Source organism: Microcebus murinus, chromosome 12, assembly GCF_040939455.1.
Source record: "Microcebus murinus isolate Inina chromosome 12, M.murinus_Inina_mat1.0, whole genome shotgun sequence".
NCBI classification, from domain to species: Eukaryota; Metazoa; Chordata; class Mammalia; order Primates; family Cheirogaleidae; genus Microcebus; species Microcebus murinus.
The window spans coordinates 68,664,557-68,952,914 of NC_134115.1; the positions used below are offsets into that span (position 1 = coordinate 68,664,557).

A 288,358-nucleotide genomic window follows, 5' to 3' on the forward strand; every position below is an offset into this window, starting at 1 on the left:
AAAAAGGTTTTCAGATAGGAATTCAACAGATTTTAGAACTTAGCAGGGCAGAAGAATTTACAAACTCGATGGCTACAGATGAATGAAAAAATCATGAGAAGTAAGTAGGCAATTTCTCCCGCAGAACTCTTCGGGGGAAGGAGAGGAAAGCTTAGCACTTAGAGGAAGGAGTGAAATACAGAAATGAAAGAGGGATTGGCTAAATGTCTATATGGAGAGAAATGAAACTTCCCAACCTCTCCTTTACTCTAGACAGCCAATAATTACCCCTTCTGATCCTCCTCAGTGGTGAGACAAGAGAGAGGCTTATTTCAGAGAGACCCCAGACTCAGGGGCACCAAGCACAGTGGAGAGCATGGCTGAGGTGCCAGACTGAGACAGGTAAGTTGGTAAGTTGACCTCCTTACCTGCAACCCCTCAGCCCACTTACGAGTACCACCACAGGTCAATGATCCAAAAAAGATTGAAGCAGAAGTTTTGAAGATCTATCTCTGGAAAAAACTAAGCAGTTCTATAGGAAAGACCACACACGTAATTCCATGATTTTACCAATGGCAAAGCTGTCCTGGTTCTTGATCTTTCTAAATTGGAGTCCACCAGCTCACAAACACTTACTCAACACACACACAGACACACACACACACACACACCTTCCAAATAATGGCTCAATTTTAAACAAGAAGGATTATTGGGCATCCAAGAAATACCATCAACATGATTTTTTAAAAAAAGGAATTGAAATAAACATTAAAAAAGAAATTTAGAGGAAACAGATGGGGACCGAGGTGAGCTTAAGAAAGGTTTTCGTTTTTTCAAAAAAGAACCCTACATTTGATATCTTTAAAGTGATAAGACATGATATTGCATCCATAAAACAAGAAGTGAATGCTATATAAAGGAAGTAATTAGAGAAAAAGAGAGTGTTCAGTTGTTTAAAATATTTTAGTCTAAGCAAAAGTTCATAAGAAATATTGAAGTAGAGAAAGATCTCACAAAAAGCAAAGCAAAAAGATACAGAGATGGGAAATAGAAGCAACCAGGAGGAGCAACATCTCCATAATAAGAGCTATAAGAAAAGTAGAACCAAGAAAAAGGAAGGGAAGAAATTATTAAAGGAATAAAGAATACAACTCTTGAAATTAAAGGGGCCTACGTGTACCTCCTAGGACAAAAGCTAGAACAGACTCACGAAGTGCAAATCAGCATAAAATTCCAAGATACCAGCAATAAACAGAAAATACAAAAACTTCCAGAAATAGATTTCAGGTCACAGACAGGGAACAGATAGAAGAGACATTAGACTTTCCAGCATCAATATTGACTTTTAGTCAGTGAAGCATGCTCTTAAAATTTGCAAGAGAAATTTTTTAACATAGAATCTTATACAAGCTGAATTACCATCCAGGTTAGAAGGAAAAATAGACACATTTTTACATATGCAAAGCCTCAAAAAATGTTTGTCTCTTAGATACCTTTCTTCAGAAGCTACTAAAGGATATACCTCAGCAAAAGAAAAACTGTGTCAAGAAAATGGAAGTCAAAATAAAAACAGTTAGGAATAAAGGGCTTCAACACTGGAGAGTGGCAAATGGAATTTTCTGATGTGCACCAGGCCTGGAGAGAAACCTAATTGGATTGGATGAGGGATATTGGGAACTACAAGAAAGAAATCCCTACGTGTGTGTGTGTGTGTGTGTGCGCGCGCGCGTGTGTGTGGAGAGAGAGAATTGATAGATTTTTCTCTTATATATTTAAACATTTGGAAGAATTACTGCTGGGTGTTTGACATATCTGTTGGTGCATTGAGAAAAATTTTAGTGTGATAAGTTAATAGAAAATAGAATAAAATAAAATTCAATTTTATTTTATAAATAAATAATAACCACAGGAAAATTATTATTAATTTATAAATAAATTAATAACCACAGGAAAAACAAAAAGGTGTATGGCAAAGAATCTATACAAGGCAGTGAACTACTTAAGTAATTGTGACAGTGTTGCTTTCTTTAGAGATTTGGCCAAAAATAGTCATATAATTGTATTGGGAGGCTGGAAGATTAGAAAAAGAAGATATGTGTTAGTAAGAGAGATAAATCCTCAAATAACATAATAGGAACTTAATATATAATATCAAATTTAGACATCTGATGGCAAATATCAAAAGAAACAGTTAAAAGAATTTAAAGTAGCTCCCTTTGAGGAGTGGAATGGGTTAAGGCAAGAAATTGTCATATTTTATATAAGACTTTAGTACTATTTTATGTTTAAAATATGTATGTCACAGTCATCATTTATAGTAGAAAAGAGAGTTGTCTCCTGTTTTCACTATTACAAATAATATTACAAAGCACTTTTACATCTGTTGTTTCATTTGGTTTTCAAAGAGTTCTCTGAGATAGAATTTACTGTTAGTCCTATTTTACAGGTGAAGAAATTGAGGATCAGAAAAATGAGGTGAATTGTGGCAAGTCTAATGATTCTAAATCCTTTCCTTTTCCTACATCTAAAGGTTGAAAACAAATATTGTAATAATTGTCTATTTTCAATTCTGCCAGATCCCAAAGAGTTACTTAAGGTAAAATATAAAGATGAATACAGCATCAACCGATAAATTTAATTAAAAATAAATCATTTGAGAAGCACACAGCAGAAGAAATAAGGATAGTAGATTCAAGGGTATGGTTAGTTTAGTAAATGCAGGCCAGCAAACCCTATATATCACAATAAAAGTGACTCCAAAAGTGATTTCAGACCTCGGTGTTCTCAATGTGGAATGTGACCTTATTTTATTTTTAGTAGCAAATTTGGATATAGACCGACAGACATAGCCAAATGTCTTGATACATTTAAATTTGAAAATAAAAAAAAATCTAAAATTTGGTTTTGAGCTTCCTAGCAGCCAGTGCTGAAAAGGAAATAAGAATGACAAACTGGTAGATTCACTATGTCCACAAAGTAAGATCAAATCAGATTTTTTAAAAGAAAGAATCTTATCTACCCTTCTGCCAAAATCAGAGAGAATCTTCACCTACTAATCTTCATTAAGAGGAAATTGCATCATGTAATAAGCATTGTCCTCTACCTTGTTCTTAAAATATGTCAATGACAAGTGCAATCTGTGTCCTTCAATGTTTAGCAATTTCAGCACACCAAAAGCACTTGATTTAAAATAAATTAACAGAGGCAGGAAAAGGGGCATTAAAATGACATGCCCCAGATATAAGAAAAAAATCCAAACAGGTGTAAAGTAATGTTCCCATTAGCCATATATACATATACATGCAAGCATGCACACACAAACAAACACACACACAGATATGACTTCCTGGTGTGCTTGCCAAGAGAAACTAACTATAAAATGCCCACAACCCAACAGATTTATGCCATTTGTTGTATAGATTATTCACTAAAAATACATTTAAAATTGATTTGTGTACCCCAAATGGTGACATTGGTTTTAGAAGGATTGATCAACAGCTATTCTCTGTGTTAGAGACAATTAATTTTTAAATCTTTTTCTGATCTGTAATAATAAAGTCATATCATCTGTTAAACGCAGACTCCAGATAAGGAAGGTCGACATCGCCTCTCCTTCTACCTGGTTCAGTTCCATCTCTGAGGAAAGAGCTGTTCAAATTCCACGACATCTCACTGGGCCCCAGTTCCAGGGAGTGTTGCTTTGACTGAAGGAAACTCATGGTCTAATAGAGAAAGAATTAAATATTCCCACTGTATTATTTTGCTAGAGCTGCCATAACCACTTATCACAAACTGGATGGCTTAAAACAACAGAAATTTATTCTTCCACAGCCCTTAAGGCTTGTAATTTCAAAATCAAGGCGTTGGCAGGGCTGTGTGCTCTCTCTGTCTCTCTCTGAAAACTCAAGGGAAGCATCCTTCCCCGCCTTTTCCTAGCCTCTGGTGGCTGCCAGCAATCCTTAACATTCTTTGTGGCTGTATAGCGTCAATCTCTGCCTCTGTCTTCATATGGCCTTCCTATAAGGACGCCAGTCATTGGATTTAAGGCTCATCCTAATCCAGTATATCCCATCTGTTGTAGTCACATTTGTCAAACAAAGTTATATTCTGAGGTTCTCGGTGGATAGGAATTTACAGGGGACACTGTTCAATCAAGTACACACACATTCAACGAAATTCAACAAGTGCCTGGCAGGGAAGTACAGGGGGCTTTGGGAGCACGTGGATTGGGACCTAATTGAGCCTCAGTAACCTCAAGAAAAGTTCAGAATCTAGAAAGTTAGTGAGCACTCAAAGAATTCACTTGTAAGGGGACAACTTCACCCCTTCTCCCCAAAGACATCCACCAATAACTCCTAAAGTCTTTGTATCCTCTCTAAATCCTCATCTGTCAAAGTCAAGCCCCCAGACTACCGCTTCCATAGAATCTTTTCTGATTTCACTCATTCTTCTGAAAGGATAAGTCACTCCTTTCTCTGTGTTACTACTGCTTGCCATATGTGACTCTATGGGGAGTAATGGGAGCTAGCACACATTAAGTACCTTCTGTGAGCCAGGAATGTGCTCCCCACTTTCACACACCAAATAACCCCCATGAAGTGAGATCCCAGTTTTAGAAGTGGCAAAACTGAGACTCAGAGTTAAGTGACTCATCCAAGAACACACAGTTCCTAGTCAGTCTGGCCCCAAAGGTCATGCATGATGTTTCAATGCACACAGTTCCTGCATTTAGGGTCTGGGTGTCACTCTAGAGGTCTGCCTTTCAGGCCTGGGTGTCGCTCTAGAGGTCTGCCTTTCCAGGTCTGCAGTGAGCTAGCGGAGAGCGAGGATTGTATTTTATTCCTGTAGCATGAAGGAAATGCTGCTGGAACCCAGCAGAATGTCCCGACACACTGAATGCCCACAGGGGTTCTGAAGGCCCATGAGCTCACCCACACCTCTGTACATCCTCAATGCACCTCCCGCCCACCCACCCTTCTTTCCTCCCAGGAGAAAACCAGACCGGTTGGGAGTGTTTGCACCAAGAAAAATCCAACTCATAGCAAACATTCTTCCAGTCCCTAAGGATTCTTCATAAGAGCTTTCCGCTGCACCCGCTCACAGGGCAGACAATGTGCTAAACCAGCTGTTTAACACGAGAGGCTCCCCGTCCCCAGAGACCCGAGACAAGCTCCTGAGACATGCAATACGTCTCCATTAGCCGAGCAGCCAGCTTTGGGTGTGCTTTCTAATTCCATATTCCTGTGTTCATTAGCTGTAAGCCTGCCAGAAACATAGGGCATCAGCTTTTCCAACAGAGAAGAAGGAAGTGCCTCGCATAGACCTGTTTTTTCTAGCCCCCGGTGCCACGGTGGCTTGCCACCACCATAACCTGGGAGGGCTTAGCTGCAGAGCACGCAGAGCTGTTCACGCTGAGTCAGCCAAGAAAAGCGAATAAGCAAGAACAGGCATGGCCGGGAGAGACGAGCTAACCCGGCTGTGGGACAGGTTCTGAGCCATCCACGTCCTGATGTCCAAGGAGCAAGAGGAGAAGAGGCAGGGGACAGCAGGAAAGAGCACAGACTCTGGAGTTAAACAGAACTGGCTTCGAATCCTGGCACTGCCCTTTGGCAACTTTCTGATCTTAGGCAACTGCCATGGCTTCTTATGCCTCAGAGGTACAGTGCGCATTATCTAGGAGATGGACACACTTATAACTTTGGCTCAAACTGTACAAAAGTAATACATGTAACCAAAATGTTTGTACCCCCAACATATTCTGGAAAAAAAAAGAACCTCCAGATTGTCCTGAGGATAGAATGAGATGATGCTTATAAAGTAAGCTACAAGGAATGCTGCTCCTTGCAGGCCGATGTCTGTCTCCACGGAAAGACCAGGATCTGGGTTGGGGGACAGTGGCTCCCGTCAAAGGTGTTCACAGAAAGAATGTCAGCTCCCCAACCAGATTACAACAATGTCCCAACTAGCCAGTGTCGCATCAGGGTCTACAGTTTGGTAGCCACTAGCCACATGTGGCTCCACATTGAGATGGAGAGCAAGTGTAAAATCCACACTGGATTTCAAAGACTTAGCAGGAAAAAAAATAAAATACCTCAATAATCTTTCTTATATTGCCTACATGTTGAAATGATAATACTTTGGTTATATTGGGTTAAATAAAATACTATCACCAAAATGATTTTTTAAATAACTTTTATCATGTATATTTATAATATGATGTTATTGGGATACATATAGATAGTCAAAACATCACTATAGGGAAGCACATTAACAAATCCACCACCCCACATAGTTACCCTTTTTTTTTCTGGGAAGAACAGCTAAAATCTACTCATTTAGCATGATTCCCAAATACAGTACAGTTTCATTGCCTACATTGCTCATGGTATAGGTTATTAGAACTCTAGACTGATTTAGTCACCCTACGTATCTGCTACTTTGTATCCTCTGACCTACATCTCCCCATTTCCTCCCTACTGCCCCCAAAATTAATTTCACGTGTTTGTTTTTACCTTTTCTTAACGAAGCTACTAAAAAATTAAAGTTGCACGTGTGGCTTGGGGCTCTCCTGCAAGGCTCACGCTGCATTTCTATTGGTTTAGACTGGACAGTGTCCAGCCCTTGGGTTGGACTCAGAGGAGGCTGCACTGATTTGAATGTCTGTGTCCCCTCCAAAATTCATGTTGAAACATAATCTGCAATGCAATAGTATCAAGAAGTGAGGCCTTTATCAAGAAGTGAGGGGGGTTGGTCATGAGGCCTCCTCCCTTGTGATTGGGATTAAGGTGTTTATAAAAGAGGCTTCGCACAGCACTCACATCTCCTGCCCTTCCACCCTCTGCTGTGTGAGGACACAGCGTTCGTCCCCTCCAGAGGCCTCAGCGTTCAAGGTGCCAATTTAGAAGCAGAGACCAAACTCTCACCAGACACTTACCCTGCTGGTGCCTTGATCTTGGGCTTCCAGCCTCCAGAACTGTGAGAAGTAAATTTCTGTTCTTTATCAATTACCCAGTCTCAGGTACTTTGTTATAGCAGCACAAATAGATGAACACAGGGACTCAGTTTTAGGACAAGGAGAACAAAGAAAACTAAGCCAGGCAGGGTTCCAACTCATACATGGGCCTGAAGGTACTTGGGCTCAGAAACAGAGATGACAATGACAGCAACAGGACACCTTATCAGACCTCACCTCCTAGTGCAGGAGGAGCCCGAGATATAGGGCCCAGCCTGGGACTGGGTGGTACTGGGCCCAGGAGCTTCAGGACCAGCACTGGGCAGGGCTGAATCCTCCAGGGACAGAAAGTCACCATGTTTGGGGGCTGTTTATAAACCTGGTAACAGGTAAGCACCTCATAACACCCTAAGTTCCTCTCTCACGTGCCATTGGCAGACATAAGGAATCAAGACATCTTCTCAAAGGACTTTACACCCAGCTCAGAACCCCACAGTGGAGAGAAAGCCAAGAAGGGCAGGGAGAAGAAGCAGAAGAGGTTTTGGAGGAAAACTTTCCAAGTATTGAGTATCTGTAAGCCAGGCTAGCCACGGTCAATTTCTAACATGGACACAAGAACAGCTGTTAGAGAACTTTATCTCCCAGTCCCTTGAAAACCTGATTATAGTTGGAACCCTAACAAGTTTAAGGAAATTTCTGGCTGTCCCTTTCAATCCCTTAGTCTCAAAGAGCCTCTGAAATGTGATTAGGCAAAATCTAAGCCCAGGTCTCCTCAGAAGCATGACATCAAAACCTGTTTATTAACTCCAAAAGTGGAAGGTTTCCAAGACTGTGTGTTGTCCTTAAATGAACGAGGGTGAGCAGTTTTGTGAGATGATGTCTCCAGTTTAGAAACTGAGAAGTTTAGCATCTGATCTTGCCTCCATGAAGTAGGAACCAATGAACTTGAATGAAGAAGGCATATGAAAAGCACAAGACCTTGAAAGAAAATAAGATTTCTCAGCTGATGAGACCTCTGTAATACGCTATGCTCTGGGCTTGGATTATTTTTAGGCTTTGGCACTAAAATCAGGATTAGTATTTCATTTCTTGGCCTCTGAAGGCATTCATATGACTGTCTTTCTGGGCATAGCATGTGTTCAGATACTCTCTGTGTGAAGACCCCTACCAGATTCAGTGAGGCCGCCTAATCCCCGAGTGGCAAGTGTATTTTAAAGGGCCATATGGCCAAGACAGAAACAAACAAACTGGTTACTCCTATAAGATGCAAAGAAACCTTGAAGAATCTCTGGAAAATGCTGGAAGCCACACCTCCAACATGTTCTTATGCAAAATCCATTACATTGGACTGTCTTCAGAATTTTGGTGTTGCCTGTTTATTTCAACAGCCTGCATGACTCACCTTTGTAACCAGGCATTGCCTGATGGGCTCAGTTCTAACAAACAGCCTGAGACCCAGAAGTGGGGATTCTTTGTGCTCCTGAGCCCCAGAGCTCACCCCTGTGTTGTGGCCCACACCACAGGCTGTCCACGGACCTCCCTGGCAACTCCACTGGGGCCACTCTTGTTTGTGTTGGCTCCATTCAACAGATCCTGGCACACAATGAGCACTTTACAAATGTGAGTTAAATAAAAGAGAAGGAATTACTGTCGAAAGCTCCGAGCTTCACCTTTCTCAGTGCACCCCTGCACTCAATTTGCAACAAGGGGTACCAAGTCGCCTAGCAACCCATTGCGTTGTAAAGCTGGCTCCTGGTCAGTCATTTGAGAAGGTAGGCTGGGAGATAAAGTCATAAAGACAGCAAGAGGGCACATCATGTACCTTTTCCACTGCAAGATGTGCCAGTTGGTTGCTTCCCACATGAAAAATGAATAATATAGGAGGCAGTGGAGAAACGAGATCAGGCCAAGGTCTTCCAAGGAGGAGTATTGATTGGATAAGCCAGACATGACCAAGTTCAGGGTGAGCTTAAAAGAGGTAGACTTAATACAATCTCTCTGCTTTCATTATCTTAATATTCCTGGTGATTATAAGAAGATTACTCACTTATTCTTTTAAGACTTATGTCTCAAATCTCTACAATGTTCCAGATATTGCTCTGAGTGCTGGGGACACAGCAATAAATAAAATAGGCAAAGTCCCCACTGTCATAGAGACAGGGAGATGACGTAAGGAAGTAAATATCTAACATACCACACAGGAGTGAGACTGTAAAAGACTGCGATGTTTTGCAAAGTGACCAGGGAAGAGCTCAGAGAGCTGGTGATGTTTGAGTTGAGACCTGAAAAGAACATTCCAGAGGAAACGAGTGCAAGCATGCCCTGAACAGTCAGGGAAGTGCAAGGCAGCCCCAGGCTGGAGCTAAGGGAGCCAGGAAGAGTAGCAGGAAACAAAATCAGAAGGACAGCAAGAGGGCACGTCACATAACTTTTCCACTACAGGACGTCCCAGTCCATTACTTTCCATGTGAAAAGGGATAGATAATATAGTGTCTTGTGGTTGTGTCCTAAAATTACAAAATAATCACCACCACAATAATAAAACTTCTCACCAAAACCAAGACCTTTAGAAGTCTCTCCTACCAAGCCCTAGACAAAATGATAATGTCAGCACAGTGTATTTTTGACTCCTGCTAATAAATACACTTCTAATGTACATGTCTCTCTTGCAAGCAAGATACCCTGTCCATGTAAAGCAAAATGCAACTTTGCCACTGGAGCTCAGGTTTTGCTGGACAGGGCTTCACCATGTCAGGCTTTGAACTCCATGTTCATTAATTTAAACCTCGCATTAACTTTATCAGGTAGAGGTTGTCACTCCCATTGTGTAAGCAATAAAATAAAAGTCAGAAGATAATTTTCCCCAAGATTACCCAGCTTATAAGTGGCAGCATCATAATTCCCACCCAAATGTGTGGCTCTATGTCTAGAGTGCTTTGTGCCATCCTGTCCTAGTTCCTTGCAAGGAAAAGAAAGAGAACAGCAGTGGATCCCCTGAGGCAGCATTCCCCCAACTTTCTGGCACCCGGGATGTTTTCATGGAGGGCGGAGCTTAGCGAGTGACGTGAGGGATGGGGAGCGGCTGTAAATGGAGATGAAGCTTCGTTCGCTTGCCCGCTGCTCACCTCCTTTGGTGTGGGTTCCTAAGACTCATGGAAGACAATCTTTCCGTGGAGCTGGGGGACCAACAAGGGGGTGTTGGCAGCAGAGCTCTATGGCCTAGTCCCTACCAGGCCATGGATTGGTACCATCTGTGGCCTGGGGGTTGGAAACCACAGCCCTGAGGAGTGTTAAGCAACTGGGAATAAGATCAGCCTTGTGACTGAGAGATTCAGAAAACTTCCAAAATATATTTAGTCCCCAAGACAGTGAACAATGGGGAAATGTGACCACTTTCTTCCTCGGATAGCCAAGAACATTTATGAGAAAAAGAGATCTTGACTGAGAGAACCTTTGAAAATTAGTATAAAATCTCCCAAGATTTCCAGGTATTGAGAATCTGAACTAGAAAACGACTAAGCTAGGAATTGAGCTCTCCAGGGTTTTCCATTCATTTATTCCCTTCATTTGTTTATTTCATTCACTCTGATAACACTCACTGACTGCTAACATGGCTGGATACTTGCCTCCCGCAGCTCTGATCTCCTTTGGTAGTGTGACCCCCGATAAATCTGACTTCCCCAGGGAAGACAGAGTAGCATAAAACCTGCCAAAGTCAAAAGGTTTGGGTTTAACTAAGAAAGTTGTTGTTAATTTGTAATTGTACAAATTAACTAATCTCTCTATTTCTGTAAATGTTAAAGTAAGCTAACAATAATGCCAGCCCTACCTTATAGGTTTGTTGTAAAGATTTCCCAAGACAAGGTGTATGAAAGCACTTATGGCACTGAATTTGTAAAGTCTCTTTTATTATGGTTAAGTCAGTTGCTGGTTTTTAAAGCAAAAACCAGAACATTTTGGAGCTGAAGAAGGCTCGGGAAGACTCCATTTTCCCCACTTCTTGTTCATGTGCTTAGGAGAAAGCTTTGTTTTGACAGCATTGGCAGGATGAGAGAAAGGACCAGGAGCCTTGAATGTGGCCTTGGCGGAGGCCGGTGCTAAGGCTGTGAAGCATGGGTGGAACGGTAGACGTTGGAAGAACCAGACGTTTCCTTGTGAGATGTGAGCATTTGATTACACATTCGGTGTTTTCCCTTTCCTCTAGAAGAGCAGCCCACAAATACTGATTTATTTATGCAAACGTAATGCAAGTACCTGAACACCGTTCTTGGAAACCCACTTTGGAAGAGCTTCATTAGCCAGCATCTAAGATGGAGATGCTTGGAAGCCGTAAGTGTAAAAAGCAATACTGTTTTCTATCTTGTGTGTGCAGTGATGTAAATTTGGGGTATCTTTCAGCTGAGCTGTGTTTCTGCAATCTTCCTGCTATTTCTTTACACATGTTTCTTCTCAGGAGCTGGTTACTCAAACAAGAGCTGTGATGGTCTCGGATGCCTGCTAAGGCCTTCCTTCGGGGCCTAAAACAGAGGACTCAAAACTCGAGAGAATTCACAGAGAGAGCTGATACCAACTAGCTTCCTGAGGGAATCCTGAATTTCTGGCAGGCGTGAACCATGGTGACTAAGGAAGGGCAAAGCGTGCTTCCTTTGAGTAAATTATTTTATGTAGCTCAAGCAGCGTTTAACCGACAAACCGGTACTTGTCCTGGTGGGGATGTGTTTGTTCTTGAGGGGGCTGTGCTCACAGCAGGATCTGGAACCAACACTGAGACAAATTTGAGGGGAGCCACCGTGAGATCGCCACCGCAGAATGGAGAAAGAACAATGAAGACGAACGGACCTGAGATTGGTGAAATTCCCCAGGACTGATGTATGGAGGTGCTATGCATGGTGCTGTATTAGGATGGAGAGCCCAGACTTTGATAAACATTAAAAATGTTAAAAAAGCATCGGAGGGTACACTTTGGATGGGTGAATTGTATGCTATGTGAATAATATCTCAGTAAGGCTATTAAAAAATATAAGAGTTGTCTTTTCTTTGTGTAGCTAAAAAAGAAGAAGGTAAAAAGTGTTTCCTGGCCCACCCTATGGTATATGTGTATTTCTTCTGTGACTCTTGAGCTTATTTTGATGTCTTTGGTAAAAGCCACAGGGTAAGACCTTAGAAGTTGGTGGAAGAGTCTGCCATTAAGCACCCCTACAGTCAGTTATCCCCATAAAAAGCAAATGGAAACAGGAAATCGGAACTTATAAAGCAGGCTTTCGGCAGAAGAGACCCCCTTCTCTGTGTCTCACTCTCTGGTTCCTGGAAACCCAGAGTTGAGACCCCATGAGCACAGCTGTGTGGTATGGACAATAGGACTTTAGCACGTGGACGCATCCCTTTGCAAGCCCCACGCTAGAGGTGAGTAAACCGTGTTTTGTAGACCAGATACCTATTAGCATGTGGCTACATTCTTTTCGTTGTCTCTGAACTTCTAGTAAAGTCTTACCTGTGAATCATCCCCTTTTCATCTTGGTAAATGCTGGTACCACAACTAATAAGTTAAATTTTTTCTGCACTGACCTATTCCTCACAATAGCTCTATTTGATGCTATTTTCTGCGTCAACTGCCATAGCAGAATACTACAGAGTGAGCAGACATTTATTTTTCACAGTCCTGGAAGCTAGAATCAAGATGCCAACAAATTTAGTTTCTGATGAGGCCTCTCTTCCTGGCTTGTAGATGGCCACCTTCCTGCTGTGTCCTAACCTGGCCTTTTTTTGTGCTCCTGCAGGGAGAGGGAGGTCTCCGGGGTCCCTTCCTGTTCTTGTAAGGACACCAATCCCATCACAGTCGGGCCCCACCCTTCTGACCTCATTAATCTTAATTACTTCCTTAAAGTCACATTGGAGGTCAGGGTTTCAGCATGTCCATGGGGAGCAGGGCACAACTGAGTTACAAACACTATTATTTTCCCCATTTTACACCCGAGGAAACTGAAGCTTAGACAAGTGATTTTGTTATAGTTGAAAAGTAGCACTTGAACCCAGGATGTCTGATGGAAAAAATACATCTTTTTTTTTTTTTGAGACAGAATCTCGCTTTGTTGCCCAGGCTAGAGTGAATGCCGTGGCGTCAGCCTAGCTCACAGCAACCTCAAACTCCTGGACTCAAACAATCCTCCTGCCTCAGCCTCCCAAGTAGCTGGGACTACAGGCATGCACCACCATGCTCGGCTGATTTTTTCTATATATATTAGTTGGCCAATTAATTTCTTTCTATTTATAGTAGAGACAGGGTCTCACTCTTGCTCAGGCTGGTTTCGAACTCCTGACCTTGAGCAATCTACCCACCTTGGCCTCCCAGAGTGCTAGGATTACAGGCGTGAGCCACCACGCCTTGCCAGAAACACGTCTTTATGCACTTCATTTATAGCACGGTAGTGAATTAATGTGTGAGTGCACCTTGGTCAACACTTCATTAGGGGATTGGGCTGAGTCATGGTACAAAGAAATCTATAATGGCCAGGAGATGTTCGCAGGCTGGAGTCACGATGATCAGGTGCTGCTGGTTCTCCCCACACGGGCTTCCTCCTCCCTCGCCAAACGTAAGATTCTGGGTCTGAGTTTCTTAAGAGAGATGACAGTTTTATTTACATTATTTGAAACCAGAAGAAACATTATCACCAAGACCCTGCAGACTCCAAGAGTTTGGATTCAAGCCACCCAAATGGTGGCAAAGCAGGTAGCCTGTGGTTCAAAGTCACCTGTACCTTTCAACACATGTAAGTGTCATTTAAGCCACGGACATCATAGAACTCCTTATTATGATCATAGACCTGGCTATCCTGAACAGCCCTATGCTCCGCCAGACCTTTCCTCGTCTCCCCTAACATATCAGTGCATTTGCCCAGTGTCATATTCCCTATGCTAGGGGAAAAGAATTTGTAAAATATCCAGTGGCAATAATGGCTGAAGTGTCTTCTAAGGCTGTTCCATTTATTCATTCAACAAATATTTATGGCTTCCTTCAGATATTATTCTAGGCACCAGCAGTAGAGTAGTAAATAAGTCAGAAAAGATTCCTGTTCTCTAAGTACAGATGTCCTAGTAAGGCATTTATATTATTGTGAGGATCTTAATGTTCTTAGAATATTTGCACAGAAAAGGCTCAGAGATGCCTTTATCTTAAGGATAGCATCTCCGCTGCTAAACCAATCACAAGCAGTGTGATAAATGTAGCTTGATTCGCAGTCAAGATTAGAAAACCTGGTTTCAAGCCCTGGCTTCATGTCTTTCCTTTACTCATACAACATCCACTATGTACCAAGAATTATGCTTGGTGCTAGTGACACAGAAATGGCTCAGGCAGAGAGACAGACCATTACAATGCAATATGCTAGGTGCTATGAAAGAATCACCACCAGAGTGCTTTGGAATTACCGAGGAGGGAGCAGTTTGGTCTCTCGAACAAAATGTAGACAGCTTCACAGCAAACTAAAAATTTAAGCTAAGTAATTAAGGAGCAGGTATTTTCTAGGTAGAGAAAAAAAGGTTGGGCTGTGTCTCTATATACGAATAGAGGCATTTAGCATTTGGGGAAAACAAAAAATTCTCATGGCTGATGAAAATTCCAGGCAGGTGGGAGAAGTTTAAGGAACATATATTGGCCAAAGATATGTCTCTGCATTTCTAAGTTCATTTTGCAAACTCAACCTCCACACCTTCATATTTTAATAGCAGAGAAAACCATAAATAAAATTTACCTCCATAAATGCTTCTCTTCTCAGAGTATACATATGTACATGCATATAGATACATATTTTAGCTTGCAAAATGTCATAATGAGACATGACAGGACAGAGTTGCTTTTTACTCAACATTTTGATGATTTGATTTTAACAATAGTTATTCAAATTTGACATGGGATATAAAGTATCTTACTTCCTATTGAGACATACGAATTAGCCTCGAATGACACAAAAGTGAGCACATCACAACTTGCATCAGGAGATCATGCACTTGTACTTTTGAAACCTTTGGCTTAATTAAATGACATTTAAATCTATTGCTTCAAACTCATTATGGTAGATGGAAAGCAGTCTTTTGCTGTGAACCAGGGGATGATTGATCACAAGAGAATGGAGTTCTTTGAAAAAGCTTACTTGCATTCATTCAGAAAGTTGTGATCCAACAACTCCATGGCCCATCTTCATAAAGAGATCAGAAGAAAAAAAAATAATAAGCCTATTAGTTTGCTAGCCTGAGTGCTGTTTGCCATATAATTTCAGCTTTCTGCCTTCCAGGCACACGGTAGTATTGCATTTCCTTCAACAGTTTATTCTGGATTCTCCAGAGTTTTTTCTCTTCCATTATAATGGTCAATGATAATAGCTGCTTGGTCAACCTGGGTCCAGAGAGGGGACAAGAGAAAGCAATTATCCAGCCATTTCGCAAAGAACATACACAACAAGTGAGAAATAAACCTTTGCTTCTACAAACCACTAAAATGTGGGGATTGTTTGTTGGTAGGTATAATCTAGCCAGCCTGTGCTGACTGAGAAGTTTTACACATTTGAGAGTTGAATCAACTATATAGTATTTAAAAAGTATAATTAACTATTCATTTATCACAAACCATATGCTATTATGTGCTACATATTTTATCTTCATTTTCATACCTCCTGGATAGGTAGGTATATTTTATAAATGATGAAACTGAGGCTCAGAACAGTAAGTCGCAGAGTCAAAATACAAACCAAGTCCTCTTACCCCAAGTCTGGCTTCCCTCTCACTATACCCTATGACTTCTCCTGCGAGGGCCAGATGTGCTCTTGTCATATGTAAGCCAGATACCACCTGAGCCTTAACTCTCAAAATCTTGACAGTTGACTTGAATCTCATCTCAATGCTTTATGGAAGGTCAAATCCTTCCCCAATAGTTTTGCAAATTTCCAGAGGGTTTACGAGCCCAAGCTCTTGTCTGCCTCCTGGAATCCTGACTCCTTGTTTGAATCTGTCTTGCAAAATGTAAAGCCTGAGGTGACATTGAGCCCCTTCACCATTCCCACAAAAATGAAACAAGCCAATTAACTGTTGAAAAACCCCACTGCACACACACATACGCACACACAAAGTCAGGTAAAGGAATATGAGAGCACATCTTGGATCAAACAACCAAAAATCTCATAATTAGACATTTCTAGTCTTTGAAAGTCTTTTCAGGCCACCCACCTCCAGGGAAGTTTGTTTTGTGATCCATGTCCCATAGACCACCTAAATCCTGATCTTCCCAGGCTCCTTTTTCCTCTGCTCCTCCTACTTTCTTCCTAGATCGTGTGTGGAATGCCTAGTACCTCTCTCTCTACCATTCACAGTAACTCATTTCTCCCTGGTTCCTGCTTCCTGACTTGCATAGTCAAACTCAGCAAACCTATTAGCCTTCCATTTAACAGAAACTACCTTCTTTAAAACTGATTATTCTGGTTTTAAAAAGTACTATTCTCTGTTACATTAAAATGCTTCTTTTCCATCTTCCCTGATGTTATGTATAGCCCTTTCAGATAGGAATGTAGAACCGGCTTTAAGGCAATGCCTATTCAATGTTCTTACTCAACACCACCCACTATCAGACATGTCCCAAGACTTACGCCAAGCAAAGTAAGAGATGAAAACAATTTGGCCCCTGTTACCTTCCAACTGAAGATCCATGATTATTATTCATAAAACAGCTTGAAAACCTCCCAAGTCCTTCCCTGCATAGTAGCATCTGTGAAGGCAGCAAGAGTTCAATGAGGAGCTGTTGTGGACAACCAAGGACTCAAGGAGAGGCTGGGCCTTTAGATAGGACTAAATGGATGTGTGGGGATTGGTAGAAATAAAAGACAAGAAGGTTTAATCCAAGTAGTGGATAGAGTATAAGTGAGAGGTGTAAGTCTAGACCAGCTCGGGGATACATTTTGGTGTGTGCCAGCGAGACTTCTTCCCATCCTCCAACCTCTTTCTTGTCCCCCATGTCTGGAACCATATAGCAATCAAAAAGCAAAATATGCATCAAATCTGAGTGTTTTTACCTCTTTCCTATCCCAGTAGTTCTCAAATAGCGATCCTACCAACCAACAGTTTGTCACGTGTTGGATGGATGGGCTCTGGCTCTAAAATCTGGTCTTTTTCTGATTGTTGAGAAAAAAAAGTATTAATCAATAACATTTGCTCAAGTTTGAGTTTTTCTTCCCTAAATTTTTCACTCCTTTCACACAAGTCTCCATTTGTTGACAACAAAACAATAGCAAGTTGATAATAAATGTTAATGAGGAAAAAATAAGAAATAGTTTGCACTCTTAGTTTTTGTTTGTTTGTTTGTTCTTCACAAACAAATAGTCGTGGAGGTGGGAACTCAGGCTTTGGGGCCATTCTGCCTGAATTTATATCTCTGCCTCATCCTTTATGAACTGCGTGTCCTTCCTTGGGCAAATTATTTAACTTTTCTCAGCCTCAGTTTCCTGCCTGTAAATTCAAGATACTTATAACACCATTTCACAAAACTAATGTGAGAATTAAATGGGTGTAAATATAACATGCACTAGGAACAACCTTACCATTAGAGATAATGAGAACAATGTAATAATAATAATGATAATAGCTAACTTTTTGAGAACTTAGTATGTGTCAGGAATTGATTTATTAGTATTTATCAATAAATATTAGTTATTATTATTTTGTCATCAGTATGCCTTATTCTAGAGTTGTTCCTAATGTAGATAATGGAAAAAAAAATAGATCATTATGTCATAGAGCTCTGAAATGAGCCCCATGACTATCATGTTCTCTGTCACCTGGAAAAATTTGAGAAACCTTGCATTGCTCGTCAAAGAGGTTGATGTCATTCTTCTTTCACTTACACTTTTATACCAATAACTTTCTGTCCAAATTTCAAAATAGAACATTTGCTTCTTGTTGGATGAAAATCTTTGTTCTGAAGCCAACAGGCCATAGAATTCACTGACTATTCTGGTGTACGCTAGATAAAGAGAAGCCCTAGAGAAAAATGCTAAAGAATTTCTACTCTTGTTGCTGCTCTGAGATTTCTTTATGCATATGTTACAGACGGGGTGCAATTACGTAGTTATATAGTTCTCAAATGCAATATATTTCAGTGTTGGAACCATGATCAGGGCTTCTTACTATGGCTTCAAATCTTGCCATCTCTAATAACAAGATGAGTTGCTATTAAAATGGTGAAAGCTGAACAAGATGCATTGCAAATCCATCTTCCTATTCTCTGGGTGAGCAAATTAACCCTGGCATCACCCTCAAACTGAGTACATTCTGTGATCAAACGGTTACTCTGGACTATACTGCAGAGTGCTTGTCAACCATTCTTCTTCACAAAACTCATGTGCCAGGATGATTTCATTCAATCCTCAACCAACCAGATAGAAAACTTCCAAGAAGAAAGTGATGACCTTTTACCATAGGCTGTGGTAAGAATTCTCAGAGATTCTGCTTACGTAGGTGAGGGTATGAAATCACATGATCAATTTATGAAAGCAATACTCCTTCTCAAACCATTAGTCTTTGTTTAGAGATGAACATTTTGCAAATGAAATCAACATCCTGGAGAGGCCAAAGCTGTTTGCATCACAAAGGTGTCTCTTCTGCTTCAAGATTGAAAACTTAGGAATTTGTTAATATACATATTTTAAGATTATACTGCTTCAAAACCCCTGAAGAACCAACTCCTGTATGGGACCCACTTAATTGAAATAATGTCATTTTTAATGACCCAGGAAAAATCTCTACATCATCAATAGGCTATGTTATTAAGTCTCTCAGAGACTAAGAACATAGCTTCCATGAGAAGCACTTTCCACAAAGCATAAACAAAAATCCTTAAACAACTGTCTTACAAGATCAAGAAAAGCACCCATTCCAGATTTTTATAGTTGACTTTAGATATAGCAAACCCAACCAAGCTGCAGAGACTCACATTAAAATTCTACTCACACATTTATCAATGTGAAGTTCAAGTTCTCCAAAAGGAAGGATAACGCTGACAGAGCAATGCTCATCAGAATCCACCAAATTGAAATCTAGAAACATTGTTAGCAGTGCCTGTCTGACTCCGTTTGTGTTGCTATGAAGAAGCACCTGAGGCTGGGTAATTTACAAAGGAAAAGAGGTTTATTTAGCTCATGGTTCTGCAGGATGCCAGCATGCACCTGGCTTCTGGTGAGGACCTTATGCTGGTCCGTGCATGGCAGAAGTGAAGGGGAACTAGCCTGCAGAGATCACATGGCAGAGTGGAAGAGAGAAAGAGAGAGAGAGAGAGAGAGAGAGAGAGAGAGAGAGAGAGATGTGCTGGGCTCTTTTCAACAACCGGTTCTCTTGATAACTAAGAGTGAGAACTCCCTCCCTCCATTGAGAATAGCACCAAGCCATTCATGAGGTATCCGCCCCCATGATCCAAACACCTCCCACCAGGCCCCACCTTCAACATTGGGTATCAGATTTCAACATGAGATTTGGCAGGGCCAAACAAGCCATATCCAAATCATAGCAGTACCCATAACCTGCCATCATGAGTTCTTGATTTTTCAAATACAGTCATGCACTGCATGATATAACATTTTGGTCAACAATGGACCACATATAGGACAGTGACCCCATAAGATTATAATGGAGCTGAAAAATTCCTATCCCCTAGTGACAACTTGATGATCCTGACCCTGTGTAGACCTAGGCTAATGCATGTGTTTGTGTCTCCATTTTTAACAAAAAAAGTTTAAAAGCTAAAAAAAATATTTTTTTAATTTAAAAGTAGAAAAGATCTTATAGAATAAAGATACACAAAAAGAAAATATTTTTGTATAGCTGTACAAAGCATTTGTGTTTTAAGCTGTGTCATTACAAAAGAGTCAACAAGTTTTTAAAGAGTGTAAAGGTTTATAAAGTTGCAGTAAGCTAAAGTTATTATTTAAGAAAGAAAAATAATATAAATTTAGTGTAGTCTTAGTGTACAGTGTTTATAAAGTGTACAGTAGTGTACAGTAATGTCCTAGGCCTTCACATTCACTCATCACTCACTGACTCACTCAGAGCAACTGGGAGTCCTGCAAGCTCCATTCATGGTAAGTGCCTTATACAGATGTGTTAATTTTTATTTATTATACCATATTTTTCCTGTACCTTTTCTATGTTTAGATCTGTTTAGATACACAAATACTTACCATTGTGCTCCAGTTGCCTGCAGTATTCAGTATAGTAACATACTACACAGGTTTGTAGCCTAGGAGCGACAGGCTAGGCCATATAGCCTCAGTGTGTAGGAGACTGTACCATCTAGGTTTGTGCAAGTACACTCTGTGATGTTTTCACAGAGGCAAAATCACTTTACTATGCATTTCTCAGAGTGTATTCCTGTCTTTAAGCAACATATAACTGCACAGTGAATGACAAGAGTTGGAGCATATTCAGAGAATATAGGTTAAGCTGTTTTTGATACATCCTTAATAAAATGGTTACTAATTTTAAAGATTTCATATGAAGCATTTTTAAACTAATATTATTTTCATAATAACTTTGCAAAGTGAATATCATCTCCATTTCACAAATGTAACAACTAAGGATCAGTAGTGTTGGGTCATCCTCTGAAAGCCAAAGAGTTACTGACTGGCTGAGTCAGGAATCAAGGACAGGTTTGCCCAACACCAAGCCTGATGCACATCCCCACATACTGATCTTCTTTGCTAATGTTTGCATGGTGCTTCTCTGTATATTAATTGCCTCGTTCGCTCTAGTCAACAGCCCAACGACGTAGGTATCACTAAGCTTGTTTTAAAGAGAGGAAATCCAAGGTTCAAGAAAATAAGTGATAGCTAAAGACCACAGAAGGGATAAATGGCAATTCTCTTCCAATGATACCACAATGCACCTCCCTGAGAATTAGCAAAAGAACCCCATCATCGACCATGAGAGTAAGATTCAAATTGAAATGAGTTGTGGTAGATCCTTAATCAGACACATTCCATTTAATTTTTTCAAAGTCTGTTGCCATGGTTGTTAAGACTAGCATGCATTCCTTGAGATTACAACAATCTCACAGCTGACGATGCTGGAAATTGCGCTTCAAAGTGTCATTACAAAGAGAGTAAAACCAAAAAAAAAAAAAAAATAGTTTATAGCAATAGGCTTCAGTGTTCAAGGTAACCATTCCATTTAGGGTTGTATTTAAATACTTAATTACTGATTTTTACTATTATTATTATTCAAAATGTACAGGATCTTTATAGAAAAAAATTGCTAAATATAAAATATTTAAATAGAAGGAAGATGGGGAAAAGTCCATGATTTGAGCATCAGCACCCAAGTCAACTATAACTAACAGTTCATTTGGTTGGGATTTTTGTGTGTGTGCTCTGTTTTATATATCTTTATATACTTTTACAAAGTTATCATACTAATATATACTGTATACTTTTTTCATTGAACATTACAACATGGAAATAACTAGTGCTGGGTTATTAAAAACTGGCTGCTAATATTCCACTGAACATGATTATCATAATTTGCATATTTTTCTCATGACAATACTTAGTCCCTTTGGGTTTCTCCAACTGATCTTTATTATAAAGAACACTACGATGGGTCTTCATGCATAAAGGTGTTTTTCAATATTTAGTCTTAGTTCATTGGATCAATGTTCAGAAATAGAATCTTGGTAGATATTGTCAAACTAATTTTTCTAAATGTATGTATTTCTCATTTGTAATGTCATTAATAGCATCTCTATATTCTAATTTCAGCAAATTGATAGAATATTTTCCAGGGTATTCTCTGAAAAACTGTATGAGCCAGTGTCAATCACTCTGAATTTAACCCTTTTACTAGCTTATTCTCATGCTAGAAATATTTTTTGGCTCCAAAGAAAAAAACTGAAGACTTTTCAACAGATAATCAAGGTGTCCTGAAATGATCACTGCCCTTTTGGCCACCTGCTAGCTACTTCACTACAGCCTCACAGTCAGGAATTGTGGATATCGCAGCTGCAACCACAAACTCTTAAGCAACATCCATACGCAGTATCTTCAGACAACCTGGCTCTGGATGTCTTCACTGGTGGTGGGGACCTTGCAAAGCCTAGCCTTGTTCAAGTGGGTCAGCAGCTGATCTTGGATGAAGCAACTATCATGTGTGAAAGGTCATTTCAGGTTACATGCCTTCCCTTTGAAAATTCTTTTCTCCATAATATTTTTCAGTGTCAAGATAATTTTGAAAATACAGACCTTAAACAGGTGAAGCTAGAACCTCACTGAGTCTTCAATAAAAGAGTGCTGATGCAGATATCTACAAAGAGACAGAATATTTATTTTCCAAATATTATTCCAAAATAATATTTCTCACCAGAATCCTATCCTAGGCTGGAGAATAGGAAGACTGCTCCCAGAATAGGAAAATATAATAGAAGGAGCTTCTTGACCGAGGAAAGAAAGATGGAGGTGGGAAGAACACCAAGACGGTAAGAGATTGAGAGAGAATCAGAGATTGAATTGGAAATAGAAACAAGGGAAATACTTTTCATGTTTGGCTAGATGGATGCTTGAAAAAAAATTGTAATATATTTTGCTCAGTGAAATACTGTGTAAATTGCTGGGCTAGGACTTCAAGAAAAGATAGGAAAGATCCACATCACTCTTCAGTCTTCTGGAGTTACATTGGGTGGAGGTGAGATGGCAGAGAGTTGTTTTAATTGAGCTGTATTTTATGTCATCTGGTAGGGATAGGTCCTAAGGTGACTCTTCTGTATTTAAATTACATAAATGTTTTCCAAGGAAACCACTCTGAACTGACTGGGACTTCTCCAAAGCTTATATAGTTTATGCACTGACGTGCTCCTATCAACTCTGACCCTGGGTTCTCTTCTATCCCATCCCCACCCCCACCCCAGATTCTGACTTTCATTTATAGAATCTATAATCTCTCTTTTGCTATCCCAGTATCAACATAAGCCCTGATCACTGTCCCAAACCATCACTCCCAATTTTGCTCTTAGTATGGGTTCTCTTAGTATGGGTTCCGCTATCCTGTCCTTCCTACACAGACTCACACAGCATTGCCAGCCCTGCCCAATTACCAGTATTTGGCAGAGAAGTTTTAGCTTGACCTTGGCAGCTAGCACCAGTCTATGCAGCAAAGAAAGCATACCAATCACACAGCTAAGGGACGATGAATTCATGAAAAGCTTTTGGTTGCCTAATATTTTCATAAATTATAAAACAGAGGAAAAAATTTAGAAGTCAAGTTAGAACTTCAATGTCACCTTCTTAAGCTATTACATAAATACTCTACCTGTCTCCACCACTTCATAGGGTAGTCATATTTTATTTGAAGTTTTGTTTTCAGTGTTTGTTTTAGGTAAAAACTGTATATAGTTGAAAAAAATTACTGTTGGAAAATCCCTAAATCACACATAAAGTTTTATATAATGTAATTCTTCAACAATTCTAGAAACTCCACAAACCCAATTTTTTTTCTCTAGTATTAGAAGAGATCACTGATGGCTTCAGTTGAGCACTAGAAACAATCATTAGCATGTGTTTAGAGGCCATGTTGTATGAAAAGTATAAACTATGTCTTGAACTCCAGATATAGAACCAGCATGGCAATATGTTCCCACTAGAAGAGTCACATAGTCCCTTGGAAACATAGGAACACCAACATCATAGCTTCTCCACACATCAACTTAGGGAATAATCTCATTCAGTGGAAATATGAGCAGAAATATCTATGCATAATACTGGCTATGATATATTTACTCCTAAACTCAAGCATGGGCATTAAGCCTTCTTAAAGATATTCATTCATTTGTTTATTTTAGAAACATACACACATCAGCCTATCCTGTACCAAACACCACATTGGACACTGAGCCAGTTACATGGAGAAACAAAACACATTCTTGATTCTCTGGGAGCTCATTGTCTGATAAGGTAGAGACAGACAATTGAGCCAATATTGATAATTCAATCCAATAGAAAATAATATGCATGCCAACAAAAGTGTAGGTATAAATTTATGAGAACATAGAGGGAGGCCTTATTAATCTTACCACATGGATTATGGTGACAGTCACAGAAGCCACTGGGAAGAGATTCATTGATAATGAATTTACAATCCTCAGTGCAAAAATTAGTCCCCCTCTAAAGGTTAGGACCATATAATTCCTGCCAAAATATGTTTTTTCTTTGGGAGGGGGGGTTGAGACAGAGTCTCACTCTGTTGCCTGGGCTAGAGTGCCATGGGGTCAGCCTAGCTCACAGCAACCTCAAACTCCTGGGCTCAAGCAATCCTACTGCCTCAGCCTCCCGAGTAGCTGGGACTACAGGCATACGCCACCATGCCTGGCTAATTTTCTATCTATATATTTTTAGTTGTCCAGCCAATTTCTTTCTATTTTTTTTTAGCAGAGACAGGGTCTCGCTCTTGCTCAGGCTGGTCTCGCTCGAACTCCTGAGCTCAAATGATCTGCCTGCCTCAGCCTCCCAGAGTGCTAGAATTACAGGCGTGAGCCACCCTGCCCGGCCCATGCCAAGATTTCTTCAGAAGGAAACTTGCAATCTTCCTAGAACTACTTGTTTATTCAATCATTCATTCTTTCACTTAATTTTTCAAGCACTATACTGTAGAGATCAGAGTATGGGCTCTGGAGTTCTTCAGCCTGGATACCTTTTGTAAATTTGGCAATTACCCAAGAACTCTAAATCCTAATTACCTTCTCTCTATATTGTGGGCAGTATCCACACCTTGAAATTTTTTTAAGTTAATTGAGATGATACATGTAGAGTACTTAACACAGTGCTTGAAACAGAATAAATGGTCAATAAATGCACCTGTTATCAGTCATTGTGCTAAGATTTTAAAGACAACTAGAAGCATCAGAGGGGAAAAGTAAAGAAGAGTACTCTAGGCAGAGAAAAGCTTATGAAAACAAAATGAAGAAAGCACACTGTGTGTTAAGGGAACAAGACAGTTCAGTTTGGCCCTGGTGTAGAGTGTGTGATTGAGGGGAGTGGCAAGTAATGAGATTGGAAAGATAAGTTGGGTTTGGATTGTGAAAGGCCTTGTAAACCATATGAACAAGTTTGAACTTTATCCCTAGGGCAAGAAGGAAACAATGGAGGTCTTTAAGCAGAGAAGCAACATTATGACATTTTTCTTAGGAAGAAAATCCTGGCAGCAGAGTGTATGAAAGACGGGAGAGTGGCAAATCCAGAGTCAGGGAGATCAGTGGGAAATGTTTGCAATAATGTTGGCAAGAAAAATCCAAGGTAGTGGTAACGAGGGAGAAATGAAGTGGAAGAATTGGATTTGGGGAATATTTCTAACGTAGGATGAACATACCATAACAATTGATAGAATGCCAGGAACGAGAGAGAAGGAAGAGTCTATATAATAATAGCAACTCTAGCTAGGATATAAAAAGACAAGAAAAGCAGAAGCAGAGTAGATTTTGTTGGTCAGATGAGCAGTAAGTGTGTGTAAGACATACTAGTGAACTGTTGCACAGGCAGTTGCAAACTGGATCTGGAGTTGATTGCAAAGCTCTGAGCTACAGATACAAATATGAGAGTCATCAGAGAATAGTGAGCAATGAAAGTTCTGGGAATGGTTCCAGGAAGGAGAGTTGAACATGCTATCTTCTTGGTCTATTGCCTTACTTTCCCTGGTATTCACTTTTCTAAAATGAAGTGAAGTTCAATCCATGTCACATGGTCTCCAAAAATAATGTCTTTAAACCATGCGGAGATTCAACTTTCAGTCGTTTTTATTCCACAAAATGCAACCATGGTTAAGTCACCTCATTGTCTAATGCAGAACAAGTGTCTTATAGCCTGGAATTCATCAACAAAAAAATGATCCTTGGACTTTTGGGACTTTGTTACCTCTTGACAGAAACCACAGTCTCTTCCTATGAACAATTTGCCTCAACTTTACTCAGCCATAAAATGTTGGAGGACTAAAGTAACCATATTTTTTACAAGGCAAGAATAAACTCGTCTTCAGAAAGTAGCTACATACAAATTGACCAATAAGCCCATGATTTTATTACAAATCAAGGTTTAAAGGCCCTTCACCCTTTAAAATTTGTCTTCCTCTCAAGTTTTAGAGGAGAGATTATTCTTTACAAATAAGAAAGAGATCTCTGTCATGTCCTAGGTCCATAATGACTTGAACGACTCTTCTAGAATAAGATATTTTGATTGCAGAAGATGTTTCTAAAGGGTTTATGATAATCATAGTTCTACCTCAAACATAAGCTCTAGGCCAGTTACTTGAAGCAAATGAATGACCAAACATTATCATTTTTTACAATATTTTACCATTTACCTTGGTTGAATATAAAGAATTTATGGGCAGAAGCATTATTAGAGAACCAGCACATCTCATTATTCTCAAGCTAAATGTTGGGCAAAAAAGAGGGTGCAAGACTACAGAGGATGCCCTCAAGCTGACAGCTGGACAAAATTAACTAGAATGGTTTGGTGGTTTCCTCATTGCTCAATATACCATGTCTTGTGAACAATAGGAGTCAGTTATACCAAATAACCAATGAAAGAACATAGAATTGGAATTTAGAAACTGTAGTTTACATGCCAGCTTTGACATTGAATGAATCGATTAAATTTTCTAGGGGTTCATTATCCCTATTTGTAAAACATTGAAAATAGTACCACCCTCACAAGTTTTTCTAAAGCATCAATTGGATAACATATGTGAAAACATTCAGCATGGTTCTAAGTAAATAAAGACTTACCACAACTATCAATACCAGATCTGAACATGAACCTGGAATCTGAATAAGATCATGGACTGCTTATGCCAGGCGTAGAGTCTTTGCTCTCATGACACAGTAAGATGGAACTACATAGTATGTAGGAGGGCAGACATCCTGAGTCATATTAGTTGGAGACCATAGATGATCCATGTTCACACAAACCATCAGCAAATACATTCTTATTGGGTGCCTGGAAAATTTAGGACTTGTAAGAAGTAGCTCCTTTTCTGATTGTGATTTTTTCATTACTCCAGAAGAGAACATACATTTGCCTCAATGTGAAAAGTCATAATTATCTAAACACACAACTGCTTAAGTGAAAAAAAAACTTATTTTTTCTATACTTGCAGACAGAAAAGATACAGTATCCCTTCAGATTTAGTAAAGTTTTAGGTAGATAATTAGCTGCCTCTAAGACACTAAGCTAGAGTTGTCTTGGTACTATGATGTAGTATGCATGACCCATACCTTGTATAGTTTTGAAACCTACTTCTATTCCCCATAAAATTTGACTGTGTTTACCTCCCTCTCCAGTGTAAAATTTGGTCAGGGGAAAATTCCAAAGAAGTTATATTGAATACAAAGAGTAGAGAGAGCAACCTTAGTAAATAAACCAGTTTTCAAAAGGTTAAAGGATATTTAGGAGAGCTTGCCAAGATAAACAGCATAGGTTCAGAGAGGAAAAAAAAAAACTTCTAATGAATTAGTATTTTAGAGCTCAATCTCATAGCCCAATATATGTCACTCTCCTTATATATTAAAATGAAATAAGCACACATTTAACAGGTACTCACCAATGGGAAATTGATTTCTGGGGCCCACCTGACATTCACCCCACAGCTTGCTACTGATACAAGGAAAGATTAATGTACCTGGTCACACAGAGCCAGTGAAGGAGGTTTGAGGTTGCATCTCATTCACGACCAAATCTTCTTCAGCCAACCATGCAACTTCCTGGAACCATCTGTGAGAAGCCGTGGACTTTGCCATCCTGGGCCATTTATCCGGGCATGATGCTTAATTAGTGCACACAAAGTTGATGTGAAAGGCTTGGCAGCTCATCCTCTCACCGCTGTTGGGTTCATTGCCTCATTAGAAAAGCCCAGGATGGCTAACCAGCCAGACAAAACTGACAAGAACACTTTTCACCATCCATAATAGCAGTAACTAACATTTTTATAAAGGTTTAAGGTGTAAAAAGTGTTTTTATGATGTAACACTCTCTGTTGCAGTGTAGTAGACAGAGCAGCTGACCTTGAATTTGAAAGTCCCAAGTTCTGATTCGGCCATTATGTGATGTGGGGAAAAGTATTCTCTCCTCTATATGTCTCAGTTCCCTCCTCTGCAAAACAGAGCTAATAGCACCTGCCACGTGGAAAGCTGTCTGGATTAACCCTTTGCACTCGCTTTTTTCTCATTATCCACTCGACATTATCCACACTCGACATCCGAGTGCAAAGGGTTAAATGAGATAGAACATGTGAAAATATCTACCCCTTTGCAGCTGCACAGTGATTATTGTTGGCACCCAATCTGCTGCCTTCCACCTTCTCCAACCATTTAATGCGAAAAACAAAATCATCTGCTTGCACCTGGAGAGGTGGTGGCCCCAGATAGACCCTCTGCATAGTGTGTACAGGCAGTGACCACAGAGGTTAACTGCGAAGACCATAATAGGAGATCCGGGCAGGAAAGCTGGAATAGAAGACAGTGTCAGCTAGGTTGACATATCTTGAGATAAGATCTCATTGCCAACCCAGACTTCCTAGAAATTATTTTCTAGCTAAGCAAGATTCTTGTTGGGTGCTGAACCAACATGGTTGTGCTGTGCCCATGTGACCAAAGGAAACATTTTGAACAACACAGAGAAGAGTGTTAACATTTAACTCTAAAGATCTCACCTTTTGCATCTCTTCTTTTCCCATGTTTTGTTTCAAAACTCCAGGAGTGAGTCCTGAACTCCCTTAAGGAAAGAAGGCTGGGCTCACACAGGAACTGTATTTGAAGGAAAGCAGTGATTACCTCTCCTATCTTTCACAGTCAAATAAATATTTACTAAGTAAGGACACACAGCATACATTAAAATTAATGCTTCGCACAGCTTTGGAAATGTCTGTCATATCTGTCAATGTTTCAATAGCTCCATGACTGTGAGTGGCTCTGCTGTCTCTCCGTGAGAGCTGCCATTTTCCTGATGGCACTCAGCAGGAGCCGGGGCCTGATTACACACTCGGAGCCGGAGGACGGGCAGCTAAGCATATGAAAGCTCAAGGGAGAGAGGAAGAGCTTATAAAGTTAGTGTTCAGTGAGGTCTGCAGCCGCTCTACAATATTTTAGGAGAGCAATTTAATGGTGATTTCAAATAAAGAAAAGGAGCTGCACCTAACAGGGACATCCGTGTTTATAGACTATTAACAAAAGAAAACTGGGGAAAACTGACAATCATCTTTCTTTGGTTAAATAGCCTATGCAGAGTTATGTCTTCCGTGTGTCAAGTTGTCACCAGCCCAAGGGCTTCAGAAGGGACAGTTTACACTTACAGGATATTGATGTGTGTGTTTTCCCAAGTGTCATTCACCCAATGCCTGTGCAGTGTGGAGGTATTTGGATTTGGGTAATTTTAGTTTAGTGCTCTTCCCTCCTCAGTGTCAACTCCTGACACTAATCTGGCTGCTGAAATGATGGCCTCCGGTTTCATTAATGATATATTTATGATCCCTTTAAAATGCCAGTGATCTACTCTTCTTGGGAAATAGACACAGCCATTAAGAAAGCCATATTTTTTCAGCTGTTGCTCCTTCCGTTGGCACCTCAGGTCCTACTGCAGCTACACTCGCCAGAAGATGGAAGGAAATTTGACCAGCTATTTTGGGACAGTGAGCGCAACAGATCCTGGAGAGATACAGAAATGGAGAGAGCAAGAGGTGAGATGGGAAATAGCAAACAGAGAGGTATGTGTTACACAGTCAACTACATTTTCCCAAGTACTCAGAAATAAATTAGTGACATTCCTGAATGTGCTGGAATGCCTTGCTTCATTCCAGCTGTGCTTTCTCTGTGACTCATACGGTAGGGTCCCATCTCATCAGCTGTAATATGTGAGTGGTCTGATTTAGCATCAATGCTGGTTTCCTGGGGGGTTTTTTGGTTTGTTTTTTCTTAGTAACAAACAGATCTTTTTTGCTAGGAAGAAAGCTAATCCTCCCTATCAATATATTTATCAATAAATATGCTACCCCATGAAATGTGTTTTACATTTTAAAAGTTGGATTGGAAAATCATTGCAGAGGTTCTATCTCTAATGCCTATTGGAGTTACTTGGCTATTTGAAATATTTCTATTATTTCAGTGTAACTGGCAAAAACAAAAACAAAAACCTTGCTTGTATAATTCCAGCATTGAGAATTGACAGAGGTGTTCATTGGGGCTTCCCAGAAGCAGAACCACCTGAGATGAAGATTCCTGCATGGACGACTTATTGGAGACGTGTTCTCTGGAGAAATTGCTAAGAGCAGGGAAGTCAGGATAGGAAAAAAAGAAGAAGCCATGCATGGTGTAAGATCAGGGGGAAATTCAGCCTTGCCCTGAACCTGTCGGGAATTCTGGAGGATAAATACTACTGCGGTTTGGTCCACACTGAGGCGAGGGAGCTGGGATTTCATACTGCCGCATCTGTAAACCACTGGCTCCAGGATGCTTCTGATGGATGTAAACTACCAAGCCCTCTGGCTCTTGGCAAGTCTAAGCAAAGACTGTCCAAGAGCTCCAAGATCATCTTCTCAAGGAGGTTGCTGGTATAAGATGTTAGGAGCAAAACACCCAGGAGCTGTAGGACAGAATCCGAGGGGATCCGTGTGGAGCACGAGAGCATCCGTGATGACATATGGCCTTCATTTATCCACTAAATAACCATTTAGTGCCTACTGTGTGCCAGGTATTGGGCCAAGCATTGGACTTATAAAAATGAGCAAGTTATTTCCTGAAAAATTTCAACAACTAGTGGAGGAGACAGACATACAAAGAGGCCACTGAAGTATAATGTGTTTGGTGCTTTCAAGGACAAAGGTGCTGTGAAGCCACAAACGAATAAGTGCCTAGCAGCCAGTGGTGAGAGTCATGCAAATCTTCAGAGAGGACATAATCTTAAACACAAGGCGCTTCGGAGTAAGTAGAAGAACTCGAAATCACTGCGAAAAGATGAAGTTCTGCATACCCAGCTTAGCTGAGCTCTGCTCACACCCTGTATTCTTGTTGTTGGTTCTTTTTCCAAGACATTCATTAATATGCACCCAGAAAACACTTGCTGAGAACCTAATATGTCCCAGGGACAGCAACAAGTGCTGGGGATACAAAGAAAAAGAACAGCCCAATCCACAGAGGAGCTCACGTTGTGAGGTCTCCATTTTCCAGCCTAGAAATTCTGATTCTCCATCATAAATATAAAATTTGTAAACCCTTGAAACCTGTCTACATCCAAGAATGATACATTTAAAAAATGAGCTCACTGGAAATGCTTCAAACAATTAAGATCTCAGAAGCCCCCAGAAAAAAACTAACAAGTAACTTTTCTTTTTCTTATTTTTGTGGACGATGTGGGCACAGTTGGCCACAGACTTAAATTCAACTCTTGTAATGAATGAAATATCTATGTCTTAACCTATGGCCAAAAAGGTAAAAATAAAAAGTAAAGGAATCTTAAATTCCCTGTGATAAAAACTAAAGATAGCCAAGAAAAACCACTTATAAGAAAGAGTCAGAATAAAGGATGGTGCTACCCTGGGCCAGAATATGGACGTAACTGTCAATAGAAAATGAAGAAGAAAAGTGAATAATGTGGAAGAAAAGCAAGTTCCAAGTCATTCTTGCCTCATAAGGTCTGTCCCAGTTACCAACTGGGATGCTCTCCCTTAGACAGTACAAGTCTTGTCCAAACTTCCCCATCTAGCCAAGTTCTACCTCTTTGATGAAACAGTCCAAATCCTCTCTTAATCCTGATAGTTCTTGTGCTGACATCATTCCTTGAGTTCTTTGCAAATGATCTGGTCTGATTTCTTAACTGACTCTTGTGTCCCCAACTGATATGTAAACTCTTTGAAGGCAAAAATTCTTCTTCTTCTTTTCTTCTTTTTACCCTCTCCAAGCTGAGTGCAAGGCAAATGGAAGAAGTCAGAACTCATGCTTGCCAATGGAGAAATGTGCAGAGTCTCCTCCAGCTCCAAGTGTGCCTCTAAATTCTGAAGAACAAAGCAAAATGCGGGCGTGGGGAGAGATTGCATATCAGCAACAATAAAGATGAGTCCTCAAACTTAGTAAGATTAGCATGGAAACAAAGTAGAGAATGAGCTGAGATCAGGATCTGGCTCCTATGAAAAAGATGCCAATGCTAATCAAAGGGTTAAAAAGGGAATTCATTTGAGGAATAAGTCAAGATCGGAGCTCGAAGGTACTGAAAGGCAAGAAGAGAGAGAAATGAAATTTAAAAGTTAGATGTGGGTCACATTCTGCAGATAGCTCTCTGCTGAGGTTGGCTTCTTTTGATGACATAGTCTCCGCTCCGTAATCACTGTTGAATTGTGTTGATCACTGCCCATGAGGAGTTGCATGTCTTCATAGGTTACATGAAATTCCATTTTTGAGAATGAAAAATATTAATACTACATCAACTTCTTTCTTCTGTTTAATCTGCTGAAAAGATTACAGAGACTATGTGATGACTGTGTCCAAGGGGAAAGAGCATGTGTTCCTGGCATGTGAATGACTTGCAAAGATATCCCTTGTGTATCAAATGTGTATCTTTGATCTTTTTATAGGAATAAGGCTAAAAATTGGCAGAATTAACTGAAAGTAGAAAAAAACACTTAAGGAAGTAGAAGAAATGAATACCTAGATTAGCACTGTCTGTAGAAATTTCTGTGATGATAGAATCGTCTCTATCCAATGATTATAGTGACCACTAGCTGCATGTGGTTATTAAGCACTTGAAATGTAGCTACTGTTACTGAAGAGGAACTGAATTTTTTATTTTCTCCAGTTCTAATTAATGTAAATTAATTAGGCACAGGTGGCCCGTGGCTCTCATATTGGACAATGACAACATAATCATTATCTTAAAAGGACAAAGAAAAAGTAATAAAATAATGAGGTGGAAAGAAGAGAATAAAAAAAGAAAAGTAATGACTAAATTGAGAAAGTGATGAGAATGGGTAACAAAGTTGATCAATAGAAGGAAAGAATGAAAAAGATCATCTGAGAAATCTGTTTTTATTTAGGAGAAGATATGTTGCTATGAGATATATCATCCCTAGAGCAGAGTTAAAATAGCTTAGCTAAGAGAGGTTGGATTGGCAAGAGGCCTTGTCAGGAAACATCAACCAGTTTCTACAACCTTGAAGAATGTTGTGCTAAGAATTCCTCCTGTGTTCAACTTTTAAGTTCCTAAATAAAGCCATGTGCAGTGTCTGTTTCAGTTTCAGAGTAGGCCAGGGAATATCACTAAGAGTCACTTTATTTGCAGCCACTTCCTAAGGAATGGTAGTTCTCATTCTTTGAAAGACAACTCTGACTGGTTGAGTCTTGAACCTAGAAAAGTGGACAAAAAATAACAAATGTTGGCAAAAATGCAGAGAAAAAGGAGCTCTTATACACCACTAGTGGGAATGTAAACTAGTATAGCCACAACAGAGAATAGTACGGAGGTTTCTCAAAAAAACTACAAATAGAACTACTGTATGATCCAGCAATCCCACTGCTGGGTATCTATCCAAAGGAAAGGGAACAGAATATCAAAGACATCAGCACCCCCATGTTTTCTGCAGTACTGTCCACATTAGCTAAGATATGGAATCAACCTGAGTATACAACAACAGATGAATGGATAAAGAGAATGTGATATATATACACAATGGAATACTCTTCAGCCACAAAAAAGAATAAAATCCTGTCATTCATGGCAACGTAGATGGAATTGGAGGACATGATGTTAAGTGAAATGAGCCAGGAAAGAAAGTTAAACAACACATATTCTCACTTGTATGTGGAAGCTAAAAAACATTGATCTCATAGAAGTAAAAAGTAGAATAAAGGATACTAGAGGCTAGGAAAGGTGCAGGAGAGAATAGGGAAAGATTTGTTAAAGGAGACAAAATCACTGCTAGATAGGAAGAATAAGTTCTAGTGTTCTATAGCACTGTAGGATGACTATAGTTAACAATAGTATATTTTGTAGTTTCAAATAGCTAGAAAGAGGATATTGAATGTTCTCAACACAAAGAAATGATAAATGTTTGAGATGATGGTTATGCTAATTACCCAGATCTGATCACCTATACCTTATATGTGTTGAAACATCATTATGGACCCCCTAAATATATACAATTAATATATGTCAATTATAAAACAAAATTAAAACATAAATACTTTTTTTAAAAAAAAGAATGATACCCTTCCTTGAATGCATTTCATTGATTTACTGAATGTGTAGATGTTTGTGACATTTTGTCCGCATATACGGAGAAAAGCAGATGACTTCACTTCTCATTTGTGAAATGGGAAACTCTTCACACAGATACATCCACCAAACAAACCCAATCCACCTTGTTCCTGTTCAGTCAGAGACATTTTTCTGAGCACTGGGAGATTCCAGTGAAGTCACTAGAAATTTCTAGAGTGGAAAAGTACCTGCAGAAGGAGAACAAGAAGAAACAAGAACAAGAAACAAGAAACAATAACAAGCTGCTCCCAGATCAAGTCATTGCATTGTGCATTTTCCACCTTTCCCTGAAGTATGTTATGTCCAACTGACTATCAAGCTTATATGTTATATTAAAAAAGCTACCAGGTAGACTAATATCTTCACAGAGCTAAAATGTTTAGGAAGACTTTCTGTCCCAATTAGCTTGATGATCCCCAGACCATTCTTATTTTGCAGAAGAGGCAACTGAGCCCCATAAGAGACAGTGGTCTGGATGAAGTTATTCTATGCTACTGGGGAGACAAGAGTGTCCCAGGTTTCCTTCGGCCAAATCTTACATGAAAGCACCTAACCCAAAGCTTGATGCGTAGGAATTGCTTCCTTCCTTCCTCAAGACCAGATACACAACAAAATCCATACTTCCCAGACTAAAAGAGAGTTTCTATAGTACAATACCTAAGAAATACAAGCAGGCAGGCAAAAAGGTATCAATGCATTAAGATATTCCCTCTTAGATCCACTGGTGTATGAAGCACACATCTGATAAATCCTGACCAGAGGTGAGAAAGGGGATTGGGCAAAGAACAATTTTTAAGTAAAAGAAAGAAGAAAGGTGCAAGAAATGTTAGAAATCAGAAATTTGAGGTGGACTTTTTAGGTTTGAGTTAGTAACTAGTTGATAAGATGAGCTACCCCATGCTGACCATATCCCAGACAATGAGCTCAGAGTTTTCAAACAGTTTCCTTACAAAATAAAAAATAAAATGTTGATTCTGTAGTGGCTGTGGTTGACACTTCATCATTTATGTATTTCTCCTGAGATGATTGATCTTAGGAGAAGATTGACTTCTTAGGAGAAACTTGGCCAATGGAGAATATTGGCTTAGAACAATCATGATAATTCCATCCTTACTACCAGCCATTACTTCGGGAATAAGTTGCTAACTCAGTAGTCTTCAGATAAAATTTTCTTCACTCCTAAGTAGCATGTGGCCTCTATTTTCCCTCTGAAAGAAGTAAACTGTGAAGATGATAACACTGAAAGATGAAAAGAACATCCCTGAGTCCTTGACTCTCCTACAATCCTGAAATCCACTGTACCTCTGAATGTCTTGCTATGTGAAATAATCAATTATCCTATTGTCAGAACATCTGCTACTTGTAACTAAAATCATCCCAGCTGATAGATTCTATTAGCCTCATTTAAAGATGAGAAAATAGGCTTGAGACATTGGGCAATCAAATCGCACATATAATAAAAATCAAGTTGGGATTTGAGCATGGATCCATCTGATTTCAAAGCCTAAGAGCTTAACCACAAAACTAATTGGACTCATTTTCTTAAGTTTCCAGAAATTTTTGGCCACTGACAATACCAAAAATCTTTTTACTTCATAGTAGGAAAGTGCCAGATTTAAGAAAATATTATTTCACCAATTGCTTTTTAGATCTATTAGCTCGGATCCTTACGTATTGCTTTTTTTTTTTCCCATTCAAATGCTGATGCATAGCCTCAAGGATCTCAATGTCAAGTACAGTCAGTACAGTGGTTCTCAATTCTTTTTGTGTTTGTGATTTTTTAAAAAAATATTAGAAATATGGGAATGCATTTGAAAGGTTTAGGATTTCTCCATCAGGCACAAGGCACTGTCTCACTGTTGGGGCAGAACTGTGGGCTGCTCTGGCTTGACATAAATTTCTGATCTTTATTCATTCCTGGACTGCTGTTGACAATTCTTGCCTTTCTTTGCAGCAAATAACACCCTGCTTTAGAGTATATTGTATAACTTGCTCAACTCAATGTACCTTCTGACAGAACTCACTATAATGAATGTATGTAGTCAGTTATAGCAAAAATAAACCTCACACTTACATCAAATCTCCGTAGTACACCAGGGAAGGGTTCATGATGAATCTGTCAGTCTTAAGACAGCAGTCAAGAAACACTGATCTGGTGAAAGGGACAGGTTTGTCAACAACTAATTCCAATACAGTTGAAAGGAATTCTAGAAAGGGGGTCAACAAAGACAAGGAACACTTAAATGTTCCTGAAGGGTTAGCAGAAAAGGCTTCAAGGAGTTGGCAGTCTTCTGAGCTCGACCATGAAGGATGAGTAGAGGTTGCTTACCTGAGGAGGCAAGCTGGGGGGAATATGTCAGAGGGGATGGACTGTGCAAAGGCACAGTGACATGACTTCTCCTGTTGCAGTTGCAGATAAGAGGGTTGACCAGTGAAGCTGGGCATTGCTGGTTCTAGAAGAGAGTCTCAGTCCCTGCCCAGCAATGGGAAGAAAGTTTATAAGGATGTCTATGAACTTTAAGGTAGAAATAGTAATAATTGTTATTATTCCTACACATATAAAGTATCTCACACTTTAAAAGGAATTTTACATACATTATCTAAATTGACATTTACACTATATTACACAATATTGATGAGGAAACTGAATTTCAGAAAGACTGAATATCTTGCTGAAAAGCACACAGGGAAAATTCACCTAAAATTTTAAGTAAAATGTTCTTTCCATCAGAGTACCAGCATCTCACTTTGGGTATTTTGTAAACTAAAGGTCATGGGGAAATTAGTATGCATAGTTATTAATATATTGATGCCAATGGATATAGCACAATTTACTGGGTGAATCAAGCATTGAGAAGAACTTTACATTTTTTTTTTCTTTCTAGCTTGCATTTTCCCAAACTGTGCTCTTCTAATTTAAAAACAAAATTTAGGAACATTGTGAATGCATCTAAGATGTAAATAATGATATATCTCTAAATTTCAAAATTAATCTTTATTTTACACTTAAAAGTACTTATTGCTTCCTTGACTATAAAGTAATATATACTCATTTTATAAAATTTGGGGAGAGAAAGCTCACTTTAATCCAATCACCTGTTAATATTTTACTAATGCATTTTTTTGTTTCCATGCATACATGTGTGTATGTGTATATCTCAAGAGCCACCACTCTTTTTCTCAGATTACTCATCAATAGAGGTGGAAGAAAAGACATGCAGACCACTTCAGTTGTGTAAAAGTGTGAGCTGAACAAACCACAAACTCGGATTGCTAGGAATACTCCAAATCTCACTATTGGTGCAAATAGATTACAGCACGGAAACCTCAACCTAGTACAACTGAAGATATCTGAACATTGAGAGCATATCTAAGTTTCTGGTTCTTCTCAAACCCAGGAAACCAATTGAATATATCAAAGTAAATGGTAAGGAGGTCACTTTGAGACATGATCTAATAGAAAGTCACAGTTTTGTGGACTCAGTAAGGATAAATTCACTTCATGAATCTTCATAAGATCCCCAAAGGTTTAATAATTGCTTGCTGATCTCCATGATCTAATATGAATGTTGTATCTATGCAGCCCAAAATACATGGCCAGAATGTGTTAAGATACAGGTGTAAACAATGAAATCTGGGACCATGAAGATGGCTGTCAGTATGAAGATGATGGTCACTAGGGAAACCGGAAAGCTAGAAGACATTCTCGAGATCAGCAAAACGAGAAAGCTAACTTGCCCTTTCATCTATGCTCCCTATGAAAGATGAAATCTGAGAAGAGGACCTCTGAGGACACTGTTCTGGAAGGCACGTGATCACCACTTGAAATAAACAAGTTAATCCATGAACCATCTCATCTACCCCAGTTGGATATACCACCCTCCCCCACCACAGCTGCGTGGGAATGACTGCTACATACACCCCAGCTCTGTGCTTGCCCTACCACCTAGCATCACCTAACTTCTGCAATTAACAAAGCTTCCGGCCTCAGGATCTAGCTCCCACTCATAATGAGCAAAGGACCAATCCCTACACTTCCCAGCAAAATTCTCTGGCACCAGTGGCTGTAAAATAAAATTATTCTCATGGGATTTGTCTGTGTTAGAAACATTCTTCATCTTTTGTAGATGCCAGCTCTGGAAACCTCCAAGGTTCTTCATTCATCTTCGTGTGATACTTTTAATCACTTAAAAAATAAAAAGGAATGTGTTGATCACTTATATGCCAAGCATTGTGTGAGGTGCTAGGAGGAACTACAATAAAAGAAAGGACCGTTTCTGCTCTTGACAAGGCTGCAGTCTGTTAAGACAAACATGAATAACACAAGAGCCAAATATATAAGTCAAAGGAGTATATATATATATATGAATACTGCATTGTGAGGAGGCCACTCTGATGTACTAAGAAGAGGATAAGGCCCTGTGGGCTAAAGGCAGAGTTGTCCAATATAAAACATACTGATACCGAATTCAGAACCTAGGTTCAAGTCCCAGCAGCACTACTTTCCAGTTGAGTGACCTTGGCAACCTCTATGAGACTTTAAACTAGGTGGCTTTGCCCCCTTCCTGCCATAAAACTCTATAACTCTTCATGACTCATCTTGAGATACAATGAAGGAAGAATAAAGTTTATATAAGTGGAGAGGAACAAAAGGGCATTCAAGATAGGAACAGTGTAAATCAAAGAAAATTGACTGATTGCGTATGGCAGGAAAGACCCAGAGGAGATGATAGCAATGCCTTATGGATTGAGAGTTGGCAAAAATAGACTATAATCACAACCAGGGCTTCCATTTTCCTTTTTTCCCAACGCAAGGCGCTTCATTAATACTATCAGATCCAGATATCAGAGCCCCTACCCTGCCACCCCTAGACAGACACTCAGAACAGCAAAAAGTAGCATTCAGAAGGGCTCTGGTCTGAGAACTTTAACTTGGCCTGGAATCATTCTGTTGTCCATAACAGAAACTAGTTTAAGTAAGGGAGGATTAGTTGAAATAACACAAGAGGTTCTTATGAGGTCCAATTGTAGAACACAACAATCAGGCCTCCTGTGACCTGGAGGGTGATTGGGCACCTACTCACTGCCTCTAACTCTCTGAACCACACGGTTTCTTTCTGTGCTGTCCGTCTGCTTCATTCTCCTCTTCCTACATACCAGCTTGGTCGTTCTTGCTTAGACAAAACATGGCCACAGCATGGACTCAGACCCTAACTCTTCATGGGTATCAGTGTCCAACATAGTTGGTTTTTGTGACTTATTTCAAATTCCAGAGAGAACATCCAATTGACCACTAGCCAGCTGATGGATCTAGATTTAGAAGGTCTCTAAAATTCCTCAAATTATCAGAGGTCAGTAGAGTTGTAGCACTCAGTTCTGCCCCTTTTAGGGCTATTAATTGAACAGGTTGAGCTGGTTAATGGTAGAATTCATTTATGGCAAGCAAACCAACCAAGGTCTTTGCTACAGCTTAGATATTTTATGGGTTAAAAAAAAAAAAAAACGTGTGAGTTAACTCAATGACCTGTCATTTATGACATAATTTTTAGAAGGAAACATGCTCCAAGTTCCAAATTGCAACAAACTTTTGGAGTAAAACAAACTTTTGGAGTAAAATTTTAAAGTTGGGGGCTATCATCATACAGTGTCTACCAACTAAGCCTGCTATACAAAATGAAGCAATTGGGCAGACTGTGTCTCAACTTGATTGCACAAGGACGTACCTTCATAGCACAGACTCTCTAACACACATTAGCACAAACATAGGCCCTTCATGTGGAGAACAAAGGCCAGTTACTTTAGAACGGTAATTAAATGGCTGAGAAGAAGGTGAGATGACCAATCTCCCTCCATGCCATTAGAAAGAACTTCAAAAAGGGGTAAATAACCTTTGTTTGATGTCAATCGCACAAACTGTACCAAAGGCTGTACATGTATTTTTTATTTAATCCTCATAAAACTCTAAGAGGAGGATGTTATTAATCTCACTACCCATACAAAGGGACTAAGACTCAATAAGGATGGCTAATCTGTACAAAGTTGCAAAAGTGACAAAACCACTATGCAAAACAGGGTCCATGTGACTCCAAAGCATATGATCACTTATTTCCTTCACTCACTCTAGTCAGCATAGTGGTCTTGGGTATGGACACTGAAGCCAGTCTACTGGATTCCTGGCCTTTCCTAAGACAGGGGGAAAGAGAACCTGTACCTCAGTTTTCTCAGTAAAATGAGTTATTTAGAACGTATCCCTAAAAGCTTTTAGGATTGCATTAACATATGTGAAGTGCTTAGAAAAATTCCTGAAACATCTTAAGCTCCTCATCATTAACTATGGTATATCCAACTGGGCTTCCTGGTTTAAGAAGAACCAGCAATTTAGATTTGCTCCTAAAGTTCAGATACCTTCAATTGAACTAGATTGAGGTCTCCTTGCCATACCTTATTTGCTCCAATAATGAGATTTGGAGCAATCCTGTGGCTTGTTTAGTATGCAGAGTTTTACATAACCCAGATGATTTGCTTGTTTTTTCTTCAGCCTTTGTTGATGAGCAATCTGAGAAAGAAATTGGTGGCCAATGATGTACATGCATATGTACTTTTAGGCATAGAAGCAAAAAATGCATGAAAGCTATTGTTATTATTACCCCCATATTGTTTTGAATGCTATGATCCACGAGCAGATGATTAATACCATAAAGGGGAGAAAGTCACTTGCCTAGATTTGATTACAGGCACACAACAGTATTTGCAAACTACAAAATGTATCTAAATATTGAAGGAATGCAAAGAAATCAAGGTGAATATACTCACCTATGAAAACAAGCTGAAACCCTGTCAGCTCAGACATTTTAAAATGAGGGTGGACCAAATACTGAAGAAGAAGTAGAAGAAGGAATAAAATATGCTATCAGCGTAATCTTCAGCGCTGGCCCTAGGGGGATAGACTAAGTAACCTAATAGGTGTTTCCCATCTTTGAATTCTATGACTAGAATAGCAATGAAGGTTTTAGCTCAGAATTGGGATGCTACAGACAACTTAGGAGGTCTGCAGAAAGAAGCTTTTTTATTACCTACCCACACCATGTCTGGATTAAACTAGTGCTGAGTGATTTCTATTTTCATAAGTGCTCACCCACCATAACAACGTTTTTACACACTGTGTGCAATCATCATGCACACATGCATACAATTATAGCTCGAGACACATGAGCATTTGTGTATAGATAGATTTTGAAAGGTAATGTTCATCTCTGATGCATTGGTCTCTGATTTACATTCAACACATAGAGAATGAAAGCATATTTCTTTTAGAAGGGAAAGGAGAAAAAACAGTAGCTGACGTAGGTTGGAATTTATGGGTCAAATATTAATTCCCTGAATATTTCAGTAAATGAGTATTATACTTGTAACTTGCAATGTTTATCTAAAATGATAGTGTGTGTTGGAGGAAAGAGGAGGTGGGGGGTGGAGAGAGAAAGCTATAACTTCCTTTAGACTTCATTATCAATATCACTTAGCCTACCTATTAAAATTATTATGATTATGTCTTTAAAGGTAAAAATATGCTCATACTGATCACATTAACTTCCTTGTGGTGGTAATGAGTTTGAATTACAATGTAAAAATATTGAAACTAAATAACCACTAATGTTCTTGCAAAGATTATTAAGAACAGAAGATTTCTCCAGATGGTCCAGAAATTATACCAGTTAAATCAGAGTTCAATAATGTGTGGGTCAAATTCCATGGTCTTAAGTTCAATAAAAGTGTATTTTTGTTATGCTACCTTTTTTCATGTTATATGAGTCAATGAATATAATATTAAAGGAGCAGATCTTTTAATATAAAATGAATAGATGATAACCTGGAGCTTTTTCATCTTTTGCAAACAGGTATTTGTTGAAATGGAATCTGAACCACATAAACAAATTTATCTTTATGAATGTGAATCTGATATGGCAGAAAGCCTTTCAAAGCTCCATGCCACATGTTCTTTCCATTACTAAAGACTTTCAAGGATATGCACTAAGTGCATGTAAAAGTTATTTCCATTGAATAAGGCATTAAATTCTAACATATGAATCTCAAAACGTAGTAAATTATTATAAAATACTAACTCAAACTGTTACATTTAAAGGCACTCATTGTAAAATGTGCGGTGCATGGAAAAATACCTGAATAACTATTGCAACATTTAATTTCCTCAGACTAGAATGCTTCATTTGCAGGAGATAATTATTGCATATTCAGCCTTTTTACTTTTTCTTTCTCCATTATAAACTAGTGACCTTAAAATAACTTTCTTCCTTAGAGTCACCCACCTTGGATTTTCCCCCCAAGTTAAGACGCTTGAGTTTTCAAAAAAGTCTTAGGGTTCTTATTACATGGAGACTCTTATGGTACAATTTATAACTAGATAGCATCTCCTTCACAGGCACCAGCCAGATATTGTGTTTAGAGTTTGTGCAACCCTCATTCATTTGTACGGTCCTTTTTAAACTAATAGTTATTCATTGTGCCAGATACAGTTTGAGTGTTTCATGTGGCTAAAGACAGAATAGCAGTCAAGCAAGGAGCAGAGAAGAAACCCTACATTCTTGAAGCAAGGTTCTGATTATACAGTGCTTCCTTTGTTAACAATAATTGCTTGTTACCTTACGACACTATCCTTTAATTAGAAATGGCAATACAAGAAAATGTTAAGTAAGTCTCGCACCTATTATCAAATGTAAAATATGTCAAAATTACAAGCAGTTGTAGAAATGCACACTCATAATAATAATTATAATAATATAATAATAATATCTGTCACTTATTGCTTAGCATGTGCCTGACACCATGAAAAACACTTTACATTGAACCACAAGGTTATCAATTCTCGTAGGGCAGGAATCACGTATGTGTTTCATTCGTGGCTACATCTTCAGTGTCATGCAAATTGTAAATATTCAAAAATACTTCTGTCAAAGGAATGAATAGATGAATGAATGAGTGAGCCTATTATCTCATTCAATGCCCAAGAGGTAGCTATCATTACCCCTCTTTACAGATGAGTAAACTTAGACACAGAAAGATGAAGGATTCAAGGCAAAACTAGGATTTAAATCCAGTTCTGATTGTTTCCAAAGTCTGTGATTGTAACTGCTCTGCAGCAACATCTTCTGGTATTGTGTATCTTAAGTCTCACTTCTTGATTCAATCAAACATATTCTTGATTAAAATGATCATATAATTCTCTTTCATTTGATAAATATTTTTGATCACCTCCTACGTTTCTAAGTTTTCATACCATTCCTACAAACACCAATTCAATGTATATTCTGAACACCTATAATTAGCTTCCATAATAAATATATCTTAAAACAACTCTTCTCTCTCCCACCTCTAATATTCAATGGTTGCATTACCAAGAGGAAAAAATCTCCTCAGGGATGCACATATGGTCTCAGTGATCCACGTCACCCGTTTTTGCATTGAAACCTGGTGTCGTGAAAGTCACAGGAGCTCTGCATAAGGCAAACCTAGGCTCAGGTTCTTACTACCCTAATTTACCAGCTATGTGACCCTAATAGTTTAATTGCTGCAAGCCTCAATTCTTTAAATGTAAAAGGGGAACAACTGGAAGAAATAATGTTATAGTATCTGCAAAGTTCCTCGCATACTGTGACATATAAGAGAATCAATCCATAACAGATTCCTTCAGAGAACCTGTTACGCATGTGAGCAACTGGAACACCCAGAAGCAGACAGAAAAGGCTAGTGTGGGGTAGTTACGCCACTCATAGAGAACAACACCTAGGAAGCAGGCAGGGGTGTTAATCTCGGTGGCTCTGCAGTGACACATGCCCTGATTTACTGAGAAGTCAAAACCATGCTCTTCTCCAGGGAAGGTGCTCAGAGGGGTGGTTCCGCAGGATGAAGAGTGGAAATGGAGAATTGCTCCCTGTTGCTGCGCCTGTGTTTTACTCTTCCTGAGAGGCCATTGTCACCTTAAGTGAGGGAACTCTCTGGAGTGGAGGCTACGGTTTGGAATGAGATGATCTCTGTGGCTCTATCCAGCAATTGCATTTCATGATGCTAACCTCTAACCAATTTGCAAAAGTAATTTAAATAATCTCAAATATCTTGCAAGTATATAAAGGCAGAACATCATGGTGTTGAGAGAAAGAGAAAGGAAGAGAAATTCACATCAGCCAGAGTGCAAAAGCCTCTGATGCTTGGTGAGATTATTTTAAATGCAAGATAGGAGGCCTCGTGGAGCAGACTTCAGAGAGGGCACTGCTCTCTCCTCCTCCCTGGCACCCCAAGAAGAATGCATTCTGTGCCCAGTGAATCTTCCTAAATATATGTGAGTACAGCCTGAGACGGAATATTCTAAAAGCGTACCTATCAAATTTCACATTGAAAAGAGAAGGCTTGACAAAGACCATCAATATACTGAATATCTGGATGCCTTTTACTGGAGAGAGACACAAAACTAAGAACAACTTCCTACCTTCAAACATCTTATAAGCTTAATCAAGTAGGGAAGATAGCAAGCAACACAGCAGACTAAATTAATCTCTAGATAAAGGCACAAGTAATGTATTATGGAAAAACAAAGATTCAGACTAAGAAACTAGAAAAAAGTTCCATGAAGAATGTGTTTTAAATTGATCTTTAAAGAATAAGCAGGATTGAGCCAGGCGCGGTGGCTCACGCCTGTAATCCTAGCACTCTGGGAGGCTGAGGCGGGCGGATTGCTCGACATCAGGAGTTCAAAACCAGCCTGAGCAAGAGCAAGACCCCGTCTCTACTATAAATAGAAAGAAATTAATTGGCCAACTAATATATATATATATAAAAAATTAGCTGGGCATGGTGGCGCATGCCTGTAGTCCCAGCTACTTGGGAGGCTGAGGCAGAAGGATTGCTTGAGCCCAGGAGTTTGAGGTTGCTGTGAGCTAGGCTGACGCCATGGCACTCACTCTAGCCCGGGCAACAAGTGAGACTCTGTCTCAAAAAAAAAAAAAAAAAAAAAGAATAAGCAGGATTTATAATGAGCAAAAAAGAAAAACCTTTGGAAAAAACAAACTCCCTAATAAAAAATAGGCAAAGGCAATGGTCAATTTCCTCAAAATGAAATATAAATGACCAATTGACATTTAAAAAAAAGATTAACCTTGCTAATACTCAAAAAATGCTAATTAAAGTATTACAGAATCATTTTTTATCTATAGGATTAACAAACATTTTGTAAATGGCAATGTCTAGTGTTGGCACAAAAAGAGATGTTTTATACAGTTCTTATAAGAGATCAAGCAATACATATATCAAAGACCTTAAAAATGTTAATATAATTTTACTCAGTAAATTCAAATCTAATATTTTATTCCAAGAAGAAAAATCATAGAGATACATAAAGGTGTATATCAAAGCATCATTTATAAATATAGCATATTAGAAATTATTTATTAGTGTTCAACAATATATAATAAAATATAATGCCTCTATTACATATATTTCAACAGAATATTTAATGACATTGCAAAATTTTTATAATATACTAAGTAAAAAAAGAAGTGTTCTAAATATATATGCATGTATATACATAATATGTATATGTGCTTTGAAGCAAAGACTAGAAAATATATCTAAAGATATAATACTATTTCTGGATTACAGGATTATGTGATTTCATTTTATACTTAGTAACTTCTGTAATATCCTAAATTTTTAGTTGGAAAAATAATGTTATTTCAAATCAATTTTTAATGAGTTGGATTTAGACAAGTGGAGCCATGAAAATGTCATTTTAGGCCAAAAAAACAATATGAGTAAAGACTAAAAGACAATGTGAAAGACACTTTCAGAAGAAATGGAGCAGACTAATAAGAAGGGATGCAGTGTAAATGAAGCTGGAAAAGCAGTTGGAATATGATTACTGAAGACCTTGAATGTCATGCTCATGATTTAGTCTTATAAGAAGTGAAGCTCCTTACAGAGGGTGATTACATGATCACATTGGCTTGTAGAAAGACTATCCAAGTGACCATCTGAGGAATAGAAGATGGATCAAAGGGAGAAAACTAAAGCAGAGAGAATGTTGCTGATGCATTCTAAAACTAGCAGTGCCTTCCAAACTCTGTAGTCCACAACCCATAGGAATAAATGTGTTTCATATTATGACCCATATACTCATACACACACACAAACACATACACGTTGACCCCCACATATGGCTGAAACAAAGGTTTCATGAAGGAAATCTTCATGAAACCTACTCTATTTTCATGAAGAAAATACCTTACCTTAGGAAATCTACTCTATTTTTAGGTTTGTTATGAGAAGGTATGTGAAAAGGTAAATGAGAAGACTTGGTTAAACGCATAATAGGTGATGTTTGCATATACTCTAATACTTTCCATTCTGTTGTGGCTTATTCCTTTCCACTCTATAACATTACTTTTTTTCTTTAATGCTGATCACAGCCCACAAAAATGATTTTATGACTTTATAACGTGACAACACTACTCTGGGAAAAATCTGAGCCTCCCTTTTCTCTCCCCTGCTCTACTCCAGAGGAGTAGACCAAGCTCAGTTATGGCTTAAGCCCAAGAACCCAGAGCTGGGCTGTGGTACTAGGAGCTGGAACTTTCTGAGAAAGAAGCAAAGGAGGGAACACCTTTGATCCCATAGGGAGAAATCTTTTAGTGTAATCTTTCTCCCTTGGCCTCTCTTTCTTCCTTGGAATGCTTGGTCCTGTAAACCATTTCCCATATAGCCAGTGAGGTAAGACAGGCTAGGGCTTTGTCCTCAGCCTCTACCAATCCACTGTACTCCAGAATGCCAACAGAAAAGCAAGCCTAGCCCAGAAGAAAGGAGCCTGAAGCAGATGCATACCTAGTCCAGACATGAGCAATCTTTTTATCTGGCACATCATCCCATTTAATTCCTAATGTAGGAATTTGGAACAGAAGCCTTATTCATCAAAAAAATAGGGTGACTTGGTAGACTGCTGCTGGTATAACTTTTTCTTGGACACAATTTGTAGGCAGTGGGTGTGGATGGAAGTTATGTTTCCATCTACCCTGACAGAAAAGGGATTCAGTAGCCCTGGTGAGGGATGTCCAGGCTTTACATAGAACAGTGCTTGTGGGGACAGTGAGTGGAAGATAGGCCCAACAAACAGCTCTCTGATATAATCAGCTGAATTTGAGCCCAGTTGGATTTGGGAGAGGAGGAAGGTGAGAGAGAGAAAGAAAAAGAGAGAAACAGAATAGTCCTAAAATTTCCACTTGGGAGATTGGGATTGAAACTGGGTATATTCTGACATTGTCGTCAACAGGATAGGAAATACAGGAAGAGGAACAGGTTTTATGGAGAAAATAATAAGTTCTGTTTTGGAAGAGGTCCAGATCAGAGAAAATCCAAAGCAAAGGGACAAAGGTATTTTGTTCCCCCTGGAAGTCTTCCTGATTCTTATGGAAGAAAGCAGAATATGAAAGTCAGTTGAGCCAAATAATAAATTTGTCATTATTACAAATGTATAGCTTTAGGGTGAACCAAGATATAACCCTATTCACATGGCAAATGCAAAAACATCACCTATTCTGCATTTAACCAAGTCTTCTCATTTACCTTTTCACACAGCTTCTCATAACAAACCTCTCACAACAAGTGGGAGGTATTGGGGCCATTACCTCCACTTTGCAGATGAAAAGCCTAGATCCAAAGAGTTTAAAAGGCTTTTCTGAAATTACATTTGGTTCTGGTGTTTTCTGCCAGTACCTGTTCTTGCCTGCAGCCTTTCTTTTTAAGCACTGAGCCTATAAATTTGACCATGAGAAGAGAGAGGAAAGCTCTAGCTGAGGAAGCCCAAGTAGAAGAGTCATCGCTAAAAGGAATTTGGAATATTCCAGAAGCAAGGAGTAAAAGGCATGTCTTACTCAGACTGTAAAATAGAATTAAATTGTTGACTATAAAATCCAGGCCATGAGACGAGGTTTCCATAATTCGATGCTAGTTATGTCATGAAATACAGCCCCAGTGAAATCCATCTTACAACTTTACAGTCGCTCAGAAAAATCATTTCAGAAAGAGGATAGTAAGGGAATTAAAATGTTTTTGGCTTTGAACATTGTTTTGTTTTGTGTGGGCAGAAAAAGGTTTTCAACAATTTTTGATGTTAATTGGCATAAATCATATATGCTTTAACAAAGGTTAGTATGTATAAATTATATTTGTATTAACAATAGTTTAATCCTTTTGACATAACACAATTGAGTCAGAGTCTCCCTGGCAGACTAGTGCAGTTGAGAAAGAAGAACTTTGGACTCAGTGAGACCAGGATTTTAATTCTGGTTCTACCACCTACTAGTTTGGTAACAATTGGACAAGCTGTGGCAAAATGTATCTGAGCCTCAGTTTCATCATCTGGTAAATAAAAATAACAATACCTACTTTGCATAATAGATGTAGGGATTAAAAGAGAGAAAATTATATATAAAGCTCTGAGTCCAATGCCTGACATAGCAGAAGTTCAATGAATAGTAGCTATGATGATGAAAGAGAATAAACAACAACAAAAAAATAACATTATAATATAAGCCAGCTTTGAAAAGATGTACTAATCTTTTTAGTTCACTAGGGTAAAATTCATTCTGGAGATTTCAAACTTTTAATCCAACACAAGATATACTTGAAAAATATATATTTGGTTCTAATACTCCTATTTTGGGTGACCCTAGAAAAGATACCTGTTTTCTTTGGCTCAGATTTGGTAAAACACCAGGATAAAAACTCTTACCTCTGACCTTTCCAGAAATATAGTGAATATTTGCTTTTAAAAGATCAGTCATGGTTACAAGTTCCCTGTAGCAGAAGTCATTCCAGCTTTTGTCTTCAGACAAACACATATGCACAATCCCATACATAAAACCAAACCATTTCAGGCAGATAAGAGGTAAGCCTTTTTGGTCTAGGTTTTCAGAAAGGACGCGTGGCTATCTTCCTGGGGAACCAATTAAGATATTTAGCCATTTGCACTGTTGGGAAATTCTTGCTTAGGTACAGACAGAATGTCCATGTTTCAAGTGCATTTCCTCATGTTCTAACCTTAGCAGAGTTGAAGTACAATTGGTTGCCACCCTTTGAATAAATAAATAAACCCCTTTCAATATTGGAGGATTTATAACAGCTTCTTCTCTAGGACAAATCATCTGGTGACTTTAACTTTTGCAGAGCATGCTAGAATGCCCTGATTCTATTAAAGAGCTTGGCACCCCATGGACCTTAATAAAATACTCTGGACAAACTGGCTAACGGGTTGACTTTTGCCATAGATCTTATTTCCCAAACTTCTAAACATGCCTGTAGCTTTCCTGTCCAAGTTCAAATATAGTATAACACATCACAAGTGCTGAGAAGCAGGAAGTCCATCACTGAACCTGGCACCACAGTCCTGAATGGAAAATACCATTTGTTTCCTTGGCAATCTATCCTTGGTAACTGGAAAAGGTGGGGAGCAAAGGGTTAATGCTACTGTGGAAGAGCAATGCTACACCCCACCAGGTCTCAGAGGAGGGGGTGGGGTAGTAAATTCTGCTAACAGATAGTGACTGGAAACAGGTTAAATTCCTGGTGTTATTAAGCAGGAAGTAGGAGAAAAGGTCTAAAGGTCTAATGGCCTCATTAAGGGCTTCTTCTGCTCCACAACAAGTTTATAATCAGGAGTTGTCCTGCAGGAAGAAAAGGAAAGGACAACAACAAGTAGGAAAGACACTTTTGCATTGAGAATTGGCTAGCACAGAGGATGGAAGGCAGAAGACCTTTCCAACATGTTAAGAGCCAAAAGAGTACCTTTTAGTGTTTTGTTTTGATTATATTTGCCTGTAACCCAGCAACTGGGCCCAGATGCCAGGAGCCCAAAGAGAACACTGCTGGTGTAGGAAAAGAAAAAGAATTCCTTTTGTTTTCTTACTTTTATGGTTCTTCTCAAGGTGAGTGAAAAAAGCTGGCTTAGGACCCTTTGAAACTGTTTAGAACCCTTACTCATTTTTCTAACAATAGTCAGAATGATTTATAACACCACATGTTCTCATTGGTGGTTTCCTCTTTTTTATTTTTGAAGACAAGACACAAGTGGGAAATGTGAATCTTGAGCCAGAGTTAAGCTGATCTTTTAAAGCAACCGAATGAATTTTCCAGTCACTGTGCCCCCATCTTGAGGCTTTGCTTCCTGAATCACCGAGGTGTCCCCACTACGAGGGCAATCATTCATATGTCCACTGTCACTACACACTTTGGGATCTCAAGAGTTCCATGGTGCTCGATATTTCAAGTTTGCTTTTGCTTTATACATTCTCCTTCTCTACACTAAAAAACAAAAGTAGCGTACTCCATGTATGAGATTTGTTAGATCTATTATAAAATCACACCAAAGTTATCTCAGACGGACAGCATTCTTTCAATAGCTATCTAGCAAAAGGAGAACACAAAACTAACTCTATCTTATAATCTTTGCAACCAGGCAGGTCTGTATTCAATTCAAGCTAAATGCCCCCTCTTTTAGTGTGTGTTTATTTTCTTTAGTTCTTAACTCTATGGAAACTAGGGAGGGAGAGAGAGAGAAAGAGAAAAGAGAGAGAGAGAGGAGTATGTATGTGGTGGTGATGGTGGTTGCTTTTATTTAACCATCACCACTCAGACATTTGAAGATAATTATCAATGCAATCCTTAACCTTTTCTAGATGAATTATTAATAATACAAATTCTTATGATTCTCCTCTCCCCATCGGTCTTATTGATATGTTAGAAAATAACTTTGAATTAAAATATTTTATTCTTTCCTAGTAAATCAAAAAACTCTTAGAATTTCCCATGATGTGTTGATTGAAATGGAAAATTACTAGTAAATTTCATTTGGCCTACCAATTTGGTGAATGAGGTTTTGGACTAATCAAACAGGCTCCATATATTCAATATTTGAGCATTTTTAAATATGTTTAACAATAAAACTATGTGCAGCAGAACTTAACTAGTCTGATGATTCAGATGGTATGGTACAATCCTGCATTGCTTCCATATCAGTTTTTAGGAGTCCATCATGAAACTTCACATTGGTAGTTTGAAATCAGCCATGATGGGATTATTTATCCCACAGAAAGTAGTAAATTCTACAAGAAAAGCCAGTTGTTAAACATTTACCCACATACCATTGGCTTCTAGTCATTGTTACAGGTATAATTATCAATTGCCTTTAAAATTCACATTCCAAAATCTATACCTTCAAATATGTGGCAGCATAGTGGATCAGAGAATAAATAAATAACCAAAGTCTGCAAGTTTTACTCACGCTTAAAGTTGAAAAATGCAACCTGATTTTAATTTTCTTTGGTAATTATTTTCTGAATTTTTAATAGAAAAGATAAGAAGATTCCACTTTATCAATTTGATTGGCAAAGCTTCATTTCTTAATAAAAACAACCAATGTTGGTGCAAGTATAGAGAAACAAACATTCTTATTACTGCTAGTGAGAGTGCAAAATATCAAAACTTTCTGGAGAAGTTGGCAATGTATGTCAAAACCTTAGAAATATGTATATCCTATAACCCATACATTATCTCTCCAGGAATTTATCCTAAGAAAGTAACCAGAGTTTGACAACATCCAACTATTCAGCAATATTAGATTGCTAAAGTAATTAGATCATTAATTTTCCATCCAAGCAGCTATGTTGCATTCAGTAGTTCACATAGCAGTTCACATTGATGCAAACAAGGTAAAGGGTAAGGAATAAGTCTGATATCAACATCTTTTTTTTTTTATTTCAGCATATTATGGGGGTACAAATTTTAAGGTTTCAATAAATGCCCTTTCGCCCCCTCCCCCCACAAGTCTGAGTTTCCAGCATGACCATCCCCCAGATGGTGCATATCTCACTCATTATGTATGTATATACCCGCCCCCCTCCCCTCTGCCCCCTCCCACCTGCCCAACACCCTATTACTGTAGTACCTATGTGTCCACTTAGGTGCTGCTCAGTTAATACTAGTTTGCTGGTGAGTATATGATATCAACATCTTTAAGGAACTAAGTTCAGGGCACAGATGGGACTAGCTAAGACTAACACAGAGTCAATTCATTACCCCTTTCTCACATAAAAACTTAATATAATTCATCTTAAGTGAGAGCCTCATTATCAAGAACAAAACAAAATTATAATTGAAACCTTCCAAGAAGGCTCCATGGGTGGCTATTTAGACCAAAATTACACTAGTCATAGAGATACATTGAGGACCTCAAAAAAATGCATGCAATCACAATTTTCACAGGATATCCAACACATACATGCGTTATCATTATTCAGAGTTACTTCATTTTTAACATGTTGTTAATTTTTGTTATTTTCTGCATTTTACATGTGCAACTAATAAGACATTTAGAAAATGATAATGATCAAAGAGATCTCAGTTCTGCTTGACAAATAATTACAAAGCACTTCTGAACTACCAGAAAAAGGGAAAAGGGAAAATTTACAAAAGAAATGACTGGGTCAAAATCATGGTAAGGAAAAGAAACATACTAAGAAACAAAGTTTGGTAATCACACACCAAATTGTACTTGAGATTGAAGAGGCATTTGTGAAAGGCTGAAATCCAGTCTTCATTCTGGCAGATTTCAAAGACATATCATTCTCCATTGTTTTTTTAAATATGAAAAAACATGGATCTCATCTTTAAGGAAAGAATTAAAAGCAAAGAAGACCTATATGCCTATAAAATTTAAATAAATATTTTATGATTTCCTAATTTGTCAAATTAAAAATGAACCAATAGCTAAAAAAGATCAGTGGAGAATCTATAAGGCAATGAGTTTGAGTAGGAAAGAAGAAAGGATGAGACTCCATGTCTTAGGACATAATTGTGTAAATACAAAATTGATATCACTGCTCTTTCCTCTTTTTCACTGGATTTTCTAAGTGTAGCAAATGGGTGGATGGAAATGTTTAGAAATAAAGGAAAATTCTGATTGTTTTCTCTCCTAAATCCAAATCCTACTGGAAATACAGTGTATCTGGAGAAAATTGGAATGCTCGTGGAAAACATAATCACTGTAGAAAGAAAAAAGAAATGAATGACAACTATTGTGTTGACTTAAAAGTGCTTCTAGATAAGTATATAAACTCATAAGATCAATGTAATTTAAATATTCTAATAGACATTCCCCAAGGAGTGGAGAAATGTGAGTTGATGGGCAACTTAGAAAAATTAATAACAACCTTGAAAAGTCTTTTGTCTGGTTAAACAAATTATAGCACATCCTTTATACTTTTCTAGTCAGCTAAGATCATGTAGTACTTGACTGAGAAAGAGATTAAAGGTCCTTGTAGGCCTCTGATTGCAGCTGGCTTAGTACATCTCATACAATATGTGTTGGGTTTCTGATTTGTATCAGAAACTACAGTAGGTGTTGGGCATTCAGCAGAAAATAAGTCAAAGCCCTGATCTCAAAGAACTCATATTCTAGTTGGGAGAGAAAGGCAACATCTCAATAAAGAAACATGTGATATCTATGTGACATATATGATGGTGCTAACAGAAATGGGCAGTGTGTGTATGTGTGGGCTTCCATGTGAGTATGTACTTGTGAGGTGAGTGCAACAGAGTGTTGGAGGAAAGCATCGCAATAAGGTGGCATTTGAGTAGAGAATTTGTTGAAGAGAGAGCTTCCTTAAGGATTTGTGATTGCAGAGAACTTCAGGAAGAAGGAACAGTGGGTGCAAAGAATCGAGTCAGAGAAAGGAGGCCCGTGAAATTGAAGCAGTCTGAGCAAGAAGGAGGAGGATAGAAGATGACACAATCTGATGCATAATGGATACAAGGTCATATTGGCCCCTATAGTCCAAGATAATCCAACATGCATTGAATTTTATGCTGTATGAGTTATGATATCATAGCATATCAGTCACTTGATCCAACTTAGTGTTTTAAAAGGACCACTCAGAAAAAACTTTAAGGGGTCAAGGGCAGAAACAGAGAGGTTAGTCAGAGGTTACTGAAATCATGCAGTCAAGAGTTGATGGTGCCTTGGTCCAGATTAGAAGTGGAGGAAGTAAAGAGTGGCTAGATTAAGGATATATTTTGAAGTGAATGGGGTAGGATTTGATGGTGGATTGAATACTGAATGTGCTAGAGTAAAGAATTAAGAATGACTCTGAGGTTTTTGGAAAAAATGAAACTGTCATTTGCTATTAGAGAAGGCTGACTGGAGGAAGTGGAAATCGAAGATTCAGTTCTGGATATGTTTGGTCGCTGTCTATTAGGCATTCATGCAGAGATCTCGAATAGAACTTAGACATGGGGGTTCTGGAGTTCAGGAGACATGCTCAGGCTGGAGATGTAAATTATGGAGTCATTATTTATTTATGGTATTTAAAACACATGATTGAATTATATCACATAGAGAGAGAGTTTAGAAAGCCAAATGAAGGATTCTGGAATCTAAGCTTACATTTCCCCAAAAAATAGAGGTAGGAAAATGAGGAGGGTCCATCAAAAGGACACTGAGAATGTATGGCTTGTGAGATTGGAGGAGAAGCAAGACATTAGCCTTTGAGATCAACTGAAGAATGTGTTCACGGATGAAGCAGACAGTTGAAACAAAGATCAAGTGCCAGGAGATTTGACCAGGGGTCACCAATTAGGTTTTTTGGTTCTCATTTCCATGCTTCTTCCATAACACCTTCCTCCCTCTACTCCACTGCTATCTTGCCTGGGCTACAGATAGGACTTCCCAGGAGCTGCTAATTCATAATAAAGTTCACTAAAATTCCAATAGGAATGATGAAAGAAAATGTCTTGGTTTGTGTTTTTCCAAAAGTAAACCCTGCAACAAGGCTTTTAAAGAGGCCAATAAGCCTGTTACTACTCTGGGGATGCTCTGAGAAAGCTTATAGACTATGTTTCTGCATTGCCAGGACGAGTTATTCAGAAACTCATTGGTTGCAAATTGCTTGTCCAGGACATTAAATACTTAATATTTCTACATTGACTGGTGGATGTCTTGTGATTCTAGCAAAAGTCCTCAGGCAGAGAAACAGAGAAGCATAGGTACTTGAGGTGGTGAGAAGCTATCTGCATGCCCAAGAAATGCCCATCACGGCTGCAGGTGAACCCAGAGTTGGACTGAGGGGATATAGGCAGGTGCTATTGAGGACAATACAAATCTGATGGTGGTAGCATTGGTTTACCACTACCTGGGAAGAGACTGTCTGGACTTTGTTTATTTTTAGACTAGAACTAAGTTATCTAGGCAAATGGTCAGGTGGCATTCTTTTCTTGCTAGATGAGAATAAAATGTATACTTCATGAGAAAAAATTTTTTTTACAAATTTATATCTTGATAGTCATAAAATATGACAAATATTAGAACATACAACATTCTACTTCCATTTTTAAATCTAGAAATTTCCGGGAAATGTTCAAGTATCTACTGTGTAGAGACAGCAGAAAGAAAATTATTTGAAATATAAATGCTATAAGTGGTTTTCTTTCCTCCTTTTTATTAAAATGTATTGGCTGGGCGCAATGGCTCAACCTGTAATCCTAGCACTCTGGGAGGCCGAGGTGGGCAGATTGCTCGAGGTGAGGAGTTCAAAACCAACCTGAGCAACAGTGAGACCCCCGTCTCTACTATAAATAGAAAGAAATTAATTGGCCAACTAATATATATAGAAAAAAATCAGCCAGGCATGGTGGCGCATGCCTATAGTCCCAGCTACTTGGGAGGCTGAGGCAGCAGGATCGCTTGAGCCCAGGAGTTTGAAGTTGCTGTGAGCTAGGCTGATAACATGGCACTCACTCTAGCCTGGGCAACAAAGCGAGACTCTGTCTCAAAAAAATAAATAAATAAAAATAAATAAAATAAAATTTATTATTTAGATCCACCTAGTGCCAAAAAAGATTTCCTCTGGTTAAAATAAATATTAATACTTTTAAAATGTTTTAATAGTGGGCATATCCTTATGAGTATCTCATTAAAAGGAAACTATAAGTTCATCCAATCAACTACTACCGTTGTCTCAAAAAACTGTATTTCTCCCCTGATAACCAATGGGTCTTTATTAAATAGATGATAGACACATGCCTTGCTAAGTTTCTTTAACTTTCTAAGGCAGTGGTCCCCAACATTTTTGGCACCAGGGACCAGTTTCATGGAAGACAATTTTTCCATGGACGGCAGCGGGAGAAGTGGGGGAGGTGTGTGGAGGTGTTCTGGTGATGATTCGAGTGCATTAGATTTATTGTGCACTTTATTTCTATTATTATTACATTATACTATATAATGAAATAATTATACAATTCAGAGGGAGACCTGAGCTTGTTTCCCTACAAGTAGATGGTCCCATCTGGGGGTGATGGGAGACAGTGACTGTAAGTACAGATGAAGCTATCAGCCCTTTATCAGATGTGTTACATGCGAATGTTTTCTCCCATTCTGTACGTTGTCTGTTTGCTCTCGTGATAGTTTCCTTGGCCGCACAGAAGCTTTTTAATTTGATCAGGTACCATTTATTTACTTTTGTTATTGCTGTGATTGCCTTTGGGGCCTTCTTCATAAATTCTTTCCCTAGGCCAATGTCTATAAGAGTTTTCTCAACATTTTCTTCTAGAATTCTTACAGTTTCATGCCTTAGGTTTAAGTCTGTTATCCACCATGAGTTGATTTTTTGAGAGAAATGAGAGGCACGGTAAAGTAAAACAGACAGATGAATCTTCTTCGCTCACTCATCTCCTGCTAGATGGCCCATACAGGTCCTTGGCCTGGGGGTTGGGGACCACAGTTCTAAGGCATCTTATCCACAAAGATATGCCTTTAGTTGGCAACAGAGTGTCTGAACTTTGGGTTCTCTCTAGAGATCTCAGCTATTCCAAACAAATAAAAAAAAAAAATATTGCAAGCAATACATCAATAGAGGATTGCCTGAAACACAGCAGTGTGTCCTTTCCTCTAGATTCCTGGGGTCACCCTGAATGAGATCAGACCATGAGAAGCAACCCCATGCAGACTCACTGCTTTGACTCTTCTAGAATTACTCTCAATCGGGCTTTCGTGTTATCCCGTCAGTCTATTAAGGAGCTGCACAGAATCACAGAATTCTGTGGATTTATAAAATGAATCCACAAAAATAATGGCTCTGTCATGTGTCTGCATCAGGAAAAGCTCTGCTTCTTATTTTAAAAAAACAAAAACAAAACAACAAACAAAAACTTGTTTTGCTTGTATCTTCTGAATGTTACACCATGTCACTATTGATGTGTCTTAGCTGTTTCGGCCCACTCCAAACACACATGTAGGAATCTATGTCACACATTTTTGTGTGCGAATCTTACACCTGCTGCTGTTATTTTCTTACTCACTTTTCCCCTTAGTCAGATTTTTTTAACTGCTTTTTTTTTCCTTTTGTATTGAATTTATTTTTATAATTTGGCCCGAATCCTTTGTAGAACTAAAAGAGAACTAGTAAGATGGTAGGTAAGGTAGGTAGATGAAATAAATGATTTGTGAGCATTTAGGAAAGAATGCAGTGATAGTTGGATCCAATATGGGTTCAATACGAATAAACCAAGCTGAATTATGAAGTATGGGATAATGTATTCTAAACTTCAAAAACATGTTTTCTGTTTCTCGTAATAGTAGATCAGATGCTAACTTAACTAGGTCAGTTTGTTCCTAATTGAACAATGATAACAAGGGAGAAATGATTGAACAATGATGACAGAAGAGGATTGAATAACGAACCTATCCAACTAGGAAAAATGTCATTAGTATTACTAATACAATTCAAACTTCTTTCCTTTGCGTCCATCAAAGAGATCACAAAAACACTGGGCTCTGAAGATTGATAATTTCATACAACAGGGAAAGATAACTAATAAGAAGGAAAACAATAGCAAGACTGAAAAAGGTTGGCAGGGTGATGACAGATCAAATTTTTTTAAAAAAATATTGTATTTAACAAAGATAGTAAAGTCTGGATTTAAGAATTTAAAATTTGAAATTTGATTTTACAAGTTCCAAATGAGGAAAAAAATCAAGATATGGATAGACTAATATTTGTTAAAAAAAAAAAAAAAGAAAAAAAAAGAAAAGGCAGGGGGAGGGCTTGAATGGAGCCGTGTTTCATTGATTTAACATAAGTGAATGAATAACACTACTGCTATCAAAGCCAAAACCATCACTGCAAATATTAATTGAAGCTGATATTCAAATGAAATTCTGTTGCATTTCCTCTGTATTACTATGGCATCACATTGTTTTTTTTTGTTTTTAAACCCTGTCTTTTAAAGGACAGTAACAGATATACTTCTGGAGAAAGAAAATTGAGGTGGCAAAGGCTCTGGACATCTAGCAGCAGATAAAGGACCTGAGAATATTGAATGTGGAATGACAGCAAAAAATCCAGTTTGAGGTAAAGTGTTTTTTATTTGGAAGGGAGTGGGGGTGGGTTGTTTTAGACTTTCGGAGGACTTTCTTGTAGAAGGGAGCAGGGTTCTCATACTGTGCCAAAGAGAGAAACGAGGATTATAAACTGCTTGAGGGTAGAAACTCTGTTGTAAGCACCTTTGTATCCCTGGCTAGTCTAATGACACATGCTTATTGAGATGTGGAACTGATGCTATGAGAAGACAGACTTAAGCACTCTACAGAAAAGAACTTTATAAGAAACAAAACTGCTGCCTTTTGATATATCGAGGTTTCTGTTTTTTAATCATTAGAAGTGTTCCAGCTATGAGGACCATAGATTATACTGGTTCAGATTAAGAATGTGGGCTCTGGAATGAGGCTGAGTTCAAATTCCAGCCCTCTGAATTAGCTATGTGACCTCAGACAAGTTACTTAACCTCTCTGGGTCTCCGTTTCTGTCTATAAATTGTGTGTGATGGTAACTAGCTTTCAGTTTGTCATGATGTTTGAATTGAGATAATGTCTATGAAGAGTTAATACAGTGCCTGGATCAGTAGTAAATATTCAATAAATTTTAGTTACTATTCTAGCAGAAACTATTTGACAGTCTTCCAAGAATGGAGTGGAAGGGATTTTTGCATTGACGGGAAGTTGAATAAATGATCTCTTGGTCCTGCCCAATGCAAAGATTCTCTAATTCTGTGTTTAGTCAGCTTTTTTATTTTCTCTATTCTTAGCATTTTATAAACGGTTCGAGAATTGCATTTATCGTACTAAACTGAAAGCATTAAATTAAAACAACCCTTAAGCTCCTTAATAGAAAGTACTGTGTCTTGTTTATCTTCACGCCCCTAAGTGTCTAGCACATTGGCTGACATATCCTAAATAATACTGTATTCATTGTATAAATGAATAATCAAACAACTAAGTGTTTAATTTGTCTGAAAACATAGACCATATTGGCCATCTTTCAATGAAAATTTCAAGTACAAAGGCTTGATCAAATTTGCTTGATCAAACCATGCTTCTGTTAAACCCAAATAAGAAAAGCAAATGATAAAAATTATAATTTACTTATTTCTAAACTCAGCCATTTAAGAAACCAACATTTGTTGAGCACCAACTATGGGCCATGTGTTTTTCATGAATAATCCCATTTGATCTGTTAACACATCTATGAAGCAAGTAATATTTGACTTAATTTGTAGATAAAGAAATGGAATCTCTGAGAACTTAAAAATAATGAAGTTACACAGCTCTTAGGTGATATATGCAGAATTTTAACTTTAGTCTGACTAATCTAAACACTAGGCTAGTTCTTTAATTTTTTTTTTAATTTCAAAAACAATACAATATACGGTTATTTTGAAAAATGTGAACAGTTAGAGATATATGGTCTAATATATTAAAGCCCTTTTATACCTATTGTTTCTCCACCCAACCCCTGTATTACTATAACATCCTCCAACTTATAAGAGATTACCTGTGAAAGCATCCTTTGGGATACTCTTCTATGCATTTATATATTTATATGATAAAACACCCAAAACACAACACTTATAAATGCAATAATAATATAATATAAAATATAATATTTAAAAAATAAATGGCAATTTTTTCCCTTTAATGATATATCTTGAAGATCTTTTCATGTCAATTATAGGTCTATCTTAATATTAACAAAAACAGAAATTTGTAATAGCTTAAATTTATATACCATAATTTATATTAAATAAAATAGCTCCACCGTTTTTGGGCATTTACATAGCTTCAGTTTTTCTTCTATTAGAAACAATAAACACCTTTGGGGACATATGCAATTATTTTTATCAAATGGATTTATAGAAGTATAGTTTCTGGGTCAAAAACCTATGAATATTTTAAATATTGATAGATAGTACTCCAGTGGCCACCAAATCACTGTACAGATTTGTATTTCACAAACTCAGTACTGATATATCCACATCAACACTGAATAGTATTAGTTTTAGAAAATATTTGACAATCCAATGAGTGAAATTATTTTATCATTATTATAATTTTCACTTCCATGATTATTAAAGGTAATGTCTTTTTAATGTGTATTTTACCCATTTTGCCTGTCTTCCATGAACTGCTTGATGATATCCTATGTCCATTTAAAAAATGTTAATTGTCTTGTTCTCATTAAATCATTAGAACTCTTTGCAAATAATATTTATCCTTTGTTATATATGTTGCAAAGATTTTCTCCAGGTCTGTCATTTGTTTTTTAACTTTTTTCACTTATAAAATTTTATTACGTAGATTAATAGGTCAATCTGGATTTTTATGTCATCTTAAAAGGTCCTTTCACACTCAAGACTACAAAAAATATTCGCCCATGACTTTTGGCATGCTATCGTTTTGTTTCTCTATATTTATAATTTTAGTGCATGGTACAAAAAGGGAATATAGCCATTTCTTCCCAAGTGGAGACATTTTTTTCAAAACTAAAATAATTATTTCTGAATGATTTGAAATACCATATTTATTATACACAAATCCTTACTTGTACATAGGCTTTGTACATAGGCTTCTGGACTTTTCTGTATTGTGTTCCAATCTCTGTTCTGCTGTTGTATTCTGTTATTGTGCTGATACGACACTGTGTTTGTCACTATATCTTCATAATAAACGTTATGGTATCTGATGAAGAGAGAGGCTACATAGTAGTTTTATTTTGTAAATGCTCATTTCCTCCTATAGGTAAACTTTAGGATTAGTTATCGAGCTAAGAAAAAAATGGACATTTCAACTAGGACTGCTATTGATTTGTAGGATAATTATATTGGGAATCAACACGTTATTGAATTGAAATTTTTTTATAGGAACGTGATGCATCTCCAGTTTTCATGTCTTATAAAGTCTTTTAGTAAAATTTCTGAAATGTCATCAGATAAGCTTTGTACATTTCATAGTTTATTCTAGATATTTTATGGGTTTTTAAAAAACTGTCATGTGTGAAACCAGGATTTTATATCTCTGTTGTATTTTGGTATACATCTTACATCTCCATCATAATCCGTATAGTGGCATACACTGAGATTCATGTACCAAGTAGCCCTCTGATCACTTCTGCCTTGCTAACACAATCCTGATTTTGTTTGGGAGTATCAGTGTGTCCATTGCCCGAGGATGAATCACGATTGATTTAAGCTAGCCGCAGCAATCTAAATGATTGTGTCATTTGCTACATGGTCACTTTCCCTGCTACACTTGCTGCTTAGCTTTATGAAATGTGTAATAAGAGAAATTCTGATAAATTTTATTCCCTGGTACAGAGAAACCCCCTTTGCTACTGCCTCCATTCTTTCTTTCTACTTTCAATGTTGATGAGCAGGTATGACGTCTGGTTAGAATAGCCATAATGTGGCCATGAGGGCACAAATACGAAGACAAGAATGCAAGAAGTTGCAATGATAGAGTAGAAAAATGGAAAGTGCTGAGGTCCTTAAAGACATTACAGAGACACTGAACATACCCATGAACTGCCTTTCTCTAGACTCCCTTTGAAGGAAATAAAAGTTCAAACTTTAGTTAATTCAACTTCTCTGATCGCAGCTGAACATATCTGAATATATTTAGATATCACTAGCATATGGAAAAACCATTGTTTTTTGTATGTTTATCTTGTATTCCATTCTTTAATTAAACTCTAATGAGTCCTATTAATTTTTTAGAGGATTATTTGAGAGTTTTTGATTTGCATTTGCAAATCATGACAGTTTGGTCTCAATCTTTCTAATACTTCTTACTATTTCTTGAACTATCTCAAAGTTGGACCTCAGTGAAATGTTGAATTGTATCTGTGGATAGCAGGTATTTTTACCTTTTTAATTCCTGACCTTAATGGGAGTGCCTCTAATATTTCAGTAGCATGCAAGATTTTTGCTATAAATATAATTTTCTGGTAGATACCCTGATAATACAAGAATTATCTATCTAGTCCTAGATTATTAAAAATTCAGTTTTATTTTATTTGGGGGGTTTTTTGGTATCAGAAATTTGGGTATTAAATTGTATCAACTATTTATCTGGCATATATCGAGATGATCACATGGTAATTCTACTGCCTTTAGTTAATGTAATGAGTTACATCATTAGATTTTCTGGTTTTGAGGACCATTGCTTTTTGGGAATAACCTCGAAGAATCATTTCTTTTATACATTGTTGGAATTTTGGATAAAATGTGTTACACGGAAGTTTTATGTCTACATTTACAAGTTATATTGAAATAAAGTTTATGTATTTGATTTGCTTTGTTGGATAGTGAGAAGGTAGAATAACACTAGATGAAAAGAACGAGAGTAAAAAATCTTTAAATAGCATAGGACTTTTACTCTTGTGTAAAACTTACTGTACTATTTAGATTTTCCCATGAAAACATTACTTTTATAATAAAAGGAGTTTAAAGATAAATACATACATAGATTTTTTTTTTATTTTTTTTTTATTTTTTATTTTTTTGAGACAGAGTCTCGCTTTGTTGCCCAGGCTAGAGTGAGTGCCGTGGCGTCAGCCTAGCTCACAGCAACCTCAAACTCCTGGGCTCAAGTGATCCTTCTGCCTCAGCCTCCCGGGTAGCTGGGACTACAGGCATGCGCCACCATGCCCGGCTAATTTTTTTTTTTTTTATATATATATCAGTTGGCCAATTAATTTCTTTCTATTTATAGTAGAGACGGGGTCTCGCTCTTGCTCAGGCTGGTTTTGAACTCCTGACCTTGAGCAATCCGCCCGCCTCGGCCTCCCAAGAGCTAGGATTACAGGCGTGAGCCACAGTGCCCGGCCCATACATAGATTTTATAAATGGTAATTATCAGTGTCTATAATTTACTTAGCCCTTCTAGTGTGGGGGTTAAAGGATGTTTTCATTCATCCTGTGATAGATAATTGGTTTATGTTTTTCTTCCTCCTCTTGAGACAATTTTCATTATTACATAGATTTTTAGAAAATTATTTCTCTGACTTAAGATTTTCAGATTTATTGATATAATATTCTCATAACTTTTTTTTTTTTTTTTTTTTTTTTGAGACAGAGTCTCACTTTGTTGCCCAGGCTAGAGTGAGTGCCGTGGCGTCAGCCTAGCTCACAGCAACCTCAAACTCCTGGGCTCGAGTGATCCTTCTGCCTCAGCCTCCCGGGTAGCTGGGACTACAGGCATGCGCCACCATGCCCGGCTAATTTTTTATATATATATCAGTTGGCCAATTAATTTCTTTCTATTTATAGTAGAGACGGGGTCTCACTCTTGCTCAGGCTGGTTTCGAACTCCTGACCTTGAGCAATCCGCCCGCCTCGGCCTCCCAAGAGCTAGGATTACAGGCGTGAGCCACAGCACCCGGCCAATATTCTCATAACTTTTTAACCTCCACTGTGCCTGTAGTTATGTCTCTTTCCTTATTTTAATGTCATATATCTGTGTTTTCCTTTTTTTCCTCATCAAACTCACTTGATTTGTCTGTTGGTAGTTTAAGCGATAAAGTTTACTTGTTCAATTTCATAGAATTGTGTTTATAATGCTCAAACTTTCTGCTTAAAATTTTGTTTAATTTTTTAGCTCCTTTAATGGAAAGTAATGGTGTATTTTTAATATTCCCTGTTTTCTAACTAATAAATTTAAAGACACTAATTTTATTTGATGACAACTGGGTCACATCACATAGGTTTTGATATGTAATATTCTAACTGTTGTTTTTATTTAATAGTCTGTAAGTTTATCTTGGTATTCTTTATAAATAAGGGTTACTATAAAAGGTATTTCAAGTTTTTAAGTAAATATGTTATGTTTATATGTTTCTGTCCTTTTTTAAGTTTATAGTTTTATTGTACTCCATTTGTGTTATACTTTGGATCTTTATTGAACTCACAGAGTTTTTCTTAAATATGTGATTGAATAACTTGACAATTTTTTATTTTTAAAAATACATAATACTAGCATATATTCATAGGGCAGATGTGATGTTTGATACAGGCATACAATGTGTATTAATCAAATCAGAGTAATTGGGGTATCCTTCCATCACCTCAAATATTTATCATTTCTTTATGTTAGGAACATTCCAATTCCACTCAGTTATTCTAAAGTAAACCCTAATTTATTGTTGATTATTAGTCACTTTGTTGTGCTATTATATATCATTCATTCCGTCTATTTAACTACATTTTTGCACTCATTAACCATCCCCAGTTTATCCTCTCCTCCTTGCCCCCCTTCCCAGCCTCTAGAACCCATCATTCTACTCTCTGCCTCCACGAGATCAATTGTTTTAATATTTAGCTCCCATATATGAGTGACAACATGTGAAATTTGTTTTCCTGTGCTTTGGCTAATTTTTAAAAAGTGTTTTGGCCAGGCACTGTGGCTCATGCCTGTAATCCTAGCACTCTGGGAGGCTGAGGCAGGCGGATTGCTCGAGGTCAGGAGTTCGAAACCAGCCTGAGCAAAAGTGAGACCCCCGTCTCTACTATAAATAGAAAGAAATTAATTGGCCAACTAATATATATAGAAAAAATTAGCCAGGCATGGTGGCGCATGCCTGTAGTCCCAGCTACTCGGGAGGCTGAGGCAGGAGGCTTGCTTGAACCCAGCAGATTGAGGTTGCTGTGAGCTAGGCTGATGCCACGGCACTCACTCTAATCTGGGCAACAAAGTGAGACTCTGTCTCAAAAAAAATAAAAATAAAAAAATGAAAAGTGTTTCATGGGTACTGAAAAAGAGTATCAGACACACAGTATTATATATACATTTAGATAATCAAGTTTAATAAATGTGTCATTCAATTCCCATATATTTTTGTGTTTGAAGGTCACTTAATTTGTTATTTTTTGGTAGGACATATCAAAAATCCATAATTATCATTTTAGTTTTATCAATTCCTTCTTGTACAGATAACAGATTATACTTCACATATTTAGAAGTTATATTGAATACAAATATGATGAATTATTCCTTTTATCAAATAAAACTTTTTTCCCTTTTTCATTTTGGTGTTTTTCACCTTGAATTTTATTTTGTCTGATTTTGCTACATTTTCTCCTGCTTTCTTTTTGATATTATTTGCTTTATTTCTGGTTAGTTTCTTTAATTTCAAAATGTTTCGATCATTTAATTTTATTTATGACTTAAAGCTGTTTGCATTTTTCATTTTTTAGACTATCTTGTTTAATATACTTCTTTCAAAAATTGACTGATTCTGCAGCCCTCAGACCAAAAAAAAAGACAGATAAAAAGGATACATAGAATTGAACAGCGCATTTAATAAACTTGATTAAAGTTTGTGTAAATCTAGTTGGTTTAACAGTATGAGTTTCTGTATCTTAATAAGAGATTTTTATCTATTAACATTTATTCTGAAAATGAACATAAACATATTAACCAGTTTTATTTCTGACATAACATTCTTATTTCTGTCTTTGTGTTTCGGTTTTCTATTATTATGTCTTCTTGTTTGTTTATATATGTATTCTTTTCTTTTACTACGCTAATTGAATTTTATTTTTCCTCTTTGCTTTCATGAATATTTTTTTCCTTCATGAATATGGAAGTTATTGCTCTATTATCTTGACTGCTTTCTCAGTGATATGAAACTAAGTCTAAGAGTGATCAGGAGGGTAAGATATTAGACTCAGAATCCTGCATCTAAGTGCAGTCGACCCTTGAACAACATGGGTTTGAACAGCACAAGTCCATTTAAATGTAGCTTTTTTCCACCTCTGCCAGCCCTGAAACAGTAAGACCAATCCCTCCTCTTTCTCCTCCTCCTCAGCCTACTCAACATGAAGATGACAAGGATGAAGACCTTTATGAGGATCTACTTCTACTTAATGAATAGTAAATATATTTTTTCCTAGCTTACTTTATTGTAAGTATGCAGTATATAATACATATACAAAATGCATGTTAATTGGCTGTTTATGATATCGGTAAGGCTTAGTAGTTAAGTTTTGGGGGAGTCAAAAATTATATACAAATTTTTGACTGCAGGAGGTAAGGGGTTTGCACCCCTAACTCCTGCATTGTTCAAGGGTCAACTGTATTTTAAGAAAAAACTAATGTAAAGTTTTAAATGTTAAGTTTAAAGGAATTTGTAACCCTCACGTATATGTGCTTTGTGTATATATATGATTATGTGAAATGATAGAGCCATCATTTGGGGGCATGAGCTAAACTTATATATATGCTGAAGAAATTCAGATTGAGAAATTAATACCAAAAGTTTGCCAAATTTTTAATAAAATCTAAACATTATTCAATATTGTGATATTTTGAAATTTAAAGGGGTAAATCTGATAAATAAATCAATAAGAACCAAGAACAAAACTGACACATGCTTGCTAAAATAGACAGATACATGGAAACAAATGGATAATCTAGAAATTTCTTTCAATATATAAAATTCTAGTTTATAAGAGAGTGGTATTTCAATTAAGTGGGTAAAAGAAAGAGTTTTAAAATGATGCTGGGACAATTAATGATTTGAAAAACAATTATTTTTTATCCCTACCTAATATCTCACATTGAAATAAATTCTGCATAGATTGTAGAGTTAAATATGAAAATAAAAATTTTGGAATTAATTTAAAAAGCCAAGTTGACAAATAGTTGTTCTATTAGGACTTTTAGAGCCTTTTCTAATATTACACCATTGGTAAAAAGCATAAAAAATGATTGGTAACCTTAAACACAGAAAAATTTACTTCCATATATTAAAAAACATTAAATTAAAAGCAAATAAAAAAACTAAGAAAAATATATTATTAGATATTATAAGGAGTTAAAATGCTTAATCTATTAAGTGACATCATGCATCATACCAATAAAAATAAGCAAAGGGCGTAAATGATCAAATCACAAAGGGGGAGATGCAGAAAAAAGAGTTAGTTTTCTCTGTGTTTTGAGATGAGATATGATTTTTTTCTTTTTTTTGAGACTATTTTGAATTTACTAAATTTTCTACTATATTATTTTTATACTTAGAAATATATATATATGCACATACATATATGCAAAAAATATTACTATGCTATATTGAGTGTTTAATACTTGATAATGAGGAAAGATAGTGCTATCTGGAATCAGAAGTTCTCAGTTCAGATCCCAGTACAAGTTGTGTGATCTTGAACAAGTCACTGAGTTAATCTGAGCCTTGGTTTCTCCAAATATAAAATAGGGGAAATAATCTTACATCACAAGTTGTTGTAAAGAACAATTGAAAAAATATATGTGGAAATACTTTGTGAGGACCACTTACAGATGTTAGAGATTCCTGTGACTGATCCAGTGTGTTTAGGGCTTTTCCCAGCCTCCAGACCCAATCTGTGCCTTGTCTCTTACAAGCACCATATCCCTGTGCCTGATGTTCCCAAGTCGTTCGGGTGACAGTCAGCTGAGGACATCTTGGATTTTGCGATCTCCTAAGTGAATGGGACAGCATCTAAGCTATAGCTTATAGTCAAGGGAAACTGTAATAAAAATCCCTACTGCTGTTCTTTTTCCCTGTCAAATGCTTGATCATTCAATTCTAGTATCCACTGAGTTAATTTGATTACTAAATTGATGCTATAATCTCATGTCCATGACATTAAAAAAGCCCCAACTAATTTCAAATTCTGTGCGCCATCATAAGTCAAATGAGAACACTGGCTTTCCTTCTTTTTCAATAATGGAAGTAATTCCTTTGTGAGCGCTCCATGATACAGAATAAATGTAAAAGGACCAGAAGAATCAATTTTTCTTTCATATGATCCCTGATATGTTGAATAGTACTGTTTCTCCATTTATATCTCTATGTGAAATAAAAGCAGAATTATAATTTTCCAGGTGAAAAAGCATATGCCCCCTTTGTTTTTTTCCCCTGACGCTAAGCCTATAAAAATCACTTTAGATTGAAAAATAAAACAAAAGGGTGGAGGATAACTCTAAACATTCTCCAAAATCACAAGATATTGATATATAGAGAACACAACTTGCTGTTCCACTAATCCTCTGGAGTTAGAAAAAAGATGAAATGACCTGAAAGTCATCAAGATAATTTAGAGAAAACATAAAAATTATTTATGGGGACTAAGCAGTTAATTATTATTGGTCGTGTAAATAAAGTACAGGAGTTCATTTCTGGGAAACCTTAGGAAGGAAGAAAGGATGGAAGGAAAGAAGGGAGGGAGGGAAAGGACAGAGAGGGAAGGAGGAAGAAAGCAAGAGAAGGAATGAGAAAGGGAGGAGAGAGGATTAGTAAGCTTTTGGCTCAATGCCAGCTCAAGGACATCTCTTTTGCTAGGATAGGCATATTGGACATGGAAATAGCCATGAAAAGGGATTGAGTAAGTCTGGATCTCAGCTTTTTCAATAACTTGGTATGTAACCGTGAGCAAATCACTTTTCCTTGAGACTATTTTCTCATCTGGAATAGATTGGTGGTTTTCAAACTGTGCCCTAGCAGAACACTGCTGACCAGAAGCTAGACCAATGAGCAGTTGGTCTATACAATTCACAGAAAAAGAAAGTGAAATAAAATCTTCCCTCTCTGCTATAGTTTGTGTGTTTATATTTATTATAACAATTCTTGCATAATATGGATTTTTCTAAGCATACTGAACAGTTTACTGGATTTGAGATATCAACAAACAAAATTTTCTTGATTTTAATTTTTTCTCTTCCACATTAAAAAATTTTAGCCCTACTGCTACATGTCTAGTAGCTGAGTTCAAGCAAAAGACAAAGTGAACTAATAAGCAGCAAATAAATAGTAATAGAAGAAGTTAGATACAATTAATCATGCTTAGGTTTTAAAATTTTTAAATTATGGTTGATCTTTTCATTTGTTTAAATAGTGATGAATTTTTTTCTTTATCGTGGGCACATATTCTGGGTTTGATTTTCTGGACTAGGTACCTCTTTCTTGATTCCAAATTTAGAGCTCTTGCTTCATCTATGCTGCCTCACAGTAAAGGTTTTAGGACATAGATCATATCAGCTTACAGTTACAGACTCCCATGAACTTCATATGCATTTTATTTAATCCTCATAGCCATCCTATAAGTATTTAATGTATTTCTTTTTTACAGATGCAGAAACCAATGCATGGAGACATTGAGGCACTTGTCCAAGGTCATCACTAGTGAAAGCAGAAGCTGGAAACTAGTGAGTAGATAGATATGCATTGCTAGATTTGGTTTTGTCTTTATTTTAAACATTAAGCTAATAAGTGTTCATTGAAAACCTGTTATTTGGAATGAGCAACATTTCAAGATAAACATCAGAAAGGTATTAAAAAATAAACTTGTTCTGCATTCCAGATACTTTAAAAAACAGAACTAATGAGTAAGTTTGTAAGACACTGTTCTTAGCAACTTGCTGAGAAATCAAACCACAACCTAGTGGACAAGAGACAGTAAGGGTAGATTCCATGTAATGGTGAAAGGGCAACTAACATGAAATCTACACGAGATCAGTCATGGGCTGATGGTTTATGGTTGCAAAGTCAAGTCAGCTTGGTGCTAGCATATTGGTATTGGATGACCTGAACTGAGTCAAAGCTGTTTGGGAAATCAAATGGATATATGCAAGGATTTCAAGTTGTGTGGTTTTTTAAATAATGATTGATAAAACCTCACAGTTAAAATTTCTTTTATAAATTAGAAAAACACTTGATTTAGTCAGTCTTTATGATATAAGAGAAATTTTGTGCTGGCAAAATTTATTTGCAAGTTCTAAACGTTTTCCTTCTAATTGCAAAAGAGATATATTCATTATAGAAAAATTTAAAAGCCTGAAAAGGCAGAGTGAAAAAAATATATAATACATACATAGTTACGTTACATAGAAAAATATGACATCACCTGGAAAAACTACTATTAATGCTTTGATTATACTTTTCTAATAATTTGTAATGCCTAGATACACACCTACACATTTGTAAATATGGGATAATACTATACACATTTTTTGAAATCTGTTTTTCCCTTTTCAAAAAAGGATGCAAATATTTCAATTTCATTCAATATTTCCTATATAATTTGATAGCTACAAAACTTTCTGTTACGTAAATGACCATAATTTCTTTAACCGATCACTTGCTATGAGGTATTGAATCTCTAGATACACAAAATTTGGATGACGTCATGAATATTTCTTTATCAGTTTCTAAAAGCTAAATTCCTTAGTAAAAGACTTTTAACATGTCCAGAAAGATTGAAATTTTTCATAGTCTCACCAATAGAGAATTATTTTTCCATATCCTCAACAACTGGAAATTATATATACTCTTAACAACTAAGAAATATATACATATGTGTATCTATACACACACATATTCAGTATATCGTCTTCCCTTGGTACCCACAAGGGATTGGTTCCAGGGCCTCTTGGATGATCAAGTACCTTATATAAAATGGCATAGTATTTGCATATAACCTGCACACATCCTCCTGTATATTTTAAATCATCTCTAGATTACTTATAATACCTAATACAATATAAATGTTATGTAGATTATTATACCGTATTATTTTTATTTGTATTATTTTATTGTTGTATTATCATTTTTAATTTTTTCTGAATATTTTCCATCTGCATTTGGTTGAACTCACAGATGCAAAACCTGTGGATGTGGAGGACCAACTGTATGCTTCTATCAACTTTTATGTGTAAAAGTACTGTATGTAGCTCCTTCATTTGCAAAATTGATGATGTTGAACTTTTATCATTTTGGCCATTAGTAATTTTCTTTTGCTGACATTTGGTAATATCTTTGAAATTGTAAATGGAATTATAGGTTTCAAAATGCAAGAGTAGGGATTAGGAGACCTGGATTTTAGTCCTTATACTATTAGCACTGGAAGATCTTATGTGAAATCATTCAATTTCTTTGGTCCTAAATTTCCTTTTCTATATAAAATATACTCAAAATGCCCACTCAAACCTTCTTCCTATATTCCCTGTGAAAAGCAAATTAAAATATCTATGTGAAAAAGTTATTGGACCATTATTTCATTAGCAGTATTAACGTGTTTTTTGAAACACATTTATAATTACCATACATGTAGAAGTAGGTTTTATCAGTTAATTTTAAAATGTTTTTAAATACTTAAAAAGATAATTGATAATTCAGTCCCAACAAAGCAAGTGACTCCATAGTGTGCATGGGTGTGTACACACTCACACAAACACACACATACAGCTTATTTATCATTATATAACTATATAACTTACATAGTTTACATTTAAGTTCTAAATTTTCTAAATTTTTTATAATGAGAAATCAACTTACTATTTACATGTTGGTGTGTTACTGCGCAAGGTGATTTTTTGAGTATGTATTATGAAAAAAATAATTCGTGATCATAATTTTGTACTAGGCTTTTTATATAATATTAGGCCATTTTTCTGTTTAATTACAAAATTCTCATAAGCAATTTTAAGCTGCCTAATATGCCATAATGTGAATGTATTTTTATTTACCTAACTATTCCTTTTTTCTTAATCACTAATTTTCAATTATTTACTTTATCTCTACCATTTCTTGCATACATGTTTTCGACATTTCTTACTATTTCCTTAGGGTAGATTCTAAGAGGAGGAATTAAGGGGTCAAAAGTGTGAGCATTTTACAATTTTAAATATATACTGTTAAATTGAGCCAAAAGCCTTGTGCTAATTTTTAATTCCCACTAAGAATATATAATGAGATGGCTTAATTTGGAGGTATACTAGCCACTATATCACATAATTTTTCTCTTAATTTTTTTAAATTATAAAATGGATTCATTTTTGTATACACACAAAAAAAATTCTGATACTTCCCTCTCTACCTCTCTTGCTCTTTATCACTAACAGTTTGGCATGTATACTAACAGACTGTGTTTTTTATCCAAAAATATTTCTTTTAATAATATATTTATCTTGATGCACACTGAAAAATTTATATATAAATAGCCCATCAGACCTGTGATCCATGAACATTATTGCTTATGATGAAGGTAAGCTTTTTTAAAAAGTTGATTTTTAAAAAATACATATTATGTAAATAACAGTACAAGTAGTATGGAAATATACGAAAAGATATCTTGAAGGTAGCATGAGAATGATAACTTTGGATAAACTGCCATGGAAGTGTAGATTCCAGATGTGAATGTCCCTTACTAGCTCTGTGTTCCAGAACAAGTCCCTTCCTTTCTTTGGGTCTCAATTTGAGTATAAGTAGTAAGAATCTGGAAATACTGGTCTTTCTGCTGGAAGGGATGCCTCAACAAATGGGCTATCTTTCACTTGAGTCTTGTCTTCAGAATTTTGGCTAATCTAACCATAGTTGATGGAAGCTTGCTCTCTTTCCTTTTAAAAAAGATTGCTGAATAGGAATTTTATGTTAAATTATGAGTTAAGCCAAGATATTGGCTTTAAAATGATAAAATGAAAATTTTGTTTTAACAAAATATTACTCCTTAATAGCTCCATTGTAAGAATAGAAATGTTCAAATTAATTATAGTCTCCTTATTGGCCAAATTCCAGTATTGCTTTGGAGTAAGTCAAAAAATCTGAAGTTCTATAAGCAAGTAACGTGATTTTGAAGCTAGTGGTTCACGAAGCAGCTCGTGCAGCACACATTTGACTCACCTTCTTTTACTCATCTTTGTATTCCTAGTATTCTGCTATGAGTATTGTATATTGTAGATGCTAAACAAATATTCAATGGTTAAGTGATATTACATGTTTCATATCCCAATAACTGGTTTGATAGAACTGCAAATTTAACTTCTACCTAAGAGAGAAAGACTTTCCTTTGAATTTTAGACTATCACTACTGAAACATCTTTGATATCCAAAGGTATATATACAAAGATTCATACAAAGTAAGTTTAATATAAGTTATTGCAATGTCTCTTCCTTTGAGAACTGTTCAGAATCATGAATCATCCACCTTTTGGTTTGTCTTCTATTTTTCACTTTTTCCTAGGTATGGACACTAGTCCACTAGTTACATGTTTAAATATGGGTTTGTGAAAATATACGGATTTTTCTGTAAGAGATCAGAAAGAAGGTATGCTAGTAACTTCACTTTCTTGATATTTGGAGGATCCATAATTACCCAATTTGAAGTTTTCAGAAAAACTTTTGTAGACTAATTTCCAACAAGATAAACATCTCAAGAATTCAAAATAAATAACCCATTGAAAACCACAAACTCAGCCAAAAGACTACACTGAATTGCATAGAAAAAGAGTTTTACATCGCAGGGAAATACCACCAAGTTAAGAGGTGTGTAACAATATGGTTAAATGTTTAAGGATGGAATCATTAAGACTTTGAAAAAGTCATACTCTCTAGTCACCTACTCTTCTTTGTTTTGCTAAAATCATCAGCTTGAACAGTTTTCCAGCTGGAATTTAGAAAGTGGGACTACCAACCAGATTTTTTCTTTCTTTTTGGTACAGTATTCAAGAAGCAGGAAGACTCTTCCTTTTTTATATGATAGAACGTAAATATTGAAACAATGACATGAGAACATTATACACTCTTGTTTCAGTTGAAATTCTATCTTTTTTATATAGCCTGTGGACCTACTCTTCTCAATTTTTTTTATTCCTCCCTGTAGATTTGCTAGAAGTCCTGTTTCCCGCCCCCCCCCCAAACACTTTCTTTTGAGAAATTTGGGTGTCTTCCTTTTTTAAGGCTTTAAAAACCAAAATGATTTATAGATGATCTCTATCCTGCTAGAGTTGGGCAAGTAATATCATATCTGCATGGGTCACTCTGATTATAGGACTTCACTGTTTCTTGAACTAAAAGTGCAAGATTTATTATTCTATTAATGATCATAAAGTCACTCTTTTGATGAACCATAATTTCTCTTTATGAGGAATCTGTATGCCCGTCACCCATGGTAAGGGAGAAGAAAGTCCAGACTTCTAACATATTCATATTCCCTGGAATATTAATAAATTCTTGAAATCTCATGACTCCAGGGGATAATGACATAGGGTAAAGTAACAAAAGGTAAATTTCAGGGAGCCAGTATGCCCCCACGAGACTTCCCTCACATTGTTGGCTGTGCATAAACCCTAAGCTTTTCCATTTTAATTAAAAAATTTAAACATTAACCTTCCTGATGGAGAAGATAACCCACCAACTAGGCTTGTATTATCTTTGTGGATAGTCTTAGGGAATGAAATAGCAGGAGGTGTGAACTTTCTCCTGTTTATCTTAATGGTTCGCTAATGGCAAAGCATAATTACAGTTACTTAAGTGCCAAGTTTATTAAGGTTTCCTAAAACCTTCAGCCACAACGCTTTCCTTGACTGACCTAGCTTTTATTTATCCAATTGCTTTACTATCATTTAAAAAACTGCCTCAAATAAAAACAAACAAGCAAAATTCAAAAAGCCCAACCCTCTCATGTTTAATTTCTTCCAACTATCTTAGTTGCAAAGTTAAGGCACTTGTGACTTCTAAAAAGTCGAGAAGGTTACGTGTGCGGCATCATTAATTGAAATTTTAGGCTCCCCACGTTCAAAAACCAGGTCTACGCGGGTGTTTGGCGACAGCTCGCAGCTTCAGGAAGTCAGTTTGCTTCTAAACCAGAAGACTGAGCGTGTCTTCTGAAGACCATCCCGTGGTGCCGTGATTCGGACGGAAACTTAGCCATTGTGCCTTTCCCCCAACGCGCCCCCATCGGAAGCCCGAAAGCCACCATCTCCCCATCAGCCTCTGGATCTCCTCGCTGCCTTTGTCCCTTCCAGACGTGGAGGCTTGGAGAGGAGGTTTGGTTTCCAAGGATTGGAGCGTTTGAAGGGCGGGGCCATCTCCAAGTCCATCTCCCCTTTTTGTCCTCTTCTCCTGGGACGGGAGGGTGGAGCCAGGTCCCCCCGCGGCCGGCTCGGGAGCTCTCTCTATCCCGGCCGCTCGAGGTGAGTCTGCGAGGGCAGCAGCGCGTTTAATTGTAGCGCAGGTTAATTTCTAGAGTTCACCGCAGCCGTTCCGCCAGCCGCTTCCCGGTCTTTGCCAAGTGGGTTTATGAGGTCTGAGGCGTGTTGGGGCGCGCTCACGTCCTGGCAAAAGGCTCCTCCCCGGGGCTCATTCCCCGACTGCGGGAAGCCCTGGGGTGCCCCAGGTTTGCGCTGACCTGGTCGCTCCTTCCTCCCTCCCTCCCCGCCCGCCCGCCGCCCGCCGCCCGGCTCCCTGCGCCCCTGCCCCCGGGCGGGGGACGGCCCCGTCTCAGCGCTTTCGACCCGAGCCACCCCGGCAGCTAACCTTCACGTCGATGAAGATTTTTATCGCAGCCTCCAAAACCCAGCAGTCATGGGAGCTTTCAACCTGAAATACGATTGTTATTTTCCCGGTGCAGAGCTTGACAGAAAAAGTCAGCTTTTTATTAAAAGACAAAGAGGTAAATTATCAGCCGGGACGTGGAAGGGACGGCGGAGACCCGGCGCGCTTCCCCCGGTGGCCACGAGGAATGTATGGGGGAGCGGCGGCCGCAGCGCAGACACCCCCGGGGTCCCCGAAGGGAGGAGCTCGGGGCGCGAGGACTTCCCCAGGTCCCTCCCGGCCCTGGCGAGGGGCGAGTCTTCGCGATCCCGCACAAAGCCACGACCGTTTCGGTCCGGAGCAGCCTCGCCGTCTTCCTCTCCCCTTTCTTCTTTCTCTTTGACTCCTGTTTTGCCTTTTCGCCTCCGTGTCTTCTCTTCCTCGTTCTCCGCTCCCTACTTTTCCTCATCCCTCTCCTCGCCTTCCCTCGCCCTCCCCCTCCTTTCTTCGCCGCCGCACGCGTAGAGTGTCATTTATTTATCACCCCCGCCATCAACACCCTTTTAGGGCTCCCGAGCTTTTCAATGTGAGTGGGAGGAGAAAAGGGCAGGAAGTGTTGACTGGAAGGGGGGGTTGAAACCGTGCCTCAGGGTGAGAGGTTTCTGCCCGGGAATACGCGGTCAGGAAAATCTTGGAAAATGAGGATTCGGATGTGTTTATGCAGCCCCGCTAGCGGATGGGAACCAACTCCGCGCGCGTCTCCCCTGCTCCCCCTTTATTGTATGGATTTATGGGTCGATCTTCCCGGACTGTCGTTTGGGGGGCGGGGGGGGGGAGGAAGGGGAAGGGTCGAGTATTAAAGAGGACAATCTGGCCCGGGATCCTCAACACCGCGCCTTCACCGGATGCGCGCTCTTCAATGCAAAGGAATCCAGCAACATCCCCCAATTCAGACGCGGACAAAAGAAACTTTAATTAAGGTCTCTGCCCCGCGCGCCGCGCGTTTCTCTCTCCCGAGGCTGTTGATGTCCAACTCAAGGATCCGAGAAATAGAAATGGTACAACCAGCCCCTTGCCCTTGAACTTCAATTGCTCCTGACTCGCTGCATTGATTTTTTTTCGACACTTTAGATGCCCCCCCCCTCCCGGTCCCCATCAAATTAAAGCCTTAGGAGACTTTCGACCTGGTGGAGGGGGGAACCTACTTCTTTGCAAAAGAGATAGTTCAGAACGATTTGGGGAAAATTACACTAAATAAAAATTCAAGGTGTGAAAGCTTCATCTTGGCTCTCTTGTCTTCAACACCACGACACCTTATCATTAGGAGCGCTGATTGTTACTTTCCGAGCCTTCAGATGATCAGCCAGAAAGTGCAAACAACGCGGGGCTGGAGGGTGTAAAGTTATTTAAGTAGGCTTTTTTTTTTTTTTCTTTTGGTGCGCCGTCAAAACATTTCACAAGTTAGGAAAAGAAAGTGGTGGTTCCGAGGCTCGGAATGATGGGTTCTCTCCCTCCCCCACCCCCCCTGTTCCATATCAGAAAAGAAATAAAACGCACAATGAGCCTTTATTTCAGGGGGAGAAGACTTCAAAATACGTGCCAGTAATGGACAATTTGAGCTTTTCACTGGAGATACTCACACCGCAAGCTGGAAAGGGATTAAAAAGCCCCACGTGGTTGATCTGGGTTTAGACTTGCAACCTCCAGTTCCCCATGTATGTTCTTTGCAAAGATTGGCCTCTAGATGGATGCATGTGAGGGACCCTCTGGGGCCCGGGCCCGGCGCCTCGGGCAGGGCTGATGTTGGGAGCGCTATGAGCTGCCGGGCAGGGTCCTCACGGGGGGCTTCCTCTGCCGGCCAGGGCTGCCGGGCGCCACCGGGACGCGAGCGCGCACGCCCCGGCCCGGCGGCCGCGCTCCTCGCACCGCCTTCTCCGCAAGTCTTTATTCATCTCATCTCCCTCTTCCCCTTCTCCTCCTCCTTTGCCTCCTTCTCCTCCTCTTCCTCCTCCTCCTCCTCCACCACCACCTCCTCCTCCGCAGCCGCCGCCACCTCCTCCTCTTGCATCTCACTGGCCTGGCTCTGTGTTGCTCTGAGTGACAAAGACAATGTCCCAGCCTTAACTTTGCAACCACCTTGCCTCCTTCTGGGGTTCGGCGGGGGGGAGGGGGGACAGCAGCCGCAGCCTCAGCATCTCCTCCAGCTTCTCCTTCTGCTGTTCTCCAGCTCTTGGATAATTCTTCCCTTTTTTTCCTCTAGCCCTTTCCTCCTTTCTTTCTTTCTTTCTTTTTTTTTTTTTCTTCCTTCCTCTCTCCTGCACGTTGTTGTTGTTATTAGAAAGGCTTCGCGCACCCCCTGGTGCTCCGGCGTTTTGTGTGGCAGGAGAAGATTGTCTTCCTTCTCTCTTTCTGTCTTGCTTTCTCTCTCCCTCTGGTTGCTCATTATTCAGAGAGAGACACAGAGGGAGGGAGAGAGAGAGAGAGCGCGCGAGGGAGAGGGAGGAGAGGAGAGAGAAGAGGAGAGAGAGTGAGAGGGAGAGGGAGGGAGGGAGAGGGAGAGAGACGGATATCTCAGGTCATCTGCAGCTGCAGCGAGTCTGAGGAGCTGAGGAAGGCAGGGAAGATGGCGATCCTCCATTGCTGAGACCCGGCAGAAGCACATGAGACTCCCAAACAACTTCCACAACAATAACCCGAGCAGGAAGAGGAGAAAGAGAAAGAGGATAAGGAGGCGGTGGGGCTGGAGAACCCGAAGCACCTCCCGGCGCCGGGACGCTTCTTCTGTAAGTTACTGCAATTAACAGCCACCTCGGGGTGGTCCGAGTGCTCCGGGGAGTAGAGCGCGGGGTGGTGAGGCACAAACGCGCTCATTCATTCGGCCAAGGAGGGTTGGAGGAACCGGGAGGAGAGGAAGTCCCCTGCATGGACTGGCTGTTGGAAGAGGAGAAGAAGCAAGAGAGAAGAGAAGGAGGAGGAGGAGGAGGAGGGGGAGGAGGGAGAGCAGGAGGGGGAGGAGGAAGAGGAGGAGGAGAAGCGAGGGAGGAAGAGGAGGAGGAGGAAGAGGAGGAGAAGGTGGTGGTGGTGGCAGTGGAGGTGGCTGTGCTTTTCCTGCTGGCTGCTCCTTCTGCTGGGGGGAGCGGAGCGCTGTGGCTTAATTAATTTCGTGTAGTTCTATGAAGAGAAGAGAAAATGAAAGATGAGTGAGAAGAGAGCTGGAGGCTTAGGACGGATGCTCCGAGTGTGGGGACAGGAGTAGGGACAGAGGGGGGCGGAGGGCGGGAGGCAGGAGCCCTGAGCCGAGAGCCAGAGGGAGCGAGCGAGGGTCAGCGGAGGGAGCGCTCCGAGCGAGCGGCCCCGACCTGAGCGGGTGACCTCTTTCTTTCTCTGTCCCTCTCCTTCCTTTCCCCTCTGTCTGCCTGTCCCCCGCCCGATGGCAAAGCCGTGCGGATTGGCACCCCCCTCTTCCTCAGGTATTTGGCTCTCTCTCTCCCTCTCTCTCTCCGTCTCTCTCCCCGAAGTTGGGATGCGGGGTCGGGATGTGTCGGGGTGGCTGCTGCGGCGGCGGGTGCCGGTGCTGCTGGTGAGGACAGAGGCGAGGAGCGGGGGGCCCCGGCCGGGCGGGGGGCGCAGGTTCAGGAGCAGCTGAGGAGCTGTCTCCAGGCTGGGGGTTCAGAAGCGTCTGGTGGAGGAGGACAACGGTTTCTGGAGAGGAGAAGCCATTACACACGCTTGGCTCTCCTCTGAGGAAGGGAGAAAGGAAGGCAGGGGCCTGGGGGGGCGTCTCACTCCTGGTGCAGTTCCCAGGGGTCTGCCCTCCTTCCAGGCACGAGGGGAAGCCGCAGCCGCCCCCCATTGGAGCAACCCCTCTTTCCCTTTCTTTATCTCCCTGTCCTCCATTTGCAAGCTGTCTGCTTTGGTTCCAGTCCAGACTCCAAAACACAAAGCTCCTTCTCACGTTCATTCTCCAGGCTGTTCACCATTCCTGAAGGAACCCTCATTTTCTTTTCATTGTAGCTTCTAACCTACAGAGAGGGAGGGAGGGAGGCTGCCTGGAGTTCCTTTTATATTCCTCCCCAACCAAAAAAAAAAAAAAAAAAAAGTTTCATTTTTAAGCACGCGTCTGGGATGGGGAAAGACCAACCAGTTGGGGCTCCTGGGGCTCCCGGGGGCTGTGTCTGAGTGTCTGTGTTGGCTGTTTGGTTTGCTTTGGTTTTGTTTCTGGAGGTTGCTTGCAGGTTTTTGGAGGAAGTGACTAGTTTGGTTGAGAGCTGGGAACTGAGTCAGGTAAGCCGTGTCATGTTGTAACTCCACCAGAAAATGGAGGAGAGCGGGTTTCCAGGAGACAAAGCTGAGATGAGAAGTGTTTATAAAATTATGGATGTCTCCATTTTGAAGCTCTGTTGGTGATGGCTGGAGGAGGAGGCTTGCTTGCTACTCCTTCTCTCTTTCCAAAGGGAAACCTTGTGGTGGTTCCTCACTGTCTATTCATTATGCAAGGAAATGAGGGCTTTTAAGGGTTCCTCAGATTTTTCTCCCACCAAAGGAGTGCTTTCACAAGTTACTGAGGCGTTTGTTTCCATTTTAAAGTAAACTTTTGGAATTTTTTTCTCCTTTTGAGTGGACCTGAAGGGTTTTGACCTCTTTCAGGAAAGGCAAGGCAAAACCTTAAACATTTCTCCTGAGGTCTTCACACAACTTTAAGCTGTTCCAGGTCTCCTGAAAAGCCACCAGGAAATGTTATTTCCTCATTGTGAAGATGGTGGTGGCCCTAAGCTGAGATTTTTGAGTTCTGGGGCTAGGTTATCATCATGTTTTGATGCATTGTAAGACTTTATTGTCTGGTGTGGGTTGATTTCTGCATACAATAATAATAGTAATAATAATCCTACAAGACCTCAAAGGAACTCTAAGACTGACTGACTAACACCAGTTTCTCCAGGCTCTACATTTCTCTTCAGGTTGTTCCATTTGTATGTTAGGCCTTCTTTTAGTTCCTTTGTTTCCCCCTTTCCTTCAGTTATTTTTTTTCTGTGTTCTGAAGTACTGTAAGTCTTCAGAAATATCAGTTGGTCTTCTTGACACTGTCACTGTGGGAAAAAAATTTTAAATTATTCTATCAATTGAGAAAACCTTATGTCTAGGTACCTTCACCTTTTTAATTGGGAGGAATTTATTAATCTTGGAGGAAGACATTTTTGTGAGGATGATTTGAAAAAAAGGACACAGTCTTACCCTAGTCCACACGCATTGATTGGAGTTCTTCACAGATTCGTTCTAGAGAATGTGTGTAACTGACCCAAGTAAAGAGCTAAACCCTGAAATGCCTCAGGAATTTATAAAAGTCAATCATGAAGATGTTGCTTTTCCATTAGGTAAGGTAGCCATCTTGAGGATGAGGGAAGATGCTGGAAGAATTTTAGGTGGACTATTGAAGATAGGTGAGGAGGGCTCCACGGTGGAATGAAAACTTGGAGGAGATTCAGAACCAATTAATATATTCTAAGGAGGTTAATTGGACCTTGCTTTCAACTAAGGAGAAATACAGAAAGGTACCAGCTTCAACAGAAATAAGGAACACATTGGTGAGCGACTTATACCAGCATTTTTCTTGCTTTGCTTTCTCATTATGTGTCAGATTTTTTTGTATAAAGTTCCTTATGTCTACAGTATTTTGTGCATATTGAAGTGGTTTTAGATTCCAGATGTAATTATATTCTGTTAAGTAGCTGGTAGCAGTGTCACTCAATAAATGCACAACGCTGTATATGACAACATCACATTTTTCAAACCAAACTGTTGTGTCATTAATTGAGGGTTATTGTTCTTCAGAGGGGTGTGAAAGGAGAGGGGAAATACACAGTTCTTTAGCTGATAATTGTCCATGGTCAATGAAGTAAAACCCTGTTTGTACAGACAAAAATGTATGGTTTTCAGTTGATGTGTATGCTCATTTAAAAATACTTCTGTTCAGATCTCTGCTGCTTTATTAAAAACCCAGGCCTCTCCAAGAGCACTCTAAAAAAAATCCTACTTGGAATTATACCTTTCATTATTCGTTTTTGAATGTTATCTTTTGATACTATTAGTTTTGCTCTTAAGTAGGATGAAGTCAATGTTATATTTAAATTTGCTAATGCATATATAGATGCTACCTGTTCAAACTTTGAAGTTCAAATGCAATGTATAAAAAGAGTTATTTGAGAAAGTGATTACCAGATAATTTTGCATCTAATTAACCATATATGTTTAGGTAAAGATAAATACATTATCTATTGATCTTGAAACAGACTTTCATGATATCTTTTTTAATTATTGATAGCAGGACAACTGGTTAATTTACTTATTTCAGCAGGGAAAAAAAAAATGTGATAAACTGGTTGCCAGTCCAGCAGTTTGACTCACCACATTTTTCACTTTGCAACCAAATGTTTTGGAGTCTTAATAGACAATCTTAGAGTTGGGCTTTCCTGGAGGGAATAAATTAGGTATCTAAGAGGCATTTTGGAGTTTGAGAACGTGTTCTAACTGGTTACCTAAGAGACACATCCATCTCTGGTGCCCTTCATCAACATTGGAAGCACTACAATATCTAAAGATATGTATTCTTGAATTTTTCTACACACATTTTAGGTAAGATAACTATTTTGGATAAACCACCATGAAAAATAAAAAGAGTGTTAAACTGGACATTTTCATTTGATGTCAAAGCTGAAAAATCATTTTTGTTTTTGAGACATCAAGTTCATGAGGCTTGTTATGCAAATTTTTGCCATGGCTTTAATATATCACAAAGAGAAATCATTATGGAGAAATATTTGTGTGCCATGATGTGCATTGCCCTAAAAAATTCTTGTTGGATCTTCATATTCCATAATATTTCTCATATTGGATTTATGTCCATCTCATTCATTGACCACATTCCCTGAGGACTGCTTTTCCTCCACTCTTTGGGTTTGGAGGCAACTTTTAGAGGAAAAAAACCCAAACTAGATCTATTCTTCCTAATGAGTCTTCCGGAAGACAGTAGGAGAAAAATAAATCCAACTCTACTAATGGACTTTAGAGTACTTGTGGTTGGTTTTCCTGAAAGAAAAGAATGGTGAAGTTGCCATGGGAAAGAGTCCGGTTTTCTGTGTGATGGATTTTAATAAGATCTAGTCTGTCTGAAGTTTTATTCTTTGGTGTTGAGCTTTCTTGGTTAAGGTAACCTTATGAATCTTCCTCATGGCTTGTTCCTTTTTCAGACTTACAGTTCTCTGCATCATGGGACAGTGAATTGACAAAGCTGTATCGAATATTCTAAGTTGATGACTGGGGAACAGAGTTGCTATTTCATGATGCCACAGTCATAAATTAGGAAATATATAAATAATAGACTCAGATTGCTAAGGATCTGACATGATTATTTGTATGATTGGATGATTGGTATATGGAAACTAAGGAAATTCAAAGGAAGTGGGGGGAAAATCTTTCTGTAGTCTGTTGCTAAAATCCAATGAACTGAAAAAATCGGCGCGTGTCTGTGTGTTTGAGAAAGCAAGTATCTTGTGAGTTTCACATACTTACGGAGTTGATGGCTTGGAGAGAAACATTAGCTGGGTGTTGGTGACCTGTTAATTGATTATGAGAAAACAAGAGAGAAGAGTAGATAATGCTAGAAGTAAATTCCTCTCCTTCTGTGATATGCCAAGACATCTGGCAGATGTTATGTTGGGCCCTAAGGAATGGACAGTTTAATTTTAGCCCTAGCAAGGAAATGGGAAGTTCTAAGCTCTTTTAATAGCACAAGTCTTAGTTTGGGGAAGGTTGCTTAAAAAAAAAAAAAAAACTAAGAAAGAGGAAAAGAATAGAACCATTTGGTGTAATGTGGAAGAATTCTTGGGAGCAAGGAGCATAAACAGGTTTTGGGGTGAAGAAAAAAAATTATTTCTCAAGTACAAATTGACATAAAAATCACTTAAAAATTGACAAATATGTATGCTATAAATAAGGAATATATTAGGTATTTAATATTCAGCACCCAGAACTTCCCATTTGGAAGCTAGTGTTTTTTTTTTTTTAGGCCTTAGAGAGATAATATACTTTAAATCTCCTCCCTCCACTGAGATTTTTCTGAAGAGGAAACTGGCACAAAGACGTGAAGTGACTTGCACAAGGTCAGAAAGTTCAGTTGTAACCAAGCCAGGCTCTGAACTCAGGTCGGCTGACTCCAGCCCAGTGCCCTTTCCACTACCCTACGGCATTGGTGTTGCTGGTTGGGTTGTGAAACAGCCGCGGTCTTCTCCAGGGCCCAGGGCTGTCAGAAACTCTGTCATCATTCACTAGTGAGCAGGACTGTGGATTTTGGTAGTTGAATTTAACCTGTTGGGGAGCCCAGGGCTGAGCTTGGTTTCATTCAGAGATCCAGAGACTGATTCTGTTCATGTGAGTTTGGTCAGGCTTTGGCCCTGGGTTTGTAGCTGTGCTTTTCATTTTTCCTGCTCTGCTCTGGTTCTATCATCCAGGCCTTGGGAGTCCTTTCCAAATGCCCTTCTTTGGAAGTTTGTCTGGGTCTATTGCAACTTACAAAAGTGCCCACAATTGGGCTCGGAGGATCTATTTTGCAACGTGGTACAGATTTAAATTGGCTTCTTTCAGAGATGCCATTTTGTAATACTGATGAATGGCTGAGAGGGTGAAATCCAGTCTAAAACAATTACTGGTGGTTTTCCAGTGTTCTGTGCTCATTCAGAATGTGCCCTCTGTGTATCTTCTTGAAGCCCCATTCTCTCTTGCATACCAACAGCTAACAATTTCCCATTTCCCCAATATACATGAAATCATCTTTAAAATGACTTTTAATAACATTGCAACATTTAACCATGAGCAGTGCTACCGTGCTATAGGAAGGGTGAAAGGGGTTTCCATTTCTCTCTCTTCCTGGATGAGTGAAAGTGATTTTGTAAAGAAGAGTGATGTTTGGAAGAGTCCACATTTTCTAATCTTCTTCCAAACTAATGCATAAATTCTTTATCCTTCTCCAGTGTGGAGAAGGTAGTGCGGGATGTGAACTTCTGGCAGAAACACAGTTAACGCTGTAAACAGTTGAACCTCAGTGTGGCACTCCTCCAAATGAGTTGACTGTCGAAAATAAAATGTTCCAGAAGAACTGGGAGAACAGGAAAGAAGTTAAAACAGCATGGTTCGCATGCCAGTACTAAAGGAAGAAAAAAAAAGTTTGGGTTGGGGAGACATTGGAGAGAAGATAATCTTACATTAAACTGTCTCCTGGATTTATAAGACCCAGGAGAAGAAATTTCTAAATGTGGGAAAATGGATTTTTATGAATTTAGATTGTACTTACAGTTTACTAGGAAGCTCTTTTGAGTTTTTTGTGTCCTTGAACTTTATATCTGGAGAACTGCACGCACTGATAAATGGGAAGTCCACTGGAAATGATTTGGATTTACATTTTGTACTTGGAAATGCTATCATAAAATTTATCTTTTTTCTAAGGCCTTCTGTCCTCATCAGTTGAAGTATCCCTAGATTTTTTTAAGTCTTTGGATGTGTTGCTCCAATGCAGTTGATTTTTTTCAGGGCTTAGAACGACAAAGGAAAGAGTGGTGTGGTGTGAGGGGGTGCCAGTATTGTCACCTACAAATGCAATTGTCTTTTACTTTTGGTGAGCGGATTACTTGGTGTCTTCAAAGCATTCTTGCCCAATTCCTAGCTGGAGACATTTTTTTCTTGAGTTATTCTTGGAGGGAAGGTTTCTTTGCATGCCAGGTCATGGGTGTTTTGGTATTGATTTTTCTTGCTTTCGTGTGTTTGCTTGTTCAGTTCACTGCATGTTGCTTCTGGATATTAATAAAATACTTGTGCTGTGTCTGGCCACATCTTAGCCCCAACTTCATTCAAAGAGTAGAGCCTGCTCTTTGGGGTGAAGGGAAGGTTGGGAGGTACTTACTTGTTCAAAAACTAAATACTTGAAGATAACTGTGTAATTCAGGAAGTTATTTGCTGGGCTTTCAAGTAGACTTTTAACAAAGACCTGCAAGGAAAGATGGTGAAAATTCTACTAAAAACCAATGGATTCTGATTAAAATGTTTTAGGATCACTTAGTAGGAAATTAAGCATTTGCCCAAGGTGAGTAAGCAAAGACTTACTTTTGGATTCAGATTGGTCAGAGCACAAAAGGAGCTGGAGGCCCAGGCGAGACAACTGTGTCAGAAGTAATTAAGCCCAGGATTTGTGGAGAGGCTTATCCGCTGCAGAGCCCAGCTGGGAAGGCCAAACTCTCCTCCCTAAGCCCTTGTCTGGCCAGTTGAACCAGAACACAATCTAAGGCCTTCAAATTTTGGAATTCTTCTCTTCCCTGTTCAGATTTAAGAAGGTATCTCACCATTATTCTTTAGTTTTGCTCATGTCAGCTGAGTGCTTGCTTCTCTCTTGAGCTGGGAAATGCCAGAGACTGGGGACTAGGGGTGGGAGCTGATTTCCTCTGAGGGAACACTCTCCTGTTAACGCTGCAAATGTGCCTATAACATTGTACTTATTGCTCTGAAAATAATTGTGCAGTGGCACAATGTGGGATACTTGAAAGATGTTTGCTGCACAAAGGTTCCAATACTCACCTGCAGATTAAGAAATGGGTTTCTAAACCATCTCATTTCTATTGCTAATGAAAAGCTTTGGAAGGCACCTGTGAATTAGAGCTCCAGCTGCTATCATGGTAGGGGAAGTTAGGCCTTGAAAGGATACATGGATTAGCCCGTCAGCAAAGCAAACAGTAGCATCTAGAAAATAGACAGGGTTGTTAAGCTAACAGGAAAGTAGGCTAAAGCATTGCTGTAATTATATGGTGGAAATTTGCTGGGAAGGGGAGACTACTTGGATGGGAGAAGAAAAAGAAGAAGAGAGGCAGGGAAATAAATGACAAGTCAAAATAGAAGAGGTCTGTCCACTGGGAAGAGCCTACAGGAAGAAATAAGGCGTTGCTTTTAAGGAAACAATAAAGCAAGCAGAAAAAAAAAAACCCTTGTAATTTGGTACCTAATGCATGTGAAATATGAAGACCAGGGCTCGGACTCACATTCTTTGGCCAGTTCCTATTATAAAAAATAGAATTGGGCTTTGAAGACAATTCATGTGACTTTGGGGTTACAAATACAGCCTTTCTGATAAAGGACAGATGGAAACTTGAGGGAACTAGTTAAGTAAGCCTAGGTGGAGTTTTTCCTGGAAAATGAATGAAGTAGAGAATAGAGCACAGTAGAAAATAGTTGCATTATTTATGGGCAGAAAATGTGATAGTCCTCTCTAAAGTTATCCATGGAGCTTCTCTGCCTATGCTCTGGGTATGAGAAAAAAATGAAGAACAAAGACGTGGCTTGTTTCTGAGGGGAAAGGAATGGCCCATGACTACTACCTGGTGTCAGTTTGGGATTAAGCCATTTGCCTGAGCCAAGCATCACAGGCTGGTCTATCAATCCAGTCCCAGCATTTTAAAGTCCAAAATGAGGCCATTGTGGTCCAGAATGTTTAGCCATTCTAATCCCTAATTACATCATCCCTCTGTGTTATGACCAATTAGTCAGCAATTGAGCACCAATCGCTCAACCCAGATTGTCATGGGCCTGGTCGAGGAGTCCTTCTTTTGGAGTAAAATTTGAACACCCAGTTATAGACTGAAGATGGCCAAAGATAGGTGCCAGCTAGAGATACCAATAGAACAAGTAGTTATCACCCAGAATCTTTTCTCTGCAGTGGTTTCAGTCTTAAACAGTCTTCCGTAAAGACTGTTAATTAGTATGTAATAGCAATAACTGGGAGGAAGATCTGTGTGGGAGAGACCATTTTTATTTGAATATCAGAGTTCAGCTGCAAGAACTTCTCCCCTTTTCACTGTCAGTTGAATACCGTCTGTTCTAATCTTGAGTAAGATCAGTGGAGAATAAGTATGATTGCTTCATCAAAAAATTCTGCCAACTTCTCTATAGAGTGGGAATATCACACAAATCTTTAAAAAATTGTTGTCTCCCCTCCTGGACTGACTCATAGTTAATGTTGATAGTAGATTATGTTTGTCTAACATTTAATATGAAACAGGGACTGCTTGTGTGGTAGAGAAAACTGAGACTTAGGGAGGTAAAGTGATTTTCCCAGTCATGGGGCTACGAAATGGGGGAGCCAGGATTCAGGTGAGGGGGGACTGCCTGCAGAGAAAGCTCTGGCTGTCTGCTGGTGGGCCTGGCTTGGTTATTACTTAGTCTGCGAATAGCTTATGTTTCTGATGGTTTATCTCTTCCTGTTGCTTCTACCAGGACTATATACTTGGTGTTCTGGAAGGAAATCTGAGCTTAATGGAAAATTAATTGAAATACATTGGTTGATAGATATGAGAGATGCAACTTATTGTTATAGCTTGACAAAGTGTGTTTAACTGGAAGGTATCCTGGTTTTTGTGCTTTTGCCTTATAGAGCAGATGATGGGAAAGACACAAGAGGCCATGTAGGGGTGGCCATGTAGGAGAATAAATGTTTTTAAATTGTATTGTATTAAACTCAGGGAAAAAAAAAGAACAAGTAACTGTCATGGCAGAAAGATATGCTGTGTGACTTCTTTCTTTTTTTAAGTAGAAAAGGTGTTTTACTTTTTTCGTTCTGAGGAATGCTGTTGAAGTCTCAGTGCTCTGTATTGGCAATAAATGTTTTCAAAAACTACACAGACAGACATTTGAAGACTAGTTCCACTTTCTAACGGTCACTTTTGGAAAGTCGTGCAGATCTTCTTAAACGCGTGGGTGCTAATACTCCCCACCCTCGCTCGTGAGCACCATGTGCTCTATTTAGATCATGGAGACATGATGAATGTTTTGGTTTAATTTGCCTCTTCCTGAAACATTACAGTACAGTAAGGAAGCTGCTGTTCATAGATGACCACAAATGCCCTTAAAAGAGTAACAAGCTGTACTAAGGGAGATAGAGTAGGTTCAAATATCCCTGAGATATCCAGGACAGTAGCTTTTCTGTAAGAAAGGGGTTGAGCATTAAGTGCTGAGTAGACTCTTCAGCTCTGAAGCAACTATCGTGGTTTTATAAAGTCTTAACTTTGCTATGGATCTGTTCAGTTGATCTCTGGTCCTCAGACAAGCCCGTAACCAAAACCTTTGGAGAAGGATAAACGTGTTTATAAAGTATGCTAGAAAAGGCCACGTGGTCATAAATTTTTGCCTCTCAAACATCTCATTATCTACCAAATTTATCAAAACGATTTTTTTCTTAGATACAGGACTATAACAGGAAAAAGGCTCAGAAAAAATAACTATGTAGTTAAAGAGAGTAAAATCGAACTAGAATGAGTTTCTCTGTGCAGAATATCTAATTTAGAGGAATAGGGTCTCTATTCAGCCTTAGATAGGAAAAACTGTGACCCTAGGCAGGAGTGCCTAGCTTTCTGAGATAATCCCTTGGGCCAGCCTGTCTCAAAGACCGGTTCTTAACGTGTTTCTTCAGTTTTCCTCTTAATTCTTTGAAGAAACTTACCCAGGCTACCCTCAGGAACTGCTTTGCAGAAAGCAAGGCAAACTGGGTCAGTGTATATTTGTGGGTGCGGTGGTAACTGGGAATAGGACGTTGAATTTGAGAACACACTCCACATGTGGGGCTCTGTAGGAGAGAGGAAGCCTTGGAGTGTCTTCCAAGGAGGTAAAGTATAAAGTGTGTGTATGCAGGCCTGGCAAAGGAGTCATCCATTATCTTGAAAAGGAAAGAAAACCACACTTTCAAAGGTAGATTCCATGGTAATATGAAAAATCACATTGCATAGATCACATCAAGTAGCACACATTTAAGAAAGCAGAGTTGTATCCTTCTACTTGCATGGAAGTTCTCATCATTCAGTCCATCTTTTCCCATGGCTTTGCCTCCAGTTAGCAATTCTGCAGGGCTGAGAAGTGGTGAAGTGGTATTGAAGAGCAGATGTCAGCTGTCCCTGAGATTCATTCCTATCCCAGGGTTGACTCAGTGTTTGAGGATACCTCACCCATTCTTTTTCTGACCAGTGGCTGTAGCTTGTTAATAATGAATGAACATCACCCATAGGTCTTGAAATTAGCAAGTGTTAAATGTTAGGTGATTATTAGGGGAAAACAAGATAATCTAGTCAGTGGGCTTAATTAGGTTGTGATTGCCCAATTGCTACTTCATGATAATTATATTCATAACCCCATTTCTCGACGTCAACTACAATTACCAAAATTGACCCCAGCACAGGTAAGTGTGCAATCTTATTTGAAGCAATTTCTGAACGGTAAATATCTGACGTTTCCAGTGTGTTCCCGCCTCCTCTTTTTCCCCTCTTGCCACTTTCCCACGCTCTTTCCCCGTCTTAGTAGAAAGGTCAGTGGCAGTATCATTTTTGTCTTATTAACACGCACATATTGTATAGCTTGTGTGGATGTCTACAGAAACAATAAATTCTTAAGTTTTTAGGGGTCAAATGTAACTGAAGAGCAAATAAGAGTAAATCAACCAAAAGGAATCCTGAAGCATAAAAATCCAAAATTGGCTAGATTGTTTTTTTTTTCTTCAGCACATGAAACCTGTTACGTAGATTTAATGTGATTCATTTGAATACATCTTTTCCTTTATAAGGCATAATCTTAAAATGAAAAAGAGAGTCATCTGTGGTTAAGAAAATGCCTTATCAACATGATCATTAAGGTCTGAGGAACTGTAAAGCAAGAACTTTTAACTTTACATTACCCCTTCCTTTCCTCCAAATTTATGAAATTTGCTGTCAGTGTATTTAAGTATAAAAATAGCATGTCATTGCTAGGGGCCTTGTTTACTGTTTATCTCCCAAAAGAAGGCAACGATTTCTAGGAAATACAAAAAAACAACCTGTATCAGAAGTGATACAGTGTGAGTATGTCAGTGTGACACCGTGAATCGCTGGGCCAGATTGTCATTTGGCAGTCTTCCCTTTCTGACATGCAGTTATACGGGAAAATAATGCACTATGGCAAACTTCAATGCGGTTGATCTGTCTAAAGAACAACTAGGAACTGTATATATTGCTTTATATGCATATGTATATATGTACATAGAGATAAATAGAAAATAGATGGATAGAGAGGTAGATTCTGTCTGGGGACTTTTTTTTTTTTTTTGCTAAAGCATCAGGAGTACACCTAGTAGTCACTTCTTAGGATTTCTGGGTAAAAATGCAGTTCTCTGTGCAGAGGTCTCCATTGAGAAAGCCATATGTAGTGGGTGGAGCATACTCTTTGGGGCCACACAACCTTAGGTTGAAATCTGTCTCTGTCCCTTCCTAGCTGTGTGACCTTGAGTAAGTCACTTCACCTCTCTGTCCCCATTAATTTCCTACCAAATAAAATGGGTATTATAATAATATGAATCTGTAGAACTGACATAAGGATTAAAAAATATGTATATAAGAGTTTTGGTTCATAATGGACACTCACAATGATGGTTTCTTTCTTCCTCACTGGTAAGAGAAACTGAGGTAGATATCTTTTCCCAGGGATTTGCCATATTAATCTATGGTCAATATATTAGTTATTTTGTTCCTTTTTTTGAGACAGAGTTCCACTTTGTTGCCCAGGCTAGAGTGAGTGCCTTGACGTCAGCCTAGCTCACAGCAACCTCAAACTCCTGGGCTCAAGCAATCCTGCTGCCTCAGCCTCCCTAGTAGCTGGGACTACAGGCATGCACCACCATGCCCGGCTAATTTTTTCTGTATATATTAGTTGGCCAATTAAATTTCTATTTATAGTAGAGACAGGGTCTCGCTCAGGCTGGTTTCGAACTCCTGACCTCGAGCCCCAGCAGTCTGCCCGCCTTGGCCTCCCAGAGTGCTAGGATTACAGGCATGAGCCACCGTGCCTGGCCTGGTTATTTTGTTCTTGATCTTAAACTCAGTGTCTTGAATCCTGCTTGTTCAGAGTTGTGCCACGTCTGCCTTTAGGGATGAGCATTCTTCTCTGCAGTTGCCCCCTCACAGGTAGACCATGCCACATCGTCGTGAGCTGCTGGTGTGTTCGATTGTGGACACAGCAACACACTCCAGTCACCCTGCGTGGGTTCAGTAGGATTTTGTAAACGACCTGAGAATGATGCCATTTCCTCTTTAAAAGTATATTTTCATGGTAACAAGGCCTTGAATCCTGACCTTGCAGAGATATTCTCCGGAGTGTTGTAGGGCAACAATTTTTAATAAATGTGAAGTTTTTTGAGCTCTTTGGAAGAAAGTTGCTATTACTGTTCCTACTGTTTGGTTATCTTTCTGGCAAAAATGATCTGTCTAAGAAAACTATACTCATTGCAAGGAAGATACGGGCTATGCTGTCTCATGTAAATGTCTTATGCCTCTTTGTTGTTTTACTCATATGTAGAGCTCTCCAAGCCAGTGTGAGGACTGTCCTGTAGCCTGGGTTAGAAATGCCTTGGTTTTCTCTGTGCAAATGTAGCCTGGCTTAGAAATGCCTTGGTTTTCTCTGTGCAAATGTTTATTTTAATAATCCATGTCTTTTTGGTCCTACTAAATGTACTATAATATCAGATACTTTGAGATCTCAGGGGGAAGGAGGCTAAGTTTAGAGTGTTTTAAGGTTAGATGATATTTCCAAATGTGGAAAATGTGGGATTGTGTTGGTAGGTCCTAACCCGACCTACCTTATCCTGCTTGCTCTGGCCAAAAGAACATTCATTGGTGGCTTCATTGGTAGCAGTGTGGTGTGGTGGGAATGTTGGTGGCAAAGGTGAAGAGCACATAAGTAGTTCTTTGGTAAAATCATACAGTAATGTTTCACCTTGTAAAGCAAACTACTCGTGAAGATTTTTTTTTTTTAACATTTTGGAAATTTCCAAAGAGACAAAGATTATCAGTGGATTATTCTTGTTATTATTTTTAATTAAAAGAAGACTTTAGAGTCGCCACTCTAAAGTGTCCAGAGCTATTTTAAGGAGGAGAGAAAAAGCGACCATGCATTTATTTACAGCTGCTCAGATTTCTAGGATTCTCGAAAATGAGAGATTTTTGGTTTCAAATGGGAAGATCCCAAAATTAAGAAGTGGAGACATAGCTGTGGATGTGATAGAGGTTATTATAGAACAGAATGCCCTCCATACAATAAGAAATGTGGGATGAAAGAGAAGGAACTGAAACCAGGACTTCCTAGGATGCCTGAAAGTCTGGGAGTGAGAAGGTTTTCCAGTTTCTTTTAGATCTAGGTAAGGGATGTATGTGGAAATGCCACTGTCACATGTTCAGTTCTTTGCGTGTTGTAAGATCCTTATCTGTGACTACAGGGTAGTGGGAAAGGATTGGCTTTAGAGTAGGACCTGAATTCACACCCCTACCCGCCACTTACTTCCTAGCTCTGTGAACTTGGGTCAAGTTCCTACTTGTTTCTCTTCTCCAGTTGGTTACCTTTTTTGTTGTTGTTGTATTGTTGTTGTTGCCCAGGCTAGAGTGAGTGCCCTGGCGTCAACCTAGCCCACAGCAACTTCAAACTCTTGGGCTCAAGCAATCCAATCCTGTCTCAGCCTCCCCAGCAGCTGGGACTACAGGCATGCGCTACCATGCCCGGCTAATTTTTTTCTCTATATATATTAGTTGGCCAATTAATTTCTTTCTATTTATAGTAGAGACAGGGGTCTTGCCCTTGCTCAGGCTGGTTTCGAACTCCTGACCTCGAGCAATCCACCGGCCTGGGCCTCCTAGAGTGTTAGGGTTACAGGCGTGAGCCACCGCACTGGGCCTCCAGTTGGTTACCTTTAAAATGGAATTCTCTCTCTGGTGCAGGCTAAGAGGCATAATATATGTAAAGCACCCAGCACCCTGCCAGGTGCCCAGTAAATGGCCACCTCTGCAGTTCATTTGCAATTATCAATTAGTGGCCACCCCTGCTTCTGGTGCAGATGGCTCGCCCCTTGCCCTTCCTCTGAAGCCTGGTTTTGAATACCTAGTTAGCAGTTGTGGGATGATGATAGAGTTGGAAAGAATTTAGTGTCTTCATTATCATAATATGTTTTACAGAAGCTGTTATGTTTAAGGAATATGTGCCTATACATCTATTCATTCATCAAACATTTATTGAGCGCCTTTAGAGTACCAAAGCATGCCTGTAGAGTGCCTAGGTGGTCAAACCCTGGGGAAATGAGCTTCCAATCAGAGTTGCTTTGTTTTGGTAATTGAGTGATTATGATGGAGATAGATGTCTTCGGCCACATTAAAATAGCCTGGAGCCAGGGAATGGCAAACAGTGGCTTAGTCTGTGGGTAGCAGATTCTTGTTTAGATGCATTCATTTCTGCGTCTTTGTGTGGAACGTATTTACAGTATAATCTGCTAACCATGTAGTCAGTGCTGCTGTGGTTCATAATCTGGCAGATCATTTAAATATTTACTCCAAAATATCTTGTTCTCTGTTGGTGTGAAGTAGAGTTTCCAGTTATTTTTAGGTCATTTTCATCTTAGCAACCCTGTTGGAGATGAACCAGACACGCTGCTGTAAACTGTCCCCACATTTGGATAGAATTTAATAAAGTAAAGTTTAATGGTTTGGTCCCAAGAGGCAAACAGACCATCTGGTTAGCAGAAGGTTAGGTCAAGTATTGCATGGCTGCTGAGAGGGCCACAAACCAGCCCCGACGCACTGGTAATGTGTCCAGTTGCTGAATGCATTAAGCATTGAAATGGTGCTTTCAGGTCTGCCGAGCCAGCAGTTCTGTTACCACCGCTGTGACGCAGGAGATAATTCAGCTGGGCAAGCGGCAGCATGGGGGTGGATCTACAGTACAGGATGTGTAATGTCAACATGAAGGATTGGAGCTGGCAGAAGGAAGGGAAGCAGTCATTTCATGCCAGTGCAGGAAGCCTAGAGAGATGCTTTCCACCCCCCTTGCTTCTTGTCCTCTTCTGGAGCTTTCACATTATGTGTTAAATGATTACCTTGTGCATGGTCCATGGCAAAACTTCAGCTGATTTTCTGCCTCTTTTGGAACCTGTCAGCATAAACAGAGTAAACCACATTCCACACATATGTAGGGCGGGCAAAGGAAAGAGTTTGCTGCACAGGCTGGGAGGAGGAGAAAGGGCTTCATTAGGCAGGAACATCTTTGTGCTTGAGATGGAATCCCATTGTATGTCCCTTTGTGCTCAGATTTGAGACCGGCCATCCATTCAAAGGCTGCAATCATCTCGGAACATTGTGCTGCAGCTGTAGTCGGGAGAAGGCTGCAGAATGGTTCCAGTGATTCTGCAGAAGCTTAGCAATTACATAATTGCTATGTAACTGGAGAGAGCCATCAGGATTGTCTAGTTCTCCTGGAAAGAAAGCTTCTACAATTCGAGGGGTAGATTGTTTTCCCTTGTTAAACCTGAAAGCTGATGAGCAAGTACATCAAGTCACTGGGCTGAAACCGGGTCCTCTCCCTGGCATGAGAGGGGAAGAAATTCACAAGTACACTTGGCTGGACATTCAGTGGACTTCACAGCTGTGTTAAAGGAAGACAGCACAACTCACTGACTCGTGCAACAGTGGATCCTTATACCAGTGGACGTGATATTTGACTTGTTGCTAATGTCTGAGACTTTGTTCTGCGTGCATGCAAGACACAGAGTTTTCTAGAGCTTCCCTAGGAATGGGATGAAGGGAGTTGTTTGTAATCAACAAGAGCTGTCTTAATTTCTGCCGCCTGCTTGGGAGGATTGTCACAGCCTGTCTTGAATGAAGCCTTGCCTCAGATGCTGATCGTTGGAAACACTGCAAAACCTGACACTCATCAGATGTTCCTAAATGCTGAAATCTTTTCGGCGTCAGCCCAGGGGCTGGGGCAGAGTGGACAGTTTGTCTGTGAGAACCTCACAGTGCAGGGATGAATTCCTCCTTTCAGCTGCCTCACCACTTGTTTTCCATAGCTGAGAAAACTTTGAGGTGGCATTGGTTAAATGTAGGTGCGAGGGTTGCATTAACCTAGTGAGAAATCCAGGCACAGTTTCATCTGATGTAAAACAGTCATCTAAAATTAGCCACATCTCCTCACCCAAGTGTGGACTTTGTGTTTGTTTATGTTAAGTAGCTCTAAATTTCAGCAATCCTGCCTTTCTGGTGTTGGGCTTGTGGAGCCGCTAGAATAGAAAGAGTGACTGTCAGGGTTCATTTTTATTAATGGCTTAAGTGGGGCCTTTTATAAATGTGATGCTCATCTAAATTTTTCTATTTAAATGTGTTTGTAGACAGAACTTCAGTTGTAAGGGGAAAATGAAGCATTTTGGTTCCTTTGTGAATTAAAAAGGAATGCCCACTTCCAAGGTAGATTGGGTCCACAGATTCCTAGAACTTTCACCTTTAGACCTCTGCTTTACTCCCTACCTCCTGGATCCTGGGTTTAACTCTTGAGGTTGATGGAGGCAAAATAGTTTCTTTAAGAATTTTTGATTCCTATGAAACAATGTTGGCAGGTTTTTGAGGACTCAGCCTGTTTCCGCACTGAGCTTCTATTTTGTAACAGTTTGGAGGGGTATAGGATCACCCATGGTGACCCTTTCCTGCGTCATTCCAGGCAGGCCTTGGCATGCTTCGCCAGATGAGTAAGGACGAGGACAATTGGCAGGAGGGCCCGCTGAGTTCATCTTGCATCGTATCTTAGGAACCGGCCTGACCTTGTTCCATCATCAGTGTTTGGGCACTCTGAGAAACATTAGACCATTTTTTCAAACACTAGACCCGTAGCAGCATGCGCTCATACTAAGGAGGAACACTTGAGTCCCGCACAGAGGCCACATTTGGGGGAACCCCTTGCTGTCAGCCTCGGTAAGCCTGTATAGACCTCAGCAGTGAGGTTCCTGGTCTGTAGTGGAGAGATCATAAACCTCAGAGCCACTGAGTAGCTGGGTGACCTTGAGTGAATGATTTAATCTCTGATCCCCTATTTCCGTATCTGGGGAAAAAAAATCTGCTTTTTAAGGTTCTTGTGGGGGAATAAATGAGATCATGAATATAAATCTCTGGTGCAGAGCCTGACATACAGTGGACACATAAAAAATAATAATTCCCTCTCCTCCCATCTGTAGTTTTTTTATAAAACATTTATTATAGGGGGAGCACTGTTAAGCAGTGACTGATTAGAAGTCAGAATACATTTGAGTTTCACATGCAGTCCCCATAAGGGGGCTCCTTAAGCTTGCACTAGTGGGATTGATAAATGTTTGGCTTCTTGGCTACAGGAGCTGAGCAATACCTTTTATTATGTGGTGATTTTTAAAAGCCAGTGTGCTCCTCTATGAAACATGACTCCAAAATCTGGTAAAGGGGAAGAAAAGCACCTTAACCTCTGTTTGCACTATCTTGAACATTCTGTAATAGATTATTTATTAAATTCCTTAGATGAGGCTCTGGTTTTATATTTTGACTATTGTTACACAACTAGCTCCTTTCAAGTAAAACCTGAAATTTTCCAAGAACAGCACAAATATGAGCTATTTGGTTATCCAGAATTTAAAAGACTTAGCAGTTTTAATGTCTTAACAACCCTTTTTCTTTGACCTCTAGCCCAGTGTTCAGTTTCTTATGCTGGTGCTCAATGAAGCCTTATTGACTGTTTTCAGGGAAAAAGTCCTGAGTAGTTAAAATTTAGCCAAATCGACTTTGAAGGCCAGCCACTGGTTTGTTTCATAATCAATTACTGAACAGGACTAGACTAGAAGCTACAGACAGGCAGGTTGAGTCTCCCTTGTTCATCACTGTATCACCGGTGCCTTGGACAGTGCCCAGAATAGATGGACATGGTCCAAAAGTATGTGTGGAGTCTGTAGTCCAAACCTAACATTTTTTACAAGGTCATATTGCTCCTCAATATCTGTTCGCTAAATACACCTAGTTTTCTGAAACATAACAGCATCTCTGAGTTTCTTCTGACCAACGATTGGTATTCCAAATATCATGAGACATAAAACAACTTCAGTAAGTGAGGATTTGGCCCTGACATTCCAATTTAAAAATGAGAGTTAATATAAGTTCTTAATCAAGGGAAACTGCCCAACTCTGGAGTCCATATTAAATACCTTTTGAAAGTAAGAATGTCTAGAGAGCAATCTAAGTTAAAGAAGCCAAGGGGAGTTTGGTTGTTAGTAGTTTCTGAAGGATACTAATTTGAGGATGACATTTTACTAGTGTGATCCTGAATGACTGTTCGGCGTATCATAGAGTCAAATTTCATAGGATTGAGTCTAAAACATTGTAGAGGAAAAATTCAGACTAAAGAAGAATAGGCCATTGGTTCTGGAGGAAACTCATTTGTAGTTTTATATGAAAGAGGAAGACAGATCTTTTTCAGAGACTTTAAGACTATTAAGTCTAAATGGAGGGTGACATGTATTTCATAGGCTAAATTGGTGGTATGGAAGCCTCAAGGAATATAGAGGAAAATGTTATGGAAAGAAAAAATTGAGTATATAGTGTTTCCTATTAACGTAACAAAATTGGAAGAATGAAGCAACGGAACCAGGATAATAGTCATGTTCTTTGAAGATGGTCAAGCAGATTCAGAAAACATGCTTCTTCACCTTTGACTTTCGTTCTTGAACATTTCCGTGAAATGATTTAGACCATTGAAAGTCAAGCATGTGCAGAAGCCTTCTAGGTATTAGGTGACCTTGGAGCATTACAGAAACCCATGGATCCTGTTAGTTCCAACTTCACTGAAGGACGTATTCTGAAGAGCCAGCTCATTAAGCAAGCTTTTGAAGGGTGTGCGCTGCAGAGCAGTTTCCTGTTATTTGGTTAATGGTTGACCTAGTTCTATTGCCATATGCTTCCTGGAACGCATTCTAATATAAAGTATGTGTTAAAGCAAGACTAGGATAATAGCAGGAAAGTCAAAGCCTTTCTGAAGCAAGGACCATATTAATGCTTGCCCAGCAAGGCCAGAATAGTTCATGGATGGAAAATGAAAAGACTTTTCTGTCTTCATGGTCCTGTTTGCTAATTTTGATTTTAATCCTCACATTGCATCCCCATTCATTCTGAAAAGTTGCATTTTCCCGGAGTATCTCGTACGTGAGGCTTGTGTCGTTAGTCCAGTCAGTCCATTTTTTGCGCGTGCTAGACCAAGTTTGGTATTGAAGTATCCTGAGTAAAATCATTACTGCAAGGAAAAATTAGAGGAGATTTGGCTAATGGCAGGTGATTTTGTTTTTGTATTATTATTTTTGTGTTGTAAACAAAGGATTAGCAAATCTTTTTGTCTAAAGTTTGGATGGAGTCCAGAGCGAAGATTGAGGCTCCTTTGACTTATTTATCATTTTACCTGGAGTTGGCAGCCCTTGCTTGTTCATTTAGGAGGGATAAAGGAGTCCACACAAGTCATGGGGGCTGGTGAGCAAACTTTTCACCAGACACACAGTGTTTGTTTTAACAGCTTTAGAATGCGAAGAATCTGTGGGTCTACTCTGCTAATTGCTGGATATTTAGGTGCTAGTGGAGGAAGCTGTTCTGCTGCCTTCATTGCTCATAAGGAAAATGTTTTGAGGAACCACAAGTGAGTGTATGGTGGGGGAAGGGTGGACAGCTCCTTTTAAAAAGTTCTTTTAGAAATTGCCATAAAAATGTGGTATGGAGCAGTGATTCCTAAACCAGGTTGACCTTCAGAATTATTCTGAGAATTTAGAAACAAAAAGAGATTTATTAAAAATAGACTTTTAGTTTCTACTGCAAGAGAGGGATTCATTAGGTCTAGGCTGGGAGCCTAGAATGTGTATCCTTAGAAGCCAGAGTTAGGAACCATTGGTTTTGGGAATACAGTGTCATTAAGCAAGGGAGGAAGAAGCAGCCACTGTGCTTAAAAGCCTTACATGGAGGAAGTAGGAAGAGGAAAAGAGTTGCTGTCAGAACTTGATATTTGCAGCTGCTAATAATTGGAGCTATGGAACAGGCTTTCATCTTTTCTTCCCCAGGAATTTAGTACCTTCAGGGCACCTTAAGGGTACTATGTACTGAGTGATTTAGGTTTGGGAAATATCGTCTTAACAGCAGGCTACTTACTGTGCTCTGCCACCACCCCTTCCTCCCACCATGAAGACAGTGTAAGCAGAATATCTGTTGTTCATCAATTAAGTTGGATGCAGTATTTTCATATTAATACATTTTGCAGAAACAAAGGGAAGTCACATTATGTTGATTTCTGTATACAAAGAAATTGCTAGTGATCCACCCAAGTAAAATTTTTTTTCTATTGACAATAGGAGATGCACTTGTTGACCAAGGACTTCTTCCATATGGTTTCCCGCCTGGCCTGGTTTGTAGCTGTTGCCTGTGCTATTGGGCCACTGTTAATTAACCTAGTCCTGAATCAGCATGACTTTGGCAAGGGGATCAACATGATGATCTAGGGTCTAACATTATGCCTGATATGTAGTTGATCCTCAATACTGGTTGGTGAATTACTGACTGAACCAGCTCGGTAAACGTTGCCCCAAAGGATAAGAACAGATTCTACTTCAAAGCAATGCATGTGGTCACCGTAATGTTTCTAGGATGTTTTCTGCATTGATCTCAATAAAAATGAAAATGACCCTGTTGCAGATCTGGCAGGTCAAATACTTTGAGTTCCTGAGAAAATGAAGGGAAATTATCTTCTTACATGTCATCTACCTCTAAAACAACTGTCACTGCTACCATAAAACACTCTGTACACATTAAAGAGAGTGGCTCTAGCATAAATATTGTTAGGAGAATTTGATCTTTCTCCATTTTTTTATTCTAACTTTAATGGTCTGATGGGAATGAGAAGAATGTTGTTTTAGAAGTAGAAGAGAAGGAACAATTGAGTAGAAAGAAGAAAAAGAGTTGAGGAAATTTGTCTGGTTGACAGTAATTTTTTAGTAACAGAAAGCACCAGTCATGGCCCAAGAACCTATGGTCATGTCCTTGGCATGCTTAGAAGCTCCAAGAAAGGGAGTCTAGTCTCTTTAAAGTTATTTTGAGGAGTTGGACACTACCTACTAGGCTCCTAATGCTTACCCAAGTTAAGAGGTTGAAGTGCCTCCAAGGCTTTAAGTGGCAGCTGAACATGTGATCTTGTTAACCCTGAGATGTTGCTGAGAAGCGACTCAGATCGCTGTGGCAAATGATCCTGTCCTGTTCCAGCTGCCCCAGCAGAAATCAGCATTAGGTCACCCCTTGGGCATATGATGCAGAGCTCATGCTACCATCAAGGCTTTAGAACAGGGACAGCTAGAGGTGGCTATCCTGCACATGGAAGAGGTTGAAGACCGCTTGGTGTTTTGGAGCTTATCTGATTCTTAAAAGTGTCTTGTTCCTACACCTGTCCCTCTTCCCTATCCTCACATAAACCAGCTGGAGAGAAGGGGAGAGGATGCCAGAGAGAGTCATGTTCTCATAATTATTTGCTCTGTGGATGTTTCCTCATCTAGATAGATGGAGGCTTTTTGTTTTTCCCAGGAAAAGGTAAAGTATGCTCGGGGTACCCTAAAAAAAGGTGTAATGTCCATTTTGAATAAAAAGCAAACTTGCATAGTTTGTATTTTATTAAATAATAATCAAGAGGTAGCTCATACCCAAGAAGAGGGTTTGTTGGCCTTAGCATGATAGGAGGTAGCCACATAATGACTCATTGAGCACTACTTATTTAGTTAAGTAAGAAAAGAAAAGTAGGGGTGGGGTGGTCAGAAGGTGGTTGGGGATGTTACCTCACTGGACCACTCTTTAAACTTCCTTTGTCTTTTCATGACTCCAGCATGTTTATGTAAATCCAAAATTATTTTAAAGCTTGAAGTGTCTTTCTATTCAGCCGTGTGAATGTGCTGCCTGTTTCGAAAGTTGATAATGACTCAAGGGTATCCAACTCTCAGGATTCAAGCCACTGCATGTTGGCAATGATACTGGATCCTGGTTTTAAAAATAAAATGCCGGGATGCCACCCTGAGGATCCAGACATAGACTGTGAGCACATTCTAAATCTTGATCCCTGAATACATAGCAGTGTCGGCTACAAGAAAACAGAAGGAAGAGAGAGGGTCTGAAAGGGAAGGGGTTCCTGCCATCTGTAGCGAATGTGAAGTCCCTGGCTATACGGACCTAGGGAATCATCTCGCCAGCCCCTTCCTTTTGCAGCTCTGGAAAGGCTAAATAAAGTGTCCAAATCCGCACGCAGGAAGTTAGTTAGGGAAGCCTGAAGTGGAATCTCAGCTTTCTGCTTTGGAGATCCGTGCTTATTCCACTGCAGCAGTGTTGGCAGATAGCTTCTATCTCCCGTGCCAATTTTGATTGATTGGTAGAGACTGCCTGGAGCTCCACTTTGAGGCTTCTGTGCCTTTTCGAGGCGTGTTGGGAAAGAGGGTAGAGATCAAGCAGAGAAGACAGCAATAGGCGGGAGAGGGTAAATGACAGGCAGTGGTACTTCCCCAGACTTGCTGTCCCTTCCAATTACGAGACTTAAAATTATAGACTCAACTCCCTACCAAAACACTTTCTCCCTTGGCGTGCATGAAGACATCCTATTTCCAAAGGTTTTAAAACAAAGAAGAGAATATTTTGTCAGGAGGCAGAGAATCCCATTCAGAATAGCTTGGCCAGGTGACTTATCCAGGGTCACTAAGTTGTTAGTAGCAATTTGAAGGAATGGTAGGGTTTTCACCAGGGGTTTTGTCAGCTAGCTGGCCTTCTGCAGTGCTGGGAAAGTGTAACCTTGACATTGCTGAGTATACACTCATCTCTCTGTTTTCACTACCATGTTTTTACACGTTGACTACGGTTTGCATTTCATTGCCTTCATCCTCAAAGGGACCTCACAGACCATCTATTAAATCCTCTCCCTCTGTAGATGACAGTTTTTTAAAAAAATGTTCAAAAAGGTCATAACTTGCCCAGGGTGACACAGCCAAACACGAGCCTTGGTACCCTGACCTTGACTGTCCCAAGGTATTTCCCGAAACGTTTCCTACCTGTTGCAATGATTTTTGAAAGTAAAAGGAACCTTGGAGGTGATTTATTTAATCTTATTTTATAGCCAGAGAAATTGAGTCCAAGAACATTTAAGGGATTTGCTCAAGGTAACTAAGATAGCACAAAAACCCTCTGGATCTTGAAAGCCAAACCTGCATTAATACATTTTTTTTCCTTTCCTTTCTCTCTTTTCTTTACTTATTTTAATGAGACGAATGAGCTGTTTTATCATGAAATTCACAGGGGGCATGATTGCCTTGCAACGTATTAGAATCTCTAGATTTCATATAGTTAGAATGATGAAATAGTTATTGAAAGAGGACTTTTTGGGTTATCTTTACATAGTGCATTTAGAAGGAAAAACTTGGGTCCTAAATTTTCTTGCAACAGGATCCTCTCAAGGTTTTCAGGATAATATTAGAACCTTTTCTACTTCCAAAGATAAGCTGTTGTGAGGCTGAACATTGAGGAAGGAAAGTGGCTGTGAACTTGTGGTTGTATAGCACAGTGCTAGGGACATGATAGTTCTGTAAATGCGGACTTTGTTTACCACCTTGGATATGGAGCATCTACTACCAGAGCTCTGTCATGGTTACCTTCTTATGTATGATCTGAATACTTTGCGCTGAAGAGGGTTAGTGTTTGGCAGGGAAGGAGTTGTGTTTCACAGGTAGAATAATCTGTTAACATTTAATTTGAGATGAATGGTATTAATAACAACATAGAAAAGACTACTGTCATATCCCATTGAGTTGCATCCATTTGTCCCTCATGGCTGGTTTGGAAAACATAATTGGGGCTCTCCTATTTTTTTGGCATCTTTAGTATCCGACAGTTCCTTTTATGCAATGCCACCATGACGGTCTGTTTCCATTGGCTACTCCTCATCTATTGCTCTCTTCCCCATATCAGCCAACAAGGAGGGAGAGTTCCCTGGATTTCTAAGAAACCTTAGTGTTTAAAAGAGTGTTGACTCATGGACATCTTAGGAGGTAGGCAAGGTAGGCCACCTTGGAGCTTTTGCCCTCTGCTGGAACATTTCCTTTTGAAGTACCACCACTTATAGAATCATCAATAACAATGTTTCCCTTGTTCCTTCTGGAACCTTCATCTAACCTTGAGCCTTTGTTTTGGAAGATAATGGTATAATTTCTACACAAAACTGGGAACAAACCACTCTTAATTCCTTTTCCTCCCAGTCAGTTTGTTTCAGTAGAATGATCCCCTTTCACTTTAACAAAAAGATTCTCTTTCTAGCTTAAAATATTCCGGATATGCTTTAACTTGCCTTGGGGTCATGGCACACGTCTCCCAGGACTGACGGGTCTTGTCAGTTGCCCCAGGGTGAGAACTTTAATAAGCAAATTGCGCACACCTGGTTTTGCAAAATATTGGCCTAATGGGGAACCCAGGGTGGAAGTCAGTACATCCACTCCCTATGTACACACCCTTCCTCCCCACCCCTTTAAAAAGGGTGGCCTCAGAAATTGCTGCCTCCCCATTTATCTTGTAAAACTTTCCTGTCTCTCTGCTTCCCTGTGCTCTGGTAGCTCAGAGGGTTGTGATCGCTAACGAGCTCAGGTTGTTGCTGTCGCTGCAGCTCTTTTGGATTTGAAAGCGATGCCTGTGATGGGATGTGGTATATATACGAGGGAGTCTGGTTAAAAGGGAACAGGGCTGGAGAACTCTCTTTGTCAGACTGTGCATCCTCCTGCCCTGCTCTTTCATTTGTAGCTGCCCCTGGTGTTTACACAGCCTTTCCCTGCTCAGCCTCTTCTTGGTTAGTGGAAAAAAGATAGCCCCTTTCCCTGTTATCAAATGCTGGACACCGGGCTTACTTGTTTTATATTCTTACTCATTCATTTGTTCATTCATTCAAGTAGTTATTGAGCGTGTGACTGCTTCTCAGGCTTTGTGCTAAATGTTGGCTATATAGAAGGACCTAGACCCTGACTTCCAGAAGCTCATAATCTAGTATTTGTATCTCCAGTCATCAGCAGGTGTAACACATTGCCAAACCTAGAAGTGGTGCATCGTAATGCATTTTCTTTGGCTTCCGTGCTGTCTCTAATTGCTGAGGATCAACTCCCCCAAATAAAGCTACTTGGATATCTTTCTTGTCATCTATTCTTTCAGAAGTTTTACTTCACCCAGGTGATCAGGATAAACTGTCTTAAGAAGTCGCTAGCGTCGTTGATATATATGCATATCCTAACCAACTCATGGGCATGCCCATTTCTTTGAGTGTTGCTCTAAATGAGTGCTTTATTCCACCTTGATTGCATATTCCACCTGCCATCCTTTTGATGTATCCACAGGATTCTTAAGACTATGCTTTTTCTACACTGGTCAACCCATACTATCATTGGATAATATCCTCCCTAAAAGTTTATAAAATCTAGGGATGGAATTTAGATCCTTTGGCAATAAAAATTATATAGTAGGCTTTCTTGGCCATGACTGGATTATGTATGACCTCACTCTTCAATTCTGTTGTCAGTCTATGTTCCACCACCGTTGGTCTGTGTGGAGCTCAAAAATTCCAGTCATCAACCCAGTAACAACTACTTTACCCCTTGCAGGAATGCCAGTGATCTTCTAGTCTCTTGGTTTAGAGTTAAACATTGTTGGGAACGTTGTTTCATTTCCTTCTAGAGTCCTTTTTCGGCATATTAAAAGCAAGCACATGAAACCACTTGATAAAATATCATATCCACCCTTCTGCAGTTCTTTCTGTTGTCCACAACCATGATTTTACACTTGTTATCTTATGCTGTTTAGGCTCAGCTCTACTTGTGATGGGACAGATGTGAAGCTTGTCCTCACTCACACTGACACACTTAGGCTTACCTTCAGGGCATGGGTGAATGTTTCAGGTTAGCTAAATGTGTCTAGGTCAGAGGGCATATGCTTTGATATGGAATTCTGGAGGTCATTCTCTGCCTTTGTCCTCTGCACTAAAGCTCATGTCACTTGCATCATGCTGTGGCATGAAACAATATTGCATCATAGGGAGTGCATAATGGACTATGTTGTTCAATTATCATGAGATTACTACATACTCCTGCCTGGAATCTTGCCAGCAATAGTGAACAGAGATGACCCAAGCAACTTTCTAACTTTTATTCTTGAAAACTAAATGGCATGGCATCCTTCAACTCTGATGGCTTCCTCTGTACTCTTCTGGTTGAGTAAAGAATAAGGCAGGCTTTTTTGGGGGGAGTGCAGGGTGGGGGGACAAAGAATGTGGCTAGTACAGGAAATTAAGCCAAATTTTTTAGCCATTTGGTGAGAATTAATAAAAAGTCAAAGGTAGAACAGAAAATACCCTGGGTGAAAAAAGGAGATGATCAGTTTCTAGGCAATAGGAGATTGTTTGGTATATTTACAATAATGAAAAAGATTTCTTCCTGGAACAAAAATGCTAAAGAAATAAGAAAAAGAGGCAAAAAGGAAAAATGCATTTCCCTACTACACAAACTATAAAGCCCATGCTTTTAGTCCCTAGAAATTCTGAACATTTCTTGAATTCTTCAACTTTCTTGATTTTTTAAAATCTGACATTTGATTCCAAAATAATCTTTATTCATCTCCGTGTTTTCTTTCTCCCTGAGTTATCTGTGTCCTCCGAAAGTTTAAAAACAAGTGCTATTTTTTTTTTCTCATCTCTGTTGGCGGAGACACACAATGTGCTGCCTTTCCCCTTCTCTGTGGAAAGAATGGAAACAGAGTAAGCCGCCAGAGGAGCTCCATACGGATTGACATTCCTTGCTTCTGCTTTTGAAGTTAAGATGGTCACGAGAGAGAAAAATATTTTCGGTTCCAAGCCTAAGAAAAGGACATTCCTTTTAGTCTTGGCATTCTTGTTTTCATGGGGTTGATTTTTCTCAGAATCATCTTCAGTCTCATTAATAAATCACATCACATCTGAAAATGAAATCACTTTTGTAAGTTTTTCCCCTTACCACACCCTTGATTATAGAAAAGGAGACATTCTCCGAGATTTATCTAAAGTAGCTTTAGGGTATGTTTTCCTGGCATTTTTTTTTCCTTTGGATGAGTTCCCATTGTTGATCAAGCACATTCAAGAGAGTTCTCCAAAGAGTCTGGAGAGACCCATCCATGCATTCATTCTGTTCTGTTAAACAAGGAACAAATAATAACAACGAATAATAATATGAAAGTTTAGTTTTCGCCTTGTTTTAAAGAAAAATCTCAGAGGAATCATTTCCCTTTCAGGATGATTGGGGTTTTTAGGTTAAATTCCACATTATACAAATTCCCTAATGACAAAGAACCTATGCAGTCAATAGTCTTTCTTCCAAATGCATTTCTCTACTGAAAGAGGAGGGAATTCCATTTAAGGTTGTTGATTAAGACATGAAGACAAGGTCTGAAATTGGTGGTGGCCCAAGGTCATTGGTAGAACTAATATAATAGACCATTTGAAAATTATTAGCAGCTGGTTTAATGGAGTTTTAATAACTACAGCTGTGTAAGGAAAGCCAAGCACAAGGTATTTGGAATATTCCTTTTGAGGTCCTTTTCTCTTGTTCTGTAATAACCCTGGTATCCATTTAACAAAAGTGCAACTCAGAAGATTAGGTAGCTCTTATATATGAGGCTTAATTTTATTTGCTTTAGGTTTTTGACCATTGGAAAAAAAAATTCTGGCGTCATTAAGTTTCTCACACAAGCTACACATCCCCGTGTCCCACTCGGTACCGCCACGACCTCGGGGGCTCACGGTGTTGGAGAATTTCAGCAGCTTATCTAAGCGTTCTCTTCCTTTTCACTTATGTATTTTGTTGAAAATTTTAACCGTATGTAAGAATTCTTGGCATTTAATTTGCTGAACTCCAAAGCAGTGGAGAAAAAGATAACTGCATCAAGTTGGTTCCTGGTTTTATACAACCTAATAGAAGAACAGTTTACTTAGATCTTTGACTGCATATCTGGAGTCATAACACACATGCACACGTGTATGTGTGCATGCATGTATGAATAATGTTTGGTCCACAAAGAAATATGCCTGTTTCCTCCATCTGTCGTCTGTACCTTGCTTAACCCAGAGACTTGACGTGGAGGAGGAATGCAGAGGGCCTTTCACCGTTAATGGATTCCACAGCCCTGAGTCACCCCTGCCCCAGGCGTCTCGCCTTTGCCTCCTCCCATTCCTGCTTTCAAAGTCTGAGGTCTGGATCCCCAGTTAACTGACTTTGGGACCAGGGGCCAGATGACATAAGAAACGTAAAGCAAGAATCTCTCTTCTATATCTCAGAGCAAAGTCCTAAAATATACCACCAAAACAAAAGTGTGGAAGTCTGGTTTAGATAAATCCCTGCCTTCATTGATTTGCAAAGCTCTTTAGAAATTAGACAAAAGGCTTTCAGTATACAATACACAAATTTGTTTTCCATGACAATCCCATGAAGCAGAAGTGCTGGCTGTGACCCGCAGAAGTCAAGTGACTTCCCCAAAGGCATAGCTGGTTAAATGCCCGGACAGAGACCCAAACCTTGTCTTCTGACCAGCCCTTTCCAGTACACCATGGATGACTCACCCTCGAATGACAAATGGCTTTGTAGACTTTTAAAGGAAGTTGGGGATATTCAGGGGACATCCTCTAACCTTGTGAGAATGTATCATGGAACGAAATCACCACGCTCTTCATAGAATAGTCCTTGGAATCAGTAGCTGAGATGGCTTGCTATGGCTTTTATAAAGATAGATTTTAGTGATGATGAAGGACACAGTAAAGAATTGGTAAGATAAATGCCCACTGGAGTGATAAACAGTACTGTAATAATTGTTTCCCTTTGCGTTGTCTTCACTCAAAAGAGATGTACCCCAACGCATCCCCACACTAATGTGGTCAAAGCAACAGGCTCTGATGTAGAAGGAAAAGGGGAAATCCTAATGGTGGTCAGGAGAGGGTAGGAACTATATTTTCTAAAGGCCAGATTCCCTGCTATCTGTGTTGTCTAATTTAATCCTCACTGTATTGTGCAGTGAGCCCAATTTTATAGTTACTCCTATTTAGCATATGAGAAAATAGGGGCTCAGACAGGTTAGGTATTAATAACTTGCACACGGACACTTAGATGTGAAAACAGGGATGTGAACGCAGGTCAGTTGTGCCCTTCCCATTGTGCAGTGCTGCCTACAAACCTCTTTGAGATGGTTGAGAAACATGATATTGACATTTCTGCAGGACTAGAGAAGTCCATGAAAATAAGAGCTAAGAATCATTGGTGACAGACTATGTGCCAAAGTAATTTTTATGCATTACCTCATTTAATCCTTACTATTAATATAATCCTATGAAATAGTACCATTTTTAGCACTTTTGGTAAGTGAGGAAATGAATGCATAGAGAGGTTATACAACTTGTTGAGATCAGACAATTGTTAAGTGGTAAAGACTGGATTCAAACTCAGGCATTTGGGCTCCAAGCCAATGCTCTTGACTGCCGTGCCAGGTGCTGCTAGGTTCAGCTTCAACACAGTCCTTGTTGGCCAAAGGTTTTGTTGAGCTGGATTAGCTCTGGGGTTGGTGCATTCTGAAAATGACCAGTTTGAAAATGTAGGTGGCATAGATATCATACTTTGAGGAAGACTTTTGTGTCTCTATTGTTACAAAGAGAAGATATAAATATTCCATAATTCTTAAAACAATATACCAGACTTTCCTTTTTTTGAATAGGAGGGGACCCCTAACTTGGTCTTTTATATCTTAAGGAAAATGTAAAGGTATTACAGGGCTGTAAGCATGACAACAGATGTGATTAGATTAGCATTTTAAATCTCTCACTCCAGATGTTCAGCTGCGTTAGGTAACTACCTCGTGGTGAGTGCCAATGAAAACTCTTGAATAAGTACTTTGTTCAAAGGGATCCTTTAATGTTGTCTAGGTCTGTGCTGTCCAGTATGGTGGCTGTTGAGGAATTGACATGTGCCTGGTCCAAATGGATATGTTGCTATAAGTTTAAATCATTTTGAAACTGAATTTTGAAACTTACTAGAAAAAAAATGTAAAATACCTCATTAACGTTTTATATTGATAAATATTGAAATAATATTTTTGGATATATTAGGCTAAATAGGCTATTTTATTTGAAATTAATTACACCTATTTCTGGCTGCTAGAAAGTTTAAAATTACATATATGACTAGCATTATTTTTTTACCTGACAATGCTGGTCTAGGTAATTTTTTTTTGCCGTCTAGTTAAATAGAAAATATATGGGAATACTAGTATCATGAGTTGATATACCACCTCTGAATACTAGTCTAAGGACTGTTGCTTCTTGGGTGACATTCTACATGTTCATTAGCACTGGTCTTTTTAAATTCAGCTAAAAATATAACTTTTCATCTGTCACTAAAGAATAGACTGCTCTTAGCATGTTAAAAAAAAAATCAGGCTCAGACCCTATCTCATTAGTCTGTGGATGGGTCAGAAAGTGGTGACCTGGTTATTAGATGAAGTTCACCAAGAGTTGGCTTTTGTCCTTGTTCCCTTCTAAATATCATGCAGGTTTGACCCCCTCCTCTTGACCCCAGTGCATCTTCCTGGCCCAGGCCTGCTTTATGTCATCCCTGGACCATCTCAGCAGCTGCCTTAGCAGCTTGTGTCTGTCTCACCATCCTCCCTGCCCCAGAAGGCCTTCGTGGTGCTGCCAAAATAATCTTGGGAGGACACAGCTTCCATTATGTCCCATTCCCCTGTCGAAGGATGATAAGAGGTCCTTGTTGTTCTCCTAATGAAGAGAGGGAGGGAATGAAATGACTTCATAGATGTTATCTTATTTAATCCTCATGAGGTGGGTATTTTTTAGTCCCATTATACAGGTCAGGAAGCAGTTCTGTATCTTGCCTGAGGTCAGGTTGTCCACCATGGAGCAAAATCCTAACTACTAGGGTGAGGTCCTGTTATCTTTCTTTGCCAAAACCTTTGCTAGTTCTTTTGATCTGTTCTGGCTGCCTAGCTTTCAAGAATATTCATTATCAAACCCATCCTTTCTAGTCTTAAATTGTGTCCTTTCTTTTCCCAACTGCTGTAATCATCACTGTCCCCTCCATCTTTGTGCTTGGACCGTAACAATCCACGCTTCATTGTAGACTGTTTGAAATTCTTTATTCTTTAATTTTTTGATGTCAGTCTTGTCCCAACTATATTTTAATGTCTGTGAGAGAAAGCATGTCTCATGCCAGCCTTTTGTCTTCATCGCGGTTTTTGGTTTTTTCCCATGTCTAGAACCAGACCAGTTCCTAGTAGGAACTTAAATGTTCAATAAGTGGACAGTGTTGACAAATGGCAGCTGGTCAATAAATATTTGGTTTTGGCTCAATTGAAAATGATTTTTTTTTTTTAAATGAGGGCAGAGAGCTCCAGGTCAATGATTCCCTTTTCACCAGTCTAGATGTGAGATGGAATGGACCTTGGCAACAACAAGACATTTGTAAGCCAGCCTTGACCTCATTGAGTCTCAGATTTCCCACCTGATCTCTGTTGTGGGATGAAGTAGTCATGTCTAGTAGCCCATGTAGCTCCAGAAGGTAAAGGATTGTATTGCTTCTAATATTTCCTGGAGCAATTTAAGATGTTTCTATGTGTTTGGGGCTATAAGGTAAAGTATGTATATACTCTTGAGATCAGAGGCTATGTCCTCCACAAGGCCTCACATTAAATGGAATGGTCAGTCAGTCGGGTCAATGCATTGATTATTGATTACATTTTATGTTCAAATATGTGTTCCTGCTAAACCTTGCTTTCTCTTGTATGAGAGACACCTCCTGTCTGAAATTTATGAAGACAGCTTGCAAAGCCTTGACATTTGGCCCTCTTGCTAACAGGTAGTTAATGTTTTATGGTCAGTTTTGGCTGTGCCTCTTCTGTTCATGTGCCCACATTATTGTGTGGACTCATATTAAGTATTTAAACACAAAAATGATCACACACCCACACATTCCCTAAAATGTGGGCTGATTTGTTGGCCAGCCATTCACGGGCCTGGGGACTTTTAAAAGAGGGAGAGACTAGTTAGTTTGTTTTCTGATTTCTCTGAAAACCCTTAAACTTTAAAAATAATGTCCAGCTTGTAAAACCCACATACTAATGAAAAATAATACAAAAATGACAGAATTTGGAATTCAGACAAAGTGAAAGTTCTTTTCAACCTTAATCCCAGAGAAAACTTTGCTGTTAAGAGTTTAGGGCATGGGGCTTCTGGTCATTTTTCTATATTTATATGCTAGCCTGTATTATTTGAATATTAACAGACAGTGCGTTCTATTGCAATTTATTTTTTCACTTAACTGTAAATGTTGAAGAACACTTGCCCTAAGAATTCCTTCAGGAGAAGTACAGGTTTTGGTATGCAGGCAGAGGAGCTAGATGCCTCGGTTTCTTAGCCTTTGTGAAGGGAGAGCTTAGTCTACACTGGGTTGAGCCTTGGCCATCAGTGACCTCACTCGACTTTAATACATGGATCTTTGAAGATTTATTTTTTTGAGTAATTCCACGGAAATAAACTGTTTGGAGACGAGTTCTTTTCAATCCTGATGTTTCTCATCCCCCAACTACACCAGTCTTCTGAAATGCAGTAATGTTTTATGAGTAAAGATTGTACTTTGTAAGGACACTCCTTTTTGTCTGAAATTTCACTGCCAGAAGCAGGAAGAGTTTAGTCTATGAGGAAAGGAGGATGAAGGCAGAAATATATCCTTACGTTCGAAAATACCAAATCTGCTGGGGAGTCTTAAGACAGGATGGCACTGAGATTAGGGAAGGAGCTGACTTGCACTTGAGAATAGAGGGGGAAAGAGGCCAGCAACAGGGCCCAGCTGATCTACCAGGGACTCCCGCCAGCCCCAAGCCAGGCCCTAACTCGTGGCCATATGGGACTGAAGCTAAAGCCATTCTCTAATTCTGATCTCCAGTGTCTCCCCAAACATACAGCCTGTCAGCTCAGCAGTCTGATGAAAAGGCTGATTCCTCCTTGTGTCCTCACTTTCCCCCACATTTATACATTTCTCAAAAGGGATGTATGTTACAATTAAAGTTTATATTTAGTGTGCACAGAATTCTCCCTTGAAAATCTGTTATTAAACTATGTCTTACAATGCATTTGTTTCCAAAGAGAGGCAGAACAATATATATCGTAAGTTCTGGAGTCTGGCTAGAGCTGGGTTGGAATAGCACACAGTCTCTGCTTTTAAGGAACTCACGATGGAATGTGCAGGGACAGGCAATTAAGCAGCTGGTACTGTGGGAAAAGTGCTTGGGACATTCAGGGGCCCCTAGGAGGGGTCTCAACCCAGCTTTGGGGTGCCAGGAAAGGCTTTCTAGAGAAAGTGGCACTCAGTTGGGGAAGATTTTGTCCCCTTCCCTGGGGGGCATTTGGCAGTGTCTCCAGAGAGACCAGTGGAAACACTATTGGTTGTCTCTGCTGGGGTGGAGGAAGATGCTACTGGCATCTAGTGGGGGGTGAGGTCGGGGATGCTGCTAAATATCCTACAATGTCCAGGACAGCCCCCCACAACAAACCGTTACCCGGCTCCCAATGTCACTAGTGCCGAGGTTGAGAAATTGGGACTGAAGGATGAATGCAAATAGGTGGTGCTGGGGGTGGGGGTCAGTGTGGAGAGAGTCACAGGTAGCCAGGGAAGGGAGTTATTTAGAAGGAAAAGTGGCTATGGTGGAGAATGGCAGGTAAACAATGGCTAAGTAAGGGTTAGAAGTAAGGTATAGTTCCTGACTGTGGTGAATTTGTTCCAGCAGAAGGGTAGTTACAAAAGCCAGATGTAGAGGATCGAAGATGAAGGAAAGAGCATAATAGCAGTTTGTGAAAAGGAGGAATTAATGGTAATACTGGCAATTATAATTAAGTCTTTGTATATGCCAGAAACTGTGCCAAATGCTTTATTTTTATCATCCAGATTATTCCACACAGCAACCCTGTGAAATATGGATTACTTTGTATGGATGAGGAAATAGAGGTTTGGAGAATTTAAATAGTTTGTCAAGGATTCTTGCAGTTCATAAGTCGTGGAGTTGGAATCCAACCCCGTGTGTGTGTGTGTGTGTGTGTGTGTGTGTGTGTGTGTTTCCCCAATGGGTGAGAGTTAAGGTGGGAATGACTTAGCTAGTAGTCAAAGAGAAATTGAAAATGCAGAAGGAGTAACAATCAGGTCGGCTCCCAGATGAGGCAGGAGAGGATTGGCTCAGAAGCCCAAGTTGAGGATCAGCCTTATCTGCTGGAGGGTCGGGGAGCTTCTCTTGCATTGTGGTGGGAGGTAAGAGGGAAAGGATTGGTGCCCACCTAGGTGAGAAAGGGAAAGCCCGAGAGGAAAATGGAACCTCTTCCTCTTAGCAGTTAGACACAATGAAGAATGGGAGGGAGCATTAACTATGTGAACATCAGATTACTGGGTAGAGTTGAAACCATAAATTTGCAGGGATGCTAATCTGACGACATGGAGAGAGAATTTGGGAGAAAACACTCATTTGAAGATCATCCCAAGATTGAGCCAAAGGACTGGACTGTTGACGACAGGAGCTCACTCTCAGTTTTCCCTCCATCTGCTTTAAATTCCATTTATTTATTTAAAATGAAGAAGGAGATAAAGAGTGTAGCCTTTCTTTTCATGGAACTAAAAGACTTTTACACGTAGGAGCAGAGCAACTTGTTGATTGAGAATTGATGATATGCAGAAATAATCAGTTAAACATTATCTTCATGACCTTCGAAGGCTGGCGTTCCTACACTCACTGGATAGGGATCATCTGAGATTACTGACTTAAGTAGTCAATAAAGGATCCCAGATGGAGCAGGAAAAAGAATGTCACTGTGGGCAGAAGAATCAGCATTCTTAGTAACCTGGAGTAAGAAAGTTAAATTTATTGATAACCAGTACCTTGCCAAATCACTCCATTTGCTTTACATTTGATGATTGTTTTAAATGTTAAAATTTGTTGGAAATTTTTCATATCATTATGTAGAAAATGAAAATGTCGTTCACTTGGGCCCGCACATAGGTAATTTGTCTTATTTGTAAATTTTTTTTCCAATGGTTATTTCTCTTACTTTATTTTCTTGTACAAATGCATTGACTAGCATTTCCACAGCAATGCTGAGTGCTAGTGATAATCCTTGTCTGGTTTTTGACTTGAACTTTTCTAATGTTTTATCATTAAATATGATGCTGAATTTAACTTGAATGTCATCAAATACTGTTCAGCCTCTTCTGTATTGATCAAATTATTATTCTTTTCTCTTTTGACCTCTTTAATATAGTGGAGTATTGATGTATTTTCTTGTATGGAAACACTGCCTCCCTGCAGTCAACTCCACTTGATCATGGAGGGATTGTCCTTTAATGTGTGCGTGGATTTTATTTGAAAGTTTTGCCTCAATATTTATAAGTGACATCGATCTGCTTGTGATCATGATGATAATGATGATGATGAATTGTTTTGGGCTGAGCTTTGATATCTGTGTTACACTGGCTTTGGGAATACATTGAATACATTGTGCTTTAGACTTCAGACAAGTTAGGAAGCATCTGATTTACTGATTCCTTCATATCTGCTAAGACTCTCCTGTGATTGGGTTAGCTGTTTGACTATTTCCTAGTCTTCCATTGATATGGTTTCTTCTTGGATTTATTTTTAGTAATATATGTATTTCTAGACAATTATTCATTATGTTAGGTTTACGAATAGTGCCATGAGTTGTACGTGGTAATTTCTAGATTATAATCTAGTTTCCTTTACATATGTGGATATTTTCTACTTCTTATCCTTAGTTTTCTGTAGTTGTGTTTTTCTGTTCCCTGCTTTTATTTTCTAATTAGGCTAGCTAGTTGTTTTTATTTAATTTTATATAGTATTATATTTAAAGAAAATAAGTGGGTCAGTTCCATTGTTATTTGATATTTTGATTCCTGATTTTTTATCTTTATCATAATCAAATTCTTCCACTTTTCTTTTTATTTTCCTTCTTTTTGTACTTGAGTTAGATGTTTGATTCCTTTAGCATTATTTCTTGGTTTATAATGAAGTATTATTATTTCTTAATTTATAATTTTCGTAGAGCTATGAAATTTCCTCTAAGTACAGCTTTTACCAAATTCCACGTTTTAAATACATTTCGTTTTTAAAGTCACATTTAGCTGTTGAGCTTTTATTTCTAGTTATCCCAGAAATTATTTAGCAGAATGTTAAAGACTTTCCCAAGTCTTTGGAATTTTTGTTTTCTTTTTTTGTTCCCAGCTTTATTGCATTATAAGTAGAAATTATAGAATGTTTTTGTATTTGTAATTCATTATCTCTTAATTCTGGCATAGAAAACTTTTGTAAACCTCCATAGCACTTGAAAACCTTTGTATATGTCCCACAGATGCTTGAAATGAAAATGTGTTTTTGTTTCCAGGTACAGAATTTGCAGTGTATCTCTTAACTCAATATTTTATTAATTATATAAATTATATCCTTAGTTATCTTTCTCCATTTAATCTGTTAATTGCTTATGCCTATTTTCTTGTATCTATTGCGATTTTGTTTCTTTATCTATTTGGTGCTATTAGGGGGTATGAATATTCATAATAAATCTTCCTTGTGGGTTTTACTTTTTCACATCATTAAATGTTCATCTTTATCATCTTAAAAGATTTTGTGTCTTGAATTTAACCATGAATAATATTAATCACGATCCCTACTTTCTTTTGCTTGGTGTATCTTTGGCCATATTCTTAGTTTCAAACTTTTTGTGTCCTGTTGCTGTATCCGTGTCTCTTATAGACAAAATCCAATTAGAGATTGTTGATATTTTCCAGAAGAAGTTATCCAATTCACATTTGTTAATATAACATATATTCTTATATGCTAATTTCATAGTTAATTTTATGCATTCTTTTTTGTATTTCTGTGTGATTTCCTTTGTCCTCTGCCTTTTACTACACAGTCTGCGTTTTCTTTGATTTCCTCCCTCTAGTAATTAAAAGCTATATAGTCTGGCTTTTATTTTTACTGCTAATTACATTTTTAACTTTAATTAATGTGCTTATACCTTTGTTTGGAGATTTATTAACTTCAGAAATGAAACAGTGACACGTATTTATGTCCTGCTATGAAAGTTGAGAATATTTGCCCATTTATATTAAATACTTATCCTTGGATGCCTCTTCACCCCTCCCCCAATATTGTTTTTATGCTTGAGGATTTTTTTCCGATTCAGTGTACTCTTATGGTTATTATTATGGGATAATTTATTATTATTATAATTATTACACTTAAGGGATTATTTTGTTTTGTGTTATTAATTATTCAGTCTTCCTTTTAAATGTAAGTGGATTTGGAGCTCACAGCCTCTGCTCACCACCAAATTCTCTATTCTTGAGATCTTGATTTTGAACCTTCTCTTTGTTGGATCTGTCATATATCACTGAGTAGATTTTGAAGAAGAGTTATTAATACTTATGTGCTGCATTCCCTGACTACACTGATTGGAAAATTCTTTTTTTCTACTTTTATACGTGGTTGTGAACTTACTTGGGGACTGAATACTTGCGTTTTGTTCTTTCTTTCTTAAGCTTCTATAGACACTGCTTCACTGTTTTCTATTGTTAAATGGTACTGTGAAAAAGTCAAAGGCCTCTCGGCTTTTTCTCCTGTAAATTGACTAATTTTTAAATATCTTAATAAAATTCAGTGTTTATCCTTGAAATTCTATAACTTCTCCAAGATGTCTCAATTTTGATAATTCTGTATTACTTTTTCCTAGAACATCAGATACTCTTTTATTTCAACTAAGTATTTTCTGTCACAGATTTGAGCATGTTTTGTTTTGCTGTCTGCTTCTAGAATACCTTTTATCTGTATGTTCAATCTCTGTTTTCAAACCTTCTTATCTGTCATCTTTTCTACTTGCTTTTATCTACTTGTCCTTTTCCTCTGCATTTTGTGCAGTTTTTGAAGACTGTTTTCCACATCATCAATATTGTTTTTGGTTTGTGGATTTTACCTCTTATAACTTTAATATATGTATTAGTTCTGTGATGATATTTTTGTCATCGTTTCTTTCTTCAACTGCCAGCTCCTCTTTTATCTCATTCTGATTTCTTGTCATCCTATCTTTGATCTCTTCTTTCATAGACTCTGTTAATTGTTGTATATAATTTTCTTCTGTGTCTTGTTCTTTCAAAGTAGATGCTGGTCTTTTCTATGCCATTTCTTTCTGTCACCTCCCCTCCCCTTCTTGCCTCAGTTCATTTTTTTTTTATAACTTACTTGTCTTTGATTGGGACATTAACTATCAGAACTTTTTGTTTGGCCCCCAAATGATGAGAGCAATATCTCTTTAAATCCCCTTCTTAATTCTGCTTTCAGGACTTGAACTTGAGTCTTGATGTTTTGTCTTTCTTCTGTAGTCGTTCAGCAGTTTCAAAGGGTCCTGGCTAGGTTCCTGAGCAGGACACAGTTGATGAATTTTATCTCAGAACTCTGTGATTCTAAGTTTTAAGTCCTGCATTTGACTTGAGGGTCCTGTAGATCTGTTGGTTTGGTGTGTCCAAACTCTTCTGTTCTTTGTCTATGTTCTCTTCTCTTCTTTCAGCCATGCCTTTGTTAGCAGTTTGAGACAATGAGCCACCATTTTTTTCTGGGAAGTTCCTTGGTTAGCTTAAAGCACATATTCTTCTTCTGTGGGATTTCCAAACACATCTGTGTCTTCAGATGTTCGTTCTTACTGAGAGTTGAGCTCTACACTGTAGATTTAGTGCAAACATCAAATGACCACTGCAAGTTTGGAGGTATTTTTTAATAAGATTTTGTTTATCACAAAAGCTTCCTGTCATGGAAGAGTCTGGAATGCTGAAGACTCACCCAACTCTTAGTATTTTCTGGATAAAATACTCTGATTCTTTCCTTTGTGGATTGCCATGTCCTACTTTAGAAATAGCAGGGACACCACGTCATGAACCCTTCTGAAGTTCTTAAGGGAGATGAATATCACTGTCAACATTACATTGGCCACAATATTCATTCTTTCAAGAACAGTAATCGTCTTTTATGCATGTGCTTTTCTAAGCATTTGATGCTGGGTCTGTAACTTAGTATTTTCCCATTAATTGGCAAATAAGAAGTTAAGTATCACAAACGGCCTGCCCTATGTTCTCCAAGGACTGCACAGATATTATTGCATTCATTCAGTCAACAGCATTTTAAAGTAGGGTTCCAGTGCAGTGGAGAAGAGCACACTCACTGTTCCAGCTAGTGGTCTTAGGGATTGTTCCATATGGGAAGAAAAATTTGAGCTTGGTCTTAAAACTTGAGCAAGCACCAGAAGCAGCCTGAGAGTATGTTAAAACAGATTACTGGACCTCATCTTCAGAGTTTCTGATTCAGGTCTGGGGTGGATCCTGAGAACTTGCATTTCTTACAAGTTTTTGGGTGATGCTGCTGCTACTGGTTTCAGGGACCAGACTTTGAGAACCAGTATCTTAAATAATGGAAATTATTTGGACCTTTTAAAATATAGGTAAAATTATTCTACCTCATGGAGAAAAATGTGAACAAATGTGGAGATGTCAGTCTCTTCTTGGTTTCTAAGCCATTCTCTTCAGAATGATAAAGGGATCCTTTTATAAGAGATCATTATGGAAAATATTTAAACAGTTAAAGAGGACGCCCAGACTTTCTGATGCATTTAGCTTTTTTTTTATATCCAACAAATGAGTATAGATATCCAGAAATAAACCAGAAATAAAATTAGATAAATAAGGAAATAAAGGATAAAGATAAATTAACATATTAGTAAATGTAGAAGAATATTCAAAGTTGCAGTTGGTTTCAATGTGCTATTAGTATATAAAGTTTGAAATGAAATCCAGTATCAACAATATTCTGGTATTATTGGTCTGAGCCACTCATTTAGATGTGCCACAAAGAGGCTGGCTTTCTTGCCAGGTGTTGTAGGACTGACTGCTCTTCCCTTTTCCATTTTACATGCACTGACCCTGATATCTCTAGATACCCCTAAGGCTCATTCATCCAGACTCTTCAGTGACTTTGTTGGCTGTGCACATTTTCCATAAGAAACATGACGATGTTTCTCATGGGCTAGATTTGACAGGCATAAAGCTACTACATAACCTTGTTCTGATTCTATAAGGTTGGATTCTAAAGAAAGAAAATTCAGTGTTACAGCTTTTGTTCTTCTGTGTTTACCTTTGTCAGCAACTTTCAGTCTTCCAAATGTGTTTCCAAAGTATGAACACACTGCTTGCATGCCTAAGAAGTTCTTTGCACCTTATCAGTTACTCTCCTGAGTGTGAATTCAGGGCAGAGGAGACTTTGGTGATTATTATGGAATGTGCCTCCCAAGTGAAAACTCTTATTGCTGAGAATATATGGGGCATGGACTGTAAGAGTGAATAGCTGTTGGTGAATTAAATAACAGTCATGGAGTGTCTTTACTGGTTAGCCCCATTGTCAAATTACTGACTTCAAAAGATTTTTTTTTTTCCTGACTTGAGAGAATTTGTGTTCTAGAAGGCTCTGGCAGGTTATTTTTCTTGAGATATCAGTTTATCTATCTGAAAAGTGAAGATGCTGGACTATAGGGTATTTAAGATCTCTTCTCTAGTGGGCATTATGAGCCTATTGGCGGTTAACTTTTAGAGTGGATTCTTCTTTTTGATTTAAGGAAGGCACAAATAACACATTGTTTAAATATTTTTCAGAGAGGCCAAGGAGAGAAAATTCTGCTTCTACCTAATTTTGTTACACTTCCCTCTACTGAAAATGTTTATATGGCTTTGAGCTATAGGGCAGAATTATTCCTCAGGCTTTCCAAACAAGAAGAGAAAGATTTTGTGAAGGAAAGGTAAACACATGGTCTCAAGCATGTAGGCACAGGTGATGACTTCAGGTGTCACATCAGATGGGGGTAGCTTAGCAGTGTCACAAATACATGAGTGGAACAGCGCGGCCAGAAGCACCTTCCCACGGGTGATGAGGAAAAGGAGATGGCCACTTACTTAAATCTCAAGGACAAATCAGGACTTAGAATTCCTAGCATTCCAGTAGTCAGCTAATTACTTATAATGTTGCTTCATTTGCTTTATTGGTTGGAGTGGGGAGTGTCATATAGCATTAAATTTTGTTTTATGTTGTTTTTCTTGTCATGGATGCTCTCTGCACTTGCTTAGGTTCCTAAAAGTTGAATTTGATTTGGTGCCACTGGTTAATTTTCTCCTGGAAAGCAGGCATGCTCACAGCCAGTCATTTGTACCGCAGATCTCATCAGGGCCAGACCTGTGCTGGGCCCTGGGGATAAAAGGACAGAAAGAAACGAACACATTACTTATCCTCTGAAGAGTGATTTTAAGTAGCCTGCGGCCCTATCACTTTGAAAGAAGATAATTTTCCACATTGGAGGGGAGAAAATGTACTGTGTTTTTCACAGAAGTTTCAGTTGGAGGCCACATGCCAAGTGTAGAACTTGGCTATTTTAATGACATACTCGCAAAACCCACAGGATCATCAACAGCACAAGGGTGAGTGCAAGGGCCTTGTCACTAAGAAAGATGGGCCAGTCAGTGCCTTAATCTTGGATTTTTTTAAAGAGTCTTGGTAAAATACCCAACTCAGAAAAGATATGTTAAAAACTCATGCTACCATATGGCATGAGGGCTGCTAAGATCATTTAGAACTATCGAATCATAAAATCTTAGAGTGAGGAGAGAACTTGTTGATTCTCTGGTCCAGAGATTCCACCATGCAGGGCTTGTAAAGGCAGGAGGGTTATATGCAAAGTCTGAAAATACCAAGAGATCACCGGTGACCGGTGACCGTTTCCAGCCTCAGCGTTATTAACATTTGGACCTTAATTCTTTCTCGAGAGGGCCGTCCTGTGCATTGTCGAATGTTTAGCAGCATCCCTAGCCTCTACTCCCTAGATGCCAACACCACTTCCCCGCTGGTTGTGATAGCTAAAAATGTCTGAAGATGTTGTCAATTATCCCCAGGTTGGAGCTGATAGGGAGCAGAATTGCCTGTGGTTGGGACCACGGCTTTATGATAACACAGGGTTAGTAGAAGAATCTAATGTTCATGGCCAAGCTTTTTTATGTTTGTTTGGAATCCTGTTATTCAGAAGCCTGATTCATTCATTCATTTGTTCCTTCCTTCATTCAACACATGAACTGAGTACCTGTGAGTGTATGGAGCACACCATGTCCAAGGCTGAAGACACCAATGTGAACAAGGCAGACGTAGACCCACTCTCAGGGTGCTTGTGTTCTGGGGGAAGAACACAGACCGTAAACAAACGAGAATCATGCTGACAGCGAAGGAAATAAAGTGGGGTATTGTGGTAGAGAGAAACGGAGTGTGGGCTGGAGGTGTGAGTAGGGGCTTTGATTTCATGGGGGCGGGGTGGTGGTGGTGGTGGCTAACATTAGACAGGGTTGTCAGGGAAAACCCACGGAGGACAGAACCTTTAAGCCCAGACTTGAATGATAAGAAGGCAGTCACACACGAAGACTGGCATTTATGTGTCTCTGAATAATAAAGTAAGGGAATGAATTGAATCAGGGAAAAAAAAATCTTTCAAAATATGAGAAGGAAATCTTGTAAAGCAGGTCCTTTGTATAAAAAGGTTGAACGTCATAATCTAATCTCTTCATTTAGCAAAATGATCAAAGTGAGGGCCTCAAAAGACTTGCTCAAGGTGAAGATGGCAGGTAGAGACATCACACTTAGTGTCACTTTTTGGTTTTAGTGACCTGTGAACAAATTCCTTAATTGGCTGGATGGGCATTTCTGTATGTTTTTTTTTTTCTTTGAAGAACAGCCCAATAGTGAAAAAAGCTAAGAAACCTAAGTTTATTGGGCAAAAGTGGGATTTATCATGAAGTATTTATGGAATATAAAGCTTGACTGAGTACCTGAGCATTGCAATGTTTTCATGTATTGACAAATTCTGCCATTGTGTTGGCAGGCAAATGTCTAACTGTCTGCTCAGTTCTTGGGGTACAGTAATCTTTAGGTTACTTGCTGAATGTAGATTATGGATTGTAAGAGAAAAGACATTTCTTAGCTATCATTTTTTTTTTTAATTCTAATTCTTGGTCTTCTGCCACTATAAATATATACTGTTTTTCCTATTATTAAGGATCTGTTATTTGTTGAAGCAAAGGTGGGAAAACCAATGGGTTCGAATGGGCCAGTTGCTTAGTTTGATAAGGAGGAAGGAAGGATAGCCTTCTAATAGCTTCTGCTACAGGTGGAGGCCAAGAAGAGAGGGAAAAAATTGCATTCTCCTTGGGTAGGAGGACATGAAGGTGTTCACAGTCCACATAGGCCCAGCCACTGTTTGTCTTTTCTAAAAGCAGACTGCTTAGGACTTTGATCCAGGCAAAGGTAGTTAAATCAGGAACCATGGTTTGGACAGAGAAAGATAGACAAACTCAGGAGTAGGTAATCAGTTTTGTCTGCTATAAGAAATCAGACTGGCTGGAAGGGTTATTTTTATTTCAGGGCCAGCCACTGATAAAGGCAGGCATGGGACAATTCTAATCTAAGGGAAGTGACTTCTCTGAATTTTTCGAGCGAACCACACACACACAAGAGTGAGCAAGCATCAGAGAGATGAAATTGGGATTTTTGTGGCTTTTTCCTCAAGTAAAAGAACTTCTGGTGAAATTTTCTTACACCCTCTGTAAATCACTAGCCATACGTCATTTTTTTTTCTTTGAATAATTATAGAGAACAAGGTAAGTTGTTAAAGTGGTTTCTGGATTCGTTGACTGAAACCGTAGACTTGAGGCTTGGTGTGTTTGGCTGGATCTTAGGAGCCAAGAACAGTTTTGGCCACGAGGACACGTCCAGGGCCTGAGGTCAGTCTGGCTGGCAGACTCGCAGGAAAAGTACTCTGAGGCCCGTGTGGGTCTTCCGTGATATGGAAGATGACTTTTACCCCTGCCTCTGCTTACTCTGCGTCTTAATCAGTTCTGTAATGAAGACCCAGCAGCGTGTCTGCAACTTCCCTTTAATTTTACAATTTTTATGATGAGAGCTCTTGTAGCGTGGAAAGTGCCTGTAGAAACCCAGCCAGCATTCTGAAGAGTCTATAAGGGAACACCGTGATTTTCTAACTCTGCTGTTTGGGCGAGGTTTGGCTCTGGAGGAAAGAAATGGGTTATCTCTTGTTCTAAATGCGGGGGCAAGGATGGCTTCAAAGTTTCCAAGGAACTTCCCGATGAACCCATGACATTTCATTCGTCTATACTTATCGCTTCTCATGTATTCACTTGACACCAAGAATGGGTTCCCATCATTTGAAAGGACGTGATGAGCTGGAATGTCATTTGTCTTGGTTGCATTTTGAGAATTTCAGTGAGGGGGAGGCGTCTTCATTTTGTTTTGTTTTGTTTCTCAGACAAATCTCGTGACACTCTTAGAATTATCGTCAGAACACTCTCAGAATTAGAGTTATCTAGGGAACTGCAGGTTCCCCTTTACAGACAATGAAATCTGAAGGTACTGAGATACCACCAGGCTTCCTCCCTTTCTTTTCTGGTCCCTTCTCTCCTTTTATCTCCTCGTTCAAATCACACGCTTCCTTTTCTAAGGACAGGAGAGCTGGCAGACTGCCTCCTGGCCTGTTGGCCTCAATTAGCCTTATATCATTGCAAAGGAATGCATGAATTCTCCAGAAGGTATGTAGTATCTCTTTCTGTATTAGACAGTCACTACCTGCTTTCATAACAGGTCACTCAACCAGAATCACTTATTTACATATCCAACGTTTTTTTAGCCACTTGGGTTATATCCCCAGATGCTCATCTCATTTTAATGATGATCCCCAAGGTATCTGTTATGAAATATTACACCAATTTGCTCTATAATACTTGAAAACTTTATGAAGGAGAGCAAACCCAAAATAAAATATAACCTGAAGACTAGCATTGTTGGCCACAAGGTGACTGGGTTATCCATCTGCAGATGGCCTGCTTCAGACACTGTGCTTATGTACAAGGTCCCACAGATAGACGGGGCTGACTATGCACAACAGAGGCCACCTGCATTGGCAGGACTTGGTCTCCTGGCATTTCCTTGTGACTATTTAAATTCAGTCTCATATTGGGGGTTACATATGTGATTGCAAATTAATCCTTTCTCTCCTGAAAATTTGGTTGTGAAGGACAGCTGTGTCTCCCTTCTGAATTCCTTAATTATTTATCCTCCCTGATATGTTAAACCTTTCATTAGTGTGGTGAATTGCCAAGAGTACACAGAACTGCTTAGATCATGTAGCAAACAGTATAAACATTTGATAGGACATTTGAAGACCACATAGTGAGCCAGGATCTATAGTACTAACAAATGCTGTGGGATCGTTTGGAGTTAGCTTGTTGGTCTATTTTGCCGGTTTGTTTTTTTTAAACTATAACATGGGAATAGGACTGATTCTGCCCTAGCTCTTGTGAAATTTGGAGTGTACATGCCCATATCTGCGTTAAAATTAAATCAAGAAAATTAATTATATATATACATATAAATTTGGACATTCTATATTTGCATTTATAGTTTTGATTCCATAACCAGTATTCCTGAAAGAGATTTCACCTCAATTTCTCAGTTCAGTACTCTTTGGAAAGATGCCTTAAATGCTTATTAAATTATTAGAACTTCCACTTTAGCCATGATGAGAGTAATTGATTAGTAGTGATATAGAAACCCCCTTATTGCTAAGAATAGCAACCCAACATTTACAACTTTATTAATTAGTGTGTCACCCTTCTGAATTCCTTAATTATTTTCATCCCAAGGTCCTGGGGTTGCAATTAGAAATATTAACCTTGCAGTCCACACCACAACCCTTTAACCTCGTGATAGCAACAGTTTCGGATCTGTAAATAACATTTTTTAGAATGACCTTTAGGTTCTTGAGTTGACTGTCTTTCAAGCCGGACTATTCCAAAGTTTATGCATTCTATTACCTGTCCTTGGATAATTGGTTTTTCCATTCGTGGGAAAGTAAGAAAAGCACAAACAACAGGTGCTCACGAAAGTTTTTTATTAGAATTGTGATTGAGGAGACCTGGGGAGCTCAGTGTCTTACAAATGAAACTAGGTTTCTGGAGTGGACAGAGGAAAAGCACCTTATGGTGTTTCTGGTTCTATTTCTCAAAGGCTTTGAAGGTTATAATTAGTCGCTACTGAATCACATGGCTGTGGCGCTCCACGGCTTTATTTCTGGTCTGCAGTCCTTCAGCCAGAGAACAGGTTAGATCCAGGCAAGGCCTGTGCGTTTTAATTTGGTCACTTCATGGAGACAGTTGGGATTTTGACTTGAGGACCATGTTTATGCTCCTGGGCCATTCAGCTTAAAGAGCAGTGTTTACCAAGCTGACGTGGACCAGGGTTGATGGTGGCAGGCTTGTAGGAATGCTGCAAGACGTCAAGGACACCTCCCCGCTCCAGTTACGTCTGAGCAGTGAGTTGGAAGGTCACGCAGTGAAGCTGGGGTTTGTCTCCTTTCTTCTTCGAGGGAGGAAAAACTGAGGCATAACATATCCCTGGAATTCTGAGTACAGAAACATGGGTGGGCAAACGGTATAAATTAAAATTGGTGTTCCTAAGATTGAGAAAGAGCAGCCTGTGTCCATAATTTGTCTTTCCCCATTCCCATGTATATATTCCAAATCTTTAACATGATCTGTGGACCTTCTTTAAATATATCTTCAAGAGTTTGTCAGACATGGACAATTGGGTTTTGGGTTTCACATCAGAACCCCACCCACATTTTGAAATCCCCCAACTATAAATGCAAACTGACCCAGCCAACAACCAGCAATAAGTAGAACTAAAGAACAATAAATAATTAGGGTGGTGTAGGGGTTGCATTTAGGAGGACCAATTACATTAGTTGCTATAGGTTATTTAGAATGAATCTGGAATCATCTGTCAGGTGTCACCATGGGTGACGTTCAGAGTCATCTGAAGCCTATTTGACCTTGAGGGGCCTGGAGATACTGCATTAGGGGTAGGAGATGGGGGTGCTCATTTGATTTGTAGGTTCATCTCATGACCTTTTGAAATAGCATCTCTTTTTAGTTACTTCAGACACTTCCTCTTCTGCTTTTGATTGTGCTGATTTGGTGAGGAAAAAAAATATTGCTCATCTCTTAATCACAGTATTATTAAATGATACGAGATCAAGGCTTTTAACTTTCAATCTTAATTTTGTAGCAGATCAGTGTCTAGTTTAGCCTCTTAGGGTTGTTGCTCTTCTGGGTTGATAAAGCTGTCAAATATGCAGAGCTTATTTCGCATCTTTTTTTTTTCTTGTTGCTGGTTTGTGAGAGGATTACTGTCTGCTGGGTCATCCTCATGCCCGGTTTTCTATGTCTCCATCCTTCCCTACTCCTTTCTCCTCCTGCTCTCACTTTTTGCACATGTATACATCCACAGTCTCATAAACACATCAAGTTCAGTATCTTTGATTGTTTGGGCCGTGCTAGCAATTTCTGTTTTCTTCTGTCAGTGTCTTCAGGAGATACGTACACACAAAGGCAAGATGGCTTTCAAAGTAGGCTACATCCTCATTTCAGTACTCAGTGCAGACATCAAATTGAAGGCAGTTCAGCTCTACCTGACGCTGGTTCTCTCAGCGGCCTGGAGATTAACCTCTTCTAAGGCTCTGAGCTATTTTTGAGACAGAGACTGCAACGACATTAAAGCTAGAACCCATTAGGAAATCACTTTCATCATCTCTTCGTTTTCCAAATCAGTGGCTCTTTTTTTCTGATCTCATAACCCTTTAATCTCCTTTGTAGCAGAACAAGGAGACTGTTAGTTTGTGTTTGTAGCCGGTGAAGTTAGCATCCTTGATAACAGCTTCAGAAGACACCAAGATATTAGAGAGCTGCAAAGAGAGATGAATTTCATCTCCAGGTGGATGACTTAATGCTGAAGGTGCCCTGCTTTCATTGTGCAGAACCGTGATTTTTGTTGATGTTGTGCAAACCAGGCTCAAAACTTTCCAAAAGACACGCAGCAGAAAGGCTTTTGTTGCATTATTTCTAAAGGCTTGAAGTTTTGAAGGGAAGAGATTTTGTTTTCCTCTCGGCTACACAATGGAGCTTTCAGAGAACCTCTTTTAAAAGGAATAGCTACAGCCTTTGTGTTGAAGGGTGTGTCTGTTGGCAGGGTCTGCTGATGCAGACAGACTGGCTGGTGATTAACAAAGGTCATTAGACTTTGGAATCTGGCAAGCAGAGTCGGATGGTATGTCTTCTGTGTGTGGAAGGACGACTCCCAAGAAGCCAAGGCATTCTGGAGGTGCCCCCCTTCCCCCCGCCGCACCCCCAAATCCTGCTGTAGAACAGGGTCTGGTCCAGGGTCATCCTGCTCTAAGCAGGGCTCTGCTGGGACTAATGAACCAGCATATCAATCATGGAATAAAAGAACCTTTGGAGATCCTGGTGAATGACATTGGAGGAGGAGAAAGGTGCTGCTTTTCGGAGAGTAATGAAAACAGTTAATTCTGTGTTGGGAAGAGAAGAAAGAGCATAGGAGCCCAGCCTGCTCCTCCAGCGTTCATTTCTGATTGCTAGCCTAGCAGGAGCCAGGAGAAGCCATGTTGTGCACGGAGGAGAAGCTCTGAGCTAAAATGGCTGCTCCTAAAGCTCAGAGGACTAGGGCAGCTTAGTGAGTCTTAGAGCTTCAGTGACGCAGGAGCTCATATCTCTTGAAAGTGTGATAAACACATTCAGCAGAGCTGTGGCTTGTTTGGCTGAGATGAAAGGACTAAGCTTGGGGGATGGGGAGTGCACACTGGAGGATCTGCTTTTTTCTGTGAAGTGTTCTAAATGCAGGAGTCGTCTGCACCATGGAAAAATTTGTTTTCAGGTCTAATGGACTGTGCGAAAGGAGACGTGGGGTGGGGCCTCAGTGACTGCTGTAATTTGATCCAGAGCTGATAGCAACCTCTTCCACACAATTTGGGTTGGTGCTTAGACATAAAAGCTTGTGTATCTGGAATATTGAGACTTCGCTGAAAAGACTCCGGTGAACAGTTCAATGTTTATTGAAAAAAGGATAAATTGCTGGGTGAAAGAAGAGGAGGTAAATATCTGTGTCTCCCTCTGCAAGCTCAGTCTGTCCAGAGCTGGACTTGCCAGAAGTTATTTTAGCAGGCGATCAGGAGGCTCATGCTTTCATAGAAAACCCTCATGCGATGGCTCCTTGCACTACATTGACATGTTAGCACTGGGCTTTGTTCCTCCTGCATAAATCATTTAAATTTTACAATAAAGGTATAGAGCATTGCATGGTAAAATAGATTTGGCTACAACTTCAGTTCTTGGACATCTGGTTCTAGATTACAATGACTCTGTAGAGTTTGTGGTAAGCTTAAAGAAGTAACTCACTCATTAAGATAATAACTGAGTATCTGGACATAGGAGATGTGTTAAGATAGGAAGGACTACACCTTTCGAATACATTTAATGGTGGAACTCTCCATTGAGTTGGGGGAAGCTTTCTATCTATTTCAGTCACACAGTAACTTGCAGAATTATGATAGCTGGACAAGTTTTGCTTTATTCCACACCAGGTTCACAACTTTTTGCATCCCATTATATACTTCATGCTTGTAAAGGAGAGAAGTGGAAAAAAGATGAAGTCACAACTTAGTAGCCCCTCTTCAAAACTGCGAGTTTCAGTTGTCTTAATGTAAATTGAGACACCAAGGTGCAACTTTAAACTAGAAACTGGCTTGTCATTACAAACTCGGTTGTTTGAAAACCTCATGAGAAATATTTTATGACCTAATTAGATTGAAGAAGCTGTTAGGTTATAATTGGTAGATAGTAAAAGAGCAAATAACCATTTAGCTCATGAAATAAACTCAACTAAACTATTTGGAGAAGGGAGGAAAGAGGTGTACCCCAATATCAGGAAAGATCTTAATATACTAAAAGCTACAAAAAACTTCTCCATTATCATTCTCAAGATTCAATACTATTTTGCCATTTGGTGATAAAACACCAATGTCATAATATTAAAACAGCTAATGAAGATTGAAATTTTCCCTTTCTTCTGTGTGGACATCTTCTTTACCTCTGAGAAGGTTCTGGTTGGAAAAAAACAAAAAAAAAAGAGTCCAAGGCACAGTAAAAGTCAGTACTAAGTTACCAAGAAATTTGGATTCTGTGGGGAAACTCAGAAACTTTTAAAACTTTTGAAGTGATTAAGGATTTCCTTGACTAATGGCATTTGAAGATATGCGAAACCAGAAAATGTTTATCTGGGTTTGTTTTCTTCTTTGAAGTTTGGCAGTCAAGGGCATAATCCCTATTATGTATGATCGCCTTTCTTTGGCCGATGTTCCCGTCGGCAGAGTCTAGTAAGAGAAATCTACCCATACTGGAATTTCTTCCCATCAGTGGATGTATCTCCCCGTCGGCTGGAGGTGCATGATGAGTGCTTTCCTTAAGATGTTTTGTTCTGACTCCCGCCACAGGTTCCTAATGTGAGAGGGCAGACAAGACCATGGAGGTGCTTCAGTGTGATGGCTGTGATTTCAGAGCCCCGTCTTACGAAGATCTCAAGGCGCACATTCAGGATGTCCACACGGCATTTCTGCAGCCAACTGACGTGGCCGAGGACAATGGTGATGAGCCACGATCCGGGTCCATGAACGCCAGCAATCAGACAGAGGTGGAGTTTTCATCTATAAAGGACGAATTTGCGATTGCGGAGGATTTATCAGGTAAATCTATGTGAAGCTCAGCGTATCTGGTATATTCTCATTTGCCTTTGTTTCTTTTTAGCCTGTAGCCGTGGTTCTTCATTACATGTGGCTTTTGCAGAGTTTCTTGCTCTTTGGGAACCATTTTTGTGCTTTAGGCATCACGTTTCTCTCAGGTATTGATACCTAGGTTTATTGTCTTTTTGGCTTTCTCATGTCTCCTAGTTTCCTTTTAATTTTGAGAACAGGTAGTAGGGTGGAAAGTTCTAGAATAAATATTTTGTAGGTTGTGAACTTGCATTTTTATAGCCACGCAGCTCACATATGGAGATGAAGAGAGTGTTGTACCTAAAGCTGTATGTTGCATCTTCATCCGTGAGAAGGTACAATATATGTGCATTCATAATGCTCCGTGGGTACTCTTTAGGGCCCCATCTTGAGACTCAGGCCTTTTGAATGTGATGTTTATTAATGAAGAATAATTGAAATGATGCTGATTTGCATGATTGAATTTCTTAATTTTCTTTTGCTTTGTTTTTCTCTTCTCACTCTCCTTTTGTTTACTCTTTAGGTCAAAATGCAGCTGCATTGGGGACGGGAAGTTACTATGGCCACAGTGCAGGATATTACGGTCAGCATATTGCCGCTAATCCCAAACCAATGAACAAGTTTTTTCAATGCAAGTTCTGCGTACGCTACTTCAGGTCAAAAAACCTCCTCATAGAACACACTAGGAAGGTCCATGGAGCTCAAGCTGAAGGGAGTTCAGCAGGACCCCCTGTCCCAGGATCCTTAAATTATAACATCATGATGCACGAGGGATTTGGAAAGGTCTTCTCTTGCCAGTTTTGCACATACAAGTCACCAAGGAGGGCAAGGATAATGAAGCACCAGAAGATGTATCACAAAAACAACTTGAAGGAGACCAGCACTGCCCCTCCCGCTCCCGCTCCGATGCCAGACCCCATGGTTCCGCCCGTGTCCCTGCAGGACCCCTGCAAGGAGCTGCCAGCAGAGGTCGTGGAGCGCAGCATCTTAGAATCCATGGTCAAGCCTTTGACCAAGTCTCGAGGCAACTTCTGTTGTGAGTGGTGCAGCTACCAGACCCCCCGCCGAGAACGCTGGTGCGACCACATGATGAAGAAACACCGCAGCATGGTCAAGATCCTCTCCAGTCTCAGACAGCAGCAAGAAGGGACCAGTGTACCGGATGTGCAGAAGAGTGCCCCCAGCCCCACTTCCAACTCCACCTATCTGTCCATGAATGCTGCAAGCCGGGAGATACCCAATACTACCGTCTCCAGCTACAGGGGCTCCATCAGCAACTCCATCATGAGACCCAATTCTTCTTCCGCTTCCAAGTTTTCGCCCATGTCTTACCCTCAGATGAAGCCGAAGTCACCTCACAATTCTGGCCTCGTTAGCTTGGCAGAGAGATCCCGTTACGGAATGACTGACATGACCAATTCCTCTGCTGACCTGGAAACTAACAGCATGCTCAATGACTCTAGTTCTGAGGAAGAGTTAAACGAAATAGACAGTGAGAATGGTCTAAACGCTATGGATCACCAGACGTCAGCCATGGCTGCAGAACAGCTGATGGGCTCCGATGGCAACAAACTCTTGGAGACCAAGGGGATTCCGTTTAGAAGATTCATGAATAGGTTCCAGTGCCCCTTCTGCCCTTTCCTCACCATGCATCGGCGAAGTATCTCCCGCCACATAGAAAACATCCACCTGTCTGGAAAGACAGCCGTCTACAAATGTGACGAATGTCCGTTTACTTGCAAGAGCTCCTTGAAACTTGGGGCTCACAAACAGTGTCACACGGGTACCACGTCAGACTGGGATGCCGTGAATTCCCAGAGTGAAGGCATTTCTTCCTCGCTGAACGAAGGCGTGGTGTCCTACGAGAGCCCCAGCATCAACGGCAGGAAGACAGGAGTCTTGTTGGATCCCTTGCAGCAGCCACCGCCACCACCACCGCCGCCGCCGCCACCACCACCGTCACAGCCACAGCCACCGCAGCAGCCACAGCCACCGCAGCTGCAGCTGCCGCATCCGGTGCCGCCGCAGCCGCAGCCGCCACCCACGCAGCCGCCACCGCCACCCACACAAGCGCCACCCCTGCACCCTTACAAGTGCACCATGTGCAGCTACTCCACCACGACTCTGAAAGGGCTACGCGTCCATCAGCAGCATAAACACTCGTTCTGTGACAACCTGCCAAAATTCGAGGGGCAGCCCTCAAGCCTCCCGTTGGAAAATGAGACAGACAGCCACCCCTCTTCCAGCAACACTGTGAAGAAAAGTCAGACCTCAATTCTTGGGTTGTCCTCCAAGAACAATTTTGTAGCTAAGGCCTCTAGGAAGCTTGCTAATGACTTTCCCCTCGATCTGTCGCCCGTGAAGAAGAGAACCAGGATTGACGAGATAGCAAGCAACCTGCAGAGCAAAATCAACCAAACCAAACAGCAGGAAGACGCGGTGATCAATGTGGAGGATGACGAGGAGGAAGAGGAAGACAACGAAGTGGAGATAGAGGTTGAGTTGGACAGGGAAGAAGAGCCGACAGAACCAATCATGGAGGTGCCCACCTCCTTTTCAGCCCAGCAGATTTGGGCGAGAGATGCCAGTGAGCCCCAGAAGGAATCCAACTTCAGAAGTGTCACCCACGATTACAACGCCACCAACGGGGCCGAGATTGAGCTCACCCTTTCTGAAGACGAAGAGGATTATTACGGCTCCTCCACAAACATGAAAGATCACCAAGTTTCCAATACCGCTCTGCTGAATACCCAGACTCCTATCTATGGAACTGAGCACAGTAACGAAAATACGGACTTTGGTGACTCTGGAAGGCTTTACTATTGCAAACACTGTGACTTTAACAACAAGTCTGCCCGGAGTGTTAGCACCCACTACCAGCGAATGCACCCGTACATTAAATTCAGCTTTAGGTACATCTTGGACCCCAATGATCACAGCGCGGTGTACAGGTGCCTGGAATGCTACATTGATTACACCAACTTCGAAGATCTCCAGCAGCATTACGGCGAACACCACCCAGAAGCCATGAATGTGCTCAACTTTGACCATTCGGACCTGATCTACCGGTGTCGGTTTTGCTCATACACGAGCCCGAATGTTAGAAGCCTGATGCCACATTACCAAAGAATGCATCCCACCGTTAAGATCAACAACGCGATGATATTTTCAAGCTACGTCGTGGAGCAGCAGGAAGGGTTGAATACTGAATCCCAGACCCTGAGGGAGATTCTGAATTCGGCTCCCAAGAACATGGCGACGTCCACGCCCGTGGCTCGTGGTGGCGGCATGCCAGCGACCTTTAATAAAAACACTCCTTCAAAGACCTTTACTCCTGAATGTGAAAATCAGAAGGACCCTTCAGTCAACACCGTTGTCGTTTACGATTGTGACGTTTGCTCATTTGCAAGCCCCAACATGCATTCTGTCTTGGTTCATTACCAGAAGAAACACCCTGAAGAAAAGGCCTCCTACTTTAGGATCCAGAAAACCATGCGAATGGTGTCTGTGGACAGGGGCTCTGCCCTTTCTCAGTTATCATTTGAGGTGGGTGCTCCAATGTCTCCCAAAATGTCCAACATGGGTTCCCCACCCCCCCCACAACCCCCGCCACCAGACCTCAGTACTGAGCTTTACTACTGCAAACACTGCTCCTACAGCAATCGGTCAGTTGTGGGAGTGCTTGTCCACTACCAGAAGAGACACCCAGAGATAAAGGTCACTGCCAAATATATCAGACAGGCTCCTCCCACAGCTGCAATGATGAGAGGGGCCGAAGGGCCCCAAGGCTCCCCCCGGCCACCCGCCCCCATGCCACAGCTGAACCGAAGCAGCTCTGAGAGAGACGGCCCCCCCGTGGAGAACGAGATGTTCTTTTGCCAGCACTGTGATTACGGGAACCGGACGGTCAAAGGTGTCCTCATCCACTACCAGAAGAAGCACCGGGACTTCAAGGCTAACGCGGACGTGATCCGGCAGCACACGGCCACCATCCGGAGCCTCTGTGACCGCAACCAGAAGAAGCCTGCCAGCTGTGTGCTCATCCCCCCGCCGAACGTGGAGCGGGACAAAACTAAACTGCGAGCGCTCAAATGTAGGCAGTGCTCGTATACCTCCCCCTACTTCTATGCACTGAGGAAGCATATCAAGAAAGACCACCCCGCCCTGAAGGCCACGGTCACGTCCATCATGCGATGGGCGTTTCTGGATGGCTTGATAGAAGCTGGCTACCACTGCGAGTGGTGCATCTATTCCCACATGGAGCCCAGCGGTTTGCTCCTGCATTACCAAAGGAGGCATCCCGAGCATTACGTCGATTACACTTACATGGCCACCAAACTCTGGGCAGGGCCCGACCCGTCCCCTCCCTCTCTCACGATGCCAGCCGAAGCCAAAACCTACCGATGCAGGGACTGTGTTTTTGAAGCCGTCTCCATCTGGGACATCACCAATCACTACCAAGCATTCCACCCCTGGGCCATGAATGGCGATGAGTCAGTGCTGCTGGATATCATCAAAGAGAAAGATGCCATCGAGAAGCCCCTTCTTCCATCCGAAGAGCTGGCAGGCCCTCTGAATTGTGAAAACAGCATGCCCACCCAGCTCCCGGAGCAGGAAGGCGAATGCCCAGAGGACGCAAGACTTTCCCCCGAGAAGAGCATGCAGCTGGCGTCAGCCAACCCCGCCATCTCCTCCACCCCGTACCAGTGTACCGTGTGCCAGTCTGAGTACAACAACTTGCACGGGCTTCTCACCCATTACGGGAAGAAGCACCCCGGCATGAAGGTGAAGGCCGCTGACTTTGCCCAGGACATCGACATCAACCCGGGGGCCGTCTACAAATGCAGGCATTGCCCGTACATCAACACCCGCATCCACGGCGTCCTGACCCACTACCAGAAGCGACACCCGTCCATCAAGGTGACCGCCGAGGACTTTGTGCACGACGTGGAGCAGTCGGCTGACATATCCCAGAACGACGTGGAGGAGACCAGCAGGATCTTCAAGCAAGGCTACGGTGCCTACCGGTGCAAGCTGTGTCCGTACACGCACGGCACTTTGGAGAAACTCAAAATCCACTACGAGAAGTACCACAATCAGCCCGAATTTGATGTCTTTTCCCAGTCGCCCCCGAAGCTGCCTGTCCCCCTCGAGCCCGAGATGACCACTGAAGTGAGCCCCTCCCAAGTCTCCATCACCGAGGAAGAGGTGGGAGAGGAGCCCGTGTCCACGTCTCACTTCTCTACCTCGCACCTGGTCTCCCACACTGTGTTCCGGTGCCAGCTCTGCAAGTACTTCTGCTCCACGAGGAAGGGGATTGCCAGGCACTACCGTATCAAGCACAACAACGTCCGCGCCCAGCCCGAGGGCAAGAACAACCTCTTCAAGTGTGCCCTGTGTGCCTACACCAACCCCATCCGCAAAGGACTGGCGGCCCACTACCAGAAGCGCCACGACATCGATGCGTATTACACGCACTGCCTGGCGGCCTCCAGGACCATCAGCGACAAGCCCAACAAGGTGATCATCCCGTCCCCGCCCAAGGACGACTCCCCTCAGCTGAGCGAGGAGCTCCGGAGGGCGGTGGAGAAGAAGAAGTGTTCCCTGTGCGCCTTCCAGTCGTTCAGCAAGAAGGGCATCGTGTCCCACTACATGAAGCGCCACCCGGGGGTGTTCCCGAAGAAGCAGCACGCCAGCAAGTTGGGGGGCTACTTCACCGCCGTCTACGCGGACGAGCACGAGAAGCCCCCGCTCATGGAAGAGGAGGAGAGAAGCGGCAGCTTTGAGAAAGCCGAGGTGGAAGGCGAAGCCCAGGAAATCGAGTGGCTCCCGTTCCGCTGCATCAAGTGCTTCAAGCTGTCCTTCAGCACGGCGGAGCTGCTGTGCATGCATTACACTGACCACCACAGTCGGGACCTCAAGAGGGACTTCGTAATTCTGGGCAACGGCCCCCGCTTGCAGAACTCAGCCTACCAGTGTAAGCACTGTGATAGCAAACTGCAAAGCACAGCCGAGCTGACCTCACACTTGAGCATTCACAATGAGGAATTCCAGAAGCGTGCCAAACGTCAGGAGAGGAGGAAACAGCTTTTGAGCAAGCAGAAATATGCAGATGGTGCTTTTGCAGATTTCAAACAAGAGAGGGTAAGGATATGTTTTGATTTCCCTTCCCCCAGGAGGCCTCTCATCACTGGTGCCCACATGCACTTCTTCGTTGCCAGCCAAACTGCTGCAGGCTTCCTAGTGACTTAGCTTGCCAGAGAGCTCAATAAGTCAATTAAACGTTTCGAGCTTGACTATCCCCCGTTCCGTGCTCACCCCTCTCCACGGTCCTGTTCCCCTCCCTCCCTCCCTTTGACTCCTTCCGTGGCTCCCCGTGGGGTGGTGTCTGTGTGTCCTTCTGCCAAGTAGCCTTATCTGAAGCCTGGTTTTACGACGATGCTCGCCCTCTCCTAAGGCAGTGTGGGCTGTCTCTGGGTATCATTAGCACTTCTCAGCCGTGTCTTGGTCTTCAGTGTTTGCTACATGAACCTAACGTCTCCAGGAGTAGATTTTTTTTTTTTTAAATCAAGAAGTTCATTAATGGTGCAGCTATGCAACGTTTCACCTGCGTAGTTGAAACTGGTTTGAAAACCAGGTAACGTAGTGGCAGTGACGATGAGCTTCTGCACAGGAATCTTCTCTACTCACAAGCCGTTAACATTTTTGGGTTCCAGAGACTTTGCATAGTAGGCAGTGTGCCACGACTCTGATGAATTCGTTATATAAAAATACTCGCCTATATCTCCCTTGGTTTTTAACCTGCTAATCTGCTTTAAAGTAAAATATGCTAGTAAACTGCAAGAATAAATTCCAGCAACTGAGGGAGGGCTCGGAGTACTGATGGCTACCACTGTATTTTACCAGCCTTTTGGTCACTTAGAAGAGGTGCCAAAGACCAAGGAGAGGAAAGTGGTGGGCTACAAGTGTAAATTCTGTGTGGAAGTGCACCCGACGCTCCGAGCCATCTGCAATCACCTCCGGAAGCACGTCCAGTATGGCAATGTCCCAGCTGTGTCAGCCACTGTGAAGGTGAGAACGGGAAGGTCTGGATGAGCGTTCTGGTGTGTGAGCGGTTCGAGTTACTGATTAACCCCGTTGCTTAAAGCAGCTCAGGAAAGAGCATCTCCGTATGAGGGCATTCCTGAGTTATGCTTGGATTGGTTTGGCTTGTTTTGATTTCTTTGCAGGTTGGACCTTCTTCATCTTTCTGTTCAGGGAAAGGTCGAGTTTCGATCTGGTTTCCTTCCACGCGGATAGTTTGGTGGCAACCGAAGTTCCAGGATTCTCGGTCTAGGAGGCTTCGGGTCGTCCTTCTATTCTGCGTTTAGTTGCCATTAGGTCTTCGCTCTTCCGAGTTGCCCGAGCTCTTGAGAGGAATCAAGTGGGTTCTGTTCCCATCGTCTTCTGCTTCTCCCACTGCCTGACTTCTTGCTGTTCTCATCTGGTTGAGGATGCAGAGAGCCCGGGAGAATCTGTCTTTGACTTCTTATCCTGGGTCCTCTGGGGAGTGCAAGAGACATTAACTTTAAAACCAAAAACCTTTGCGCCACAATTAACCCTTAGCCTTTGACCTGGTTTGTCTCCTCCATCCTCTCTCCCCGTAGGATGCTAATAAGTGCCTTCCCCCACCCCCAACCTCCGTTAGGCCACCTGTTTTGAACATCCTGATCCTAATAGTAGCCACTGTTTCAGTAACCCAGCTGCCAACCCTGTCTTCCAGGATATTGCTAAGCACCTATCATTTATGAACACAGAAGTCATTTCAGGGTTCTGGCCTTTCTCTCTGGATACATGCATATATTTTTGTCATCTGCCCTTCTTGATCTTGCATCCTGTTTTGCCAATTTAGCATGAAGGTAAAGCCTCTATTTTTCTTCATTGAAGACTGGAGCCTTCTGTCTTTCGGCAGAACAGTGACAGCCCAGGGACAGCAGCAGTCAGCTCCGTCCACACACCCCTGGCAGTGTGTCCCAGGCTCGTTTCCTGGGACCCCGTAAGAGAGACAGAGTGTCTCATCCTGTGTGATCAGTAATCCAAGGAGCAGCCTCAGAAAATGGGTGACTTAAAACCAGGCTGCTCCTTCATTTTTTGAATCGGTTATGCAGCAACCTCCAGTCAAGGGGTGCAGTCACTGTTTGTGGGGTGGGGACAGAGAGAAGGGTCCTTTGCTTTGCATCCTTTCCAGATGCATCTGAGACCCCAGGCTCCCAGATGGCCACACTACTCTGCTCTTTTCTCTTTCTTCCTTTCTCTCTTTCCTTTGAGCTATAACCCTGACCCAACTTTATGCCAGTTTAGATGGGATTGCAATTTGAATTTTCTTTTCAAGATAGGGGGAGAAGTGAGTGAACTGTCTTCAGAGTGGGAGAGCCCCTCCCTCACAAAATCCCAGGCGGTAGCAACCTGTGTCCAGATGCGATGCCTTCAGATCACCACCACTGCATGAAGAATGGCAGGCGGGCTTGCCCTCCCTCTAGGGGGAGCCAGAGAGGCAGGGGAGGAAGCCTTGACAGGAGATGCTGATGAGTCTGGGAGAATGAAGGGAGAAGAGGAAAGCTGGGGGCAATGGCGATGGATATTTATTTTGTTGGTGGGGCATGTGTGTGTGTGTGGTTCTCTTAGCAGGAGGCTGAAGACCCTGCCCACTTGTTCCTGGATGGATTGGAAGCAGCCAAAGATGCCAGTGGCGCCCTGGTTGGCCGGGTGGATAGTGAACACTGCTTGCTTGATGGAATGTTGGAGGATGAAACCCGGCCGGGGGGATACCATTGCAGGCAATGTGACAGAGTCCTGATGTCCATGCAGGGGCTGCGTTCTCATGAGAGGAGCCACCTGGCCCTGGCCATGTTTACCCGCGAGGACAAGTACAGCTGCCAGTATTGCTCCTTTGTTTCTGCTTTCAGGCACAAGTAAGTGCTACTGGGTGGTCACTGGTGGCTACTGGGAGAAGGTGTCATAGTGGAAGGCAAAAGCTAAGCTAGAGTGGGAGAAGTTGAGATGAGTAAGAAGGCCCCACTCATGGTTCACACCTGCTGCTGTGTCACCTGGAGCCTCATCTGTAAAATGGAGCTAAGAACAGGAGATTAATTGGATGGCATTAAATTTCACAAATACAGGCATTCTAAAGATGAGCATTGGAGGAATGGCTATGAATTACCCAAGAGAAGACAGGGACACAGGGAGGAGATGAGTTTACTGATGCGTTTGTCAAACCTTCAGCCGAAGTCTGTTTCTCCTTTAAGGAAATGGTAAAGTTCCCTTTGGAAAACTGAGCTCTTAAAGAGGTCAAATTAGCACTATTAACCCGTGTCACCAAAGCATCATTGGTTGTGATTTTTCAAAAGACCTTGAACAGGAAAGAAGTTTATGGTTGCCAAAGAGTTGCTTGAAATACAAGGAGGCTGAGGAGAGGGACCTTCCCATCACTCATCACAGCTTTAAAAGTATAAGTCTGGGGTAGGCATGCAAAGCTTTTTGGGGTGATGGGAGGAGGGATAGTTCTGAGAACAACTTTCTGTTGCCTTTCCCTTTCAACTGTATAAAAGACAGAGATGAATATTCAATAATGCATTCTGACAGGCTTGGATGAGGGTGACTGATTAGAAGACTGACATGTTTATTTTTATGATGATCGAAAATAAATGATGGGCTGTTTGCTTCTTTAAAAAGGTAAAGCTCTAGTTAGTGGTTGTTGAAAAGCAGCAGGAGCCATGTCTGTACAGAGATTAGGATGGGCTGTAAACTTTTTCTTATGATACAGAGCCGGATATCTAATCTTTGTCATCAGATCCATACGTTGGCCTGAAACTTGCGGAGTGCTCTTCAATTCATTAAGTATTTATTGAACAGCACCTGTCACATGGTCTGACACACAGCAGAGCCTCCCTGAATAACTGTGAACAAATGAATACACCCTGTGCCAGGCACTGTGCTCTGGGAGAAGATGACTAGGACATGGTCTGTAATCTATGGGGATTTAGGGTCTAGGGTTGGTTTATAAAGCAACCATACAAGTGCCTCAGCAAAGTAAGGCACGTCTTTAAAAAAGACAATAAAATACTATCAAGTTTCAACAAGGGGAAATGTTGTATCTACTTTGGAAGAGTCGGGAAGGTTTTAGGAAGTAAAGACCATTTGAGTCAAGTCTTAAAGTAGGAAGATAAGACTTGGGTGGTTTGGAAAAGTCATGCACTATGGAGGAAAAAGCTGAGGGGGGAAAGGCAAGGCCTGTTGGAGGCCCAGCTGGTGGTTCACTCTGACTAACCCTTAAGTTACATGTAAAGGAGTAGTGGAAGATAAAGTCTAAATACTTGAGTGGAGACCATGTTTGTTGGAGTTTTTAGGTGCCAAGAAATAGTATTTTCTAATTTAAATTACTGGGAAAAAGGAAGAGTCTGGAATTAGTTAAGTAATTATAATTGCTACAATTTATTGCATCTCACTATATATTAGGCACTGTACTAAGGTGCCTTCAAGTATTATGTCCTTTCATTCTGAAAACAGCCCTATAAGGTATGGTTCCATTATTGACTCCATTGTCTGAATAAGAAAAGTGAGGCCTAGAGAGGTTGAATAACTTACCCCAGGTCACACAGCTTATAAATAATAGCTGGGATTTTATCCCAGGCAGTCTGACTCCATAGCTTGTGCTCTGGAGTTAAAAAAAAAAGATTGAGGAGACCAGTTAAGAAGCAAGTAAGAGTAGCTGATCCAAGAAGTTAGGGAATGGTTGAGGGAATGGGTCTGCATGACTTGGAAAAATCGACTTAATGATGGGATGAGGGACAAAGCAAAGTACAAAGGGCATCGAGGTTTTCAGTCTGGTTGGCTCAAAGAATGGTAGTGCCATTTATAGAAGCAAGGAAATGAAGAAGAGAATTTGCTTTGTAGATAAAACAGATGGGTTTGTTTAGGACATGGTACGTGTAGACAGCTAAAGGACATGCAGGGGGGAGATGTCCAGAGGCAACTGAAAATGTTGCTTTGGAGCTCAGGGGAGCATTATGTGTTTAAATGGTAAGCAGTACCATTCCCATGTGAGTCATATAGAATGGAATTCAGTTCTTTGGAGTACTACATACAAATTAGAACTTCTTCCCACACCTTGTAGGGTAGATTTATTATTTTTTTAGACTAGTAATTATTATGAAGTACTAGAGGTTCATTGTAATTAAATAACTTCCCTTATAAGTTGCTTCTGGCGGACTGATGTACAGCGAACATGATTGTGTTTATCGGAAGGGATGGCCAGCCTTTTGAGGACATGAGTCCTTGAAGCACGCTTGCACCATGCCCGCATATTAACATAGATGCTGAGAACAAGACAGCACATTGCAAGATGGTCAGCCACTCTGGAACCTCCCTTCCTTACTCTAGTGCTCACCATAAAAGCAGAGTGAAAATCTAAAAAGAAGTCAGCCCTTTTCAAATGCTAAGTTTCACTAATTCCCATTCTCTTTTTGAGTAAGTTAGAAGACACATTGATAGGCGCTCACACTGGCTTGGCAGAAAACTTGAATTCATCCATCTTGTCGTGCCTTCTCTTTTTGGATCCATTCTGCCAATTATCAGTGCTCTGAGAAGCAAAATAAAGGTGTCTCCCATGACCTGTTACCATTGCCATATCTTTCAGTCCAAAAAGATGTCTTGATTTCTTCCATTAGCTTCCCTTTCTCCTAGAGTAAGTACAACTCTTGCCAATGAAATAATCTGGTAAGTGCCATTATTGGAAAGTAAACAGAAGGGCTTTGAACATCTTAGAAATGGGATTCCTGGAAAAGGGCAATGAGAAAAATGTATGAAATTTTTAATCTTGGCATTTTCTTTTTTTCCTTCTGCATCAAGTTTGGATCGCCATATGCAAACCCACCACGGACACCATAAACCATTCCGATGCAAACTCTGCTCCTTCAAGTCCTCCTACAACAGCCGGCTGAAAACGCATATACTCAAAGCTCACGCTGGTGAGTTGGTGTTCCTGATGAACAAGCTCTTCAGCACTCTCTGAGTTTGGAATCTTACGGTCTTTCTTGAGTGAAGTTTTAAATCTCTTGCCCCACACTTGAGGAATGAGTTATTCTTGAGCTGGTTTCCTGTTCAGTTTTGTTTTTATCTGTGAAAAAAAAAAAAAATAAAGAACAAAGTATTAAAGAAAATCCCTTCAAGCCAAAATAATACGAAGCCCACGTCACCTACGACATGGTTGATTCATGCTACTCACAGGTTAGAATTAGACTGTTTTGTTTTTATAAAGAAATATCTAAATTACTTATCCTTTCATGTAGAGTTAGAGAGAATTATATCTGCTAGAGAGACTTCCCAAATAAAAATATCATCTTAAGGAAGAGATTAAGGTGAGATTTCTCAAGAGAGGCCCTTAGATACAGTTCTATACACCAGATAGAAAATTATTTTAATACTTTGGGTCATGAGTGTCCAGGAGCTGTGCTGGTTTCTCTATCACTTAGTTGTTCCATCTCATTGTTCATTAGAGAAAATTTGGAAATGAAAGAAGAAATATAGTCAGTCATCCATAATCTTATTATCTGAAGACCACTGTCGTTAACATTTGGTATATCATGAACGTTTCTTACCTACCAGGCTCTGCACGAAGCACGTTATATTCCTTGTCTGACTCTGTGCTCATGACAATCCTAAAGGGAAGGCCTTGTAGAACACTTGGTGACACTTTAAACACTGTTGTAAAAACTGCCTAGAATCTGGATCCTTCACTTTTGCCATCTCCCCATACCCTGTGCAAATGGGACCATGTCTATTCACTGTCTCCTGCATGTTGGGTACTGTTGAACTGACTTAACTTAGTAAAATCACTGAATCCTCCCAGCTGCCCCATCCTCCATAGAGGGCAAGGATAGGACAGGAAAATGAGCCATAGAGGCCTTTCTCTATCTTTTAGTATTTTTCTGTCTCCAGGAAACTTCTACTAAAGTCTATGGAGTAAGTGGCTTCAGAGCTCAAACCACTCTTTTCTAACTTGTGGATATGGTAAATTATTCAGCGGGGACACCATCCTGGTGAGTTCTTCCCACAGGCCTCAGCCTTGTCAAAAGCACTTTTACCGGTGAGAGCTGGGTAGATGATTTGGCCCGTGGGAAGGACTTTGAAAGAGCCTCAGAGACTGCCCACTGACTCCAGGGCACTAGATAAGTGTCTGTTCTTGGGGCTGACCAAGGATACCCACCTCGCTGGAGAAAAGAGAGCATCTTGTAAGAGAGATTGAGTACAATGTATAACTCCTCAGTTTTCCACTCACTTTGGAACCTCGGTCTCCGAGACATGGCTGTTAGCCATCGAGCGGGGCTTGGCTTGGAGAGAGCAATGCATTTTCTAAAAGACTCTTGACTCGTCTGTTCTAGGTGGATTCTTTTATTTTATTTGAAAGGGTCAAAAGTAGTGTGGACTAACCAAATCATCTGGATTTGAATTCGCTCTCAGGTTGTGTGACTCACGGCTACCCAGCAAGGTTCATGCAACCAAGCTGGCATTACAAAGTGAAAAATAGAATAAGGAGACCAGAAGTGTTATACATAGTATCATATATATTAGTAAACACCATTGTTCACTGGCCAGCATTATTGTCCAGTTACTAAAGAGGGAACAGCCTGTGTTCTTGTTTGGATCCTCTGACTTCTTTTAACTTCTGTTCTGCCTCGTGCTATGTAAATTCAAGGTTTTCTGTAGTTCTCTTCAAGACTTCCTTGGGAATGTAGGCTCCTAGGGTCAGTGGTGGTGAGAAGAAGGCCTAATTGCAGAACTGGGATGATGCGCTCACTTCACGTGTAAAACCATTTAGTAATTTTCATGGCGGCGGGGAAGGAGCAATCTCAGCTGGTTAAAATCAGAGGCAGAGATTTACCTTCCAGTTCTTCTTTCTCTTAATATTAATCTGTAGACCACCAGCTCTGTCTGTTCATTTTCAGTAGCCCACGACACTGTCATTACTGCAGATCCTGTTTCTTTTCTCTTCTTCCTTCTCTGATTTTTAAATTTTACCTTAAAAATAAATGTTTAAAAATACATGTTCATTAGAGAAAGTTTGGAAGTGAAAGAAGAAATGTAGCCAGACAACCATAATCTTACTATCTAAAGACCACTCTTGTTAACATTTGATATATTTCCAACCATTTTCTCTGTAATTATTTATTTATTTATTTTTTTGAGACAGAGTCTCGCTTTGTTGCCCAGGCTAGAGTGAGTGCCGTGGCGTCAGCCTAGCTCACAGCAACCTCAAACTCCTGGGCTCAAGCGATCCTACTGCCTCAGCCTCCCGAGTAGCTGGGACTACAGATATATGCCACTAAGCCCGGCTAATTTTTTCTGTATATATCAGTTGGCCAATTAATTTCTTTCTATTTATGGTAGAGACAGGATCGCGCTCTTGCTCAGGCTGGTTTCGAACTCCTGACCTCAAGCAATCCACCTGCCTCGGCCTCCCAGAGTACTAGGATTTTAGGCATGAACCACCTCGTCCGGCCCCTCTGTAATTATTTTTAACACTTGTAATTATCATGTAATCTAGAAAATATTTTGCCTTTCTACTTATTTTTATTTTCTTTGTTATTATAAACATTGAACAAAATTCAAGAATTGATTTTCATGGAATGATAGTTCATCAAGAAGATATGTCATATTTACTTAATTATTTTCTTTTTTAAAAATTATTATTATTATTTTTTCTTTTTTTCTTTTTTCCTTTTTATTTTATTTTATTTTATTTTATTTTATTTTATTTTATTTTATTTTATTTTATTTTTTTTTATGGCAGAAATGGCCTGGGCATGGAGAAATAAAGGTTAGAGTTTGGGAAAGGAAAGATAACACTGTGGTGGGATCATAAGGAGTATAGAAAAAAATGGCTGAGAGGGTTTTATGGGGTCCAACTGTAATATACCTTGACAACCAAACTGCAAAATATGAACCTTTTTAGTAGGTGAAACTGTAAGGTTTTTCGGCACAGGCAAAAAGAAAAGACAGGCTGGGTGCGGTGGCTTACACCTGTAATCCTAGCTCTCTGGGAGGCAGCGGTGGGTGGATTGCTCAAGGTCAGGAGTTCGAAACCAGCCTGAGCAAGAGCAAGACCCTGTCTCCACTATAAATAGAAATAAATTAATTGGCCAACAAATATGTATAGAAAAAATTAGCTGGGCATGGTGGCACATGCCTATAGTCCCAGCTACTTGGGAAGCTAAGGCAATAAGAATTGCTTGAGCCCAGGAGTTTGAGGTTGCTGTGAGCTAGGCTGACGCCATGGCACTCACCCTAGCCTGGGCCACAAAGTGAGACTCTTGTCTCAAAAAAAGAGAAAAAAGAAAAGACAGAGATAGAGAAAGAGTGGGGGCCAAACCCTGTGGCTTTATTATACACTCCTGGATGAGGTTCTGGGGTCCCAAGAGAGGGGGGCCCCAGATGTCGCCCAATTATTTTCTTATGGTTGGGAATTTAGGTCGTTTCATAGCTTTTTCAAGCCTAAATAGTGTATATTTCTAAGTAAAGCTTTCCATGTATTAAAGATTTTTCCTTAATAGAGATTCTCAGAAACGGGAAGACTGGGTTAGAAGCATGAGCGTTTCTAAATCTATTCTTATAAAAAGCAGAATTCATGTTTTCTGAATTAATCATACCACTATATATCTGTCCAACAACATAAGCATGCCTATTTCACACCATTACTTCTTAAATGTAATTAATTTAAAAGCTGACTTATGGCAAAAGGTAAATCACACTCTACCTCAGTTTTGGTCTTGGTGATCTGTGTTGAGTTCAGTGGCATAAAATTAATTAAAAGAAAAATACTTACTTTTACTTAGATGGGCTCTTTACTGAAGAATATTGGAGATACACACACTCATCCTCCCCCTGTTTACCTATACAACTCCTCCATTAGAGAAAATGACTTACTTTTAAATCATTTCTGCACTATTGACTACAGATAGAGAAATGGAGTTTTATACTGAGGTTGGTGAACTGGTCCAAAAAAATTTATATATATATATATATTATATACATTAATTATATGTGTTTTTATATATATAGGATATGTGGGATGAGGAGGTGTGTAATAGTTAGCAAAGAAATAGAGAGTGAGAATGGTACAGTAGAGTTTGCATTGAATGGCTTTGTGCTTGAGAAGCCACTGGTAGATCTTTGGCATAAGAATTAAGCACATTATTTTCTGTGGTTTACAAAAAGGCAACCTTGAATGAAACCTGACATGGTCAGTTGTAGTGTAGACAGAGAGGGATTGTGGAATCTTTCTGAAGGAGGGATCATAGGCAGTTGGGTTTCACTCCCTGTGGGGAATCAGCTTATAGCCTCACCCCCATCCTTAGAGCATGCAATGAGAAGGGGCCAGTCCGCTTGATTCTGGAGCCCGTGGAAGAGTTTCGATCCCAAAGGCGCATTGTGGTTGTGGGAGTGGGCAGGTACTTGGTCTGGGAGGCTTCATTCCTAGACCATGAAGCTTGAGAGGCCCTTCTCTAGCGTGAATCAACCGTGTTATTTTGTTCTCCACTCCCCTTCCCTTCTCCTCCCCTCTTTCCCCTGCCTGTCCCTTGTCACCGTCTTCCCCCAGGTGAACATGCCTACAAGTGTTCTTGGTGCTCATTTTCCACCATGACAATCAGCCAGTTGAAGGAACACTCCCTCAAGGTCCACGGAAAAGCCCTGACCCTGCCCAGGCCACGGATCGTCAGTCTCCTCTCCTCGCACGCCCACCATTCCTCCCAGAAAGCTACCCCAGCCGAAGACGTGGAAGACTCCAATGGTAAAAGTGGGCTCCGAGCCAGAGTTAACCACTCAGGGTCGAGGTGGGCTGGGATTCCTTGCCAATCATTCTCTTCAGAGGAAAATCTTAGGTGCAAACATGACGGGTCAAGTGAAGGAAGAAATGCGGAAAGGTTAAAACTGTAGAAATTGAAGAGGGAAGGGGGAAGGCCCTCATTGCTCATCTGCATGGCGCCGTGATGAAAATGGCGGTCAGATCTCGCGTGGGCCTTGTTTGTGGAAGAGCTTGTCCTGTGGGAGGGATGAGTGTTGCATCCTTCTTCTGTGGTTTCAATGAGGAAAGCGAATAGAGTACCAGGCAGATTTCTTTGTTTTTATTTATATCCTGCCTTATTCTAAAACATACACATATGTGCTTTGAAGTGTTTGGGGTGCCAGATATTTAAGTTAATGGCACAAAATTTAGAGTAGGAATGGACAGGGTGAGTGAGTGGGCAAGTGTGTCTTACTGGACCACATGATACATTAGGGATAGCATAGGGACTTTTTACAGCCAAAGGATGTTGAGGAAGTTTTAGTTGGGAAGAGAGTTTAACTGCCCAGTGGTGGAGCTTCAGAAGAAATACAGGAAGCCGTGGGGAGGGTCTGGTCACCACCAGTGTGACCAGAGAGCTGTAGGGGTGAGCAGGGTAGAGTCCAGTCTTGGGACCTGTAGGTATGGTGTGGTGAGCACGAGGATAGTGATCAGAACAAGAAGCAGACCTGTTTTGATTACTCAGCTTACCTGAGATGACTTGAGAATCAGAAGCTTACAATACAAGTGGAGGAAGTGTTTGGCTTCTTTGAGAGTTGGGGTGCTCTGTTCCAACCCCCTCTAAGGCTTGGATCTTTTTTGCAATAGCCAGTTAACTGCCTCTGGCTCGAATATTTCCCAGGCCAGGGAAGGGACTGTCTTCCAAGGTCTACTCTTAACATTCTTAGGAGGAGCTTTAAGTGGAACAAAAGCCTGGATTTGAATCTTACTTCTCTCTACGTGAGTCATGTTCCCCTGGGCAGTCTTGTCTTCCCATATCCATATGCAAAATTGGATAAAGATTTCTGCCTCACCCGATTATCTTGAGAGATTAATGAGAAAAGGTACACATGCAAAATGCCCATAGCATCTGACACATAGTAGGTATTGAATACATGGTCACTGTAATTCTATGCTTTTCATCCTTTGGTTACAATTCTGGGTTTTTGGACCATTTATAACAAGGACGAATTTTGGTTATTTTTAATGTAAGGGTTTGAAACAGGAGAATCTTCTGGTAACCTGAAGATCTGATGGCCCAACTTGTCAACAGGGTCTAATTCTCAGATTCTCAAAAGGGTAAATGAGTAATCTTGATTCCTGAGGTCTGTGCCGCAGACACCCGTAGGAAGAAATGAAAAGGTAAGTCCGGAGATGAAAAGGACTTTTGATTTGTAGAGCTTGGTGGCTTTCCTTCTGCAAATCATTAAACACCGTGTTAAACCCTATGCTCCTTGCTGGTCTGCCTGGCTTAAAAGACTTCTGTTAACAAAGAGGTTTGTTGTGGTGGCTACAACTTGTAAAGAAGTGAGCACACGATCTCCTCAACTTCTGTGTGGTAGTTTCAGATGTAAGAGGAAACCCGTGGTGTTTGTTTGTTTGTTTATTTGTTTTCTTCTAGGAACTTAGCGTCTCAAATCTAGGGGTTGGTGAGAGTTCCTGTGGAAAGGTAAAGAAAATGTCCCCTTTGCACCTTGAGATACCCTGTTCACCGGAAAAGATTGGTATATTGCAACAGGAGGGATGATCTAATTTGACCCAGATTGTAAGATCTTTATTTAACATGACTTTTAATGAATTGCTTTCATCTGAAATGAAAGCTACACCTGTGGAACTGTTTGGGGGAAGCTGATCCTTCCCAATGCCATTCCCTGCAAAGTCTTTTCCTGGGACATTTCTCTTAATGTCATTCCTTCTTCCTTTGCCTCTCTCCCTGGAAAGGTGGACCTCAAGTCGAAGGACAAGGGAATCCTATAGACCACCCACTGCATGGATCCTCTTCCTCTGCACAGGCTAAAAAGAGTTGGGTTCAGTCAACTCCTTAAGCCTGTGCTCTCTGCCAGGAGCTGTACTATGTGCGGAAGAATCCGACATGAATACAGTACTGCTCTGGCCCTCCAGCAACTTAAACTCAATTGTTTAGAGATATTATCAGCGCTCACATCTGAGCTAACCCCAACCCAAGACTGAGGCCTAACCTTATTGGGGAGTTATTTCAGTTTCTCAGAAACTGGACTCGGGGGACAGGCGAGTCACAGAAACATGACAAGATCATATCGAGTAGCTCTCTGCGTAACACAGATTGTCTTTGTTTAGCCACAGGAAAATAAGAAGCAATATATACAAGTGATTCTTTTTTTTCTTTCTTTAGAGAGAACATAATAATTGTCAAAGGTCTTCATGGTAATGATTTAGTGAGGCCTACACAAAACTCACTGGACCCGTGCTGTTTTGAATAGACATAAATAACCTGTATCAGTGGATCAGCAGTGATGAATTTGATGACAAAAATGTTGAGTATAAGGAGGGGTAAGCAGAAGGCCCTTCCCATGAACGAAAATTATGTGGAAAGAACACGTAATAGTTAGTTCATTCAGTAAGTATGTTGTTGAACCCTTCCTATAGGTCTTGCAGAGTTTTGCATGGCCCCGGATGACTGAGGAGGCCCAAAGTAGGAAGGCTATTTGCTTGGGAGTTGGATGGTGGATTCCTAGAAACGGCTAAGTCTGGAGGATGGAAAAACAGCTGTGGGGCTAGACAGTAGCCTGTAAATCATGGCTTGAATGGTGTTCGAAACACACATGTGAAGTCCAATTGCACATTTTAATAGGGAGAAGCTGTGGGGCTATTGGCTCTCTGTTCAGGTTTCCCACACTGCAGATGCCAGGACACTGTGAACACACGAACCAAAAATGCGTTGCAGGCCTTGAGGGGGAGTCCAGATCCATAAAACCAGGGAAATCACCAGTGCGTCTTTGGCTCGCCGATTCCCTAGTGGGGGATGTGAATAAAACCAGTTGACATGCTCACTGCTGTTTGCAGTGGTCAGATGCTTGCTGTCTTGAGAGTGAGCCAGCCTTCTCTGGCACAGGGAAATAGCCTGGAAAGGGAGGTTCTGCCTAAGCGGCTCTCCCGCCCAATCCAGAGGGAAACACTTTGAGGGAGGGAAGCCGAGAAAGCAAAAATGAGAAAGTGGAGGGGAGATTTCACCCCAGCTGCCTGGCCATGCACCTGTTCTGTGCTTCCACAGAGCTCTTGGGCTCTGAGCTGTCAGTCCTGACATGTTTCACCAGCACACGAATCCTCTATGTAGTCTTCACGATCGGTTGTTGGAAAGAAAAGCAACGGCTGTATGGTATTGGTTTTGTGTATAAGATAATGGGAAATGACATGTAATTGCTATTCTAAACAATGCATTAAGGGAAAACAATAAGGTTGTCAACAAAGGGAAGTGCTCTGCTGCGTTTGTGTTTACTGTGTTCCTTCTCCTGCCATATAAAATATAGGACTGGCTTTTATCAGGCTGTTTCCAAGTCTCTTGCTTTCAGTACAGAAAAATACACATACGTACAGAGCAATAAAATAACAAAGGAACCAGGACAGTGTAGTTTAGCTATGAGATTTGTTTAGGTCTGAGAAGCTACACGATGCATGGGCCATGGATATGTAATTTAAAATTCAACTGTATCTTTCATAAGGAGTCAAGCCAGTGGTGACATAACATCTTTTTTCTCCCCCCACCAATTTCCCCGGACGAATAGATTATTTGGTTTCTTCTATCTATCCAGTTATGCTGTGTGGAATTGCCTGCTTTAGGAAATAGCCACTGTGATGTATTTAAAACAAAAACAAAAATCAGACATTAAGACCAGCTGCAATATGAATAAGGTGAATAAGGGTATCATAGTTATTTTGCTGGTGCCCTAGTGAGCAAGCCAGAGAAAACACAAAGAATTCTCAGTTGTGATACACCTCCCTCTATAATATAGATACAGTCTGGGCCAGTAGGGAAGTCTTTGATATTAGGAAATAATAGAAAAATGTTATAAGGGACTTTGTGATTTTTCGTTTTCTTTTTTTTTTAGTGAAATGTTTTCTGTTATAACTCTCAGTTGGTTTTTCTATTCTAAACTCTAGAATAATATTTGGTAAACACTATTTTTATTGAGACATTTCTCATCGAGAAACCACGGGCATGTCTTAGTGTCTGTCATATCAAAGTCAAAGTCTTCTGCATTGCATTCAGAGTTGACCGTTTAATCGTGTTTTCTTCATTGCAGAGTGGCCTTGCCAGCAAATACTGATGTTTTCTACCATCTCTGTAATTGTCGACGCTGAGTGTCTAACTTCTGCATTTGCACTTCTGCCTCTTGCTATAAGCTTTACTGGGAGCTCAGCAGCCTTTCCTCCTGTCTGCTTCTCTCTATGACCCCATGACTTTGACTTCCTCTGATGGCTGATCTTCATTGGCCCCAACTCTACTCTGATTATGCTTCTGCCACTCATCTTAGTGCCACACTTCTTAGTTCTCTTGCCACACTTCTTAGTTCTCTGTTTGCACTTGTAGACATGCTATGGGTCCTGTCCCCTAATTATCCAATGGGAACAGTTAGGTAGGTATTTATTAAATTCCTATTGTTTTGACTGACCGATGATTTCTTGGAGGCATCAAAATTTTTAATTCTGTTAATGGTACTGAGTCCCCGAACATATGTGACTCCACAGAACCACGTTATACACGGATGAGTTTATTTCACTTCTATGTTAGAGGCAGGTTCAAAAGACAGACAATCTGAAGATGAAACCTTAGGAACTACTCTAACAGAAGCTTTAATACACAATTATTCTGCCAGGATGAAAAGATCTTTCTTGACAAAGAGCATTTTAAATGTGGTCATTGTTCCAAGCATAATGAGGCCTTCTGTAGAGGTGGGAAACTGAAGGTTGAGGCAGTTTGGAAGCCTTTTTGGCCCTCAAAAGGAGACAGACAGTATGGTGGAGCTGGAGGGATGGGACATTTCTAGTGTGATTACCTGGTAGTAGAGCCGCTTCTTGGAGCAAGTGCAGACAACCATTCACCCTGGAGTGGGCAGGCTTGTTCTCTGTGTCTCTGGCGAAAGGAATGCATAGTGTTTGGTTGCAGTTAAATCCAAATTCAGAGAAGCCATAGAGTGAAACTGACCAACAAAACTGATGGGTGGGTACAACTTTCTATTCTACTTGAAAACTTTTCCCACCAGGCATTTAACATAAAACAATATATTGGTTAGAAGAGACTCACTTTGTGAGACTTGTATTGGCCAATTTCTCTAAACATAAATCCAGGTTTGACAAACTTTAAAAAACATTTTTTTAATTGACACATAATTTTACATATTTATGGGGTGTGGCATGTTATTTTGGTACATGTATACAACATGTAATGTTCAAATCAGGGTAATTAGCAGAGCCCCTACCTCAAACATTTATCATTTCTTTGTGTTGGGAACATTAAAAATCTACTCGTCTAGCTATTTGAAAATATACAATAAATTGTTGCTTATTATGGTCACCCTACAGTGCTATAGAACACTAGAACTTATTCCTCCTATCAGGTGTAATTTTGTATGCTCTGACTAATCTCTGGTTAACCCCTCACCACCCCCACCCCACCACCCTTCCCAACCTCTAGTAACCACTATTCTACTCTCTACTTCTATGAGATCAGCTGTTTTAGCTTCTACATAGGAAATGAGAACATGCAGTTTTTGTCTTTGAGTGCCTGGCTTATTGGCAAATCTTTTTCTGTAAAAGGCCAGATAGAATATATTTTCAGCTTTATGGGTCACGCAGTCTCTGTCACAACTACTCAACTCTGCCTTTGAACAAATGGGCCAGGTGTGGTGGTTCATGCCTGTAATCCCAGTACTTTGGGAGGCCAAGGCAGGAGACCAGCCTGGGCAACAGAGTGAGACCCTGCCTCTGGAGGAAAAAGAAAAAAAAAAGTAAACAAATGGACATGAGTGAGTTCCAATAAAATTGTATGTACAAAAACAGAGGGGGGTTGGGTTTGGCCTATGGATGATACTTCACTGATCCATGCCATAGATGATTGTGGGGAAAAATTATAGCAATACCCATGAGATTAATTCAGGCTTTAATAAATATCATTCGAAACCTTTATATTCAACATATGGAATATTTCTAGATGTCACGTACAGTGTAACTTGACCTAAATATATTCTTTGATTCATGTATGAAATATAAGGTATTAGATAAAGCTTTAGAAATAGTGGTGCATGAATTACATTTAAGCTTAAAAAGAAAATCTTCTCTAAGAATCGTGTTGAGTGTAGCTCCAAACTATCAACTCATTTAACCTTGGCTGCAGCAATACTTGACACTTAAAAATTAAGATCTGAGATGCCTGCTTTTCGAGGAGAAGCTTTTCAGATCTCTAAATAGGTCAGACATAAAATTCAACCTTTAAGAGGATCCAATTAGTTGCTAGGGCATCAGACCTTCCACACAGGTTCCAATTGCAATCAGATTTCTCTTGGGGTGAAAGAAAAAAAGAGGTGGTTTCTTTAAAAATGACAATAATGAAATGGGGACTCTCGAGTGAATAATTAATTGTAAAGTACAAAGATTTGCATCGTTTATAGCACATGGGATGTGAGGCATAATTTTAATGGCTTGACTATAATTTTTAATAGCTTCTGCTGGTCTCAAAATTATCTGACCAGACACTACTAACCTTCCCTTTTTGACATCAGAATTTCTACATTAAAATGTGATCTAGGGTTTATTTTAATACTCATTATAAAGAATGATATTTCTACTGCAAAGCCTTAGAGGAGCTGCAACTCCAGAGGAGCAAAGCGACATTGAAGACCCTGGATCTTCTATTACACACCAGGAAATCTACAGGGGTTAAACTATTAGGACTTTGCCTCAGTGGAAAAGAGGAACCCTCCGAAATTATCACCACCCTGAACTCGGAGATCATGTGATAGATACTTCCCAAGAAACCCACCTGCCTGGGATTTCTGTGACTTTTTGAATTAGTCACAGTTTTGTGTGCCAAGGATTAAAACATTTCAGTCGTAGGCTCCCCATGCCCTGGGAATATAGTCAACTCACCCATCTCCCTCTTCCCATGCCAACAAAAACATTTGTTCTTCAGAAACATAACCATATACTAACACACTTATTCAGAGTTAGTTCCCAGCAACACTAGCGTTTGCTTCATAATGCCACATCTGACTTTTGTATCTCTTGGTGAACTGCTTGGAGATTACCTTAAGTCTTCCAGAACCTCAGTTGGGGGAAATGTCCAAAAGAGAAGAAACCTACTTTATTCTTTGGCAGAAAATACATTCACTCATTAGCTGAATCATCTAAAACAACTAATTTAGGTTCTTTTTTAACAAGCAGAATTTTCCCTTGTCTTTCCATTGCTCACCTTGAAATTTCTTTCCCTGGAGCTGAAGCTGGATATTTTAGCCCAATTTTATTAGAGACAAAAATTCCTCAAACTATCTTGAGACTTCTTATGACTCACAGGGCCTCTCCGCTCTTTCTGTTCTGCATGAGGGGATTTTGCACAGGCAGAAGGAAGGGTGGTGGAGTTGGGAGAAGTAACATGAGTGAGCCACGATTCAGAGGTGGAAATTCTGGGATGGGATAGCCTTGCTAGAGCAAAGAGTATGTCCTGGGAAAAATGGGTATGTGAAAAAGAATTTATTTTTAACATGCAGAGAAGAAAAAAAGATGCCAGAAATAACTTTTTAGAAACAATTATTATTTGGGTTTTAAAAAATAAATTATATGAGTTTTGATGGTTTGGCTCAGGAAAGCTCATCCAAATGATGTATGTATGTTTTTGTTAACTCATTCATAATCCTAAGTAATACCCAGCAGAAAAATCCCAGTGGTGGTTTAACAAAAGTGGTGAGCAAAGAGTGGCCAAAGTGACATGAGAGGTAGGTGTTTAGGTAGGAGGACCTGCTTGCTTTTTGCTGGATTCGGTCCCTGGCTGTTTATGCCCAGGAAAGGGTATGTTCCTGTCCTTGGGGCTCTTCTACTTTGCAGGCAGTTTTCAGAGTAGTCATCAAGTTCAACCCAAAGGAGGTGTTTGGCTCAGAATATAGGGCCCAGCTAAGGTTTCATGTAGCAGCACACTGCTCTTGGAGAAGTCATTCCAGGGCTAGGTTCCTCGGCTTCCTTGGGGACACAAAATATTCTTAGATGACTCGCACAAGTCACTCTCCTTATGTCATCTGTTATTTTGATGCTCTGTGAGTCCTCCACCAAAGCTGCAGTGATAGCTACATCGAGAGACACAGGACCTTCTAATCCCTTAATCTAGTTGTTGATTTTTAGCGTTGCTGGTTGTTTTTCCCCTTGGCCAGTTCGAAAGGCATCCATTCTGGTTTACATAAGGGTTCTTCTGCGTTTCTCCTTGTTTAATTCCCAAGTGATAAAACATAATCATTATTTTTATTTTCTTAATTCTGCTGATAGCCTTAAATCTGTTTTAATATGTTTAATGAATCAGAAGTATAAATGATTAGCCTCAGTTTATAGAGAAAGACGCTGTGACCATGAGGAGTCAAGTGGTGAGTCCAAAAGTCACAAAGCATGTATATGGTGGAGTTTCCTTCACAGGTTTGTCTGATTCCAAAGCCTGTGCCTCTAACCCCTGTGCCTCAGCAAAGTCTAGTAGCAAAAATATACACCCAAGAAATGATCTGGAGTGGCTAAGTCACAGCCTCTTACATGTTTGGTAGCTCTGGAATCTTCCAAAGGAAACTAAAGGCAAGTTTTTATTACTTATTGATATTTAGAGCTTAAGTTAATAGATACACAGATAGCAGTAAGTACAAAAACAAGAATATGATGAAGTGAGAAATTGTGCACCTGGATGTTCATGGATGTAGCTGTGGAGAGGAGAAGGAATTGATGATTCACGTAGGACTTCCTGGAAGAGGTGGACTCAAGGGGGGCCTTGAAGGGTGAGTAGATTTGTACATACAGAAGGAAGGCCATTCCGCAGGAGAGGGGTATCAGAAATGAGCAGACATACAGAAGAAAGGATACAAGGACAGCAAGGAAACCAATCTGGCTCAAGTCATGGGTGTGTGGTGAGGATAGAAGTGGGGTAATCAGAGAGGTGGAGCCAGACAGCAGGGGTACTTAACACCCAGAAGCAGAAGAGGGCTTTGGGTTTGTTAAGAAACAGACTGAACAGGGAAGACAGCAGCAAGGTGCCTCTCCCCTCCGGAAGTGTCAGTGTACATTTGACCTGTAGGTGCATTAAGCTATAGCATCTATATGTCTTCAAGAATGAATGTGCATTAAAATTAGTCATGGGTAGTAGTCATCCATTTCTAAGATGGCTACATAGGTGTTTTTTCTTCTGATTACAAAAGTAATACCTACTTATGACTAAAGAATAGCTTTATGGCAATACAGAACATAAAATATAAGAATTGCCCATAGTGCCAGCTTCTCTCCACCCAGAATAATCTCTGTTAACAGTTTGCTAAAGAGTCATCTAGATATTTGTTCTGTGAATATACAAATATAGGTTGTTGTCTTATTTTTTTTTTTTTTTCACAAAACTGGAACCATACTATTCAAACTTTTGTATATGTTTTTGTTCTCACTGGGTAGGTAGCATCACTACTTGACTCACTATAGTTTTGAAATATGAGGGTCTGTATCTCAAGACAAACTAAAATGATTCATCTTCAAATAATAAATATTGAGTAGTTAAAGCTTTCAAATATCTTTTTATATGTGTGATGCATATACTTAAGGTGGGATTCTCAGAGTCATATTAAGGCCTTTGAGATTTTGCCTATCAAAAATTCATTAATTTCACTTCAAGGCTCACTCATCTCCTCGGAAATTACTTGAGTAGAATCTTTTTCCCTACCACTTACTTGAGACTTAAAACACTTTAAATACTGGCAAATGGTGCATAGGTTAAATGACAAAATCAAGATTACAGATTGTCTTGACTGTTCAGAGTAATAGGCTAAAAATAAGGTTTTTGTTAGGGGATACATACAGAGTATGTTAGGTAGCCTCTGACCCACAAGGGTAGTCACTTCCATTCCTGGATTTGCCAAATGTTCTTCTAATCATCAGTTACCATACCTGTTTCCCCCCCTAAACTGTGTGCTCTCTGGATGGTTTCCTGGATGGTCAAGGATGGTTTCCTGTTTGTTCTAAGAGCCCTAGCACTTGGCAGGCCATCCAAAAAGCATTTCTTAAATTGACTTGAATGAGGACTGCAAAGGCAACCACACCCAAGGAAAGCCAACTGAACAGCCGAAAAAGGCCGGGAATCTAGAAAAAGCCAGTGGAATCTGGCTGTGTGGACACCAGGATGTGCTGTCCTGCACTGTTGCACTTCTCCTAGCTCACTCCTCCCTCTTCGAGTTAACTAATTTCTACCCCCACCTCCCCAGCCAGTGACAACACCATGTCCCTTTCACCTTTCCGCAACCAAAGTGACTAATTCCTTTCCTCCAAGCAGCCAAAAGGAGGAGTGGGTGCATTCCTTACCTTTTGCCACCTCTCAAGAGTATTTCTGCTTCCTTCATTTAATGGTCCCTTTTCCAGATGCCTGCTAGAATGCTTATTTTCTTCTCGTCTTCTGGAATGTTCTTTTGTCTGCCTCCATTAACTCAGTGCCAGGCTTCACAGCCTTCCTTTCTACTCCACATATAACCATCATGCCCTGGAATTTGGATATACCAGACCCAGTGGTAATAACTCAACAGATACTTTGGTCTGCTCAGCTACGGAGATTTACCTCCTCCTTGACTGTACTCCACCTGCCCATCTGTGTCTGACTCCCCCAGAACAGCGCCATCTCCAGCATCTCGAACCCTTAACTTTTTCTCTGCCCACTGCTTGCTGGCTGCACCCAGCCCAGACCCTAGCTTAGCCATTTCAGAGGGACATTCATTCTCTAGCATCCTGGTTCTCTAGCTCCCTTGTCCCTCTCTGGTTTCCAATTTGTCTTACTCTAACCCTGAATAACCCTCACTCTTGCACTTCCCCCTGGTGTTAGCCAGTCTTTCTGGTTCTAACCTCAATCTTTTCCAATCTGTTTTCCAGGTTACCTTTGTGAATCACAAATCCGATTTACTTTCAAAAATAAATTTGAGCCTATTCAGATTTAGCCCTGTATATCATCAGTTTACCCATAAGCATTCCAAGGTGTTTTCTTGAATGAAAGAGACAGGAATAGAGTCACGACTGAAGTGCTAGAAGTTGCAAATAGCTATAGTCTATCCTGCTTCTCCCCAAGGCCAACGCAGTGAGCAGCCGTATAGTTAATAGCTGTGGCAGTCAAAATTATTGTACTTGTGAGTTGTGATTTTATTGTTACTCTGACTTTACAGTATTTTAAAATTTTGCCCATGGGTAAGTTTTTAATTAGGAATACAGAGAAGGAAAAATGAAGAAATCTACATCCTGCCTTTCATGCAAGCAAGAATAATGCCACCAATCTGTCTGTTAGAAGAAACATAATAATTGATAGTGATAACTAATCCACAGGCAGACAGTGAAGTGTAAGTGGAATTCCCAATTAACACATTAACGTTGGTAAATTCTCTATATTGTTATGTTAACAGTAAGATAATATTTGCTAATACAGCTACAGTATACTTTTGCATCTTAGTTATGTTACCTCCGTGATGGAGGTCTGGGAAACGACAAACTCTTTAAAAATTTAAGTCTAATGTTTAAATAAAATATTAGAAAGATTTGCTTTTTCTTTTAAAAATAATAGCTTTTAAAAGTTACTTTTTGAATGGCATCATTATTGTGCACCTCTACCTCTTTAACTTAACAAAAAGGTTTAGAGTATTTGTCACTGTTTTTCTCACTCTTCTAAATGGGGGGGGGCATATTTTCTAAATCATGATATGCCTGGGGGAGAACATGAGTACATAGATGTCACCCGTTGTGTGTTGCCAGAGCAGAAAAAGAGTTTGAGGAACTACAGGACAGAGAAGTGGTGATTCTGTGCAAGTCGACCTGCAGGTTTAAGATTTTATTTATTTACTTATTTATTACCATTTTCTAAATTGAGAGAAAGCAAAAGCAATGTCAGCGGCTTCAATAAAATGCTGAAGGCGGAACACAGATTCTAGCAGTTTAAGAAAAGACAGTGAGTGGCAAGAAAGTAAAAGAAAGCAGCTTTGTAAACCATACTTAACTGCACACGTTGGCGGTTGTTTTTATATTAATCATTACATCTCCAGTAAAAGGAGGTGCCTCCACCGGGGCTAGCCATATAAAGCAACTGCTGAGGAAGTTCTGGGAGCAGCCCAGCCCTGTAGCCTCAGACCTGGTGGGGCAGCTCTCACTGTGCCCCTGGGTTTACCGTACCCAGAAGGGAAGGAGGGTGGTTGACAGCAGCAGAGCTGCAACATTTAATGACACCGCACGCAGGGCACGCAGCCCGTCCAAGTTCCTCCCCAGGCATTCTTGGTTGCTCGGCTCCAATCGGGCACTCTCACTGCGGTGAAGCATCCAAGTAAGTGTTCCATGGAACCTCTTCCCCAACTCGTAACAGTTTGTTGTTGTTTTTTCCCAGTGGAATTTTGGAGTCACGCTGCAGTATTGGCACCGAGCGTGACTCTTGCGGTGTATTACTGGGTTCATTTTGGTTGAGCAAATGCCAGGAGGGATCATTTTCACCCAACTGGAGCTAGTGAAAACTAGGGGTAAATGATCTTTTTGAAACTAGTTCTCCATGTAGATCATCTTTACTTAATAGTCTGCAGATCACTTGGCGATGTTGGACCCTGAGTTCAAAGTGCAGCTTAAAAGCTGCTGCATTAGAGAGAGAAAGGATAGGAAAAAAAAAAAAAAAAAGCTGCTGCAGGCTTACGTCCAGGAAGTACCTTTCACATTGCAGGTAATGAAATGTGCAGCCTTAGGCGGGGGACCCGTCTAGCTTCTTACCACACATGTGTGTCCTTAGATAAACCACTTGCCCTCTCTGAGCCTTGGAGTTCCCAGTGTGTAAAATAATGATGCCTACTTTATGGGGTTATTGCAAGGATTAAATAGGTAACACGATTGGAAGTGCTTTCATATTCTAAGTTACTGTAGAAATATTAGATATTATTAAAGTAGCATAATAAAAGCAAATTTGTTCTCAGTTTATGATAATTTGTTATCAACCACGGAATGGTATTTTTCTTAATGAAAAAGAGGGGAAAAAAATTACATCCAGCCTTGGAAGCTGAATGAAGTTCCTTTACGTCATGAGCGTTCTTGGGAGTCTAAAACAATTCAGTGTTTGGAAAGTGGTACTTAATCCGGAGCCCTGTTGATAAAAACTTATGTGAACTTCAGGGCTTAATTGAAACCACCCACATAAGAGACTCCTTAGTAGTTGATATCCTAATGGACTGTTGGAATTAATTGATACGTCCCAGTGTCAGACATCATTAGTAGTAAGTAGTATTATTGGCATTAATCAATATACATTTTAATTAATGATAACTATCATTTATTGCCTGTCTACTGACCGAGTAATTTACAAACATTGTTTCATTACATTTAATCCACATGGCAATGTCACGAGACAGGAACTTTCATCTCCAGCTGCCTCCTGTTTAGGAAGTAGGAAAATGGGTTTAAGATAGTTAAGTGGTTGCCCGGGTCGTAGTTACTGCCCAGCAGAGCTGGGGTTAGAGTGCTCATCAGCCCGGCTCCAGAGCTCTGCTGTGTCACACTGATTCCCTAAAGCTCAGTTGTTAGCTGTGCCATTTTTCCCCCTGGAAAGTCTAAAAAAGGTATCTGTATGAGCCCCAGGAAAAGTACTCTGTGTTTTAAATATTAAAACCCTTCTTGGATATGACCTCCTGCAATTTTGTTCCTGCAGTCATATCCTCCAGATCTCTTGAAAAAAGAACCGATATTTCCAACTTTTACTTTCTTGCCACTCACTCTGTCTTTTCTTAAACTGCTAAAATCTGTGTTCTGCCTTCAGCATTTTATTGAAGCTGCTGGCATGCAGTGATCTCCTGCTGGCTAACTCCAGGGACAGTTTCTCTGGGAAAGAGTCAGTCGGTCCTTCTTGCTGTTTACACCTGCTGCTTCCTCCTCGTCCTTTCTCTCCCTCTCTCTGGAATCCTCTGCGGTATGACTTTGATCCCTCCCGCTGTAATGAGATGGCTCTCACCGCGACCATCAGTGACTCCGGACAAACCAGTGCGTGGCTTCTGCTCTTGCCTCATCCTTCATTTTTTGTCCATGGCATTTAAAACTGCTGACCTTCCTTTCAGGGAAATTCTCCTGCCTTGGTTTTTGTTCTGTTGTATGTTTCAGGCTCTCTGCTCCAGCCTCTCCAATCATGCCTTTTTACTCGACCTTGTTTTCACCACTTCCCACTTTCGCTGCTTCCCTCACACGTAGCTGGGTCTGGGCCTCAGTCCTCTCCTATGCGCTCGCCTCCTTCGCAGACACATGGAGCCAACTCGTTCTCTTCTAATGCCACCAAGACATCCAGCACTAACCTCTCAGGTTGAGCCCCCACCCCTCTGTTCTGTCTGCTCCTCCCTTTTTCCCACCTGCAGGTCTCACTCACTCTTTCCTTCAAAGGTCCCAAAGTGGAACTCATTAACTTCTCCCAAACTTGTCTCTTTGCCAGGACTCTTGGGACCAGCTAGCATCCTTTGCATCTTCAGGTCATCTTGGACCCACATGTCGTCAGCCAGTCAGTTGCCTACTCAGTCCTGTCGTTTATATCGCTTTAATTCTTCACCCTTCCCATCCCATCTCCTACCTAAGTCATTATCCTTTCCACCTGCAAAATTCTCCATTCAGTCTATTCTAAGCAAGGTTAAGAGTTCATGTCATTGTCTTATTCAGAAATCTTTAACAGCTCTCTGTGGTGTATTAAAGACAAAAAACAACCCATTTTCTCCATGCTCACCCCAGGCCTCCTCCTTCCATTGGCTGCCTTGTTTTCCCTACATGCCGGCCAGACTGGAGTGAGCGGCTCTCCCCGTCTATTTACCTTTGTTCACACTGTATCTTCTTTCTTTCATCTCCACAGGTCCAGACCCTGCCTGTCTTGCAAAGCCATGTGCAAATTCCTTCACTACTGTGATATTTCCGTGATGTCCACAGATGTGATCAACTCTCCTTCCTCTGAAACCCCACAGTGCTGAGCCCTACCTCTCTTGGGGACATGTGGTCCATTCTGCTAATTCTATGATACTACCATAAGGGAGCTCCTTTGGGCAAGGTTTCTGTCATCTTTGTATTCTAAACACTCGGCATAGGACTGCTTCCTTCCTAGGGTAGATGTCTGATAAGCATAAAATGAAAGTTAGTTGTATCCTATAAATAGTCATGATGATAGTTTAAAGCAATAAGTTAAGATTGGAATTTGTTTCTGACTCCATAGCCCTACTGTCTCCTGCCCACTCTGCTAACAACAGATAATAGATTCCCGTGGGCGATTGTTCAACTCTTTGAGCACACACTCATTTTAGTGTGTGTTGTAGTAATCTCCCCTAACAACCTGAGAGCTCTTGAAATATGAGATCTGATTATCTTTGTACGTATCAGATATCTAATATACCTCAGAGATACCGTGAGTTTGATTCCAGACCATTGCAATAAGGCAGATATTGCAATACAGCAAGTCACTCAGATCTTTTGGTTTCCCAGTGCATATAAAAGTTATATTCACACTATATTGTAGTCTATTAAAGGTACAAACTGTTATGTCTAAAAAATGTATATATCTTAATTTAAAAATATTTTCTTGCTAAAAAATGCTAATGATCATCTGAGCTTTCAGAGAGTCATCATCGTTTTGCTGGTAGAAGGTCATGATTGGTGTTGGTGGCTGCTGGAGTGATCAGGGTGGTGGTTGCGGAAGGTTGGAGTAGCTGTGGCAATTTCTTAAAATAAGACAACAATGAAGTTTGCTTCATTGATTGACTCTGCCTTTCATGAAGGATTTCTGTTTAGCATATGATAATTGTTTGATAGCATTTTACCCACAGTAGAACTTCTTTAAAATTGGAGTATCTCAAACCAGGCTGCTGCTTTAGCAACTGAGTTTATGTAATATTCTAAATCTTTTATTGTCATTTCAACAATATTCACAGCATCTTTACCAGGAATAGATTCCAACTCAAGAAGACACTGCTTTCTTTGCTCATTCATAAGAAGCAATTCTTCATCCATTAAAGTTTGTCATGAGATTGCAGGAATTCAGTCACATCTTCAAGCTCTACTTGTAATTCTAGTTCTCTTGCTGTTTCCACCACATCTGCAATTTCCTTCTCCACTGAAGTCTTGAATCCCTTGAAGTCATCCATGAGGGTTGGAATCAACTTCTTCCGAGCTCCTGCTAAGGTTGATGATTTTTCCTCCTCCCATGAATCCACAGATGTTCTTAATGGCATCCTTAATGGTGAATCCTTTCCAGAAGGTTTTCAGTTTGCTTTGCCCAGATCCATCAAAGGAATCACTATCTGTGGCAGCTATAGCCTTATGAAATATATTTCTTTACTAGTAAGACTTGAAAGTAAGAATTACTCCTTGACCCATTGGCTGCAGAATGGATATTGTGTTTGCAGGCATGAAAACAACATTAATCTCCTTGCATATTTCTATCAGAGCTCTTGGGTGACCAGGTGCATTGTCAGTGAGCAGTAATATTTTGAAAGGAACCATTTTTTTCTGAGCAGTAGGTCTCAACAGTGGGTTTAAAATATTCAGTAAACTGTGCTGTAAACAGATGTGTTGTCATCTAGGCTTTGTTGTTCCGTTTATAGAGTACAGGCAACGTAGATTTAACATAATTTTTAAAGACCCTATGATTTTTGGAATGGGAAATGAGCATTTGGCTTCACCTTAAAGTCACCACCTGCATTACCCCATAACAAGAGAATCAGCCTGTCCTTTGAAGCTTTGAAGCCAGGCATTAACTTCTCTCCAGCTATGAACATCCTAGATGTCATCTTCTTCCAATAGAAGGCTGTTTTGTCTACATTGAAAATTGTTTAGTGTGGCCACCTTCATCAGCTTATCTTAGCTAGATCTTCTGGAAGGGCCTTGCTCTGGATTAGGTTTTGGCTTCAGAGAATTTTGTGGCTGGTTTGATCTTCTATCCAGTTGGGTAAAACTTTCTCCATATCAACAACAAGGCTGTTTTGCTTTCTTATCCTTCATGTGTTCACTAAAGTAGCACTTTTAATTTCCTTGAAAAACTTTTCCTTTGCATTCACAATTTGCCTAAGTGGCATAAGAGGCCTAGCTTTCTTCCTGTCTTGGCTTTTGACATGCCTCCCTCATCAAGTTTAATCATTTCTGGCTTTTGATTTAAAGTGAGATACATGACACTGTTCCTTTCACTTGATCACTTAGAGGCCATTATAGAGTTATTAATTGGCCTAATTTCAATATTTGTTATATCTCTCAGGGAATAGGGAAGCCTAAGGAGAGGAGAGAGCTGGGGGGAATGGCTGCTTGGTGGGGCAGGCAGAACACACACAGCATTTATTTTATCAGTTAAACTATCTTACACAAGTGCGGTTCATGGTGCCCCAAAACAATTACAGTAGTGACATTAAAGATCATTGATCATAGATCACTATAATAGATACAATCATAATGAAAACAAATTCAAAAATATTGTGAGAATTACCAAAACATGACACAGAGACATGAAGTGAGCACATGCCGTTGGGAAAATGCTGCCGATAGACTTGCTTGAGGCAGAGTTGCTACAAACCTCAGCTTGTAAAAAATGTAGTATCTGGGAAGCACAGTAAAACAAAGTACAGTAGAACAAGGTAAGTCTGTATAGTACACATAATATTTCTTATAACCAACAAACCATTTATAAGAAAATCTAATAACTCAGAAGAATATTACATCACTTTATAAAACAATATTAATATTTTGACCATTGAGTTGAGTCTCAATGAGTCTAGAAAATATGTATTAAACACCCTTGGGTTGATACATGGATGTTAAAACTAAGGAGCAAAATACAAGCATTTTGCATGTTGCTGAGACTGTGTTTGGCCAGTAGACCAAAGGGTCTCGGCTGCGGATAACTGAACTGCACATTATGGTTACAGCATGTGGATATACCACTTGGTCTCCTGTTCACCATTAGATTTTTGCACATGAAGGATTGGCAGGTAGCAGAAAGGTAGCCTTCTGAGTTTCTTTCCTTCCCATAGGTAGGAACCTAATGTATTCCAGATGTGAGTTCACTGGGTTCAATTGAAACAGTAGGAACTGAATGAGCAATTCTAACCTGCTAGTAAAATCCAGAGAAGAAAAGATGGTGTTTTCTACTTACCCAAACAAAGCATGGAATCATGGGCTGTCAAAGATATTCCATCATCAATAAGGAATGTGCTACCAGTTGGTTTTTCTCTCGGTGGGAATGCATTTCTACCAAGCTGCCTTCCCCGTCTGAGAAATATTGTAATATTTGGTCAGGGCTGTGAGTGCAATTTGTAGATATAGAAAAGATAAAAATGTGGGGCCTCTATCTCACCTTTCCCCTGTTTAAAATGCTTCAGTGGCCATCTATTTTGCCTTCAGAATAAATCCCAAGCTCAGCCTGGAAAGTTATTATTTGGGCTCCACATTTCTCCCCGGGATCCTTCCCCTCCACTTCTTCCCTCCTGCATACCGTGCCGTACCCACACGAGAGCCCTGTCTTTAAAAGGATCCAGGCCTTGCTGCTCCTTCTTCCCGGAATGCCCTTTTCCACTTATTCTGTAGATCTACAGTGGAAAGAAGGCAGGGCCACCTTTCAGCGCAGATGCTTAGGTTTCTCAAAGTGAGTAGTAGGCAAACACCCCCAAGGGTCAGCTGATCCAGAAGTTCCCAAGGAAGCTGAGATGCCCTCAGGAGTCCTGAAATAAAACCCCCAAATTCATGCAAGCTGGGAAGTTTGCAGCAACATACCTCATAGACAGCAGGGAGAACCAGATGATCAACCAATACATGTCCATGGAGATGGAGTGGCAAGAAGTGTAATCAAGAGAAAGAAAACCGGGGAGAAAGGTAGAAAACCTGGGGGTTGAAGTATCAGGTAGGGTGGTTGTGGGGGGGCATCATTGATGATGGGAATGATTGGGGCCATGCCTACAAATTGCACACCAAAAACCCTTGCTCAACCCTGCAGGTGACCTTGAAAAAAAATTGAAAAGAAAACAGACCCCAGAATAGTTGCCAGGAAAGCCTCTACAGCTTGGGAACTAAATTTGCTCTGACAGGCCTTTTTGAAACAAGTTGATTTGTGCCCATGTGTGTTTTGTTAACTAACAAAATGGGGGCGAATTATCAAGTCTGTGGTATTATTAGGGTCCAGGCCTGCCTTTGAGCTGAATCCAAGCCCCACCATCAGCCCCCCCAACTCAGATGTCTCCACCTACAATATCAGCTGGTGGGTTGCCACCAGAAGTAGATCCCAAGCATCTACCATGTGCCCAGAGCTGGGGTGAGTATTACATATGTTTATAGCAGTTTGAGAGATCCCTGTTCTACTTGACAAATCCCCCACCTGCTGTCTAGTTAAGGAGACCAAATTCTTTCATCTGTAGAAAAGACCCTGTCAACCCTAATGCAGCACAAGATGTACACATTGTAGACTTTAATTGCTGTGGGACTGAGGCCCCGCCAAGCAGTCCCAACGTGCCAGGCCCTGGACTTCACTCACCGGTCTCTGTGTCTCCAGAGCACCCCGTGAAGCTGCCAGTCTTACCTTCTCCATTTGACTAATGAAGAACCAGAGATCTGTTAGGCTGAGAGTTGCCGTGGGGCTACGAGGAGCTCATCAACGTGCTCTGGGGAGCTGGAGAGTTGTCTGATTTCCAGTTTTCCCCTTGGTTTTCCCATCTGTGTAATGAGACGTAGTAGTTCTCATTTCATGAGATCATGGTGAAGATCAACAAGAGACTTTGTGAAAAGCACCTGGCACGGTTGCTAGACGTAGAGCTGGCTAGGACTGCAAATGGTGAACCTGGACCACACGACCCCTCCAGCTTCTTGGAGGCTTCCACCTTGCACCTGAGCCCAGCATCACTGAGCAACGTTCCCGGGGGTGGGTTTGGAGTGGGTGGAGGAGCTACCCTAAGGGAAAAACCTACTGCTTTAATGGTGTTTAAAAATACAGCTTAACCCAGAGCCAGGATTTTCTTACACTGCATGGGAATAGGTGAAAATAAAAGAAAAAAGGGTAAGAAACCCACTGGGTTTGTCGGCTCAGAGACTCCCGCTCTGGGACAATTTTAGAAGAGCTCTGTGCTTTGAAGTGTGGCTGCTCATTCCTGTTCTTGATCAGCCATCACCTTTCTCACCTGATTTTCGTATCATCACTTAGAGCCCTACGTGTATCTAAATATATATATATGCTTATACCCAGATGTGTTCTTTCCTCTTGATTATCTCATCTTTTAAGAAATCTCCACAATTGTTCCCTCTCCGGGCTTGCACAGCGCGGTTCCTAGCGAGCTGCCCATTGTGGCTGACTCCTTGAAGTCTGTAGGCATCTTCCCTCCAGTCGGGTCTTGAGGAGGACGCACGGTGGCCTCGCCCGGGGCCTGCGAGCTCTAAATACCGTCCGAGGTTGTTCGCAAAGCTTTCTACGGTTGAGGCCAAGTCATTTATATAAAGAGGCTTTTGTACTCAGAGTTTTTCGTTGGATTTTTTCAGTGTGGTAAAGACATCTATACGATCTAAACGAACAGCAGGAAACATTACTTCCTCATCACGCAATTCAAAAGAGTCACAGGTGAATTATGCTTTCGGTATTGTAAGAGCTTCTCAATTAACAATGGCAGATGCCACCCAGAGTTTCCTCCGAAAACATTTCTAGAAAAAGGCTCCTTCGCCACACATTCGTTTGTTTCCCTACACGATTTCCTGCCTGTTTCAAAGAGGGTTTTTAAGAATACAGGCTCTGAGTTACACATACTTAGTGCAGAAGGAATATCTGCAATGTTTGCTAATCACTGTGGCAGAAAAAGAACACGTCGTTGAAACGGGGCACTGAGGAGCCCCAAGTTGTGTTCTTGTTTGTCCCTTGACTGTCTGGGTAACGTGAAGCCATCTCTACTTTTGGAACCACTTCAAGTCCTTATGCAAAATGGGTAGCCTGTACGCTACATTATCTGGGATGAGAGTGCATTCCTGGTGGAGGAAAATTGGTAAAGCATTTTGTACAGCGAAATCTGTTGCCAAATACCTGAAGGTAATCCATGAATACCATCTCACGGATTACAAAGGGCTTCATTTGCATGGTCTTGGCCGGTAACTGCTGGGAAGCCATGGTGCATTTAGACACCTGGGCATCTCACAAACATCTGTGCCTGCTGATGGGTGCACAAAAGGGGGGTGAGAGAACGCCAAGTAGAGTCATTTAACGTGGCTTCCAGATGTCCCGATATCATCTGTTTCATAGTTTTGACTTCTAGCTGATTTAAGGTCAAAATGAGAAATTGATGATTTTGGCTTCTTGAGGTGACCATGGATTCTGAATTCCATTTCATTCAAATTCTCAGATGTTCAGAAGTCATTGTCTGGGTAATTCAAAAACACCCAGGCCTGTTTCAGCAAAACTGGTTCAGAGTTTTCATGAGAAGGCTCTGTGGACGGCATTGTCCAAAGAGAGAGTGGCATTTGTCAATTGGATTTTCCTTTTAAATTCTGGATTTTCCAGATCCAGTATCTTCAGTTTGCATACTTGTTGGATGTTTGCAACACATTTATTGAGCACTTATTTTAGATCAGGCCCTGAACTAAGTTCTGGGAGACATCAACTTAAACAAATTATAGGTAGATGGATGGATGCATAGATGGATAAATGGATGGTTAGCCTAATTTCAGAGGCTGCTGGGGGTAAAATAAATTGATCTCAATACAGCATAACTACTAGTAGCAGTAGTCCAGGGGGAAATTGAGTAAGTGTATCTAGAAGGATCAAGGAAAATCTTCATAGTGATGGCAAATTTGAGCTGAGTTCAATTTTAAAAAATGAATGAGAGTTTGTCAAGGTAAAATATATAAGAAGGACATTGCAAGAATGTACAAAGATGCAGTGAAATTGGTGATATTAGAAGCCATCTGTGTGGCTGGCATTACACAGCGTGGGAACAATGTGGGTGTGGGGGTGAGGGTAGGTCTGGAAAGGTGAAGGAGGGTCTGAGCACCATGGTTCAGAGTTTGGACTTCGTTCTGTAAGAAGGAGTGAGTATCATGATCACATCTGCATTGTAGAAAAGAAAGGAATCTTAGGGGGAGACAAAACTGGAAATTAGAAGGCCAGTTAGGAACATTTTGCAGAAATTCACACAGGCCACCACGAGAGCCTGAACAAAAGCCGTGGCAGTGGGTATGTGGAGGGGAGCACAGAGAATCAGCTTCTTAACAGGTTGAGCCAGCAGAGCTTTTGGGGCTCACTGAATGTGCAGAATGAAAGAGAGAAATGAATCGATGATTTATTCTGCTTGCATTGGCTGGGTGAATGGCGATGCCATTGGAAGGAAAACACAGAAAGACAAATGGACTTGTTCCCAAATAAAAGACTGGTGAACCCAAAGTCCAGGAATCGTCTTTGTCTCAGGTCAGACCTGCCAAGATTCCCCCAAAATACAGAGAAGCTTCATGCAAAATAAGGCCTTTGAGTGACCCTTTCAATGATCACAAGTACAATGGGAAACTAAATCTCAAAAAGAGAAAGATTGCCCATTTTTTGCTGTGTTTTTGTCGGTTTTGAAGACTAATTTCTTGTTTTGATTTTTTTCTGGTCTATTCCTTGATCATATTTCAAGGTTTTGTTTTTACTCATCAGAATGACAGGAAGTTTTCAGTGTGTGTTTCCTTCAAGTTTGGCCTCAACCTTATTTTCAGGATTAGGCGTTTGTTTCTCCGTTTGCCTCCATGACAACCGAGCCCAGAATTCCTATATATAGTCACCCAGCACCCATTGTCCCTCTGGCCATTGTATCATAATCTTGTGCATCTAGGCCAGAGAGCTCCACTGATGATAGAAGACAAGGAGGTGCCAGAGTCCTTGGCCTGGAGATTTTCAAGGCATAATCAAAAGAAGGAAATAAAATAATGTGGCCGCCTCTAGAGATTTATGTTACCCCTTAGACACTATCCAGAAGGAACTGAAATGGTTTGCGTTCTAAAGCTTGGTCTCTAATACAGTTTTCTTTAGGAATGGCCCATAGATAAAGAACATTTTTGAGGGTCTTCAGAGGAAATACTTAGGAAGTTGCATTGGTGATTTGCAGTTTTTGTTGTTAATCTGGATGCCAAATTCCACTCAGTATTAATAGCACAAAATCAACAACAGGTACCTTAAGACAGAAAGCAAGCTAAATAGAGGTACAAAGGAATACAGGATAGAACCTAAAAACACTTTTTAAATCAGCAGACATGTTGATTCTGTGAATCATCTTGACAGTTCTATGCTACACATTGTTTTAGTAACTTAAAAAAAAAATATATATATATATATACACACACACACACACACACACACACACACACACACACACATGGAGTTAAGAAAGTTGTCCACAAATTCAATCCAGCAAACATTTTGTTAAGTACCTTTTGTAGGCACTTCTAAGCACTTGGGATACATCAGTGAAAGAACAGCAAGAATCCTTGCTCCTGTGGAGCTCACATCACTTGCTCATTTGTCATTTTAGATCGGCAGGAATAATACCTTACAGCCACAGTTGTCCATAAATTCAATTCAGCAAACATTTTCTTAAGTACCATAATTAAGTAATTATGATGGTAATTAAAGTTTATTAAGTTGGTAAAGAACCTAACAGATTATCTTGTCTAGAGGTACTTAAAAAAATTATTGTGGTAAAAAAACACATAAGATGAAATTTACCCTCAACAAATGCTTACGTTTACAATATTGCAAACTATATGCACACTGTTGCACAGCAGATCTCTGGAACTTTTTCATCTTAATGATGGAAACACTATACCCATTGAACACTGACTCCCTGCTTCCCTCTACCCACCACCCCAGGCAGCCACCATCCTACTTTCTGTTTCTATGAGTTTGATTGCTCTAGAAGGAGCATCATGCAGTATTTGCCCTTCTGCGACTTAGCATAATTTCTTCAGATTTCAACCATGTTAATAGCATATGATTCTCTTATTTTTCTATACACATGAGGGAATATTATTCAGCCTTAAATATATATATATATTCATACCATACTCAGCCTTACAAAACATATATATATCATATTCACACCATATTTTCTTTTTCCATTCATCTGTCGTTAGTCATTTAGGTTGTTTCCGCCTACTGTCTATTATTGTCAATAATGCTGCAGTGAACATGGGCATACAAATATCTTTTTGAGATCCCAATTTCAATTCTTAGGAATAAATACCCAGAAGTGGGATTGCTGAATCATATGATAGTCTGTTTTTAATATTTTGAGGAAATTCCATGTTATTTTCCATAGCTGCTGTACCATTTTAATATTCCCAACAACAGCACACAAGGGTTCCAGTTTCTCCACGTCCTTGCGAGCACTTACTTTTTTTTTCAAATTGCCATCCTAACCAAATAATCTTTTTAAAAATGCCTTAAGTATATTATTTTCATTTAAAATATAAAGGTGTTTATTCACCAGTATTGTGATGTAGAGTTAGGCCTAGGTATTTGAATCTGGGTTCTTTGATTGGAGTTCCCTGCTTTCTGTCTTGCATAAATCATGCACACCTATGTTGTATTGTGTGCTGCACTCAGTTTTAATTTAAGTAGAATGAGAACTTAAGACATTTGCAAAACAGTCTTACAGCAGAGTCCTTCTAGATTCCTATGTTCTCAATCTTTTATAGTTGGTCTTGCCAAAACATAACTTGACAGTAATGTTTTTTTTTTTTTTTAGCAACTTGACTTTATCAAGTCTTTTCAAAGCACTGAACATAGCATTCTTAGAAATAACACTTTTTACATCATATTTCATCATTTTATAGAATATTAATTAAATAAGCTCAGTAACAAATAGAACAAACAGTATGAAGAAGTTTGGGAGCAAATAAAACTGATTCTTGTTAGCATTAACTCAAATAAGAGATGGATGGACCTGCTAGTGAATGGTGCATAACACCAGCCCAGACACCACTGTGGCCAGGGGTCTTCTTTGGTCAGGATGCTTAAGGGCACAGACATTGATCTGGTCAGGTTTGCTAGTGGGGTTGCTAAGAGGACTTGTAAGTGTAATATGAGGAATAACGGGATCAGGATGAGAATCACTATGTGTATATGTTGGCAAAACATTATGGAGAGCAAAGAGTTCTGTTTGTATTATTGGGAAAAATCTTCACAGAGGAGGTGAACTTTCACCTGAGTTTTGAAGGATGGGTAGGACTTCGCCAGGGGAAAAAGAAGAGAAAGAACATAAGGTAGCCCTGATCAAGGACTCCCAGTGATGCCATATGTAGAATGGGCGAGGAATTGGAAACGAGCTCCGTGTGGCTGGAGACTTGGGCTGGGGACCAGACTGAGTGCTGACTTTATTCTTGAGCTCTCGAGCGTAATTATATCATAATTCTGTGACTGATATGTGTTCTTTGTCTATGATATGTATACCGGCTGAACTAGAATAGATCTTAGAGGAAAAAGGACCAGGGAGGAGGCTTTAATTAATGGTTGACCATCTGTGGTATGAGGACCTGGCTGAATAAGGGGTGAGGAAGGCAGGGGACTGGAGAGGAAATGAGCAGAGGTGGGTCATGAGTCGTGTCTCTGGGACGTGGCACCTGGTTAAATGTGCTGCCACAGGAAAGGGAGAAGTCTGACACTTTGACGGAAGAATCTGACAGTTTGGGCTCATAGGAAGTGAAGGGCGATTCACTAACATTCAGAACGTTTGGAGAAAGATGGCGTCAGATGTCAGTGTTTTGGGTTTGAGGAGTCTCAGACATAAAGCTCAACGCTGTTTTTCAGCTTTCGATGAAAACTCAGATGATCTCAAAGCTCAGTGGTTTCCCATTGCCCTAGAATTCTCTCCTGGGTGACTACAGATTCCTGGGTCACTATCACATACACAGAAAATACTTGACTATTTTTGTCCTTTGCCTAAGTTTATCAGCTAGTTGTATAATAGAAGTTGCATGCCATTCCAAAAGCTTCCTGGCTATTAACTAAAGTATGTCTTTAGCTGCTCTTTTACCTTTGCTGGTGTGCCTTTCTCAAATTTTCTATCATTTTTGATTAGAAACAGTGAACTATGTGTCCAGCTTATCTGAGTCCTAATCTTGCGCTCCTTACTTTGGACATTTGCTATATTTGTGGTCACCTTTATTCACAGGTAATGTTTTTATTTCTGCTTGCTTATGCTACCAGCCTTAGTTGCCAAATAGTCTTTCTGAAGAAAATTGCAATCCATGTATTATTTTGAACTTTCTGTGCTATTTCAGAACTTGGGAGATTTTAAATCATCCCTTACACAACCTACCCCACCCTCTGATGTACGTGTTTTTCTGTTCGGATTCATCATTTCTTTGCCCTGGGGAACTTAAATCACTTTTTTCATTGTGGTAAGAATGTAGTTGTTTAATTTCTGTTTAGGTTCCCCAAAATATACAACTTAGGTGGAGGTGTGGCAGCTGGACATTTAGATGTCTGTTGTCGATGTCATTAATAAATGTAACTAATGAATACTAGTCACATTTATTAATGGACACTGGTAGTTCTTCTGACATTCCCTCTTCATCTCCCTCACTCCCACATTTTATCAGTCACAAAGTGCCACTCATTTCCCTTCCTTCCTCCCTACCTTTTTGTAGATGCCTCTATTAAAACATTTATTTTTGCATTGTATCACAATTAATTATTTACGTGTGTGTCTGAGACAGTGAGTTGCCTGGGGTCAGGGCTCAAGGCTCACACTGTCCCAGAGCAGGGCTTCCTATTTACTTAGATGCTCAATAAATATTTGCTGAATGAATGGGTGTAATTTAATCATTTGTCCCCAGCCACCTCTAAAATTTGCTTACCTAAAATTCTTTGTCTTTTTTTTTTTTTCTGGTACTTAATTCTCACTGACCAAAAAGCCTCAAATCTGCATGAAAATCTAACTCGAGTGTAATCAAATGTGGATGCTGGCACCAAGGTACTGCTACTCCTTTCACCTTCACTCGCCCCCTCTATTCAGAAATGTAGAAAATTGAGAATTGATCCTCTGTACGGCTTCCTTTTTGTGTCACTCAGCGTAAGGGGACTGTCCTCTGCAGCTCCCACCATTTGCTACCCAATTGGTTCTTACTCTTCCCTGTGTCTTCTGTAATCTTACAATAAACTCTCCTGTTACTGTTCATTTGTCCTCTTTGCCCCTTTTATCCCTGCAGTCAGCGGAGTGAGTTTGCTAGACATGGAGAAGACCTCTATTTTCATAAGTCAACTGCTCAGCTCCTATCTAATGGATAGGAGTTTCTAGAAGGCACCCCTCATGTCTTCTGTGGCTTTGAGTCCCCAAAGCCTGCATATGGCCTGGCACTAAGACAGTGTTAACTAAATGTTGTGGAATCAGAACTGGCCATACCCAGGAAGGTCTCACTCTGTCAGGCTTATTGTTCACTTTTTTGTCATTTGCCTTTATAAAGTCCAATTTCTTGTTATTGTTTTTGAACTGGTGAATTTCTGGGGGAAAAAGCCAAAAAAAAAAAAAAACCCAAAACCCTCTAACTGATGCTCACCTGGGTTTGGCTGGTATTTTGAGGAGCCGGAATTAGCAAAAAATTTACCATTTCTCCAGGAACATGAAGAGGTGAGAGGGCTAGCAGGTCTCATCCGGAATTAAGTCCTTGCCTGAAATCCTGAGCTATTCCAGAGCCGTGGAAAAGCACCCATCTCCCATTTGCATTTGTGCACCTTTCTTTTCTCAGCCAAATCCCACTTGAGGAATTTTAGAGTGTTATTATTTGAGGACGATTTATCAAGCATCTAACTAAAGCATGACATTTAAACAGAGAGCTTTTCAATTCTGGGTATTTGCAGTGCTTACCTGTACAGCGTGCTTCTAGAAATGTCTCCTATGTGGTTCTATTTTTTTGCCTTTATGAAGCATTCTGAAATTTCAGATATTCTTTTTCTTTCCCATGAATCTTGCTTTCTTTGTTTTTTTTCACATGCTCTAAAATGCTTATTTTAGTGTTTTCTTTCATATTTACTTTCATGTTATTTTTCTCTCTCTTCTATCTGTTATCATTTGTATCTATTCTGTTATTTTCTTATCTGTTTCAACCTTCCTACCACTTTCTCTCTCTCTCTGTACTGTGTGTTTATTACTGAGAAAACTGTTAACTGTTCATGGTCTTTTTCACACCTTTGCTTAGTATCACGGGACGCTAGAGGTCACGGTTGGGTATGGGTGCCTGATAGGCAAGACTCAGACTTTACAGTCAGGCAGATCTTTGTTCAAATCCTGCCTCTGCATCTTAGTAGCTGTGTGACCAACCATCCTCAGCTTCAGTTCCCTGGTTGTCAAAATTGAGATGAGAACCCAATTACACTGTACACCACAGTTGTGAGAATTAATGTCTGGCTGCCCCATAAATTCCAGACCATGTAGGCACTTTGACCATCCATGCTAAAATTTTAGTTTGGTCCTGATTTTACAAAACATAACTCTTTTCTTATGATAGACAATTAAAAAAAATGGATAGCTACGTATAACTCAATTAAATTTGTTTTATAACTACAATTACAAAGTATAATTTAATTTCTAAAGCTTTGCATCTACATAAAGTCACAAGTCAGGGAATTAAAACTCTTTTGTCAGACAGCAAGTCTTAGGGTTGATTGGTTAGGAATGAGTGGTAATGCTAAGCCGTGGTCTATTTTTGAAGGTGGTCCACCTTCCTCTTTGCTGTCGGTTCCATTGTAGATGCCACTGTCCACGCAGGTGATAAAAACGTACCTTGTGTGACCCGCAGTTGGGTGCAGAGTTTCCCACTGAATTCACTTGCATGTGCTTCAGCTGCTGTGTTTCACCATGACCAGAAGTCTGACTCTCCAAACACAGGGGTATTTTTAACTTTTCTTTCCTTATGCTTAGATTGAAAGAAAAGAGTCTTAATGATGATTTTTAACTTATGTGACATGCCCTTCGCTGCTAACAGTCTGTTTGCCTTTCTAACCTGGGCACAAAACGACCCTCTTCCTGCTCTTCAGGCTGTGCTCCATGCACAAAACTGGAATTTCACATAGCCGAGCAAGTGGGCTTTTTAAAGAGCAGTGGAATGGTACCCACTCACGTCTTTGTCACTTTAGTGCCCAAAGTGCGAAAATCCTACATTATTCACAAATTCCAAGTGAGAGAGAGAGAGAGAGAGATGGAGAATGTTGGCACCAGAGAGGAAAGTACAGCTTTAAGAAGACCCAGAAAATTATAACCTGGGCATTATTACAAATACATCATGACTGGTGGGATTTGCTTATTTTTGACAATAAGCCTGTCCCTCTGATTTTAACCAGGAGGAAAAAAGGAATTTATGGCATACAGCTGCTGTTCCTTTTGCACTGCCATTTAAGAAGGGTGATGAGTCTCCATGTCTTAGAATGTTTTCCCTGTGACTTCTTGCATTTTTATTTCTCTGGGTTTTCTGTAATACATAAATACCAGAGTTAAAATGTGGAATGTGTCAACGAAAAGGAGATTCCCTTCTCTCGGAGGGAGTCTGCCTAAGAGATTGGTGATTGTGTTGAGTTGGGGGTGGGTAGAAGGGAGGGGAGATGCATTCGCATGGCTTGTTGTCTGACCAGGAGCCGTGGATTTCTTTGTAGCTCTGCTGTGAAGGATGGAAGCTGTCAGGTGCCTGCTATCTGAGACAGCTGCCAGCACCCATACTAACCTGTGGGACTCAGGGGTATGCCAGGCCATGCAGGGAACTGTGGCTGGTTATTGAGAAACGAACCATTCCTTGGGATGTTGGTTTTGGTCTCTGGGTGGGTTTGCATCAGGACCTGGCTCTAGCCTTGTTAGTTGCAGAGTTTCTATTCTACAGAGCTAAGATGCAAACGAGAACCAACACTACCAAGAGGACAGAGGTTTTCCCAGGGTACTGGCTGGCAGTTCAACTTGCAGCTCAAGACTGTGCTAACAAGAGAGGCGGAGTGTGTGTGTGTTTTAAGCAGGAACTAGTCTTAAGGGCTTCCATAGAAAACATCTCGAACAATCCATGAAATGGTAAACAAACCTGCTATTGAAAGAAAGAATGAGAAGTTGACAATTGTATTATTGTGATCCTGAGTGGGTTCATCAGCTAGGGTAGAGGAATAAAGAACAAGAAGATAAAAGAACCCGGTAAAATGAATTCAGTTGTCATTCCTTTCTTCCTTTGTCTTCGGTTTACACCTGGTAATGAACCTATGGAGGCTTGGAGAGATTATTCAAGTTTCCCTTTGTTTTATTTTTTTGTGTGGCAGGTTTGTTTACAATTTCCAAAGGGGTTTTTCTCAATCTTGAGGAATATGAATTGGGAGAGGGGGGTGGACAGGAGAACAAGAGGGGGAGACATTTTCATATTTTGAAGACAGGAGGGGGCCCCACAATCAGGGAGGCTCCTCTGCTTTTGTTTTTCTTCTCGAAGAGGCAGACGGGATGGATGGTGCTGGTCTCATCAAATATGGGTTTTACAGAATTCCTCCATGTCCTGCCTCAGGGAATTATGCTTCGGAAAATTAAGTGTCCATCAAATCAGGAGGAGGCTTGTACAGTTTCTATCCCCTGCTTTTTGAAAGGCTTAAGAAAAGAGCCCTTTGTTTTCTTTTCAAGGAAAGTTACACTGAAATTCATCTGTGTGGTATTCGTGGACTTCATTTGTGTCATTCACAGGCAGCTGTAGGTTATACAGGACAATGTTGTTGAATTCCTAACCTCGACATTCAAAGCAGCATGTTGGGAAAAGGTTCAAGACCTTTCTTTTACTTTCCCTATTTCTCACTCTCTCTCTCTTTTTTTTTCTGTTTGCTTTTTTCTCTTTCTTAATTTAAAGAAGAAACTCAGTTTTCACCTCCTCCCACCTAGATCAAATTTCTCCACCACATGCCCCTGAAGCTCCTCAGGTTTAAGATTTGTGCCTGTCATTTCCGACATTTTCCTCGGAATCGAAAACTTTAAAAAAATACCTTTCAGGGAAACTTGTTTGGAATTTCATTTTAATGGGATTTATGAATAAATCTCCATCTTAATGCTGACTAAGCTTTAAACATCCATTCCAGGAGAACACTATCGGATTTTTATATTTTAAAATTTAAATCACTTGACTGTGAAGGCATAAAACATTTTTATATTTGTGTGAGTGCCTGGTGCTTGAGCATTTCTGTTAAAGACTGATTTTTTTTCTTTTTTAATTTGGTTGGCTTGAATAAATCTGGGCTGCAAAGGAAAAGATGTTGCATCATCTACTTTCCTTTCTCGTGTAGACTCCTGTGTACATTATGTGGGTTTATTTATCTCACCTACAAGGACGGGTATTCTGTGGCGACCTGTTGCCACACTGCAGTTTCCTTTAACAAACAGTTTACTTTCTTCCTTCACTTTGAAACTTTTAACCTCAGAATCTTATTTTTAAATGCCATAAGCCCTCAAAGTCAGATTAAAGGAGGTGACATTTCCTCTCTACATGTGTTTCCCAGATCTGTGTTGTAGAAAGTACATGAAGATAAAAGATGGGATCATATTCATCTGCCAAAAAAAAAAAAAAAAAAAGAAGGCAAACCTCAGAACCAATGGGGAGAGGATGGTCAAAAATGAAGGGGTGCAAACTTGCAAGTTATAAAATGAAAATGAATTCTGGGGATCTGATGTCCAGCATGGTGACTGTAGTTAGTAATGCTGTGCTGTCTACCTGAAATTTGCTAAGGTAGGAGATCTCTGGTGTGCTCACTGCATATAAAACATGGTAACTATGTGAGATGATGCATGTGTTAATGAACTTGACTACAGTAATCATTTCCTGGTATACGCATCTATCAAATCACCATGTTGTACACCTTAAACATATATAATTTTTATTTGTCAGTTATCCCTCAATAAAGCAAGGTGGGGAGAAGCCTGATGTGTTGGGTTTTCAAGCAAAAAACCCCAACGGTGTCCTGAGTGCCCTGTGTCATTTTCGCCATCTTTTCACAGACTCGTCATACTCAGAGCCCCCAGATGTTCAGCAGCAGCTGAACCACTATCAGTCGGCCGCCCTGGCGAGAAACAACAGCCGTGTCAGCCCCGTGCCTCTTTCTGGGGCCACTGCTGGCCCTGAGCAGAAAACCGAAGCCGTTCTTCACTGCGAATTCTGTGAATTCTCCTCCGGCTACATCCAGAGCATCCGGCGCCACTACCGGGACAAGCATGGCGGGAAGAAGCTTTTCAAGTGCAAAGACTGCTCCTTCTACACGGGCTTTAAGTAAGTGGCGTGATGAGTAGTTGGGAAGAGCAGGTTGGATGCCCCTGCTCGCCCCTCGCCACCTACTTCCCTTTACGCTTTGCTACCTGGAGCTGGGGGGACGCCCTGCCCACAGGTGATGGGAAGATGATGGAGGGTTGAGTTCAGCCTTCGAGAAAGGAGGCTAGTTTCAGAGACTGCTTTGGGGTTTGTGGAAGGGAGGAAGAGCTGTATCCGAACAAATGGGTTTAAAAATCAGAGCAAACAGGCTCCCGAGCAGTGTGAGATCTCAGCAAAGGATTTCTCTGGACCAATGCATGGAGCAGTGTTTTTCTATCAGAGAACTATCCCCCACCCCACTTTGTTTTCTCATTGAAAAAAAAAAAAAATACGTTCCTGGAAGCAAAGTCAAAATCAAGAGAAAACATCCCGCAGTAGTGATTTCTCTGCTGCCCCTATAGAAACTTCTTATTTCTCAAGGTTGTAGTATTGAAAGAAACACAGGGAATCAAGATGCCAGCACTGTGAACGCTAGGCTTGAGCAATCGTAGAGAGGTTGTTCCAATCTAGAAAAAGATAATCAAAAGTCACTCTCGCTCCTCTGCATGACAGAACTGGTGAGCTCAATTAAAGAATGAAATGCTTCCTATGATGTAATCTAGACTTCTCCTGCGATTTAATCTCATCCTGTGAGATAACATTTAGGTTAGTGGTTACAGGTGTAGAGTGTGGAGCCTGACTGCCTGGGTTTGAATCCCAGCTTTGTCATTTATTGGCTGTGTGACCTTGGACAAGTCACTAAGCCTCTCTGTGTCTCCATTTCCTTATCTGTACAATAAAGATAATAATAGTACCTCCTTCATAGGGCTCTTGTGAGCAGTGAATGAACTGGTGTATCTGAAGTGTTTAGAATAGTGCTTGGCACAAAGCAAACATTAATAAGTATTACAATAGCATAGATAGAAGGCTATTATAATAATATAACATTAGCTATTGTAGTATAGATACAAAGCTATTTCTGCTAAAATTGCAATCAGGATCTGACTTAAGCTACTTTAATACAGACATCACAAAGAGATGCTATAGAAATTAGGCTTCATGTCCAAAGAAAAAGATGAATTGGTAAAAGAACAAATCTTTCCCTAGCACTCTGGGAGGCCAAGGCGGGTGGATTGCTCGAAGTCAGGAGTTCGAAACTAGCCTGAGCAAGAGCAAGACCCCGTCTCTACTAAAAATAGAAAGAAATTAATTGACCAACTATAAATAGATACAAAAAATTAGCCAGGCATGGTAGCGCATGCCTGTAGTCCCAGCTACTTGGGAGGTTGAGGCAGGAGGATCGCTTGAGCTCAGGAGATTGAGGTTGCTGTGAGCTAGGCTGACGCCACGGCACTCACTCTAGCCTGGGCAACAGAGCGAGTCTCTGTCTCAAAAAAAAAAAAGAACAAGTCTTTCCACCAATATCTTAGTTGTTGGAATTTGATGGGAAGTGTATAATATCTCACACTATTAATTTGCTCCAGTTGTATAAATATGTTCAGATAAACATGTATATAATTTAGAACTGAGGGAAAGCTAAAGAACCTGGATAACAAGGGCTGACTGACAGACGGACATGTTTCTCCAGAGAGCAGGACTTGAGTTCATTAGATGGGGCCCTCGCCCATTAAACTGTTGGTTTTATCCATTTTTATGAGACACTTCAAGCTTTTTAAATTTTGAAGATGTGAAAAAGGTGGAGGAAGAGGTAACGGTACCATTCTTTTTTTTCCCAGCATATTATGGGGGTACAGAGTTTAAGGTTTCAATAAATGCCCTTTCCCCCCTCCCCTCACACGTCGGAGTCTCCAGCATGACCATCCCCCAGATGGTGCACATCTCACTCATTATGTATGTATATATCCGACCTCCTCCCACCTGCCCAATACCCTATTACTGTAGTACCTATGTGTCCACTTAGGTGCTGCTCAGTTAATACCAGTTTGCTGGTGAGTATATATGGTGCTTGTTTTTCCATTCTTGGGATACTTCACTTAGTAGTATGGGTTCCAGCTCTAACCAGGAAAATATAAGATGTGCTATATCACTGGTAACGGTACCATTCTACCTTTAAGCTGATACTACAACCTTGAGTTCAGTTTACCTGTTCACTAACCAGGATGATTGCCTTCCTGAACAACTGGCCCCCTTACTTGAGACAAATCATGCAGGCAGTTTGTAAATCAGCCAAGCTTTAAGATAGCCCATCTCCTCCCAAGCATGGTGAGAATTAGCTCCTCTTAGGGACTTTGTTTTCATACTTTTAATAGGCAGTTTCTAATTTTTAAGAATAAGGTGTTTGGGGAATCTCTTTTCTCTCAAACTAAGTCCAACCAAGTGGCAAAATTTCCAAAAAAAGTTACTACCGTTTAACAGTGTTGAGTTATCGGTTGAGTGACCGAGGAACTTGTGGTCAGCAAACATGATGAACAGATTTCTTTTAAGCCCCTCAAGCAGGAGTGCCACACTTGGACACCTATGACAAGTGTGGCAGCAGGAGATGTGTGAACGAAAGGACCCTTGTCACACTCATCACCTCTCTCCCCAACCTCTCTCCCAGATCCGCTTTTACTATGCACATGGAAGCTGGGCATTCGGCGGTTCCCGAGGAGGGCCCCAAAGATCTTCGTTGTCCTCTCTGCCTTTATCACACCAAATACAAGCGCAACATGATCGACCACATTGTGCTGCACCGAGGTAACCTCTAACTCAGTTTCCTTGGATGCAGGGGCAGGGTAGAGGGTAGCATGGGTGCGTTGTAGGGAAGCCCCCTCAAGGTGGCAGTGGCACTGTTGTCCTGGTCCCTTCCCCTCACCTCATCTCCAGCCAGGAAACCACGGTGATATAGCCACAGTGACAGCCATCGGGACAAAAACACCTGCCCGCTGGGAGGATTTCCTCCACCTAGAGGGAGGCAAAGGTGATGGGTTGTGCAGTGAACACTTCTGTAGCGTGTGTCACAGCATGAGAGATTTTTACATTCGGAATCTTCTGCCACCCACAGCCTTGTGTAGAATGCATAGGACTGAATGAGAAACACAAGTGAAGAAGGCAAATGTAATGTGTGCAGAGCTATACAGGTGTTAGAGATTCTTTTGAGGAAGACCAAAATGATGGTTTCCAAAGTAGAGTGTGGAATTTCCCTTGAAATGGATGAGGAGAAAGAATTCTTTATGATAATATTATTATATATTCTAATATTCTATGTTATATATATATATCCTATTAATATTAAATAATAGTAATGTATATATTCTCATATATATTAGAAAATCCATGGCCTTTGGACTTTACATTCTGGTTTTAAAGCCCATCTGTTTACCCTCTCTTTCATCCTGGAAAAGAGATGATTATAGCTGATGGCCACGTGTCCAGTGGGGTTCCACAACAAATGCATAACGGATGTTCTGTAAATGTTGATTCCTGCTGATAAGAACTGATACTTCTTTAGGTCCACTTTGGTCCTTCTTGGAGTTGAGTTTACTCTTGGCCAATTAAAACATTGTTAAATAACGGGCTTCCTCTGCATGGGAAGGAAACATATGTTTATGTAGAACCTGCTTTGCCCTGAAAAGATTCAAGCTGCAGGTGGATGGAAGAATGTTACTGGGATACCCATTGCAAGTCTCGATTGCTCTTTCCATCTGCCGATCTTTCTGTCTCCTTCGTTTTTTTCGCTCCTTCCCTTCTCTTTTTTTCCTCTTCCTTCCTTTGACTTTAGCCTCGGGAGGCTTTTCAATTCTTGCCACATGTGCCTCAAAAGCAATGCATGTTGTCTGCTATCCTGCTCAGATGTTGCTCACTCTGAAGTGCTGGGTATTTGGGGGGGTGTTTGCAAACCATCTCACATTTCCCCAAAGCCATTGCCTTTGGCCAGTACATTTTATGATACACTCAACCTATGTCTGCACAGACTCCATACAAGGCTGGACATTTAACACGCTCAGATTTCCCTCCTTCCCACTGCACTCTAATGAGATGGGAGACAGTTGCTGGCTGGGACATCCACGTGCAAGCTGCGAGAAGCAGCGTAGGAACACTTAGGCAGGAATTCTTGGCCCGCACGGTCTTTCCTGGTGTTCCGCCTCAGTCACCTGGCTTCCGGTCCCCCAGCCCATGTGTTGCGGTGGCTCTGTGCCCCGTCCCAGCTTGGGTACAGGCCATCAGCAGTGCTGCCGCCCAGCAGACAGAAACGGTGAGACCTCACTTTCTGTGGTTGGTTCCCTTCTTTTCCCATATTGCTACCCGGCGGGATTGGAGTTTTGATGCCTAATGAGCTCAATGACTTTCCTTCCCTGAGCTGAGAACACAGGAAAGGGGGAGGCAGAGAGAGATTAAACACCAAGGCCACGAACACTCCCATCACGCCATACACTTGACAAAGTGCTGCTTACACATGCACTGTCACTGCATCTGCCAACAACATTACGAGAGGCGGTACCATTACTTACATTTCTGTTTCATGTGTGTGCAACTGGAAGCTGAGAAATACCACATTTATTTTGTTGTTGTTGTTTAGTGTAATTTATTTGCAGTCTACTTCATTTCACAAAGGATTTATGGTATCTTAAAGACATTCGTGCAGAACTACAGAATTCAAAACAAATTGGGGCAAATGCAAAAATCAGGAGAAACCGGTGGAAAGTTCACCTATAAATATGAAAAAAAAAAGTGACCAAGAGTTTGGAAATGCAGGGGTCGCCATGAGGGTGCTGCACGTTTGTTTGTTTGCAGTGGGCTGCACATTCGGCCCTGAGATTCCTGCCGACCGTGGGAGAAAAGGAAGCAAGGAATGAGATTTAGAGTGCTTGTTAGACCTTCTTGAAATATCGTTCAGCAAATTTTCGGGCATCCTAGACGCTGAAACCCAAAGGAATTTCTGCAGCGGGTTCTCCTGAAGGGGGTGGGGTGCGCTATAGTGTGTGCATCGTGCCCACCGTAAATACAACAGGGTTCTGTAGGGCTCGTGAGAGTTGGAGCCACTGAACCAGAGTCACCCAACTGCGTGTCAGCCCCGGTCCTTGGATCCAGTGTCCCATCACATTACCCGCTGCTGGTTGTTTATGGTCTCTTCTGTTTGCTTGTGAAGATCATTTTCTGAGTCCTCATCAAGGTCAGAAAGCACCAGTCTGAAATGAACATGGGCATTTGAGGATTAATAGTAAAATAACAACAGTTACATTAATAACAATAGTTACAATTTCTGGGTGCTTACTAGGTAGCAGGCACTGTACTAAGTGTCTTATAATAGGTCATCTTATAGAATTCTCACAAAATCTACATGGTGGATGTGACTGTTACACCCAGTGACAAGGAAATAAGCTCAGAAAGGCTGAACAACCTAAGGGCAAGTGACTCCTAAGGAGCCCAGGCTTGTCTGACCCTCTGTCCTTGTCTTCGCCCACCAGGCATCACTGCCTCACCCTTGGGAAGGTGGTGCCACCTTGTTGAGTGTTCTAGTGGCTGTGGCAGTTGGATCAGAGGACAGAATTACCTGTGGGGCTGGATGTCACAGGCGAGAACCACTAACCCACAGAGAGCAGAGTGCTTCAGGACAGCCCTGTCTGTCCCCGTGCCCCGGCCTGGCTTTGGCATCCGTCCCAACTCAGGATGGCAGCTCTGTGGGAAGCTGGTCTTAACAAGTCAAGGGACAGGTTGTGTGTCTGTCTGTCTTGCAGTTCCGAGTGGGGGCCGATCTCAAAGGAACAAGATGTGGCTCCTTCTGCACCTGTCTGCTTCCTGCTCTGTGGATGAATAAATATCTCTGGTCTCTGGGGCCCTCAGCACGAGATCTTTCTCAGTACGAGGCCTTCATTAATTAAAATACTTTGGATGAAAGGCAAGAAAAACAGCTTCTGAGCTGGCCCTGAGACAGAGCTGCTGCTGGCAAGAATAGAGTTTCCATAGCTTTTTGTCCGGACAAATTGATATATTTAAGTAGGGAAGAAAGAGAGGAGAAACCATTTCATTTATGGGAAATCTGAATGGGAGGTGATCAGGGATTTGCGTTGGCTGTGGCAGAGGGAGCATGGTGTTTGTTCATGTATTCAGCAAACATTCATTATTTACTTGGTACATGCCACACTTTGCTTGCATCTTTGGGCAAGAGGAGGTGCATGAGACCCAGTACTGTCCCTCCTCAGGGGATGGAATGTGTGCATAGTGCATACTAGACAGGGAGTGATGGGTATCTAGGAGACCTGCTTCTGTCTGGGGTGGAGATAGGTGGCAGAGAGAGGTGGCTTTCAAACTGAGCCATGACAACAATTCAGCAGAGAGGACTTAAGGCAGGGTATGTTAATTTTCTAGGATTACTGTGACAAATGACCACCATCGAGTGGCTTAAAACAACAGGAATGTATTCTCTCACTGTTCTAGAGACTAGTAGTCTGAAATCAAGATGTGGTAGGGCTTTGTTCCCTTTGAAGGCTCAAGATGAGAATCCTTCTTTCCCTCTGCCTACCTTCTGATGACTCTTGGCATTCCTTGACACTCCTTGGCTTGTAGCTGCATCACTCCAGTCTCTGTCTCGGTCTTCACACAGTGCTGGTTCCTTTTTACAAGAACACCAGGCATTGGATTTAGGGCCTGCTCTTATCCAATATGCCCTTACCCAATATGCCCTTATCCAATGCTGTCTTGCCTAATTGCATCTACAAAGACGCTGTGTCTCAATAAAGTCACAGTCTGAGGTTCTACATGGACATATTTCTGGGGGATACTATTTAACCTTCTACAATAGGGGAAGGAACAATTTAATAAACCACTGAGATCAGCAAGACACGTCTGTAGAATGGCATCAGACATTTCTGGGTGCCCAAAGAGAATGGGAAGCATACCAGAGAAGTCTGTTTTGGCCAAATTATGGAGCTCTTGGATACTAGTGTAGAAATTTGAACTTTACGCAATAGACAGATGGGAAGTCAGGACAAATTTTGATCAGGTAAGACACTTATTGAATACTAATTGAGTAAAGATTGAATAAAGGATTGGAAGACTCGTCTCTTTCAGGAACTGTGAACTTAGGTCAGATCAACATTTGGTGAGATTGGCCATGATTTGAAGAGTTTAACTAGAGAAAAATTAAGCCTTGAGACTTTGTTTCAAGCACAAAGTTGGTGGAAGAACTTCTGGTCGGTTTTCATTAATGCAACAAATATGTATTGAATACCTACTATATGCTAGCATTGTTTTGTTTTTGTTTTTGTGATGGAGGATTTTTGTTATTTTTATGTATAGAAAGCCCAACACTGTACATTTAGCCTAGTTTAGTGGCAAGTTCTTTAGTCTTTGCCTTTCCCAGCTCAGCAATATGAGCCATAGATTTTGGATCCAGGACGCTGCCTCCCCAGTGGTGGCAGATCTCATAATGTCTGTCATTGTAATTGGTCCTAATAGTTTCCACCAGCTTAGCCTTTGTCTTTCGAGTTGACCTGTGTGAAGGTGACAGCAGCACAGGTCTTCCTGTGGACCAGACACTCCAGTCTCGCCTTCCCCTTGATAATGCAGGGAGGGACCCCAATGTTTCGACACAGAGCAGGCAGGAAGTCAACCAGCTCCATGGGACCCACAGCATGTTCAACCACCACCAGCTGAGCCTTCTTGTTCTCCACCAAGGTGGTGACAGTTTGAACCTCTGCTCAGAGGACAGGTGGCCTCCCAGTGGGAGCATCCCCTTTGTCAGCAGCTTTCTTCTCAGCCTAGGCCAACAGTCTCTGCCTCTTCTCCTGCTTGGTCTCTGCACTATACTCATGGGCCAGCTGAAGCAGCCGAGTGCCTGTTTGGTGGTCCAAGGCCTGGGAGAACTGGTTAATTGCAGGAGGCACCTTCAGCGCCTATAGAAGGTAGCCCTTTGCCGCTGCAACCAGATGTAGCAGGGCCATTGGACAATGCAGGTGAGGTCCCCTTTGGGTTTGAGGTCCTGTCCAATGCCAGAATTCTTCAGCCTTTCCTCAATCAGGGGATTCACCACCTTCTTGGCTTCCTGCTTCTTCACAACAGCAGGGGCCAGGGCCACCTTCTTCCTCTTGGCTGCCTTTTCTTTGGGCATCTTGGAAGGCTGGAGGAGAAAGTGCTAGCATTGTTTTAAGCTCTAGGGATACAGCCATGAAAAATCAGGCAGGGTTTGTGCACTGAAGGAACTTGAACTTGAATGGGAAGAGAGACAATAGGCAAGTGAATAAATAGTTCCATTGGTATGTTTCTGTTGAGTTTATCACCATTGGAAGCCCAATGTCTCACACATAGCTTCGCGCATATGTACCTTGCGCACCCATAGTGAGCCTGAAAAGTTGGGCACAGATTGAATTTAAGGGATGAAACACAGTTTTGCCAAATATTTACATTGTGATTATGGAGCTATGTAGTCACTGCTACTGATCTCCAGTTGGTGTATTAACTTTAAGTTTCTGTTTCCCAGTATGTAGACAAATGCTGAAATTTAACTGAACTTTGCAAGTGGGAGTCTTGGGAACAGAAGTAATCTCCCCTAATTTATCTGATCAGTGTCATTTTTCTTGAGGAAAAAAAAAGCTACAGTGAGATTGCCAATCTTTAATGTTATTCAGTGAAACTTCATGTTCCATTCCAACCCCACCAAATATCTTTGCCTGTTAGAATTAGAGATGCCATTCCCATCTCTCTCTAGCTCGAGGGTGGTGGCCTGGCCAACATGAAAACTTAATACTTCTCACCAGGAGCTGTTTTGCTTGTGTTTATGTGTGTCTATTTATGGTTATATTTTTGGATGATTGGTTTTTTTTGAATAGTGTTATTTTCTTAACGGCTTTCTCTCGTACACTGCCTTTGTCTCTTTTTGGCCTAGAAGAGTAGGTCTTTGGTTTGGCCCAAAGAGGGACTCAGTCCTCTAGAATGATAATTTGCATAGAGTTTGTTGGAGTGAAGGATTTCCAAATCCTTCCAAATCCGTTTAGACTTGGCATGCTCTGGGAAGGAAACCGACGTATGTTGTGGTCTGCCTTTCAGGAAGAATTTGTACTTGATGATTCTGAACTCCACCGTAATGTGGTTTTTCACCGATTTGAGCAGAACTGACCCCTTTGTAGTTGCAACTCTGCAGATTTTTCCACTGAGCTCCACCGGAGCTTGACAGTGTGCAGTTCTCAGCTCCGGTTGTGCCTTAGCACACATGTGCTTCAATGTGACATTACTCTGGGGCTCAGCCTCTTGGGTTTTATGTCCCACTGCAACACCAAGCATCTTTTGAGTAGGAGGAGATGAGAGACACAATCCATCTTGTAGTCGAACTGGTGAAGTCATAATATTTTTGCAGCCAGTGCTAGAAGCTGAGTCACAATGAGTGTGATTCAGGCCCTGATTTCTTACCCAAGGTAATTTTGAGAGGTGTGAAGTCAAAAAGACCCACAGTTGTCACTGCCCCCATAGGAAAAAAAAAAAAAACCCTGAGCACTGAGCTTCTGTAGCCAAGGCAGGGCCAGTCCATACCTGGAAACCTTCCAGCCGTTAGCTTTATGTCCTTCACTTGCCTCAGTAATGAATAACCTCATTCAGAAAACACCATCAGTCATTTGCCCACCTTTCAAAGTCTGTCTTGTTTTTTTTTTTATCTTGAACATGTTAGCCATGTTTTCAGAAAGGAGAAAAAGTTAACTTTTTTCTAAAACTAATGTCTTAGTAAAAACCCATATAATTAAGAGACGTGGCACACTTAGTTTGGAAGTGGGAAGTCTCACATTTCAGAGAAAATAAGCAGAGAAATGGTCTTTTCTTAAATCCAGAAGATACTTGAAAGATATTCAGATATTAATGGTCACCTTAGAAATCTGTGGCTCTTACATTTTTAAGATATCAGGAATGGAAGTCTTATGAGTACACTGGGTACAGCTTGGCTGTTCCCAGGAAGGTCACAGCAGGGGTGCCGCGGGAGGGGGCCAGCAGAGGTCAGGAGACCTGTACTCCCAGGTCACAACTTTGTGCTGAACCAGAGGTGTGACTTTGAGGAAGTAGCTTAATTGATCAGTTCTCAGTTTCTTACATCCATAAACTGAAGAAAATAGAACTGACTTCACAGGGTGCTATGAGAATAAAAAGTTGCAGCGAGGGCAGAACACCTAACGTCACTTGAACCACAGTGAGCACTTAATAAATTGCAGTGGCGTTCCCATTAATTAGTATTATTTGAACCCCGGGCCATTATTCTGAGTGCTCGTGACTTTGTGTAACATTCACTTAGACACACATAGTGAAATTGGAAACTGCAAAGAAAACCAACCAGAGTGGTAGAGGAATTGAAAAGGAGACCCATTAAAAAATAAAGTTTGAAAAGAACCTAGTATTGACTATGGAGAAGTGAAGACTGGATAGTGACTGAATGTCTGTCTTCAACATGGGTGGGGCATCGTTATATGGAAAATGATACCTGGCTGTTCTCCATCACCTCGGAGGTCGAGGGACAGGCACCACAGGCCAGAGCCAAAGAACCAAAGTGGAAGCAGTAGAGACGACAAGATACAAATCAGGACCAAGTGCAGAGAGAGCAAGGGGGGTGCAGTTCCAAGGAAGGGCCAGTAAAATTCACGCCAACACTTCCCCTGAACTGCTGAGGTCTAAAGGCGTACCCCAGTGTGGGGGCTGGCCCCAGTTCAGCCTGCACGCCACACGCCTTGCTCTGGGCCCCAGCTTGCTTACGGGTCACGCGTTACTCAGAGCAGTTGCAGTTCATTCCTGGCACTTTGCTTAGAGCATTGGTTCTCACTCAACTGGGGCCAATCTTGCCTCCCCAGGGTGCGTTAGTCTGCAAGGCGTTTTTGGCTGTCATGACTGGGCAGCAGGGGCTGCTATTGTTACGTAGCGAGTAGAGGCCAGGGTTACTGATGAACATCCTGCGATGCCCAGGATAGCCCCGACAACAAAGAACTATGTGGTCCCAAAATGTCAACAGTGCTACTATTGAGAATCCCTGAGTTAGAGGAATAGAATATCCTAACGCGGATTCCTTTAGACCTACTAGTGTACGCCAAAGCGTTTTTTCCTCTGTTGACACCAAACCATAGAACTGGATGGTTATAAGGCTGTCAAACATTTGCGATTCTGAAAAAAAAAAACTGTGGATTGTGTTATAATCATGTGTTTCTTAGTTATCTGCTATACTTTGGTTTAAAAATATTTATATTTCTAAACAAGCAGCTGACTCGTTGTATAGGGAAAATAACATGCATTAATGCTCCAGGGAGTATGTTGCAGACAGCATCTTCCACGCGTCCTCTGCCCAGGATTTTGCTGGCTGATGAATCGCTGCATTCAGGGACTCCCAAGGAGTGACTGCCCCGTAGTTAGAATGTTGTGGTTCAGACTAAGGCATGATGTTGGGTAGGGAAAACTCCCGAGGGGCCAAACACAGGCCAACAACAAGGGGAGAACTCTGAGTCGCATCAGCACGCAAAATACTGATGCTCTGGAAACGTTGCTTTTCAGTGACTCTGGGAATAAATCATGCTTTCTTGACTTTAATAATACATTGCTGTTTCTAAATAATATAAGTATATGTTGTGTGCGTCCATTTGTAAACTTTCGGAGTCTTCTGAAATCCAGACACAGCATGAAACACACGCTATATTTGATTCTTGCATAAATAGCACGGATTTTAATTTTATCCCAGTTATGGATATCTGGCGCGTGCGCCGATACTGTGGGCAGACTGGTGTGAAATTTAATTTGAGCAGTTAAACACAAGGGTGAGAGAGTGCAAAATAAACAAGCACACGCATTTCCAGCCCTACAGCATTTGGTATGTTAATGGGAAAAGCACCCAAATCCTCTGTCTCTCTTTTATTTTTTCCCTTCTGACAATCAGATTACAGATTGTATGAAAAGGCACAAATCCTCCAGGTCTCCCACGCGACCCCCGCCTTCCGGGAATGTTGATAGCCGCCGTTTCATTGGTGAGGTCTTCATAGTTGGTGTTGGAGATTGAGTGAATGAAAGTGTACGGGTTTCTTTGTTTTCAAATTTGATATTAGATTAGAGAGTCCCTTGGACAAGGGAATAGTCTTGTGGAGAGCATCTTAGAAGCTGGAACAGGAATGGAATTGGCGATAGTGAGAAATAACAGATTTGCAGTTAGGCAGACCTGGTTTCACATCTCAGCTTTGCCAATTACAATGTCCATGACCTTTGGAGAGTTACTTACAGACTCTGTTGTTGCCCACTTTTACTTACTTGTAAAAATGGGAGTAACTCTCTAGCCTCATGGAGTTTTTGGTAGAAAAGGTACTGGCATGTATCATAGGTGCCCAGTTAATGTCAGTTTCCTCCCCCCCTTAAAAACATCTGTGAATCCAGCTGCAGCAACACCTGTGGGGAAGGAGGTTGTACTAATGGGTGTTGTCAGTGATCATCGACGTTGGTAGAAGTGGCAGCCACTTCATTCCTCCTCCCTGCCTTAATCACTGCCATTCAGGAATTCGCGAACACCTTCCAGCCTGCCCCATCTCTGTTCATAGGGCATGGTGGGTATTAAGTACACAAAGAGCTTTTGGGTTTAAAAACACCGACTTGTACCGGAGGAGTATGTTGTTTGGGGTGCTAGGAGAGGGAGCAGCGTGCGTGGGTGTCAGTTCACAGACCCAGACCCACGAGAAACAGCAGGATTGACCGGGTGAGTGTCTTCTTTAGAAAGAACACCTGTTGGCCGTCAGTAAAAATTCACCTCTCTCCATTCGATTTCTTTCCACAGAAGAGCGAGTTGTCCCCATTGAAGTGTGCCGTTCCAAACTGTCAAAATACTTGCAGGGAGTAGTTTTCCGCTGTGATAAGTGTACCTTCACCTGCTCCAGTGACGAGAGCCTCCAGCAGCACATAGAAAAGCACAATGAACTGAAACCTTACAAGTGCCAGCTCTGCTACTATGAGACCAAGCACACGGAGGAACTGGACAGCCACCTTCGGGATGAGCATAAGGTATTTGCCCAGGACTTCCTGCCTCCCGCCCCCAGCACCCCTGTGGGGATGTAGTCACACCCACTGTGACCACACAGAAACATGAACTAACATAATTGTGAAAGTGACGTTTAGTTTTTTTGCTGTTACAAAAGAAATGTAAGGTCATTTTAGAAAATTGTAAAACATAAGTGGGCGGGGGAAGGGCAGATCACCCCTAATTCTACCACCTCCATCCAAGAGCTGAACATTTTTGGTCTCTTCTCTAGAAGCACTTTCATTTGTTTCACATAAAAGTGGGATCATACTATACATAAAATATTGTATCTTGGTTTTTCTTTTTTAACTTATTCTAACAGAAGTATTTTTCTGTATTATTGGAAGTGTATTACCGAAAGATTTGGCAAACTTTCTGTAAAGGGCCAGAGAGTGGATATTTTGGCTTTGCAGACTAAAATGTGGTGTCACTGGCAATAGCTCAACTTTGCTGTTGTAGCAAGAAAGCAGCCATCGACACTACATAAGCCAGTGGACGTGGCTGTGTTCCAATAAAACTTTATCTATAAAAATCGGCAACAGACCGTGGACCCATAGTGCCCAAGCCCTGTTTCATCTGAGAGATATGCCACCATGTTCCTCAGCCATGGGGGCTGTTTCCAATATTTTGCTAGCTACAGAGATTTTCAAAGGCATCACCATGTATGTCTGAACATTACAAGGATTGTAAAATATGTGTTTGATTTGGTGAGGGGAATTGCTAAAGATCATGCTAGCACAGGATGTAAAATAAAGGGTTGGTGGAAAAAATTCTCTCCCAGAGGTTTGCTGCTCAGAGGGCAGAGATCACAGGGGACGGCGTCCTCGCTCTGCACGGGACTCCTCTGGCACATCCTGGACTGAGATGTTTCTTTTTGGTCCTGTGTATTGTCCAGTGTACCGGAGAAGCCGTGATTAGTATTTGTTTAAAGTCCTATATCCAAATGCTTTCCAATTAGCCAGCGAGTCCAGAGCATCGATTCAGTGCTTACTTGGGACACAGGGAGAAGCATTTTGATATTGTTTCCTTTCTCCTTGCTCTGTGTGCTCATCAGGGGAAATACGGCGCTTCTTTTCTGGCCTTACAAACCATGTGTATCTAAGGGCTGGAGTTTTCCTGCGGGGTGTTGAGAGAGAAGGCTGAGCTTTGTCACCTGTCCACAATTTAATGGTTTTATGGTAACTTTTCTGCTTTGGAATGCACTCATTTTCCAGTGTGTCTGCTCAGAAAATGAAAGCAGAGAGAAAAGCCTAAAAATACCTCACTTAAAAACTTTAATATCCTTTCTTATTCAAACTTCCTCAGCATTTCTTCCTTAAACTCAAGGGAAAATCACTCATGGATTTCAAACCAAGCTTTCTATATCGATTCGCTCGTATCTTACTTCTGTAACCACTTCAAACCTTTCCATTATAGTGTTCAAGCCTCAAGGCTGATATTTCGGGATGAGGCTAATCAGGAAGATAAATCCTCCCCCAGTTGTTGCACAGCAGTTTGTAAGTCACTGGTGAAACCCAGGGAAGGTTAGAACCATAAGAGATGAACCAGAGGTTTCCAGAGCTATGGGTGGGGTGCTGCGGCTTTGGGATACGGGTCAGGGTGATGGGTCACTCGGGAAAATGGGGGCTCAACTGAGAGCTTTGGAGCCAAAAAGACCTGGGTTTCAGTCTTGTCTCTACAGCTTACTGTACACACTTTAGCAAGTTATTTAAATTTCTGGGTCTGTTTTCTGATTTATAAATGGGAATCTTTATTCCTTTCTCAGAAGTTTTATAAAAATTAAATGAAGTCCTTGTATTTCCCTCACTTTGAAACCCATTATGTTCCTCACAATATGTGTTAGTTGAATTGTGCTCAAATATAATAATAGTTGTACCTATCATAATGGCAGTAATGTTCCCAAAGACCTAAAACATATTATAAAATCGCTAATTATACATTTAGTATTTGCATTTTAGACACAGTCTTTGATGTTATATTGTCACTATGCCATATTATGTTCTTTAATATTTCTCCTTCTCGTGGTTGATCAGCTTATTAAGTCCAATGAGCACCTAATTGAGGCTAAAGAATTGCCACTTTCGGCATGCCTAATGATTTTCATTTTTTTCTCAATTGTTAAGTTTTTGAGATTCAGCGTTTATTACTGATAACACTTTCCTTTTCCCACTTTCTATTCCTTTTTTTCCCTCTAAATGATGAGTGCAAAATACAATTGAATTTATGAAATAATTATTCAAACACTATTTTGTAAATAAATGGCAGTGCTATTGAGACAGAATTTTTGGCTGATAGGCAGTGAGTGGCATTGTGCGCTGGCTAAAAATGATTGTTCATCAGGAGAAGGGCATGCAATAGTCTGATTTCAGCATTCACAAAAGAGGTATGGGGTGTCAACATACAATATACTGAAGAGAAGCTTGCTGACAATTCAAAAAACAAAATCAAAGACTATAAAACAAAAACAAGTCAAAGCCATGAGAATTGGAAAGTAAGAACTATAACTGTTTTTATTCATAGACAATGTCATTTTTGTAGGTAGAAAATCCTGAGAAATGTATAAAAAAGCTACTAGAACATTAGTGAGTTTAGCAAGGTTGCAGGATATGAAAATCAATATACAGAAATCGATTATATTTCTATGTAATAGCAATAGACTACCTGAAAATGAAATTTAAAAAAAATCAATTTCTTATGTAATAACATCAGAAAGGATAAAAGGCTCAAGAATAAATTTAACATAAGAACTTTAAGAACTGTACACTGAAAGCTACAGTGTTGCTGAGAGAAATAAAAAAAAACTAAATTAATATATATACCATGTTCATGAAGTAGAAGACTGAATATTGGTAATTCTTTCCAGATTGACCTACAGATTCAACATAATCTCTACCAAAATCTCAGTAAGCTTTTTTTGTTAGAAATTGACAAACTATCCTAAAATTTATATGGAAAGGCAAATAACCTAGAATAACCTAAATAGGGTGAAAAAAGAATAAAGTTGGAGGACTCACCCTTGATTTCAAAACTTACTATAACTTGTCATGAGGATAGATGCATAGATCAGTGGTGCAGAAGAGAAAGCGAAGAAATGGTCCATAATATATGTGGTCAATTGATTTTGTGACAAGATAATAGAGAAAGGATTTTTTTTTAAATGGTGCTGGCACAATTGGATTTACATATGCAAATTATGGCCCTTGATCCTTACATCATTCTCTACACAAAAATTCAGTCAAAAAGATCATAAACTTAAATGTATGAGTTAAAGCTATAAAACTTTTAAAAGAATAGTAGAGAACCCTGTGATCTTGAGTTAGGGAAAAACTCTTATACATGATACAAAATCTATGGACGTGGAAAAAAAGTAGATAAATTGGATGTCATCAAAATTAAACTTTTACTCGAGAAGACACAATTAAGAAAATGAAAAAACAGTTAAACTTTTACTCTTCAGAAGACACGATTAAGAAAATGAAAAGCAACAGACTGGAAGCAAGTATTTTCAGAGTAATTATCTAACAAATAACTTTAACCAAAATATATAAAGAACTCTTACAACTCAATAATAGGAAGATAAGTAACTCAATTAAAAATGAGCAAAAGATTTGACTAGACATTTTACCAAAGAAGATACAAATGGCCCCCAAAAAAGCACATAAAAAGCTATTCAGCGTGATTCACCACTAAGGGAATGGAAATTAAAACAACAGATTCCACTTGCCACCCACTAAAATGACTAAAATTAAGGAAGCTGATAGTACCAAAGTGTTGGCAAGGATGTGGAGAAACTGGAATTCATACAGTGCTGGTGGGAATGTGAAATAGTATAGCCACTGTAGTGCACTTTGGCAATTTGTGATAAGGTAGACATACACTTACCATCTGATCTAGCAATCCTACTCTCACATAAAGTGGAATTATAAACAAAATGTGGTCTAGCCATGCAATGGAATACTACTTATCAATAGAAACCAATGAGCTGCTGATACATTTAACAGCATGGATGAATCTCAGAAGCATCATGCTAAGTGGACAAAAGCCAGACACAGAAGACCACATGTTATTTGATCCTGTTTATATGAAATGTCTACAAAAGACAAACTTCTAGAGACAGAAAGCAGCTCAGAGGTTGCAAGGGGCAGTTAAGAGCGAGGATTGATTACAAAGGATATGAAGGAACTTCTCAGAGTGATGAAAATGTTCTTGAACTGAATTGTGGTGAGGGTTGCAAAAATGTATATATTTACTAAAAAATCATTGAACTGTTTATTTAAAAATAGATAAATTTTATGGTAAATAAACTAAACCTCAGTACCTAAAACAGATGCAAGTTTCCCAGAACCCCACACAGTAGGTCCTCAATAAATGTTAATTTCCTTCAGTCTTTTCTTATGAAGTTAATCCTGGGAATAGATAGATCAACAAGATACTCAAGATCCAGATTAATGTGTAAACTGCCAAAAATAAAATGTGGATTAGACTTAGCAATTGCTTCTCAACTGGGATTTACTCATTTTTTTTCCTTTAGTAAGACAGTGCTCATTACATTCTTCCACAAATAGCTGACTTCAGATGATTTTGTGTGGTGGAGCGAATCTATAGGAGACAGTATAACACGCTGCTGTAGGATGTATTTTCAGTCAAAGGATATTGTTAAACAGAGCTGGACATTCAAACCTGGATTTCTGAATTCTTCCTGCAAAGGTCGTAAACTTCAGGGATGTCTCTAAAGCTGTCAGACTATATCGTTCATGGACTGGACAGAATTCTGGTACCAGCAGGAAAGGTCCTTGAAGTCAAATATACCAGGCCATCTAAGAACCAAAATGTCAGTGCACTTGATTTAAGATGCTATGTTTATCCTCAAGAGCCAGAGTGCAGTGGGCAGGGATGACAGTCAGAACCCTCATTTTATAAGTGATAAACAGAATCTTGCCCCCTTAGATCTCTATCTTTGTACCAGTGAGCAAGGAATCATTTGTAATCTCTTGGGATCTAAAATAAACAGTGCAGGCTATGAAGTTTTATTTTTTCAGCCTTGGACTCCCTATCTTTTTTTTGATCTCACTAAGTCCTCTAGAAGGTCGACTCTTCTCTCTTTCAGTCTGTCTTTTCTCCTCCTCTCTCTCCCTTTTTTCACTCCTTCCATTTCTCCCTCCCGCCCCCAACACAATGATTTATCTGTCAGTAATGCCATTTATTATTGGTGCTGGTGAAAGATGAAGACAGCATTTCAAGGAAACGTGAAGTCATGAAAAAAAACCAAACAAACAACCAAACCTTGCACTTCTCACATTTAAAAAACACACATATATATACATATATATGTATTTTTTTTTAAGAAAGTCTAAGTATATGCAATACCTTGTTAGTGTTCTTTATGGTTCTTATGTCTCTTTGCTAGTTTAAGGAAATAAAAATATATTATGTCTTACTTGGTCTGCTCATAAAATTGTCATGTTCGGTATATTAAATTCAGAAGGATAGTCTATTCAGGCAGTACACACTCACTAATTGAATTTACTTTGAAATGTTTTTAATTTTTTATACAAATGGAGCCTCTGGAGGCTAAACTCTAAGATACTCATATCTCTTACTTTTGGCTAGTTTAGGGGAGCAGCGGAACATTAAGCTCAGAAAGAATCAGTAACATTTTAGTTATTCCAATAAAATTGTTCAGCTTTCTGTACTAGTGAAGTCCACAGTGGCCAAAAAATCACATAGAGCATTCATTTCCAGAAAAGGAAATGAAAATAAATAAAAGAAGACTCTTCCCCAGAAAAGGTTCTTCCCAAATTGTAAGATGAATTAGTCCCAAATCATTAAGCACACCTTTGGCCACTTTTTTTGGCGGGGGTGGGGGGATTGCGTTTAATTTCTGAACTAAATACTATAGCTTTAGCTTTACCAGCTGCAAGGATTTCTGCAAGTTGAAATTTTCTCTAGAAGAGTATGTCATTTCATCTCTGCTTCCCCTCATGTTAGTTTTGCTTCTTGATTTGTTAACCATTGATCTGTTTCTTTCATGTGTTTTGGAAGACAAGAGAATCAGAAGTAGATGAGCAAGAGGTGTGACCATATTTCAGAGAGATGTGCCTGGTAGAACCTTAGACAATATTTCTCAAGTAGACATTTGAAGATGTTCTTTATCTGTAGATTTTGAAACTATCCACTAAACTTAAGCGTTAGTAGGACTTCCCTTCTTTCTCTTTTAAGGCACAGTATTTATCTCTCTTTTCTTCCAAAATGTAACATAGTGCCCCGCATAACATAAAGCCTCGGTAGTTGTTTGTTAAATAAATCAATGAATGAAATCAGTTTTCCAATATGAAACTTTAAATATCCTGTCCAAATAGCAAAATGTGCCAGCATCCATCAGCATCTGTGCCCCTCTGCATTTTGGGGCCAGCAGATTGGCAATTAGCTCAGTTGGCCAACACTGAAGCTGTGAGGCTTTTTAGTGACATCTTTCACCTGGCCTTTCTTGAGTTCTTGTGTCTGAAGTCATGCTGAGATAGTCTCCAAATGAGTTGATTTTGTCTGGACTTTTGCTGCGTTGCATCTGATAGAAATCTGTTTTCTGATTCTGAGTCCATGCTTGTAAAAGAAAGCAGATAGCCTCCTTGACTTTTGTGCTACATGCTTTTCTCGATACTTTTTGATCTTTTATTCTTACTGTTTTTATTTCGTAGAAAAAAAAAAAACCCTCAAAGGATGCTCCTGCTCTATCTCATCAGATTTTGCAACAGAATATTAGTATGTTAATATTTTTTTCTTCCTTCTTGTGCTAGTAATAATCATGGTGATTTTTATAAAATTTTTGAGTAATTTTGCATTTCTGCAGATGATTTACATTATAATGAGAAAAGCTTGAGCTATGGCATCTGAAGATCTGAGCCCTAATCCTGGCTTTGTGTTCTGTTTCTTCTTTCTGTTTTCTTCATCTACAGATATGGAAGAGAATGCCTATATTACAGAATGGTCATTAGGGTTAGGCCATACATGTGAAAACTACTGGATGCATTTTTAGCGCATAATAGATATCTGATAAGTATTGAAACAAAATCTTTTAGAACGTATCTTATTTTACTCTCTCATTTTAAGCAAATTTATTTCATGGATGCAAATCTTATAGCAATATTGTGAATTCTTTATACGTTATTATCTCCCATGAGTTTTCATGTTACCAGTAAATTCAAATAGCATTTATTGTGTGTCAACTAGATGACTGACCTTATATTCTGCACTGTGCCTATAAAACTAGACAAGACATGGTTGCTACCATGGAAGAGTTTACAAGCAAGTAGGCAAGACAAGCATAAACCGGGAACCACAACCTAGCATGCTAAGTGCTTGATAAAGGGTACCTATAAAATAGGTGCAGCATAGTGCAACACAAATATGATTTCAAGGCTCTTCTTCTATAGAACTCTAATACTGTCTAGCTGGTTTGTTTGGCTGAATTTCTTTTTTCCCCAACTTTATTGAGGTATAATCAGTAAATGAAATTATCTATATTTAAGGTGATGCTTTGATATACGTGGAGAAGGGGGAACCCATCAACCTTGTACATGGTTGATGAGAATGTAAATTGGTACAGCCATTAGGAAAAACAACATGAAGGTTTCTCAAAAAATTAAAAATAGAACTACCATATGATCCAGCAATCCCATTTTGGAGTATATATTTAAAGGAAACAAAATCAGTATCTCAAAGAGATCCTGCACTCCCATGTTCATTGCAACAGTATTCACAATAGCTAAGACATAGAAACAACATAAGTGTCCATTGATGGATGAATCAATAAAGAAAATGTGATATATATATATATGCCATACTTATCCATTTACATATTGTTCATAGCTGCTTCCAAGCCACAACAGCAGTTAAGTAGTTGTAACAAAGACTAAATGGTCCAGAAAGCCTAAAATATTTACTCATCTGGCCCAGCACAGGAAATTTGCTGGCCCGTGTTTAAGTCATCCAGAAATCTTCACACCACTATATATTCTCAGTTTCTGACTAATGAGCATTTCTGATGTGAGAGGCAGGTCAATGTTTTCCATGTTCTCTGGTGTCACTTTTAGGAACAAGAAGTTCCCTTTGGCTCTTCTTTTTAACTTCAACATGTAGTATTAGGTCATATGAAGGTCCTGATCGGGTGCCTCTTTTTGAAGTGTAAATGCGAAGTAAGAAGGGGAACCTCAAGGTTAGAAACTCTTCAATCCTTAAGTGGACTTTCTTCATTGCCACTACTCCCCTGCTTCATCTCCCCAACTTGATGCCTGCAATATAATCAGAAGAGTGTGCAGTTTCGTGTTGTCATGAACAAGCATGTTTATATCAGTCTTTTTTGTAAGATTGGGTTTGCCACCCTAGGACAGCATGAAAATGCATGTTCAACTTGGTAATATCTGTAAATCATATAATAATGCTTCCCTTTAGAATAAGTCGAAAGTATGGAAACATATGCTAAGAACAGATCTAAACCATCTTGCTGAATGGTTAAAAACCAACAAACAGAAAGAAAAACAAAGCTGTGAAGTCTGAACATTAAGTGTGAGCATGGAAGGGGTTTTGCATTTGCTGGTTGTGGCACCTCCTCTCACTGGGCAGCGACTTCGCCAGACTCAGGGTTGGTGGCCTTCACAGGGACTTGGGGCGACTGGGACTTCACAAATAACTTTCACGGGAGTAAGGATCTGCATATAGTTTTACAGTCTAAGTGATTATTTATTTGAACAGTCTACCTATCAAGAACATATGTGACTTCTTCCACCTGCAAAAGGCTTGCAAGGAGCCAGGTTCTAAATCTCACACTCCTGCTCTTCATCTCTTTGTTGTGGGCCCTTCGGGAAAATGGGGTAATAAATTACTTCTCATCTCCCGTGAATTTCCCTCAATGTGTCTTCAGCACCATCAAGAAGTGTATCAGATATCCCCCCAATCTGCAGCCCCAGAAAGAAGTGTGATCTTTTTGGAAGCCAACTGAGAAATATATTGGAACTTTAATAAACCTGATAGCGTTTGACTTTGACCCTATAATTTCACACCTGGAAATTTAGCCTGTAAAATTAAAACCAAGCATGAAAAGCAAGGCTTAAATATAATAAGATTTATTATTACTGCATTTTTAGTAGTGAAAAGCCAGTAAATTCATACTGAGATAGTCAAGTAAATTATAGTATATCCATGTAATGAAATACTATGTGGTGATTAAAAACCATGTTTATTCCGAGAATGATGTATATACCACGTCAGGCAAAGAAGAAAAGGCAGGATGAACACTTGTATTTAAAAAAAAAAAAAAACTACTTGTCTTTTATAATATGATTACAGCAATGTAAATAATCTAGGGATAGAGAACAGTAAGACCGAAATACAATAACTCATTAACAGTTATTATGTATAGATAGTTGGATTTTAAATGAGGTTTTCTTCTATTTCCCAAATTTTCTTTGTGAACATTTATATGAAAGAAAAATATTTTAAATTCAAAGGCAAGTTTCCAGTAGTCAGGAGGTGAGAACAGCGCGCACTGTAGTCTAGACACTGTGCTGGCGAGTGGAGGCTTAGCTGTGAGTGAGGTGCACGGACAGCCCGCCCTCAGGGCTCGCAGTCGGGTGGGGAGAGCGAGGCAGGCTGTCCACAGTTCGTGGCTGAGAGGGGCGTGTTCTCAAAGGGGAGAGCAGGGCGCTCGGAAAGCAGAGAGCCGGGTTGGAACTGCAGGAGGAGTTCAGGGAAGGGTCAGGCGGGGCTGGAAGGTGGAGGAGTGAACACGGGATGGGGACATGCTTGGGAGAGTTCATCAGGCAGACAAGACGTCACATGCAGAGGCACAGAGTACTCGAGGGCACAACACTCCACGGGGACCTCATTCCAGGGTGACGGAGCAAGAAAGAGGAAGCCTGGAGAAGGTGGGCCAGAATTGGTAGCTGGCCATGTAAACTACAGTAAGAAATTTGTATTTTATCCTCGGGGCAAGCAGAGACTGACATGAAGGGATTTACTTTTTTTTTTTTTTTAAAGATCGCTTTGACCCCACTGGAGAATTAGATACAAGAAGGGACAAGAGAGTGGGCTCTGGGAGACCAATGAGGGAGGGGGGAGGGGGCTTGCAGTAATCCAGGTAAAAGATGATAATGGGCTCAGGAATGCAGAAAGGAGCCTTCCTTTTGTGTTAGGATTAATATTTGGATGGCTGCTTTGGGGATTTCAAATACAGTAATCACCCAACATGATAAAGAGTTTTTTATTTTAAAATCTAATTACATAGCAAAAAATTGTAGTTTTTCGCTTTCAAATCTTTTAATTGCCTAGCAAAGATTTTAGAAATCTTCAAGATGAATAAACCCAGGGTTAGCCCGGGATGAACATCACACTGTGAAAATGTCATGTACTATTTTAAAATGGTGCAGAATATAAAATGTTAACAGTTTTCCAGGAAAGGGATGATGGTGCTGGGAAAATGGACAAATACAGTCCTCCAAAAAAAAAAAAAAAAAAAAAAACGCAGAAGGAGGAGAAAAAAATAACATTTGGTTTGGTGACAGATCCCCTTCTGTCATCGCGAGTTCCATGGGAAGCGGGGGCTCCATGCAGACCCCGGGGCCTGGCTCGGCGAGCCCCGAGGAAGTCCTTCTGGGTGGGAGGGAGGAAAAGGGAAGGAAGGAGGGAGGGAAGGCAACTGGACTAAAGCAGATGTTTGAAGATTCCTTTTGGCTTCCTTGGTGTCATTGCTTTTGTTTCCTGGTTGCTGCACTGCCCCTCATGGGCCTTACTCACACTTACAGTCGCCCTGATTGCGGGGGGTGGAGGTGGGGGAGAAAGTGGTCCAGGCAAGGCTGCCTTGTATGTGCTAGTCATTTAAAAATAGTTTTCTTCAAACACATTTTGAAATGAGGCAAATTGGAACCTTGCCCACTTTTCCTGAAAAATTAACAAGCCAGAAAACTTCTATTCAAATATTTGTCATAAATGCTATTTGGCTAAAATGTAGGCTTTGTGGCCAAACATAACTTTGTAAATATGCATTCACAATGCTTGTCGTAAGCATTTCCAAGAGCCAAATCCGGAAAAGGCCCACATTCCCAGAAAGGGGAAGGCGCTCACATTTAGGGGAGACTGTTTTCCTTCAGGCACCCTGCTGACCTTCTTTAACCAATGCGGAGGGACAGTTGAGGCCATATATGTTGAGCGACTCACCCAGAGTCTAGTGGCCAATGGCAAACCCTGAACTTGAACTCAGGTCTGTCTGACTTAAAAGCTCCTGCTCCTGCTGCTGTCCCTGTTTGCTCTTAAGTCATAAAAATAAATAAATATAAATGCTAAATCCCTATCAGGAAGGTGCTGCAAACAAAAATCCTTAGACACCGTTACTGTGAATTTAGAGAGAAAGAGAGAAATTAAGATTCTAAACTTGATTTCTTCCTCCTCCTCCTTCTGACCTTAGTCTTATTAATTTTTAAAACTTTTTTTAATTAGCAGAATGAGAAGCTGCCTTCTCTGAGTGTTTAGCATTGGGATTGATGAAGACATCTTGTCCACCTTCACACTGAATTGTTTTCCAAGACAACTGATTTCATGGATTTAATTATTATAGATCAATGTATTGTTTCTCTTGCCTCAAGTTTCCTTCCTCCTTTTAGATGCTACCTGTCTTCTACATGACACGGTTGGGACAATAGTTAGCCTTTCGACAGGACTGTCTATCAGAGCTGGTACTCTAAATCTCTCTCCCATTTGTCACTGTCGATGATGTTCCCATCTGCCAGGCATATGGAATAGTTGGTGCTCAGCAAATCTTTGTTCCAGTTTGGTCCTGGAGAATATTTTACAATTGTCTTGTAAATTCTCTCTTTCCCCTCCTGCGCCCTCATTGCCCTTATTACAATCTACCTCCACTGCGGTAGCTATGGACACCTGCCATGGAATCTCATTAATGTTGTCTGTCTTCCCTCTTCAACTAAACTGTGAGCCTCTGCAAGCCAGAACCCGGCCTCATTCATGTCTGTGTGCCTCCTCCCTCAGCCTCAGTGAGGGGAGCACAGTGGAGTAGCACAGTGGAGTAGCCCATGGCTGTTTGTTGGCTTGAGTTCTCCACCAACTTGTTATTCCTGAAAATTCTATGCATCCAACAGCCGAGGCTCTGAAACTAGATTAATGAAGAAGGCAAATGCTGTGCTATCGTTGATCTCAGAACCCAGAAGATAAAATCTTTAAAGACTTTTAGTGTACATTTTTGTTTCCCTTGAATGACATTTTGAGGAAAGCTTGGATTCCCACATTATTCTAACCACAATTTTATATAAATAAAACACTTTTAAAGGGCTTTTAGGGGTTAGTCATCTAGATTTTTCTCAGATAATCCCAGCCTTGATGAATAAAGCTGTGGTCAGCTTCAAAATCAGTAGTAACACTAACAGCAGTAATATTGTCTTCCGTTTAAACTAGAGTTAAGAATGGAATAGTTGTCATCTGGCCCGAGCTGGACAGCCCACAACACCTCCTTTGACAGAATCGTGGCAAAAAGGTCACGGCTGTCACTGCTGGTGGCCAGGATGGCTGCCGAACCTGTTCTATTCCAACAGTGTTTGCAATTTGGATAGTTTATGGAAGCTGCACCTTTGAATTCAACTTAAAAAATGGTTGCTAGACTACTCCACCCCCTACGTAGGCTCCAGGATGCTTTCTGCTCCCTGTTTACTGTAGATCATGTTTCTTAACAAGTTTGGTCCAGTGTTGGCAGTTCAGTGAGAATAGTTGAACAGGAAGAAGATCTCTTAGGCCCCTGGGTTGTTTGATCCTGTTTCCAAAAACACAGTCGTGGGAAAAGGATGTTAGAAAGGTCTCTCCATCAGGGAGAAGAACCCCTTTTTAGCCTGCGGTCCATTATTCCATCATTTGTTTGGGCCTTTTCCAGGTAAGCCGTAACTTTGAGCTGGTTGGACGGGTGAACTTGGATCAGCTGGAACAGATGAAGGAAAAGATGGAGAGCTCCAGCAGCGATGACGAGGACAAGGACGAAGAAATGAACAGCAAGGCCGAAGACAGAGGTTAGTCCCCTCCTGCCCTCTTAGTCCCAGCTGGCGTTGGGCACGTCCATGGTGAGACAGAGGGGGGAGGCAGGAGGTGGCTGTAGGAGTGACAGAAGGGATGATCCTTCTTAGTTAAGTAACACAACAGACTGACCTAAGAAACACGTTAGGGGGCCGTGTCTCTGTAAACTACGACCCGCTATGGAAACGAGAAGGAACACAGACATTTTCCCCCTAATTAGAGATATCTGATTGTTGAAAAAATATATGGCAATGATTTGTTTTTCATAAGGGAAGCTGGTATCTGGGGAATCTTCACAATAAGGACAGGCAGACAGCAAGATGGATGACACTGTAGAGCAGGGGTCCTTAAACTTTTTAAACCGGGCCAGTTCACTGTCCCTCAGACCGTTGGAGAGTGCGGCGCACATTCCACACATGCGCACTGTGGGCCCGGGCCGAGTCGGCTGCTAAGCAGGACAGGCAGCGGGGGGCAAAAACTCCAGGCGGGCCGGATAAATGTCCTTGGCAGACCACAGGTGGCCGGTGGCCCGTAGTTTGAGGACGCCTGCTGTAGAACTATCATGGGATGAGAAGGAACTTCCAGTTGAATGCTTATTTGAAGTCGTCGGTGTGGGGACATGACCACCGGGCTGTCGGGGAGGCTGCAAAGAACTTGAGGCCCCTCTCACTGTTCCCCTGCTGGCCCTTCTCTTCATCTCCCCCGTGCTCTGTTTTTGCTTTGTAAAGAGGGGAGCAAGAGAGACCACCTCTTTCATTCAACCACATATTTACAGAATACACTGGGGAATGTTTCGTGGGACTTTTGCACTCTTTTTCCAACTTCCTGAGAGTCTAATTATTTTAAAATAAAAAGGTTTTCAAAAGTATATTTAGTTGTACGTATACACTTATATGATCTAGAGTTGGTTTTCTATGTTATTCAGTATAGACAGAATATTACGGAAATCTCCAGACTGTGCAGATAAGAATATCAGTTGGGATATGTTACTGACAAATAAACATTGTCAATATCATCCCAGTGATGAGAAGAATGGCATTGGTTGCTGTTATTGGGCATCATTTTGTGCCAGGCTCAGTGTTGGTGGTTTTTATATAACCTTTCTTCTCTAATGTCATGTGATGTGGAGGGCTCCATGGTTAGCCTGCCTGAATTGAGCTCCCAGCGCCATTACTTACTATCTATCTGCCTTTAGGTAAATTATTTTATCTCCTTATACATTTATCATCTGTAAAATAATAAAACAACAACGATGATGATGATGATAATAATATCATCACCTCCCTCCTAAGGTTGTTGTAAAGATTTTTTTTTTTTTACTTTAAATCTTTAGCTTTTGGACTTTTTAAAATTTACTTTTATTTAAAAATTATTTTGTAATTGACAAATAAAAATTGCATATATTTATGGCATACAACACAATGTTTTAGAATGCATATACATGTAGAATGGCTAAATCAAATTAACTAATGTATATTTTACCTTACATATTTGCTATTTTTTTGTGTATGGTGAGAACACTTAAAATCTACTCAGCCATTTTCAAGCATACATGTTATTGTTAACCATAATCACCATGTTATACAATAGATCCCTTGAGTTTATTCTTCCTAGCAAACTGAAATTTTGTGTCCTTTGATCAACATCTCCCTAATTTCCCCACCCCAGCCCCTGGGAGCCACCAAGACAATCTGTTTCTGTGAGTGTCACTTTTTTGGATTCCACATACAAACGAGATCATGCAGCATTTGTCTTTCTGTGCCTGGCTTATTTCACGTAACATCATGTCCTCCAGGTTCATCCATGTTATCACAAATGACAGGATTTCCTTCCTTTTTCAGGCTGAATAGTATTCCGTTATGTGTATATACCACTTTTTCTTTATCCATCCATTCACTGATAAATGCTTAGATTGATTCCTTATCTTGGCTATTCTGAATAATCTTGCTATGAATATGAGAGTCCAAATATCTTTATGACATACTGATTTCATTTTCTTTGAATATTCAAAAGTGGGATTGCTGGATCATATGGTAGTTATAGTTTTAATTTTTTGAGGAACTTCCATACTGTTTTCCATAATGGCTATATTAATTTACATTATTATCAACAGTGTGCAAGAGTTCTCTTTTCTCCACGTGCTCCCCAATACTTGTTATCTTCCCTCTTTTTGATAACAGCCTTTCTAACAGGTGTGAAGTGATATCTCATTGTGGTTTTTGTTTGCATTTCCCTGATGATTAGCAATGTTGAGCATTATTTTCCATATACCTGTTGTACATTTGTATGTCTTCTTTTGAGAAATATCTATTCAAATCCTTTGCCCATTTTTTAATTGAGTTATTTGTTTGCTTACTATCAAGTTGCATTCCTTATGTATTTTGGATATTAACTCTTTATCAGATATATGGTTTGCAAATATTTCCACCCATTCTTTAGGTTGTCTCTTCCTTTTGTTGATTGTTTGCTTAGCTATGCAGAAGCTTTTTGGTTTGATGTAATTTTATTTGTCTATTTTTCTTTCTGTTACCTGTGCTTTGTGGTTCATATTGTAAATATTATTCCCCAGACAAATGTCATGGAGCTTTTTCTTATGTGTTTTCTTCTAGTATTTTTATAGTTTCAGGTCTTATAAGTCTTTAATCCATTTTGAGTAAATTTCTGTATCTGGTATAAGATAAGGATCTAATTTCATTCTTCTGCATGTGGATATCCAATTGTCCGAAACACTTTTATTGAAGAGATTATCCTTTCCCCCATTGTGTGTTCTTGGCAACTTTGTTGAAAATCAGTTGACTATAAATGTATGGATTTATTTCTGGGCTTTCTATTCTGTTCCATTGGTCTATGTGTCTGTTTTTATGCCAGTTCCATGCTGTTTTGATTACTATGGCTTTGTAGTAGATTTTAAAGTCAGGTAGTATAAGGCCTACAACTTTGTTCTGTTTGGTCAAGATTGCTTTGGCTACTCAGGGCATGGTTCCATAAGTGGTTGAAAAAATTAAATGAGATAACACACAAGATCTTAACCCAGTTCCTGGAATGTAATAGTCACCTAATAAGTGGTCACCTTGCAATGCAGGTGGTATTATTGTCATTTTATAAATCAGAAAATAAAAATCTAGGATATTTAATAGCTTGTCCAACGTGAGGGAAAAAAAAGAAAAACTCACTGAAAGTTGAATTTAGGTCTTCTGGCTCTAAGGCAAGACCTCTTATATTACATACCACTTCTCAGTGCTGTGGGCAGTGGAATGTTCTTCACTAAAGGGAACCTGGCCCCGAAATCTGTGGATTCAGTGACCCTGGGCACTTTGTTCTAAGGTGCACTTTTGCAGAATATCTTGTTTTTCCTTCTTGGTCAGTCTGTAATCCTCAGGAAGCCTATTCGTGGGCTGTTGCCCTCCAAGGTGTTCCCTGTTCCTTTTCCCAACCTGCGCCTACACTTCCACCATGAGGCCAGGGCAGGAGACCACGGGCTTGCAAATTGGGGTGCAGTTTGCCTTTTGAACCCCCAACCAAGACAGACAGCAGGGACTGGCAGTCAAGGTGTGCTAGCTTGTCAACTGCTCCCCAGCCCCCTCCTGCAGTCAGCCTGAAAACTACATAGACTAATAAAATACTCTTACCGTATAGGCTGATTTTTCTTGAAAAGTCATTATTTTTATTAGTAGGGGCTCTATTAATCTTTTTCTAACAAGGATCAGCGCTGTGATCTGAGAAACATCGCTTTTTTTTTTTTCTTTTTTCTTTTAAAAAAACGATTTCACAAATATGTTCTTCACAATGAATTCTTAACATCTGTGCCCTGTTACCAGAGTTCTCTGGGATGGGCTGCTTCTGACAGAAAGGCTCCTTTTTCTTCCTGATGCTCTGTGGCCTTGCTCTTTCTCTTCAGGAAATAAATTATTCCTCACTGGGTATTACTATGACTTTTTGGTCTCCACAGCTGAGCACGTGTGATTTTAACGGTTATAAGCATTACAAGGGCAAAAACCCCTTTAGTTCACCCCTTCCCTGTGACTCCTTAAAAAAAAAAAATAGAATTCAAGAAAAGGCAGTTGAGATGTGTGTGGGACACCAGGGAAGTTTTCCCTGCCTGCCCACTGTGGCCACCCCCTTCTCGAGTGGCACTGTGGCATCAGGCCAGCTTGGTTTGGCTGGAAAGAACTTCGTGGTCTCTGCTTCTCACTGGAAAGTGTAGCATCCACATTCATGAGCTTTAACCATATGGAAAAAAAGAAAAAGTCCTCAGGGTAGAGAAGCAGGCACTCCTCTCAGAGGGTGGGGGCTTTACATGAGTGACTTCCAGTAATGTTAATGGGAATTACAAAGCCTGAACCTTCCCTTCCCCCTCACGGATCCTTGAAAGAACAGCCTTCTTTGTCCCCCATCCCCTTTGAATAGACCTAGAATCAATTTTCCACCATCTAGGTATAGTCTTGCCAAGAAGAAGAAACACACACAATAGCCCCGGGGTGTTTTTGCCAGACATCCTGGCTTCCAGGAGCCCAGGGCGGGAGGTGGCTTTAGCGCAGGGCTCAGGCTGCTGGAGAGCTTATTTGAAGTGTGGCAGGTGATGAGTGGCCTCCTCCTTTGAGGATGGAACTTAGCATGTGCCACTGGAAAGAATAGATGACTGGTTTCATGTTTCCTAAGGGTAAAGGAGCAAGTGTACCAGGAACGTTCCCTTTGTTGGCAACTTAGACCTTTATCAGACACCCTGCGCTTAGGGGGTTTTGCAGCCTTGTAACTACCCCATTTCCAACCTCCGTTCCAAGTGTGAGAGCCGGAGAGAGAGAGGGCTGAATGTGACACGCTGCAGGTCCTGTCTAGGAAGATCGAAGGGAATTTGAAAGAGAAGAAACCAGGCATGAAGAAATCAAAATTAACCCAAGCAGAATCCTCCCCACCCACCCCCCCTCATTATGCAGTTGGGGAGGAGTCAGGAAGGCATTCTGTTGATTTCTTGCCCAAGATAATCCCTGCTAAGGAATTAATGCGCAGAGCAGATGGTGCTGTCTCATTTCCAATGAAAAGAATCAAGGAAGATAGTCTGTGCAATTATTTTTAATGGCTTGTGTGGTGATCTTCTTAATTTGTGAGAAAATGTTTCATCTTTTGTTAAAACTGGCCCCGTTCACATAGCTTTTTGTGCTGAAGATGAAGGCGTCACAGGGCCCCCGGTCCTGGTAACATTGTCCTGAGGATCTTATTAGATGAGGGATTTTGACCAGGAGGCAGCTTCCTATAATGTCTCAAACGCAGGGGCCAGAGTGATCAGATATGTGCATGTTATCGACATGTCCCTCTGCATTGCCCTTACTTTGTGACATGGCTGCAGGACAGGCTAGATCCTGCTGTTTATGACCCACGTGAAGATGTGGCCCTCTGTGGTATAATGAAAGACATAAGGGCTTGGGACTCGGGACAGCACAAAAGCCACATAAGCTCTTGTCTTTGAGTTTGCCAGGAGATGTGGCCTGAAAACAAGGAGGCAGCCAATCCACGTTTATCAGACCCCTGCCATGTGCACAACACCGTGGAGGAAACAAAACAACTAAGTCAATATTTGATGTTTCCTACAGACCCTTCCAGAAACGTCTGTCTGTCCCCACATTCATGAATGTCACCGACTGAGGAGTAGCTGCCTGGCATCTGGCCAGCGTCCCTCAATAGCTGGGGAGGTGCTTTTACACGCGGGCCCCAGCTGCCTGCCCACATTCATGGTCGTGCTAGGTTTCTCCCTTGCACATCTCACTCAGAGCTCGTAACCACCCTGTGAGGACGACGGTGACATCCATGGGGATGACCACAAGTCGTGAGCCCTCAGCCTTCCTTGGAACAAGTAGAAACCCCGAGGTGTACAACACGTAACCTGGTCTGGTGCTTTCCGTGGCCCGTGTTCTTTTCAGTGAACAAAGATTAACCTTTGTCAAACAGAAAATGAGTAGATGCTAAACTGTGAGTCACTGATAGTGTCACAGAAGGGACAGAGATTCAATAGGCAAAAAAAACCAAAAAATGCTCAGATGCCTTTGGAGTGGGCAGAAGGGGCTCTTCAAGCAAGAAAGGCCCAGATCTTTTGTGAGGGGAGTGTGGGGGAGGTGAGGAGAGATGGGGAGGCCGGGGCACCAGCACCGGGAGCTATTCAAGAAACGCCCTCAGGGGAAAACCCGAGACACAGTAAGGAATCTGGAAATTGCTTTCGACCACCGCTCGGCTTTACAGGTGAAAGTGGGAGAGACGGTTTCCTAATGAATGTTGACTGATCCACGCAGGTAACATTTCTGCTTTCTCTCCGCAGAGCTGATGAGATTTTCTGACCATGGGGCTGCTATTAACGCCGAGAAGCGTTTTCCGTGTGAATTTTGTGGACGGGCATTTTCACAGGGCTCCGAGTGGGAGAGACACGTGCTGAGACACGGCATGTAAGTGGGGCCGGCCCCAGAGGCCTCCGCCCAGAGGGAGCGGGCGGGAGTGAGATCGGGGTTCTTTTTATTGGTCCCCCCAACAGCACGCAGACCCCTCTGGGCTACATTTCTGGGCCACAAGAGGAGAAGTAATTGTGAGGAACCAAGTTTCTCCTTTTCTGTTGTCTTTTTTTTTTAAATGGTCACCCAGCCTCAAGTCAGAGGAGGAAAAGTCATCTTTATGAATGACAAATCCCACCCGAGCCCACTTGTGGAAGGAAGTAGAGTGTTTTCCCCAGCCAACGTCCCTTTAGTTTTCATTAGCGTGACATTCTATGATAGAACCTGAACCGGGGCTAAAAGATCTGACCTCTGTTCCTGCCTCTGTGACTGACCGTTCCCTGAGTGGCCTTGAACACTCCCATGCCCTGCCTCGGGGACAGCCCGCTTCTGCCTGCCTCCCAGGTAGGTGAGAGCACGCCTGTAAAGTGCTTATAAGATCATTAAACATAAAATCGTCCCCGCGACGAGTCACCCTGAGTCCACCAGACACGGAAAGAACCTAGGATTTGCTTCTTTCAGGAAAAAATGCCCCCAAAACCTCAAGTGTGTAGACCTCAGAGAGTATAACTAAGCTTTCCCAAGACATGGGTTCCATCTTCAGGTTTTTGCTTTTTGTTTGTGTCCATGATTTGTTTCTGGACCTTTCCAATAAGTCGTGAGTACCTGAGTTACTCTTTTAGTCTTAGTAAACATAGCCAATCTCCAAGCTTCTGAGTTCAGCTGGGGAGTTTGAGTGTGACAATTCTTGCTATGACCACGTAGGACCCAGCAAAGGAGGTGTCATAAAACTAGTATGTTAATCTAGAAGCAAAACACGATGTAATCAAAACATAGTAAATAATAGACATTTTTTTTTTTTTTTTTTTTTTTTTTTGAGACAGAGTCTCGCTTTGTTGCCCAGGCTAGAGTGAGTGCCGTGGCGTCAGCCTAGCTCACAGCAACCTCAAACTCCTGGGCTCGAGTGATCCTCCTGCCTCAGCCTCCCGAGTAGCTGGGACTACAGGCATGCGCCACCATGCCCGGCTAATTTTTTTATATATATATCAGTTGGCCAATTAATTTGTTTCTATTTATAGTAGAGACGGGGTCTCGCTCTCGCTCAGGCTGGTTTTGAACTCCTGACCTTGAGCAATCCGCCCGCCTCGGCCTCCCAAGAGCTAGGATTACAGGCGTGAGCCACAGCGCCCGGCCAATAGACATTTTTGTAGGTTCAAATCTTTAAAAAGGTAGAGAAATACATAACCTAAACATAACTTACAGGAAGGATAAATCACTCACAATTTCTTTGTACCTCCATGGCATTTGGTTAAAGGAAACCCCAAGGCATTTTTAGGATCAGAGAAATAAAAGGACACTTTGGGGGGGGGGGTGTTTACTTTTTTGTTTAATTAGAAAAAATATATTTTCTATACTCAACTGTGTCTTCCATAAATGTTTTCTCCCCCAGGGCATTGAATGACACCAAGCAGGTGAGCAGAGAAGAAATCCACCCGAAAGAGATAGTGGAGGACATTGTGAAGATGCCCTCCATAGAGGAAAAGGAAGTCGAGGAGGCCATTGGGATGGACTTTTCCTTAAAGAACGAAGCAGTAGCCATCTGTGTAGTAGCTACCGACAAATCTCTCCTAGAGAATGCAGAGGCCAAAAAAGAATAAGCGTTTGGTGAAAATCTTAATCAAACCTTACTTGAACCATGATGAGAAAGTGGGAGGGCCGGCTTGGGCTGAGAAGGGAGGGACAGAAAAGAGAAGACAGAACAAAAGCTGCTTTTTAGGACTGAACAATCTATTTTCAAAGCACTGGTACCTGTGTGAGTGAGTATGTAAATTAAAATTATTTAAATGGTTGGAATATGTGGCTCCTTTTCCATCACTACATCTTTTCTTCCGGATCTTCATCATGGAAGTTCCATTTGTTGCGGAATATGGAAGCACCTCCCAAGGGCACGGTGGTGGTCTTGGACAGTATGTGGAAACAGAAGCTCCGTGACAGTAGAAGACTTCTCGTAGGGGAACAACTTTTTGACGCGCAACTTTCAGTGCGTTTTTCTAGTTTTAATACCTTAAGCTTTTTCAAGACCTAACTGCAGCCGCTTTGGGAAAAAAAAAAAAACAAAAACACACAAAAAAACAAAAACAGAAAACAAACTGCTTTGCATAAAACAGTCACCTGTTTCCTAGTACCTCAAACTTAACCAAGGGAATTCTCTGCATTTGTCAGTACTACCTGTCGTCGTTGTGGTTAAATGTAGAGAGAACTGCTGGGCAAGATGGTGAATGGAGAAAAAAAAAAAGAGTTTTAAAGAAAGGAACACAAATTGTGCTTAAAATCCCCACGTGGGTTTTATTTCTTAAAATACTGTGATTTTTTTAATTATTTTAGTAAAAAACAAAACAAAAAAAAGAAACAGACTTTAATTATTAGATAACTGTTTGTGAATTGTCATCCTTTATTCCAGGTAAGCTGTTTATTAGTGTTCAACTATAATTTAGAATTTGGTAGATCCATGTGAGCTAATTTTAAGGTGATCGTGGAGTTTTGTTTGCCACATGTTTATTTTCTATCAATTTGAGTGTTACAAACACAGCACAATTCAGTTTTTCATATAAATTGGTTTTTTGTGTGTGTGTTCTTATTGTCGTTTTAATTTGGGGGTGAGGGAGATTTAGTTTTTTGTTTTGTGAATAGGAATGTTTTTATTTTAAACATGGAAATAACAAAGAAGTTAACTTTTTTTTTTATTTAACTAAAGAACCAAACTTTCGGCACAGCTATGCAGCTTGTGGGCCAGACGAGGAGGTCCTCTTCACCCTTTTGTTGCCTGTCAAATTCACACATTATCCGTCTCACACAAATAATTTCTGTTAGGATGGGCTGGCATTTGTGTGTGTTTTTAAAATCTGTGTTTTGTTTCTGTTGGCATTGTATTTGTGGGGGTTATCTCATTATTTGGGGGGACATGGGGATGTACTAGAATCCCATCCCTTTGGTGAGTGTGGACAAGAAATAATGTCTATCCTACAAGGAGCCTGGAGAACTACTTTTTTTTGTTTTTTTGTTTTTTTTATCTAGCTGCCAGCTGCTCTGTCCCCCATATCAGCTTTTTCAGGAGGGAGCAGCTTAGACTAAATCTAAGCCTACATTTATAATATGTTCTGATTGTGAACAAACGGTTTCGTTCCAAAAAGTAGAAAAGAACTTTTCTTAAAGCCTAGGTTTTAGAAGAGCCTGCGTGTGTGAGCGCTCGGATGTGTGTGTGTGTGCGTGCGTGTGTGTGCGTGTGTGTGTGCACGTGTGAGTCCTTTGGTTTTCATGTTTTGGTTTTTTTACTTGGAAGGGTTGCGGGAGGGCGGGAGGGAAGAAAGGGAAGGGGAATTGCTGAGATGACAGTGTCCCACACAGCTTCAAATAAAATCCATGGAAAGATGTTGCATTTGTGGAATAAGTGCTTACTTGAAAAGCATGTTCTTCTTTTATTTTCTTACTGTTAAGAATTTTTATTTGTAGGATGTTTGTTTTAATTTAATTTTTTTTTTTAGGGATGGGGGCCATCATGTGGAAACCAGAAAATGGGGAAAGTGTGAACTATCCAGACAAAGATTCATTTTGTGTCGATATTTGTTTTTAATTGGCCTCATTTCAATTGTATTAAACAGTTCCATACCTGGATTGGGTGTTTGTAATGGTTACCAAAAAACAAACAAAAAAAAAAAGAAAAAAAAAAAAGAAAGAAAAAGGAAAAAAAAAAAAGAAAATAATTGTGACATGCTTTTATCACTACTTTATTTTTCAAATAACATGTAAATATTGTAATCCATTGGATTTTGTTTTGCTAACCTGTTAATAAAAATATGGGACCATTATCCTTTTAACAAGGCTAAAATGTCATTTTTTTTTTCTTTTTCAAACATATACCTGATATTTTGTGGCCGCACATTTTGGATGCATTATTATAATTCTGTTGACTGTAATGACATAGAATTTACAACATTTTTTGTTGTTGTTTAATTTATACAGAGGACATTTTTTTTCAGAGCTTGAGAGAAGAAAATAAATAGCAAAATGAGAACCTATTGACTCCAATAATCAGTGTTTCCCGATACTTGATAAAAGATAGGGAGATCCTGAGTCCTTGAAGCCAAGGGTTTAAAAACAAAAACAAACAAACAAAACCACAAGTAGGTTATTCAAGTTGTTTGCAACATACATTTTGTAATGAAATGTGAGAAATTAATAAAGAATTTTTTTCACATGTGTCTATGTGCATCTGTTGTAAATCATTTACAGATACTAAATCTAAAAATAACTTAGCACTACCTTTCAGTGCATGTACAGGAGAGATATTCCAAGCCATTGAATTTACACAGGTATGGAAAGCCAAGGTAAAATTAAGGCGAGGTGTGAGTTGGGACTTTTAAATGTTAGTATTTCTGCATCAGGTATTCATCACCACCTGGGGGAGTTTTAGGGAGGGGATGCTTTCAATTGAGAACGTGACTTAAAGTGATGTATAAAGCTTCAGAAGGAGGAAGTACCAGTGACTAAACATCATCTGGTGACCCTGATCCCTGAGCACAGTCATTTTAAACTAACTGCAAGTCACAGCCTCCAATGGGGAGAGGATCCATTTCACAGTGTTGTCCTCTTGCCTCATGAAGGCCACGCCATCTTACTGTGTGACCTGCACCAACAGTTGCCACCGTTCACAGATTCTTTGAGCTATCCTGTGATAAAGGAAATATTAATAGTCATGAGACCTAGAAGAAAAGTAAATTAAAATCAACAGCATTCACTGTTAAATTCAGAGCTGACTTACACTGTCTCTTCCAGTGTTAGAAGAATGGCTCGTGGATCATTTGTTCAGAGTTCATTCTTGGTTCTCGCTCATCCTCCTCTTTATCCTCTTCACCAGAGGAATGTTGTTAAGAGGTTTACAAGAGTGTATAAAACACAATTAAACGAAACAAAGTTAGAGATATTGGGAGCCAAAGGGAAAATGAGGCTTGAGCAGCAAACTGATGACAGTAGAAGTTGACAAAAATGCATTCCATGGGGCTATGCATAAGCCACATGTTTGGCTCTGAGCTTACCTGATGGGCAAGGCCAACAAACAAAAAAGGATCAATCAGTAAGAATTGCATTCTTAGTAATGTTTTATTATTAAATATTCAGGAGACACTCAATCTTGAAGGTTGAGAAGTTTCTCCTGTTTTTTGTTTTGTTTTGTTTTGTTTTTTTGAGACAGAGTCTCACTTTGTTGCCTAGGCTTGAGTGCCATAGTGTCAGCCTAGCTCACAGCAACCTCACACTCTTTGGCTTAAGCAATCCTTCTTCCTCAGCCTCCCGAGTAGCTGGGACTACAGGCATGTGCCACCATGCCCGGCTAATTTTTTCTATATATTTTTAGTTGGCCAATTAATTTCTTTCTATTTATAGTAGAGATGGGGTCTCGCTCTTGTTCAGGCTGGTTTCAAACTCCTGACCTCGGGCGATCCGCCCACCTCGGCCTCCCAGAGTGCTAGCATTACAGGAGTGAGCCACCGCGCCCAGCCTCTCCTGTGTTTTCTATAAAGGAGAGAATGTAACTTGATGGACTTCTCCACTGTAAAACATTGCTTTTCTTCTCTCATGGCCTCCATCAAATATTTTATGAGCAATGTTTTTATTGAGTTCATGGCTAATCCATATTCTCACTTTTTTTTATGTACAAGAAATGAAATATATTGATACATTAGTCATGGTAGGGACTGTAACGACAAATCCTGAAATGCCTGGCTTAGCACAAGAAAGGTTTGGTTGTTACACAAATTGCCAGTGGGAGTCTGTGGGGTGCCTTTCACCTGGAGACTCTGGAGTCCACGCTCCTCCAGCTGATGAGGCTGCCATCTCAACACGTGAGTCTCGGGGCGCAATTGCTGAGAGCTTGGAGCGTTCTACCCACTGAAATGCCTCATCCAGGAAGTGGCAAATATCACTTTCAGCCTCATTTCATGGGCTAGACCTGGTCACACAGCTACACCTACCCACTAGGGGGCTGGGAAGTGTGTGGTCTAGTCTACCCATGTGCCCAGGAAGAACATGTAAGCTAGCAGCCTCTACCTCAATCAGGAACTGAAGAAATGTTCCTTTGGAAACAATAGGGGAGACAGAAACTCTTGTTTTTGGAATAGAGGCAGCTGGTGCCATTGCCCATGCATTTAACCAATATTTTTGGGCAAATATTTGGTGCTAGCCACTGGATAGCAGCAAACAGGGCAGACAGAGGAGGTGTCTTCTGACAGCTCATGAACAGTGAGGATGCAATGTCTGGAGAAGGGACTACCACTGACGGTAGTAGTTGGGGCTTGCTGGGCCCCTTGGCTTGGACTACACCTCTGCACTGATGCTGGCAACCCTGGGGAAACACGGTCTTGATGGCATATGCGTTTTTTTCTGTCCATCCAAAAGTCCACATTTGATTTAAGGAGGCAGATAAGACATTGGTTATGCACACACGTTTGGTGAGTCTTAGCCCTAAGCTTAACAAAAAATTACTATAGGATATGTTCTTCCCTTGCAGCTATCCTTATTTATCCACTATTGGCCCACCGTTATAGCACAGCTCTCGGAGGAATAAGCTTAGTAAACCAAAAGCATCCCTCACTTCCTTTTGCTTGTACAAATGTGCCAAAAGGTGGAGCTTTAAGGATTGGAAAAGCATTTGCCTTCAGAATTTATTTTTAAAAGTATGTGTAATATTAAGTAATGTGACAATATTAAAGGAGACATCAAAATAAAATCACTTTCCTATACCTCCCACATTCACATCCAAGGATGTTTTCTGCCATGTTCATTCCTGGTCACTTTTTACATGGCTCTAATCATGGTCAACAATTTTATAACATGCTTTTTTTCATTTAATAGTATAAATATTTTCCATGTTGCTATAGAGTCTTCAAAACTAAAATTGTTCAGAGCCATTTAATGTATCAAATGGCAATGCATAACTATAATTTATAACTCCTGCATGTTATTGAACATTCAGGTTTTTTAAAATTTTGAAACAGTGTAAATAATGATGCAGTCAATATCTTTTTGCCTGTGGTTTCCCCAGATACTCTGCTTTTGGATAATTTCGTTAAAATAAATTCTCAGAGGTGCAATTAGCTTTCAAAAGGGCATTAATTTACACCAACACCAACCATGAATAGGAGTAATAACTTAATTGTGCTCTCGGATATACAAAAGGGAGGGAGTGTATATACTATGGTCGTGACTGTAGGTCATGGATTAAAATAGCAAATGGCCCCCTTATTAATAGTGTGATCTTGGCAAGTTACTTCAACCTTTGTGCCTTAGTTTCCTTATTTGTAAAATGCAGATTATAATATTCAACCATCCATCTGGCATGCTTTTATTGCAGTTTTAAAATTTCTATTAATAGATACTTCAGCCTAGCCAAGATATTCACAATTGAGAGTCTGGAATTCAGATTCAACTATCTCTAAAATAATGTTGAGTCTCAATAAAAAATGTGTTTCATTAGAAGAGGAAGAATTCTTACCCACTCTTGTCTAGCCCAGTACCTACTGAAAACTGTGATGCCAAAGCTGATGGCATGTACCAATGACAAATTGTCTATGTTGACTACGTTTGGGGTTGACCCAAGCAATTTACAAGACAATATAGTAAGATAGTTTAGAAATGTGGGGGAAGGAGGGACTGGCTGCCTGAGGAATGGTTGGCATTGGAAAAGCTGGACCATTGAAAAGGGTGTTAAATGAATGGTGTGGGGGATATGCCAGGGAGATGGTCCAGGTAGAGAAAGGGGCATTTATGCAATGGTAGAGGTGAACAATGCTTCGACTGCTATCCTGGGGACAGCAGGTGGTGGTGGGGGACCTGATGTGGAATGCCAAAGAAGGATGAGCCGAGGCTGGGAGGGTTAGGCAGGGAATTCACTAGAGTCTTCAATACCATGCCAAGTGTTTCAATATAAAGAAATGGAGATGCCCATAAGAATCATGAACCCAATAAAGAATTTTAAGCAAGGGATAGACACGATCAGATTCGAGTTTAACAAAGATTGTATTTATTGAATGAATGTGAGGTGGTTGGTTGCCCGCCCAAAACCTATTACTACCTAACATAAATGAAGCCCAATTTTAATTGGACTGATAACATACTCAGCTTTTTAAAACACATTTCTCAGCTTCCTTTGCAGCAAGGAGCACCATGTGTCATAATTCCGGCCAATAAAAGATAAATAGAGGTCTACTGGAACTTTCTGAGAATTTTTTTCTTTCCAATTATAGGTACCAACGTGGATGCAACTGGAGACCATTCTTCTAAGTGAAGTATCACAAGAATGGAAAAACAGACACCACATCTACTCACCAATAATGTGGAACTAATCAATCAATGCTTAAGTGCACATACGGAAATAACATCGGAAAGCAAGCAAGTGGAAGGGGGGAGGCAGGTATGGATAAATTCACACCTAATGGGCACACTTATAACTCTGACTCAAATGGTACAAAAGCAATTTATGTAACTGAAACATTTGGACTCCTGTAATATTCTGAAATAAAAATAAAACAATTACAGGTACCACCTCTTTCCCCACATTGCTTTCTTCTCCCCTTTTTTACTTCCTCCTCTTCCTTTTTCTTCTTTCTGGAACATCTTATGGAATGTGGAGCAGTAATCTTGCAACCATAGGATAACAAGAGTGTGTAAGTAGCATACTTTCTAAAGTACTACATACTGGTGGATCAGACAGTTGAAGGAAGCTGGGTCCTAAATGCATTGTGGGGAATGCTATAAAAGCCTAGATTGACTCACCCTGAATTTCTTCCAAGGTGGAATTTGGAAGGGAAAAGGGATTTGTTGAAGCCACTGTTATTTAGATGTTGCGTTATTTATAGCTGGAGGCAGTTTCTACTGCTGTAAAGTGACAGCCAGCTGAAGTCGAGACCAGTTCACTGCAATTGCATTCTTTAACTGAACTTTAGTGAAAAGAGTCCAAAAGCAAAGATTAGATGGAGGACTCCATGTTCTGTATTGACTGAGTTTGGGCAAGCCATTTCTTGCAGCCCTTTGGAAGGGAGAATTTGATCCTAGCCGTCACATTATGTTAGAGGAGCTAGGAAAAAGGCTATGATAGGGCCCCACTGTAGGTGAGAAATATGAGAAGCTCTGCTGGTGCCTTCCACCTCCCTCTCTTCTCTAGCAGCCCCAGGTAGAGAACAGAAAGGAAATGGGAGAGGAAGTGTTGGTATGCTTCCCTAGCAGGGCCCGGGGTGTGCTAGGGAATAGCCCTTCATCACAGAAACCATAAGATACCTCAAAGTATCATGCTCATCATTTCCAGAGAATGTCACTTCCTTTCCAAACAATTCGCCCTGCATGTGCCTTCCGTGCTAAACTCCCTTTCTCTTTTGAAGTTTCCTGCCCTTTAAGATACAGTCTAAATGTTGCTTTGGATGTGAAGCCTTCTCTGACTCTATGTGTCACATGATATAGACTGTCACCCTCACTGTCACCTATCTCCTGTCTTAATAAACATTTATGGAAGACTCATGTTCCAGGAACAGTTCTAAGTACTGTATATACATTGTCTCATTTAATCCTTGCACTAGCTTTCCTAGGACTGCTGCAACAAATGACCACAAACCCGGTGGTTTAAAACAGCAGAAATGTATTGTCTCACGGTTCTGGAGGCCAGAAGTTGAAAGTTAAGGTGTCATCAGGGTTGCTTCCTTCTGCAGGCCCAGAGGAAGGACCTGTTCCACGCCGCCGTCCCAGCTGCCGGTGGCCGTGGGCCACCCTCGGTGTTCCTTGGCTTACAGAGACGTTGTCAGTCTCCACCTCTGTCTCCACATCACCTTCTCCTCTGGGTCTCTGGGTCTCCTCCCCTTCTCTTCTCTTCTCTTCTGAGGACACGTTCCGTTGAATTCAGAACTCGCCCTAATCTAGGATGATCTCATCTCAAGATCCTTAATAGCATCTGCAAAGACTCTTTTTCCAAATAAGGTCGCAGTCTCAGATTCTAGGTGGACATATTTTGGGGGAGGGAGGTCGCCATTTAACTCACTACAATCCTCCTAATAAGCATACGAAGCGACTGCTAGTATTAGCTCCATTTTTATAGATTGGAACACTTTGAGAAAGGTCAAATAATCGCCCCGGGATCACAGCTCAGGAGGGGCGGGCAGTGCATTCTCTAAACCACTGCACCGCACACTCCTCTTTGTCTCGCTCGTTGTTGCCGCCCCGTGCTGCACGCACAGCCTGGCCCCGAGTCAGGACTCAATAAACGTCTGTGGAAGGAATGGATGAAGGGACGGATGATGAAATGTTCTTCTGTCCCCCGCCCCCACCCCGACTCCGACTCGAAGTAGCTGAGACACATTGCTGTCAGATGCAGCTAGCCTTTTTAAATTCAAATATATTCCTGTTGATACCAAGTGTTAGTTCTCATCTGATTTGGCATCAATGTTACATTTTCTTTCAGAGCTCGATATTGCTTTTTAAAATATCTAAGTAAAAATATGCAGCTCGGTGGATGAAAAATGTCTTTGTCTGTAACTCCAGGCTCCCTGGAGAGGACTGGACGCCAGCACTCCCCCGCCAGAGGTCACCGTGGCCATCCTCCTCTTCCCTGGCCCAGAGGTGGATGGGACACGGATGAGGGGGTCCCCTGGCTCCGGACATTAGGCAGCAGTGGTGACCGCTGGTGGCATAGGGGGAAGCAACAGTCAGCAGGGGCTGTGATGGGAGTGGAGACCCGTGGCTGTGACCAAGCAGGGCAGGCAGTGTCAAGAGCTCCTTGGTGAAGGCGAGAGAGCAAGAGCGGGCGGGTAGCCGGAGCGAGGCAGGGAGGACGGGAGACTGTTAGAACAGGACATCTCTGGACTTGTTTATTACACCGGAGGGAAGGAGCTGCACCAGCTGCCGGAGACAGACCAACCAGCTCTGCATGGGATCCAGAGCCCAGCAGGGGTCGGTTCTGAAGATGGAGAGGAAGGGAACGTGCTACATTGGTGGGTGGGATGGGGAGTAGGGTGGAGCTTAGGCTGATGAGCCTTTTCTTTGAGGTGGGATCCAAAGTGAGAGCCCTAGAGAGTGAGGAGGCAGAGACCTTGGAGAAGAGAACCGAATGGAGGGAAAAAGGAAGCTGAACAGAGCTGAAAACAATGAGTGGTTATTATGTTCTAAAACGCTTACCCAGAAAGTCGGGGGTAATCTTTTGCTAGGATTTCCTTCACAACATCCCTACACACACACACACAAATACACACACACACCACCACCTCCTAATAAAGAAAGGAGAGAGAGAAAGAAAGAGAGTGGCTCTAGGAATCTGAAGGGGCACTTCCTTTCCCTGCCTATTTAATTATCTGGCTTTTGGAATTAGGGGTGGAAGGCAAACCTGCCTTGTTTCTATTCACAATTTCTCTCTTGAGTTTGCTCCCATTAATGAAGCAGCTTAGTTTGGTTTAGCTAACTGCATGCATGACTTCCAAAAACCACATCACAATGCCGGAGGAATGCAGCCTCCAGCAACACAGCGGCTTAACCACATTGTTTAAAGAGAGGAGCAGGGGCAGCCCCAGTGCCTCTGAAATCCATTTAAGATGTGTGAAAACACGAGATTGAAATTCTGACCTTTTCCTGGAGCTGGAAGAACCTATTCCAGGGGGCTGTTTGGCCGAATGCAGCTACAGGCCTGGGCCTATCCACGGCTCCCTAGCACGCTGGCTTCCCGTGGCCACTCAACTGTCCATCCTTCTGACCCTGATGGGACACCAGCTGGGCATTTTGGAAGGGAAGTGCTGCTTAAGAAATGGTCACCAAGGCCAGAAGAGGAGTCATCAAAGGGCACATAGAAGAAAAGACGAAAATCTTCCCTAAATCGCATGGGTCTGGTCTACAAGCAACCAGTGTCTTTCAAGTCTGGGTCACGGAAGAGACTGTACACTGAGGGACCTTCTGCTGCTAACCCGGATGCAAGAATGTTTGTGAAAGGCACCGTGGAAGAGGAGGAAGGGTATGGAACTAGGAAGTAACATGACAGAACTTTCATTCTATTTCATGACGGTAGACTGTGGATAAATATAATGTCATCCTGGTTAAGAGTGGACACCCCCTCCCTCGCCCCCAGTCAGGCTGCGTTAGTTCAAATCTTGACTGCTCCACTTACTCTGTGGCCTTGGGCAATCAACTTAGCTTCCCCACACCTCAGTTTCTACGTCTGTACTATTGGCATAAAAATTGTTAGCATAGAGGTACTTAGTCATATGCATGTTATGGGGATTACCCAAAGTAAGGAAGGCATTTAGCACAGTGGCTTACCCTTAGTGAGTGACTGGTTGGCATAATTGATCATCATCATCCTCATTGTTATTGTGGTTAATTCTTTAATGACTTAGAACCTTTATTTCCTCATCTGCAAAGAAAGGACAATGAGGTCTCCTTCCTTAAGGTGGCTTAAGAAAAAAATAGATTAGAGAGACTGTAACATGCTTGTTGTATGATAGGCACTTGGTATGTGGCCACTGATTTTAATGCTAATGTATGTATACTACATCTACTGACTTTTCTCTTGCTGGTCTTGCAAAAATGTAAAGGGCTTGATTTATTCAGCCAAAATATGGTGATAGAAGAGGGATAGATAGAGCTTATGGCACGGGCTCTTGCGTCAGATGGGGCTGAGTTTGAGTTCTCTTCTCATTAGTTTTGAAACCTTGGGTGAGTTATTTAGCCTTTCTATACCTTGGTGGCTTTTTTTTTTTTTTGCATCTGCAAAATAGAGAATAACAGTATGTACTGTGAAAATGCCATGAGATAAGGCAGTACCTGGGCCAGAGGAGAACTGCAGATACCTAATGCATGCTCCTTGGGGGCATAGGCTCTCTTTGGCTTTCCATTATATTTCTACACCTATGAGCACACCTGGGCCCTTAAAAGGGTGCTTAGTATTTACAGCCTGACTGACCTAGAAGTGAGGCAGGAGAACATCAGTGCTGATTTTTAGAAGGAGGTGTGGATCAAGGGGACTTCACAATTTCGCTTTGATATAATTGGGTTGAACAGGTGCTACCTTTGCAGATGAGTCTCTTTTTTCCTTATTGCAATTCTCTTCGAGTCTTCTAGAACAAGAAGTATTGCTTTGCAAGGTGCTCTTCTGCAGGTGCAGAGGGCTTTCACACGTAGGAAGCTCCAGCCAGTCACCCTGCACCCCACCACGCACTGCTTGCCACTTCTAGGACAGAGGCTTCCCAGAACCCGGGTGAGAAACGGCCATGCTTCAACCAAAGCAGTGGTGGGGAGATGTCTGTTTTCTATTAATCATCCTAAATCAGTTATTCAGTCTGGCCAGATTCAAAAATATAATCACTGTCCTGGTTTAAATATAAGCACTGCAAAATTCTTGCTCATGAACCTTGTGAAGATGCTAGAAGATCCTAATCGGCCCCCACATCACACTTGGAGAGCCCTTGAACCTAGAGGTTCCAAATGATTAAAGGATTAAAAACAATTACAACGATGATAATGATAATGGTTGATATCAATGGAGCATGGACTATGAAAGAGACATGGTGCTAAGTGCTTTACCTGTATTATTTTACTGGCTCTTCACAACATGTACATGACCAGAAAAAGGACTTCTCTCTCCCCAAGATTTACCTACCCAGTCCACACTCAGCTGTCTGACTCCAAGTGTTCAGGAAGCCAATATGCATGAGAATTTGAAGGTAAAACATTCTCCACTCCATAACCCTGTGGTCCCCAATTCCTGGGCTGCAGCCCCGTATTGGTCTGTGGCCTGTTAGAAACCAGGCTGTGCATCCCTACCTGAACTGCGCCTCTCCCCTCCCACCCCTGTCAGTGGGAAAATTGTCTGCTGTGAAACTTAGGAACCAGGCTGCACAGCAGGAAGTGAGTGGTGGGCAAGGGAGCAAAGCTTCATCTGTATTTACAGCTGCTCTCCATCACTTGCATCACCTCCTGAGCTCCACCTCCCCCATCACCTCCTGAGCTCCACCTCCCCCATCACCTCCTGAGCTCCACCTCCCCCCAGACTCCATCTATGGAAAAATTGTCTCCCATGAAACCTATCCCTGGTGCCATAAATATTGGGGACTGTGCCATAGCCTGTGAGAGGAATCTTTCTAAAATTTAAATCTGAGCCTGTCTCTCTCAGGCTTAAAGTGCATCTCTCTCCACTCATCCTTCAGGTCTCAGCTTAAATGCCACCTCTTCTAGGAAGTATTTCTTAGTCTCCGTGATTGGATGAGGCTTCTGCCCCAGGTGCTTTTGTAGCCTTCAGGGCTTGCTAGATCATTGCACTGATTGCTCAGAATTGCAACATTTTGCTCACTTGCATGCCATCCTCATGCCACCATGAGCAAAGAGTGTGTCTTATTGACTAGTGTTCCCAGGGCCTGGCACTACACCTGGAACCAAGGAGTCATTGATTTAGTTAGGATCAGTGCTAACCTTTGTGCTGTGGGGAATAGCAAGTCCCAGCTCAAACTCACACTGGCTTAAACACTGAGGAAATGTGTCATTTCAAAAACTCGGAAGCCCAGATAAACAGTAGGTACAGTAGGATCGGCAGCTCAGCGGTGCTGTAGACAGTGTGGGTTCTCACCTTTTGCTCTGGCCACCATCAGTGTCAGCTCCACCATGAAGCTGTTCCTTTTACAGTCACAGCATGGCCCTCAGCACTGCATACTTTATTATTCACACCTAGAAGGGAAGACAGAGAAACTTCTTTTCCAACTATAGTCTATAAAACCTACCTTGTAATCTGATTGGGTCAACTCAGGTGGGCCCACACACCCAGCCTTGGCAGGTGATCACCATCATCTGATTGATGAATTATGATTGCTATCTGGCATAGTTATGGGATAGGGAAAAAAATATATAGGTTCATTTAGGAAGGAGGAAAGGGAGGCTAGATGTAGACAACAAAGGTGTCTACAAAGGTACCTCTGTGCAAAGGTACCTCTGTGCCAACAGAGGTACCTTTCCATAGGTGCTGCATAACTATTTGGTGAATGAATGAATAACAAGAACGAGAGCATGGCTTGGTGCTCCTAGAAGTTATTCCAATGGGGAAGTCCCTTGACAAAGTGGTAGTGGCTGAGGCTCCCTTGGTGACCGTCCTGGCATGTGGATGTCCTCTACTTCAAGACCTTTTAATTGATCTAGGCACAAGGGGGTCATTTCCAATCTGATGCTTCTCCTCCCAACCATCCTTTTGCTCAGAAAGGATCATGGTAAACTCCTCCAGCCAGGTGAAAGCATTTCTAGAGTTTTTCGGGGAACACCGTATCTCTTCATTTCAGACCATGCCCTTGACTCTGGAGAGGTGATTAGCAGACCTGCTGCTCTCCTCTTACGACCCAACCTGTTCAGTGCTCATAATTTTTTAAGAACCAGAAGTCTCTTCTTGGAAAAAAAAATGAAGGGATGGCAGCCCCTCTCGCATAGCCCTCTGTGTGCTATATGTGGCTGACCTACTTCTCAAGTTGGTGGTGAGAGCAGATGGAAACACGGGCCTTTGGGACTTCATGAGCACGTCTTAAAACACCAGCTCCACTATTGACTCAGGATCGGACCCTGAGAGAATCACTTACTCTCTCAGCAACTTCTTCTCCCAATCTGTAAAACAGGATGTTCATAAATAAAGCACTGTCTCCCTTACCTCAAAGAATACGCTTCTGAAAACTGTCAGAGTCAGGGAATTTGGGTTTGGAAAAGGTAAGACCTTATAGAGAATTAGGGGAAAGATGGTGGAACATAACAATAAACCTATGAAAGTTTTCATGAATAGATGTTTTCATTTTTCCTAAAATAGAGTAAAAAAAAGGGGCATGAAATGTCAGTGACATTTAACACACATGAAAACACTAATAATAAGTATTATCCAATTAATTTCTATTTATCACCCCTTGCTTATAAGAACTTCTTCAAGATCTTCCTCCCAATAAGTTTTCAGGAAAATGCTGAAAATTGAGATTGCAGATAAGAAGCAGACTAAGAGACTAAGTGTTGGTTGGTTGGTTTGTTCCTGCATTTGCGTCTCTAGCCATGTATTTATTGTCTTTCTGTTGGTTTGCTGGGGCATTGTTTTCTCCTCTTCTCCAGGGACTTAGGCTCAAGGCACTTCAAGGAACAAACTCAATGTGCCATCTATCTACCTATGCCATTGGCCCTCCTCCTCTGTCACATCAGCCCCTCACCTCCAACAGGTCTCTAGATCCAGGTGACCTCTGCACAGCCCCCTTGCATTCCTCAGCCTCTGCCCAGGCTCACCATGGTGCTGTGGCTTAGCTTTCATTGTTTATCAAGAACACTACAACCACTTCCTATCTGGTTTCCTCCAGCCTAACCAGACCACACGAGGCAGCCTGAATGGAGGCAAATCTAACTCTGTTGCTCCCTTTCTTGAAACACCTCAAGACTCCCCAGCTCCACGTCTCCCCAGGCCCCTGCCCCACACCTCCTCCCAACATGCGTGCCAGTCACAATGAGCACCTGCAGTCCCCCAGCCATTCCCATTTCCATGCCTTTCTGCACGCTGCTCCAATTGCTGGGAACACTTCCCTCCACCCCCAGCCTAGCTAATATCTCTTTGCCTTTAAATACTCAAATCAGATTTAACCACTCTATGCCGCAATTTTTTTTTGTTCCATAAAATGAGAATAATAACCCATTATTCTATAAGTGCTTAGCTCGCAGGTTGTTGGAAGGAATAAATGGGTTAATCCATGTAGAACATGAAGAAGGGTGTCTGGTGGTTCAATAGATGTTAGCTGTTATTATCCTTTCCAGCTAGCCTCGAGCCTGAACCCTACTCCTCCCTCTGGTTATGTGCTTCCATATTATCCCACTCTTCCCTCATCATGACGCTTAGCAAACTGAACTCGAATTGCATGCTAGCATTTGCATTCTTTGAGAGTGGACACAAGGTCGCATTCGTCTCTATGTCTCAGCTCAGAGTGTAGAGCCACGAGGGCTAAAGTGAATTTTAGTTGACCGAATAAATGTTCAGGCCAAGAAGCCCTTTTGCCACTGTCTGAAAGTCATCCCAGATGAGTTATGGAAAATCTCTCCCCCTAGGGCTTCTGACAAAGTGGCCCCGAGATGTCTGGGCTTCAGCTGTAGTTTCACTAACCAGGGACAACCCCGTCTGCTCACTGGGTTTAGTGCTGTGACAGACAGAGCTACTCTCTCCTTCACCTAAAAAAAAAAAAAAGAACCATGAAGAGGAAAATTACTTAGTCATCACTGTCAATCTTGGCAAGTAAACATTGCTATTACATACTCCAGAACGCAAGCAGCAACACATAATTAGGCACAGGTTCAATCAGCAGCGAGATGCAGGTTAGGGGAGCCTGAGTGGCTCATTTGCACTGCAGAAGAGGTGGGGATGTTGATTTTCATGCAAACTCTGTCTCAAAGATTCCCAATTAAATAAGCACATTAATATTTTTAAGGCCCAACTAGGCGAAATGTTGTTTTTTTTTTTTCTCCCTAGGAAAAGGAGCAGGGAAGTTGTAGAGATGAGTTTCTGAGTGGCAGCAGTAGATTTATTATAATTGTCTGATTATAAAAGTAATAATATATTCAACATTTTCATTGTGAACACCTTGGAAAACACAGGAAACAATAAAAAAGAGAATGAAACTTGATAATAATCTTATACCCTTGATCCTAGCGCCACTTAATTCACTGTATATCAACATTCAGTAAGTCACTCAGTAAATGATCTCATCCAGCCCCGTGGCTTTAAATGCTGTCCCTATGCTCATGACTCTCAAATTAATATCTCCAGCCCTGTCCTCTCCACCAAGCTCCAGACTAGATGTCAAAAATACAGAGCTCTGTGGATATTTAGTAGCATCAAAAACTCAATTTGGCCACAATAAATCTCATGCCTTCTACTCTCTCACTGCAAAACTGTTTCCTCCTCCAATTTTCCCCGTATTAGTAAGTGCCACCATCATCCACCCAGTTGCTTAAGCCAAAAACTAGAAGTCATGCTTTTTCTTTTCTTTTTGAGATAATGTCTTGCTTTGTCACTCATTCTGGGGTGCAGTGGCTTCATCAGAGCTCACTGTAACTTCAAACGCCTGTGCTCCAGCAATCCTCCTGCCTCAGCCTTCCAAGTAGTTGGCACTACAGGCATGCACTACCATGACCCGCTCAGATTTTTATTTTTTGTAGAGATGGAGTCTTATTATTGCCCAGGCTGGTAGAAATCACACCTTTAACCTTCACACACATTTAGTCCATCAGCAAGTTTTGCTCCTACCTCCAAAAAAAAAATCTCAATTTCCTACATCTTCTATCTCTACTACCATCACTCAAGTGCAAGATGCTAAGATTTGTTCTCCAGAATATTGTTAAGACCAGTCTCCTATGATTTCCATGCTTTCTCTATTCTTTGGACAGCAATAAGAATGATAGCTGATTATTTTCTTAAGCCCAATACCTAAAAGTAGGATTGTGAAATACAAACAACTTAAAGTTCTTGATTATATATGCATATTATGTAGTTGATTTGCAGAAATCATCTACCAGTATTGACTGTGCCCCAGTGTCTGGGTGTCTGGATGTTGAGACAGCGTCCCCAGTTGTAACACGCAACTGGCCAAGAGCAAGCTTGGATCTTCTGTTGCTTTACATTCCTATTTCTCCTACTGGCTAACATAATAGTTAATAATATTTCTTTGATCATTTTGTATTTATATAGCAATATGAATTTTCAATCTATGGTGCAAGTGAGTCAAAATATAACTTTTAAAATACTTTTTCTCATAACTGAACTTATTATCTACCTCCATGTTGCCTAGTGGCAGAAAACTCAATCTATTTCATTCTAGATGAACTCAATCACTCTGGGTTTTCTCTGTCACTGCAAGGGTAAAGTTGGTCAATCTGGGTTTTCTCCACTCTTTCCTTCTGCTCAAGACCTGAGATTTATCTAAATTGATGGAGATGGTGGGGTTCAGAGGGAATTTATAGAATCCTAGCCTCAAGCAGGAAAAGGAGAGGGAGACCTGCAGTACAGCTGTCATCTGTCCCTGCTGGAATCTACTACGAGCTTTGTTCCATGTGATCTTTGGTTAATCCTGCTTTTATCAGCTGATGTGTCCCCTGCCTTACCATCAATTCCAGGTGTCAGTTTGTCCAAGAAGTCCATTCCAACCCTCTATCAACCGCTGGTAGGCCCTCTTGGGGTCACAGGAACTTTGAAAGCTTTCAGATGCCCTTCCATGGCAGTCTGGGGCACTGCAAGACTGTAAGACTGAAAGAGCTATTTTGAGCCTTCTATGCATCTTGCTGTCATTTCCTCTCTGCTTCCAGTCCACTATGCTGCTTTTGGGCTGCACTTGGCAAGTTCTGCACATGTCCTTTCTTCAGGCCTTTCAAACCTATTCAAGTGTTCTATCATCTCTTGCCCTGAGATGAATTTCAGGGAGGAGAGAATCAGCACAGTAGACAGGGAGATAAGTGGCTACCCAGATCCTCTCTATGTAAGGTGCAGGGGGTGAGGATGGTCAGCAGATGGTCTCCAACTGTCAGCCCCTTCCAGGTGCAGAAAGCCACCTCGCCCAAGGTCATAGGCTTCCCAGGGCAGCTTGTAGCCAGTGACCGGGTAAGGTGAGGGTATAAAGATCCAGCCATTCTGCCCAACGCAGAACAACTGTGGTGAGTAGCATTTGCTCTGGAGTTCCTGCGGCCCAAGGCTCTGTCAGGCTTGCACTGCAATTCAACTTCTTCTTCTACCCTACTCCTGTTTTATTCCCCTTCCTTTCTTAGGTAATAATTGCTGATCAGCGTTTTGCACCCCAAACCTCTTCTCAGAATCTACTTGAGAAAACCCAACCTACAATGTTTGGTAAGCTGAACCACTCAGGGTCCCTTCTCAGGAATACTCACTACAGCTCTCCTGCCCCCCCCCCCGAGAGTCCCCCTCCCTCAGCTTAGCCCTTGGAATGTCTACAGATTCTACAGAACTAGACCGTTAGCTTTCATATGTTATTACTCAGTAACCCCAATTCTCATAGTACATGGCTTTTGGCACAAAAAGCCAAGCTTCTGAAACTCAAAAACCTTTTCTATCAACCTGTTTTCTTTGCCAGGACTTTGAAAAGGCTCTTTTGAAACTCAAGATTGAGAATTGATGTCTTCGTTCTCTTTTGTTTGGCTGTGCCCTCCCTTCCTTGAAGCTCTGAGCTCAAATTGCCCTAGCTGCTGCCTGAAGTAAGCAGAAGGTTTCCATGATATGTAAGAAATATGGAGGTATATGTGTGTAGAGCATGGAAAATACTTGGGTTAATTCAAAATCTTATTCTAGATTATTTGCCAACTATCTACAGCCGTCTAAACGTCATAGAAAACAGTTGGAGCTCAAATCTGTGCTGGTTCTGAAACCCAGACATGGAAGGCAAAGACATAGCAGGGGGAAAAGCTCCCTAAAATCAGAATTGTCAGTACCTAAAAGCTAAAAGATGTTCTACCAAGAACTTGGAAATAAATTTTCTCTTGACAAGGAGTCACCCAAACAAGACAGACTAGTATCAACAAGAGTTGGGCTCTATTATTATCCTAACAGATATGTCTTCAGAAGATGGAGTAAGAGAAGTAAGAGAAGAGTTTTGGAACAGGTATGGGCAGTCGTATTGGAAATTTCTTTCCTGTGTTGTGGATCAATGTCTATGAAATGTTTGTAACTATCACAGTGGTGGTACTCAATAAACCACACTTTATTTGGTCCTTTCCCTTGAATCTGGGTTGGTCTTGTGACGTACTTTAACTAAAAGACTGCAGAGGAAGTGACACTGTGCCAGTTTTAGGCACAAGCCTTAAGACCTGGCAGCTTTGTGCTCTTAGGAGCCCGGAACCTCACAGCATTGCTAGAGAGAACTTGTGAAAAGCCACGTGAGGAAAGAAGTCCTGAGATTGGTTATATGGAAGAAGGAGAGACCTAGCCAACCCAGCATTCCGACTGAGCCTGGCCCCGTGACTGGCCAGCTAGAAACAGCCACATGGGTAACCCCCAGTAAGACCAGTAAAAGAACTGCCCCCACCTGAATATAGCTCATTTTACAGAATTGTGAGAAACAATATAACATTTTTTTGTTTAAGACACTAACTTCTGTGTTGGTTTTGTATGTAGCGTTAGATGACCCAAATGAGGTTGTAGCTTATAGACTTTAAGTCCTCAGGGCAGGCCCTCTCATTACGAGATGAAATTCACCAGACGTCTCAGTGTCATGCCATTACACATTCAGTCCACCCAGCTCCCTCTGTGATAATCCCAAACTCACCCAACAACCTTCCTACCCTTCCCCAACCCCTCAGCTCCTGCCCTGCCATGCAAGAGTTCTGACTTAAGAGAAAGAAGGCATTAGTAAAAGACTCCAATCATTTTTTTTCTGTTAGGATTTTTAAAACAGAGTTATGGCTTACACACAGCAAAATGCACTGATCTTACTTACTGTTCTATGAATTTTTAAAAATTACATATTTTTATAAAATATCAAAAATCACAATTTTTACAAAATACATGTATTTGTAACTCATAGCTCCAATAAAAGCATAAAATACTTTCAATACCCTAAAATGTTCTCTTGTGCACTTTTTCCATCAATTCTACCACCCTAGAGCAACCACTTTGTCCATGGATTAGTTTTGACTGTTCTCGAACTTCATATAAGTGAAATTATACAATATATACTCTTTTGTGTCTAGCTTCTTCCACTTATCATATGTCTGTGAAATTTATGTATGTTGCTATGTGATGGAAGATACTCTTTCTGATTGCTGACTAGTATTTCATTGTATGCATATAGTATTCTCTTCTTGTTAATGGATTTGTTGTTATTTACAGTATTGGGCTATTAAGAAATATGCAACTATAACTAGTAAGTACATGAATAGGTATTCAATATCATTAGTCATCAATGAAAATGCAAATTAAAACCCTAATGACATACCACTTCATGTCCACTAGAATAGCTAAAATTAAAATTACCCAAAAGATCCAATGTTGGTGAGAATGTAGAACTGGAACTCATACCTTGATAGTGGAAATGTAACATGATACAATTCCTTTGAAAAACTTTTTAGTAATTTTTTATAAAGTCAAATATAAGCTAGCCAGTAACCCAGACATTCTATCCTTAAGTATTTATCCAAAAGAAATTAAAACACATGTTCAAAATAATTTTTACATCTATTTTTTTTTTTTTTTGAGACATAGTGTCACTCTGTTGCCCGGGCTAGAGTGCCGTGGCGTCAGCCTAGCTCACAGCAACCTCAAACTCCTGGGCTCAAACAATCCTTCTGCCTCAGCTTCCCAAGTAGCTGGGACTACAGGCATGCGCCACCATGTCTGGCTAATTTTTTCTATGTATTTTTAGTTGTCCAGCTAATTTCTTTCTATTTATAGTAGAGATGGGGTCTTGCTCTTGCTCAGACTAGTCTCAAACTCCTGAGCTCAAATGATCCATCTGCCTTGGCCTCCCAGAGTGCTAGGATTACAGAGGTGAGCTGCTGCGCCCAGCCTATCTTTTTATTTAAAATTAATACATTAGTTTTCTGTAATTACACATTTGTTTTTTAAGCTTGGTTAATGTAAGTTGACCTCAGAGAGATAAATCTATTCTTAGGCCTTGACAAAAGTCAGGTTTGGGACCCGTAATGCTGGGAAACGGATGCCAGATGGTAACAGCTATAGCCAAGACATGAAGGGCATCTTATGGGGGCCCCATAGAGGCACCTATTTCCTTTGCTCTCTGCTAACAGCACCTCAACATCACCATTTGAGCACTTTAAAGTTCTGTAAGAAAAAATAAGTAAGAGCAGGAACAATAAATTGAGAACAGCATCATGGCACACAGGCACCTAAAGGTACATATAAGAGTTAAGGGTAGGGCAGAGAAAGGTTGGCATTAGAAAAATCAAAGAAAAAGGACTTGAAAGAGGGGACTGAAGAATGTCAATGCAGTAAAGAGGTAAGTTAAGAAGAGGCAGTTACAGAGAAGTGGTGGAAGAAGGAACAAAAGTGCTCTGTGTTGAGAAGTTAATGGAAGAAAGGAAATAGAATCTGTGCTCATGGATGATTTTTGTAGACTTCTAGAAGACAGAGAAGAAGAAAGGTTTTTAAATGAGGAACTTGATCATGTTCATAGTTTGAGGGGGGGGGGAATGTAGGGAGATAGAAGGAGTTTGATGAAGCAAGAACTAAGAGGAGAATCTTGAATACACTAAAAAATAAACCAAAAATAAATTAACAAAAATAAATAAATCAAAGCTGAGGCAGAAGGATCAGCCTTAGCAGAAAGAAAGGCCATCTCTTCCTTTCTGATATGAAGAAAGGAGGGAAGGATAGGTAAAGGTGCCTATCAGATCATTCAGGAAGCAGAGCGAAGAGTTGAGGATGCTCCTGCTTGGTGGCCATTACTTTCTGGGTGACACAGGATGCGAGGGCACCTCTTGATGACGTGTGTGATCTGGGAGTGGTAGGAGCCAGAGGAGAGGAGTGAAATTCTAGGGCAGTGGAAGCTCTGGTAGGGAAGGTTGAGAGCCCTGTTTCAGGTAAAGGCATAGATTTGAAACAAAGCTAATGTAGAACATGGCTATGCATCTCAATTTGAAGGAGCTGAATAGTTTAGGAGCAGGAACAAAGCAGTGAGTTTATCCAGAGCAGGAGTGGAGTATATGTGTGTGTGTGTGTGTGTGTGTGTGTGTGTGTGTTGGGGGCAGTTGAGGGGGTTGAATATGGTTGAAATAACTCTCCATGGAAGTCAAGCTAGCTTAGCAAGGAAGCAAAATGGGATGTGATTTAATGGGAGAAAAAATGTATACATGATCAGAAATGTTGGGCTAAAAGTAAAGAGAAGGCTTAGAAGGATCTAGAAAAGTAGCCTCCCATTTCACAAGAGCTGGTGACAGTTAATGGTTCTATTTGTGGCTCAACCCGACAGAGCTGGGTTCGGCAGCCACTCGATCCCCCTTTCTTACCCTGGGCCTTTGCCTCCTGGGCCACATTGCTCAGTTTGCACACTCCTCTGCTGGGTCATTTTGGTTTTTATAAAATCATAGAGATAATGGGAGATTTGTATGAAATTACATTTATAAAGAAGGGCTCCTCAGAAAAGAAAAATTCTTTCAAGTCAAAGAGACACATTTTTTTTAGCAGACAGAGAGGTTTCATTTAGGTGTTTCTCGCTTAATTGCAGATCCGTGGTGGGAGAATTCCTCCCGGAATGTCCCCAGTCATGCTCATGAGCCCTGGCTTAGTTTGGAGACCATGAGCTCCACCATTCCTAGATATGTGACCTTGGGCAAGTGTATTAATTTTCTGAGCCTGTTTCTTCATCTTGAAAATGACTTCCCTTCCAGGGCTGTAATGTGGGCAGAATGAGATAATGTATGAAGTAATACAAGGGTTAGTCATCACTTATTTTGTTGGAGTGCCCAACTATTGTAGGTTTTTCTTTTGAGGCTGATCTTTTTACAAGTAGACTTACCAAAAGAATGATCTGGGATAGACTTAATACTTTAACGTTTCTGCAATTCCCATCCAAGTCTGCTAGGGAAAACTGAAAGTTGATTGAGTCCAGGAAGGATGAAGATCTTGGTTCCCAATGTAAGAAGTAGCTTCTTGGTCTAACGCAGTGGTTCACAAGATTTAGCATGCCTCAGAATCGCGTGCAAGCCTTGTTAAAATGCAGATGGCTGCACTCCACCTCCAGGATTTTTGACTCTGTAGGTCCAGTGTGGGGCCCAAGAATTTCCACTTCTAATGTGTTCCCAGGTGCTACTGCACTGCTGCCTCTGATTTCCAAGAGAACACACTTTGAGAATCACTGGCCTTAAAGATTACAGGTCTGACATAGCGAGTCACTCCCCAGGTGACCCGTTTTCATAGCAGAGACAGCTCTACTACTTGTCAGTAGAGGAAAACATTTTTAATTTCCCAGATTAGTAAGAACCCTTGTTCCTTCTTTCTCAATCAGCGGTCAGAAGGGAAAGTCACCCACACTCCGTGACTAAACTCTGAAGCTGGGTTGGCGAGTCACTGAGGGAAGAGGGTTTAACCACACACCCAAATGAACGGGTCTGATCAATAATTAAGTGACCTGCTTCCGGAATGCTTGTGATGGTGCGGCCGTGGTTAGGCTGCACGATGCAGGGGGCAGTGAGGAGCAGTTTTGCTTGTTCATGCTGGGTTCAAAAGGGCTTCAGGGAGACAGAAACTGAGCTACACAGAGAAATTTAATTTTTAAGCACGGAAATCAGCACTACTGAGAGGTAACGAGGAAGGGAACATGAAGTGCTGCCACCTGGCTTCTAAGTCGCCTTCTCTTGCCTGGGAATGACCAAATTTGTGAAGTTGAGTCCAATGTCCACTTCTAAAAGAAACTGAAAATGCCAGGCACTTGCCTTCCCTGGACGTAGGCGACTTGCCCATACAGACTCCTCCAGAAGGTAAGAAGAAGCATGAATTACCCAGAATCCTCCTGCCTATGGGCGGAGCAACTCCACTGAGTTTCTAGGCGCATCTGGACAGCAGTCCAAGAGGCAGCACAAGGCGTGTCGGTGGTTTTGGATATACACGCTGCGGGACCTAACGCCCAGGGAGGCCACCCTGGTGCCCTCGCCAGGTCAGTGCTGGGCCTGGTTGGGATGCTGACCCTGGCTACCGAGCCCCCAACCCCAGGCCAGAGAGGTTTTATTTGTTTGGGTTGTTTTTGTTGTTGTTGTTAACTTTTGTTTGTGGCTGAGAGAGCCCTGCTCAATTCAGAATAAGTTCACAATAAACTCTGAAATCAAAAAATCTAGTTTTGGCTGTAATCCTAGCACTCTGGGAGGCCAGGGCAGGAGGATCGCTCAAGGTCAGGAGTTCGAGACCAGCTGGAGCAAGAGTGAGACGCCGTCTCTACTAAAAATGAAAGAAATTAGCTGGACAACTAAAAATATATAGAAAAAATTAGCTGGGCATGGTGGTGCATGCATGTAGTCCCATCTACTCAGGAGGCTGAGGCAGGAGGATTGCTTGAGCCCAGGAGTTTGAGGTTGCTGTGAGCTAGGCTGACAGTACGGTACTCTAGCCTGCTCAACAGAGCAAGACTCTGTCTCAAAACAAACAAACAAACAAAACCCTAGTTTTGAGCCCTGTTCTTCCATTTTTTGGTTACTTTGAGTAAATCTCTTATTTTATCTAAGCCTTAATTTCTTAAACTGTAAATAGAGAAGAAGTAATTTCTATACAAATGTAGTGGGGAATAAAATGAGACAAATATTTGGAAATGCTTTGGAAATCATATTGCACTAAAAAAATGTGAGTTACTATTTTTATACAAATATAGACCAACACACGTGGCCTCCCATTACCTGAGGCTGTATTTTGGCCCTTCCCCAAATTCTCGAGACTTCCCTTTCTGTGCTTGTCAGTCCCTCACAGTGTCTCTACTTAGAGCACTTTCACAATGCATTTTAATTAGTTGTGTAGTAATCTGTCTCTTGTACCACACTAGGAGTTCCCCAAGGGTAGAGTCTTATTATTTATCTTTTATTCCTCCTCTCATACATAGTAGGTTCACAGCAAGTGCCAATTGGATGAAAAAAATAAAAATTAAAAGAATGTGCTGGGAGATGCACGAGAGTACCAGAAAGTTTCCAGTTCAGATGCAACTCTCATTTCCTTCCCTTGAAGGAAGGAAATGTTTGGATTCGCAGGCGCCAGCCCCAGTGGGCGAGGGAGTGATCAGATGGAGAATGCTCTTGGTGAGGCTGCTGGCTACAGGTGCAAGTGATGGACACAGTGGTGGAAACGCATCTTAATTGGTGGCATGAAAAACATTTCCCAAGTGCTGGGTTGGGTTGTAAGTGCCATCTGTCCTGCCACAGAGGATTAAAGGAAGAACACCTTTCTCTGGGTTCTGGGGGCAGTGTAGGTGTCAAGATGAGCTGTTGATATTAACTTGTCTGTGCTCCACCTGGCTAATTGCAGGCGAGGGAATCTGTCTGGGGTTTCCAGTTTGAAATCAAATGGATGACGTGCTGGCAGGCCTCTTGTCCCCAGGTGTTTGGTTGCATGTGTTAAAGGAAATTCTAGGGAGAAAGAGAATTAGACATTTTTCAGCCCATCCTAAAGGATTTTATGTCAATATACTCCACTGTTTGACGTTTGATCTTCCAGTGGCAGAAGAAATAAAAAATGTACTTTTTCATCCTGGCCTTCTCTTTCCTTGCATATCCTTTGTTTATTTCTTCCACAATTACCGAGTCCTTATGTTTGGTACCGGGGACACCAAGGAAGATATGATATCCTTTCTGAAATCTGGAAATTCACTATCTTGGATAAGAGGTGGGGGAGGAAGCCATATCTGTAAACAAAATACAACATAATGTAGTGAACACCGTAAAAGACGTCTATATAAAGAATTCAGGAGGTGAGAGGGAGGGAGGGAGAGAGTGACAGAGAGAGAAGAAGGAGGAAGAACAGGAGAGGGAGGAAGAAGAATAAGAGCAAGGAAGGAGAAAGGGAAAGAAAAGAAAAGAAGGCTAGGCACGGTTGCTCACGCCTGTAATCCTAGCACTCTGGGAGGCCAAGGTGGGATGATTGCTTGAGCTCAGGAGTTCAAGACCAGCCTGAGCAAGAGTGAGACTCTGTCTCTACTAAAACTAGGAAAAATTAGCCAGCCAACTAAAAACAGAAACAAAAAATTGGCTGGGTGTGGTGGTGAGCACCTGTAGTCCCATCTACTTGGGAGGCTGAGGCAGGAGGATCGCTTGAGCCCAGGAGTTTGAGGTTTCTGGGAGCTAGGCTGATGCCACGGCACTCTAGCCTAGGCAACAGAGTGAGACTCTGTCTCAAAAAAAAAAAAGAAAGAAAGGAAAGACCCTTAGCTATGTCCAGGGATCTTAGTCTCTGTCTGTTGTATTTTCTGTGCCTCCTTCCTCATTCTGTTTGAGAACTGCCAGCCTCCATCATGGAAGATTCAAGAGGAATATCTACCCATCATAGTGTTTCTCCCTTGTCCCGAGGGAGGTCACATAGTCCAGACCAGGCCAGCCGTGTTACGCCATCTTTCTGTCCTCAGAAAGAGACACGAAGGACAGGACATGACCAAAAGAGGGTCAAAGAGGTTCTCTCCATGAGCCTGGCTGTGAGGGTGCTGGAAGAGAGTGGTGCTCTCCCCACTGCGGCCACGAGCTGTGCCCACAGACACTGGGCTGCCAGAGGCCTTCTGTGTTGGGATTGGCCAAGCTATGTTGTGGTGACAATCTCCAAATCTTAGTGACTGATGACAAACTCTCTGCCTTGTTCGTAGGATCAGTCTGCTGAAGGTCAGCTGAGAGCTCTATTCTAAATTCCTAATTTCTAATTACTTGGGACTGACACTGATTAAGCAACCACTGATTTAAACATTGCTGGTCACTATGGCAGAGGAAAAAAAGATTACGGGGGGGTGGGGGGGGGCATGCACTCCCAATGAAAGGTCTAGACACAAGTGACACATGTCAAATGTCAGAAGTCACATGTCATTTCTGCTGACCACTCATTGGCTAGAACTAGTCACATGACCCCAACCATCATAAGCGGTTTGGGAAATATCGTTTCCTGTGTTCTCAGAAGAAAAAATAATCAAAAATATTTGGAGGACACAGGAAGGCATGTGTATATGTATATGTGTATATATATTAATATATGCATATGTAGATTTGTATATTTTGTATGTGTATATAGTCATACATCATTTAACAACAAAGATACATTTTGAGAAGTGTGTTGCTAGGCAATTTTGTTGTTGTGTGATCATAGAGCGTACTTACACAAACCTAGACGGCACAGCCTACTACACATCTAGACGATATGGTATAGACCAGGAGTCCTCAAACTTTTAAAACCGGGGCCAGTTCACTGTCCCTCAGACCACTGGAGGGCCGTTGGAGAGCGCGGCGCACATTCCACACATGCGCACTGTGGGCCCGGGACAAGCCGGCTGCTAAGCAGGACAGGCAGCGTCGGCTAAAACACCCGGAGGGCCGGATCAATGTCCTCGGCGGGCCGCATGTGGCCCGTGGGCCGTAGTTCGAGGACGCCTGGATAGACTATTGCTCTTGGGCTACAAACCCATGCAGCAAGTTACTGTAGGCAATTGTAATTTAAACCTGCATCTTTGGCTTTTGATGACTGTAAGCTTCTGGAAATAAGGGCTAAACAATTAATGTATCTATTTATCTTTTCTAAAATATGGAAATTTCTTTCCTGAAACAAATGCTGGCACCTGTGCTTGGGATAATGTTTTCCCCTGACACAGCAGATGAAGACTCAATGAATAATGAACACACATACACAAGTATTACTTCTGGGGTGTTTTCTCAGAGGGGGAAGCATTATACACACGCATGAACATTAGGATATTAATGCCCCTTTGCCTAATCCATGTGTGACCCTCATGCCTTCCACTGCATAAAGTATATAGAAGCCAGGGAGAAAGAGCAGCACCCATCTTCGGTAACAGTAATAAAAATAAAAGCATCCATTTATGCTGTGACTCATCTGTGCCCAGCGCGATGCCGCGTGCTTATATCCTTGATCCAATTCTGTTTTCAGAACAGCCTGCAATAAGTGTGGTCATTCCCATTTTAGAGATGACAAAACTAAGGCCCCAGAGAGTTTAAATAAGTTGCCCACAGCCGGGGGGAGGTCAGAATGGGGATCCAGATGCTTCTTTTATGCCACACTTATCTCTGTCTCTCCAATTCCCTCACTCCCTAGTTCCAAAATTCATTTCTCAGGATTCGCTTCCGGGGAGGCGAGTTTCCGGCCCTTGTGGCTTCTACAGCGGGAGGAGAGGTACTGGAGAGGGAGTCGCCGGGGAGGAGAGAACAGCTGCCTCTCCATGGCACGGGGGACAAGTCTGAAGAAACTGGAAGTGCTTACTACAGAGAGAGAATAATGGAGAGGGTGTGGCTGCTGTCCTCAAGCGTCCGAAGTCTCTTTCGTGAATGGCTCTAGAGGGGAAGCCTAGGACAATGGAGGAGATTTTTATAAGAATCTCCTAAAAGCCCAGCAGTGAAGAGAATGGGCTGAACCAAGGGAAGGGCACTCAAGGTGTTCAGACACAGCCTGGAAAGTGGCAGGCGGTGGGGAAGGGGACACACTGGAGTTAGACAGACCTGGCTTGGTCCAGCTCTGCCACATCTGAGCTCCGTGACATGGGACAGGTTATTTAAATTTTGAGTCTCTCTCTCTTTCCTCATTATAAATTGAGCCTAATAATACCTCTTCTGCAGGCTTCATACAAGAATTACAGGTAAAATATGAACAGACTGCCACAGAGCAGGGGAAATATTTAATACTGCTATCACTGCTGCCTAAGAGTGGGCACTTCCATTAACGCAGCTGTTTTAGACTCGAGAGTCAGACGAGAAAGGTGGAGCACTGAATTGCATTACCTGTAGAGATCCCATGCGGTAAGAAGGCCTTGATGAAGCACGCCGTCCCAAAACGTGGGCAATTTTCTCTTTGATTTCCAGACCACACTTTTGAGAGCAGCACTGCTTGGTGGGTGGTGGGAGTCTTGTTACAGGAATTTATTTTCTTTGTGCACGTTGGTGGAGGGTGATGGGGAGCTTCCCATATTATGTATATGTCATCTCCAAGAAGGAATCAAGTTACCCTCTTTGACTTAGCAGCAGCGAGCCTGGGATTGACCTCATCGTATCTCTGCAGCGTCCTCACCGCTGAGTTTACAGCTGATCGATGGTTCCTTCCGCACACTCTAATCGCTTCATTAGCGGCTTCGGATGGTTCGTTGTGTTGGCAACTTCCTGTAAAACTGTCTGCACAATCAGGGCCAGGTACGTACCACTCGAGTCATCAGGGATTGAAGTATTTGTTTATTTGTCAGTGTGTGCTGTATATGTGTGTGTGTGTGTTTGCAGAAGGCAGAATATTAGGCGGGATTTAATCCCACAGCTGGGGGCAGCATAGGACCTATCCCGAGTGACCTTAGCCACTCCAGGGTGTTGCTTGCCCTCCATTTATGAACAATTTCTAGCTTCTAACAATTTCTGATTTCTAGCTCCAGCTCAGATCTCTCTACCCTGAACTTCAGACTGAAGTAGTCAAATACCTCAAGACATGCCCCCACTGGGATTATCCCACCGGCATCTCCAACTTGACAGCCCTGTCCTGAGCTCACAAGCCCAATTGCAACCTCACTGCCCTGCAATCTGTGTCCTCTCCCTGTCCCCATCTCAGTAAATGGCACCACCACCCAGCAGCCTCACAGGCAGATTTCTGCCCACTGTCCCTCTGTCCTTCCTCACCCTCTCCAACCACCCAACCACCAAGCCCTACAAATTCCTCCTTCTCCCCATTTTCCTTCAGTTGGTCCCCTTCGTCATTTCACAGTCACTATTTCTTCCATGGGACATGGTGGCACCCTCTTCCATTTGGGCATCCTCTAGACCACAGGATCCAGAGTCATCTTTTGAAAACTCGAGTCTGATGACGTCACTCCTGTATTAAAACTCTTTATTTAACAACTTTCCAGTGTCCTTAGCAAAAAGTCATTAAGACTGTGTTATGCTGGATTCTACTTTTTCATTAGTGCCTTGTGATCCTTCCTCTTTTAAAAACTTCCTTATTTCTCATAACACTGTACATCCTCATGATTAGAAAGCTATCAGCCCCAGAGAAGGCTCCCAGGAACTATTAGCTGCCCCATGGCCATGAAGGAACAAGTAAGAGGCATTTTTGACTCTCCCTCCATACTCAGATGACTTCAGGGATGGAGAATGAACTCTTCAAATATCAAATGGGCAAAACTTAACAAATAAGCCTATCCTGGAAATGGGACATAGGCCTTTCACAAAAGTACCCCTCCGGCCTCAGCTCTACCAAATCCTACCCTCTTCTCCTACCCCCATTACTGCTCTGTCTGTACTGCAAGTGACCAGAACTTTCTCTCCATTCTGGAGAGACACCCCACACTCATCCATACCACCGTTGCTTTTGCACCGTGCTCCTTTGCCTTTTCCCTCCTTCCTCGCCTGGGGAAATTCTACTCATCCTCTAAATGTCAGCTCAGTGACCACTTCTCTGCCATCTCCAGGTGAAGACAGTTGCTCCTCCTCTGAATTAGTCAGTTAGGGCTGCCATCACAAAATACAATACACTGGGTGGCTTGAACAACAGACACTATTCTCACAGTTCTGGAGGCTGGAAGTCCAGGATCAGGATGCCGGCATGGTCGGGTTCTAGCGAGGGTCCTCCTGGCTTGCAGACATCTGCCTTCTCTCTGTCCTCTCATGGCATTTGGGGAGAGAGAGAGAAAGAGGGAGAGAGAGAGAGAGAGAGAGAGAGAGAGAGAGAGAGAGAGAGAGAGAGAGAGAGAGAGAGAGAGAGCAAGCTCTGGTCTTTTCTTACAAGGGCTCTACCCTCATGACCTCATCTAAATCTAATTGCTCCCCCTAAAGGTACCAGCTCCAAGTAACATCACATTGGGGGTTAGGGCTTCAGCATGTGAAATTTCAGGGGACACAAACATCCCTCAGTCCATAAATCCCTTCATCCTACCATCACACTTCACTACGTGTAATCATTAGAATGGCTGTGAATATCGAGCACTTGCTATGTGTTTTATATTCTTTATTCCACTTAATTCTCACAACTATCCTAAGAGGGTAGGTATTTTTGTCCCTCTTAGACATGAGGAAACAGTCCCAAAGTGGATAGATCATTTGCCCAAAGTCATACAACTGCCAAGTGGTAGCCCCACTCAAGCCTGGAATCAGAGCTCCTTACCCCACAGCCAAGGCCTAGCCCCTCTCCCGTGTTGCCTAGACCAGGAGTTGGTGAATGTTTTCTGTAAAGGGCCAAATAGTAAATATTTTAGGCTTTGCAGATCATATGTTCCTTATCATAACTACTCAACTATGCCATTATAGCACAAAAGCAGCCGCAGAAAATATATAAATGAATGAGGAATGAGCGTGGCTTTGTTCCAATAAAACTTTATTTATGGACTCTGAAATTTGAATTTCATATAGTTTTCATGTGTCATAAAATAGTCTTCCTTTGATTTTTTTCCCAACCATTTAAAAATGTAAAAACCAATCTTAGCTCACAGGCTGTACAAAAACACGTAGCTTGCTGATCCTTCTCCTAAACAACTACAATGAACTTACAATAGTAATTATTTTTTAAACAGATCTCTCTTCTCCAATTCTTCCTGATCCTCTCAAGCAGGGACCTGCCATCTTCATCCTGTACCTTGGAGAGCCCACTTGGCATTTCCCACCTCGGGGTCTTTTCACTTCCTCCTCCTACATCTCCCACATAGCACAGGACTGTTTCCTGGCTCCCTTAAGGTCCTTACACAAATGTGTCTTTCTCAGTAAGGCTGGCCCTGGCCACCCTATCTAAAGCTGTGACAGCCACCTCTGCAGTTCATACCTTTACCCTGTTTCATCTTTCTCCTTTGTACTTCTCACCATCTAACCAAGTACATAATTCTCCCATTCACCTTGTTTATTGTCTCACCCCCAGTACAATGTTAACCACCTGCAGGCAAGGACTTCTCTTTTGTTCACTGTTACAAAGCCCAGAACCTAGAAGGGTACGTAGTAAAATCTAAATAAATATTTGATGAATTAATCCATTCACTCACCTAAGTCATTTATAAACATCCAGCACAGAGTAAATTCTCTAAATTAAAAGGTTTGATGAATAGCTGGGTGAGATGTACATCATGTTTCTGCCCAGATCTTACATTTTGGGGTTGGTAGAAAATCTCATTTTCCATGGGATGTGCACAAGGTAGAAACAGGCCCTTGCGTTCTCTCTCTGGCCTCCCTGACACGCATGGATCTGTGCTGAGGTTTCTTTGAGGTGTGAACTACTGACCCTGCTCCTTCTGGAATGCTGAGCTGGAGCCACTCGGGGAGGAGGCAGGACATGACTAGGGCACAGGGATCAGCCTCAGACACGAGCGGCAGATGGAGCCGGGGGCAGCTTGGGGAGGGAGGCCTGGAATCCTGGCAGACAAGGGAAAAGGTGTGTGCCAGGGCTCTGGGGCGGGCTGGCAGAGGAGGACGGGCTTCTTGTTAAGTTAATTGAGGTAATTTTTGCTGCCACCTTTTGGATAGTAACAAAATTCTCTCCTTCTACCAGCCACTGATCATATCTCTGCCTCCTGCCACATTTCATTGTACAGACAGTGCCCTAAATTTAGCTACATTTATTTAGCTATTCCGTAAAACTTTGTCACTTAAAAAATAATTATAGGATTTCTCTGACAGACTGCAATACACAGAGTGCACCAAATTACAGGTATAATTTGGAGATCCAACTGGGATCACCAAATAAAATTGACAGCAGTGGCCTAATTCCAGAATAATCCATGGGGTGCTGGAGAGACTTTATTCCTTAGGCCACTCTCCTTAATCTGTGTATTGGGCCAAAAGGTCAAAGAAACCAAAGGAAACTAAAGGAAGTGGCCTTTCGGCCAAGGTATGGACCCCAGGGAAGTCCAGGCTTCCTTCTGCGTGGCAGCACTGGGCATACCACCAGGCCCCAAGAAAGTCAGACGCTCTCTCCCAGAGTGCAAAGAAAGCCAGCCTCTGTCCTCCCACCTAGCCTAGAGCCTGACAAGCTGAGCTCTTGGAGAGAAGGGTTTCATTAATTTTTTTAAAATTTATTTTGTGTTTTCTGAGATTGTAAACTGCAGAAACCAAAGTTAGTCCCCCAAGGAAACACTGATGCTCAGGAGGAAAAGAAGGGGTCCTTCTGGGAGATGAAGACCCTACTCAGAGAACCCAGGTGGACTTCAGGCTGTAGCAGGATAAATAATTGTTACAGGCTCACTTCGCAAACCGTGAGGAGCTCCTGCTGAGCTCCTGCTTTTGTACAGACCCTGGGGACACAAAGCAAAGGGGTAAGGGACATCTGTCCAGCCTAAAACTTTCTGCAGATGTTACGGGCGAAGGGCCCAGGTCGGGGAGAGGGAGCGGGAGCCCAGGGAGTCATACTTGGGGAGCAGTTGGGCCCAGAGGTGGGGGACTGGCAAGGAGGATGGCGCCGCCCTGCTGGTGAGCACTGATGTCTGCTCATTTACCCTCTCAATCTAACTCGTTCTTCTCAGATGGTTCATCATGGCTTTGGGTAGGAGTAAAGAGCTCTCTAGCAAGGGTATTTCCCTGAGGTTTTGGGTGGAGCCTAGAGACTCAAAAGTTAACCCTTGAGAGGTTGATCCTGGCACAGCTGGTGGCTCAGAGTGCCTCCAGCGTTCACACTGCCAGATGGTCCCATTGGAAAAGGGTCTTTGGGATTTTCTCTTCCAAGCTCTGTGTTTGTTAGAGTTGCTAATTCAAGCCCAGAGCAGTTAAGTGACTTGTCACAGGCCATAGAGCCAGACAGAGGCCAAGTCTTGAAAAGAAGCCAGCTCTCTTGTCTCTCAATCCAGGGCTACCATTTTGAAAGCAAGTCCTGACTAGTAGGAAGAGCACTGGCTCTGGAGCCACATGTTCTTGGATTTGAATCCAGGCCCCGCTACACACCAATCCTGAGCCTTGGGTAAGTCTCTTAAAGCCATTGTTTCCTCATCTGTAAAATGGGAACATTCATTTCTGTTGGGCTTCCTGCATTGTGCAGTTACAAGGATCAAATGATCCAGCATGAGTGAGAGTGCTGTGTAAATTGTAAAGCGCTGAGTGACTATTACTCACTGTCATATTGTCATCTGTAGCTCAGATCCCAAAGGGGCCCAAGCTCCCAACTGCAGCCCTGCACAGAACAGCAGCGTAGTGTCCCCAGAGCAGGTATACAGAAGGCAGAACGCAGGCCCTGGCACTACCCCACTGTCCATCCTTCCCTCTGTCCCATTCTTGTCTCACACTGGGCTGGGCAGACTGAGTACAAATCTGTCCGCTTTGCACAGTAGCTCTGAGGCCCTAGCTATGCAAAAGCCAGGTGTAAGATCTGGGGCATTTGAATAGGTCTTTCCTGATGGTGTGAGCATCCCAATTGTCAGCCTTTTCCTTGTTTCCCATGGGCTTGGGACACGCAGAGGACCCTGTCCTTGGGCCATCCATCTCCCATGAAACCAAAGGCCACCCTGTGGTCTGGAAGGGTTAACAGCCATGTCGTAGGGCCCCAGACTGGGATGCCTGATAGTTGGCAACTGGTCCCAGCCCTGGACCACTTCTTCTGCAAAGTTTGGGACCAAAACCACTAAGCCACTGGGGTGAGCTACAAAAATCTCAGGAGCTCACACAGTCACGAACTGCTAGTACCTAGGGGACCAGAGGGCAGACTTGAGCTGCCAGTGCAGACAGCCTTCCCAACTAGTGACCACCTCTGAGTGTAGCCTCCTGCACAAAAGCACAATATTAATATTCACTGAGCACCTACAATATGTCAGGGACCTCCCCATGCATGATGGCCTGTATCCTCTAATACCTGCTGAGTAAGAAACCACAAACGACTACTCCTATTTTACAAATGAGGAAACAAGAGTCCAGAGAGGGTGTGAAATTTGCCCCAGGTCTTGCAGTTAACAAGAATAGCGCCAATGAGTACTTTCAATCGTGCATGCACCTACAATAGCCCTGAAGTGGTTATTGCTCTCCCTGTCTTGCAGGCAAGAAGGCTGGAAACGGAAGCAGTTAGTGACTTGCCCGCCCACATAGACAGTGAATGGTAGATCTGGGGTCAAACCCATGCCCCAATCATGTGGTCTCCCACTCACACGGCTACACCCACTATTCCTGCCCAGTCCCAATCATTCACACAGCTGGCTCTATCCTTGCCTCCATCACCAACCACCTCCTTTCATTGTCAACCCAGGGGCCACTTCTAGATGCTCACCTCGGCTGGCCCCTCAGTGGCCACCAGCACCCATGACTATGCCACCTCTCAGTAACACCCCTTTTCTCCCAGTTCCCCCACACCACTCTGGCCTCCTCTTGCAGTTACGTCTCCTGATTGACTTCTCGGCCTCATTCCATCCCTTCAGTCTTGCTGTTTCCAGAATTTTGTGTCCAGCCACCTTCTTTTGTCATTTTGCTTGCCCTGGGTGACCCACCCACCCATGGCATCACCTACCCAGAGCTCCCCGAGTGCTCCCGGCATCTTGCTCATGTCCACCTGGCTGTCTCACCAGGCACCTCAAACGCAGCATGTCCGTAACAGAACACCCCATCTTCACCTGCTCCCACTGGCTCCTCATCTCTGTGACGAGTCACTCATGGGTCACTGAAAGCAGAAACCTGGTGGAGTATGTGAGGATGTGTCCCCAAGTCCCTCTGCTTCGAGGCATCACCATGTTCCAGAGATTCTAGCTTCTGACTCTCCGGGAAGCACCCCCAGAACCCCATCTACATGGCCACCGTCCCAGTTCTCCCTGTCTTCTGTGCCCTGCTGAATTCCTGTAGCGTCTTCCTGACCAGGCTCTTATCCACCCAAGCCACTCTCCTCCCTGAAGCCATGCCACAAGCCTACTGAGAACCATTAAGCATTTTCCTATTGCTTCAGGGTAAAATCCAAGCCTTTTATCTCCTGCCCAAAGCACTTCCTGAGGGGCCAGACTTTCCTTTCCAGCCACATCCCCTGCAACTCCCCATCAAACGGCCCTATCTGTGCTCCAGGCACTTAGATCTGCACACAGTTCTGGGAAAGCTTCAGGGGCTTTTGATATCTTTGCACATGCTGTTCTCTCTGGCAGGAAGACCCTTTACTGACTTCTGCACTTAATACTATCTCTTTCTCCGCTGTTCATTCTTGAAGTCTCCCTACGGAGCCGCCTCCTCCAGAAGCCCTCTCTGACCTCTGGGTTTGGGTAGGTGCCCCTCCCTGCCTGCCGCGGTCGCATGTGGCCACCTCTGTCCCAGCGCTTACCACTAACCCTGAGCCATCGCCGCCTGCTCTGCCTCTCCCAGTGGACCACCAGCAGCTGCCTGTCTTGTTCATCTTCCTCTCTCTAGGGTCCAGTACAGGACCAGTAGCACTTAATAAATGTCTATGGACTAATCGTGATGAAAATAATAACACGCACCAAACATTTATCGAGGACCTAGACTGCCAGGCTTGTACTAATTATGGGCATCGTTGTATCATTTAACCCATACAACCACCCTATAAGGAAACGCTCATTTTTATTCCCATCCTACAGACGAGGAGACTGAGGCATGGGGATGTTAAAGTACTTTGCTCAAGGCAACACATTTAGTAAATGACAGAGTGGGGACCAGAGTCCGCAGCCCAACCAAATCAATGCCTGAAGGGGGAAGTTGTGGTTCCAGCAAGCACAGTGATTAGACCCTCTTCTCAGAACGTCTAAGACAGGACCACATTTTGGCTGTAATATTTAACCATGTCGTCCTGAGTAAAAGTCACCGGGAAATAGACTCTGAATCCACCGTGGGAAAGAGGCGACCTTTAGCTCTTTAGAACTAACCAACCATCCTAGAGTCGGGAGAGCCTGAAGTCACCATGCCTAAGAAATTGCTAAGAAAAACACACGGAGGGAGGTGGTCCTGCATCACCCTCCTGTCCCCTGACCCGCCCTTGCCCCCTCGCCCTGTCCACTGAGCAAGTCCCCGCACCACGTTGCCTCTCTGACAGCCAGAAGGGACCGCAAGCCCATCCCCCCCCAGTCACCCCTGATTCCCAGCCCCGTCGGGAACACACGGGGCAGAGCAACGGCTTGAAATCTGTATGCGGGAGAGGCTGGGAAGGTTGGAGAGAGCAATTTTTGTTTCACATCCTTCCTTTGTGTAACGCCGTAGCCTTCTGACAGGCCCCCATAATACATCTCCACTCCACCAATTGCTGCCTTAAGAGAAAACAGCGAAGACCTATCTTTAATGTCAAATGAACAATGGGCATCCTTCCAGAGGAGGAAAGGGACTTGCTTTGAAAGAGTCGCAGAGCAAAAGTGCGCAGTGTTCCCGCTCAGCGCGCGGGCGGCGGCGGCGGCAGTGCGGGCACGCGGGACCCTCGCAGGGCGGCCGCCAGCCTGGCCTGTGTGCCGGCCGTGGGCAGGAAACCTCTTCGCATGGGTGGGGACAGGCGACAGGTGTTTCTTCCCGGGGAAGCTGGGCCAACTCTCCGCAGCCCGGGCGTGTGTGTGCGCGCGTGTGGACGCGCATGGAGGTCTGGCTCACTGGAATCTGCTTTCCTTTCAAAGGCAACAGAGACTCGTATTTGGAACCCCGGGACTTCAGCCACTGGCTCACCTTCCTCCCGCAGAGCTCTGTTCGCACCTGCGTCCCCCACACGCGGGCCACTCCCCGCTCCCCACTGAGATGCGGATAGAGTCTACCAACCTTGGCAGAGGGCCTGGTGGCCCAAACACTGTTTATGTCACTCTTTAGACTTTTCCCTTGAGCTAGGGAGCCCCTCAGGCTACCTGTCCAGTCTCAGATTCCAAATCTGCCACTTCGTTTCTGATGCTTCAACCACATCCAGCTTCTTGCCATTTCCCGATTGTGCAATTTCAGGTGTTCCTGTTCTGTGCCCCGGTGCCTTTGCACGTGCTGTTCCCTCTGTCTGAAAAGTCCTACTCATCCTTTGAGGCTCAGCTCCAATATTTCCTCCTTCTTGGGGCATATCTGATCTCTTTGGTGAGCTTACCACCCCCCCCCCCAGCCCAGGCACCAGGCTACCTCTATAATAGCAGACGTTACCCTGTATGAAATGTATTGATTTACATGATGCTCCTATTAGGTGGTGATTGTCTCAGGAGCAGGGACTTTGTCTTACTCAGATATGGATAGAAACAGTTATAGATAGATATGAATGTAGACACAGCTATGTCTCCACATTCTGGACCTAGCTCAGTGCCAGGCACATAATGTGTGCTCAATAAATGCTTATTTAGATTAGAGCACCTAAAATTGAGGTTCTTAATCCTCACTACAAATTAAAAATACCTGAGAGATTTAAAAAAAAAAAACAATAAAAACCCCAATGACAGATCCTTACCCTGGACTGAATAAATCAGAACGTCTGGCAGTGGAGTCTGCATATAATTTGCATCTGAATCACCTGGAGGGCTGAGCTCCGCCCCCCAGAGTTTCTAATTCAGGTGGTCTAGAATGTGCATTTGCAACAAGTTCCCAGCTGATGAGGATGCAGTGGGGCCTGGGCACCACGCCTTGAGAACCACTATCTAGGCCAGGGGCCTTCCTTTTCATTAATTTAGATCAATTTACACCAGCTGAGCCCCACATGCATGCCCTGCACTGGGCTAGGTGCTGCGAGCCTAAGCCAGGTGTCCCTGTTTGCCCTAACAGGGTTTCAGAGCAGCACTTCTCAAATGTTTGCGTGCAGACAAACCACCTGGGATCTGGAAACTACTGGGCCTGATTCAGCTGGTCTGACGTGGGCCTGAGATTCTGCATGTCTAACAACTTCTTAAGTAATGCCAAGGTTCTAGAGCAGGAGCTAGCAAACTTTTCATATAAAGGACAAGATACTAAATATTTTAGGCTTCATGGGCCATCGAGTCTGTGTTGCAATTATTCAGCTCTGCCATTATAACCTGAAAGCAGCCACAGATGACACAAAAATGAATGGGCATGGCTGTGTTCCAGTAGAACTTATTTATAAAAACAAGTGTGGAGGGCGGGCTTTGTGCTGTATGTCATTGTTTGCTGACTCCAATTCTAGAAATCTGAAAGAGTAAAATATGATTCATTGACCAAGACAAAGCGAAGTGCAGGTGGTTGAAGAAGAGAAAAAGAATGAGATGGGTCTGGGGTTAAAAAATGATTTAAGTTCTGAATAGAGGAAGGAAAGGAGGGAGGACATTGTGGGCAGGGGCAGCACTGAGCAAAGGCACAAGCAGGGATTGAGAAACCTCTGGCATCCATGGTAAGACCAGAGTGTGGGTAATTAGACTGTAGGAACCTCAGAGTGACCCACTTAACTCTCTCCCCTTACCCTTCCCAAGAACCAAAATGAATAAACATTTATCAGAACAGCCTGTCTGAGGGAGTAAAAGATCAGGCAGGGCCCAAGCAGCAGGTAAGTGGGTTGGCAAAAGAGGTCCCTGGGTCTTTATTTCTCTTATCATTGTTGAGTTCCAGGGTTCAGTAGCAGAAGCAGCATCAGTGAGGAGTCCTGAGACTTTTGACTCACTATTATGTGCTCAGCATTGTTGTAGGGCTTTACATTATCACATTTACCAAGTCTGCACAGTCTGTACTACTAGCCCCCATGTTAGGGTGAGGATAGGATCACTCTTGTTCGACCCACGCGTACCAAAAGTTGATTCCCTAGAGAAAAGAAGTATTTTTGTTACCAGAAGAAGAATACAACACACATTTAATCTAGTCCATTGCCCAGCATACATATATATAATTTCCAAAATGCCCCCACCTAACATGGCACAAATATTCCATATAAACCTGAAAACACACTCATCTGTATTCCAAAGGGAAGTACATACAAATAAAAGTGGCTAACACTTATTTAAGCTCTTAATCTATGCTGGTCACTATTACAATTGCTTTACATGTATTGACTTATATAACTCTTATAAAAATGTGAGAACATAGGTATCACTGTTTTATCCTCATGTTTACATACAAAGAAACTGAGGCACAGAATGATGTAAATTGCCCAAAGTCATGTAGATACTAAGTAGTGATACTGAGATATCAACACAAGCAATCTGAGTCTAGAGCCAGTGCTCGTAATTCCTACATTATTTCAACTAGCTTACTGCAGCTTTTCCCAAAGACAGAATTTCTGTGATGAAAATTGGTGTGAAGTGCCTTGTGTCTGGAAACTCATAAATGACAAATTGACTCACTCCTCTCCCAACACATATGATACATAATGGTAGAGAAAGAAAAACATAACCACGGTCAGAAGCTCCCTCTTGGAAAAAGAGCAAAGGGGAAAAACATATTGCAATCACTGGTGTTCAGTGTGTATCACGAGGGTGAGAGCAAGGTGGGAAGGGATAACTGGGACCCCCCTACCCTGTGATAGGAGGCATTCTTTGGTTGACCAGTCTGGTTTCCCCAGGTTTCTTTCTACCAGTGAGTTCACAGGTCTGGGGCAGCCCTAGTTGTTGATCACTTTGTCGCAGATTACCATGTGTCAGGATTTGTGTTTTCCAGGCGTTACAACTTTCTTAAATCTTACTGAGCTCTTGGTGGATTTGCATTCAGTCAAGTCCAAAGTCAGAACAATGGGTCCTTGAATCTAGACCACCTTCTGGAGGTTTCTGACCCTTAGCAGCTGGCTTTTATGTTCTTCTATCCACCATGCAAACAACACAGTGGGATGGGGAGGAAAGGCTAAAAGTTATTCTACTTCCACTGCATCCCGAAGAAGGGCTCTCTAAGCTATGAAAGAAAGATGTTTGGAGGTGTTGGGATGTCATGCTACCTCCAGGTTCCAATTTTTTTCACCTTTTGTGTGTTTGATCTCTCTTACCTTCACCTAGGGTAAGTTTAGCCTGGAATAGAGAATTGAGCTTTTCCAACTCACAGTGTTCCTCTCAGCCATCCTGGGCTGCTGACTCATGCAAGCTGGGCTTCTCTGAGAAAGGCTCTGTTTCCTGCCCATTCGACTTGTTTCATCCTGATAGGACATTACTGAGAGCCATGAGAAATAGCTACAATATGATCGTATTCTCTATCTCTAGAGCATGATTTGAGCCTCAAGATATTACATGTAACAGTTCAACCCAGCTGCCGTCTATGACATAACTGTGTTTTCTGACTTCCCAGCCAAGAATAGAGAAACTATTGGTGCTCTGCCCCCTACTGTGATTCAGCCAGTTGTACATTGTAGGATGTCACTCACAAAACCCCACTTCCAAGAGCCAATGTTATTATTATTTAGGACTTATTTCATTGTAAGTGGAAGAAATTCATCTTAAAATGCCTTAAGAAGAAATGGGGAATGTATTGGCTTATCCAAATGGGAAATCCAGGACTTCTACTAGCCTTAGATACAGTTGTTTCTAAGGCCTACAATTATGCTCTTGCTCCCTCAAAATCTCACCTCTGCCTTCCTTTATATTGATTTCATTCTCTGCCAGCAGCCAGGTTTATAGTTAACCAGCAGAAAAAAAAGCACTACTTTTCTAATACAGTCACACACCACATAACAACATTTTGGACAATGACTGACTACATATATGACACTGGTCCTGTAAGATTATAATACTGTATTTTTATGGTACCTTTTCAATGTTTAGATATACAAATACTTACAATTGTGTTACAACTGCCTACACTATTCCCTACAGTAACATACTGTATAGTTTTGTAGCCTAGGGGCAAAAGGCTACATACACCATATAGCCTGGGTGTGCAGTAGGCTATGCCGCTTGGCCTGCTTAAGTACACTCTGTGATGTTTGCACAGTGACAAAATCACCTGATGACACACTTCTCAGAACGTATCCCCAGCTATCAGCAACATGTGACTGTAGTTCCAGTGAAAGTCTCATTGCTGATTCTCATGTGCTCACTGTGAGTCACATGACCTCCCTAAACCTGTCACTGTGGGTAGGGAGGATGCAACACAGTGATGGGTCACACTTGATCATGTGCCCAAACTCAAAGCCAAGAAACAAAAGCCAGGGGCCCAGTGTGGTGGCTCATGCCTCTAATCCCAGCACTTTGGGAGGCTGAGGCAGGAGGATCACTTGAGGCCAGGAGTTTGAGACCAGCCTGGGAAGCATAGCAAGACCCTGTCTCTACAAAAGAAAAAAAAAAATCAGCCAGGTATTATGGTGTGCACCTGTAGTCCTAGCTACTCAAGATGCTAAGGTGAGAGGATCACTTGTGCCCAGGAGTTTGAGGATACAATGAGCTATGATAGTACCACTGCACTCTAGTCTGGGTGACAGAGTGAGACCTCGTCTCTAAAAAAAAAAAAAAAACCAGAAGTGGAAATCAGCCTAACTCTCAGACACACAGTCTGAGGATGGGGAGAATATTTACCCAAGAGAAAAGAGTGGGGTTTTTTTTGGCAGAAGAAGAGATGCTGGGTGGGCAACCAACAGAAGTCTTCTTTAAGGACAATGACTGTGCTCTCATGTCCCTGGAGCTCAGCACAACACCTGCCACATAGGCCATGTTCTATCAATATTTGTTGAATGAATGACTAAATACATGAATAAATTCAGAGATTCTGTGTACATTCCAATTCCTCTATGGGGAAACCCAATGGGAGATGAGCTCTGCAAGAGCTGCCATGAGTTTGTCTGGGTAGCCTCATTTTAATGGCTCCTGGGTTTGCCTATTTGGCGAAATAATCCTCTTCTCTCCATAGGGGTCCCTCTTACCAACACTGTCATCAGAAGGAAAGCCCAGCAATTTACATGCTACCCCAAATTTAACATTACAACAGAAATTTCTCTGAAGCAAGAAAGTTATATAGTCATTCATTCTACAAACATTTACTGAACATCCATTATAGACTATATACTGAGCTAGGTACTAAGATATAGGCATGAAAGGTCATAATCCCTTACCTTAAGAACTTCAAGCCTAGTACAGAGACCAAGAAGTGATGGAAAAAGTAAATAAATAAAAAAGGAGGCAGCTTATGGAGTAAAAGATTATGATTATTGGTGTCTGCCCTGGGTTTGAAATCTGGCTTCACCTCTTAATTACGAACGAAACATTGGCAGAGTTATTAGCCTCTTTTTCCTTATCAGTAAAATTAGTTATAGTTATATCACCAACTTCATAGAGGTAGGTGTGAATTAAATGATAATCTCTCTGCCCCATGTAACAGGAGCCTGGCACGATCGGCAGCTCTTCTGTTTGAAGCTGGGGAGGACCAGAGAAAAGCACAACTAACGCGTCAAAGAAGATTTGATGCAAGACGTGAGATTCGAGCTGGTTCTTCAGGATGAACGTGAGATCACAAAGGAGAGGATGCTGGGGTGGGCAGGGGCTTTCTGACAGAGGGAAGAGTTTGTGCAAAGCCCAAAGAACGGTGGTACATTTAGAGAGCAGCAAATGCCTCCAGACGCCTGGCGTATTGCTGGGATGGTGACGGGAGTGGGAAGGGGCGAGATGCCAGCATTCGGGGAAAGAATAAGGATTCTGGGATTTCTTTGTCCGATGGGAGTAGAGGCCACCTGGGGATCCCTGCCCAAGAGCTGTAAATCCCTGGCGTCCTAGGTAAGTGGGCATCAGGACCGCCGTTATTTTTCCTGTACACACATTAAGCTAATGCCTTTCAGATGGGCGGAGAAGTTGCCGGCCCATTTACAGTTCCTTCTGAATGACTTGCCATAAATCACAATATTTATTATTCAGAGTCTGGTTCAAAGGAAGCAGGGGTTGTGAGCCGGGATGGGGGGAGGGTGGCCTGACTCTTGCGGAAAAGGTTGGGGTTTTCATGAGATAATATCCACAAAGCTCTTTGAACTCCCAGAAGCGATGTGCTACAGCTAACTGCTCAGGGGCCCTGCGCGATCTGGGGGGATGATGCTTCCACGTGGAGACGCCAGACAGAACGGAGGGGCCGTGGGGGGAGATGTGCTCCTTACCTGGTCTCCCTTGTCAGCATCACTGCTAGAACAATCCATCAGAGCAAGCATGAAGACGTGCCAGTTTGCCAGTTCGGGGACTTAGGCATCCTGTGAGGCTTCCTTCCCCTGGAGGAACCCACCACTCCCACTCGGAGTGGACCGCGGCTCCCGCCTGACTGACAGCCTCGGACCTGAGCCCTTCTCCCAGCCGGTCTGCGCCCCGCTTCCCGGCCTAATTCAGATGGCCAGGTATGATGGAGGAAAAGGTGACTAGGACCCAGAATTCCAAATTCCTGGCTGGCTGTGTCCTGATTCCCGCACAGGTCCCTCCTGAGTGTGCACCCAACAACATACACGCTTCGTCCTCCACCGGACGGGGGGATCGGCCAGGCTGTGTGAGAGGAGGTCACTATTGGCTCCTCTCACCCTGCCCAGTCATTCCTTTTTTTTTTTTTTTTTTCTTTGAGACAGAGTCTCACTTTGTTGCCTGGGCTAAAGTGCCCTGGCGTCAGCCTGGCTCACAGCAACCTCGAACTCCTGGGCTCAAGCGATCCTCCTGCCTCAGCCTCTGAGTAGCTGGGACTATAGACATGTGCCACCATACCCAGCTAATTATTTCTATATATTTTTAGTTGGCCAATTAATTTCTTTCTATTTTATAGTAGAGACGGGATCTCACTCTTGCTCAGGATGGTTTCGAACTCCTGACCTTGAGTGATCCTCCCCCTCGGCCTCCCAGAGTGCTAAGATTACAGGCGGGAGCCACCGTGCCCGGCCCCAGTCCTTTCTTTTCTCTGAATCATCCACCATCATCCTCCCACCCCACCCCCCATACCTGGCGTTACACATAGAGACAGGAAAAGCACCAGTCCCATGAATGGAGCATTCTGGAGAGAATAAAACAGTAAAAAATTATCCGCAAAGCAGAGAAAACTTCAAATCTGTTTGTTCCAACACCTAAAACTTGTTCCCTTTCACGATGTCCCACTTTGTGGTCCCTGAAGACTCCGTTTGAATATGATCCATTTTAGAATTCCTTCTCTTTATATATTTGCATTTGTCAGAATAAAACTACTATAACAAACTCTAATATTTTAGTGGGCTAACTGTGTAAAAAGCTTGTTTTTTATTCATGGTTGACGTGTGTGTTTTTCTTCAGTCTCGGGGAGCAGGCTGAGGGGCTCATGTTCTGTTCAGGGATTCAAGGCGACAGCCTCTGCCATCTTCATCAACTGGCGTTCGAGGTCATTCTCCTCGAGTGTCAACATTCTCCTGAGTGTCAACACTCAGTCTGCAAAAGGAGAAGAGCATGACAGCTCAGGGGTGGGAGACTCTGTGGACCAGGCCTCAGAGGGACATGCCTCACTGCCACCCATATCCCATTGTCTAGAATGCCATTGTGTGCCCTACTTACCTGCAAGGAAGGCAGGAAAGGTAGTCTTAATGCAAGAGCAGGAATAAGAATGAATGGGTCTGATGAACAGCTAGCCACTTCACCATGATGTGGATCTGCAAGGTCCAAATTATAGAACATTAGTGAGAATTTGGCTTTAAGAATACAGAGGTGGGGTGTTAGAAAGAGAACAGTGGCACTTTGCAGATCTCGGTCAAATCAATTGCAAACCATTGCAGACAAGGTAAGGAAAGTGCTGCGGGCAGGAGCCTTATGAGCTGGGAAGTTGGACATCGGTCCAACACAGGGTCTTAGAAGCCCACAGCAGTGAGGAAACACCACATGCTGACAGTTCTAGCTAGAAATGGCCAGACAATGGGACACCCTCAGGGGTAAATAAAGCCATTGGTTGAAGAGCTCACCTTTGCAGATACTAAGTCTTTGAGGAAGATGACAGGCATGTGGGAGGAGAGCAGTCTATGAATAAGGTACAAAATCCTTTATGACTGCAGGAAAGTGGCCTGGAGGTTGGCGAGTAATATCGCCGGGATTAGGGAAAGAGCAGTGGGATTGCCGTAAAGAAGGAGGAGATGGAGAAGGAAAGAGTCGGACAGTATTCTGGACAGGTGAGGGGCCACCGGGGAGTCCTGAGGAGGAAGGTGTGAAAAGAGAAGAAGGTTTGAGACAGCTTAGTTGGTTCGAGCTGCAACAACAAAGTACCATAGACTGGGAGGTTTATAACAACAGAAATTTATTTCTCACAGTTCTAGAGGCTGGGAAGTCCAAGATCAGGGTGTGAGCATGATCCGGTTGTGGTGCGAGCCCTCTTCTGGGTTGTAGACTGCCAACTTCTTGTTGTATCCTCACATGGCAGAAAGAGAGCTGACAGGTAAGGCCACTAATGCCACTCATAAGGGCTCCACCCTCATGAGTTAGTCACTACCCAAAGGCCCACCTCCAAATATCATCACTCTGGGATTAGGGTCCTAACATATGAATTTGGGGGACACAAACATTCAGTTCATCACAGTCGTGAACAATGCAGTGGGGTCAGATGCAAGCAGGTCTGAGTTCAGGTGACACAGTGGAGAGGTCACACCAGGAGACCCTGAGGATGAACAGGAGTCTCACAGAGGCCCAACACAGAGGAGATCCCCAGAAGAGAATGGCTTGGGCATGGGCCAGGGCTAATCTGGTGGGACTTCAGGAAAATGGGAGAGAACAGCTGGCCAGATGGGCCTTGGGCTGAGGGAGGCAGTGAGCCCTGTTAGAACTGGAAATTTTCACTGTATGTAAATTACACCCCATCCTTAAAAAAATGAAATAAAACCTCACAGGGGCAATTTATAAAAAAATGACATAAATTACATAGAAAAGTGTCAACAATTTCCTCCAAATGAAGAGATTTGGGTTCTATACACATGTTTTTAGAGGTTTAAAGTATAACGAAGATAAAATTACTTTTTAAAATGTATATACATGGCTAATATGTGAACCATAACAAATATTTTTTAAAGAAACCCCACAAACTCAAAGAAACAAATTATTGTGCCGCTGTTTTATTCACTTATATGAGACTTATCTGAGTTGGTAAATGTTCCAACTCAGGTTGGAAATGCCCGGCAGAGAAGTGGGAAGTTAGTTTCCTTGGGAAAGGAAAAGGATGGGTTTTACTTTAAAGGTTAAATTTTGATCTGGGAGCTATTACAGCACTGTCAAATAATTATTATTGTTATTTTTACAAATCTATTTCACTTTAAAACAAGTTGGGAAATTTCTGACTTCGTTTAAATGAGACCTCAATTCTCCCAGGCCCTATCTGCCACCTGAGGCAGGATCTCCCGCTGAACAAGTGCTGTGCTGAGTCATTAAAATGGCAGCTCCCACTGAGAGAAATAACGGAGCCAGATTCTCAGCGCAGAGATGCTGAACAGTAGGGCGCGGGAGGGAGGGAGGGAAGCTAATTTTTCCAGGCAGATCTGAATGCTTCTTTTTCATAGGCACTCTTAGTCAATATTTATCTAGCTATTCAAAGAATTATAACTAATCATTTATCTCTTTTTCCTTTTTGCTCAACGTATTTCTCTGCCTCTTTGTAGTACACTGAACTTGGCATGACAGTATGGAGTTCTAGCTTCTTTTTTGTTGTTGTTGTTTTAAGAAAATTTATTTAATTGTGCATTTTTAAACTTTAACTTTTAATGATGGCTTTGTTAAACAACTGGCTTAGAAAATTCCTGAAAATTTAACAATCAGCCCTTGTGAACCAGGACGTGCTGACTCACGTATCTTTTTATCCAGGCCCTACTATTTACTGACTGTGTGACTTTGGCTAGTAATTTCAGTGCTAGAATCTATGCTAAGGAAATTATCTGCAAATTACAAAAAGCACAAAGACGTTCATCATGTTAATAATAGCAAAAAGTTGGAAGCAACTTAATGGTTTAAAGTCAATTGTGGTTAAGTAAATTCACTGGAATGTTTTCTGGAGTTAAAAGTGACTTCTTTGGAGGCTTTATAATGACAAGAGAAAATACATAAGGTTAAATGAAAAAATAAAAAAGAAAGAATGCTAAATATCTAGTATTATAATTGTTAATATTTAAGAAAATATAAATATGCTAATGAAGAAGAAAAGTCAGTATTCGGAGATGGTAAGGACATGGCTTTGTTCTTTTCTTTATCTTTTTCTTCATTTTCTAAATTTCCAAAAATGGGCATATTTTATATTTATGATTAAAACATAATAGCATTTTTGTCACAAAACCAAATTCTTTTTTTATTTCTTTTTTAAATTTCAGAATATTACAGGGGTACAAACATTTTGGTTACATGAATTGCTTTTGTACAGTTTGAGTCAAAGTTGTGTGTCCATCACCCAGAAAGTGTGCATTGTACCTGGTAAGTGTGAATTTATCCATCCCCTCCTCCCCCCTCCCACCTGCTTGATTTCCGTTGAATTTTACTACCATATGTGCACATATGAGTGTTGATCAATTACTTCCAATTTAGTAGTGAGTACATGTGGTGTTTATTTTTCCATTCTTGCAATATGAGGTTCTAGCTCCTTCATTCCAAGCATTATAATATCAAAACTAAACTTATGATTGAGGTATGACTAAATTCTGAAGCTTGGACAATTGGTACAAGACCAATGAGAACTAAAGCTTGTGCCCTCTCCTTCCAGGTTTTGATTGAGTATAATTTATTTTTCCTGGGGTCTTTTTTTTAATCTTTTTTTTAAATTATTATTTCTTTTTGCCACGGTACCATTTGAAGGGGAGTTTATTAACCAGTTCTTCTGACTTGGTTCTTTCTCTGACTTTGGACATTAGAATAGTTTTCCTGGAAGAGGAAATCTTGTCTACCATTTTTAAGTACAGTGGGATACGTAGATGTCATCTTGAAAGTAAAAGGTCCCAACTTGCATTTCTGTAATTACTGAGTAAGAGCCACAGAGGAGCCAGGCTCTGATGGCCTTTCACCCAGCCCTACTGATGGGGTGTTTGACCCTAGTCCAGAGAGGACAAGAAGCCAGGAGATATGGTGGCAGAGGTCAAGTTCACTGGGAAACACTCTGATTTGTGTGTAGATGTTTACTTGGGAGTGCTCTTAGGAGTACCTGTGGGGAAGTGAAGAAAGCAGAACTGGGTAGACTTGCAGAGCAAGTTGATCTGGGATGCAGTTCCAACACATCCCAGGGCTGCTCTGACGTTGCGGTGACTCTTCAGAGATGTCCAAAATTGAGGTGAGAGGTCTGGGCCTTTGCATCCCCACACGACCAGTAATGAATGGAGACTTTCCCCAGGGAGGGGCCCCCTTGGGACCGGCAGCTCCCTTCAGCTAAGGTCAATTTCTGTAGATGGTCAGCAGGCAACACTCCAGCAGCTGGGGAGTGAGTGCCGCAGTTCTGAGGGGGGATCTGAGTAACACATCATACACCCACCGTGGGGACACTCTTTATATATATATGTGATCTACTGCCGAAGCCTTTCTTGGATTCTAAAATATGATTCTTCACTGTCACTTGTGTCTCGGCCTGTTTTGTGTTGCTATAACAGAATGCCACAAACTGGGTCATTTATAAAGTATGGAAATTTGTTTCCAGAAGGTTGGAAGTCCAATGTGAAGGTGGTGGCATCTGGTGAGGGCCTTCCTGCTGTGCCATCCCATGGTGGAGGGTGGAGGGAAGAGAGGTAGAGGGAAGAGAAGGCAGCAGAGCAAGAGATCCAGCTTCCAGCCTCAAGTCCTTTTAGAACTGGCATTGATCCTTTCATGAGGGTGGAGCCCTCATGACCCAAGCACCTCCCACAGAGCTCTACCCTTCAGGATTGTTGGGGAGTAAGTTTCCAACACATGCTTTTGGGAAGGCACACTCAAACCACAGCGATTCGCTTCTGGATTTATTATTTTCTTCCACACCTGTCCTGTAGTCCCATAAATCATAATAGAATTCTAGATAGGAAGGGAACATAATCTAATCTGACACCCTGGTTGTACAAGTGGAGAAACTGAGGCTATGAGAGTAGGAATAATTTACTCAAGATCTTGTTGTCAATGATAAACCCAGGACTGGAGCCCAGGCCTTCTGATTTCTAAGTTCCCAGTCTCTTTCCATCACCCAGGCATGCTGCCTCCATTTGATCCTTATGGTGACCTTGAAAAATAGGAGAGAAAGGTAGATTTTCTTCACCTGGGAGATATTGCAGGTTCAGTTCCAGACCACTGAAATAAAGCAAATATCATGATAAAGTGAATCACACAAATTTTTTGGTTTCTCAGTGCATATAAAAGTTATGTCTATACTACACTGTAGTCTAATAAATGTATAATAGGATTATGTCTAAAATATATACATACCTTAATTAAAAAAAATTTATTGCTAAAAATGCTACCAATCATCTGAGCCTTTGGAGAGTCATGGTCTTTTTGCTTGTGGATGGTCTTGCCTTGACATTAATGGCTACTGACTGATCAGGGTGCTGGTTACTGAGGGTTGAGTGGCTGTGGAAATTTCCTAAAATAAGACAAAAATGAAGTTTGCTGCACTGATTGACTCTTCCTTTCACGAAAGATTTCTCTGTAGCATGCAGTGATGTTTGATAGCATTTTGCTCACAGTAGAACTTCCTTCATAATTGGAATCAATCCTCTCCAATCCTGCCACTGCTTTGGCAACTAAGTGTATATAATATTCTAATTCCTTTGTTGGCATTTCAACAATGTTCACAGCATCTTCACCAGAAGTAGATTCCATCTAAAGAAACCACTTTCTCTTCTCATCCATAAGAAGCAACTGCTCATCCATTCAAATTTTATTGTAAACCTTTTTTTTTAATATTTGAAATACAACTTTATTCTGATCCTAAATGAAAAGGAATGGGAAGGACAGTTAACAAACAGGATTTCACCACTGAATATTGTGATATGACTGTAGCAATCTTATATTTGAAACTCAAGGAGGAATCAACTATGTTCCAAACAGCTAAATATGCAGGTCCAAACAATGAAGGCATTTTTTAAACTGCCATTCACTCCAAAGCCCATTCATCTCCTTCAGCTATCATGAGCTTTTATAATGATATTTAGTCACTCTCCAGGCTCCACTTCTAATTCTAGTTCTCCTGCTAATTTCACCACCTCTGTAGTTATTTCCTCTACTAAAGTCTTGAACCCCTCAAAGTCACCCATGAGGATTGGAATCAACTTGTTCAAACTCCTGTTAATGTTGATATTTAAACCTCTTTCCATGAATCTTCTTAATGGCATCCAGAATGGTGAATTTTTTTTCCAGAAAATTTTCAATTTACTTCATCCAGGTCCATCAGAGGAATCACTATCTAAGGCAGCTAAACATTTATGAAATGTATTTTTTAAGCAATAAGACTTAAAAGTAAAAATTACTCCTTGATTCATGGGCTTTAGATGAATATTGTGTTTTTGGGTATGAAAACAACATTAATTTCTCTGTACATCTCCATCAGAGTGATTAGGGGACCAGGTGCCTTGCTAGTGAGAAGTAATATTTTGAAAGGAATCTTTTTTTCTAAGTAGTAGGTCTCAACAGTGGACTTCAAATATTCAGTAAACCATACTATAAACAGATGTGCCATCATCTAGGCTTTGTTGTTCCATTTATAGAACACAGAGTAGATTTAGCTTAATTCTTAAGGGCTGTAGGATTTTCAGAATGGTTATTGAAGTCACCAGCTTTCTTAGTCCCTACCAAGAGATTCAACCTGTCCTTTGATATTTTCAAGCCAAGCTTGACTTCTCTCTAGCTATGAAAGTCCTAGATGTCATCTTCTTTCAATAGAAGGCTGTTTTATTTACATTCAAAATCTGTGTCTAGTGCAGCCACCTTCATCAATTTATGTTAGCCAGATCTTCTGGATGACTTGCTATAGCTTCTTCATCAGCACTTGCTGCTTCACCTTGTGTTTTATGTTATAGAGATGGCTTCTTTCCTTAAACCTCAGGAACCAACCCTTGCTAGCTTCAAAATTTTCTTCTGTAGTTTCCTCACTTTTTTCAACCTTCATAGAATTATAGAGAGTTAGGGCCTTGCTCTTGATCAGGCTTTGGCTTAAGAGAAGTTTGTGGCTGGTTTGATCCTCTGTTCAGACCACGACCTCTTTCTCTATATCAGCAATAAGGCTATTTTGCTTTCTTATCACTTGTGTGTTTACTGGAGTATCACTTTAATTTCCTTCAAGAACTTTTTATTTGCATTCACAACCTGGCTAACTTTTGTGCAAGAGGCCTAGCTTTTGGCCTTATCTTGACTTTTGACAAGCCTTCCTTATTGAGTTTAATCATTTCTAGCATTTGATTTAAAGTGAGAGCTATTTGACTCTTCCTTTCACTTGAACACTTAGAGGCCATTCTAGGGTTATTAATAGGCCAAATTTCAATATTGTCTTGTTTCAGGGAATAGGGAGACCTCAGGAGAGGGAGAAAGATAGGGGAACAGCCAGTGGGTGGAGTAGTCAGAACACACAGAACATTTATCAATTAAGTTCACTGTCTTACAAGGATGCGGTTCAGGGTGCCTCAAACAATTACAGTAGTAACATCAAAGATCGCTAATCACCATACCTGATATAATAATAATGAAAACATTTGAAATATTCTGAGAATTACCAAAATGTGACACAGAGACACAAAGTGAGCACATGCTGTTGGAAAAAAGGCACCAATAGACTTGCTCAATGCAAGGGTGCCACAAACCTTCAACTTGTAAAAAACTCAGTATTTTTGAAGTGCAATAAAGCGAAGCACAATAAAACAAGGCATGACTAGATGTATATAAAGATGAGTGACCTGGAAAAGCTCACAAAGGTGGATAAGTGGAAAGATTCCAACCCAGGTCTGCTGGAAGACAAAGCTATTGCCCTGTTAACCACATCACACACTGGGGGAACTTCCCCAAGGAGTCCCACCTCTATTTAGTTCATCTCAATGATCATTTATTGAGCATCTGGACACCGTGCTAGGCCCTAGCAATATAAAGTTTAGTTAAATATTGCATCAACTTTCAATGAGTTCATCTTATCTATGTGGAGGGAAAAAGAAAAGTACAGATCAGTTAAGAGCTACTTAGTAAATGTTCGGATGCACTAAACAATGTTCCAGCTAAGGAAGACCCTAACTCAGCCTGAGAGCTTCCTGGAGGAGGTGATGCCCAAAGGTGTTCCCATTCGAACAAGAGACCCAATGCCTCATTCTCCCTGCATATCACTATCTGGTCTTCCAAGGCATTCTTTAGCTCAGGTGGTGGCTCCATCTTCTACATAGTGACTAGAGCCAAGCACCTGTAAGAAGGGACCAGAACGAGGTTTCCCCTCACTGCCACCCCACACCAACTAATCTGTCACTGAGGATTCATTGAGCAGTCCATATATGAGTATTGGTATTCCTTTCCCACCTTCACCTTTTCCTGAATTTATATATCATGACTTTTTAACTGGGTGAGTTAAGCCACCTCCTGTCTGGTCTCCCTGCCCCCAATTTTGCCCTACCCTCTCCTTTCTGCCCCCACCATCTTTATACAGGGAAAATATGACTTTGTCATTTCCTATTAAAAACTCTTCTGTGACACCACACATCTTTCCTCTGATATGAAAGTCTTGACATTTGTATGGTTATAGATACTGCTCATCTGCCTGGAAAGCCTTTAACTGGATCCCCTATTTGCCTTGCAACTCCTGCTCTTTCTTAAATACTCAGCTCAGACACAATCTCTTCTGAGAAGTCTCCCCTGATGTCCCAGTCTGATGTAAATGTGTACCCTGTGTTTAACGCAACTGATCCCTACCCACATAGTTCTATACTCATTGGTGTAGTTATGTGTGTGTGTCTCCCACCTAGCTGTGGGCTTCTGGAAATTGAGTGGGAGGACTGTAGCTTATTTGACTTGTATCCCAAGAACCTGGCGCATGAAAATTATTCAGTGATTGTGGAAGAGAGGCAATTTCAGTAAGGAGGAGTAGCTTGGGCAACAGCATGATGGAATGCAACAATGGCGCATTTGGGGACACTGTACAACAAAAAGTATTGTGGTCTTATAAAGCAGCAGACAGCAAACTTCCTGTCAAGGACCAGAGAGTAAATATTTTAAGCTTTGAAGGCCAACAGACAAAATAAAAAATAATTGTGTTGACACTTACATAATCTTTAATATTAATATGTAATTGTTCAAAGATGTAAAAACCCATTCTTCCCATGTAGTCTAGTCCTTGAGGGCCAGATTTAGCCCACAGGTTGCAGTTTGCCAACCCTTGCCCTGAAGGATGAGTAGAGAGGGGCCACAGTGAGGGAAGAGGCTGCACAGTGAGCTGTGGCCTGACCATAGAGAGTTAAAATGGTAGGTGGCAGATCTGAGACTTGACTCTGTAATCAATGGCGAGCCTTCAAGGAGTGTTATGGAGGGAAGTGACATGAACTGATTTATGTTTTACAAAGGCTCAGCCAGCTGGAGTTGAGAAGGAGCTCTTTATTCATCTGAGCATGCAAAACTACACCCACCCAGTGAACCACCTTCTGACACCAACACGTGAGCATCTCAGGGATGGACACCATCCCTGTTCGCAAGTGGGGAACTCCTGGAAAGAGACAGCCCTCAAGACTACAACCTCGTATATCTTTCTGCAGGAACTAGGGGCCTTCAATTTGGGAGAACATTCTTAGGAGACTTTTCCCATCTTTTCCAAGGAAAATGAAAGGGTCATTTGGAACCAGTGGAACAAGACCCATGAAGAACATTCTCTGTGACTCTGAAGACGCATTTCTGCCTGGGTCTCCTCATGACAGTGGTTATATATCTGACCTTCACTTCCACATCAGTCCAGCTCCCACACTTAGTTCCAAAACAGGTCTTAAATCACTCAGGAGCCAAGCCAAGCCAGGCTGAAAGAGGAAGTAACCTTGGCCAGGCCAGTGTTCTAGCACACTCTGTAGACATCAAAACAAAGACAGGATAAAGTCCAAAGAAATCACCTGCAAACAATAAAAGTGAGATGTTGGCATCTTCTTGAGGGCTTGGCCCACATTAAGTCTGTGGACAAGACAGGTAACTGAGTCAGAAGGCCTTCCAGGAGAGTTCTTAGTAGCTAAATCAGATGACAATTACTGGATGTTACAAATCTGTGCACGAGTTAAATGGGTATCAGCTTTCAGGTGCCTGTTTTGACTCTGTGAGGCCACATTAAGAATATCAGCTTATTGTGAGTGAATACTCACTTTATTGTGAGTATTTACTCTGCTCTCCCCGCTCCTTCCAAGAAAGCAATCTTGAATCTGACGCTGCTGACTTGCCGAGGGGGTGGTAATCATTGTCATGTTGGTTCTACATTGGGACTCAACTTCCTCAGAGAGGAAATGAATTTTAATGCTGGGGTGAGATCCACTCTATTAGCTCCAGGCTCCAAGGATACCAGATTATTCATTCAAAGCCTGAATCTTCATTTCACCAATTCCACCTCTTTCATGCCACAGCACTTTATTCAGGTAAAGGGACTTCTTCAAGGTTCTGCAATGACCCTCTGAGAATGATGTCACCAGGCAAGGACAGAGCTTCAGCCACGTGGCTCATATGGATCAAATAACTTGAAGATGGCAGACTTTAAATGTTTTTTAATTATCTTAGGAAAGCCATCATAAGAAGGGCCTATGGCTGCTCCCGAATAACCTGTCCAACAGTCTGGTGGCCAAATATTTCAGATGAAATATCCAACAAGTTGCTAGGTCCCTAAGGATCTTATAGTATAGACCCTTGTATTTTAACATCTAATATCAAATTTATAAATGTATATTCTGGGATGAGGAATATGATTGAGAATTTGAATAAAGTACAGTCTGTATAAAATACTGTGAATATAGTAAATTATCCCACCAAACACTTGGCTACTCTGGTGACTTGCAGAGAACTCATTTATTTTTTGCTGTAGCAAGACTCCTTCTGTCCATCTTTAAGGAGAAGACCTTGGCCAGCAGGGCAGACTTAGTCCTTCTGAGAATCAGAGGGCTCTCTGGCCAGCAGAGGAATTATAGGATATTTGCAAAGGATTATTTCTGGATTGCTAAACCACTTAGTGAACTATTTTGAGGTTATCCAGTTAAGACTGGGGTACTAGTTAAGAGGAAGAGGAAGCTCTGGGAGTAACAACCATCCTGACATCCCTACTTCCACTGCCTGTCACCTTTTGAGAACTGGTGAAGGAAGGCCTATGACCAGGTATCCCAGAGTTCTGCTTTTGCAAGACTCCACTAAGTCCTTATCTTATACAAAGATGTCAGCTTTGAGAGCCTGGGGTTATATTATATTAGGGCAAAAATAAAGCAGAAAGGGAGGCTACAGCTCTCACTCCCAAAGGCCTGTATGTAGGACAAGACCAGGTCCCCAACTCATAAATCAGAACAGCTGGCCTTAAATAAGCAATCATTCAAGAGTTTGGGGAATCTATGTCGAAGGTCACTGGGTGCCCTGGTTCAAAGTGGGAACCCGTGCAGGTTCACACATCAAAGGAGGAACCGACAACCACCTGCTCCCATAGTCATTGGCCTGTGGGAGCAAGGAACCCACACCCAGGAAATACATAGTTGGTGACTAATCACCACCCACTCACCAGGCTTACCCCACCATCAAAGTCACCCAGATTTACAGGATAGAGGTTGTTTTTAGCATGTGAGTTCCCCATCAGAATTCACCCAGACGACAGGGAAATTCTGAAGGTGGCTTGCTGCGAGAAGGCCCTACACTAATGGGAGTATAGAAGTCCAGTAAAGCTCCACCAGTGGAGCTTGCACACGGACACTTCCAGTTCCCGAAATGAGGCAGGTGTCAAATGTCTTAAGCTCCTCTTGCTGAACAGCTCTTGGCTTCTGCTTGGCAGGCTCAATAGTGTTGGGCTGTTCTCCTGGGGCAGTTCTCATAACCCGATCTTTGACAATCTATTATTTCACTGAATCACCATGGCTTCCCCTGGGCCACTCACTCCCTGCAGCTGCACAGATGCGAGGGCCCAAGCCTCTCTGGCATGAGTTTGGGAGTACTCCTTTGGCGTCAGTCCTTTAGTGCTTGCCGTGTAACCCCAGGCTCTGCAGCAGCACCAGTTCCTTCTGGTGTCTCAGGTGTAACGTGAATGGGAGGGTCCCGACCAAGAGCTCTGCTGGACTAAGGCACTGTCCCCAGCCCCACAGACTGGCCCATTTTGTGAGTGGGGTCATCCATTAGCTTTGCAATTTTGCCTTCCCCTGATTGAGTGCATCAACACCCAACCTGCGTTTTTAGACCTTGCAAGACAAAAAACATCTAGCCATCGCCTGCAAGCACCTCCCAGCTACACTGCCACCCTCATAAACTCATAAAGGGACACCGCATAATCTCTCTGTGTGGGAAGGAAGCTGGACTTTGGAACTGGACAGGATCACTTGAGTGTCCCTGAGCTTGGAGCGGAGGGAGAAGACACACCTTTGACACCCCATTAACATGAGAAGGTGGGTGGAGAGCAGGGAAGTTATGCTGTTCAACAATATTGGCAGATATTTGTCGCGTGTTTACTACGCAGCAGGAATTGTCTAAGTGCTTTGCAGGTATGAAGTCACTTAAGCCTTCCAACAATCAGCCGGGGTGCATACTGTTTGTGTTCCTGTTTTATATATGAGAACAGCGAGGCACAGAGAAGCGAAGGAATCTGATGTACGTAGTAAGTGGCCGCCCGGGGAGTCAAACCCACACTTCTGGCTCCTACAAGCCCCTGCGTGATGCCTCTGCTAGAACTGTCTTTCACATTATATCATTTAATGCTTCCAGCTACTCGGAGAGCTTTACTGGCCCCATTATATAGATAAGAAGTTGAATTTCAGAAAGGTTAAGTAATTTTTCCAAAAACCACAGAGTTCTTATCTAAGAAGGGATTTCAATCCCTACCTCCAAGGCCCACAAATCTACTCCACACCACAGACTCAATACGTCCATTTTCCAGAAGTTTTGAACCCTTTGAGGAAGAGAGAAAAGGGGGAGGTAGGGGAGCAATTCAGAAGGGAGGGGAAAAATAGATATTTAGGGAATAACTCAATTAATGAAATATTTATTTTTTTCACGTTATGGATCTGAAGTCATATCAAGTGGGGTTGGGCACACAGAAAAATATTATGTGTTTCTCAGTTTGCAAATAAAATTTTCCATGCTTTGTTCATTGAATGACATGAAAGCCTAGAAGAGGACTGAAACAGACTGGGACAGTTAGAAAATAAACAAAAAAAATAAGACCTTTAGGGATTTTTTTTAAAGCATGCTTTTCCATTGATTTAAAAAAATCATCATGGTTTCTCCTCTTTGGAGATTACAGAGTTCTGCAGCAGGTCACACACAATTTGCAGTTGACCGTTTGGGAGAAAGTATTTTGGCCCAACTGTGCAGCCTCATTGGCCCATCCACAAAGAGTGGCACAGTCCAGAGAGATGCTGCCATTCATCACTTGGGCTCGGCTTTTAGACTCAGCTTTTAGAGCCACCCCGTGGGGAAGGGCAATTGTTCCTCGTGGTCCCAAGGGAAGACGTCAGTGTGGCTGTGACAGTCCCCAAATCGCATGCATAATTGTTCCAGGGGAAGTATTATAGGACCAACAAAAAGAAATCTGTGCTGTATTATTTTGTAGGTTCCAACTGGTTGGATATAAAACAAAACAAAAAAAGAAATTACATACTTGATGCAAAATTAGAGCATTTAACATTTCTATTTCTTTTAGACATTTTAATCTATTCCTCCACAAGGATAGCTAATGGTGTCTAAAAGCTTTTGCCACTTTTCTACTGCATTTTAAGATGCCTATTTTCTTTAGCTGGTCCTTCCAACAAAACCATTTTCATTTTGTTCTTAGGATTTATTTCCAAGGATACAGTTGTTAGAGTAATTTAGGAATTATCCAAAGAATTATTAAAGGATTTAAGAGTCTTAATATAGCAGTATTAATTTGCTAAAGGATCCTTCAAGAAATTTTTCTGAATGTCTGATGGTGAGAAAAATCTTAAAAAAAGAAATATTGAAGCTCTGGGCTTCAGAATGATTAATAATAAGAGAGATGGAAAAATGTAATGTCATTGCTATAAAGGAAGTATTTTTATATATAAATGTATATGTATGTACATTACATTTATATCAGGCAAATTCCCTCGGTAGTGTGGTGCTAATATTTCTCCCCAAACACATTATATTTTTCCATCATCATGAAGAGATACACGGTGTGTGAGCTGATGTGCAAGGAAGGATAAGCATGCTAGTTGATGAATGACTTTTCTATTTACAGTTCTATTCCTAAAGCTAATTAAATTCAACTTTGATCTCAGCTTAATAATAAGAACTATTTGGGTTTCAAAAGTCATATTTAATATCAGAAAACCAGTCCTTTAAGTATTTCCTTGTGTTAGCTACTGCTGAATGAGCCAGATGGTATTAATTAAACAACCAACCTTGAGCATAGAGGAGTACACAAAAGCTCAATCAGTGACTTCGCTGATTCTTCTTCCCCCTTGTGCACATTAAGTTTTCATCTACAACATCTGAGATGCATCATCATCTTTGCTCATATCTCACTCCAATAACGAGTAGGAAATAGAGATTCTCCTCCGTAGAGAGCATTCCTATAATTTGTGGGAAAACGCTGCGAAAGCTACGTGTGTAGGAGCAAGAGTTCAAAAGGCAGGCTCAAGTGCAGAAGGGGGGGTTCTCGCTTGCTAAGGTGATGGGTCTGTTAACTGACCAGCCTTTTCTTTCTCTGAGCTCCAGGGGGCATTTTGGAGACAGCAACTGGGGTGAGTTGGACAGTGGGAAAGAGAACATGATAACCTCCACATTGGTGCAAAGAACAGAAAAGGAGGCCCCCTTGTGGTTGGGCAATAGAAGAGGGACAGAGGAAAGGGGAGATGTGTCAGCCTGGGATTCCCAGCTGAATGCTGGTGAATGGATGGTGCGGCCCTCCTCTCTGTGTCCCTAACACAGTCTCCAGCAAAGTCCACGTTGCTCACAAATGCTGCTGTGCAAGTTCATTCTACAGGGTAGTTCCGAGAAGACAACAGGAAGAACTGATGTCCTGCTTACATTCTCATGGAATCAATACAGGTAGCGGTAAAAACCCCAAAACTCTACAGATGTGAAAATGAGTTGAAAAGTTGTGAATGATGTCTTGCTTTTAGAAGTGAATGAAAGATTATTGACCCCAAATTTCTTCCTATGTAACCTAAGAGGAGAATCTGAGAGTAAAAGTGGTAGGAAAAATAAATAAAATAAAATAAAAATAAAAAGACACTAAATATGCAGGTTCCCAAATGAACGATCTATGATAGAATTCAATATTTTAGTAGGCATGTGACCGTAAGAAAATCACAAATCACTTCATGCCTCTGGAATTCATTTTCCCAGGTGTAAAATAAAGGGTTTTGCCTAAATCAGCAATGAGCAAACCCTTGGCCTGAAGAATGCATGTGGTCCACCTAGTTACACACATGATCTAATTTGTGTGTTAACTATGACAACTAATATCAAATTATATTAAATTTTGATCTAATTTAAGCATGAAGTTAGAAGTTGGAAAGCTGCTTCATTTTTGCAATTTCTACAATATGCACAAAAATTCACATTTTAGTTACTAAAAAGTAGTGCCAATTTTTTTAATTGGTGTTTTTCTGTTTAATATAACAGGTAAAAAATTATTAGAATATACATTTCTCCACAGGAATCAATAAAGCTTTTTTTTTTCATTTTGACTGATAGAAAATTTGTTGTATATACTTTTGGGGGTGAACTTGTGCAAAATAAAAAATTTCTGTTACTGGGTAGAATATATCTAACCCTTTTGGAGATAAATGACTAAGGCTTCTCAAAGTGGACTTTGTAGGTGGTAGGTTGCCAATAAATCTCAATTAGCCTACGGGCATTCCATATTGTAGCTAGAAGTCAGGGACTCATAACTAAATCCCTTGGAACAACTATGCTGCCTACATTTTGTTCACTGGAAAGTAATCATAAAACAAATGAATTAGCAGCTTCCCTGACATTTATTGATTATTATTTAGAGTGATAGGAACAGGGGAAATGGAGGCAGCTGGCAGGGATTTGCTTCTTTGTTCTAGCTCCATTTTTAGACTCTTGTTCTCTGAACTTTCTTTATGGATTCCAAGCCACATGTGCAATAAATCTCTGAAGAATAGAGTGACAATCAGCAAGTTGCCACCCTAGAAAATATAGCTGGTTTGACAATACATTTCCAATTGTTCTCCCTGCTTTCAACTTTTCTGCTTCCAATTCCTATGAAACCCAGCCACCACAATGCTCTACCCAAAGCCTGGCTAGGACCATATTACTCTCCTGCTCAGAAACTCTCAGAGTCTCCCCAACACCTGGAAGATCAAACCTGAGGTTTCAGCCTGGCCACTGAGACCTCCTGCCACGGTGAAGTGAACACTGTCATTAAACTTCCCTGGGCCTTGATTTTCCTCTTCTCTTCACTTTATTCTCTCTCTTCCTCCTAACTGGGTGGGTCTCTGTGTCCCCCATGTTCCCAGAGATTCATCGTGGCACACTTCTTTTCTGGGAAGCTTCCTGCAGAGCTATAATCATACAAACTCTTGGGGTATTTTGTATCTCTTGGATGGCATTGAATCGTGCTGTCTTTTAATAGATTTAATTATTTGCATCTTATTATCCATTCAAGACTACAAGCTTCCTAAAGCATGGAACCAAGTCTCATTCATCTGACCCTAAAACTCACACTCTTTCCAATGCCCCAAACTGCTTCTTTCCTTTGGAGGAGCAGCTGAACCACCTGTTGGTAGGGGGTCTCCTTGCAATGGAAACATTTGATTGATGCTGCCATTGCTTTCTAACATATAGATAGCCTTTAAAGTCTGTCTCCTGTCACCCGTTAAAGAAGGACTATGAGTCACGATGGCAAGAGCCCTCTCTAAAGACACATGTATACATACACGCACAGACACACAACCCTTAATGAGGCCAGTGCATGGTCAGAACACTCAACAAAAACTATCAACATCAGCCCAAACTCCTTAGCCAAGAAAATGCACTTGCAAACCAGAAATAGCAGGAGGGGACTCCCTTCTTCTTGGCACCTGTATTAGTTTCTTGAGGCTGCTGTGACAAACTGCCACAAACTGAGTGGCTCAAAGCAACAGAAATTTATTTTCTCACATTGCAGGAGGCTGCAAGTCCAAAGTCAGAGTGTGACATGCTCTCTCTGAAGGCTACAGACGAATCTTTGTCTCTTCCTCACTTCTGGTGGCCGCCAGCAACCCTTGGTATCCTTTGGCTTGTGGGTGCATCACTCCAGCCTTCCGTCTTCACATGTTGACCTCCCTGTGTGCCTCCTTTCTCTGTGTCCCTGTTTTTCTAGACGGATGCCAGTCCTATTGGATCAAGGCCCACCCTAACCCAATATGACCTCATCTTCACTTGGTTACATCTGTAAAGCTCTGATCTCCAGAAAAGGTCACATCCACAGGTACTTGGGGGCAGGACTTAAACATATCTTTTGGGAGGGTACACAATTCACCCCAGAACAGCATCCACAAACTTCCCTGCACAGCTTGTTCCCAGAGAGTCAGATAGACTGTCATTCATGGCACTGTAGACGAACATCTTAGGTTAAACCTCCCCTCCACCCTCTGGCTGAGAGACAACAGTAACCCCACAATCCTTGAAAAAGAAATGATCGTTCCTTTTTTAAAAAAAATTGAGGCCGGGCACGGTGGCTCACGCCTGTAATCCTAGCACTCTGGGAGGCCGAGGCGGGAGGATTGCTTGAGGTCAGGAGTTCGAAACCAGCCTGAGCAAGAGCAAGACCCTGTCTCTACTATAAATAGAAATAAATTAATTGGCCAGCTAATATATATAGAAAAAAAAATTAGCCGGGCATGGTGGCACACGCCTGTAGTCCCAACTACTCGGGAGGCTGAGGCAGCAGGATTGCTTGAGCCCAGGAGTTTGAGGTTGCTGTGAGCTAGGCTGACGCCACGGCACTCACTCTAGCCTGGGCAACAAAACGAGACTCTGTCTCAAAAAAAAAAAAAAAAAAAAAATTGAGCTATAACTATAATTGTGGTAAAATATATAGCACATAAAATTTGCCATCTTAACCATTTTTAAATGTGTAGTTTGGTAACATTAAATACAACCACATTGTTATGCAACCATCACCATCCATCTTCACAACTCTTTTTTCTTGCAAGACTGGAATTCTGTCCCTATTAAACAATAACTATCCTCCACCCCTGCTGCCCTGATGATTCTTTTAAGTATAGAATTTATCATGGATAATTGATGATTGAGTGGCTCTAACTAAATTTTTTTAATTCATTTGATATATATAATACACACACACACACACACATATAACATATATCAAGGTAGGCAGTGAAAACAATGGTACCAGTGATAAAGCCTCCATTGCAGATAGGTGTAATAAGCTAGTCTGGTGCAATTGAGAAAAGTTTTGTGCTGCTTGTCCCAGAATGTGACCCAATTCCCTCATTTGACTGATGAAATTATTGCCTAAGCAAAAGTGTCTAGGGCTCCTTGGGGATGTTTGTGATAAATCCTCGTGGGAAAGTATTTCCTGGCCCCATTTGAAAGTGCATTCAAATCAATGCTACAAACATTTGCTCATAGCTCTTATCTGTGCCAGACACTGCTCTAAGTACAGGAACACAGAAATAAATAATAAACACAGTGTTAGCTCTCAGGAGCTCAGGTCTATAGTAAATATAGGTATTTAATTTAGGAAATAACTTTGAAAGCACATCTTTTTTAAAAAACATATAGCTTTTCTATCCTCATATGTCCTCTTAAAGAGGATGGGACAACCTTTAATTGGTCAACACCTGCCTCTCCTTCCCTTCTCCATTTGATCTCTGGTATTCCCCCTTCTAAATAGTTTTCAATGGGGACGCTGTGGGCACCGAGGAGATGCCAGAAATACAGGTCTAAAGTTCAGGAAAGTTCTATGTTAGAAAGAGTTGAGAGCAGTTGAAGTGGAAGTAGTCAGAGGACATCCGGCGGGTATTGCTCCCCAAGAGTATCACGCCTGGCACTTTTGCACCGTCTCCCACTTTTTCCCAGCTTGAAAGGGTAACTGTGTTCCTTCATGAAAGTATATTGCCCAGAAAACTGTAGTGTTCTCTTTTCCAGAAAGCTCTTAAGCATCTCGACTCTTCTCTTTTTCTATCTATTCTTAAATGCTGGTACTATATTCTGCCCCAGGTCTCTTTATATGGTCACTTTATATTTCCTCCCTGGACATCTCATATAATCCCACGGTTTGAATTACCATATATAATCTTACGACTAACATTTAAATACCGAACACAGACTTCATTCCTAGACCTTAGAACCACACATCCAACTGTCTGCTAGACATTCTCACTTAGATGTTCTACTGGCCAATTCCTCAAGCACGTCCAAAAGTCACCTATATCCCACTCCCAAATCTTTTCCTCATCCCATGCTCGTGTGTGTGCGAGAGATGAATTGCACTAACATCCACTGATTTTTGCTCCTTCCGTCAGTGAGATGTGGCAGGAAAAGAAACATAAATCAGAGCTGCAGGATTTTTAATGCTTTTGAAATTAGATTGTCTGAAATTCGGGAGAATATGTAAGAATGTATTAAAGATTAACAGCATCATCTGCAACTCCTGTGACCTTTATGTGGTGTGCTAATACCTACTTATGAAGGAGCCGTGTCTGGGAGTCTGGGACAGCCCCCGACAGTCACACCCAGGTTGGCATCAGTGACCTGGTCCTCGGCACATGGGCACTAGCTTGGCTGGGGAACGAGCTGGTGGGAGGGGCAGGATGGGCCACCCCAAGTTGAAGGAGTTGACCAAACAGGAAAATGAAGAGCTCTAGAACCTCTGCAAAAGGCATTGAGATTTTGATTCACAAATAAGCTGGTACTAGGTAATAAAGTCTGTATCAACCATTTTAGTAACTAATACTACTTACTACAAGAAGTACCACCTGCAACAACTGTGAAAGTAAATACAGCAGCCCCAAGAATTCCATTCTTAAAAGCTTAGCACAGTGTTTTACATGATAAAAGAGGAAACCCCACTTGGAATCAGGCCTGGTTCTCTTTGGACAACAGGTTTAATGTGAGACATTTGTCTTTGCACCTGGAAAGCCAAGGCCTCAGTATCCCAAAAAGTTCTTCTGTGTGTATTAAGGCTGCGGAATCAGATTCATATGAAGTAGAGTAAAGATGGGAGATTATCCACTACAGCGTATCAAGAAAGCTCGGTCTGGCACATCAAATCCTGTCGGTTGAGGTTAATGGGTCTAGAGTTTCCTTTTGGGATGATAAAAGTGTCTTGGAGCCAGAGAGAGGTGCTCGCTACACAACATTGTGAGTATTCTAAATGCCACTGAATCGCTCACTTTACAATGGTTAATTTTATATCAATTTCACCTCAATTAATTTTTAAAAATCTTATCAGCTAATAGTAGCTGAACCCTTCCGCCTTCCCCAATAACTGCCTATTTCTCTTACACTAAATTCCAAGTTCGTTACTATGTGTTATAAGACTCTACAAATCTGAACCTGCCTACTTTCTCTCACCTCTCTTATTACCCTGCATGCTAGTCACGCAAGTTTTGGTTTCTTTAACACATCAAGTTCGTTCTCACCCCAGGGCCTTGACCCTGGCCCTTCCCTCTTTCCAAAACGCCCTTCCCTTGGCTGTGCAGAACCATGATTTTCTTATCATTTAGCTCTTAGCTCAAAGTCGCCTCCTCAGAGAAGTCTCCCCTGATGACTGTATCTACACCAGTCTCTCCTTACGCGCTATCCTGTCACCTGGGTTTGTTATCTTCACAGAACTTATACTATATAAATTATATTTCCTATTCCTTTTTTACTGGTTTAATGTCTGTTTCTCTACACTGAAAAATAAATGTCACGAGAAAGTGAAATCTTGTAGATTTGTTCTCTACTCCATTCCCACTGCCTGGCACAAGAAGGCACTTGAAAAGATTATTTGCTGCATAAAGAGATGGAAAGGGGAAGGGAGGAGGGAAGGAGGGAAGGAGGGATGGAGGGAAGGAGGGATGGAGGCAAGAAAAGCAGGAAGGAAGGCAGAGAGGGAGGGAGGAAATGGTGAGAATTCTGTAACTGATTAGCAACGTCTGCTGTGAGCACAGAGGAGCATAGCAGTGGCATATTAAGACAATAGCGTGCTGGCAAACATTTAATAGCTAGTTGAAGGTGGTGGGGAGGTGACATCTGATTTGTAGCTTTTATCAATTTACATGCTGTAAACATTTCCACATGGCCGATTTCAAGCAACCAACAAGTTGTGAACTGGCTCGCCAAATTCCTGAAAATTTAATAATCAGCTCTCATGAGCTGGGACAAGCCATTTCCAGCACACCACTGGTATAAATGGCATGTATTTGCTGCCCCTGGGATAGTCCTACACTTCGTTTTACAGAGAAGGAACCTGAAGTCCAAAGAGGGAAGAAAAAAAAAAAAATCTGGTTCAAGATTACACAGCGAGTCTGCAGCATGGCCCAGCTCCTTGGTTAAAGGCTATTTTTCTTCATAAAGACCTTCAGCTGCTGTCAAAAGGAAAGCACCAAGAGGCATACAGCAAGTTTCTGCCTCAAAAGGGTTTATTAAGAGCCGGGAGGCTGTGCAACAAAGGGTTCTGGCAAGGACCCAGGCAGGTTGACAAACTCCTTGTTTGCCAAGAGTTTGGCTGCCGAAGAGATTTTCAACACTTACATTTTGCTTGGGGAAGGCTCTGCCGTGAACTGTCGGCTTTGTTTGCCCCTGAACTCGAGTCGCTTCTTCAAGCCACATGGACCTGAACAAAAGGCTAAAGAGCTGACTGATTATAAATCTAACTTTTATATCTCAAGAAGTAAATGTTAGGGATGCCCTTAAAATGTGGTTTTTGTTGTTCAAAACAGAATTTAATTAAACATGTAAAAGACCACCTATGGAAAAGACACACAAACACAAACACACACAGGAAAAAAGAAAATGAAATTTACCCCCTGCAGCTGTGCTCCCAATCGAGGTACCTCCTTCTATCCCAACACGGAACAGGCTGTATTCGTTTCCCAGGGGTGTGCTGGTAGTAGACTTCAGGCTTTCTGAAAGCAGGAAATTTCTCTTAACCCATCTGTGTTTCCTTCCTCAGTTTGAATTCTCAGAACCTCTCAGACATCTCACTCAGAGTCTGACTGATGGATTTGCTGAACTGAGAAACATGGACCCCTCTGACTAAGCAGAAGGAAACAAGAATGGAAGACTTGAGTGTATTCTCGGCTCTCTCACTGATTGCTATCAACTCAGACCAATTCCTCTCCTAGAACCTCAGTCTTCCCATCTGTAAAATGAGATCATTGGACTATAGGATGGCCAAGTTCTCTCTCTCCTGTTTCTAAAAATCTCTGATTATAGAACAGTTTTCAGATTGCTTTATTACAGTCTCTGGGATGCGTGTGCTCTAATATTATATAAACTCAAGACTTTTACATATGGTTGTTAAATATTTAGTCCATATTATTTGGGGATTTTTGTTTTGTTTTGTTTTGAGACTTAAGGCCATCGACTAAATTTTTTTTTCCTGAACTTGTTCCTAAAAGCAAAGTGAGTGAGCTATTTTAGAACAGAGCCTCATTCACATGTGTAAAACTGAGTGTGGGCTTTGAAGCCAGGTGGCATTGCACTCTTAATCCTGCTCCCCTGCACACTAGCTGTGCAACAGTGAACACATTACTTCACCTCTCTGGGCTCTGCAGCCCTCGTGTGTAAAGAGGGACTGTTACCTTCCCTATGGAATCATGGGCACAGTCAATGAGGAGACACAGGTGCAGTGCCCTGCCCCCAGTCAGTCCAGCAATAGTCACTTCTTTTCTGCTGTCCTTCTCTCCTCTACATCTAATTTAAGTATTTATACATAAACAAAAGACAGAATATCATGGAAATATTTTTGACTAATGACATCTACCATTGGGATTGAATTTGTATAAGATAAAAGGTTACAGAAATCCCCCCAGTACGGCCTGGAAACTTGCCATGCTGACAAGCCACGTTCTCTTGGACGCTGAAATGGATTTATCTATTGACAAATTTATCAGCGCTTCTTCCACCCAGAAAGGGACATCTGTAAAGTGGAAAGGTTAGTAGCTTAAAAAAAAAAAAAAAAAAAAAAAAAAAAAAAACAGAAAGAAAGAAAAAAGAAATAAGTGTAGAAATGGTTGTGCTTGGCTGCATCTGCCCCCTTTGAACAGGACTGGTGTGTAGAGAAGTGAGCAAAACAGGAAGGAGCTAACCTGATGCCATTGTGTGAGTGGAATCTGGTCTCTTGTACAGTTTTCTTCAAGATCAGCAGTTAAAAGATTTCATTTAGAATCAGAAGTCTTTTGTCCTTTTTAAGGTTCTGTTGAATATAATTTTTAAATTATACAATTCACCCTTATATTATAATTATAGAAAAATAAGAATATATTATAGAAAATTATAGAAAAATAAGAATATAGCTATAAGAAAAAAATACAAATAAACATTATATTTGCTTAGCATGTTATATTTGCTTGTTTGATTTTTACTATGCACTTATGTATCATTACATTTACATCAATGAGATTAAACTCGACACAATGTTTAATAACTTGCCTATCTGCACTTAATTTATGAATAACAGTTTTCCCATATCAGTAGATCTCATACATTTTTTGGCTTTTTATTATTATGTTGTGTGGGTGTGCAAGTAATTATTTAATCAACCTCCCCCCCATTATTGCTCATTTTGGTTTTTCTAGTACTGTACAAACCCACAGGGCAATTCCAAAAGAAAATTATCCTGATCTTGAAAAGACAGACCTTGAAAGAAAGTGGAAGGAAACAGATTACAATTGAAGTAAGCGTTGGAGCTCCATTCTTCTGAGCTTATGGCACTCTTCCCAATTGTAGTGTGAGAGAAGGGCTAAAGGAATTTCTCTGCAGCTGCCAAAAATTCTGCAAAAAAAGCGAATTTTGTTGGATGTACTCTTTCTCCTGTTTAACACCATAGACCAAGGGTTGGCCAAATCAGCCCACCCCCTTGTTTTGTATGACCTGGGAGCTAAGAAAGTTTTTCACATGTTTAAATAGTTGAAAAATCCAAAGAATAATATTTTGTGACACATGTAAATTATATATGAAATTCAGATTTCAGTGTCCATAAATAATAAAGTTTTATTGGAACACAACCATACTCATTCATTTGCATATTGTCTATAGCTGTTTTGGTAGCTACAATTATAGAGTTGATTATGTTATGACATATAGTTATATAGTTGATATAGTTATGACAAATACTGTAGTGCCTGAAATATTTACTATCTGGCTTTTTTATATAAAAATTTTGCCAATGCCTGCCAGGGACTATTTTCTTGTTAAAATTAAAATTTCTTGGGTTTACAAGCATATATATCTAGTCATTAAAATCCTAGGGCCTTATAATAATTTTTAGGGTTGGAGCAGTCTTGGGTTTGTGGACCTGCTCTGTCACTGGTGACCTTATATGACTCATTTTTCCTCTGTAAGCCTCAGTTTCCCAATCTGTAAAATAAGCAGGTTTCATAGATCTCTAAGGCATTCATTTATTTATTCATATGAAAAACATTTCCTTAATGCCTACTACATGCCAGGCCCCATGTTAACTCTAGAAATAATGTTTATGACACAGAAAAATATTCTGTGGTTTTCACTGAAACAAAAATTACTTCTGACAAGAAAAGAATATAAAGAAGTCTACCAGTAAAAGTCAGAAGAGTCCCTAGAAATAAATGCAGGCAAATGACTTCTCCCTTGAAATTAAATCAAGAATCTTAGGAGACTCCAAATTCAGTAACTTCTTCTGTAGGACATTTTAAAGGAGCCCTGTTTGGGTGAATTCCAGTCTACTAGGTGAATCTTCTCTCTGTGGTATGTATATACAATGGAATACTATACAGCCTTTAAAAAGGGAAATCTTATCATTTGTGACAACATGGAAGAACCCAGAGGGCAGAATGTTAAGTAAAATAAGCCAGGTACAGAGAGACAAAGATCACATGTTCTCACTCTTATGTGGGACCTAAGAAGACAAATTCATAGAAGTAAAGAGTAGAATGGTGGTCACTCAGGCAGAGGGAATATATTGGCTAAAGGGCACAAAATTTGACTTAGACAAAGGAACAAGTTCAAGAGATCTATTGTCCATCATGGTGACTACAATTTATTATAATACTATATTGCATACTTGAAAATTGCTAAGAAAGCACCTTTTAAGTGTTCTCAGCACAAAAAAATAAGTATGTGAGGTAGTGCATATGTTAATTAGCTTGATTTGGTTATTTACAATATATGTGTATTTCAAAACACCATGTTGTACACCATAAATATAGACAATTTTTATTGTCAATTAAAAATAAATAAATAAAAATACAATCATAAGATGTTACAACTCAAAGGAACTACCTCATTTGACAAGGTAGACTAACTCAGGTCTAGAGAGGAACTATAGCATTCCTCTTTTTCATAAAAGTTGCAGATCTCTGTGACTTTCTGATTTAATATTCATTAATTGAGTTCCTGTTGTGCACATCTGTGGCTTGGGGTGTCCTGTGTCTGGGGGAAATCCTGATGTGACTTCAAAGCCTAAAATTTCTAAAACTTCCTTAACTAGAGGTCCAGCTCTCTGGATCCAAACAGGGCTCCTCAGTGAACACAGCTCAGGCTGGCTTCCTCTACTGGCCACAGGGCTGATCTTTTCTTGACTTCTCAGGCATTGGTTGTAAACCAAGAAAACTTTTGAATCCATGCATCTTTATAGTTGTTAATCACTAACTAATATCTATTGAACATCTAGTTCTAGACTCTACATTAAGTATATGTATTGTTGCATTTAATCCTCGTAATAACCCCAAAGGTAAATATTAGTAGTCCATCTTCAGATGAAGAAACCAAAGCTCAAGAAAACTAAATAACTTGTTTGAAGTCATTGAATTTGCTTGATACACACCAGAACTAGAACCCAAATCTGTCTGACTCTGAAGTCCTTATTAGTACTACTCTGAACTACATTTTTATTACCCTCTTTCCTTTGAATGCATATCCTCCCAATTCCTTAATTGTCCCCACTTCCCACAATTTGGATTTAATTCAATTAATATTTAAGTGTCTACTCTAGGTTCCAAAAAACAGTTTTCCCCTAATTGCTTTTAACAATTTTTTGCTAAGCCCTTTTATGTTATGTCTTGATTTTAAAAACCTGATATGTAATGGTCGCACAGAAGATCACTTACTTTAATTCTGTTCTAACATCCCATATCCACTAGACTCTGTGCTCCTTAACATCAGGAGATCTCTTAATTTATCTCTATCCACAGGGTCCATCACCCTGCAGGTGTGCTGGCAAATAAATCATGGTAAAACAGTCACACCCTGAGCCCCTCCCAATGATGCCTGCCCCTCCCGCAGTCCTGGATGAGAGCTCAGCTTTACACACCGTGTTTTATGATGTGGTCCCTCTTTCTTAGCACTTGACCCACAAGCAACCAAAGCAGGGACAAACTTTGCTAATCAGGGTCTGAAAAATTCAAACCAGAAAACACATACAGGTCCACCTAATTGGCAACAGAAACCAAAGCTACAAAGTTCCAAATAAGAGAAGGACTAGGTGCCATACATGAGCCAAAGGTAGCTCAAATAGAGCAAATAAGCATGGTAGAAGGAGACACACAAAGCAGAGGTGAAGGGGGTATGACAAAGTTGGTGGGCAGAAGCAGTCACCCTAAGAGTACCTGGGCCAGGTCAATGGTGGAGAGTTACAGCAGTGATCCTTGCAACCTTGGGTTCTCCATAAGCTTCCAGATAGTCTTTACAGTGGAGACAGCTCTTGGTTTTCTTATGAGCTTCAAGTTTTGTCATGTGTATCTTTTCATTCAGTGTACATTTCTGGAAGAAGCTTAAGTGAGTTGCAATAATCTGCAACCCCAGGAGCCTAACTAACACAGAAGACATCAAAAACTACTCGTTGACTGGCCATCTGAAAGACTGAATGATGGATGGGCCTTCAGTTGTCTGCAGTTTCTTTTATTGGTCTTTCTGGGGACTTGAATTTCTTTTCTAGCTGCATGCATGGGCACTAGAAGCTTTGGGTATTCGACAACCTAAAAAGCCTGTGTGTTAGCTCTGAGCCTTCCAGCATGAGGTACCTGCAGTTCTGCAACAAGATCAACAAAAGTCTTACACACCAGGCTGGGGAGTTCAGATCCCATCCCATTAGCATGGGAGTTGCCAAAAATAAAATAAGGATTTGCTAGCAAGATGGAGCCACGATACCAGTAACTTCTTTATTATTAACAGTTCCTGTACTGAGGCCTCTACTAGGGTTGATATTTCAACACTGGGGCCCTTGTTATTATCACTTCCCAGGATGACAGAAAGGCAGTGCTGATAGCATTTTAGCAAAACATCAGTCTCAAAATAAGGATGAACCGTCATCAGCCACAGTTGTCCTCAGGGAGGTGGTGTCCTTTGCAGGTGGACGTTGCTTCATTTCCCTGGCTGTGCTTTTATTCTTATTAAAGGCTAGCAGATAACTACTCCAAGGTTTTCCAGTGTCATCCATTCCTGACTGCCTCTGCCAGAAGGGTGTTAAACAAGTGATGAACCAGCTTTTTGAGGGATGACAGAAAACAAGAGTTTATCACCAAAGAACTCTAAGAACAGCTTCAAAAGCCACTGGCTACTTTGCATGATCCTCTCTAAGCCTCCGGTTGGAATAGCTAATTGTCCAGGACTACTCACGATGTAGTTTAAAGCTCCCTTCTAGATTTAAGACACTTGCAAATGAGAGAAAAATGCTTCCCATGTCTTCATCCAAGGCATAGATAAAAATGTTGAAAAGGATCTACCTCAAACCCAAACCCTGTAGGGTTGTCTAAAGGCTTTCTAGGTTGGCACAGAATTAGGCATCAAAGCCCTTTGGATGAAATAGTGCAAACATTAGTTCATTAAGCAGAAGGAACTAATTATACAAATGTTACTAACACTTATAAAGATAAAACACATGGATTTATGTTAGACATAGGCAGGAACTCTCAGAGCCTGAAGCAGTTTCAAGTTTATATATCCATTCAACACACACAAAGACCCCTCCCACGCTGGCCACAGGACTGGCAACAGAAGACTGGGGATTCCGAAGACTAAATTCACATCCTTGTGGAACTCATGGTCCAGTGGAGAGAGACGAATTCACCCCAGCAATGACGTCCTCTCCCCCTGCCTCCCTCACACTGAGGGCAGCTAGAAAGGCTATAACTCAAACTGTGCACTGGGGGTGCTTTGAGAGCCCTTTAAGGAACATAGTAATTAACAGGTGGACAAGAAAATGGGATTCCAGTTCATCTCCATAGATTCCACTGGGGCAGCTCTGTGTCTACATGTTTTGTGTCCTGGACTTCTAAATAAGTCCAGGATTTCCATCAAAGAAATACTTCCACTGTTTAAGAAAAAAAAAGCTGAACTGAGGACTTCTGTTTCCAGCAAGATGGGGTAGAAGAATTGTTCCCTATTCCCTCTGCTAATGACAATTAAAAACCCTTAACATTATATATAAAACAAGCATGAGAATACTCCGAAAGATAAAGAGAAGAAGGCAGACCAGCTAGGAACTTCTGGACCCAAAGAATGACATGTTGTGAGTTCACTGGGTTTTCATTTCACCTCATATATCCCAGAGTTGGAGCTGGAGAAGCTGGAAACCTAGAAATGCCAACGGGTGCCACCAACAAAATCCAGCTCTATCCAACCAAAGGACCAGGAAAGGGGCAGCCTAGCAAGACAGGAAAGCTTTAGACATATAATCACTGTGCTCTAGTGAAATACGACAAAAAAAGCTATGACCCTCCCCCACCCCACACACCAGCAAAAGCAAAGAGTAGGGGGCTTAGCCAGCCCCTCTCTCTGGGCTGTAACGAAGTGCCCCGCCACCCCCTGTCCTGCTGGGATGGGGTCCAAGAAGGCCAAAGAAGGTGCTGGGATGTTCATCCCACTGGGTGGTAATGAGCCCACACTCTCCCTCAGGAAGTCAAGCTGGTGAGCCTGAACTTCCCTCCCACCTGTCCATAAAGAGGTGCCCCTCTCTCCCTGCTGGGCAGGTATCAGGGGGGCCTAGTGGAGAGTCAAGACTGTCACCACTGCCCAGCAGTAATGACGCTCTACTTCTGTGGTGCTAGTGGAGTCCATGTGTAGAATGAGAAAGAGGCTTTCCTACCCTTCTAAGCCAGAGA

General features: G+C 41.3%; 2 protein-coding genes and 1 pseudogene across 6 annotated transcripts; 1 reads left to right on the forward strand and 2 right to left on the reverse strand.

Moving 5' to 3' along the window:
• Nucleotides 1–74,927: 74,927 nt before the first annotated feature.
• LOC105855649 (uncharacterized) lies at nucleotides 74,928–76,428 on the reverse strand. Its single transcript, XM_076008429.1, is given in 5 exon segments — nucleotides 74,928–75,380; nucleotides 75,382–75,706; nucleotides 75,709–75,789; nucleotides 75,792–75,957; nucleotides 76,093–76,428. Coding segments are annotated over 5 exon segments (939 nt in total). The 3' UTR covers nucleotides 74,928–75,349.
• Nucleotides 76,429–78,008: 1,580 nt separating this feature from the next.
• ZNF462 (zinc finger protein 462) lies at nucleotides 78,009–216,837 on the forward strand. Of its 5 annotated transcripts, none has more exons than XM_012736784.3 (13): nucleotides 78,009–78,742; nucleotides 130,476–130,724; nucleotides 131,275–136,895; nucleotides 137,658–137,822; nucleotides 139,599–139,702; nucleotides 142,638–142,756; nucleotides 147,385–147,576; nucleotides 179,805–180,072; nucleotides 182,651–182,787; nucleotides 192,806–193,029; nucleotides 205,971–206,103; nucleotides 212,415–212,538; nucleotides 214,031–216,837. In XM_012736784.3, exons 2-13 carry the CDS (start codon nucleotides 130,505–130,507, stop codon nucleotides 214,236–214,238), a joined length of 7,515 nt encoding a protein of 2,504 aa, XP_012592238.1. In that variant the 5' UTR covers nucleotides 78,009–78,742; nucleotides 130,476–130,504; the 3' UTR covers nucleotides 214,239–216,837. The 5 variants fall into 5 exon arrangements, with proteins under 5 accessions (XP_012592238.1, XP_075865014.1, XP_012592240.1 ...); XM_076008899.1 differs by having other exon boundaries at nucleotides 78,019–78,742; nucleotides 131,275–134,297; XM_012736786.3 differs by lacking the exon at nucleotides 78,009–78,742 and adding an exon at nucleotides 79,007–79,429.
• LOC142874302 (large ribosomal subunit protein eL8 pseudogene) lies at nucleotides 187,349–188,140 on the reverse strand (annotated as a pseudogene).
• Nucleotides 216,838–288,358: the final 71,521 nt, after the last annotated feature.

What these genes read in the sequence shown, in the direction of transcription:
- ZNF462 (XM_012736784.3), top strand. Translation starts at nt 130,505, where the DNA reads ATGGAGGTGCTTCAGTGTGATGGCTGTGATTTCAGAGCCCCGTCTTAC. An exon ending in ACCTTCGGGATGAGCATAAG is followed by an intron (nt 193,030 to 205,970) that starts GTATTTGCCCAG and finishes GGCCTTTTCCAG; the next exon opens with GTAAGCCGTAACTTTGAGCT. An exon ending in CACGTGCTGAGACACGGCAT is followed by an intron (nt 212,539 to 214,030) that starts GTAAGTGGGGCC and finishes TTTCTCCCCCAG; the next exon opens with GGCATTGAATGACACCAAGC.